This window comes from Sciurus vulgaris, assembly GCF_902686455.1.
Source record: "Sciurus vulgaris genome assembly, chromosome: 5".
In the NCBI taxonomy this organism is placed as follows: Eukaryota; Metazoa; Chordata; class Mammalia; order Rodentia; family Sciuridae; genus Sciurus; species Sciurus vulgaris.
In genome coordinates, this window is record NC_136465.1 from 39,232,941 (window position 1) to 39,521,298 (window position 288,358).

Consider the following 288,358-nt stretch of genomic DNA (forward strand, 5'->3'; position numbering starts at 1 on the left):
GTTTGGACCTACTTTTTCTTCTACAAGATGCAAGGTCTCTGGTCTGATTTCGAGGTCCTTGATCATTGTGAGTGGATCAAAAATATTATTTTCAACAAAAATATTATTTTCTATTGCCTATTTAATATATGACTTAATGTACAATTGTCCCTTCATATTTACAGGAGACTTGTTCCAGAACCCCACACAGATACCAAAATCATTCACATAAAATTGTGTAGTAGGGCTGGGGAGATAGCTCAGTTGGTAGAGTGCTTGCCTGGCAAGTACAAGGCCCTGGGTTCAATCCCCAGCACTGGATTGAAAAAAAAAAAAAAATTGTGTAGTATCTGCATATATTTGTATTTTAGTGAGTCATTCACATAAAATTGTGTAATATTTGCATATAATATATGCATATCCTCCCATATACACTCATTTAAATCATTTCTAAATTATTTATAATATCAAATCAATATAAAGAGTAACAATACTGTATTGTTTAGGGAATAAAGATAAGGGGAAAAATGTACATGTTAATATACAGAGGCAATTTTTCCTGAATATTTTAAATCCACTCTTGGTTGAATCTGTGGGTACAGAACCCACAGATATGCTAGAGAGGTCCAACTGTACCCATATTAACAATCGCTTAAAGAACTTTTACTTTAAAAATGTTTATAAGTACTTGTCAACCTAATATCTCAATATAAGCACTGATATTCCTTAAATAAATAAATGCTCTGGTATTAATACAGTGTAGTCATTCTAATTGGAACAAAGACATAGAGTAGGACCTAAAAAATTTTTTGGCCTAAAAAATCCAAAGATTTTTTAGGATTTCAATTGGGGGGAAATAAGTGAATACATGGTATGAAATTTTTAATCATTTCATCACTCATTAAAATACAAATATAAAGTGCCCTTGAAAGTGACATTAGAGTTTCCACCCACCCCCCAAGAGGCTATCTCAGATTATCATAAGTACAGACAAAGCAGAGATTCCAGCCATCGCCTTGCTCCTCCCCCTCACCTCCTTCAAGGTCACTACTAGCAGGTGAGCACTTCTGATGCACCAGGCTCTACTTAATTTCTTAACATATTTTACCTCATTTAATTGAGCTCAAAAGTCCATGGGGTAGATATCTTCATTATTAATTCCCATCTTATCAGTGCATAGACTGAGGCTAGACAAGATTATCAATTATTTCATGGTTGGTTAAGAAGCAGAAGCAGAAGCATTGCAAGTGAAAGGAAAGTGAGAAGCAGGCTAGCAACTCAGAAACCAGGCAAAGAGATCCACATGCAGAAAATATATTTGTCAGTTAGGATCTGACAAAGACCATCACGCAAAAAGGTGAGAGAGGACAGGGAAAATCTAACTGGGTTTATTTTATAGGACTATTTGCGTAGGCTTGCATGAGCTGTCCATGTGAAGCTTTGCTGTGGACTATTCTAGTAACTGCTTCGGTAAAGCCTTGCAGTGGGCACTTAGAAGAATAGAGATATTTTAATTAAGTTGGTTAACAAGTGGTGAGGGGGATGGGAAGCTAGCTGCTAACTTTTGTTTTTATTTTTATTTTTTGGTTAGCACTCTCCAGGACAGGAAAGTGAAACTTATTTTAAGCTTTGGACCTAATAGCAAGGTCAAGACCAGCCTGGGCAACTTAGTGAAACTATATCTTAAAATAAGTAAAAAGGGCTGGGGTGTGTAGCTCATTGTAGAGTTCTTGCCAAGCATGTGCAAAGTCTTGGGTTCAATTCCCAGTACAACAAAATCAGAGTTGGGGTTTTTAGTTTTACAGTTTCATATTGGAAATTATCCTTTTAAGTAATACATAACTCTGTGTTGTGACCAATATGGTAATGTGTTTCAAAATATAAATATCGTATACCAAATTCCAGGAGTCCATCCTGAGCCACAACAGTCTTAGGAGAGGGGCTCTGGTCAACAGCCAAGGCAACCAGAAGTTTTCAAACATAAAGATTCCCAGATAAGAAACATTCACCAACACCTAAGGCAGGTATGCCCACAAACAGGAGGCAGAAAACCTAACTAATGCCAGAGAAAAGATAGTAAAATAAATAAAAGTATGCTTTAGAATGAGTATATTACCACTATTGGTGAATATGAGGTAATAGTGCATAATTTTCTTTCTTGTGTTTTAAGCCAGGGTCTTCCTCTGTTTTCCAGGGTGGTCTTGAACTCCAGGATTCAAGGGATCCTCCTGTCTCAGCCTCCTAAGTGTTTGGAACTATAGGCACATGATACCCTGCCCAGTCAATGAGGGAAATTCTTAAAATTCTAATTAAAAGAAGATTTCCGGGGGGATAGAAACAAGAAAAGATCATAAGAAAAATCTTTGTGTACTCATGTTAAACCAAGTAAGATGTAAAATAGTATCATAATTATTTTTGGGGGGTGAGGATGAAACGGCAAGGAACAGGATAAATCACACTACAAAGCAGATTAGTGACAGTGAAATAAGACCTGAAATACCAACAAAAAAGAAAAAGACGAAGATTAAAGACATTGAAGGGAAAAGATACGGAGGGCAGACAAAACCCAGCTATACAAATAAAGCAAAACTTAATATCTTTTACAATTTTGGAACAAGTGACAGGAAAAATGTCAATTTAGAGAAGAACTAAGTATTCCCCCAGGTCAAAAGGAAGCAAAATTTAAAAGGCATAAAAATGGCTAATTAATATATGGAATGATTCTGTGCAAATTTAGGGAAATGAAAACCAAACAGCTGCAAGTGATAGCACACACCTGCAATCCCAGCTACTCAGGAGGCAAGGGGCTCACTCACAAGTCTAAGGTGAAGTTTGCCAATTTAGTGAGATCCTGTCTCAAAATAAAGAATGAAAAGGACTGGGATGTAGCTCAGTGTTACCATTTGCCTATTACATGTGAGACTCTGGGTTTACCAGCACCTTAAAAGAGGGAGGAGGAGAGGGAGGGGGGAGGGGGAGGAGGAGGAAGAGGAGGGAGAGGAAAAAGAGGAGAAGAGAAGAGGAGGAAAGGAAAGGGAAAAAAAGAAAAAGAAAACCAAAATAATGTGTAGTACTGTGTTATGGCTTAGCTATGAGGTGTCCCCCAGAAGTTCATGTATGAGACAAGGTAAGAGTTGTTTGGCGGTGGAATGGTACAGTGTTGCTAGAGAAGGTGCATCACTGGGGACATGCCTTTGGGGTTATTTCTGTTCCTGATGAGCTGCGCTCTCTCTGCTCCCTGTTGCCATATCCTGATCTGATTTACTTTGCCATGCCCTTCCACCGTGATGTTCTGCCTCACCTCAGGCCAATAGTTACGGAGTTGGCCAACCGTGGACTGAACGTCTAAAACTGTGATCCAAAATAAACTTTCCCTCCTCTACATTGTTTGTGTCAGGTCTTTTGGTCACGATGACAAAAAAAGTTGACTAAAACGCACTGCTTTTTACAGATAACAATGTAAAAAATTGAAAGTATTTATAAAACCTAGCATAGAAAAGAATATAGAAAGAGGAACTTGAATATAATGCTAGATAAAGCTATTACATAAAATTGCAAATACTTTCACTCCAGTACATTCACGTTTAGGCATTTACACTCACAACTAGGGAAGGAATAGGGAAGGTCACAGCAATAATTTTAGTCATTATAAAAATCAGAAATAAGTCTAAATTTTCATTTGTAGGGGATTGGTTAAGATTATGGAATATTCATATAAGGGAAAAGGTAGATAGAGACTGAAGAATACAGTAGCTGTCCATTTTTCATATAGAAAGACCCTCAAGATTCATTCCAGTGATACAAAACGTATTTAACACTATTACACTATTGATTCATGTATTTATCAAAGGGATATCATTTATATTCATGAAATGTATTGCAATCATAATAAGCTGTAGTGATTACATCTGAATTGTACTGAGCATTTGGGAATAAAAGAGATATTTTAGTTTACACCCCTCTTATTGCATTAGAAATGTTAATCACATGCCTAGATTTCCTTCATTTTTAGTGCTGTAAGAATTTAAAAGTTTCCAATTAAAAAAATCTTGGAATGTTTTTAAGGTTTAACTTTTTATGGAGAAGAATATTAATTAGAAAATTAGACTATTCAGAGAGACTTATTCCCTTGCATCTTAACATAGTTAAGATTTCATTTTCAAACGTGGCTAAGAACTTATGTAACACGGTGATGAATAATGTCTGTTCTCTCTCTCTCTCTCTCTCTCTCTCATTTCTCCATTACTAAGGATTGAACCCAGGAGCATTCTGCAAAGGAGCTACATCCTCAGCCCTTTTAAAATTTTTCTCCTGAGTTAAGTTTTCTCTAAATTGTCCAGACTGGCCTCAAACTTGCATTCCTTCTGCCCCAAACTCCCAAGTGTCTGGAATTATAGGCAAGTGCCACTGTGCCCAGCTGAATAATTTCATTTTTATAAATGAATTACTATTCATAAAGGAACATGAATAAATTATATATAGCTATAATTCAAACCTAAAACAAGTATTAGTTGTATTAGTTAAAATGACCTGCGTACCATTCATTTTTCTACATTGCTGCAAGAAAATATTTTCTTCTCATGACAATGTAATGCAAGCCTACAACGGAGTCTTAGAAAGATGTCGAAGAGTTTATCAATGGGATTTTAATACCATTGAGATAGAAATTTAGGGATATAGAGAGAAAACTGAGTCTCTAAAGGAAAAATATTTCTGTTCAAATATAGAACAAACAATCTGTAAGCAACTTGTGAGACAAATAAAGGGGCCTAAGGGACAGAAAAGGGCCAGAACATAAGGGTGCACTGAACAGCCCATAATTACTTTGTAACTTTCCAGTGCCCTATCAGTTTTCAGGAGTATAGCAAAATAGGAGGAAGACCTCAATAGAAAGAGATCACTACCCTCATGAGGCTAGGAGCTAACATCATGGGACAATGACCCTCTGACAGACTTACCCAATCTGACACCCAATAGAACTTCCCAACACAACCCCCTGGGCTGCTCCTTCCTGCCTTAGGCAAGTTCATTAACTGAAAAGAAAGAGAAGGTGGGGGATTCTGGGGAGTCTATAAAAAAGTAAGATGCTCCCCCTCCCAAAGGCATCCAGCTCGGGCCCCCGCACCCCCCCCCACACTTCTATCCAGAAAAGTCTGTTACCTCTGTTTTGTCTTTTTCTTAAATAAAACTTAATTTCTACCTTGCCTGGCCAACACCATGGGAACAAGTGCTTCTTTCCTCAGAAGGTCATCGGATCAAGACTTGCAGTCTTGGCTTAGACATTACTTCTGAAATCTTCCTTGATTTCCATGGTATCATCTATTCTTCATCTTGCTGACAAAATTGCAATTTCAGTGATAATAATTTCATCTTCTATTTCTGTCATCTCACTAAACCTTAAACTCCTAAAATAGTGAATGAATATATTATTTGCTTCTATGCCCCTAGTACCTGGCTCAGATAGGTTATAAATCATTTGTATTTCTTAAAATATTTATAAATCTTTAGTTTTAAACCATCATTCTTATGTATAGTTTTTAAAGTCAACTTAGAAACATTAAGTGATATAAAAGGTCCAATTATAGCTATCTCTGAAAAGATTAAAAAAAATACTCCATTAATCAGTAGCAAAAATGTAAATGCTTTCAAAGGATAAAATTTTCTTTTTCAAAATCAGATCACACATATTTGCATTTACTTCTCACACAGTAAGCATGCTTTTTAGACATTTATTACCAATAATTCTTAGAAAGGAAAAATTTTCTCGTCTTGCATTCTTATTAGCTTATTCATCTATTTTTATTCCACCAACATGATCACTCTTGGCTTTCAGATTACAACCTGAAAAGACGAGATTAAGATAATGAGTCTTGACAGAAAAGACTCTCAAAATACACAGCAGCTCATCAGGGGATCTCTGTAACTTAGCAACCACTGATAACATTCAACGTTCCTTAATAACCTTATAGTTTCAACAAGTAATTTTGCAGTACGGCAAATGCATGTGATGATGTGTGTTTCACATTTTCTCATGTTCGGAGGGCAGTTTCAACAGAAGACATTTCTTTCAAAAGTTGTTGAAGCACTCCTGCTTCTGTATGAGCCGCTATTGATCCTAGCGACATATTGACTTTTTAGAGTCTTACCTTTGAAGCGAGTGAAGCCTTAATGGAAATTACTTATTGTGTTCCATTTTCCCTCACACTTGCAGGGCTTCTTGGGGAAAGCAGTAGATCAGAAGCCAGAGAACCTAGGACATCATTCTATGAGAACTTAAACTTGAGCTGTCTGACCTACAAAATGTCAAGCATAATGGCTGCCGCATCTAAGGACCCTTCAGAGTGTTAATTGAGAGATGTATGAAAAGGTATCTAGAAAGCACAGCATTGAAATGTGAAGGATCATTACTATTATTTTCAAATTTTAAATCATGAGATTTTCTCTCTATTGGACTAGAAAGATTCAAGTAGTATATATTTTTTTTTCTGCTAGAGGATGCCGTATCAAGTTTTCAATTTAAATAAAACACCTATTATATTCCTATAATATTGTGTCCTCAAAAACTAGACTCCAATTTTAATTAGTTTTCTTTGCTTATCCCTTTCAAAATCCCAGACTTGGAAGTTCCATTTGATAATAAACATATTTTTAAAAGTGTCTAAAATACCCTACGACTCAGTCTAGTCCCAAGAATCATCAAACCTGGAGTAGGACCTTAAAGTGACATGTGGGTCATCCCTGGACAGAGAGGCAAGGCTGCCATGCTTTTGTCTGTGTCTCCCATCCCTCGTCTCTCTTCAAGCATCTTGGCAGGTTTCCTAGCCTTCATAAAAAGGTGACCAAGGGGATAAGAAGGAAAGCAGGCAGGACTGGAAACAAACATGGTGAATGACAAAATAAAAAGCTACAGATTTTTATGGCAGGTGTTTGACCTCATTTATGGTCTTCTAGGTTGATACTGGGTATAAAAAAAAAAATGGGCAGAGCTTCCCTTGGGCATGGTACAGGAAGCAAGAGAGGCCTGAAGCCTTAGGACTTTGGGATGCACATAGATTATCATTCAAAGTGAAAGGTTGTGACCAAATAGACAATCAATCAATTAAGATAACTAACTCTTAGTGGCAGGTACTTTAAGCAAGCAGCTTACAAATGAAGTGGTGACTCTCAACATTCGCTGTCATTTAATTCTCAAAACAATCAACCATATAAGGTAGGTGCTATTTTTTTTTTTTTTATAATTTTCCATATGAGGAAAGTGAGACCCAGAAATTTGAAGTAACTTCCCCAGTTCACACAACTAGTAAGTCAAGGAGCAGGGAATGAAATCAGGCTGTTGGATTGCTGAGTCCTGCCCATATTGTGCTAATCTGTAAAAAGAGCTGAGCCTCGAACTCTTCCTAAACTCCACCAGATACTCAGAAAGGCATTCTTCTATGCATCGAGGAAGAATGACCTCTCAGTGACAAAGTTGTTGATGAGGGCACTGAGGAGTTGGGGAACGACTGGTCAAATGTTCAGTGGCACAAATAGAAAATATAATATGAAGTCAGAAAAAGAATGCATCTTTGGCTGCATTGTCAACCTGAATAGGATTACTTTATACAGATGATGTCCAAGGGGCTAAAAGAATTTTAAATGCTTCCTGCGTGAAGTAACTCTGTTCCACAATGTGGGCCATAGCTAGTTCTATCAATTGTTTATCATTTTCCTGTCCATCGAGTCCTTTCAAGCTTCCATCATTCTATGATGTTCATCCAGCCAGGAATAAGGCTGCTCTTTCCCTCAGCATCTCATAATTGACTGGAAGCAGCAGGACTTTAAATTTTTTATTTTTAATTGACACATAATAATTATACATGTTTATGGAGGCATAGTTTGATATTTTAATACATGCATGCAATGTGTAATGATCAAATCAGGATAATTAGTAAATTCATCATCTCAACATTTGCCATTTCTTGATGTTAGAAGCACTCAAAATCCTTTCTTGCAGCTATTTTGAAACACAAAATAAATTATTGTTAATTATAGTCACCCTACTGTGCTATAGAATGCTGAACTTATTCTTCTATCTAACTGTGTTTTTGCACCAAATAACCAATTGTTTTAGTTAGGTTTTGCATCACTATAACCAAAATACAAGAACAACTTAGAGGGAGAAAAGTTAGGTTTTTTTTAATTTTTAATTTTTTAAATATATTTTAGCTAATGATGGACCTTTATTTATTCATTTATTTATATGTGATGCTGAGAATCAAACCCAGTGCTTCACACATGCTAGGCAAGTGCTCTACCACTGAATCACAACTCCAGTCCCAATGTGATTTTTTGGGGGGGTGCTGGGGATTAAACCCAGGGCCTTGTGCATGTGAGGCAAGCACTCTATCAACTGAGCTACATTCCAAGTCCTTTATTTTGAATCATGGTATCAGAGACCTCAGTCTGTGGTCACCATTTCCTCTACTCTGGTCCCAAGATGAGGCGGCACATCATGGGGGAAGGGCCTGGTGGACGGATGCTGATTCCCTCAAGGCAGCCAGGAAGCAGAGAGAGAAGGGGGAAAGGTCTGCAGGCCAGATGCTCCTTCCAGGGCACACCCCCAGTGACCCACCTCCTCTGGCCAATCATTCCCTACCTGCCTATGGTTACCACCTGGTCAGTCCACTCAAAGTCGAATGGACTAATAGGTTGCAGCCCTCATAAGTCAACCATTTTACCTCTGAGTATTCCTGCATTAATACAGAAACTTTTGGAGGACACTTCACACCCTAATAATAACACCAATCTGTCCCCATCCCTCCAATTTACCCAAACTGTGTTCATCCCTATTCACTGCCCAGTAAACTGTGTTCATCTCTATTCTACTGTCAGTAATATGAGACCAACTTGTTTGGCTCCTTCATGTGAGTAAGAACATACAGTATTTGTCTTTCTGTACCTCGCTTATTTCATGTGACATCATATTCTCCAAGTTCATTACTTAGTAGGCAAAAGGATTTTTTTTTTTTTTTTTCTTTTTGCAGTGCTGGGGATCGAACCCAGGGCCTTGTGCTTCCGAGGTGAGCACTCTACCAACTGAACTATCTCCCCAGCCTGGCAAAAGGATTTTTAAACCAACTACAGCTCACAGAGATCTGAACTAAAGGCTGTGGGTTATTAAAGAGCAAATAACAATGTCTTCGGTGGAAAATGGAGTAATGGTAAGAAGACCTACTATTAAAATTGCCGTAGCCCTGTCTGAATTCCACTTTTATTACCCAAACCCTACTACAGATAAATTTTAAAATAGTCAATTTTTAGCTTAAAGTCTCCTAACTTTAGTTTCCAAAATAAAAAAGCAATCCATAAGACAACAAGTACAAAAATTGGAAGTTTTTTTCTTTGAAAGAGAATTTCTCTAGATCTTGGGACCCCATTTTAAGAGAGAAATGTGGCTTTAAATTCTTTGGGGAACATGATAGAGTATAAAACAAATTGAGGAAGTAAATGCTGGGGAGCATTATTTCACTATCAAACAGTGCATTCTGTATGTGGTAGGAGTGTATCATCCACTTTAACCCCTGCTTTGTTTTATGAAGCTACAGCTACCACTCCCCTCACCGATTTCTGACTTCCAACCTGGAGACGATGCTGTTCTACTGGGGACAATGTTAATATTAAATAGAAGATGTCACCAAAGATAACAATGGTTTATAAGGAGACATTTGGAGCTAGCAGAAATTCCCATCACTTTTTCCCCAAATCTTGATTGTTCACTTAATACCTCCACTGCCAACTGCTGTGTGCTGCAAAAGATAAAAAGAAACACAATACCTGATGAAAATCTTTCAAAGTTTTCATCTTTTGCAGAATTATGAGATACTAAAGATTGAGAAATCCTGTAAATAGCAAGATGAAATGTCAAAGTGTCATGGTGTGAACAAGAGCTGTTATGATCTGGATGGTATCCCTTCCAAATTCATATGTTGAACTCTAACCCCCAAGAATACAACTGTTTTGGAAACAGGGCTTCTAAAGATGCAATTAAGCCAAAGTGGGGTGTTTAGGGTGTCCCCTACCCAATGTGGCTGGTGTCTTTATGAGGAGAAAGAATCAAGCCACACAACACAGAGAAAAGACAAGGACCACGTGAAGGCAGGGAGAAGGGGGTCATCTGCAAGTCAAGTTGGGAGGCTGCAGAGGACACAACCCACCCTGCTGACAGCTGGATCTTGGACTTCTGGCCTCCAAAACTTGAGGCAAGAAATTTCTCTTGTTTACGCCACCCAGTTTGTGGTAGCAACCCAAGAATAGCACCCAAATGGCAGCAAATCAAGACAAGCACCAAATGAGTGTTCTAGTCAAACTGTGTTCTTTCTGCTAAAAAAGAGATCATTATAAGCCTGAGTGGTCAGGTGGGAGGTGGATCCTGAACTCCTCCTTGAAGAATATACCAAACTCGCAGAGAGCAAGAGGGAACAGTCTAGCAAGCCCCAGCAGCACGGTGACAGATACGTGGATCAGCAAAACACTTGGAGTAGTTGACACAGAGAGTCAGGAAGAAAGATTGGGCAGAAGCTTAACAGAAGTCTGCACACATTTCTCAAAAGCATATCAACTCAACCAAATATGTATTTCTTTATATGGAAGTTAGCTTACATTGATCTCTAGAAGAATATAGTGCAGTCATGTCAGCTTGACCTTCTCAGAGACTTACATGAAGCACTTCATTTTTTCCTAATAATAACCATGATTTACTTCCAAGTTGCTTTTAAAGTAACCTCTTTATCATGAGATCCAGGTGCAATTATTCCTGTAGCTAGAAGTTCAAGAGATAGCCTTCTGAGATTTTTACACTAAAAAGTAAATTGATAAATAACCTAATTTTTTTAAAGAAGTTGAACAGCTGTTAAAAACTTAAGTATCACTTTTTCTTATTAAGATCTAAACATGAAGCACATGAAGTAAATGTTGAAGTCACTGGTACTTCAATAGCTGAGCTAGTTTTGTCAAACCTTGCTTCTTCCATGTCCTTTCTTCCCTACTGTGTATGCACTACTTTTTATGTTGTGCCTCCAAGCATAATATACTTCTCGTGTAAATTAGACTATTCCAAAAGAAAAACTTCTGTCATATAATTCAGAAATTATGGTAACTAAATAGTGTTAGTCAGCTTTATGTCACTGTGACCAAAATACCGGACAAGAACAATTTAGAGAAGGAACAATTCATTTGGGACTCACAATTTCAGAGATTCAGTCCATGGTCAGGTGACCCCATTGTTCTGGGTCCCAGTAAGACAGAACACCATGGAGGAAAGGTGTGGCAGAGGAAAGCTATTTAGCCCCTAGCAACCAGGAAATGCTGGGGAAGGGAAAGCCAGGTGGGGGAAAAATATAATCCTCAAGGGCACGTCCCCAGTGACCCACTTCCTTTAACCATGCCCCACCTGCCTACAGTTACCACCCAGTAGTCCATTGTAATTATTAATCTCTTGAATGGATTAATCCACTGATTCACTTACAGTTCTTATAATCCAATTTCACCTCTGAATATTCCCATACTATAAGCAGCAGCTTTTCAAGGGACACCTCATATCCAAATCATAATACTACACTTCTAACGATTTTCATTCCTAATATGTTCTAAGACCTTTAAATAGTATTCTGTTTAGTTCTCATAATAAGCTTTGGAGATTGGTAGTTTTTATTGTTCCTTTTTGTTTACTTGTTTCTTACATGTACCTGTTAAGGTATTTCTCCTTAAAATCTGAATAACAATAAAGAAAATGTCATTTTTATAGGCAACCAGTGAGTAATTTCATTTCCATGCGACTTTGAAGCCATAATTCCTAAGAATTTTGAGGACTTCATATATGGTATACAAATCCATCTCCTGATCACTGCTTACTCCTGTATTCTCTAGGTTTTCAAGACTTCTAATAATCTCTGCTGTTTCCTTCAGGATGTGATAGTGTTTTCACTTAAGATTTTGGCTGGATGAAGGACAGAGTCAGATGTTTCAGATCCTTCAATTTGTCTCTCCCCACTGTAATAGTTCTTACCACACAGGCCAAGGTACCAATGTTGGGTTCCATTCTATGTATACAAGCTGAGACAAGTGCAATGAACATCAGGTAGTTCTGTAAGTCCCAAAAGATTTATGGTAAAATAGTGTAAGGCCCCCAAAAAGGAAACCCCAACTCTGTCCCATGGATGGAGGGCAACCCCAATCAGCCGCAGGAGGCGTCACTTGATGCAAACCGCAAGAGGTGTTTATTCCAGCGCGCTGGGACCCAACTCGAGGAGTCGAGTCCCTAGCAGAAAATCTTGTAGGTTTATAAAGGCAGAAACCACACTTCGGGAGGGGTCACACATGAAAGGGAAAAGGGGGACAAAGCTGCCAGGAAATTTCAAAGGGGGTCTGGGTTTGCTGATAACATACAACATGTTTCACAATGTTTTACAATAGGGCGTAGATTCTGGTCAATAGTTTCTGGTAATCATTCTGTTTGATCACTATCTGGCTATCTGGCTCAATTTACCCTTTTATTCTCTGTTTGGGGCTGTTTCTTGGAACAGCTTTAAGGGCTTCGTTCCCATTCCTGGGAGGGTGACCTTAGGGAGTTGAGATGACTGGGAGGGTGACTTTAGGGAGTTAAGATAACTGGGAGGGTGACCTCAGACAGCTTAAAAAAATGTCCATTCTTTCAATAGAACTGAGGCCTATACCTCATTCACATACACCTACAATCTGAAAAAGAGACACCAATGGCACTTTGGAGCACCAGGTATAAATGTCAACCAGGACCTGTTTTCAGTTCACCAAATATTCGTATATTTTTCCTTTTCCCAGGGTACCACTGACTGAGGAATTAGTGGTAGGTCCTTCTGCAGAAGAACTGGCAGAATCATTACTAGTTCTGGCATTAACAGAACTGTATGTCACAACACGGAACATGATACACGAATGTGAATGGGTACACTGAGAATTCCAGTAATGCCCTTCTCACTGGTGAATTACTTAAGCCTTCAGTGCGTAAGATTTCCTTGCCTAGGCACCAATGGGCATGGTCACCTGGTTGCTCTCCTGCTGCCTTAGATATCTAAAACAAAATATCATAGGCCGAGTGGTCTTAACAACAGGTTTATTTCAAACAGTTCTGGAGGCTTGGAAATCCAGTATGAAGGTGACAGCCCATTTGGCTCCTGGTGAAGGTCCTCTCCTGGTTTCCAGACAGCCATCTGGCTGTGTCCTCATGGGGAAGAGAGAGAGATGGTCTCATTTTCATATAGGAGTGCTGATTCCATCACAGGAGCGCTACCCTGATGACCTCACCTAAACCACTTTCCAAAGACCCCACCTCCAGATACCATCACACTGAGGATTATAGTTTTAAATATGGTCTCTGACCACATTTCTCCTTTTTTTTTAAGATACCAGTCATATTGGATTACAGCCCACCTTCGTGAACTCGTCTTAACTACTTAAATCTGCAATGACCTTATTTCCAAATAAGGTAGCATTCTAAGATACTGGGGGTTAGAATTTGAACATATGAATTCTGGGGAAACAATTCAACCTATATCAGGGATATATAATGCAAAAAGTTCAAAACTTTAGTAACTGTACCATAAAATCAAATATAAATAAATATAAATATAATCAAATAAAAATCCTTCTATTCTCTTATGTATTTATATAAGTATATATATATGTGTGTATGATATATGTGTATATAAATGCATATATATGTCCTATTTTCTATGGAGATATCACTATTTTATATTGATATATTTTTTCCATATCTTAAAACAGATGTGATGATTATTACCATATCAATGTAGTCATATCATACCTTTCCAGATTTATGTCTTTAATCCATGTATATTTTCTATTGATATATATAATATATATTTATATATAATAAATATTTAAATCAATATAAGTATTTATTTTCTACTTGTGATGGGCTGACAGATCTGACTCCATGTGAATGTCATAGGCCAGACTCTAAGGGAAATGACTAAACAGACTCCATTTTGCTCTGAGACTACATGTTATGTAGGAAATAGGCTTCTCCCATGGGAACACCCGCCTCTGTGCCTATCATCAATTATTTGGTGTGACATGTTGAATAATATACAATGGCAACTCCTATGTAGTAAAGAATTGCTCTCTTTTGATTCCTCTTGCTCCTAAACAATGTACCATGTGAACAGTGATTGTGTGGATGTTAGCAACCGTTCTTTAGTTTGTACCTAGGTAAGGGTCATTTTGACCCACTTCCCCCTCTGTCAATGATCTCATGATGTTAATGTATAATTTCGAATCATAGCAACAGACACTTATGATTAGTGTGATTTTTGGTATGAGAACCCTACAACCCTGTGGTCAGGGCTGTTCTCCCAATAGCCATTTCTTGGGGCATTGTGTGAGACAGTCAGCTGGCCGGCTTAATAAAGACTCTTAAATTTGGACTTCTCAGTGGTGATCAGTCTGTTCTTAAGTTGTGCCCCATAACATTACTGAAATATATTTTGTCTACTGATACAGATCAGTAGCAAATAGGAATAGAACTGATGTCAATTCCTGCCAATTGTAACAATAGGAACAAGCACCAATTTTAAAAAACCTGATTAAGAAATACATGTCTGCTAAAATTTTTATTTAACAAATGTCAATATTTTATATTCAGTTTTGATTAATTACATACTATTCATAATTATAATCTGAATTTGTCAAAATGTTTTATACTTTATATCCATGTTCTTTTATAGACTATTTGATTTAAGAAAAAGATTTTCCAGCATTAGAAAATACAGTTATTAAAGAAAATTAGGGAAGAACACTAAAATATATTTGAAATTTTTTTCTAATGAGGTAAAATTGCCAATAAAGGGAAGTTTTTCCTTATTTTCTTTCAGATTTTCTATTTACTCATGATTAGTCTTGGGAGGTCGTGATTTTAGGAATTTGTTCATTTAATCTTGTATTCAATTTGTAGGCATGAAATTTTTCATAGTACTCTTATAATCTTTTGATTTCTATAAAATTTGTTGATACCTTTTCTTTCATTTCTGATTTTAGTTATTTAAATCTTTTTATATTCTTCACTCTAACTCAAGATTTTTCAGTTTTGTTGATATTTTCAAATACACAAGCATGTATTTTATCCTTATAAAAACAGACCAAGACTTTACTTCATTGATTTTCTCTATTGCTCTTCTTTTCTCTATTTAATCTTTCCTCTAATATTTATTGTTTATATTACCTGCTAGCCTTAGGTTTATACTGTTCTTTTAATTTCTTAAAATGTGAAGTTAGGTTGTTGATTTGAGATATTTTTTCTTTTTATTGTATGTACAACTATGAATTTCCCTCTCAGCCTTGCTTTTGCTGCATCTCATGAATTTTGGTGTGTGTTTCAATTTCCATTTGTCTTATATATTTTCTAATTTCCCTTGTGATTTCTTCTTTGACCTTTATTTGTTTGCTAACTTCCACACATCTGTGTGCTTTTCAGTTTTCCTTCTGCTATTGATGTCTAGTTCCATTCCATTGGGATTAGAAAGAATGACTTGAATCATTACAATATTTTTAAAGTTCTTAAGACTTTTTTATAGCCTAACATAAGGTCTGTCCTGGAGAATGATCCACGAGTACTTGAAAAACTATGTACTCTGCCATTTTGGGGTTCCATGCATTTTTACAATAGATGTGGTGATTATCATATCAACGTAGTCAGTATCATGCCTTTCCAGATTTATGTCTTAAAGCCATCTGTATTTTGTCTATGATGGGAAGAAGGAATACAAATTAATTTTTATAGTTAATTTCTCCCACATTATACACAAAAATAAAAAATGAATTAAAAACATTTATTTTTCATCACTGCAATAAAATAACACCCATAATGTACACCAAATGCCCCTTCAGACACTTTGCTGACCTATTTTCCTGTTCATGCCCTAGTATGGTTCTGCAGTATGCCTTCACATGTGCTAGAATACGTCCTCTTGAGACTTGGATCATTCCCTCTCTCATTCTCTTAAGTAAGTTATACTTTTCACGCAACTTTCAAAGTGCACTTTTTAAATTCTTCAAAAATATTTTCTGGAAATGTGATAAATATACACAAAGGAGTTCTTCTCAGCCATAAAGAATGAAATTATATTATTTGCTGGTAAATGAATGGAACTGTAGAACATCACACTAAGCAAAATAAGCCAGACTTGAAAGTCAAGGGTCAAATATTTTCTATGCAAAAGTTAGAGAAAGGGAAAAAAGGAATAAATAAAGGGACCTCCAAAAATAGAAAGGCGACCAATGGAGTAGAGGAAGGGGATCAAGAGGGAGGGAGGGAGGACATGGGGAAGTGCTGGGGAATGAAATCTACCAAATAACGCTATGTCCATGTACAAATACACCACACTGAATCCTGCTTGTATATATAATTACTATGCACTAATTAAAATAATTATAATAGAAGGGAGATCAATAGAATAGACCAAGTAGATTAGAGGTAGAAAGGAGGGGAGAGAAATGAAAGACCCTGGGGAATGAAATCGATCAAATTATATGCAAGTATGAATAGTGGGTTTATTAATCCCACTATTATTTATAATTATAATGCACCAATAACATTTTTTTAAAATCTCAACTAAACATAAAAATATTTTCTGGACTATAGAAAAGCAGATTTTAACAAAATTTTTAAAATTATACAAAGAGATTAGGGACCTTTGGTAACAATTATTTTGGGCTAGAAACTCCTTATAAAGGGTGCTGGGGAGATAGCTTACTCGGTAGAGTGCCTGCCTTGTAAGCACAAGGCCCTGGGTTCGATTTCCAGCACCCACAAAAAAAAATAAAAAATAAAAAATAAAAGTAACTCCTTATAAAGAGACAATGGAAATTTCCTACATATTTAAAAATTAATCAAAACATTCCTAAGTAATCTATAGGTTAAGAAAAATACTATATAAATATAAATATTTTTATTAATGTCTTATAAACATTCTGCATATCAAAACTTGTCAGTATAGCTAAAACTATGCTTAGAGGGAGATATGAATGAATTTAAAACTAATAAGATGCATTGGCAGGAAATAAAAGCTTAAAAATCAATAATTTAAGCATTCATTTCAAAAATTAAGAAATAAAGGCACAAACTAAACTCCTTTCTATCTAAAGTGCAAAGAAATAGCAAAACCAAGAGAAGAAATAAATGAAATAACAAACATATAACAAAGAAAAATAAACAAAATCAAAAGGTGTTTTATAAGGAAAAGAGAAACTACCAATTTGATAGACCCCTGCAAGAATGATCAAGAAACAAAAAGGCACAGATTAACAAAATCAGGAATCAAAAATGGATAGTATTATATATCCTATGGACATTAAAAAAATAATGCTAAGATGTAAGAATAGTACCTTACTAATTTCATAATTTAGATGAAATGGATACATTCTAATGAAAATATTAGTTTAAAAATTTCTGACATATGAACCTACAGAAACAACTGGATAATTCTATATCTTTTGAAAAATTTAAATCATATTGTTATCATCATTATTATTATCCTACAATGAAAAACAGGCCCAGATGCTTCATTGGTGAATTTTGCCACACATTTAAAGACAAATAACATCAACTTTCCACAACCTACTTGAGAGAATATATAAAGGGAACACTGCCAATTCAGTTTATGAGATCAGCATAAACTTGATACCAGACCTAAAGAGATCATTCCAGAAAAGAAAAATGATGAAACTACCTTTTGCAAGAGCATAATGCTAATATGCTAAAAATACATTAACTAAATTCTAGAATGTGAAAAAGACCAAGCTGGTTTTATTCTAGGAAAGTCAGCTCCATATTTGAAAATCCATCAGTACAATTCATCATATGAACAGAATAAAGGAGAAAATCTACATTGTCATTTTAAAGCCTGTGGTTAAGGAATAAACTTAGCAAACTTTGAAAGAGAGGGATCCCTCCTTTATCTCATGTGGAAAATATATAAAAATTTCTTTGAGAATACCCATAGCAAACTTTACATCTACTGGTGAAATGTCAACACTGGTTTAGTAATTGGAAATGAGACAAAGATGCCTCTGTGACCACTCTATTCCACGTTACAGTGGAAAAGTCTAGGTAAAGAAGCAAGAAAGAAAAAGCATAAATAAAAGTTTTCTGACAGGTTAAAAAGAAAAAAGAAAGAAAAGGCACAACAATTTAAAACATAAAACTATCATCCAAGAACACATAAATGCACCCATAATAAAAAAGAATCTAGCTATGTGAATTTTAAATTTACTTTCAAAATATAAAAATCTATTCTGTTCCTATACTCTAGAAACAAATAGTTAGAAGATGAAATTTTATAGTATCATAATATTATTTGAAACACCTACTATGAATAAATATATGAATAATTTTTTTAACTTTGTTTTGGAGACATGATCTTGCTATGTTGGCCAGGCTGGTCTCAAACATGTAGGCTCATGCTGTGCTTCAACCTCTCAGGTAGCTGAGATTACAGGACCACATCACCATTCTAACATGGATAATCTCTAATCTTATATTCAGGGGGAAAAAAGATATTAACAAATGGAAGGTCATATCATGATATGGATCATAAGACTTGGCATTAAGATGACAGTTTGCTTCAAATCAGTCTATTAGAAGAAATGGAATACATGTTGTCAGAAAAACTGTCCAAAACATGGAAATTGGAAAAAAAGATAACTGTGGAACTTTACATATCATGCTAGAATATTTTCAATAAGCTGAAGTCATCTGACTTGGAAGAAATTTTAACTTTTTTGAATTAAAATAGACATGTATTTAAACTGATGAGGTTTTGTTGTTGTTCTGTTCTAAATGACAATCTTAAAGTTTACCATTTTATTGCTCCGTGGGTCATTAATGTGATGTGTATTTAATGTACCAATCTTACTTCCATATTCCTTTCTCCAGTGACAATTTAAGTCTTAGTTCTTCATTTCAATCTTTGAATTATCTCTGTTACTCTTCAGGTTTCCTCATTAATGAATTAAATGAAGCTTAACTACAAGTTTCCTGTATATTTGTCTGAGAAGTAGGGACTAAACAATTGAAAATGATACTACTACTTTCGAGAGGGCCCACTGACATACGCTTATCTATTAGGACACTGAGCAAAGAGAGACCTCAGATCAAGATCCTTGACATATTGTCCTCTGGGATCCTTTGTTTCCCTGCCCTTCCCTTTCTGCTGAGTACAGCAAAAACGAGGTTCTATTTAGGGTTCTCATGTGTCAAAGTCAGGTGGTCATTTATGTCTGTGTTCTCAATAAGTTGTTATTGTCTTTAAATGTCAGAGAAAAGATATGTTTCTACAGTATATGACTTCATAGAGTCGGAAGCTGGTTATTCCTTCAGAAATGGTAGTTTATAAAAAATAAAGGTGTCCAATATTTCCTAAATTTTTAATGTACTCAGAAGCTCATGGTTCAGTCTCATCTCTTCTACTAACTCCAGTAGATCGTTAACAGGCCAGTCCATTTGTAATGAATCTCACCTTCGTGGTCTGTAAAATGAGGAAATTGGCTTGAACCTGACCTCTAAGTTCTCTTTAATGATCATGGTTATGCAAAGGTCAAGAAAATAGGCTGCCTTTTCCCTCCTAAGTTCTAAGGAAGAAAGAAGTTCATCCTGTGCATGTATACTTACCAAGAAATAGTGATGTCTGGGGGAAAAAAATGAAACACATTTGTTAAATAGTGCAACAAATCTGTATTTGGACTAGAACACAGCTTATTGGTCGCCTCTATCAAGGTGGAGCAAAGTTCAATTAAATTCAGCTCCATTCCATGATGAACATGAATATATGAATATGTATGATATAGATGCATGATATATGAACACATATGAATAACTGACTAGTTTAAACTCTGCTGAGAAAAATTCCCCAAACTGGAAAAATGAGTTTTTTGTCCATAAACAGGTACATATCTTCAGTAATTACCAAACCACCCTTCATTTCTTTGTTTGTTTTGGGTACTGGGGATTGAAGTCAGGGTCCCTCAACCACTAAGCCACATCCCCACCCCTATTTTGTATTTTACTTAGAGACAGGGTCTCACTGAGTTGCTCAGCACCTCACTTTTGTGGAGGCTGGCTTTGAACTCTCCATTTCCTTCCTCAGCCTCCCAAGCTGCTGGGATTACATGTATGTGCCACTGTGCCTGGCTCACCCTTTATTCTTAACCAAATTTAACTCCCCAAAATAACATAAAAACTAAACACCTTAAAAATAGTAAGAAATCATATTCATCTTCATATATATATGCATATATGCACATGTACACATATATAATTTATCAAAACAATATGTACAAGTAAAAACCTCACTCAAGTTCATCCTTGGCAGTGACAAAGCACATACATGGTAAAAAGAAGTAAAAGAATACAAAAGTATACTGTATCATGGCTTTATTTTCAAAAATATAAAATGAATCTGTCTTTTGGAAAAACAGACTTCCTGCAGTTTTATACACACACTCAGGCTGCAAGAAAATAATGACAAGCAGAAAATAATGTCAGAACTGAGGTTAGCAACTTATATTTAACTACCTTGAATTGTGTAAACACTGTCTAAGCAAACATTTATGCTGTAACTCAATGACCACAGAGTTAATGAAGATATTATAGCTCTCTAGGCAGAAATTCTATCAGCTCTTTTAATGGGCAAACCAAATAGCTGAACTGATTCTTCTTCCCACATCCCGAGCATGGAGGCTCATTCAATATTTATTAGGACAGTGCTCAGTAGATAATCACTTGCCCCTTTGTGCACCAACATTCAAAAGTTCTCAGAGGTGTTGAACATCATAGAAATTGAAGGTAACATTCATTTCACTTTATTCCAAACTGGATATATTCGCATCACACACATTACTGCAAAGTAACAGTTCTGCTAGAAAATAGAGAATCAGACTACCTCAAGAAAAGACAGGCCCTGTGTCTAATTTCTAGATGAAATAGTAATCAATTGGTTTTTCAATGGGCATGTGAATCATAGATCTGTAATCAGAACAAAGAAATGTATCCTCATAATAAAGGAACACAGCATAATCTTATTATTACTAAAATAACACACACCTAAGTCTTCTTTTGACTCTTCAAAGCCATAGAAGCTGTTCTTATTTCCTCAGATCAGCAACATTAAAAGTGAAATGAGAGCTAACCGGCTAATGCACACAGTATGCATGCAAACACGTGTGCACAACCATACACAGTCACTTTGTCCCATGGTAAACTCTGTGATGTAAGAACATTTCTAAGTGGTTGTTTCTATTAACTTAAAATGTCTGCTTCAGAGATAGAAAATAGAATAACATATGAGTAAGTCTTGTGCTTCTAAAATCATTCACTTTCTACATTCACTTATGATTGCTTTTCCGTAGTTAAATTCAATTTTTTCCTCAGCACTGTGAAGCAAGGTGATTGCACAATGACTCCATCATCTTTCTGGTGACAGACAAGTGTGAGTTGAATCCAATTAGGGCATGTCCCAACATTTCAGAAACTTGATGGCCACAGCATAGTCCTGGTACTAGTTTAGTTTGTTACTGAATTTTTATCTCACTTGTTATTATTACGTTATGTGTATACTAAAACTTTGGTTAAATATCTGCCCCTTTTGACCTTTTCCTATATTTTACAAACTTAGTTTACATTCAATCTTTGGCCTTCTAAAAGAGCTTTGGTAAAATAAGTACTTACTTACCATCAACATAAATATTGAACAGCACCAAAATAATTTCGTTATTGTCTAAATTTTTACTCACACGCAGTCATAGGAGATTTCTCAAAACCTATAATCAATATTGCAAAGCTGGTTTTACATTGACTTGTACATGATACTTTTTTTTTCCCCCAGGATAGAGGAGAGTAGCTGAGCCTGGTGGTGCGCGCCTGTAATCCCTGCTACTCGGAAGGCTGAGGCAGGAGGAATACAAGTTCAAGGTCAGCCTCAGCAACTTAGTCAGACCCTGTATTTCATTTTAAAATACAAAGGGCTTGGAGGTGGCTCAGTGTGATGGTGGCAGTGGTTGTTGCCCCTGTCACTGAGTGTTCAGCCTTTCACTCCATAATGAGTCACTCATCTCACTTGTCCTTTTTGTTCATTTACTCATTTATAAATAAAAGGGTCTAATCATTTTTCCTTTTAAAATATTTTAACAAGTAAGGGGGAAAGCAGTTATACTCATCCTCAAAATCCCTGGGAGACTTGTTCCAGGAGCGCCCAAGAATATAAAAATTTATGAATGCTCAAGACCCTTACATAAAATGATACAGTATTTGCATATGACCTATGCATATCTTCACATTTACAGTTTTAAATCTTCTCTAGATTATTTATAAAACCCATAGCAAGGGAAATGCTATATAAATAGCTGTTATACTATATTATTCAGGGAATAACAAGAATAAATATACATACATGTTCAGTACAGATGCAATGCTTTCCTAAATATCTTCAATTCATGGTTGCATGAATCCAAGGATGTGGAACCCACAGAAAGAGGGATGACTGTACTGTGTTTGTGAAACTCATTCACAGTAAAATAAAGATTTTCACACTATTCCCTTAAATTCATCCAGTATTTTACTTTAACCCCCTACCCCTGAAACATATTCTTCAATTAACATATGATTCTCTGTATGTTCTGGGTTTCTCTTGATAAGCACTTTTTCACAAAGCACACTAGCTCTTAAGGTAACCTCTTAAGAGCTTCCATTTCTCAACTACTGTTTCTAGACCTCTATCAAGAGCAAAGCAGACGTGAAAAGGAGTAAGATCCTGAGACACAGACATCGTACCAAAAATGCTTTGCTTTTCTAAACAGAGTCCACCTTGATTAAATTCTTGTTGGTTATCAATGGAGAGGGTTTACATTTTATCTTATCTGCTACATCATTCGAGCTATCTACAAAGAACATCTTGGCTGTACACAGTGAAACCATAATTCTTCTGTATTCCTTTCTGAAATTTTGGTTCAGTAGTCCATATATAATTGCATTGAGGCAGCTATTGAAATATGCCATGTAGTAACTAGTCACAAATAGCCACTCTGGTATCCTGGGCACCATGCTGGCAGGATCTGTGGCCACAATAAGACCAATAAAGTTTAGAGGAGCCCAGCAAATTGCAAAAAGTACAAAAACCACAAACATGGTGACAAAGTTCCGGAAGTCCTGTGGTTTCAGTTTGGGTTTGTTGTCAGACTTCACCCTCCGTCTAACCTGAAGAACCAGGATCCATATTCTTAGGTAGCAGAAGATGACTATGACCATAGGAAGTATGAAGTGGAAAACCACCACAGCTATAGTGTATGCTGAACTGACAGACTGTGCAAACGTACAGGAATAGATCCTTGGGTCATACTGGAGTGTTTCAGTTCTCAAGTTGGGCACAATTGCCACTAGTGTCAACATCCATATCAGGAACACGTAGCAAAGGGAATTCTTGTTACTGTACAACTTGTCGTACTTGAGACTGTGGCAGATATAGCAGTAGCGATTAATGGCGATCCCAGTGATATTGAATATGGAGCCAATGACGCTCAAACCCATCAGGAAGCCACTAATTTGACAGTGCAGAGATCCCAGGTTCCATCCATTGTTAAATATAGATGTCAGCACCAAGGGGTATGGATAAATGGCCACCACCAGATCTGCAATTGCTAGGCTCACCACAAATATATTTCCTAAAAGAGAAAGATTTACAAATATAAGTCAATACCAGTTTTGCAGGAGTTGTAATTTTTCTCTTCACAATTAAAGAGCTGCTTAGCTGTTTCCACAGCTTGGATGATCTGACATCATAGCTACTGTCCACACTATAAATGAAGGGGAGGAGGCCATTTTCACCAGGAAGTAAGCCAATTGTCACTCCTGTAAAATCAAGTCCCCTCTTCATAACATTGCACGTTACCACCACAAGGTATATTCTATATCCCAGACTGTTGTCTTTCAAATAGTCTTGAAAAAAAAAAGTCTCAAGTTTATTATATGTCTTGTATCTTTTGTTTCAGAACCTTCTATATTAACTGAGAAATCTCATATTTTGTTATTCTCAAGTCCGCCATGATTTCTTTAAATTCCTGGTCTTCTATCCTCTTTAGTTCTTCAACAGTTCTCAAATGAACCTCCAGCTTCTGTTGTTGAGATCAATGAATCTTTGTCCACAGCTCAACAGTTAATTAAGACAGGAAGGGCTCTGTCACCTGTCTGGAGTAGAACACTAGCCTCATGCCTACTAGCTGTGTAACGGAGACAAAATTACTTCACCTGGCAAAGCTTCAGATTCCTCTCTGAGAGGGGGATAATGATAGTAGTGACTTCTTAAATTTTATAAAGCACTTAAGGTACAAAAATTAAACTCTAAATATTCTGGATAAGTTTTAATTTTCTATATTAATTTAATAACAAAACACTTTTAATACATAGAAAAAAACTCAAATTTCATAAGATGTTCTATAAAGTATGTTCTTTTCTTTTGTGGCTCTTTTTCTTTTTCCTTTTGCAGTGCTAGTGATTGAACCCAGGGTCTTAACGTGTGCCAAGCAAATGCTCTACCACTAAGCTAACCCCCAGACCCGCTTTTGTAACTTTTTTTTTAACCTTTGTTTCTTACTATTCCTTCTGCCTCGAATGACTCTTCTCCATCTTTTAAAATGCTACCCATTTTTCCATGTCCATTCTAAATGGAAATGCCCAAAGTTTTTGCTGATATGCCCAATCAGAGGTAAGCATTTCCTTTTTGAAGGCTCCTAAGTCACTTTATACCACTTGTAATGTGGATTAAATTATAAAAAATTCCATTTAATAAAAAAATTATTAAATGTATACACTAGATGCTGGGGAGACAGGAAAGAGGAGACAGGAAACTCAGAAAAACAAAAGCACAATAATCAGAAGCACAAGAGTATGCAACTGAGTAAGAGGAAATGAGGAGGTTGTTAGACTGGGAAGAGAAGGGACATTCTAGGCCCACTGATAATATATTTTGTCTTCTACACATCTATTTTTAAACTTTGCTTTTCTACACTTCTAGACCGCAGTCCCTTAGGTTACATCTTTCCCATTCTTACATCTTAGAATCCAGTACAATGACTTTTGCTCATGTTTGATGATGTAATTTGTAACTTCCCAACATCTGAAATAAAATAAGCTCTATACTTGAAGTTCTTAATTCACTAACTTTATTCCCCCAATAAATTATTACCAAAAAATGAAGTAAAACAGCAGTCATGAAATGATACAAGAAAAGCAAAGCCTGCAACTATTTAAGAATCTCAGATAAATCGTCATAAAGCAAATGCCTTAAAGATTGGTTATATTGTTCAAGTTAAAGGAAATGGAAAATTAATTTTTCCCACAAATAAATTTCAACTACCAATGTAATATTTAAATTCCAAAGTCAGCATATGTTCATAAATTTTAACTGAAAATATTTAACACTTGAAAAATAAGAACAATATATGAAATTCAAGTACAAGTTAAAATGTCATTAAAATGGCACCTTTTTACCCAGAGTGTCACAATGACACACTGGCTTAACATAGATTTATTTCTACAGAACTTAAATTAAAATCATTTTTATGGCTTTCATTCTGTGCTCCATTTATTTTATTGCAATTATGCCTCATTATTATTCAAGTAATCATATTAATTAAATTGCTGGTTTAATTTTCTTTGAATTAATCTCATTTTACAAATGTTTGGAGAAAAATTTTAAGTCACAAACTGTATGAAGACGTGGGTATCAGGCAGCTTAGCTTGAAAATTTATCACATCTGCTCATTTTTGTAAGGTGTGTGTGTTGGATGGGGAGGACAGAAAAGGAACTTTTTTTCATTTAGTTCGTTCACTCAAGAACAATTAAATCAATCATAATTACTCACATCCCAAGGTCATATATTCCATTCTCAGCTCTCTGCTACTCCAGATTTTAGCGGTCTACCCATTTTTATAGATATCAAAGACTGTATACACCAGCATAGTAATGTATTCTGAAATTTAATGTCTGTCAGTAGTTAACAATTTCTTTTTTGTTGTATTTAGCTCCAGTCCTTACTGTGGAGGAATTTTGGAATCATCCAGGTAAGATGGAGAGATATACTATTAGTGACCATCTTGTCCAATTCCTACTTAGAGACAAGGGAAGCAGAAATACTGAGTTAAATTGGATGAAGTCATAAAACTAGTAAGAATTGAGTGTACGACATACTGCTTACTTGTTAGTTTTGCTGAGTGCATTTCCCTAAAGAAGTTCCTGTGCTCCTACAGAGAGCCTCGATAGGCATCATTCTTTAAAAGAACTAGCTTTAAAAGTTAGATCTAGAAAATTATAGAGATGAAGCAGGAGGAGAAACCACTTTGAGGTCACTTGACTAGGAACAGGAAAAAACAGTCTCGCAATGATTAAATGCACAAACTATAAAATGCAGAGTAGATATTTGTCCTAATATATTTTAAATTAGAAATTAAATACAGCACAGGAGGCATAAATTAAAAGACAATTACGGAGATGCCTTGTCTAACTGCCTCCCTGGGAACTAGTCCTGTGACTTCCCTCTTGTAATGGCCCAAGTAGAGTGACAGTGCTTTTCTATTTGTGACAATGACTTCTCCACCTTTTCCAGTCTCCTCAAGACCCACACTATCAAATCTATGAGGGCAGTGCCTGTCTCAGATGTCTCCCTGATGCTACCACCACCTTGAACAGTACCTGGCATTGAGTTAGACACAGCAAGACTAAAAAGACATTTCCTTTTATAGCTCCAGGCTGGTATTCCCCCACAAGAGACAATTTGCATGAGATTTTATTAAAATGTGAAAATGAAGCGGTAGCCATATTCTCTTGCTCAGAAATTCTTCATGAGGCGTGAGGTGCCACAGCAGCTCTGGCACTTGAGTCTCTTCTACTGCCCTCTGGTGGTGGTGGAGGAGCAGCAGCATGTCCACAGCTTCTCCAGCTCCTGCTGAACTACGCTTGGAGAAACCCGGAGACTGACCCATTGAAATGAGTTCAGTTCATCCTCTTGGGTTCCAGTCATTTCTCCAAGGTTCCAGTGTCCCTTGCAACTCCTCTTGACATTTATCTTGCCATATCAAATGCCTTTTCTGTGGACTTTAGTCTCCGATACCAGAATCAGAAACAATAGCCCTAATAAATTATCAGTTTCCACAAAACTGGACATTTTGCTTCTTGAATTGATGGGACTCTTATTGATGCAGAATTTGGTAGTGGAAGTGAACTAAAAGAACCTTAAGGATGATTTAACTGTATTGGTTCTGGGTTCTATGATAGGACTAGATTGAAAGTATTAAAAACCCTATTTCTAGTAGGAAAAGGGACATTGATAGTTCATGGCATGCAGTGGCAGTAGAGTTACTTAAGTTGTCACCTGTATCACCCTCTAAGGTAAAGAAAAAATTGCTGCATTGCCTCTCTTATCACTCAAGAAAAATTTTTAAAAACTGTACGTACCCCATTTTGATATACTACATAAATCCATTTACTGAGTAACACAAAACACTGTCCATTTTTAAGGGAGGAGAAAAAACCTATGAAAGGCTGCTCTGTGACTCAATCCATGTCACCCAATCGCTCTAGTCTAAAGTGCCCCCACAAATTCCTACGTTGAAACTTAATCACCAGTGTGACAGTTACTGAGGTGAGTTACTGAGGTGAGGCCTTTAGGAAGTGATTAAGTCATGAGGGTGGGCCTTATAAGACGGGTACAGGGGAGTGTTCATCCATTCTCCCCTTCCACCCCTTCCACCATAGAAAGATGCAGCGTTTGTCCCATCTGGTGGATGCATCAAGAAAGCACCATATTAGAAGCAGAGAACAGTCCTCACCAGACACCAAATCTGCCTGCCAGTGTTTTGATCTTGGACTTCTCCAGATCTATGAGAAATATGTCAATTATTTATAATTACTCAGTCTAAGGTATTTTGTTATAGCAGTATGAATAGACTAAGATACCAATAGTGCTTAATTAGACCATGAGGCTGTAGGGAAGTTTTAGCAGGTATGTAGAAGCAATTTATGACACAGTCTCAGGATTTTGCAGCAAATCTGTGCTATCCCCTGCAGGTAAGTATGCTCTATTGAGACAGAGTGGACTTGCTACTCAGTCTTAGTAGAGTCTGAACACTTGACCGAGTGACCATATGATTTGAAAGGTCCCTCATTGACTAGGTATTTTCTGACCCACCGCATCATAAGATTTTGCATGCACAGCATCAAATGGAAGTGGTGCGTGGGAAGAGGCTGCAGAGTTGTGGCGGTGGTTTCTGCGTTGGCAGTAAGTGTTTCTTGGCTGCCGGAGGGGTGAGATACACAGAAGCATCATGGGTGAGGAAGAACAGAAACATTCTGTACACACACTTGTGTTCAGGTCATTGAACAGAACCCATGACATGTTTGTAGCTGATAATGGAAAACCTGCGCCTTTAGCTGAAGAGAGTCACAAATGAAAAATGGCACTCAAGCTCCGTAATAAGTATGGTCCTGTGTTGCATATGCCCACTTCCAAAGAAAACCTGAAAGAGAAAGGCCCTCAGAATGCAATGGATTCATATGGTCATAAACAATATCCTGCCAATCAAGGACAAGAGGTTGAATACTTGGTTACAGGTACCCATCCATATCCACCAGGACCTGGAGTTGCTTTGACAGCAGATACTAAGGTCCAAAGAATGCCAAGTGAATCAGCTGCACAGTCCTTGGCAGTGGCATTACCTTCCTCTCAGGCTGGGGTTGAGGCAAATCATACTGTACCTGGTGGAAGCAAATATCAACATCCTGGGGCTTCTGACCATTCACAACCTACAGTGGTGAATTCAATGGTTGTGGAGACTGGCAATACTAAGAACTAAGCACTGATGGCCAAAAAAGCACCTACAATGCCAAAACCCCAGCGGCACCCACCATGGAAACTGTACAGGGGTATCAGTGGGCATCTTGGTTGGGTTCGACGCATTGCTGTGGAACCTGGAAATGAGTGGTTTGTTACTGGATCTGCTGATAGAACTATAAAGATCTGGGACTTGGCCAGTGGCAAATTAAAACTCTTGTTGACGGGGCATATTAGTACAGTATGGGGTGTGATAGTAAGCACAAGGAGCCCATACCTGCTTTCTTGTGGAGAAGACAAACAAGTAAAATGCTGGGATCTTGAATATAATAAGTTTATAAGGCATTATCATGGACATCTAAGTACAGTGTATGGTTTAGATTTGTACCCAACAATAGATGTGCTGGTAACCTGGAGTCGAGATTCAATTGCCTGGATTTGGGATGTGAGAACGAAAGCCAGTGTACACACATTATCTGGACAAACAAATGCAGTTTCTACAGTGAGGTGTCAAGCTGCAGAACCACAAATTATTACTACAATATGATTATGGGATCTGGTGGCAGGAAAGACAAGAGTGAGATTAACAAATCATAAAAAGTCAGTCAGGGCTGTGGCTTTACATCCTTGACGTTACACATTTGCAACTGGTTCTCCAGCTAACATAAAGCAGTGGAAATTCCCTGATGGAAGTTTCATTCAAAATCTTTCTGGTCATAATGCTTATTATTAACACATTGACAGTAAATTCTGATGGAGTACTTGTATTTGGAGCTGACAATGGCACTATGCATCTTTGAGATTGGAGAACTGGCTACAGTTTTCAGAGAGTTCATGCAGCTGTGCAAGCCTGGGTCTTTGGACAGTGAATCAGGAATATTTGCTTGTGCTTTTGATCAGTCTGAAAGTCGATTATTAATAGCTGAAGCTGATAAAACCATTAAAGTGTACAGAGAGGATGATATGGCAACAGAAGAAACTCATCCAGTCAGCTGGAAACCAGAAATTATTAAGCAAAAGAGTGTTTAATGTGGCATTGTCTTCATGGTGGTTTTTTTGTTGTTGTTGTTTTGTTTTTTGTTTTTTTGTTTTTGTTTTTTTTAGCTCAGCATTGGTAAGGATGTTGGTCATTTTGTGTTCTGGCTGGGAGTATAAAGTAGAAACTCACTTACTGAAATCATTGCTGCTTCATATTTTACAATAAACTGTCCCCTATGTGCCCTCAAAAAAGAAGAAGAAGGAGAAGAAGAAGAAGAAATGGTGTGTATGAAATATGGCTCAATTAGGTCCTGAAGGCACAAGTAGGTTACACAGATACTCATGTCCCACATTCCCGTCACAAAGTCCCCTTCTCTCAGTGTGTACCTATGGCTTCATAGGAATTTCCCTTTGACCAGTCAAATAAGAAATAAAGAAGTTCTGGCCTAGTTTACAGATGGTTCTTCATGATATACTGGTACTCTTAAAACTGGATCGTTGTAGCACTGCAGACCCAATCCAGAGTGACCCTGAAGGACAAGAGTGGAGGAAAACACTCCCAATAAACAGAACTTTGAACAGTGCTTCAAATTGAATTTCAAACTGGCTACTCATTTTTCCTGGAAGGAGATATGGCTACAGACACAGATCTACATTGATTCATGATGGCTAGTGGTACAGCCAGATGATCAAGGACTTCGAAGAAAGGGGATTAGAAAATTGGTGGCACAGAGGTTTTGAAAGCTTTCAGGATGGTCATTTAGTATGAAGATATTTGTATCCCATATGAATGTGCAACAGAAGAGAAGCTTGATGATGCAACTTGTGGACATCAGTTAATTCTCAGACATGACTGTCCTTGACCAATGGGCTCATAAAGGTATCACAGAAGCAAGGATGGAAGTTATTTGTGGGCTTAGCAACATAGTAAAGATCAATACATAAATATTGATCTGGCAACAGCCACTATTGTATTGATGAATGCTCAACCAACATTGGAGATCAACATCAATATGGCGCCATTCCGCAGAAAAATCAGTCACTGGTGGTAAGCTGACATCATCAAAAGGGAGAACACACTGTTCCGACTGGAACAGAAGCTCATTCTGGACAAGGAGTTGCTTTTCCTGCCCTTTAATACCTTTAATTCTTCTACCAAACTAACATCCATGGACTTAAAAGAATCCTTTGTTCACCATGACAGTACTGCTTCCAGCACTGCTTCTGACTAAGAAATTAACTTTAAAACAAATGGAGTATAACAATGGGGTATGCTTTTGGAATTCATAGGACTTTCCATGTTTCCCATCTTAGAATATCTGGCTGATAGATGAGTGGAGTGGTTTTAAAGATTCTGTTTTACCACCAGCTAGGTGAGTCTATGGTACTGTCCCCCAGGATGTAGTAATGTGCTTTTAAAAAAGTGATTAACATAAAGTGTTGTTTATCCCATAGTCATGATTCATGAATCAGAAAATCAAGACTAGAAATGTATTTTCCTTTTACAAGCACACTAGCAATACCCTAGCAAAATGCTTTCAATACCATGGCCCTAAAACTAGTTTTTTTGGTCTAAAGTCTTCACCAGGAGACATGCCAATGGTTTTATTAAGCTGGAAGTTGGAATTGCCACCTGGCTACTTTGGACTCCATACTGCAATTAATTAATTTAAAAATGAGGGAGTTACTATGCTGGCCAGGGTGATTACTATTGATTATCAGGAGTAAATCAGGTTGTTGTTACACAAAAAGAGCAGGGAATTATGTCTTAAATGCAAGAAATCTCTAGATTGTCTTATTATTCCCATGCCCTGTGATTAAAGCCAATGGAAAACTAAAGCAACCCAATACGGGCAGGTATATGAATATGCCAGAGCTTTAGGAATAAAGGTTTCAGCTACTTTAACCAGGCAAGAAACCACAGTGAGTGGAAGGCAGAGGGAATGGGGGATGGTAATTAAAGGTAATTATAAATTCCTATTATGACCATGTGACCAGTTGCAGAACTGAGCATTAAAATAACATTGACACTTCTTCTTTATCATGAATAAATGGTGAATCTCTCCCTCTGCTCTTCTCCTGCCATCTAACATGGTTAGAAGTGAACCTTATATCTCAGTAATTAAGTTAGCATGTCAAATGTGTAATGTGCCTCAGCTAGACAAATAATGAAAATCATGCAAAGATGGACAAAAAGACTATATTGTCTTTTGAAAAGAGGGTTAGTATGTTTTCATTTTTATGTTAATAAAATAATGTTGCATTATGTTACATGGAAACAATTCAATGTTTCCTTTATTTGGATAGACATCAAGATGTCAAGGGGTGGGCTGTATTAAATTTGTACAGTGTTAACTTGGTAAAATTGGTCCCCAGAATTCCCTTTCCTGCATAGCTATGGGTTAGCATCATCCACAAAATAATTTTGTACAAGATTCAGGAGGTGGAAATGCCCAGAAGTTTCAAGCTGGGAACTAGGTACTATAGCAGCTCTGTCATTAACTCGTGAAAGCCTTAGGCAAATGTTTTAAGAATGTCCTATTGTTGGCCAGATTCTTCTGTTTTATCAGTTTGCTGCTTTTTCAAAAATTCCATACTCTGCAAGCCACCAGCTGATTTGCATCTGAATGAATACTTCTGCATCACTTTGCTTTAAAGTGAACTACTGAGAAATCTGTCACCCTGACATAAGCAAAGTTTGGGCCTTGAATATGGCACTAGCAATCTTGTTCTAATTTGATGATAATTGAATATCTGCAATGATGAAACCTAAGGATGGTTCATTTCCTTCTGTGTGCTCTCTTCAAAATGGTGACTACAGTTACCCATTACTAAACATGCTTGGTCTTCAGCCTGCTTCAGCACATCCTCCTTGCTCCACAGGCCTGTAGTAGAAGGTGCTAGTGCCTGTCCCAGGTCCCCTTTGACAAGCCTATGCACTCATCCACAAGGTTTCCATTTAGCTTCTATTTGCATCCTTCTTCAGAGATTGCCCTCAGTGGCCAATCCAATGGCTAACCCTGGAATACAGAAGGCCAGTTACCTTACCTCAAATAACAGCAATTCTTTGGATGGATCTATGTCCAGAGACCCCAACTTTTGGATCAAGCCAAGTCTAGGTTTTACCAGAAGTCCCATTGTCTTCTTTTTCCCCCCACTCTGACTTACTTTGCTTTCCTCACTGCTGATAAGCTTCTGCTGAGAGTAACCTTCAACACAGCCTGAAAGCCAAATCTGTCTCAGGTTCTGTTTCTGGAAAATTTAATATAGATCATGTTGGGCTTGGTGGAGCATGCCTGTAATCTTTGGTCCTCAGGAGGCTGAGTGAGGAGGATCTTAAGTTTGAAGCCAGCCTGGGCAACTTAGCAAAATCCTGTGTCAAAATAAAGTGTTTTAAGGTGGTGGGAGGCAGGTGCTGGGGATGTAGCTCAGGTAGAGCACTTCCTAGCATGTGCAAGACTTCAGCTCTGTGACGAGATCAGGTGATTTTCTAAGGTGGTCACAGGCTTCCTGGTAGAAAAGGAGGAACTATTTACTGTGATACCTTACAGAAACAAAGCTTACTGGGAAGAAGGAACCCATTCTAAAGGTTTCCTGGTAATACTCTTCAATCTCTTCATCCTCACAGTGTGTGGATATGCTTCCAATCAAAGCAGCACAACACCACACACATTTGCATGTAAGTCTGCCTCCTTCCAAAGGGCTGACATCCTGGACTATGGGTATGAATCTTTGCATTCTCACTGTGAGCAGAGAACTTGGCAGATGGTAGGTGCTCAGCAACAGTCTGGCGGATAAATTAAACCCCCAAGTCTCAAAGAGTCACCCATACAGAGGCAGAAATTAGTTGCCTTTTTGAGGATTAAGCCCAGGGTCTCATGCATGATAGGTAAGAGTTCTGCAACAGAGCCCTACCCCCAGCCCTTCTTTAAGTTTATTTTGAGACAGGGTCTCACTAAGCTGCTCAGTATGACATTGAACTTGTGATCCTCCTGCCTCACCTTCCTGAGTAGCTGCTCTTTTGCTCTCATCTACCAGGATGCTGGTTTTCTCAATAGGCCCTACTCACTCCTTAATTCACTTAGACTGTACTTTAACTGTGTGGAAAGCAAAAGTAGAGTCCCACTGAAATACTGTTCATAAGAATTAAAAAAAAAAAAAAAAAAAAAAAAAAAATACCTGAACACATCAAAGTGATAAAGATCAGTTTCAGTCAGGGAAAAAAAAAAAAAAAAAAAAGTATCTCAAACACTCTTGGGACATGTTTCATTTGTTTTACATAGAAAATCCATAGATTCACAATGGTACAGAATAGAGGACACGGACACAAACCCAAATAAATACAATTTTCTCATACTAGACAAAGGGGCCAAAAATATGCAATGGAGAAAAGATAGCCTCTTCAACAAATGGTGCTGGGAGAATTGGAAATCCATATGCAACAGAATGAAACTAAACCCATATCTCTCACCATGCACGAAACTAAACTCAAAATGGATTAAGGACCTCGGAATCAGACCAGAGACCCTGCAGATTATAGAAGAAAAAGTAGGTCCAAATCTTTACCTTGTTGGTCTAGGACCAGACTTCCTTAACAGGACTCCCATAGCACAAGAAATAAAAGCTAGAATCAACCACTGGGATAGATTCAAACTAAAAAGCTTTCTCTCAGCAAAGGAAACTATCAGCAATGTGAAGAAAGAGCCTACAGAGTGGGAGAATATCTTTGCCAATCATACTTCAGATAGAGCACTAATCTCCAGAATCTATAAAGAACTCAAAAAACTCTACTCTAAGAATTCAAACAGTCCAGTCAACAAATGGGCTAAGGAAATGAATAGACACTTCACAGAAGAAGATCTACAAGCAATCAACAAACATATGGAAAAATGTTCAACATCTCTAGTAATAAGAGAAATGCAAATCAAAACCACCCTAAGATTCCATCTCACCCCAATTAGAATGGCGATTATCAAGAATACGAGCAACAACAGGTGTTGGCGAGGATGTGGGGAGAAAGGTACACTCATACACTGCTGGTGGGGCTGCAAATTAGTGCAGCCACTATGGAAAGCAGTGTGGAGATTCCTTAGAAAACTTGGAATGGAACCACCATTTGACCCAGCTATCCCACTCCTTGGCCTATACCCAAAGGACTTAAAATCTGCATACTACAGAAATACAGCCACATCAATGTTCATAGCTGCTCAATTCACAATAGCCAGACTGTGGAACCAACCTAGATGCCCTTCAATTGATGAGTGGATAAAGAAACTGTGGTATATATATACTATGGAATATTACTCAGCCATAAAGAATGATAAAATTATGACATTTGCAGGCAATGGATGAAATTGGAGAATATCATGCTAAGTGAGATAAGCCAATCTCAAAAAGCCAAAGGACGAATGATATCGCTAATAAGTGGAGGTTGACACATAATGGGGGGGAGGGAAGGGTTAGAGTTAGGGTTAGGGAGGGGGGCAAGTATGGAGGAAGGAACTACTGTATAGAGGGTAAAAAGGGGTGGGAGGGGTGGGGGGAAGGGAAAAAAATAACAGAATGAATCAAACAACATTGCTCTATGTAAATTTATGATTACACAAATGGTATGCCTTTACGCCATGTACAAACAGAGAAACAACATGTATCCCATTTGTTTACAATAAAAAAAAAAAAAAAAAAATCCATAGATTCAGAGATAAGAAGTCTGGTATAATTAAGAATCCATTTATAAACCTGGGTATAGAAAAAAAATCCAAGTGCATAAATGTTAATGGTTTGACAAGGGATAGGTGACAGGCTAAAGGTGACTGAGGCATATTTTCTGGTCTCGTAAAGGAACACGAAAGGCTGTGTTTGTGGACATCAAAGAACACATTCTTAAGCTTCAAAGGACTATGTTTTAGAAACTTGTCTATTTAGATTACTAGAGGCAGTACAGACCATAAGTTCAGAAACAAATCTGTACCTCTGGATTCAAATCCTGGCTAAGACACTTGCTAAAATGGCCCAAGTAATTCATAGCTTCCCAGTGCCTGTCTTTTACGTGTAATAAATTGAGATTACACAGGCCCTGGTGAGGAGCTGAGAGAAGCAAGGTACACGTTTGACTCTGGATGAATACTCACCTTCCTGCACTCTCCAGTACTGGGGGTTGAACCAGGGGTGCTCTACCACTGAGCTACATCCCCAGCCTTTTTATTTTGAGAGAGGGCCTAGCTAAATCACTGAGGCTGGTCCCATACTTGCAATCCTCCTGCCTCAGCCTCCTAAAGTGGCTGAGATTACAGGCGTGCGTGCCACACCCACTTCTTATTTCTGTTCCCCAATGATGGAAACCGGATGTTCTGCTTCACAGAAGGTTCTTCCCCTGGCCAGAAAGTCACAGATGAGGAGGCTCCACCCATCATCCCTGCAATAGCAGGGGTCTCTCCAGGGCAAAGAAGCCTCTCTTGCCCCCGTCCCCTTGGGTTATCAGCCTCTTCCTCTCTCAACGTTTCAAGCAAGGCTGCCCATTGCACAGCCTCTTTTTCCTTTCCACCCATTTTCCATCCACCTCCCTCTAATATCTGCATTTTGTCCATAACACATTATGTAAACGCCCCAGTCCTTTTTAAAGTCTCTGAAATAAAATAGCCTGCTCATATCACACACTGCCCATGTCCTTCTGTTTATATAACACTGTCCACACCACTCCGGTTCATGTAACACCATTCACATTAACCATGTCCAACAACACACTGCTCACATAACACATGCACATCACACCCTATTCATAAAGCACACCATTCACACACACTGCTCATGTCACACCTTGTCAACATGTTCTTCATATAATACACTACCTGCATCATTCTGCTTATATAACACAAGTCTGAATCACCATATCCTGATCATGAGACACTGCCCACATCACACTCGGTGCCTGTCACACTGTTCACATAACACACTGTCCCCATCATACCCCGTTAACATGATGTCATTCATATAACAAACTGCCCACATCACATTCTGTTTATGTAACATACTAGCCACATCATACCCCATTACACAACATACTGTCCCGTCTGAGAACATCTTGGCTCTCTTGCTTCCTTGATCCCACTTGTCTTCCTAGCTCCTCAGTCTCGTCCTCTATCTTGCAGCATCCCCAGTTCCTTGTCCTTCTCTTTAACTTGATTATTGGCTTTGTTGCTATAAAGAAAGTTGATGGATCGATTTCCTTACTGGCTGTATTAATATAGTACCTATACAACAAAAGACAATGGTGCAGTTCAAGTCATTTTAAGGAAGGAAGTACAAATAACCCTCTTGTTCTAGTCTGAATCGTAGTCAGTTGTTGTTGTTTGTTGTTTTGTTTTCTTTTTTTGTACTCGGGTGCTTTGCCATGAAACTACATCCCCGGTCCTTTTATCTTTATTTTGAGTCAAAGTCTCGCCATGATGCTAAGGCTAGTCCCATATTTTCAATACTTCTGCCTTAGCCTCTGGGGTCACTGGGATTACAGGCATGTACCACCATGGCTGGTTGTGGTTCATTTTCGAGGTGCAAAATCCTGCTAAGAATTCTGCTTATTTTCTAGATCTGGTTACTCTTTTCTCAGAAGGATGGTTTAGGAAGACAGAGTGTGTACAACACCCATGTTATAGCTAAATTAACTTCAGCTTTTCCTCCTTATGCTGAAGACAAATTACTGATGTCTGCACAATCACTCACCTTAGAAAATATAAGATAAAATGCTAATGACAAATTTGTAATATTTCAGCCACAAACACAGGCAATCAAAAAAAAAGCATGGGGCTGGGGAGATAGTTCAGCTGGAAGAGTGCTTGCCTCGCAAGCACAAGGCCCCGAGTTCGATCCCCGGTACCAAAAAAAAAAAAAAAAGAAAAAGCATGTTAACTCCTTTTAAGATACTTTATATCCTTAGACATTTTTCCCAACCTTGAAGGACTCCAGTCAAAAGAAAAAAAAAAAAAAATTAGTTGCACTTGATAGATCTAAATCGCTAAATTCCAAAAGAGAACTGTCATTATTAAAAGTAGTACAATCCTAGTGTTGCCTATTTATGTAATAAAATTAAATCAATAAGAGAAAAAAAAACCAGGAAAAAGTTAAGATTCTCATAAAAGTAGTTTTTAAAAATTCAAAATATGACTCTGTTTTTGAAGCTGTACAGAGGAGTTAAAGATCTGGAAGTGACAAATATTGCATTCTGCCTCAAAAATAATCATATATTCACCTGCCATACCTCTATGTTAAATAATTTATTCTGCTTGCTGCAATGTTACATTTAAGTCATAATGCACTTGAAGCATAGCAATCCACTTAACTCTTGCAACATCAGTACTGTCTCAAGTTAAAGAGTGGAGGAAACAAAGGTAAGTAACCTGCCCAGGATCACAGATAATGGATGGCAGAGCCAGGGTTTACTCCAGGCCATCTGGTTCCCAAGACCACATTCTTCAGAGGGTATAAATTTTTTTTTAAAAAATGAGTCTATAACAGGTCTGATTTTTCGTGCACAAGAAATGCTTTCCCTATAAAATTATATACATAAATATATATATATATAAAACAATCTTTTTTAAAAACTTATTTGATAAATTAATATGTACACACACACACACACACACACACACACAACAGCTGAACGTATTCCAAACTTAAGTAGAAAGGTAAAAAGAGAGAGGGAGAGAGAGAATGTTAAAAAAAGAACCCCCAACCACAAAATCCTCAAGTAGAGGGAATGATTAACAGTAAGCTAAAAGTAAAGCAAGAAACAAAAGGTATAAATGAAATTAAAACTAATTGGCAAACAGTCAAAAGTAAAAATTAAAATGTAAGCCAAGGGGCTGGGGAGATAGCTCAGTTGGTAGAGTGCTTGCTTTGCAAGCAGAAAGCCCTGGGTTCAATCCCCAGCACCCAAAAAAAAAAAATAAATAAAATAAAATGTAAGTCAAATCTTAAATAAAAGCAAATTAACAAGAGTTTGGGTTGCCCCAGAACTGTGTCCCAAGTCCCTTGTCCTCCACTGGCACACAGGAGACATCCAACGGGTATTTCAGTAGAGAAGAAGGAAGGGACACATGGGAGATGAAAGCACATATCCCAAGGTGACAAGAGAAGAGAGTTTTGTATTCTGAGACATAGAAAATCATAAAAAGGAAATCACTGATCATCTGCCATGAAATAGCTACATGAGAAATTAAATAGCACTATAAGTGAGCAGGCAGCTCTCAAGCCATCCTTTGCCAACAGGTGTCCTCCAGGCTGTTTAATTTCTTCAAAAGATACGGAGCCAATGTATTATTCTCATGTAGCTCTGTTTTGTCTCTATCACTGACTCTTTTTTCTGAAGTGCTTTCATTAATTCTGACTCCAGTAGATGTTATTTTATGTGTGGACTAGTTTTCACATTTCCCTAGTTAGCATCTATTGTCCTTTCATCCTCATGTAACAGCTTTTAAAAATTCTCATGCGTGCTTCAGGCTCCAATTACCATCTACCAACCAACTTTCAAATTTCTCTTGAAAAGCTCTTCTGCTGTATGTTTCTATTCTTCGACTTTTGTTTTCTCTCATTTTTATTTGAAATAAAAAGAACAAAAATTTTAAAGTACTTTGATGGAAATATCTTTGAACGTGGGAGCCATGTTTTATATAAATTTAGCACAATTTCATTTTGACAAATCATTAAGAATTTACTGATCAGTTATATTCTGTCTCATACTATAGGATGAAATGACTATTTATTCAAATGAATAATCAATTCAGTAAGCACCCAAACTGTTCAGTGTCAAAATAGGTAAGCGCCCTTTGAACCCCTTAAGCTCAACAACTCAATTACCCACAATAACCTGAACGGTATTCAGCACCAAGTAGATATATTTTATTTCTTATCCCATCTTCTGAGACTAACTCCTTCAATGTGATTGCCAAATTGTACAGCTCCATGGAGGATAAGACGTTAGCATCTCAACCAGAAAACCCAGAAGTTTACTTCTTATCTGCGGAATTATCAAATTTCACTGGAAGTTAGGGAAATATCATAAAGAAGCCTCAGGAGTCAGGTCAACTTGATTGGCCAACCTATTTGAACGGTGAGAAAACCAGGGAGATGATTAAGGGACTACCTTTATGAAGAGGAGATGATATCGATGAAACCACACAGAGTTATGCAAACACACAAATACATCTTTTAAAAAATATCCACTAATTTCCTCTTTGGTAACTTAGAAAACCCTAAGAGAGTATGTGATTTTTTTTTTTCTTTTAGAAGACAAAGTGTTTTTAGCGAGCTAATAACTTCAAAATAGTGAGGAGGGAGGGGAAAACTCCAGACACCAGGTAAAGATCTTACTATTCACCTCAGATACTCTAGTTATTATGTTTAAAAGGCGACAATAAAGAATGCAGAACAAACTCCAGAGAACATATGGAGATTTAAAATGGCTTTCAATGCAGACACTTTTCAAAGCAGGTATTTAAAAAGCAGAATCATCAAATGTTAGTAAAAACTAATAGCAGGAGGTTTAACCTAGGACTATTTTATCCTTGGTTTAACTTTCAAAATTGCCAAGAGAAAAATGATCCAGGAAGCTAAAAAAAAGTTCTCTCTTATCCACGATTAATTTAATTCTGAAAACTGCTACCAGGAATACTTTCTTATGAGAGAAGCAGCTAGTGGAACCTAAGATCAGACTCAAATTCAAGCATTTCCTAGGGAGTCTGAAACTATTGTTCTAAAGTTTCTAGGGGATTCTTGGAATTACTCTGGCAAATTCATAAAAACTTGAAAGAGTTCCATAACAATATACTACACAAACCAGGAAAAATTTTTTTAAAAATTTTAAAAAGTCCTAACACTTTAAGCAGTTGCTACACATGCAACTTAAAACAAAAAATCAATATAGTATCTTCAAAAGTAAAACTTGGCTTGAATCAGTAAGTTCAACTATCACAGAGAACTACTAAAAGAAAAGGACATTAGTTCTAACAAGAAATCTATCGGACGGGAGACTGTTTGAAGCATAGACTTTGTTGACTTGAAGTCTTCTGCAAGTCTGCACAATAGAGTGTAAGCCTTAACTTTGTGAATTGGTGGTGTACTTGTCCAAGAAAGTTACTGTAGTTTCTAGAGCTAATTCATTTAAAATTGGAAAAGTGTGGATAATAAAATCATTAGTCTGTGAATCTGAGACCTATTTGTTGTGGAGAGATAATGGGAAAATGATAAAAGGGAAAGAAAGCTGAGACATAGAGAATTTGTGTAGTATTTGTATAACATCATTAATGAGCATTAGCTCCTTACATTTCTGGCTGATTTCACTTTTTACCAGTTCATATTGTTTGTTTTTTTAAACACACTTATTAAGAATTGAACTTCTAAAAAATAAAAAAAACAGCTTAAAAAATGAATCATAGAATATATAATAGAAATAATACAATAATACTATAATTTGTACAGAACTTTATAACTTCAAAATAGTTAAATGGAGACTAGGTGGGTAGATGGATGGACAGATTGATTGACGAGCTGACTCTAGGTTTATCTTTTCAGTTTATCCCATGAGAATGGAAGTATGAACCCCACTGGATGGATGGAGAAACTAACTAGACCTCAAATATACTACAAATAAAAGTATGCAGATATAAGACTCAACTGGCCTGGATCTCCTGATTTTAATTCCTGTGCTCCTTTCACTTTACCACACTGGGTTGTGTTCTGGAATAAGAAATGCAGATCATTTAACTGAATTTGGGGTTCAGATCTCTTATCTGCCCAAGGATAATATGAGCAAATAAAACAAATTGTGGAAAGTGCTTTGAAAACTGAAAAGTGCTGAGTCCATAAATACAGAGCACTAGACATTCCTAAACAAGAAGTTATTTTTCTATCTTATAAAAGTCAGAAGTCAGACCAAACCAGCTATCTGTAAAAGCATGACAGGAAGTCCAATTCTACCAGTTTTATACTTTAATTTTCTCATGAGAAGCTATGTGGGTCCCAGAGCACCAATCCATGGTATCTCAAAAATGCTTCCAATGCTAATTCATGAATAAACTTTTAAAAATAAAATTGTAGAATTAAAAACCTAATCTATATAATCATTGGGATTGGTTTGATATGGGTAAACTATCTGGATTTTAAGTAGAAGTGTTCAACAAAAAGATGGCCAGCAGTTTTTGTAAAATCCATTACAAAACCAAGAAGGAGGATAAAGTTTTATAGAACTAAATCAGATTTTTCAGGCATACTGTGAATCTGCTCCAATTGCTCAGTCCCCAAAGCTAGACTTTTATCTATTCTATTTATCAGATGCTTAGATCTGATGTCTATTAATATGAGATGAGAGTATAAGACACAAAATGAGTCTTATGAGAAAAAAATATTCCTGATAGGATAAAATGATTTAGAAGGAGCATCCAAAACACATTTTTTTTTTTTTTTTTTCCTTTTGGGATTTGGGCAACTATCTCCTGTACAGATATTCTGTTTTCTGATTGTGCTTGTAAAAATCCCACAGAGCACAAGTCTTCCAATCAGCAAACCATGAGGCTAGTCACTTTGATAACCCCAGGAGAGCATCCTGAATTGACTGTGCAGGAGAGATGGTCTGATTCTTTCTTTTTGGAAATGCTCATAACATGGTGAAGTGCTTATCTTCCATTCTCCTTTGAACACCTGGTGAGAGCTACTTGCTCACCTGTGTGAAGCCGAGCCCTGTTCTCCACAGGTGTCTTGTTACAAACTGAATGATCCAGTTGGTAGCCCATTTAAGCCATTCCTCCCCAGTACGTACATCTTGATGGGGTCACTACGCTTCTAATCTTTCACTTTGGCTCAACTAAAGGCAAGAAAGTTAGTTTAGTAAGAAGAATTGCTCGCTGGCACACACCACAGCTCAGAGCTGATGGTGAGCATTCCCCGCTTACCCAGCCCAGATCATGAGTCCCTGCGGAGGTCCTGGACACCAATTCATGTGTCTCAATCAGAAATGGTCCCACCAAAGGAGGCTTGAATTATCCTGTGTGTTGGTTACTTCATTCTCTTTCCAGTGGGGAAAAAACGTAGGGAGTTTTTAAAACTTGTACACAGTCCTTAGGAAGTAAAGTGGGGGGAAAAAGATGTCATTAAGAGATCATTTTCTTGCTAGGTATGATGGTGACTGTAATCCCAGTGACTGAGGAGGCTGAGGTAGGAGGATTGCAAGCTCAAAGCCAGCCTCAGCAATTTAATGAGGCCCTAAGCAACTTAGATCCTGTCTCAAAATAAAAAATAGAAAGGGCTGGGATGTGGCTCAGTGTTTAAGTACCCCTGGATTAAATCCCCCAAAAAAAGAGAGAATGGGGAGGAGAGAAACAGGGAGAAAGTGTGAGAAATGAACCAGAGTTTAGGAAAAGGGAAGCATACTTTCCTAAAGCCACATGTTCCCAGATCTCTGATGCCTGTAGTCTATGTATACCTACATGTATGATACTGTATTCATGAGACTATGTATAACTAGTCAACTACATAGCATTATAATTTCCAACTATGTACTGAGCTTAATAATCATGAAAATCAAAGGACTTCTCCATATTATATAATATGATTGTCCCCAAAAAGAGGAACAATTTATGAGCATATACTTGTACAGTTATCCCTTAGTATCCACAGCAGATTGATCCCAGGACCCCTGTGGCTACCCAAACCCAAAGGTGCCTATATCATATGATGTGATTTTTGCATGAAAACTATGAACATTGGGCTGGGGTTGTGGCTCAGTGGTAGAGCGCTTGCCTAGCATGTGTGAGGCACTGGGTTCGGTTCTCAGCACCACATATAAATAAATGAACAAAATAAAGGTCCATCAACATCTAAAAAAAAAAATTAAAAAAAAAAGAAAACTATGAACATTCTCCTGTGCACTTTACACCATCTCCAGGTTACTCATAACACTTAAAACAAGGTGAGTGCTAAGCCAGACACAGTAGCATACTCCCAATGTCCCAGCTACTACAGAGTCTGGGACAGGAAAGTCATGTCAGCCTATAATCTGAGACCAGATGAACAACATAGCAGACCCTATCTCAGAAAAAAAACAAAACCAAAAACAAATGCAAATGTTATATAAAGGTTAGAAAATAGTGGCCAAAAATGTCTACACATGTTCAGTACAGATGCATTTTTTTTCTGAATGGTTTTGGTCCGCACCAAAATCATTGGTGGATCTGTGGATGCAGAACACACGGATGTGTAGAGCTGACTGTTCTTGTTTCTGCCCCATCTCTGACATAAAATCCATCCTCCATCGTCAGTCTTTCCGTGAGACCTCTCCTGACATTTCTGAGGCAGTAAATGAAGCATTCCTCTGATCCCTTAAACACCACTGTCCCACTCTCACAGAATCCCAAGAGGCCAGGAACTCAAAGCCAGGTAGGTTGCTTCCAGGGGTTCAGAAATCCCAGGTGACTTGACAACTCTGAATATTATTTCAGCCACATGGCTCTTCACATGATTTTGTGGACTAGTGTAAGAGCCAAAACATCATGTAAAATATTCCTTTAAGAAATTCATAAATGAATTTATAGAATACAATATGCATGTAAGTTTAGGGCTGCCATTTTTACTGGTACACACAGACACAATTAGGAACCAGAGATTCGAGCGTGGTTTCTACTAAGGTGGAATCCAATTATGGTGATGAAAGAAGAATGGAGGTCGAGGAGTCAGAAGCAAACAAAGGGAAAGAAGGAAGGGAAAACAAAGAGGAGAAAGGAACGGAAAGGGAAGGAGGGCAAAGAGAAGAGAAAGCCCAGGGTAGGGTGCACGATGGTCAAGAGCTCAATCCAAGTGTCTCCATGGGGAAGGCTACAGCACTGACCACATGGTGCTGAGGGTGGCAAAGGTGATGGAGAAGCCACAGGCTGCGGAGAAGCCTGGGTCGCCTGAGTAATGGACACTAGCAGAGTCAAGTCCCACATGGGCAATGCTTTGTTTCTAAATGGTGGAAGGTAAAAAAAAGCTGACTGGTGATTTTCAGAACTCAGGCTTAACCATGAATTCTTGTCGAGTTGTGCATATTTGTACTACCATCTGGCAATACCTTTTTTTTTTCAAGTCCTTTCTGAAAAGTATATGCATATATAGAAATGCATTAAGCTGTACACTTCAATTTTGTGCACTTTACTATGTGTAAGTCGTGCTTCAATTTTAAATAATTCTTTTAGTAAGCATGCCTAGGACCTATAAGCATCTTACAACAGCCCTGCTGCAGCCAGGGTTCACACCCTGGATCTCAGATCTCTGAGGCCACAATCCACATTTTCTCCATATTCTGCAGCCTCTCTGAAGTGCAATGCAGAAGGGACAGAGATCATATTCTGTATGAACCTGAACAGAACAAGTACCAGAATAGCAGAGCACAGTGTCAATCATCTAGTTGTAGTAACTCTAAGGAATTTTTATTTTTTATTTTTTTACAATTACTGACAGTTTATTCTGCTGTGCACCCAGATTTTTTTTCAAATAATCATGTATTGCTTTAGCTGAGCATTCTTCTAAAAAGTATTACGATCTTTTCTTCTAAAGCAGAACAAACTGGACATGCGTGGACCTTTCTTAGATGGGTCAGAGTCATAATTAATAAATAGATTATTGTACTGTAGGGTTTCAGGAGCAGTTAATAGTAAGCAAGGTTGTTTTTTTTCACAGAGCTTCTGCAAAAGGTTATGCTTGTTTAAATTGTCAGACCTACAGTGTGTGTGTGTGTGTGTGTGTGTGTGTGTGTGTGTGTGTGTGTGTATTAGGGATTGAACTCAGGCCTTCACCCACACTAAGCCCAGGCTCTACCAATGAGATCTCAGGCCCCCATACTTGTTTTTAATGAATCTGTTTCCACTGTGCTATTTGCCAGTATATGCCTATCTTTCTCTTAACTTACTGCTTACATCAATAGGGATCTAGACCTTAGCATCATAGTTTTATGGAACTCTGTTTTAGAACAAACTGGATGTGGTTAAGAGCCTGTTATTTTTGCTAATTTCCATTTTTTGGCTGTGTCCTACACAGGTTAGATCTCCAGATAGTCAAATTTTACATAGGCAAGATTTTTTAAATTCTCGCTTTATATTTTCTTTAATAAAAGTTGTATAATTAACATTGCACAAAAACATTGTATAAAAAGTATACAAGTCACAAGTCTGATTTTTAGCAAGCTAAAAAGTAAAAAATACTCAAAAACACAAAAGCATCACCAATTCTCTTCCTTTCAAAGTATTCTCATAGGCCTCATTTTACTAAGTAATTGCAAAAATCCTGTGAGGCTAAAAGGTCAAATTATTCTTTGTATTTGATAAATGTGGAAAATGAAATTTGGATGATAACTGATTTCTCAAATCAGGAGGTAGATAACAGCAATGATAAAATCTTCTTATTCTACCACAAGGATCTTCCCAGTATATTATGAAAGTTACTCAGAAAATATAAGGTGAGGATCAATTCTAGTTTTCAGATTTTGGACAGGACCAGAGCAAACATCCTGCCGGTACTTTAAACCTTAGTGGTTGTTTGCACAGTGTCTGACTTGACTAGCCAATGTCTTCCCAGTCAGACAGTTAAACATTCTGAATTTCTTCCTTGGGAAGTCAAACACACCAATATACTCCCTTAAGGGGAAGAAGGTGCATAAATAACTCTGTAAGTATACCAGGTTTACAAAAGAAAATATTCCTTCAAAGCTTAGATGCCTTAGTATGCCTATCTTGTTTTTCCATTCTCTCTCTTTTCATCTGGAGAGCCAACAAAAGAAATTTGGTGGCAATGGAGGTCCTGAGCCACCCTAAGAACTTTTAATAAGTGCCATTGTTTGGATCTGAATATTCCCCAAAGGCCCATAAGCTGAAGGCTTGGTTCCCCAATGCAGCAGTATTCAGAGGTGGGGTTTTTGGGAAATGATTGGATCAACAGGGCTCTGACCTCCTCACTGGATTAATCACTGATGGATTCACAATCTGGGGGCATTATTAGGAGGTAGTGGAAGCTGCAGGGGGTGAAAGCTACTTGGATAAAGTAAGTCAATGAGGTCATGCCCTGGTTCCCCCTCATGCCCCACCCCTCTGCCCCCTCTCTCCCAATCTCTCTCTCTCTGTCTCTCTCTCTGTCTCTCTCTCTCTCTCTCTCTTGCTGCTTCCATGACCATGAGCTAAGCAGCTCTGCTCCATCATGCCTTCTCCTCATGATGTTCTGCCTCACTACAGGCCCACAGCAAGGGAGCCCACTGGCCACGGAATGAAACTTCTGAAACCATGAGCCAAAGTAAATCTTTCCTCTTCTTAGTTTTTTTTTTTGGGGGGGTGGGGGTGCATTTTTGTCATAGCAATGAAAAGCTGACTAATACAATAAGCATCCCAAAACTCATATTTGAATCAAATACTTCTATCACTATTTCAAATTACCACCTATTCTTGAAAGCCTCAAATGGTTTGAACCATAATAGAATACCTTTAAACAAAAAGCTCCAGCTATAAAAATATGAAAGTTTAAAAGTATCACGGATTAAAGTTTTCCCAGTCAGATATGAGAATGCAATACTTTATAAATGGTCCTCTCAAAAAGTTGCTGAGGCAAATAAAATACAAAATAGTGTGGAAGGTGCATTTTTCATAAAAACACACAGGAATCAGAATTGTTTCAGGCATGTGAACATTTTTTGGACAAATGTTACAAAAGATTCAAATTTCCCAAGGGCTGTCGTTACTGGTGCCAACCAAGCAGGGCCTGCCCTAGACAATCCTTTTGTGAGTTAAACCCCACACAGTGCTTCCAGTCTATAAGACCAATGTGTGTCCTTAGGTCTCTGTAAAGTGGGTGACAGGGTTGACCTGAGGATTCACTCCATTAACACAAGCTCAGAACCATATCTGACCCCTGGAAAGTTGCTATTTTTCTCCAGTTCTAGTGATTGAACCTGTGGGTATTCTACCACTGAGCTACATCCGCAGTTCTTTATTTTTTAAGACAGGGTCTCTTAAAGTTGCCCAAGTTGGCCTTCAACTTGCAGTCCTCCTGCATCAGCCTCCAGAGTAGTTGGGACTTTCCAGCTAGAGCTCTGAGTGCTTCATTTTTTTGGAGGAAGGGTACCAGGGATTGAACTCAGGGACACTCAACCACTGAGCCACATCCCCAGTCCTATTTTGTATTTTATTTAGAGACAGGGTCTCACTGAGTTGCTTAGGGCCTTGCTTCTGCTGGCTTTGAACTCTCAATCCTCCTGCCTCAGCCATTCTTGAGGTTGTCCATGATGTGGACTGTTACACTGGTGGCATATTTATATATGAGCATAGGAAAGTTATGTCTGATTCATTCTACTGTCTTTCCTATTCCCGTCCCCTCTCCTTTCCCTTCACTCCCCTTTGCCTAATCCACTGAACTTCATCCGATCCCTTCTTGAAGATAGAATTCCTCTAAGTAAAGCTAAACATCTAAATTGAGGTTATTCAATTTACTAATTCAAATTCAATTCATGTTATTATGTCCCTATTAATCCTGTGCACTGCTCCAAGCATTACAGACAACAACAGGGGGGTGGTCTTCTCAAAAGGAAGGAAACAAAATTAGAGTTTTCATCAATATCTGATTTAGAACAAAAATACCACTTTGGGCAAACATTCAAGCACACCATTTTTCCCCATCCCTTCTCCCAAAAGTCCGCCTCCGAATAAGGGGCAGTAAACCAAGCATCTCAACAATATTTAGAGGTATGAACATTCAATGGCTTATTTACAAATTGTCCACCAGCTCCTACCCAGAATAAACCAATTTCAATTCATTGCCAGGAGGAAAAAGCAAGTTTAACTGAAGCACAAATTAGCTCTGGTTGTATATTATATGTAAATGTATTCTTTACAACAACTATTTTTAAAATGCAAACTTATTTACTTGCATGAGCAAAAGTGCTTTCCAAAGCAAATTTAGGAGCATATGGGTTTTTTATTCAATTATGTGCTAATAACAGAAAACCACTCCTGACAACAAAGCTAAAACAGTTGCTCTGTCATTTTGCCAGTTTATATATTTTCTCATATTTTAGCAAAGTTGGGAAAACTAATTTATATGTAAAACCAAGCAACTGATGAGTTCATCGATTTGATTTGAAAGGGCGTCTTGAGGAACTTTCTCAACCTGGACCCGATGCCTCTCCGACTAATAAACCCCAGAAATGGAAATCTAGAGAACCGGTTTTCCCCTTTAAAGAAAAGTGAGTTTGGCAAAGTTTTCTACTCCTGAAGGGCTGGAGACTTCTGATTGTTTTGTGAAAAGTCATTGTAGACGGGCAGGCTGAAGACAAAGTAAATCCACATCCTTCAACCTGCAGCAGGAAAAAATGATCCCAATTTTTAAAGAAAAATTTATTTTACCTTTTTAGCTGGGGTGGAAGGGCTGCCCTCTGACAAGGTGCCCGGCAAGGGGGCTGGCGCTGGGCGAGGCGGGGGCCACCTACCTGCGTTCCTGAGCTTCTTGTTCCGATACACCGACAGGATGACCAGGAGGTTGCCCAGGACGTCCACCACGATGGTGAAGATGAGGATGAAGGCCAGCGTGGAGGCCTGCCAGGAGGGTCGAGGCCGCGCGCCCTCCTCCCCGCCCGGCGCCTGCTGAGAGGCGTTGAGCAGCGCGCTGCCGTTGCCCTTCATGGTCCCCCTCGGGGCGCCTCAGGGCCGCGCGCGCATCGCCCCCGGCCGCCCGGCTCCCTCCAGTGCCCTAGCGGGGCGCAAGCCGCTGCCCCACTTTTTATGGCTGCACTGTCTACTCCTCATCCCAACTGCTCCTTCGCGACCGTCCTGCCCGCTCCACCCACCTCTGGACACCTACTCTGCACTTGGCGGCCACCGCCTGATGACACCTGCGGTCGCCGCCGGGGAACTTGGACTCGGAGGCCCCCGGGGCACGTGCCAACAGCGCCCCCGTGCGGGAAGCCGGGGCGGAGAGCAGCGAGAAGCGGTTCAACACAGCGGACCAGGCGCTGTCGCACTGCATGGTTGTTTCTCCTCTCTGGAACAGGACATTTCAGCCTGTAGGGCCGCACTCCATGGGCTTGAGCCCTAAATCGAATTGAAGCAGAATTTCTTAGCCACGATGTGCCCCAGTCAATAATCTGCAAAATGGAAATAAAATAGTACCTAATTCATCAACTTCACAGTTTGTAAGATATGAAAAGAGTCAAGGAATCTTTTCAGTCTGGTACTGCATCATTTAAGACTTGGGTTGGATGTTTCCGATAATGAAATGAGATTATAAAAGAAAAATGTAAGAATCGGTATTGGCAGATGATAAGAGTATTTCCTTAAACACCAGCAAAAATGAGACAGAACACATAATTAGACAGAATCCACACATAACAGAAATCAATGTAAGATTGCTAAGAAATGGCTTAACCAGCTGTGTGCAGAATGAGAAAAAAAAAAAAAAAAAACTCAAAACTTTCTAGGAATCATGAAAGGAAACTTACAGGGCAACTATACCATTGTTTTCACATTGAAAACTTGACATTTTCATGTTCTCCACAGATTTTATGCCACCCCAATAAAAATACCAACTGACCCTAAGATTCTTTTGAAAGAGTAAAGAGAAAGTGTAGGGAAAGGAATTTGCATGAGTAGGTGAGAAGTGTGATATATATTAAACTGTACATTTAAAATTATACTAGGTAAGCCAGGAGTGGTAGCACACTATAATCTCAGCTACTCAGGAGGCCGAGACAGGAGGATGGCAACTTCGACTGTATCCCAAAATAAAAACCGTAGCTCAGTAGTAGAGCATCCTTGGGTTCAATCCCCAGCACAAAAAAAAAAAAAAAAAAAAAAAAATGAATTTACAATAAGTAAAACTTTATCAAAATATAAAATGTACATTGAGAAAATTAACATTTTAAATCAGTGGAGAGGTAATTGACTATTAAAGCAAAGATGGATTTAAAGAAAATGTCAGCAAATAGTTCTACAACCTTGGGGTGGAAAGGAATTCTAAGCATGAAAACAAAAACAGGATGGAAAATAATCATAACCATAGGAAGAAGGGTAGAAGCAATCGTTGATTGAGCACTTGATTCCTAGCACTGGGATCATTATTTTCTATGCATTGCCTTGCACCATGTTAATCTTACAAGGTCTGGCTTTGCTAAGACCATGTTATGGATGAGAGTTTAGGTAATGTGCCAGAATTAAGCCACAAATAATGGGTGAGGGAGGGATTTGAACTTTGCTCTCTCTGCCTCCAAAGCTATGAATCTCATCACTAAGTGATAGTGCTTCTTAGCAGTGATAGATTTGACTAAAGAAAAGTTAAAGGTCTTGGCTTAGGCATGATGACACATGCCGACAGTCCCAACTGCTCTGGAGTCTGAGGCAGGAGGATCATGAGTTTGAAGCCAGCCTCAGCAACTTAGCAAGACCCTGTCTCTAAGTAAAATACAAAAAAGGGCTGAGGATGTGGCTCAGTGGTTACAGAATTAAAGCTGGATTCAATCCCCAAATACCAAAAAATAAATTAAAAAGTTAAAGGTCTTCTATTAAAAAAAATCATAAACTAGTAAAAGTCAGATAAACTGGGGAAAGATTTATGTCATTATGTCATATCTAAGAGACAAAAGCATGGATGACCTTATTTATATAAAGAACTTTTTCAAATTAACAAAAAATAGAAATATGTCTAAAGGTCATAATTAGACAATTAAAAACTAAAACTTTGGTGTTGGAGTATGTGGCTTAGTAGTATAATATAGTACATGCTTAACATGCATGAGGCCCTGTGTTCAATCCCAGCACCCAAAAGAGACTATAAAGTTTATATGTAACCCCTTTTTTAAGAAAAAACAAAGTGATAGTATGTTATCATTCCAGCTATCACTTTTAAAACAAAGTGTGATTTTTTAAAATGCAAGGGAAAAGCATTCCTACCCATTACCTGTAAAAATCTTAAAACAGCGTTTTAAGTTAAACACGTTTACTCAGTAATTCTAATAGAAAATAATTGAACAAGCATTCACATATATAAGGACACAAAGTTGTTCCTCATAGCATGGTGTGTAATACAGTCGTACGTCACTTAAAGATGGAGATGTGTTCTGAGAAGTGCGTCATTAGGCTGTTCCCTCATTGTGTGGACATCAGAGTGTACTTACACAAACTAAGGTGGCTACAAACTAAGGTGGCTACCAGGTCTCCAGAGCATACGACCATATGTGACCACTGCTGTGTATCTGTTCCAAGCTTGACCAAAACATTATGTGATATGTGTCTATGCTTACAACCTAAATCTCCTATAATTGGAGTTTTGAGGAAGAAATTAATATCAGTACAGGAAATGCAATGGTACAGGTGGCTAATTCTCTTCCAAAATGGGTGAACTAGCCAGTGGTGGGGTGTACATAGAATAGCTCAAAATCTCCATAGCCTGGAGAAAGAGAAATGTGAAGTTGGGAAAAGATGTCTGAAAAGAATGCAGACATCTCAGACTAGAAGGAGCCAGAGAGGGTAGCACCACCTCTCTGCCCACATCAAAATGTGAGGAACAGACTCCAAGCAGCCAACTGCTGGAGTCTAAACTGAGACTGGAGCTGCCACACAAGGAACAGAGCTGTGGTAGTCCGGGCCTACCCCGCACACTACGTACAGAAACCAAGAAGAAACGCTCAGCAGAAAACAATGGAATCTAGAATACCCCCAGTTAAACATCTGTGCTGTCCATGGTACAGCCCAAATTACTGAACACGTGAAGACTGTGTATCTATCAAACATATTCTTAAGATACAACAAAATCAATCAGATCCACCCCCCTAAATTAATCAGATGCGAACTAACAATCCCAGCACAGAAATGGGAAATCTCAGGAAACAATTACAAAGAACCAAATGGAAATTCTACCAAAAAAAAAAAAAAAAATTCCTGAAATTAAACTGGATGGACTTAATAGCCAAGTGGGCATAATAAGAGGAAGGAGTAAATATATGTTAAGATAAATCAATAGAAATTATTCAAGCTGGGTACAGTGTCACACTCCTGTAATCCCAGTAACTCAGGAGGCTGAGGCAAGAGGATCAGGTGTGTTCAAGGCCAGCCTCAGCAACTTAGCAAGGTCCTAAACAACTTAGTGAGACCCTGTCTCAAAGTAAAAAATAAAGAGATGAGGACATGGCTCAGTGGTAAAGTGCTCCTGGTTTTAATCCCCAGTACAAAAAAAAAAAAAAAAAAATTATTCACAGAGAAAAGTTATCTTTTAAAATGAATAATAACAATGAAAAACTCAATACCTAGCAAGTATATTAATTGGAAGACTATCTATAGGGATAAAATGGTATAGAAAAAACATATTTGAAGAAATCACGATCAAAAAAGTTTCCCAAACTGTAGGAAAGACATAAATCGACACCTACAAGATGCTAAGTGAATGTGAAGCAGAATAAGCAGAAATAACCACACTAAGGCACTTTGTAATCAAAATGCTAAAAGCCAAAGAGAAAAAGCTTTAAATGCAAAGCGACATATTCCATAGTGGTGAACAATTAACACCAATCAACAGCTGACTCATCAGAAACTATTAATCTTCTATTACTGTCATAACAAATTAGCTTAATTAAAGGTTTTAAATGACATCCCATTTATTATCTCACAGTAAAAGAAGTCCAGGTTCAGGGTGGCTTACCTGAGCTCTCTGCTAGGGGTCTTAGAAGGACAAAATTAAGTGGTCAGGGGCTGCCTTTCTTTCTGGAACCTTGAGGGATAAATCCACGTTTAAACTCCTCTGCTGTTGGCAGAGTGCACTCCCATGTGGCTATAGGACTGAGGTCATCCTCAGCTTCTGACGCTACTACATTCTGACTCATGGCTCCTTCTTCCTTCCTCACACCAGCGCTCTTACTTCATCTCCCTAACTTGACCTTCTGCCTCATCTCCTCCACCTTTAGCTGGAGAAAGTTCTCTAGCTTCAGGACTTGTGTGATTAGATTGGGCCCAACCTAATAATTCAGTTGAATTTCCCTATCTGAAAAGGCTCTTCCCCAACATAGTGAAAGATTTTCACTGGTTCCAGAATTTAGGGCATAGATGTATTTGGGGGACAGAGACCTTGAAGGACCAGAGAAAGTTGGAAGCACCTGTAAAGAACAAATTGTCAAACCAGAATTCTACATTCATGAAAATAGTACTCAAGAATGAAAATAAAATAAAGACATTTTTAGCTTTAAAAATCATTAAAATATGCAGGGCACAGTGGGGCACGCCTGTAATCCCAGCAGCTCAGGAGGCTGAGGCAGGAGGATCTCGAGTTCAAAACCAGCTTCAGCAACTTAGTGAGGCTCCAGCAACTCAGAGAGACCCTGTCTCTAAATAAAGTATTTTAAAAAGGGTTGAGCAATCAACAGATATATGAAAAAATGTTCAACATCTCTAGTAATAAGAGAAATGCAAATCAAAACTACCCTAAGATTTCATCTCACCCCAATTAGAATGGCAATTATCAAGAACATAAGCAACAACAGGTGTTGGCAAGGATGTGGGGAAAAAGGTACACTCATACATTGCTGGTGGGGTTGCAAATTAGTGCAGCCACTCTGGAAAGCAGTATGGAGATTCCTCAGAAAGCTTGGAATGGATCCACCATTTGACCCAGCCATCCCACTCCTTGGCCTATACCCAAAGGACTTAAAATCAGCATACTACAGAGATACAGCCACATCAATGTTCATAGCTGCTCAATTCACTATAGCCAGATTGTGGAACCAACCTAGATGCCCTTCAGTTGATGAATGGATAAAGAAACTGTGTCATATATATACAATGGAATATTACTCCACCATGAAGAATGACAAAATTATGGCATTTGCAGGCAAATGGATGAAATTGGAGGATATCATGCTAAGTGAGATAAGCCAATCTCAAAAAACTAAAGGACGAATGATGTCGCTGATAAGCGGATGAGGACATATAAGGGGGGGGGGTAGGAGGGGTTAGTGTTAGGGTTAGGTTTAGGTTTAGGGTTAGGATAAGGAGGGTGGTAAGAATGGAGGAAGAAAGGACTGTATAGAGGGAAAAGAGGGGTGGGAGGGGTGGGGGGAAGAGAAAAAATAACAATGAATCAAACAACATTGCCCTATGTAAATTTATGATTTTTAATTAAAATTTAAAAAAATTGAAAATGAAAAAAAAAAAGGGGGGGGTGGGGATGTGACACAGTGGTTAAGCACCCCTGGGTTCAATCCCTGGTATCAAACAAAAAAAGAAAAAGAAAAACGTTAAGATAAGTTGCTGCTGGCAGACATACAGTATAAAGAATGTTAAAGGGAAGTTCTTTGGGACTAAAAGAAAGTGCCAGTTGGAAACTCACACTTTCAGAAACTAAAGGAAAGCATCAGAAGTGATAAGTAGCTGGGTAAATACCAAGAATAGCTTTCTCCTTGCTCCTAAATTCTTTGTAAACAATATAATGTTTAAAGCCTAATTTATAACATAGGTTTGTGAAATTCATAAATATAATAACTATAAATCCTGAGGAAAAGGCATGTACATTTGCTAATTTCTATATTTTACATAAAGTAGCAAATTAATAACCAGAGTAGACTGAAAAAATATGGATTTTGTAATCCTTAGAGCAATCATTACAATATGTGTGGCCTGAGCCCTTAGTCCCAGCTCCTTGGTAGGTTGAGGCAGAAGCATGGCTTAAGCCTAGGAGTTTGAGTCTAACCTGAACAACACAGTGAGACCCAACTATAAAAGGTGGTGGTGGGGAGAATGTCCTTATCAGATGTTCAGGAAAAGGAATGAAGTCATCACAGTGGGACAGGGGATTTGTCTGTCAGCGTAGGTTAATAGAGATCTGCTTCTCAAGTGGAGTTAAGAAATTGCCTCATTGATTTCTCAATAAACATACTTGCTGCCCCTCCAAAAGCTTGCTGTACACAAGCACTAGATACATTAGGACACCTCTTTTTTTTTAATCCAGGGAGAAGATGCTGCAATTACATACATTGTAAATTTGAATATTGCTGCTGTGCTCAAATAAAGGACAATGATAAACACACACACAAGAAAAATTCCCAGAACCCAGCGGCCTCCAGAATTTGCCTGATGCTAAAGCAACAGGGACTTGTCCAAGATTTGATCAACTTAATTCTGCCTCAGTGTAACACTGAGCTGTGAGTTCATTTCTAGCAGGGCTCAGCCCTCATCTTAAACTGTTGTCCCTTTGATCTCCATAGGGATATTTGTCCAGAGCAGCTTCCACCAGGGCCTGCATTCCATAAGCCACATCATCCCAAGCATCTACTGAGCATTTCTGAGAAATTGCAGGAAATCAGAACGTCAGTAACCCAGGAAGTACAACCGTGCAAATAAGGGGTTTTTACCGCAGGAAAAGGGTGTGGAATGGCACGTGTGGATGTGTGCTGGAGAGGAGACATGTTCAATGGAGATCTCCAGGTGCAAATATTTCATTAGCAAGGGAAGACTGCACAGTGATACGACAGTTTCCACAGGGACATGATTCACCGTGATGATGCATGAACACACCAGACCCAAGGTCCATCAACCCTGCTTTTGCTGGATGTGTTGATGCAGGTTAAGAGCTCTCTCTCTGGGTTCCTGTTGCCTTTTGTTGAACACCATCAGCAATCCACCTGTGGCAAAGTTGTGCCTGTTATTGTCTTGAAACTGCAAATTACTCCCACTTGCCCCTGGTTGCCGTCATGACTGACAGGTCTCTGTTCTATAGGAGTGCAGGGCTGAATCAGAACCACGTGCTTTCGTTTTGAGGGAACATAGAGAAAACTCATAAGTGACTAGAAAGACCTTTTCATTTTTTGATCTCTGACTTCAAATGTATAACTGTTACTTCAGCAATTATATATACAAAGGCTTTTTAGGAATTTGGGAGAAAAAAAAAAAAAAAAACACACATAGTTCAGTTTTTAGTCAAAAGATTGCTGCATAGCACATAACTCCTGGACCACACTGAAAAACGGTTTCTCAGTCGACGTCCATGACCGCTAGTGGGCACGTTTTGTTCACTGTTATGTACATAGGGTGTAAGCGAGGCCAGAGGCTGTGTAGATATTTGTTAGTGCAATTCATACACTCAACAGAACACAGAGAATAAAAGAAGGAATTAATGAAGCAAGATGAAGAATGAGGAAGAGCCTCTGAGCTTCAGGAGCCCAGAGCTCTGAGTCAGGATAAAATGAAGAGTGTGGTTTTTATTTTGTTAAATGAAGCAGGGTGAGAGAATGAGAGCCCAGAAGCAGGGAGGCTGGGAATCTGACCACTTAGGACACACTTATCTTAGTCCTAAAGAGCAGGGTGACCTTGCTCATCCTTCATCTAAGGGCAAAAGTCATGCTTGTGGTATTGTTAACTCTCGTAGGATTTCAAATACAATTTTGAAAAAATGGACGGAAAATGGTGCACTCTGAGACTTCGCTGCACCCCATATCATAGATAATCTCCGGACCAAATGCACCAAATATGTGGAAAATAACAAGGATTCAAATGACCAAGGCTCTTCAGGACTGGAGTCAATCTTTGGCCAAATGATCTAAACTAATAGTTTAGGAAATTCTTTTGAGCTGAAGCATGCTCTGTAAGGATGTAAGGCCCCCAAAAAGGAAACCCCAACTCTGTCCCATGGATCCACGGCAACCCCAATCAACCGCAGGAGGCATCACTTGATGCAAACCGCAAGAGGCATTTATTCCAGTGCGCTGGGACCCAACTCGAGGAGTCGAGTCCCTAGCAGAAAATCTTGTAGGTTTATAAAGGCAGAGACCACACATCGGGAGGGGTCGCACATGAAAGGGAAAGGGGGGACAAAGCTGCCGGGAAATTTCAAAGGGGGTCTGGGTTTGCTGATAACATACAACATGTTTCACAATGTTTTACAACAGGGCGTAGATTCTGGTCAATAGTTTCTGGTAATCCTACTGTTTGAGCACTATCTGGCTATCTGGCTCAATTTACCCTTTTACTCCCTGTTTGGGGCTGATTCCTGGAACAGCTTTAAGGGCTTTGTTCCCATCACTGGGAGGGAGACCTTAGGGAGTTGAGATAAAACAGACAGCTTAAAAAAATGTCCATTCTTTCAAGGACACTTAGAAAACTACGCATTCTTAAAATGTATTTTTTAAGTGTTAAACTATTAAAATGCATATTGGAAGACTGGAATGGGGGCAAGGGAGAAAACATTAATTGAACATGGACTTTGTGTCCAAACCACTGCTGTGAGGGGCTTTTGCGATTTGGTTCACTTTACAGGAGATGTTTGGAAAGGAGGTCTGAGGGAAGGAGCTTGGAGCCCAGAGCGAGGGTTTTTAATTTGAGTCTCAACACTGACCTGCAGTGTGACCCCCCCAAAGATTCTTACTCTCTGTGCCTTGGTTTCTTGATATGGAAAAAGGGGATAATGAGGAGGGCTGCTGGTGGATTACAAGTTCATTGCAGCAGGGCTGTGTGTAGTGAGCACTTCAGAAGAATTGCTCTCCTCGGGTTGTTAGGGTTGATTCCTCACAGAACTCCCGTGAGCTATCAGTCATACCTCAATGAGAGACAGGGTGCCACTGTGAACTCAGGTGTGTGACTTGAAAGCCGGCAGTCTCCACCTGTCACTTTACCCGGGGGTTTGAGTGCTTTGGAAGTTGTCCTCCTGCTCACAGAGATAGAGTGGACTGAAATTGATCTAGGAAATAAACTGAACCCCGAGGCTGCAAAGTAACTAAACATGCTGTTGTAGCCAGTGATGGACACTCCATCAGAGTGAAGCAGGACTCCTGCCAGGTGCAGGGGGCTCTTGGTAGTGAAGCCAGAATTAAGGACAGGTAGTTAGTGTAGAAATAAGGGATCGGGTCAAATCGAGGAAATGAAGCCATGAAGCCTTCTGCCTCTGGAAGTTGGAGACTGCCCCTGGAAGAATGGAATGTCAAGGATCTCCGGAGGCCATTGATTACCAAATTTACCTGCCTTTATCAAGGACTGTTTATCAAGGACTGCAAACAAGGGGCTGCTAATTAATGCCCCCTGGGCCCTTACCTGCCTGAATCACCTTGGCCCTCCCCCTTCCCATGGCTTCTCACTTAATGCAAAACCAGGCCTAGTCACAGAGGCAGGAAGGAGAGATAAGGGGGGAGATAACTGGAGAACAAGAGAGACTTTAGCCTATAAAAGATGTAGGGTGCGCTCACTTCTTGGGACTCTAGAACATCAGCCATGGCCCCCTTCTTCCTGCCGGGAGAAGTCTGTATTATTACCTTTAAATAAAACCTGCTTAATACGCTTGCCTTGGCGTGCTTCTCTAGTGTTCAATCTTCAACATTAGAAGGAGCAGAACTTGTCACCGGTAAACGGCGGTATCAGTAGCATGGGCTGTGCCACCACATCACCAAGGTTAGACACCTGACTTGCTAGATTTGTCATTGAGGACAAATGACTCTGTTTTCCACATAGAATTTGGGGATGATGGTACCAAAAATACTACCCTATAGTTGTAAAGATCGGGTAGCCAAAGTTCATGGAATAAAGCATGGTACCTAGACTCAAGGAGGTTTGTTACTGTTGTTCTAGTGAAGATAAAACCTGGCCTGTTAAACAGTGTGTGTGATAACTGGAAGCACAGGGTGTGATTCACCGAAATTAGATGCAGGAAGTTCAGTGTTCAAGGACCTGTGTGTATTTGAATGCTTTGTGAAATTCCCCATTAGGAATTAAAACTCAGCATCTTTGAGAATCTATTATTTAAAAAAAAAAAAATTCTATCTAATAAGAGCTTTTAGTTGGAGAAGATATTTTGCATTTTGGTCACTTTAAGTAGAGGAATTTGGGTTTCAGTAAGGTTTGTGAGTAAAATTTTATACTGTCCATGTTAATTGAAAATATCTATTTTAAAGTCTACTTACTCTTAGGATACCAAGAAGACACAATGGGAAAAGGTTAGTCTCTTTAATAAATGGTGCTGGAAACAATAGGTGTTGGCGAGGATGTGGGGAAAAAGGTACATTCATACATTGCTGGTGGGATTGCAAATTGGTGCAGCCACTCTGGAAAGCAGTATGGAGATTCCTCCAAAAACTTGGAATGGACCCACCATTTGACCCAGCTATCCCACTCCCAAGGGACTTAAAATCAGCATAGTACAGTGATGCAGCCACATCAATGTTCATAGAAACTCAATTCACAATAGCCAGATTATGGAACCAACCTATATGCCCTTAAGTAGATGAATGGATAAAGAAACTGTGGTATATATACACAATGGAATATTACTCAGCCATAAAGAATAAAATTACGGCATTTGCAGGCAAATGGATGGAACTGGAGAATATCATGCTAAGTGAAATAAGCCAATCCCAAAAAACCAAAGGTCAAATGTTTTCTCTGATAAGTGGATGTTGATGCATAATTTGGGGGAGTGGTTCAGGGAAGAATGGAGGAACATTGGATTGTGTAGAGGGAAATGAGGGGAGGAGAGAAGGTCGAGGGAAGGAAAGGTGGTGGAAAGAGACAAACATCATTGCCCTATGTACATGCATGATTACACGAATGGTGTGACTCTACGTCATGTACAACCAGAGAAATGAAAAGTTGTATCTCATTTGTGTAAAAAGAATCGAAATGCATTCTGCTCTCATGTATAACTAAATTTAAAAAAAAATGGTGCTGGAAAACTGGATTTCTACATTCAAAAGAATAAAACTATATTTTGTCTTATGTCATATGCAAAAATCAACTCAAAATTGATAAAAGACCTCAAACCATAAAACTAGAAGAAAACCTAAGGGAGAAGCTCCTTGAAACTGGTTTTGGTAAGGGATTTTTGGATTTCTTACAAAAAGCACAGGCAACAAAAGAGAAACTGATGGGACAACATTGAACTGCAAAATTTCTGCAAAGCAAACAAACAACAAAATCAATCAACAAAATGTAAAGGCAACCAAAGGACTGGAAGAAAGTGTTTGTGAACCACCTATCAGATAGGAGTTATGGTCTAAAATACCTAAGGAATTCATTTCCACAATGCAACAGCAAAAAACAAATGATTCAGTCAAAAAATGGACAAAGGACCTCAATAGATATGTTTCCAAAGAGGAGAGAAAAATGGACAGAAGGTATATGACAAGGTCCTCAGTGTCACTAACCTTGGGGAAAGGCAAACTCAAACAAAGGAGATATCACCTCACATCTGCTAAAATGACTAGTATCAAAAAGCCAAGAGATATCAGGTGTTGGCAAAGGAGTGGAGACAGGAAACGCTGTTGATGGGAATGTAGACTGATACAGCCATCAGGGAAATAGAACTAGCAACCTTGGAGACTCGAGTAAAGAAAAAGGAAAAAGAAAAAAAATTTAAAAAGGGAAAAATTGAAAAGAAAAAAAGAACTACCATGTGTCCTAGCTATTCTTTTTCTGATACCCTAAGATAATGAAATCACCATGTAAAACTACCTGCACTTTCATGTCCATTGCCACAGTATTCATATAGCCAAGAATGGAAATAAACCTGTGCGTCCACTGATGGATGAATGGATTAAAAAATAATTGGTATACACACACACACACACACACACATTCACACATGGACACACAGAGAGATGAATATTATTCAGCCATTAAAAAGGGCAGTCTGTCATTTGTGACGTGGAAGACATCATGCTAAGTGAAATGAGCCAGCTGAGGAAAGAAAAATGCTACCTGATCTCACTTGTATGTAGAATCTAAACAAACAAACGATCAAATACACAGAAATTGAAAGTAAAAAAGTAGTTTCCAGAGTAGGGAATTTTGGAGAAAAAGGAGAGATGTAGGTTAAAAGGTACAAAGTTTCAGTGATGTAAGATGAAAAAGCCTAGCCACCTAAAGTACAACACAAAGATTCTGGTTAATGGTGTTGTATTGTATGCTGGACATTTACTCAGGGGCAAATTTTAGATACTTTCACCACATATAGATCTATGTGAGATGATACATATGTTAATTGGCTTGACTCTAGTAATTAATCACTTCAGTATGTGTGTATATGTATTTACATATATATACACATGTGAAAACATGTATACCTTAAATATACATTTTTTAAAAATTTTTTCTTAGTAGTCAATGGACCTTTTATTTTATTTATATGTGGTGCTGAGACTTGAACCCAGTGCCTCACACATGCTAGGCGAGTGCTCTTCCACTGAGCCACAATGCAGCCCCATAATATACATATTTTTTGAAAGTATACTTCTACTTGAAAGAAGAAGCAAATACCCATTTAAGGTAAAAAAAAAAAAAAAAAATTAAAACACTATTATGGTTTAGATATTAGGTATCCCCCAAAAGTTCGTGTGTGAGAGAATTCAAGAAATTTTAGAGGTGAAATGATTGGGTTACTATACTCTTAACCTAATCAGTAAATTAATCCCCTGATAGGGTTTAACTGGGTGATAATGAGGTGGTAGAGTGTGACTGGAGGAAGTGGGTCATTGGAGGAGTGTCTCTGGGGTTTATATTTTGTGAGTCGAGTTAGTCTCTCTCTCTGCTTCCTGGTACCGTGGCCACAGCTGCTTTCCTCTGCTACACACTTCCTCCATGATGTTCTGCCTCACCTTGGGTCCAGAGCAATGGAGCTGGCTGTCTATGGACTGAGACCTCTGAAACTGTGAGCTCCAAAATAAAACATCACTCCTCTAAATTGTTCTTGGTGCGTCTTTTGGTCACGACAGCAAAAAAAGCTGACTAAAACAAACACTGATCACAAAACAAGAGCATCATTTAAAAAATCTCTCTTTGTAATCCTCATTTGCCTGTGGGCTAACATTTCCAATTTGGCAAAAGAGTAAAACTGTGCTTCTTTGTCTAAGCCTAGGGGATTGACACACCTGGGTATATTGTTTATTTCTTTTCTTATATTCTCCCTTTACCCTGAAACTATTAGTGCTCATAAACACTAAAATGAATTGAAGTAATAGTCCGTACACTTTGAGAATTTCATTTTACTCCTTGACATAATTGGATAACGGCTGCAATTTGGAAAACTGAACTCGAATTTATCATCTCTTCTACACAGACCCTGTGCTGTTAGTTCTTTACAAGATATATTTGATCTGATGACATTTTCATTCAAATGTGTCATACATTTTCTTCTTCCTCTTGTCTAGCATCATCTGAAAATACAACCTCTTGGATGTCCATACTCTGTGATACCACAGTGACAAACGCATTAATTACCTAAGCGTTCACACGGGTCATGGTTTTCTTGAGAAAAAAAATACTTGCCATTCTTTTCAAGTGGCTCATTCTGTTTGCAGTAGAGGCAATAAACTGCTAGTGAGGAAATTAAATTCTGACAAACAACTCTCCTCTCTGCTGGTGCACTAATTGAAATTGAACCTCATGTCTTTGATGAAGAGCAATCAGAACGTACACAGAATGCCAGTCTGCAAAACAGAAAGAGCAGCCCACATTGACCTTCAAACAGTTACTGACCAGACTTCAGCAGACCCACGTCAGTCAAAGCACAGACTGCAGTTCAAGGGGAGACCATCAGCTAACAGACTGGAGGCAGCTGGGGAGAGAGGGGCTTGGATCACTTTCCATGGGATCTGAAGGACAACAAATATTAACCTTACATTTTAAAAAGTCACTGAAAATTGAATAAAATTAAAGCTAACTTCATAAAGATGACAGGTCTTGTCTAGACTGTTTTTCATAGAAATAAATTCACAGGAAGAGAAAGGAAAGCAGGATTGTCTTGAGTTCTCCATAGCAGAACGTCCTTGCACAGAGATGTTGACCTGGTCCTCTCTCTGGGCAGATGGGTGAAATCACAATGCCGAGACCTCTGATGGGAGCAGCCTAGCCCTTTTACACCACTGTGCAATAAAAATATTACCATTCTCTGCATGTAGCACCGCATGGGAAAAACATTGTCATAGCAATATCACAGCAGAGAACTGCAGTGTTAAAGAAATCTCTAAACAGTGTCCAACAAAGTGCTTTTAACCTTTTATGTTATTGGTAGTTCTAGAATTTTGTAATGTTATATGCAATACAATGAAAACAAACTACTTATCTTTAACATTGTAAAATTTGTAGATAACTAAGTTATGTCCATATTAAGAAAAACCATGCAACTCTTAAAAGGTTTTTGCTTGTTTGTTTGCAGTAAATGGGGATAGAACTCAGCCTCCTGCATGCCAAGCAAGTTCAAGGCCCCCTGGGGCAACTTAGTAAGAAGTTCTTTGGAAAAAATAAAAATAAATAAAAAGGACTGGGGATGGTGGCTCAGTAGCAGGTAGAGTACTTGCCCATCAGGAACAAGGCCCCGGGTTCTACTCCTGGCGCGCGCGCGCGCGCACACACACACACACACACACAAAATCACATACCTTAAAGTGAGAAAATCAGGGTGCAAAACTAGATACAATATGTCCATTTTGTAACCCATAATTAGGTAGTACATTCACCAGAAAATTTTAAAAATTTGATTATACACAGAAAATATGTGTTTCTGGATGACTGGATTATACATCTGTGCTTTTCAAATAGTTTTCTAAAATAAAAATAATATGCTATTTTATAGACTGGCACTTTCTAATGTTGGATTCACTGCATTCAAGAAAACTTAAGAAAATCTGTTTGAAGTAATCTTTTGGTTTGTGTCCTATAGACCTGTTAATTACAGATTTATAAATACAGTATGAAAACTTTCTATTAAAAAATTAAAATATATAAAACTTTGCAAAGGACTTTCTTCTTATGCAGGTGAATGACAAAAAGAAGAACTGTCAGTTCCAGTGCTGACTACTAATGATTTGAACAGAAATAACTGTGTATAACTAGAAACGTCATCCTGAAAGATAAAAAAGGGAACCACCTCAAGTCCATAGGCCTTTATGGATGGCCTAAGTTGAGCTAATTCTGCATCATCCCTGAATGTACAAATGCTAAAAGGCAATAGTGAAGGGAAGCTGGTATTATTCCCTTTCTGGAGTTTATTTTCACCAGTTTTATTAAAGTATGACTGACACATAAAATATAAGGATGATTTGGTTTGCATAAACATTGTACAATGATGATCACACCAACCTAATTAACATATCCATCCCTTCACAAAATTACTTTTTTGGTGTGTAGTGAGAACAGTTATGATACACTCTCTTAGCAGAATTTTAGGATACATTAAATACAGTCACTGTTGTCCATTAACAACATGAAATGTGTTCATTTTATAACTAAGTTTGTGACCTTTGACCGACATCTTTTCATTTTGCCTGAAGAGATTAAAGACATTTAAATCTCTTAGAATGTTTGTGTTTAGATGTTTTAAGACCCTAAAAATCTTCCACTATTCTTAGTAAGAGAATTATCCCTGGATTATTAGAAAACACCAAGAAGAAAGACTTCAGGGAAGAGAGTGCCTGCCAAGCCTGCTGGTGTCTGGCACACAGTAAAGGCTCAGAGAATATTTAGATAAACGCATGAATGAACACATCAATAGACCACCTCATGTAACACACACCAATAAATTATGCGAGAAGGCATCCTCTTTCGGCAATTATTCTTCATTTTCCACAAGCAGCCATGCATTACAATGATGAAGTTAATATGGTCTCCCAGTTGCTCACATCCAACTCTTCAAAGTACCCTTGAAACAGGAAGCTTGGTGGACTTCACTGGGCACCTACCTAGCTTGTCTGCTCCGGTTCTTCCCAGAGCCTTGCCACCCTATTCCTCCTACCCCCATCTATTCCCACAATATCTATCCTTCTCTTTCCAGTTGGAGACAGCAAGATTTATTTTTCCCCCACCCCATTTTCAGACTGAGGATTTCGACTGCCTTTTGGCTCCATACCTGGAGTGTCTTACAGCTAAGTAGTTACATGAGAGGAGGCTTTGACCCCATGGCTTATTTACTATGTTTCCCTATACTTTCAGATGTCATAAGAAAAAGAACAAATATTCAAGATTTCTGCTAATCACTGTTGATATCTTGGCCATCATTTGGAATTTAAGTTACCAATGAATACTAGTTTTAATGAAAGCAAAATTCTATCATAATACATTTTGGTAATTCCAAGTACCAATTTCATTATAAATTAATACAGAGTTTTCATTAAAACTAGTACAAACAAACTGTTGAGTTACCACTCATACTAACAATGAATATCCTAGGTGCCTCATTCAATCACCATTTTTTGGATATATTCCCATTTCTCAGGCTAATGGTTACTATATATGTTGTTGTTGTTTTCCAGAGCTGGGGATTGAACCCAGGGCCACTTGACCACTGAGCTACATCTCCACCTCTTTTTATTTTTTATTTTGAAACAGGGTTTCACTAAGTTGCCTGGGCTGACCTTGAACTTTCCATCCTCCTGCCTCAAACTCCGGAGTTGATAGAATTAAGTCGTGGGCCATGCACCTAAACAAGCTAATATTTAGTTTCTTTTGAAAGGTACATTAAAACAGGTGGTATTCAGTTTCCTGCTTCCACACATTAAAAGCAGCCCCCCAAAACTAATGCAACTTTTGAAAAGGCATTTGACGCTTCTGGGTGCTAGGAAAAAGCTCACTTTCCAGCAGGTCAGTATGATGGCTTCACATGCCATATGATACATATAAGTATGACAAGCACCGTCCTCTAAAGTGACTTTATTCTTACCGTCAGACAAATCCAAAAACGAAACACACCTCAAGTTTAAATTCTAGGAGGCAACATTTAAAAAAAAAATAATTTTTCACAGATAGAAATTCAGAATTCCAGATGTTTCCTAGCATTTTCCCCCAAGTGACTATTTAACTTGTGAATCTCTTTACTTTTAAACTGACCCATCATTTCCAAGGGTAGTAGATACAGTTTGTGACCAATAGCAAGTTGTCTTGAAAAATGACATTAGCAAATATCCTAAAACACTGACATAGCTCTGCAAGATTCTAAGGTACATGAGACTCTGAGGGACTCTTAAATGGGAATCTGGCAAACAGGTAAAAATGACATCTAGGGAGGGGAATACCTGCCAGACCCGACTTTGCCTTGCTTATCAAGGGATATGGAGATAGGGCTTTTAGGATCCACACTGGTAGCATGCACTAATTGTATGTGATAGGCTTTAACTCTTCCATTATGTCAAAGGAAAGTTTTGAAGAATGACTTTGAGACCTCAAATAGTTTAGTCACTTCCAATTAGCTCAAAAGATGCTATCTTGAAAAACTAAAATACAATGCAAATAGTCTTCAATTAAAAAAACAAAACAAAACAACAACAAAAAAAACCCAAACAAGAAATAGGAAGAAATAACTGTCAAATGGGATAGGAGAATTCTAAGATGACTCCTGGGGACACTGTATTTTTACCTTCATGAGTATGGATGCGACTAGTGAATGTGATGGGAAATTCCCAGGATTAGGACACTAATCAGCCGACTTTCAGTTGTTCTAAAGGAAGATTTCTAATCTCTTGGGTGGGTCAGGTGAAATCTTATAACAGGTAGAGCTCTTTCCGAAGCCAGAGATTGGCAAGCCTCCATGTTGTTAGAGGGCCAAACCCAAGCAAAGAAACTGTCAAGAAAGAGGGAACCTCAGGCCAGAGAACAGGAAAAGAGGACCTCAGTTCTAGAATTCCAAGGAACCAACTTGTCCCAACAACCATGAGAGCTTGGAGAGGACCTGAGATAGGGATTTAGGAGAGAGAAATACTGAATCTTAAAGGAAACACCCACAAGCCATCGAGATGTAAAAAGCATAGTTGTAAATCTTGAACAACACGCCCTTGTAAAATGAGGAGAATATACAAGCAAGAAATTGTGCAGCTCTACCCAGGATGATCCACGTCCAGTCCGGCCTGATACAGCCCTTCTATAAATGTTGGCTCCCCAGCCAACATTTAAGTCAGGGCTGCTTCTTACTTGAGACAGCCCGCATTCTCCCTTGTATGTTTATCTACCTTCCTAAATAAACCTCTGTCTGTGCCTTTGTCTGGCTTGTGCGGAAATTCTTTTCTGTCACTTATGCCAAAAACCCTGCTGGTCCCAAGTTGAATTCCCCCTCTGGGAACTCCCCGGACCCTTCTCTGGAGACATCTCTTCTCCCTGGGGACAGATGAGATCTCAGACAAAACCACAAACCAGCTGACAATTTGATTTCAGTCTAGAGAAACTGAGCAGAGAACCCATTCATGCCATGCCAGGGGCTTCTGATCTACAAAACTAGAGCTAATAAATTGGGGTTATTTTAAGTCACTAAATATACGCTAATTTGCCATGGTAAAATAGAAAATTCATATATTGATTCTTTCCAGAACTAGAAAACAATGGTTAAGAGCTTATTACAGACCTGCAGTTTAAGATGGTAGAGTATTAAAATCTCTGCCCTCTTTCTTTTCCTGAAAATCATCCAACAACAAAGTTTAAAATAAATACGATTAAAGAAAAAATTCAGAACAGAAAAAGGGGGACAAAAAAAGAAAAAGGGGGACAGAGTTAAAAGGGAACTCCACTTTTAATGCAACCAGAGGTATTGTCAATTTCAAATGGACAATGGGTAGAAGTGAGAAGTAATGTCTCAGCAGAGAAGGAAACTGCCTGCAAAGGACCTTGATAACAGGTCAATTTGTTATGCACAATAGGAAGGAGATAAACAAAGAGGGGAACAGCAGGGGAGCTGTAGGGCTGTGTACTCTCTCCAGGGTGGACTGGGAGACAAAGGACAGAGTGAAGGAAGCAGGAAGTCCCCATGACTAAGCGAATGATAAAACCCTCATTTCCCTTAGCTGACTTCAAAGAGCAACATTCCTCAGGCTGGAGAAAGATCCCTCCCCTCCTCTAGAGAAACCTGTCTCTTCAAGGAGAAGACCTGCAGCAAAGGGGCAAAGCAAACTGCTTGTCACCCCTTCTTGCAGGAAAGCCCAGGAGTCAGCAAGCTTCACCTGCAGCTTTCTTCAGCTCAGAGGAGAGCTTCCAATGGCAAAGGAAGAATAAAAAGCAGCTCGGGAGGAGCAGGTAACCAGGAAGAGTACTCTAAAAATATTACAGTTAGAAAAATGAGATACCAGGGATCCAAGTAATAGGGGAAAAAAATGCCTATAGGAATAATCAGAACAAACTCTTACAAATTAAAAATATGTGAGTTGAAACATTAGTTTTTAACAGAAGGAATGGAAGATGAAAGTGGAATGGATCTTTTTGGAAGTAGAGCAAAAAAACAATGAGGGACAAATGGAATTCGATTAAAACATGAGAGGATCTATTTAGCAAGTCAAATAGCCTATAGTTTCAAGTATTAGAGAACTGAGAAAACAGGTATAAAAAATTATCAAAGAAATAACACATTCCCCCAAATGTGGATTTCCACAATTAAATCTGAGTACCAATACAAATGAAGGGAAATGGCTCACACTACGACATATTTTCAGGAAATCTACACCATTGGAGAGGAAAAATGGATGTTCCCCAAAGAAAATCTCAAAAGATTTGTGAGAATAATATTGGGTCACAAATAATAAACAGGGAACGGTAACATGGGAAGCTGGAAGACAGTGATTCAATGATTTCAGAATTCTGAATGAGATTTACTGACAAACCAGAAATCTAGACCACATCTATTTATTAATCAACTGTTAGAGAGGGATAAGGGCATTTTCAGAAATAGAAAGTCACACACACACAAAAATGACCTCTCAGGCAGTCCTTGTCAGAAAAAAATCAGGATGTATTCCATCAAAACGAGAGTTAAGCCAAGACAAAGGCATGGAGTCCAGAGTGAGATACTACAGGTGACAACAAAGGGAAGTTCCACCACTGCAGACATTCCAGGTTGACTGGGTCCCCAGGGAGAAGGGCCGCATGAGGCCAATGGCCAACGAAAAAAAGGAACTGACAGATTTTCTAATAGTTTGGGTATGAAAGACATGACAAACTCGTCTCTTCTTTATCTTTGACTTTTCTATTGACATTCCAACTTCAGGCCTTGTATCCTAGCTGTTCTCTGCCTGGAGTGCTCATTCCTGAGAGAGCCATATACCTTCCCTCTTAATCAATTTTAGGACTTTATGCAAATGGAACCTGTCAATAGATGGTTTCTCAAACTGTTCACCTCTTTCCCATTATACACATTTGGTTCCCAAATCCAAATTTTTCTTAGTCCTTGTTACTCCATAGAATATTATATATTTTATTTATTGACCACCAAATGTCCCCACCAAATGTAAGGCCCACAAGGCAGAGAATTTTGACTGTTTCAACAGAATAGTACACAAATATTTTTGTATGAATGGTCACATCTTAAAAAAAAAATGAATAAAATAAAAAAATTAAGTCAACTGTTTAAGAATGAGAAATTTGCAAAGTCAATTGGAAGTAAGCATCACACATCACTTAGTTCAACAGTTAATACTAATGCAATTGACACAGTGAAAATACTATGTGGATTAATCCAAAAATTATGCTGGATTTGCAATTATGAATTTCTTTCTAATGGAAGGATAACAAGAGTAATGGAAGTTTGTTAGGTTAAACGGTCTTCCTCCAACATCATTTAGAGGCAACAGGCAATTTCTAAATTCAGTAATTCAAGAAATAAAATATACTTTGAAAATATGAAAGGGGGAAATAGCTTAGAGTTGTTAAGTGGTCACAGTAGAGTGCACAGGACTGCTATTTCATTACCAATGTCAGTTCTCGTAGAGGTTAGAAACTGCAAGTGTATCATTTGATAAAAATGAAGTAGGCCTATTTAAAGGAAAAATGATGGCTTTCCGAAGTTTTAGGAAAGTTTGATTCTTTGTTATTCATATCACAGTGACTGGCACATAGTATTCCATAAACACTTGTTGGATGGATGGATAAATTTTGACTGCATAAAACCACATGGAAAATAGTTTCTGGATTTCACATGAAATCTTTTTTTTTTTTTTTCCCTGGGGGGGTGGTGTACTGGGTATTGAACTCAGGGCACTCAACCACTGAACCACATCCCCAGCCCTAGTTTGTATTTTATTTAGAGACAGGGTCTCACTGAGTTGCTTAGTACCTTCCTTTTTGCTGAGGTTGGCTTTGAACTCGAGATCCTCCTGCCTCAGCCTCCCGAGCCACTGGGATTACAGGCATGCACCAACGTGCCTGGCTTTACATGAAATCTTAAGTATAAGTTTCTGACAACAGAATTTTTATATAAATCATTTAAAAAAAAGGTGCTTTAAAATTATTGTGAATAATTATTAATACATTGAAGACCAAATAAAAGAAAATATTCTTTAAAGTTTTAGTAAGAAAATAATTCATTATAGAAGTTATGCTTTAATAGCCACATACTGCCACCTAATGGCTACGTCTGTAAGTACTGCTGGGTTCTGGCGTCTTTCCCATTTAAGCCACAGGAGAGAATATCTCTATATCCATGCTTTCCTCAATACAGCAACTGAATCCTGAACAGAAATACAAGTACAGAGGAAAAACAGTCAATAAAGCTAAAGTATTTTATTAATAATTTATTGTCAGTAAGAAAGACTGGCTAATGGTAGTTTTCAGTAAAAACCTTTACAAGACCATTGCATCACAAATATACAGACACTATAAAAACTGTGTCATGGTGGTTTTGGTCCTAAACAGGTCTGCAGAAGGTCCCCATTACACTTTCCAATAATGAAAAATGTTTATAATTCTAAAATACAGCAACCCATTTAAGACATGTCCATGTATCAGATTTTCCCTCATCCTATATGTACAGCTAGAAATAAATGACTATATTGAAATGTGTTAATGAAATGTCATACTTCAGTGGAAAAGAACATATAGTGAAACCCTGGTTATAGTAAAGAATCAGGGTGCTAGGTAATGACACTTAATACCACCAAAATTCAGCTGAAAACAAATGCACAAAGTGTCTCCAAAGTCTAGTTAAAACTATGAAAAAATCAAATCTGTACATAAAATTTACAAAAAAAAGAGAAAGGAAAATTAAAATAATCAAATCTATATAAATACACGAACCATGCTAACAAGATGGTAGGACTTATTTTCGCTTCATTATTTTAACAGACAATGTAAATACAAAAAGATGTTCAGAAATGGCACAGCCAATGAAATCTCATCCAATTACAGTGGGTTAGGACACTGGAAATGGCTAACGTCAAGAAGCGCATGATTCAGTGCAGCCATGCCCATTTTAGCTCACCGAAAAAAAGCGCTTAAGCACTGCTGCAAAGAACAATGCAGATTATTGATATAATCTCTAGGTTCGATAAAGTCCAGGCACTTTGGGGGGGAGTTTGAGTGTCAGACTTCTGTATGTTGTTGAGAATCCAGTGGAGGAATTGTCACCTCTTCAAAGTGGCCGTCATCTCCACTCTCATAGTCACTCATCATGACCTCAGACTCTACTTCACAGCACGCCGACACATCGGAGCAGGAAGCTGTGGAAGTGTACACAGACATGGGCATGTTTTCTACAGTGGAGGAGTCAAAGTTTCTTTGATACCCTGGAGGGTAAGGGGCATAGGGTTCTCTACAAGTACTATTCTCACCAGTGCCTTTGTTTTGAGGTTCAGACATATCGACAGGATAGAAATTGGGCAGATACTGATTCAAGTTGAACCTCTGCCGATTTCTGGACGAAGACCCCAAGCTACCTGCAGCAGGCATGTCTCTAGGTGGGTGTATAGATTCAAACTGATCGCTGAATTCTGGAGGCAATGGTGGTAATTCATCAGGTGCAGGGAAGTCTTCTGGAGGTGGTGGAAAATCACTTTCAATGTCGTAACCTCCAGGATAATAGTCTGTATCGATGGCATTTGGATCTGCTGAGTACAGGGGTGTATGCTCATCAATAACCTCGTAATTGGGGAACTCTTGAATATCTGGCAGAGGAACACTTGGCATCCAATCTGATGTATCCCAGTGGTACCCTTGGTAGAAAAGAAAACAAGAGATTTCAATGTGTTTTCTCCTAGATTTTGTGCTTTGGAAAAAGAGCTCAATGTTTCAAAGACACAGAGAAGCAAAAGAATTTATGCATTCATTCAAAGCACATCACTTTGGAAACCCTTGTCTTTGCCCTGAATACAATGCCCCACCCTGACCCAGTTCTGAAGATCTTTATGAACCTGGTTCTGTTTCTAAAATATGAACTAGTAGTTTTAATACACACCTAATATTCAAAGAAACAGAGTTCTAAGAAAAGCAGTATGTAGCATCCAAATTACATGCACTTTTCTACAAACAACTCCATTACCCTTTCAAACTACTTTGTGTAATTTAGAAATCATTGTTCTATATGAACAAAATATTAGCTCTGTCTTAGGACATGAGTTAAGAAGTTTTTCCCTTCAGAAACAAGGAAGCTCCAGTCTATTAACTATCAAATGTCACTTGATCTGAACTACTTGTCACGAAAACATACTAGTTAAAATAATAAAAGTACTTGTCAAAATAGTAAAAGTACCCTTGAATGTGTTAAATTTAGAAAATAAGCTTCCTTTACAATAACTTAGTAAATGTAGTATTTAAAAGCAGTACTATTTTTCATTAGTCCTAAGGAAAACAATGAATTATAGTAGCACAGGTATGTTTCAAAGCATGCTTCCAAATCAAGCAAAAATACAAACAAGTCTTGAAAAACAGAACTGTTTTTGACAGACTACAACAATCGATCTTTGCTATTTTTGAAAGGGCTGAGGATTGTTTGACTATATAAAAGTATCTTTTTTTTTTTTTTTTTAAAGAAACACCTCTTCATTTTGGGTTACCCACCCCGCTCTTAGGATTTTAAAAATCCTTTAACAGCTAGGAAAAGGTTAGGCAATGCGTACTTAGAAAGCAGTGCACAACAACCACGGACTAGGTTGCTGCTGCAAACACTGAGCAACCAAGTGAAGCAAGTCAGCACTGGGATCAAATCGTTACCAGTTACTTTTAGTGATTATCAATGAACAACTGGCATGCATAAGTCACCTCTTGATTTGCTGAGGTCAGGAGCAGCCAAAGATTCTTTTGGTGGCAGAGTAGAAAGAAAAGAAAACATTGATAATTAAAACAGATAGCTGAAAAGGCAATAAAGTACACAGTACACTGTAAACTGGAAAGGCCCAGTCAGCCATATGCTATGTCTTTACACCATTATCTATAAAAATTCCAAGTGGCTGAAAAATTAATGTAGCACACATAAAATGGAAGCGGAAGAAGATGAATGATGATGGACCAGAGGCTTTGCCAGGAACTCAAACACATTTGACTTTACTTTCCTTGTTCCTGGCAATCTAAACCTGAAAACAGAATTTTCTTAGGAATAAATAAAATCTACAGGTTCTAAAAAACACAAACTGATCAGGTTACTTGGGTGATTATCTGAATACATGTAACACTACATAATGTGCAACTTGACAGCATGCTATAACCTTGAAATGTATAAAAGTCATAAACTTAGTTATACGTAACTAAAAGCTGAAATCTCTCCAAAGCTTATCCAACATTCAATGTGATTTTATATTTATGCTGTTAATCTTTCCCTAGGGAGATCGGTAGCTACACTTATTCCTCAACCTCCTCCCCCCAAAAGTATAATTATACCTGCTGTTTCAGGGATGGCATTTATATACAGGACTCTAGTGCTAGGTCAAAGGAAATAGATGTAAATCTCAGGGTCATGGGACATGGCTAAGCTTTGGGTTCTCTCTTTCAAAAGGGCTCGAAAAACCCCCTAGTTGTTATGAAGATTAAACAACTGTAGTCAAATGCTGTTAGGTACTACTGATAACTGTAGACGAAGTAATCATGGTAGAAACAGGGTCACTTTAGTGATTTTTCTAAGTAAGACCAATGCTTCCAATGCACTCTAAGAAGTACTTGAAAACCCATGTACATAATAAACTAATTTGGAACAAACAATATTTTATTGAGGCTTCTTTTCTAGGAATTCAAATAAAAAAATGAAGACTGATGGTTCTAAAAGTCCAATAAACCAGTATTTATGAAACATATCTGTACGATTTTGTTATTAAAAATGTAGCAATTCCTTCAAAAAATGAAGATTGGCAATTTTGTAACTAAATAAGTGCTTAATAATCTTTAGAATTTAAGCTAGCTTTCAATTTTAAATTCAATTTATACTTAGAAATTTTTCAGTGAAGGAGACTGCAGTGAAGGAACTGTTTAAATCAGTGTTTAAAATGTTGGAATGTCATTATGTTAAAACTAAAATTCCCTAAGACAAAATAAAGATAGCCTTCTGAGTCTCTAAATAAAAACATGGTACTTTTTATGGTAAGTAAATCTAAGCAGCATCAGTATCTTCAATGACACTGAAACCTCAAACCCTACCCCTTCCTCTCAAATCTGGCAAAGAAAATTATCCTAAATCTTGACGGCATCCATTTCTAGCAAAAAGAATTCCTTGAACTTTAGTGATGGTTGTTTGCATATATTTGGGGTGGGGTGGGCAGGGAATTGAACTCAGGAGCACTTTACCACTGACCTACATTTCCAGCACTTTAAAAAATTTTTAATATTAAGACAGGATTTCACTAAACTGCCAAGGTTGGCCTCAAATTTGCCATCCTACTGGCTCAGCCTCTTAAGTAGCCAGGATTCCAGGTGTGTATACCGCCTGGTTGGATGCTCTCGACGGCCTACGTTAAGTCAACTCTTAAGACTATAATTCCTAAATCAGGGACTTTAGAGTTAAATGGAAATTTGTTAAAAATGCAAATTCTCAAGGCCCAACCCAGACCTATTTGATCAGAAACTCTGGTGCTGGGAACCAGCAATCAGGCTTTGAGCAAGTCCTCCAGGTGATGTGATCTGCATTGCAGTTTTAAAACTACTAGTCTGTGCCTTTCAAGTGTTACTCTAACTTGCAGTAGCACCATGTATAAATAAGAAATCTAAAAAAAAAAAAAAAAAAAAAAAAAAAAAAAACTACACTAAGTTGCAAGGTGTGTTCTATGTCCTTTCTTATAATTCTAAACAGATATAGCTTCAAATTAAATGGTTTTCACTAAATCAGTTATGAAAATATGCCTCCTACTATGTTTGGCCATTTTCTTTGATCACACTCAGAGAAAAATCAAAAGTCAGGAGTCAGTTTTAGGTAATTAGAAAAGTCTTGTGGTTATCAGTTCTATTCCTGTTCACAGGAAGAGTTTTTTCTCTTAAAACTTTTAGATAAAATTACTTCTCAATTTCTTGGCATTGTACCACATAAAGATAAGTTCTCAGAATCCCATGGGTTACTTCTGATGTCAGGATGAATCACTATGAATGGTGAAAACTAACAAAAAGATGTAATGCCCAATGAAATGTTTCTGCGATACCCCTGTACTGTGAATACACACACCCTCGCAAATTAAAAATACTAAAACTGAACCTCCCAAAACCACAAACTGTTTTTCAAGACATTACAACAGGCAAAGCACAGGCTCCATTTTTACAGTCAGTGTACAACAGAAACACAAAGCACAAGCATTTATGACTATACCTTCTTTAGTCACCGTGTCAACTACAGCATTGACAAGGTGTATTACGGTCACTATGGAAGCTTGTGAAAAGGTACAAAAGGAGTCAATTAGGAAAATCTTCAGTTAATTAGAAAACAGAGTACGAACTATAATTTCTTAATATTATGCAATTTCTGCCTTTTAATTTAAAAATGTGGAAAACAGAAAGCTCTAGTACAACCATATAATTATGCATGACCCCTGCACTCTTGCTGTTTGCTATGTCTCAGAGTCTTTTCTAATCAAGATATATATATTCATTATTGTTAATGAAAGGAATAAAGCAACTGTTTTAGTGAAATTTAGGAAATCTTTTGAGCTATAAAATTTCTCATGATTGTAATTACAGGTCATGTTGGGCAAATTCTTATTTTAATATCTCGGACAAATAAATGATTTCATATTAAAGAGTAAAGAAATTTAAGAAAATGCATATGCAATAAAAAATACAAAATTGGTTATGTGCTTCTTTGTTCTCCCCCCACACCCCCATCATTTCTTATCTTACTGCAGATGGACTAACAGCTGGTGAGCAAACATACCAGCAGAGAAGTACAAAATATTTGGCTGTTTCCTGGGTAAATTCCCTTTTCATTTGTGTAACAGATTGTTTTAAAATCTCTGTGCCATGATAAATAAGTATGCACGTGATGGGCAGACGGATGGCCCCCCAAAATGTTCACATCGTGAAACTGGGAACCTGTGAAAATGTTAACATATATGGCAAAAGGAACTTTACCAACATGGTTAAGGACCTCATAACGGGGGGATGGAGAGACTCTCCTGAGTTATCTGGGTGAGCTGAATGAATTAATAAGGGTGTCTGCAAGGAAAAGGGAAGGACCTTTCCCAGCTGTGGCTGGAAGGAGCTATGACTATAGATGAACGGTCAGTGACAAGACATTCTGCCTTTGAAAGATGAAGAAGCCGTGAGTCAAAAGATGTGGGCCTCCTCAAGAAGCTAGAAAAGGAAGCACAGATTCTTCTCCTAGAGCTTTCAGAGGAATTCGGGAGCCCTACTGACACCATGATTTGAGCATAGGGCAATGCGTAGTGGATTTCTTTAAACCACAGAACTATTAGATAATTATTTTTGAGGTTTTGAGCCACTAGGTTTGTGATAAACTGTTTCAATAGGCTTGGAAAACTATTAATAAAATGTGTAAGTACAGACTCAGCACAGACTTAAACTTTCTGATTGAGAATGATTATATTAGGGTGATTATTAAAATATAACCACTCCTGTCTTTTCCTCATACTGTATTAACTGGTAATTAATTTTTATAACTAATCTGGTCATAATATGTTCAAAGAATTTATAAGTATTAGTAAGAAGAATGTGGTTCCAACAAAAACAATTAGAAAAAGAAAGAAAACTACTGACAACATTCTGAAATGTATTTATGAAGAACATTTAAGGATCAAAATGTGAATTACTGGCAATATAAACTTTTTAGAATTGAAACTAATGGGAGAAATAGTTCTGATTTGTTTTTATTGATTAACAAGTGAAGATATATCCATATACTCCATTACACACAACACAGGTACACGCTGATAGCACATAAAACATGCTTAAAATCAGAAATGACTGGTCATCTTTAGTTTGGAAAAGAGTTCTGCAATGTATTATGGACAATGTGGATTTATGAACTATAAAGATGCAATGTATTATGAACTATGTTACTCTAGATTATGGACTTTATTACTTAGGATCACATAATTATTTTATTGTTTCTTTCCACCAATAAAATATTTATAATATGTAATCTTTAGATTTTCATGCAAGAAAAAAAATTATGGTTAAACCCACAAATTTGAGATTCAAAAATTTGCACTAAAACTTCATTTTACTGTGTCACTGAATATTGACAATTTCTCTACTGGTATGTGTAAATAAGGCAAAGCTGGTTATCAAAGCAATTTACCCTAGGGAAATCAGATAAATATAACTGATGCCACGGATCCCACTGTCAAATTTTCTCCGTTAGAAATATAATCAAACTTACTAGCAATCTCTTAAACTGTGCTCTCAGTCAGTACGCTCTGATCCAAATGGGAGCTGGGGCCGCAGTGGAGTTGGGGGAAGAGACAAATAAAACCTTGTAATACCAAAGGTGAGACTGAAATTGAACACTTCACATCGCTTCTTTAAAGGATGCATGTGTATGTGGTGCATGTTGTGTAGTCAAAAAATCTAAAGGACTTTTTACAAAACCCATAAAACTTCCACAACATTTATTGTTATGCAAAAAAAAAAAAAAAGGAACACAAGATTAGTCAATAAGACAGAAATGATCTTTCAGTTAATTGTATTTTCTTCCCTATTACTGCTGACATGTTGCTACAGTCAAAACACCTATTCATTAGAAACTCTTTAGTATTTTCCCCAGCAGATGTTCATGCAAGTGTGTACAGGTATTGCTTAAAGGTGGTCCAAGAGAAATACGGCAATACTTTAAGACTTAACTGGGGGCCTGGTGCATCCACACTGTTATGTGACACAGCTCGAGCAGCACTGTGCACAACAGGCCAGGGACCACACTCACCATTGTCGTCACATGATTCAGACTGGAAGGAGCTAAGAGACTGCACTTCAGACAGGCTCTCCCGGGCACTGTAGGGCTGAGAAGGCTTTTCTTCTAGAGGCTTCTTGGAAAGACAGGGATCGAGATCCACCACTTTAGCTAAAGGAGATGAGAGACGGACAATAAGTTCTATGTGGGCCAGGACTCTTCAGTTCTTTGCTGTGCTTTACCAAGTGACTGCCTAAAATTTATTCAAATCAACAAACCACTGAAATAAAAAAAAGAGAAACAAAGAAACAACAAACCCCCCCCCCCCCCAAAAGTGTGTAAATATTCTGTGATATTCAAAGAACAGAATTTCTCCATAAACAGACTTATGGATATTGTTAGAAAGCAAAAAACAAAACTTGAATTTTATTTTATAATGGTACACAGAAGCTAGGTGTGGCAGTGAGGGCCTGTAATCCCAGCTATCTGGGAGGCTGGGGAGGATCACGAGTTCAAGACAGCCTAAGGCAACTTTAGCAAAACCCTATGGTAGAGTGCCCTGGCCTCCATCCCCAGTAGGAGGGGAGGAGGGGTAGAAAGCACGTAGAGCTTTTTTTGAAAGCATTAAAATAAACGTTAAGTTGGTCATTTAAATACTGCTATTTCTTCTGGTCATATTAAAAAATAACTCTAATGTGGAAATGCTCCCCTTCTATTACTTTTTATTATAATAAGCCCCCAAAGATCCAGTTGAGAGTTTTTATCAGTTACAAAAATGAAATGATTTTTTCAGAACATTAACTGGAACATGACACTGGAATAATAATTGGAACATTCATTAAAATAACACCACAGCCATGATGCTGAGTTAGAATTCAAGAATCCAAAAAAGTTTCTCAAATCATAAGGCTTTCAGATTTTAAGCATATATATTTCTAACAGAGTCTCCACGTTTTGACTTGAATCACCAGTGGCAGTGGCAGAACTTATAATTTCACTGTTTATCTCGGTAACATCTTAGTGAGATGAAAACGGTTTTTCTTACCGTCATAGTCGAAGTCCCAGTTAGGCTTCTGTATCGAGTCACTGTCAGAAGGAGAGTTTGAGGGAGGCGGGGGAGGCAAGTTTGGTGCTACGCTGCAGACAGCCACTGCTTTCCGGTGTCCGTGCATAGACTCAGGATTAAAAGTACTGAATTCGGGATGCTCTGGTATAGCAGATCCTTCAAAAGAATTTCTGTCCAGATTATTTCTAGAGTCACTTGGAATGCTTGGAGTGTAGGAGATAGGACGGACAGGCACCTGGGGTGGTATGTCTGAATAAATGTTCTTATTTAGCTTTGAATCAAAATATGGTCTTTGCAAGAAAGCTGTGGTTGGTCCCAGGTGTTTGTCTTCTGGTTCAGCCTGGTGTTTCTTCTTTCGACTAATCATTTTTCGGCAGAGGACAAACACCACCACAAGTAAAAATGTCCCTGCTAAGAAAACCACAATTCCTATGCCTTCGGCCAATCCGATGTTCCATGGAGTCGACACGTATTGATTGGGAGCCGCCTCCTCACAGTGTTTTCCTCTGTATTCCTGGCTGCAGTTGCAGTGATAGGAGCCGTGTGTGTTCTCACAGAGGGCCCCATTCCGACAGGGGTTTCCAGCACACTCATCAATGTCACTCTGACACCTGCCAAGAAAGTGGAGAGGTGTTTGTGATATGTCAGACCTATGACCCTTCAGAGACTAATGCTAAAATCCTTCCTTACTAAGACATGCCAGAATAAAATCAAGTATGGAACAACCAGAACACAAATATCAACAGTAACAACAACCATAGATCTTTAATCATTTGATTTTATGCTTTGAATGTATACGTATTTGGGAGATGAACTTATCAAGTCAATATTTAACTATTTTTTTAAGGATTCGACAAATTACTAAATCAACCCCATAAGTCAAACATCAGTTTGTGAGAACTAGTTCTCACAGATAAGCTATCATTCAGAAATTTAGAATGTGCATTTTGAAAAATTCCCAGTATGTTGCAAACTCTTATAATAGACTAGATTAAATTTCTAAGAAAATGTTTGTGTTTGGGAATATGAGAGTTCCATAAAACATTGTAAAACCATAGAAAGCTCTATGCTTCCATTTAAAAATGTTATCCCCTTTGAAAACCTTCCTAGGCTCCTCACCCCTCAGGATAAGTCACAAGCAAGTCCCCCCTGCCTTTCCAAACATGGCCATGTTGTATACCTATGCAGATCTGCCTGCCATTTGTGAAATCTTCCCTCCTCCTTCAATCAAGTTTATCTATTTATCATCCCTCATACTCTGATATAAAAATTCTGATTAATGATATATATTTTTTTCAAATATGCTAAGAGTATTCATTGACTAGAATTAGGAAAGTCACTTTATGAGTTAAGACCATGTGACTAGAGGCAAAACACAGGATTACCATACTACAAGAGCAAAACTATATGGGAACACCTGCAAGGTGTGGCCACCAACAGCCTAATAAGACTGATAGCAAAGACTTATTTAAATATGCTACGCGAGCTGGGCATGGTGGCGCATGCCTGTAATCCCAGCAGCTTGGGAGGCTTAGGCAGGAGGATTTCAAGGCCCTAAGCAACTCAATGAGATCCCGTCTCTAAATAAAACATAAAAACGGGCTGGGGATGTGACTAAGAGGTCAAGTGCCCCTGGGTTCAATTCCCAGTACCTAAACAAACAAATAAATAAATAAGCTACTCTAGGCACTTATAGACAACATGTGCTGAGGAATTTTGTTAAACTGAAAAGTCTAACATAAAATGGCATCTCGAGTTGTGTGTGGCTCAGTGGTAGAGAACTTGCCTGGCACGTGTGAGGCACTGGGTTCAATTCTCAGGATTGCATATGAATTAATAAAATAAAATAAAGGTCCACTGACAACTAAGATAGATACATAACTTTTAAAAAGTTGAAAAAAATGGCATCTGAACTAAAATCTCTCATCCACTCTTTTGAAGGGGTGTATAACATGCCTCATTTGTATCACTTAGAAAATAGTAATCACCTCTTAGAATTAGGGTAAGGATTACAAAATGAGAGTTGAAAAAAGTTTCTAAATCTCTATATATGTTAGTTATAACATATGATGATAAAACGTCATTATCACTGCTCTCGAAGATGAACAGTTCGGCTTCAGAGGTATCTGCTATAGAAAACAATAAACTCACTGCAAGCATTTGCTGCCTGCAAGAGTACATACATTCTTTGTTTATAAATAAAACCTCTGAAGTACAGAGGTAGGTTTTTTCAAGCATAATATGTATTAATCCGCTTGTATTTTCTCTTATCTCAAGAGTAAGAAGATAAATCATAAAATTGTCAATGAGGATTATCCATCTCTGAAGCAAAGAAGTCTAAATTAATGAAGGCTGGTTGTGTCTGCTAATGAATATAATACCACTAAAAGGTGGAAATACAAATCTTGAAAGAAACCATTTACCTTTCTCCCTTAAAACCTGAATCACACTGACAAACAGCACCATCCAAACTGTCAAAACATGTCCCACCATTTTTACAGGGTTCATCTTTGCAGTAAGGACTAAGCTGGCATCTGAAGAATAAAGGAAAAATATGCATAAACTACATGAGTCTATAACAAAACAAAATACAAATGCATGAAGAATGTTGAGATATTTTACATGCAGAATTACATATTTCAAAAGATTTAAAAATATAATTCATTCTGAAATTTAAGAAAAATACATACCTCTGACCAGTGTATAGTCCTCTGCACTGGCAAATGAAGTCTCCATTGTCTACGATGCATGTACCACCGTAGAGGCAGGGGTTGGAGGAACATGGGTTGACGCTCACCTCACAGTAAGTCCCTATGTATAAGGCACTGCATTTGCAGTAATAACCTATATTTGTAAAAAAGGAACAAGACAGTCCTATCATTCCATGATTCAAAAATAATTCTTGCTGTACTGGTTTTTACCTTTATATCTAAGTGAAGATTTAATCCTCCAAGATCCATAAAAGTTGGTAAAATTCCCATGCCTTCTGGGTAGAAGCCTTATGGACAGCCTTCCACTGCTGGTATAGGATAAGTATCCAAAATGCTGGGACCAAAAGTATTTCAGATTTTGGAGCATTTTAATTTTAGAAAATCTACATTAATACTAGTTGAATATCCCTAACCTGGAAATGCAAAATCCACAATGCTCCAAAATGTGAAATTTTTGAACGTCATGTTGGCACTGAAAAAGTTTGGGATTTTGAAGCATTTCAGATTTTAGATTTTCAGTCTCATCTGAAAGTGACACAGTGAGGCCAGCCTCCTTGCTGCCCTGATTTAGACAGGTAATTTATATAAACATAATACAAACTTATTGTGTACACAACTGGGATTTTCAGAGTGCTACTGGGAGGATAAGCTGGTCTACTCTATTAGCTTTAGTGCACATACCCTCTCTCCAAAGAAAATGGCAGATAATCAAATATCTTTGAAATCTCGCTTACAGTATAATTTTGAAAATTTTTGCTCTATCAGTTACACAAAGCTCTACTTATAAAGCATGATGGCTGTCATTTTTTCCTAACTATTTTCTATTATAAGTGGCCCAACAGAAACTCTGAGAACAGAAGCTCCAGAGTCCCCACTAAGCCAAGGCTTCAAGACAGATAATGCAGTACTTCAGGAGGGTTAGAGGCCTTCTGGAAAATCACACTCCCATCTTGAATAGATAGCAAGACTCTAGGAAACCTCTGTGTTGAGCCATTGGATAAAAGGCGGTTCAAAGAACCAAAAAGAACTAATTGATAACAGTTCTAAGTTTTCCACAGTCAATGTCTGTGGAGTTGGAAGAAGAGTTCAGAGGTGGCTGTGGTTACCAGGGCAGGATGAACCGTGTATAGACATGCGTTCAAATATCTCATATGTGCCTGTAGAACTTCAGCAGCCAGAGAAACACATCTCTTCAGCCTAGTTGTTGGGAAGAATTTTAAGACCTGCTCAGATCTCTGTCTTTTTTTGCGGGGGTGGGCTACTGGGGATTGAACCCAAGGGTGCTTAACCACTGAGCCACAACCCCAGCCATTTTTTGTATTTTATTTAGAGACAAGGTCTCACTGAGTTACTTAGGGCCTTGATAAGTTACTACAGCTGACTTTGAACTCGCGATCCCCCTGCCTCAGACTCCTGAGCCACAGGGATTACAAATGTGTGCCACCATGCCTGGCTCCTGCTCTGCCCTCATATAATGCAAACTACTCATTTCTTCTGCAGTATTTCACAATTTTATTTGAATGAAAGGAGGAAAAACAAAAGTATTTAGGGCTCTGCCCCTTAAATGTACACATATGCAACATTTTAAGGATTTTAATAATATGAACAAAGCCTACCTCCAGTAGGTGATGGATTGCAAATGCCTCCATTCTGACAAGGGTTACTTGAGCAGTCTTCTGTAGCTGTTAATAAGCACCCAGGAGATATATCCACTGACTCTTCGATGTGTGCATAGCTTCTTGGTTTGCTATTTAAAGGTAATTCCTGCCCATTCAAATAAATGGAGTCCATACAGCCCCTGAAACCATTACCAACTTGGGGGCTTCTTCCATTCCTTGTTCCTTGCTGCCGGATGTGGCCACCAAAAAACACATAGTTATCTAGATTCAGAGTTTTCAGAGTTCCTGGGGCTGTGCCCGATGCAGTATGAACTTGGTCTAGAACCAATCTAGCATAGTTTCCATTTACTTCAAGAGATACTGCATGCCACTGCCCATCATTGACTTGAATGCTTTGAACAGAGACAATTCCAGGGCCACTTCCACAGTCAAATTTATATTGCAGTCTTCCATTATGAATCTACGATAAAACAATTACTTTCCATATTACTTTCATAGAATTTTCAATTATAATCTCTGACCAAAAATTTATAGGAGAGGTATGTTTGGTAAATGAAGGTAGAAAGAGTAAGGCCTTGCATTTAAGTACTATAAAACACATACTCATTTGTCCAAGGGATCTTTTAGGGGTATCAAGTTCCAGTCCCAACTACATACCCAAAAAAACACTATGGAAGTGAATAATTTTTACTCCCTCTCCATACATACCACCTGTACACAAACAAAGCACCATATAGCATTAAATGTCAAAACCCAGTAAGTTAAAAAAAAGGAAATTATCACTTCAAATATATGTAGGCCCTCTCTACAAACTGGCTCTATAATTGATAACATACAGTATTCAGAGTTTGAATATTAACTCTCACATATGCCTAAAAAATTTTTGTAAACACGAAATAAATCTCCATATTACTGCAAAGTAAAAAAGAACTTTTTATCCCACAAAGTAAAAAACTTGGACAAATGTCAATGAAGTCATTAAATATGGAATTCACACATCTTGCTTAATTTTTTAAAAGTGAACAATCAGAACACAAAATAAATTTATATTTTTTAAAGGCTGCCATGGTTAAAGGTGTAAAACTAAAACTATATGATCACCTACCTCCAAGATACTGTAGTCAGTTCCTCGAGCATACATTACAACTGCATGAGTAGAGTAGGTCCTGAGCCTCATTGTCAATTTCATCTCTAATTTGTTTTCATTTTCCATTAGACGGTATTTCACAAAGCTGTTTCCAGTAAATGTTATAGATGAACTTCCTGTGAATCACAGAAGAAGCAAATTTAAGGATACTTTTTAAAGTATGAGTTCTCCTCCTAGATGATGATTTTTAAGTTTAAGGTTATAACATTACAAAATTAAATTCCTTGGCAAAACATCTAGTTACTTAATTAACAGTATAGCCTGGATTGGCTCCCCATCTGAAAGAATAAATTAGACCACTATATCAGAGAAATAAATTCTAAAATAACAAAAGATCTAAATGCAACAATATTCAGTAGAAAATATTAGAAGACAATTTCAGAAAATAGTTACATAGTCTCTGGGTAGTTTGGTAAACCTTCTCTGGCAAAACAGAAAACAATTTCCATTCTTCGGGGGAACTATAACACAGAGAATGTCACTACTCATAATGTACAAAGTGTTCTACAGGTTGGTAATAAACAAGTAGCCCAGATAATCAAACAGGTAAGGTAATGAAAAACAGGTAACCTAATGAAAAGGTAACTACTGAAAAGATACAAACAGCCAGAGAAGTGAAAATTAAATCGTGTCCATTAGATGGGAGGTTTTTTTAAATTGGACACCATCAATAATGACAAGAGGTTGGGCAATGAGATATCTGTACATGACAGGAAGCAACAGGAATTGGTTCAACTTTTTGGGAAATTAACATAATGGTATCTTTAAAATTTTAAAAGTACTTAAATCTTTGACACAGCAGTTCCTGGTTTTAGAAACTACTGTAGTAGAAAAGAAAATAATAAAACACAAGAATACATATGTAAGGAGTTTTTTTAAACAAAAAGAGCAATTGGAATCTCTCTACATAAGGAAAATGTTGATTAAATCACAGAAAAGTCATGCTAGAAAATATTTCACAGCTATTAAAGAGAATTAGGTTCACAGGTACTGGCTTGGAAACATGACCATAATAACATTAAGTGGAAAAAAAGGCAAGAAGTTAGAACTTGTAAGATATAATTTACTTTAGTTTTTTTTTTTTTTTTTAATTATTTTTAAAAAGAGAGGATGAGAGAAAAAGGAAAAATAAACCTCTAAAATTCACACAATCATTGATGATACAGAAGGGGGAACATCAAACTGAATTCCAGAACATGTTGTTATAAAAGAGGATGGAAAAGTCATTACCGTTTTTCTTTATTCATTTCTACATTTGACTTGTAATAAACATGCTTCGCATCATTAATTTTTCTCCAATAAAGAAAAAATTTCTAAGAAATATTAGAACTGATTTTTTGAAATAAAACTCAGTCACTGAACTCACCTGGGCACTGACCAAACCTGCCCCCAGGACAGACGCAGGTGTACTTCTCCTCTCTTGGGTCAGCAATACATTCAGATCCTGCAGGGCAGGGGTTGTCTTCACATCCATGGTGGATAGGTGGGCATTTTCCCTCTTTATTTAAATAAAAGAGAGGGGAGGAGAGAGAGAGAGAAAAAAAAAAGAGGAATTTCAAGAAGACGATCTGTATGCTGTAGTTATCAAAGGCTGTACATGAAACACCTGTTCTCATTTACTGACGTGCATTACCTTGGCAGAGACACACTGCTGTTCTATGGTGGCGAGGGGTCACAAAGCTCAGTCTGGCCGTGCTATGCGTTGACATAACATTTTCATCCATGGACACCTTTTCATCACAGAATTTCCAAGGGCAATCCAGTCCTGCACAGAGCTTCTGGAATACATCCAATATCCTAACACCAATGATTTCCTCAATATCAGTCACAGAAGAATTAATCTTATGCAGAAGTTGTTTCGTTGAAAGCTGGGCACTACCTGATTTCTCTACAAAAAGTAAGACGTCCAGATGTGGATGAGGTTCAGAGGGCTGCAAACTAACAATTTGTATGTCGTTCCTCTTTACACCCAGGATGTTTCGTAAAGCTCGCTGGAAGTTGCGCCAGTAGTCACCAACGAATTCTTCTGGAGTGAGATTGGCAAAGCGAATAGCAATGGTGTGGTTCAACATGTCTTGTGTTATTTGTCTGATGTATACTGTGATGTCAGCCACCGTGGTAAATTTTCCATCAGTTACGCTGACATTTAGAAGGTACTGCCCTATATCCAGCTTTTTGTGTGCGATCAGCTTACCCCCTGTGCTGGAAACAGAGAACAGGTTGTCCATTTGGGGGTCAAGACTGTAGGTTAAAGTGTCATACACATCTTGGTCTGTTGCGTGGATTTTTCCAATGACACCACCGGAGTATTCTTCTCCAAATGCAGTAATGAAAATCTCTAATGGCAGAATTGCAGGAGGATGGATGCTCTCCTCAATAACCCTAATGTCAATATATGTCAAAGATGACAACTGAGGTTTTCCATTATCTGCCACCTACAAGAAAAAAAAAAAAATCACTGTCTTTATCTTGTTTATAATAAAAATACATTTACATTGTTCAAATTAGAAAAAAAAAATCACCAACTGTTTTATACCTATTCCTCTGTATAAGAAAGAAGCCTGTTGAGGAAAAGGACAAATGGCCTTTCACTAATTCAGATTGAAACTCAGTTCCATCATTGTAGATGATCAAGTTACCAAGTGAATAAGGGAGTCCCCTCAAAGTGCAGTGAGACAAAAATGAAGGTGTTGAGGTGAAAAAAAAAAAACCACAATCATAGAAATTTTTGTTTTCTCATGAAATGTAAGCTATTTAATGTAGGAAGGTAACTGTCAAGCAGCTCTTCGCTAAGGTTCCCCCATTAAACCAGAAAGACTTCAATACCTTCACATGCAGGAAGTAATGGTCCCTCACTTTCCTCTTTATGGCAGTTGCAGTCAGGAGGATTCCTTGCTGGTTCACTTCAAATGCTTTGTCTTCATTTCCACTCACAATAGTAAAGTAGAAGGGCGGACCATTGTGAGAGGAATCCTTGTCTGTCACTACTAGCTGGAGGACACTGAAACCCACTGGCTTATTTTCCTGCACCAAATTAAAAACAGAACAACACAGAACAAAAATACTTCAGCATCACCGAATCTATTAGTTAAGGGATACTTGAGGTTTTTTATATAAAATATATATATAATATTATTGATGATCTACCTAAAGAAAGAGGGAAAACAGAGGTGAAGTGGAGAGGATTGCAGTGGGGGTGGAGGTGGGGAGACAGGGCTGGAAGGGGGAGGAACGTCTGTGAGAAAAAGGGTGTGTGGAGAGCAGGCGGAAGGTTAAGGAGGAGGGGTGGGGTGAGGAGGGTGCAGTGGAAAAACTGGAGGATGGAGAGGTGGGAGGGAAGACGAAGGCCAGGCCAAGACGGGGAGGAAGGGAGCAAGGAAAAGCAAGAGAAGAAGACACAACTAGCAAAGCTCTTAGTCCTAGGACAGTGAGAATACGTAAACATCAAAGCACAAAAAGAGGGGAGACAGACTTTGGAAAAGAAAGATATTTCAAATAAGCAACTGAACTCAATGAAAAAGCTCATTTCCAAAGGATTCCACGACTCCTTTGGCACTCCAAGCTTACCTGGATGATCACACTGTAGTTCCCCTTGGAGAAGACTGGAGCATTGTCATTGACATCAGACACATCAATGTTCACAGTCGTGGTGTTGACTCTGGGTGGACTGCCATTATCGGAAGCTTGAACTGTAAGCGTGTATCCTGAAATCTTTTGGGGAGGGGGGACAGAAAATGCACCTTCATTTTCATAAAGCCAATGAATCGGGATTAGCGGTCATCATTTGCTGTATCCTGTATCTGGGAATTCCCTAACCTACAAATGAGTGAACTAAAAATAATGTGTTTTTCTCAACAGAAAAAGATACCAATAATGATTAGACTCTCCAATGCTTCTCAAAACCACATTCACCTTGTTGAAATGTCTTCTCTTTAAAAATATGCAGTTCCATTTACAGAAATAAGACAGAAGAAATAAAATGATACAGGAAAAAATGTCACTATATCTCAAATGCTGTTGCTTCAGTAATAACATAGAGGGCAGTCTTTCTAGGGCCTAAATCGTGTGTGCATGCGTGTGTATGCACGTGCACAAATTACCGGGGATGAAACCTGAATATTCTACCCACAAGCCTCATCCCCAGTCCTTTTCTTAAATTTTGAGACAGGGTTTTACTAAGTTTCACAGGCTGGCGTTGAATTTGAGATCCTCCTGTTTAAGCCTCCTGTGTTGCTAGGACGAAGGTGTGTGGCACCATGGCCTCAGCTCCTAGGGCCCAAATCTTGCTCTTAGACAGAAGAGGACAGGCATGAGCTGCCTCTCAGCCTTGAATGCTGACTGCTCTGGACCAACCAGATCACCCTTCCCCTCCATATCATAGCTGTCTAAATTCCTCAAGATAATCTTTTTGATCTCCTACAAAAGAAATCAAGTCAAGTAAGAGAGCTTCCTTCTCAGGACAGATCCCTCTTAAGCTCTCCATTCTAGAATGAGTGGTGGAAGAAGTCAGGAAACTAGCTAAACCCCAGAGCAATGTTCTATAGCACATAAATCTTGCAAAACGCTCCAACAAAGAAGGGCTGAGAGGGCAAATCAGTTTGATAAACACTACAGTTCCTTCTCTGCTCACTCATACAAACACAAGAATATTGTTGGATAAGGGTTCTTTAGTTAGAAAACTAAATTTTACTCTGCCCAGCAGAATAACAACCCTAGTTATGTTTCCCAAACCCTTGGAAAGTCCCTACTCTGAAAAACAGCTTAAATTTTTTAAAAATGGAACTTTAATGAGGTTATCCTGTCATTATATCCTCAAATTCCTCTAATCTTAGATGGGCCCATGATTCTTTTGAAATTGCATTTTTTACTACCGCCTATGCCCCTCTAATTCCCAAAGCCAAGGCTTCCTTCATTTCTTCACATCACTACCTCTGTAATGCAGCTCTGCTCTCCATGCATCCCTGTCTATCAGTGAGTGGAAATAGGGGGTGGGGCTGGCTGGCTGGCTGATCATCCTGGCTTGCCTCTGTTCAGTTATTCACATCTGTCTCAGACCCTCGGATCATTTCTGTGCTCATCTGCAAGAGTATGTATCAGATTGCCAGCTTTTGACTCTAAGTTTGATTAAAATCACCAAACACTAGCTGAGTAATTCTACCTGAATATGTCATTTTCCTCTAAAAACCATCATATCAAAAACCATGTTCATAATGTTAGGGTTAGAGTTAGGGTTAGAGTTAGGGTTAGGGAGGGGGGCAAGTATGGAGGAAGGAACTACTGTACAGAGGGTAAAGAGGGGTGGGAGGGGTGGGGGGGAAGGGAAAAAATAACAGACTGCATCAAACAACATTACCCTATGTAAATTTATAATTACACAAATGGTATGCCTTTACTCCATGTACAAACAGAGAAACAACATGTATCCCATTTGTTTACAATAAAAAAAAAAAAAAAAAAAAAAAAACATGTTCAATAGTGCACCAATAGAGGTGCACTATTGAGGGGGGTTCATTCCAGGAATGCAAGGTTGGTTCAACATATGGAAATATGTTGAATAATAATATAATAATTATTATTATAAAATAATAATGTAATATATATAATATATAATAAATATATAATATATAAATATATAATATATAATATGTAATAATATAATAATAATAATTCATGACATCAATAGACTTAAAGCCAAGAATCATATGATCATCTCAATAGATGCAGAAAAAGCACTTGACAAAATACAGCACTCCTTCATGTTCAAAACACTAGAAAAACTAGGGACAGTAGAAACATACCTTAATATTGTAAAAGCTATCTGCTAAATCCAAGGCCAAGATCATTCTAAATGAAGAAAAATTGAAAGCATTCCCCCTAAAAACTGGAACAAGGCAGGGATGCCCTCTTTCACCACTTCTATTCAACATCATCTTTGAAACTCTAGCCAGAGCAATTAGGTGGGAGAAAGAAATTAAATGGATACAAATACGAAATGAAGAACTCAAAACTATTGCTATTTGCCAATAAGATGATTCTATATTTAGAAGATCCAAGAAGTTCTACCAGAATTCAGCAAAGAAGCAGGATATAAAATCAACACCCATAAATCAAATGCGTTTCTATACATCAGTGATGAATCCACTGAAAGAAATTAGGAAAACTACCCTATTCACAATAGCCTCAAAAAAAAAAAAAAAAAAAAATTGGGAGCCGATCTGAAAAAAAGAGGTGAAAACCTCTACAATGAAAACTACAGAAAACTAAAGAAAAACTGAAGAAGACGTCAGAAAATGGAAAGACCTTCCATGCTCCTGGATAGGCAGAATTAATACTGTCAAAATGGCCATACTACCAAAAGCGTTAATGCCATTTCTATTAAAACCCCAAAGACATTCTTCATAGAACTAGAAAAAGCAATCATAAACTATACTACAGAGCCATGGTAACAAAAACAGCATGGTATTGATGCCAAAACAGTCACGTAGACCAGGAGTACAGAATAGAAGACACAAAGACAAACCTACATAAATACTGTTATCTCATATTAAACAAAGGCACTAAAAACATTCACTGGAGAAAGACAGCCTATTCAACAAATGGTGCTGGGAAAACTGGAAATCCACATGTAACAAAATGAAATTAAAGCCCTATCACTCACTCTGCACAAAACTCAACTCAAAGTGGATCAAAGACTTAGGCACCAAAACAGAGACCCTGCGCCTAACAGAAGATAAAGTAGGCCCAAATTTCACCATATTAACAATACTTCTGAAGTATAAGAAGTAAAATCAAGAATAACAAATGGGATGGACTCTATCTTCTCAGCAAAGGAAATAATAAAGTGAAGAGAGAGTCTGCAAAATGGGAGAAAATCTTTACCACATGCACCTCAGATAGCGTACTAATCCCCAGGATATATAAAGAACTCAAAAAACTTAACACCAAAAGAACAAATAACCCAATCAATTAATGGGCTAAGGAACTGAAGGGGCACTTCATAGAAGAAGAAATATGACTGGTTAACAAATATATGAAAAAACATTCAACATCTCTAGCAATTAGAGAAATGAAAATCAAAACTATTCTAAGATTTCATCTCACTCCAGTCAGAATGGCAATTATTCAGAATACAAGCAACAATAAATATTCACAAGGATATGGGGGAAAAGGTACACTAATACATTGGGACTGCAAATTGGTGCAACCATTATGGAAAGTGGTATGGAGATTCCTCAGAAAACTTGAACAGAACCACCATTTGACCCAGCTATCCCACCCAAATGACTTAAAAATCAGCATACTACAGGGATATGATCACATCAATGTTTAGTAGTTCAACTCATAACAGCTAAACTCTAGGACCAACCTAGGTGTCCTTCAACAGAAGACTGGATAAAGAAAATGTTGTATATACACAATGGAATATTACTCAGCCTTAATGAATGAAATTATGGCATTTGCTGACAAATGGATGGAGCTGGAGAATATCACGCTAAAATAAGTCAATCCCAAAAAACAAAAGGTCAAATGCTTTTCTGATATGTGAATACTAATTCAAAATGGGGGGGGGGGGGGCAGGGCTAAGGAAGTACAGACTTACTTGGGATACGGTAGAGGGAGTACAGTGAAAGATGTAGGGACAGGAAAAAGAGTAGAACGAATTTGACATTATTACCCTATGTACATATATGACTACACAGCGGGGGTGATTCTACATCATGTAGAACCAGAAGAATGAGAAAGTATATTCCATTTAATTATGATGTGTTAAGATGCATTCTACTGTCATGTATAACTAATTAGAACAAATGAAAAAAAACCCACAAAGCCAATGTTATTTATGGATACACTTAAATAAAGTAAAATTTAAAAGTTTAGTAACTCCTTTCAGCCCCTATGAGTTCATACCTCATAACTTCTCAAGTTGATAATGTCCTCTCAGTATGACTGACACAAGTCAAGTCATTTCTGACATTGTTGCTTTCTATACAGGGCCATAACTAAGCTTTGTGAATTCTAGTTTTTCCTTTGTAAAGTTTCTTCCTTTGTCTTTTCATTCAATTCTTCCGGCTGCTTTACTAATTTGGCCTCTTACTGCCTCACAACTGATGAACGATCAGTAGCATTTCCTACCACCACCACCCCTCCACCCCTCCATCTCCCACCACTCTGAAGAATACTTGGAAGTACTAACCTTCCAAATGTCTTTTAATATATCTGAGATTGTAAATATTCAATAATTTCCTAATGCCTTCTGCATCAGGTCTGATCCTTATTATGTGGCTCATAATCTGTTCCTAAAAACACTTCTCATTGTGTTTCCCTCTACTTCTTGTATGATCCATTACACCAATAGAACTGGGTACAGACTCTTGACCATATTCCATGGTTTCAATCTCCATGCTTTTGTTCATGCAATTCCTTCTAGGGAATTGCCTTCTCCTGACCCCAGTGGTTTTCCAAATCTCTGCTCTTATTTAAAACCCAGCTTCTAGTTACATGAAATGTTCTGTTTGGGAATGAGGTGTCCCCCAGAAGCTCCCATGTTAATGCAGGACTCTTCAGAGGTGAAATGGTTAGATTATAACAGCTATAACTTAGTCCATCCTAGCTTGAATGGACTGTATTAGGTGGTGGCTGTGGTACTTGGGGCATGGCTGGAGGAGGCAGGTCACTGAAGACCTGCCTCTCCCTGCAAGGGTTCATCTTCTTGGGGCCCCTTCCCCTTCCTATTTCTGCTTCTTGGCCACCACAAATGGAGCAGCTTCCCTCCACCACACCCTTGCATCACAATGCTTTGCCTCACTTTGGGCCCAAAGCATGGACTAAACCTTTGAAACCATGAACCAAAATGAACTTTTCCTTCTCTGCTGGGCACAGTGACAAAAAACTGACTAACACATGAAGGATCTCAGGATGATGAAGCCATTAGTGATTTCTTCCTGAATAGAAACTTTCTCTTAGCAGGAAGAATATTTCTTATATTCTTGAGATTTTTGTATTGCAACTGCTTTTCAAGTATTTACATCCAGCTAGTCAGTTCCTGAGAGGAAGGCTGGTTCTACACTTCTGGTACTTCACATCTTCACATTTTGTCCAAGAGATATGAACACAAGGTGTGTCTTCCACCATGCCTGGCGGCATGTCTATTTTTTGATTTGGTAATTAATAGACAATTTCAATCCCACTTTTTCACTTACTGTTTCTCGGTCTAGAAGCTTAGTCACTTTTACTTCTCCCTTAACAGGGTCAATTGTAAATGGACTTCCTTGATTGCCTTCTATAATTGAGTAGTGGATGTGGCTGTTGGAAGGTCCATCAGCATCATCAGCCATAACCTAGAAAAGATCACACTCTCCCTTAAGAGACAGTTAAGGAAGGGACAGAGGTCTATGAAAACTAGACTCATTTAACTAAAAATTCTTGTAAAGACCTGGAAGAAGAAAACTGTAAGGGGAAAAAAGTACTCACGGTGATGACAGACTGCTCAAGAACAGCATCTTCACTGATGACTGTGGTATAGGTATCTTGGCTGAACATGGGTGTATTGTCATTGATATCTGTCACATTAATGTTTACAGTGGCCATGTCACTTAATGAAGGAGTGCCTCCATCAGTGGCTTCTACAGTCAGGTAATACTCGTGGGAACTTTCATAATCCAGATTCTCAATGATAAAAATGGCTCCTGCACCAAAAAAAAAAAAAAGAAAAAGAAAAAAATCAGAATGACTTGCAAATTCTTTATAATGCTACCACTTTACTGAGCTACTTCCCTAGCCCTTTTTAATTTTGAAATAGGGTCTGACGAAGTTACCCAGGCTGGTTTTGAATTTGCAATCCTTTTGACTCAGTCTCCTGAGCACCTGGGATTATAGGCATGTGCCATCATGCCTGGCTGTGTTTTCTAATTTCTTCATTCAAATATTTAAAATTCGAAATTTGTCCAACCCTGAAGTCTTACTTATTTCTTTTATTTTCCCTGCCATAAAAATATCCCTGCCATAAAAGTAGTTCTCAAAGCTCAAACCAGAGATCACAATACTTTAATAAACAAAACAAAATTCTAAAAATTTCCATGCTGTGCTTTTAGTTTCCTTTTCCTTCTCATTCTTTTAAAAAGACCTGTTCATCCTTTTCATTACAAAAGAACTTCCAAATAACCTGCTACTTACATGTTATCATTAAAAATCCATTTTTTGATATAACAATTCCTATGACATCTTTCACTGTCAGTTCATTATTATCTACTTAAACAGAGAAAGGACAAAAGAACCCTAAAACAACCATTTTATGATATATACAAAAATCTCTTTTTAAAAACATAATTACACACTTATTCTTTATCTAAAGTAGCCACATACAATTAAATATAGTCTGAAAGGAGCAACTTTTTATTTACTTATTTCATAACTGCATTGAGGTTTGTTTTTCTTTTTTTTCCACCTTTTTAAAAAATTGGTTTATGATAGGTGCATGTAATGGTGGGATTTGTTGTTACACATCTGTACATGCAAATGTAATTTGGCCAATATCATTTTCCAGTATTACCTCCCTCCTCCTGGTCTCTTTCTTCTACTGTACTGATCTCCCTTCAGTTTTCAAGGATACCACACCAGGAAGAGCAACTTCTTAAAGCATTCTAAGACTGACAGCAACTTCAGACAACAGGTTAACAAGATGACATCAGTGTTTATGCAGTAGGATTAAATAAACAGCACCTCTGACTTTTGACATGGTTGGCAGACTTTCAGTATGATCCAAAGTACATCCACTATTATATAACTAGAATAAAGATATCCACTTAATGGATTATCAGACATCTAACTACAGAAACCAAGATCTGAAAGGTCAAAGCTATGGTTTTACTTGGGAAGCTACTTCACCTGTGCTGGATACAGGGGATAAAAGGAGAAACGAACTACACAAGGTCCTCTACTATTATCCATTCTTATCTTTACTAAGTTGTGACACTGTACTTCATCACTAAGCTATTAGAATTTGTTTCCTCTTTTAAGTCGATCTGCTTGTAGTATAAAATGACATACCAGAAATATATCTTATTAAGTAGAGCTATAGTCTGAAGTCATCTAAACCACTTTCACTTACAGTTTTAAAAATAATAAAAAAGGAACTCTTGAACTCCATCTTTTTTGAACATCTACTGACAACAGGTGATCCACTCTACAAGATTTAGTGTCTGGCAAATCCAGCCTTTTTGGTGAAATAAAGGACTTCTTCACATTTACATGGTAAATTACCTGTTTTAGAATCTATGCTGAATTTTCCATGTTCATTTCCACTTATTATTGAGTAGGTGATTTCTGCATTTGCTTCAATATCCCGACTTGCTGCATAAACTTGAAGAACTTCTGTTCCAATTAGAATATCCTCAGACACTGTGGCACCATATTCACGATATTCAAACACAGGTGGGTTATCATTTATATCTAAAACTGATACAACAACAGTGCCAGTAGCTGTCAACCTCCTTGGCAAACCTTGGTCTACAGCTTTTAAAGTAAGGGTATATACTGCCTGTAGTTCTCTATCCAAAGGCTTTTCTAATTGAATAATTCCAGATAATTCATTAATGGAGAACTGCCCATCAGCAGAGTCGATTAGTGAGTAGGAAATCTTTCGATTCAATCCTGTGAAGATATGAAATTATGTCCACAGGTTTAATAAATATCAAGAAATTTAAACTTAAAATTTTAAATGCAGCATATTTAAAAAATGGTAAAAGGCTAATATACGTTACTTAAAAATTCTCATGAACATGAACTAGAAAAAGTAAACTTTGAATTAACAATTTACAATTAACAATTTACTGTTATCTATGAAATTTAATTTCAGATGAAATGCAATTACATGTTATAGAAATCTGATGTTTTAGGTTATTTTATATAAGAGCAGATACTATAGTTCCTGGAAGACCTTTTAAAAAAGAAATCTATTATTTAGCTTTAATAACAAAGAATTATTTGAAAAGCATTTTTTGTTTTCTTCTAATTCTTCTGTATTAGTATGACTAAAGAAGTTATTTTATTCTTTATTACCAAAGTGCTGTGAATATATATCCTATAGTCTTATTTTCTCCACCAAAAATTTTAAGATTTATAAACCATCATATAACTTTTGCTTGTTCTATCTTTATGACACCAACAATGTACTACAGTCACAAAATAATACTTTTCTGATTAATTCAATGAGATATGAAGATCAACTTTTGAAGTCACTAATAAGAATTTTAGTGACCTCACAGATACGCTTTATATCAGTAAGTTCACTGGTCATAATTTTGAGGCTTCAAGTATTCGCTAAAAATATATAAATTAGTTTGAAGATTTCATTTTGTGACAATGAGGAGCTACTCCATATGGATGAGGTAAAGTGAGTTCAACAGGCAGCATCTGGGCCATGTTTAAAACAGCAGCTCCTAAGACCTCAGTGTGGTTGGAAGGCAGAGCATCTTCCAGAGGATACCTGCGTCTGCATCTGTGGCCTGCACTCTGGTCAACAGCGTTCCAGGTTCTGTGTTTTCAAACACAGTGATGGTGTAAGGATCAGCAGTGAATTCAGGGGCGTTATCATTCACGTCTTCTAATGTGAGCACAACACTGGATTGGCAGAATCTTCCACCTCCATCTGTGGCCTTGACTAGAAGATTATAAACTGCTTGCTCCTCCCGATCAAGAGGGGCTAATGTTTTCAGTTCACCTACAAACAGAAATGAATGGATTATTTGAAATATAGTTGTGAACTGCAACTGTGCATCCTACTTCTCTTCTCCTACAATTACTAAATATGAGTAACAGTTTTTCCCTGGAGAACAATTTTATCAATGATGACTCAAAAGCTGGATGAGCAGAGCAAGATCCAGGGTATCAACCCTACCAGTCACACAGAATGTGAGGTCAAAGCCTCTTACATTACACACAATAACCCTAAAGTAAAAAAGCTACCTAATTTACCAAATTTGAACCTTTTAATTGACTAAAAAATTAGACTCATGTTTATAAGTGGTTCTTGAGAAAATAAAAAAAGCTTAAAAGAAAACTGTTACATTAACCCAATTCTAACAAAATACAGACTATAAAGATGAATAGAACAATGTGGATCATTTTAATTATGGAAAATGCTAAATTATAAATTCATGGTCATGAATTTAAAAAATACACTTTATAAATAAAACAAAAGCAGCAGAAAGTTTTATGCATGCTTGTTTTTTTTAAAATAAACTGTATGAACAATATTTAAATTTAAAATTGTTAAAGTTAAGTGATATTGCTGCTTCTTGTTTTTATCGCACCCCAAATGTGACATATTAAATTGTTTAGATTTCTAAAAGATGTCAATTCCATAGCAACAGGGTAAATTTGAAAAGGTCAAATTCTGTATGTGAACTAAATCACCCAACATACATGATTTTTTAAGAATGTACAATGACACTTGTCCCCAAACCCCATCATTACCTGTGTCTGGATTTAGTTTGAATTTTTCTGCCCCTGAACCAAACAATGTGTAAGTAATTTCAGCATTGGAACGGATATCTGCATCTGTAGCAGAGACCTGCATGATCAATTTCCCAGGAAGAGCATCCTCAGGAATGGTGTCTGAATAAAGAGTCTACAAAGATTTTAAACAATATTGTTAGAATGAAAAGTTGCATTGACTCTCAAGATAATAACGAAAAACAAATAATTTCATTTTGGCCATAGAAAACATGGGATATGACTGAAGCTCAGATTCAAAGAGTTTTTAAAACCATTTTTCTCAAAAGAAAAAAAAAAAAAAAAGTAAAATGAGGGGAAAAGTAAGAGTTACCAACATCATGACTCTGGAAAAGTCTCACCTGACATTTAACCAACAGAATAGCAAACAATATGTTGTTAAGGCAGTTTCACATTTAAATTCTTATAAGAAATGTAAGTATTATCTAAAAAAATCAGAAAGAATACTTGTTACATCATATCTACTTACTTCCAAGTACAGGAATTTATTGTGTGCAATTGTTCATTAACATAACCAAATGATTATATTTGGGAGAGAAGTGATCCTTGTGTTATGGGAAAAAAACAAAGATTTCCCCAAGGTCACAGAGGGGATACCTGCTCCTCTCTCTTCATATCCACTTAACCTTCAAACACAGTAAACTGCTGTTTCCAGTTCCAATTATTAAGGAATTCATGACATAAACAAAAAACAAAAACCTAAGAGGAATAGATTAAGATTTTGTTGAATGTACTTTCTGAATATGTTTATATAAAATATGTGTGTATGTATACATACACACACACACACACACACACACACATATATATATATATATATATATATTTTTTTTTTTTTTTTTAAGTGCTAGGAATCCAAACCAGGGTCTTGTACATGCTAGGCAAGGACTCTACCTCTAAGCTATACCCCTGAGGCCCTTAGTGAGTTGTATTTTATGACTCATGAAACAGGATATTTTGTAATACTGTTTAATTCAAATGGTTTAGTGTCATAAGTTTATTATTCCCCAAGAAGTTACAGTATTACATTCAAATAATGTGAAAGTGCTAGGAAACAAAATACATTTAGTTTCCGTAAGGGGAGGTATATACATAATCCCCACCCCATACTCTCACCCTAAAGTACAAAGACGGATAGGAATTAACTCCTGGTCCCTCAGGAGTCCCACTTCCTCAAGACTGAATTTCAAGTATCCCCTTCCCTGAGATCCGCTCTGGTGCTTTCCGCGGCGGTAACGCCTCCCATGCTTACCGAATCTGCAGCTTTCTCAAACTGCTCTGTCCCTCTTCACATTCACTTTCCCCTCCACCAGTCTTCTCTTATCCTGTCACACTCGTCTTCCTTCCTTTACTCTCAACCTTCTACACAGGTCAAACCTATTTCTTCATTAATGCCCACCACGTGATCTTTAGTCGAGTGTCACTTACATCATAATCCCAAGTCACTCGCAGAACTGAAATGGTCTGTCTCACGTTTTGGCCATCTTTCAAAGGACCACTGTTAACCACCGTCCTCTTAAAAATTCTCTCACCCCCTTGATAACACTGCATCGGTATCACTCTTCCTTCCATCTCTGCTTCCTTCTGCCTTTGGAAAGAACTCATCTCTTCTCCTCTACCACCTTTTTGTTGGTATCCTCCCAAATAAACTCAGCTTCCAAAAACAACTGCCAAGTTTACATTTCTTTCTCTAATACCCATCCTCAATCTCACCAACTCTAAAGGTCTAAAAACCACAACCAATTAAAAGTCCCACTACTTTAAATTAAACAAATCTGAAATGGAACTCAACATGCTTCCGCTAAGACAGCTTTCCACTTCAGGCTTACCTTGGTTACTGCCTTGTTCTCCAAACACCGCTGGCAGTAAATGTTCAACTTTTGACTCGACACCCTTGCCTTGCTCCCACATTCAGGCAGAGACCAAATACTACTACCACTTTCTTAATGTGGTGCCTTCAGCCCTTTCATTCTTCTGCCACCTCTGCCTGTTCTATGGGCTTTCATTCTTCCTTGTCCAAATAATAGACAGAACACTAACAAACTGAACTTTGTTAAGAAACTACGGGTTCATATCATCCCTACCTTAATCCTTCTTATCTTCTTAACCCAGTTTGACCTTCTACCCGCTTCCCAGGGACTTAACACAATTGGACACTTTATTGATCAGTACCAGGGATTTAGCCCAAAGGCACTTAACCACATCCCCAAACTTTATATATTTTTGTTTTTAGATAAGGTATCACCAAGTTGCTTAGGGCTTTGCTTGCTGAGGCTGCCTTTGAATTTGAGATCCTCCTGCCTCAGTCTATGGAGCAGCTGATATTACAGGCATGTGCCACCATGCCTGAGTCTGGTTATATTTTGTTCCCCCATTAAATGGTGAGCTCTGCAGCTACAGGAGCCATTTCCCTAACCTATTAGTTTTTCTACTATGTAGAGGAACAAGTGCCCCTAAACGATCTGGTAAAGCTAAACGGCTTTGTAGAAGAGCTGGTCAAAAGTTTTTGCCAAAACAAATTCCCAAATAAAATGATTCCCGAATTAAAGAATCCCTTCATGAACATTTTTTCATGAACGTTTACAAAGTGTTTTTGGAGTTAGACACAACTGTAATCCTGTCCATAATTTAAGAATGAAGTTTTTGAGCAACTTTCCACTCCACAAAATAGTTTCAGAAGCTTTTCCAAGTCTTGTGTCATTTGATGCCTCTGCTTTAACAGTGATTATAATATAAAACACATTTAAATGACAACAAAGAAGTGAATGGTTGTCCTACTGAAAAGATTAAGGAATTTTAATTCTAATATACAAACTTAAAGAGCAGCCTACCTTTTCACAAACTGGACTGTTGTCATTTGCATCAAGAACTTTCACTTCAACTATAGCTTTTGATGAGAAGGTCCCATCAGTTGCTGTGATAGTCAGAAGATAATTGTCCTTTTTTTCCCTATCTAGTGGTTTCTTCACATAGACCTTCCACTCATTCTGTATATTTTCAACAGCAAACTGTCCCAAAGCATCCCCTCCTATTAAATCAATGAAGGAAAATGACAGTCAAATTTGTTGAATTAAAGAGAGAAATAAGTAACAGGAAAAGTAAATTGTATGAAGGTGTATAGTTACAGTCCAAAAGGATTAAGAATTCTAAAAAATAATTTAAATTTGGCATACATCAACATTTTACAAAATAAGCAGCATTAACCTATGTAAACACAGCATTAAGCAGATACAATTTAAGCTCAACATAACAAGTCATGAAAATCAGTCAAATGAAACAGTTGCGCTTCAGGTAAAGAACCTGCAATGTAGCTTAAGAGATGTGACATCTACTTAATTTTAGATATTATTAACTAAAACTATCCCTGTAACTCCCAATTTCCATAAAATACATATCTAAAATACTTCAAATACACTTTGATTTTAAATCAAATCATTCGGTTTGAAATTTTTACCTGTTATGAAATATGTAACTTGTCTGTTAATCTCCTCAGAGTCAGCATCTGTGGTGCTTAAGATGGCAATTACGCCGCCTGGGGGATCGTCTTCACTCACAGTCCCCTTATAAATCTCTGCTGTGAAGCGGGGTGGACTATCATTGACGTCTGTGACAGTAACATCCACAATGGCTGTGGAGGACAGCTGAACCTTTTCACCATAATCGGATGCAACCACTTTAATCTGGTAATTGTCTCTCTGCTCATGGTCCAGTTCCTTCAGAGTCGTAATCCAGCCTGTTTCCATATTAATGGCAAAAGATTCGATGATGTCTACACTTTGTGACTGATCGAGACTGTACATAACTTGACCATTGGTTCCTGAATCTAGGTCAGATGCCCTAATCTGGATGACTCTACTTCCCCCTGGTAGGTTTTCAACAATAAATGCCTCATATGGATTGGACTCCAAGACTGGGCTGTTATCATTTGTATCTTTCACTTGAATACTAACATCCACTGAAGCCACCAGTTCATAGTTATCATGAGTGCACCTGGCAAGTATGGAAAACTGATACCACTTAGTTGTCTCATGATCAAGACTCTTCTCCAATTTTAGTCTCCCGCTTTGCCTGTCAATCACAAAGAACTCATCTCTATTACTTTCAGGAGTATTCCCTTTGATTAGGCTGTAAAGAACAGTGCCACTATGTTCTGCCTGGATGAGATCTATTTCTGTTCCAATAGGCATGTCTTCTGAAACTGTATAGGTATAAAATGGTTCTGAGAATTTTGGAAGCTGTGTTTCTGGTGGAAGTATTTTAACATAGACAGGAACAACAGAGTCTTTTGGTGGAGACCCGTTATCCACAGCTCTAACAAAGAAAGTGAAGAACTCATTTTCTAAGCCAATTAAGCTTTCCTTTGTGGTAATTATGCCGGACAGTTTGTTAATTTCCAAATTCTCCTGAACACTTTCAGAATCTGCTTCAATGGCATAGGTGACATCAGCATTGGATCCCTCATCAGCATCACTTGCAAAAACTTTAAGGACTGATGTTCCTTTGGCAGCATTGGATCCGATGTTCACTTCATACTTGGTTGCTCGGAATTGTGGTGCATTATCATTGTCATCTGTAAGGATAACATTAATTGTGCAGAAAGCAACTTTTCCTCCAGCATCCTTCGCCATTAAACGAACTGAGATTACTTTCTCTGCTGGGGTCTCTCTATCAAGTTTTTCCAAAGTGAATACCTGTCCTCTCTCATTTGTGTAAAATCTGTCTTTGGCAAAGTCATTTACAATGTGGTAAGTAATGAGACCATAAATACCAGAATCCCTATCAGTTGCCTTAACCTCAATCACCAGTGTATGTAAAGGAGCATTTTCAGCTAGTTCCACTTCATATTCATTCTGAAGAAAAACAGGACTGTGCAGATTGCCTCCAATTACAGTTATATGAACCTGAGCTGAACTTCTAAAAACACCATCAGAAACAGAAATGTTAAGACTGTAAAATGGCTTCAAGGTGTGCCGGCGCGGGTTTGAGAGTGTTATAATCCCCGTTTTACTGTCAATGACAAAATTTTTATGATCATTGCCAGACAGAATGGAATATTCTAGCTTGTCTATGTCAGAACTGTCTGCATCAAAGGCTTTCACACTCATCACAAAATGCCCATGAGTAGCATGCTCACTAATTTTGGTTTCATAAATTTGTTGGTCAAAGAGTGGAGGATTATCATTGAGGTCAGTGACATCCACTGTGACAATCACATCACTGCTCAGTTGGGGCATTCCACTGTCAACAGCCCTTACAAAAATCTTGTGCTGGTGGAACTGTTCATAATCTAAAGTTCTGATTAGTGAGATGAGACCAGTGCTGCTATCTATGTGAAAATGATCATGACTTTTGCTGTGATTTCCAAACATCTGGTATGAAATTCCTCTATTTGGTTCTGAGTCAGAATCTGTTGCTCTAACTTGAATGACAGATGTTCCAATTACAGATGCCTCAGAAAGAGTTGCAGCATAAGACTGCTGAACAAACACAGGAGAGTTATCATTGATGTCTTCTACTATTATGTCAACAAACACTTCAGCATGAGCACCAGTCAGAGAGTCAGTTGCTCGTATGCTCAATTTATATGCTGGGTGGGACTCAAAATCCAGAGGGGCTATGACATTTATAACTCCAGTATTGAAGTTAATAGTAAATTGGCTGAAAGGATCTCCATCTGTGATGCTATAGAACACTTTTAAGCCTTCTGGACTGTTGGCTTGTATGTGGACAACCGGGCTATGCATCTGGATATTTTCTGGAATCTCTGCACTGTAGAAAGGTTTTTCAAACACAGGCATGGCTTTATTCATAACAGTGATTGGGACTATAACTTCAGCTGAGAAAGCTGGGTTTCCTCCATCTTTTGCAACCACTGTGACAAGATATTCTTTATTTAAGGTATCAAGTTCAAATTGTTTCTTCAATGAAATTTCACCTGAGGGTCCAATTTGAAAGTGGTCATGATGTTCCTTAAGGTAGTAGTGTACTTCCCCATTTCTGCCACTATCTCTGTCTACAGCAGTAACATAGCGAATAACATGGCCCACCTCAGTGTCCACTTTAACTACAGCATAATAGGGAAGGTTGACAAACACTGGTGCATTGTCATTTTGGTCTTCTACGGTGACTTTCACGACAACATGGGCCACTGCTGAAGGCTTATGTTCTTCTGTCACTTCTACAACGACATCAAATGCCTCCTGCTGTTCACGATCAAAGGGTATGCCAGTGGTTGACAGCACTCCTGAAGTGCGGCTGATTTTAAATCTGCGGTCTGGGTTGAGGATGTGATAAAACAGAGGCTCATTGATTGGATTCCCAATAGCAGTAATGACAGCTAATGTCTTAGCTTCCGTGGAGTTCTCTTTCACTACTGCTGAGTAGAAGTCCTGGGTAAACTTTAGTTGGCTTTCTTTGCTTTCTTTCACGTTAATTTTCACAGAGGTAAAGCTGACAAACCTGCCATCAGAAGCTCGAATGGTTAACTCATAGCGGCTTCTTAACTGAGTTGTGTTTTGCACAGTTATGGTGCCAGTCTTGTAGTCCATCAGAAACTTCTCCCCAATGTTGCCTTCGGTGATGGAGTATATTAACTGTGAGAATGCACTGGAATCAGCATCTGTAGCATTTACTGTGGTGACTTTTACTCCTCTGTATGTTGGCAACAGAAGAGATGCTTCATACAATGATTTCGAGAACACGGGAGGGCAGTCATTAATGTCAATTACATGTATGGTGACATTAGCTGCATATTCAGCAAATAAACGTGGTGTCCCCATGTCGTGCACTTGTACAGTAAAGTGAAAAACACTTGTTTCTTCATAGTCCAGACTTTGTACTGTATGAATAGCCCCAGTGCTAGAATCGACAGCAAAATATTTGTGCACAGATGGTTCAACAATGTTATAAACAAGCAAAGCATTTGATTCTTTATCAGCATCAGTTGCCTGGATCACTAGTGGGATATTCCTGTCTGTGAGGACTACACTGTTGATTGAAGCTGATTCGCTGATGAGTCCTGAATATTCTGCCTGCATAAAAACTGGCGAGTTGTCATTCTCGTCCTGCAGATGCACTAAAACAGTTGTATTAGTGGACAAACCAGCCATGTTGGTTCCTTGGACTGTCAATGTATAAATGGGCAAAGTTTCAAAATCCAGGGATTTCTGAGTGATGATACTTCCAGAATGTGGATTAATATCAAAAGCGTCACCGATATTTCCATCTTTTATTTCATATATCACTGATGACTGACTATGGGCTGTAACCATTCCAACAAAACTCCCAATGCTGATAATTTCACTAATTTCAACAGAGTATTCTTTGGATGTAAACTTAGGGGCAGCATTGTCCGCAACTGTGACAAAGATATGCACAGAAGTCATTTCACTCATTGGTGGATTGCCTTTATCTGTAGCTTTCACCATTAAATCATATTCCACTTGGTTACTTCGATCTAATTCTTTGGCAGTTTTTATAGAGCCCAAGATGGGATCAATTGTAAAAGAATTTCCAATATTTCCTGAAAAGGGGGAAAATACGATGTTAGAGAAAAATATGAGACAAAATATTAGCAGTTGGACAAAGACAAACAAAAATAGCTTTAAAAAATGATATTCTGAAATTAAGCAATAACACAGAGGACACGAATATTTGAATGGAACCATCAATTGTTTCCTGTCTCATTTTAATTCACCTAAAATAAAGGATGTTTTCCAAAAATTTGACCATAAATTATGAAAGACAAGAAACAGAAGAAATATCATTTTGCACTTAAGGCCAAAATTCACTCTCTGTTGTCTGAACTGGAAATGTGTTGTGGAAAGACACGGTTATCTTTCCATAAAGTATTTGAGTTAATGATTTTCCAATAGTTGCTCAAAATCCTTCTGGAATATATTTGCATTTGCAAATTCATAGGTTCTTATTAATTATGAAAAGGAAGATTTCAATTCACTAAGAAAATTTACATCAAGATTCGAGAGGGTTGTCCTTTATTTTCAATATTTGGGGAACCGAGGGATATTTTGTGTAACCCACCCTACTTTACAGGTTTTAAAGATTCAATAGTTCCTTAACCCTTTTCAGGCCAATTTATCTTCTAGTCAGTGGTTCTCAACTATGGGCAATTTTGTTTCCAGGAAGACATCTGACAATGTCTGGAGACACTTTGGATTCTCCCAACTTGGAGGAAAAGAGTACTACCTGCATCTGGTGGTAGAGACCAGGCATGCTGCTAAACATCCTACCATGCACAGGACAGACCCCCAAGACAAGAATTTTCTGGTCCAAAATGTCAATAGTGCTACAGCTGAGAAACTAGTAGGGTAGATTGATTTGCTTGCTTTTCTTTGAACCTTTCCAGGCTATACTATATAGATAGATTTAGGTATCACCTCAACTTCACAAAATTCCATAGTTTTGTGTCTTTTCAAGAAACCAGCAGTTCTTTGTGGCCTTTCTGAATAGACAAAGGCAGTATGAAGGTATTTAGGATAGATCCTATTTGTGAGCCCTTTGTGTCTTTTCAGTTTCATAAACAAAGATGCAGAATTTAGAGTCCTAAATTTATTCTCCCCAAAAGAACTATTACATTTCCCCAAAACAAAGTTCGCTTGCCACTTAACTGCCCTCCTCAAATTCTTTTTCCTCTAGGTTTGCCATCAGTATGGTACTTCACAGACCAGAACCGCTTGGTGTGATGTGCAAACCAGGGAATTAGTCCAGCACTTCTTTCTCCACATCATTAACAATAAACACTTCCTCTACAGTCTTCATTTCCTTCCTTTAATATGTTTTCCAAAACTCCATGACAATTTTTTGAGGCCAGACTCAGCCTGGTTTTCATTAAGTCTGCCTGGCTCTGCGTCCAGGCCCCAAGGCAGTGCCTCAGTCTGCAACAGGAAGGAGGCCCAGGCTTCTCTAGGTCCTGGAGCTCTGGGCTGAACTCTGGCCCAAGGATGGGGTCCTGCAGCCTCTGCCAGGCTGCTCAGACACTAATATCCGGCCTGTCTCTATTTAAATGGGTCAATGATCCCAAGTTCTCTCTCAATGACTTTTAAGCAGTCATTAGAACTCAGGGATGCTTTTCTCATTCTACCCTGTACATCACCTTTATCTTCCAAAATTGTGACAGACTGCCTGCAGGGACCTGAGAGAACACGGTAACCTCTGGCAGCTGCCTGCTCCACCCCTCAGACTTCCCTGTCTGTACTTAGAAAGCACCTCACTTGCCAAAGTATATATTCACCCACAGAATGTCTTTCTCTTATTTTCTATAGTGAAATTTTATTATGCTAATAAAGCTTCAAATAGGCAAGCCTTCAAATGAAAGAATTAATTGACACTCTGGGTACTAAAGTGGCTAGGGGGGCCACAATGCACTACTTTCTGCACAGCTTGTTCCCAGTGTCCAGCAACACCAGTGCCTTCTTTGCTCTTCCATCAGGAAGGCACACTCTTATCTCATTTGCATTTGGTGCATCCTCTCCCAGAACAGCCTTCCCTAGCTGTTCTCAATCTTCTCCACTCATTTATTTACTCGTTCATTCAGGTTTTACCTGAATGGTCCTGCTTACAGAGTGTGACAGTGAGGCCTCCCTTGACCTCCCTATTTAGTACAGTGATTTCTGTTCTTTATCAGCTTTCTCTACCATATATATGACAACCTTGCTTTTTTCTGCCATGGGAAATTTAAAAAAATCCTTTATCATCTGGGGTAACTTGACTTTAAAAAAGATAGCTCTGTTTGTCACTGATATAAAGAAGGTTCAACAGGAACCTAGCCAGTGATTTAATGTATGGATCTCAGTCTCTCTCTCTCTCTCTCTCTCTCTCTCACACACACACACACACACACACACACACACACAGGCAGAAAGCATCAGATAGATATACAGAGGGAAAAGCAACATATTTTTGTGGTAAAACAGTAAGGGCTGCTGACTGGTGTATAACTAACAGTTACATTTGCCAGCACTGAAGATACATATGGTATTTATGAAACAACGAGTAAGGCAGCAAGTAGACAAAGTTCATACTCAGCTGAGGGCTTAGTAATTCACTTTAGTTGAAATATTTTAACTTTAAATTGTTCTCTGTCTTTAAACAGGGAAATTATCTGGACAAACATGCCCATTTGTGCTCTATAGCTACCACTATATTATGTATCTCCCCACAGAGCAAGTAACGGAGATGTGCAGGAGAATCTGTTTCTTCCCGTGATTGACATGCTGCAGATGTTCAGTGAGGGCCTGATCAAAGAAAGGCAATCTTTACCAAATTTCACTACAATTACATTTAACCTAATCTTGGAGAAGAGAGACAATTTGAATCAATAAATGTATTTACTAAGCATATTTCCAGGTGTCATAACAATAGTAGTATTGTGCTAATAATCTACTTTTCAAAATAACCTAAAGAGAAGAAAACACCACACAGCTCAGTATAGCACTGATGTGTTTCTAGTGCATAACCCAACCAATACTGAAAATATCTTTTAATTAAATTCCTTTTTCCCTAAAGACTCCTAATCAGACTAAACCTTTTACTCAATAAATTGCTGCTAATTAAACATACAGTGTTATAGATGGAATTTATAACTAGTTTTTTGAACTTTATTAAATGTAATCTGATACAAATTAGAAGCAGCTGATTATGAATAAACTGCTAAATAAAAGGCAGTAAGAACATTTTATAGTTCATACCATACCAACAGATGTACATATATACAATTCTACTGCATTTTCCTGGTAGTGGTTTCCTAAAAAGTAATTGTTTAGCAAGACTTTATTACCAAAAGTATAAAAACATATTAAAAGCTCTAATTCCACATTAGAATAGCCCATTGGTACTATCTATTCTTTGAGGGGAGATAAGAGTTCCATTCTTAGAATACCAAATTACTAATCCCATCAGTCATTACAAGCATTTGAAGAATGCACATGCCTTTACTCAGACACCAACAATCATATTTTAACCACCCAGTTGTTGAAAATTATGTGAAAGCTAAGGGAAAGTTTAACATTTTCTCCTACATGAACCCAGCCAGTTTGTCTATGACAAAATTACTTTATTGAAATGCTCAGGCATGCACAAATGGAATGTACTGTTTTTCTAACTACTAAATTTCTGAACCAGTGGAAAAATACTTTATTCAAGGCACTAACTATACTACAAAGTATTTCAACACTGAAATCACAGGCAGTATATAAAATCTTATTTGTGAATAATGAACTCAATTCAGTTATTTTAAGGGAAACAAATTTCAAATATGTAAAGAAATAAGAATAGTTTCAGCACATAAAGTAGATGAGTAAGTATTTTGTTAAAATTATTCTCCATTTACTCAGATTTTGATTTTATGATCTATAGATAATCTATGCACTATGGAATCTAATGCCTAGGAGAGACCACTTCTAAATAGGTAGAGCTCTGGACTTAACAACAGCAGAAATTAAAAAAAAAAAAAAAAAAAGTGCAAGATTTTAATTCTCTAAAACTATTACAAAGACAAGAATGAAAGAGACAGTATTTCTTGTACTAACAATGGCACTGAGGAAGGTGGAAAACCAAACCACCTTCTCAATATTCTGCCACTTAAGAGTATGTGGCTTGAGAAGGGAAGTCCCAAAGCAATGCCATTTCTAACTGTGCAATCACATGCTCTAGAGGAGAAATCTTCTGGGACTATGTGGACCAACGGTAACCTATTACCTATCAAGCACAAGCACAATGCTATGAATATGACATGTGGCACTTAAAATAAGCTCAATCAGTCCATGGAACAAATAAATGAGTGAGTGAACCGCAGCATAAAACAGAAGAGAGAACAAAAACATTTCACTCTTCCAAGACTACTACTTGATGATCCTCCTTGTTATCACCAGCAAGTCCCTAGATCTTTTGTCTGATTATACCCAGAATCATCCAGGTACACAGTTCCAGTTGGGCTTCCTGGCCCTGGAGCCCTCAGACCCATAACAGCAGGCATCTCAGCACTTTCAACATTTCTTCTAGTCTCAGATCCAACTCTGGCCTACTCTGCAACAACCCAATTCCACTCATGACACAATTTTTAAAGAAACATGGGGGTTTAAGATAATGGAGGGGAGCTAACCCCAGAAGGAAGATGATAGGTAGAAGACACTTAGAAGAGAACTAACCCCCAAAGAATGGGATGAATCAGCACTCTATCATGGAATTTCAGACTCTGTACAAGAGGAGACTCTCTAAAAAGTAAAATGTTAAATTATAAGGCCAACCTTTTCCTAAATGTTTTGTAGTTAACCAGTATTTTAGAGAAAATGATTGTGCAGTTAAAATAATCTCAGAAATACTGGATTGTCAAATAAAGTTTTCTTTCCTGCAGGACTTCTCAGTCTTGAATTATGCTAGTATTGTGACTCTCTAAGAATGCTGGGTCCCAAATTTATTACAACTCAATCTCTGCTTTCTGAACTGTTAAAATTTAAAAAAAAAAAAAGGAAAAGAAAAAAAAAAAATCCCCTTTTCCTAACATGTAAAATGGTAGCTGAAGATTCATTCAAGCAAATTTTAAAGATATGCACAGAAATGCTTCAATACCTAGAACTAATTTTATAAAAGAAATATGCTTTAACAGTTAAAATCGAATGCTCCAAAAATACCTGATTCAATTGAGTAGAGAACTTCGGCATTTTTCCCTTTGTCTTTGTCGAGAGCTGTAACCTGCAGAACGACTGATCCCACAGCTGCTGACTCATAAACCCGCCCTTCATAGGAAGAACTGGTGAACCACGGGGCATGGTCATTTGTGTCACTGACATTAATGACAATCCTTGCAAAGTTGCGTTTTACAGGGACATCTTGATCGCGTACCTAGAAGAACAACACATTATCGATCCTGTCGCAGTTTTCCTTTACATGGATTAAAAATCACTATCATTCTCAAACACAGGAAACCTTTAAGGAGCTATATGCAGGCAGAACAAGGAGATGCCTACCATGACTGTAAGAACGTGCTGGTGAACGGCTTCGTGATCCAGTTTTTCAGAAGTACAGAGAGAGCCAGTTGCAGGATCAAGACGAAATTTCTTGAGACTCAGTGGGTCTATACTACTCTGCAGAGTATAGATTAGTTTATTTTTCTCATCCTTATCCACAGCACTGATTTGCAAAATTTCTGTTTCTGGCACTGTATCTTCAGGAATAACAACTTCATATTTTGATGTAGAAAACTGGGGACGATGGTCATTTGTATCTATTACTTTGATGAAAACCTATAATGAATGACAAAAATGGCTCACATATTACTAATAATTAAGTTTTAATATTTAAAGAATCTAGACAAAAATACCACACATACATTGAAAAAATCTGTTATTTTAACAAAATGTAATATAAATAAGAGAAACAAAAGCAACAAAAATCTAGAATCAAAAATATCCTTAAATCTTCTCACTGATACATTACTCATTTAAAATATTGAATAAGAAAATAAAACCTTCCTAAATTCTTGAAACTGACTTTGGAGACACAATGATGTTCACATTTAACATTTCTTTATGAAATATAGACAATATAACTTAGATGTCCACACAGAAAACCTTTGTAATTACTCATGGAACAAGAGCAGACAATTTACTTTGTCAGGATTTACAGAAGACTCACTTTCTACACTAGATTTGAGTCTGTAACTACTAATTTACTGAGGGGAGTGACAGACAGTTTTGCTATATAAATTTCTCATTCTAATCTGAGACTCCAAATTCCTGTTAAGATTTTAAACATTAAAAAAAAAAAAAAAAATTGAAATGGTTTTAGGGCCGGGATGGGATTTAGTGATAGAAAATCTGCCTAGCAAGCATAAGGCTCTGAGTTTGATTCCTAGCACCACCAAAAAAAAAAAAAGTTTTAAGTCTTTCTATTTTTTAACTTGAAGACCTAGATATAATGAATATATATGTTTATTTCCTAAAATCAGTTTAAATAGATTGAAAGGAAAACTGTGTTAAGTATATCAATAAAAAACAAAAGTTTTGGAGAAAAAAGAGTCAATGTTAAAAAACTTAGCTCTAAGGTAAATTTAAAAATGACAACAAATTTTACTTTGACAGTAAAAGGATTAATTTTCAGAATGGAAAGACGTATATGGATAAGGCATAGAAATCAGCACCAATCACAAAAGACAGTTTATTAACAAGAAATCTAAATGACTCCTTCAGAACAAAAGGGTTTGCTAGTCCAAGTGGTCAGAAGGTCAAAGTCCTAGCACAGGTAAAACTGTTAACCGCACTGGTGGAGGCATGTGACTAGAGACCTTTCCATAAAACCACAGCAGTGTTTTAACAGAATGCTACAACATCAATGACAGGTTTTTAACACTAAATTTTACATAAATATTATTAAATACATTTATCAAACAACAGAAAGATTTTAAAAGGAAGTTATGCAAACATTTAAAACTATAAATACCTCACTTATAACTGTCAAAGATAAACCAAAGGCATGGCTAAAGGTAATTTTTTTTTTTTTTTTTTTTTTGGACCAGGGATTGAACTCAGGGGCACTTAACCACTGAGCCACATCCCAGTCTATTTTATTTATATTTTATTTAGAGACAGGGCCTCGCTGAGTTGCTTAGAGCCTCGCTGAGTTTTTAGGCTGGCTTTGAACTCATGATCCTCCTCCTTCAGCCTCCCGAGATGCTGGGATTACAGGCCTGTGCCACCATGCCCAGATATAAAGGTAATTTCTACAAATCAAATCATAACATATTCATTTCCAAGTGAACTTAATTTTTTTTTTTTTTTTTTACCATGGAGTAGGTATTGGGGAGAGATGTTTAATCCTGCTCCAAGATCAATTAATCACTATTAAACAGAAAGAGCTGGAAGTTAAAACTTAATAAGGTTGCTAAAACATATTCTTTAGACACTTCTGTGCTCAGCACTTGCTACACAGAACTGAGGGTGTAAAACAAGTGTGCAGTAGGTCATTCCCTCATGAAGTTTTCAAACTCACTGGGCAATGTCTTGCACTATGTTCCATACATTATCATGTAAGTTTTTAAGAGTCCTGAGAGTGGCTGAGATATTCAGAAAACTCTTAAGAATAAGGTAAAATTTTGCTTGAGTAGGTTTTAGGTTGGTAGGTAAATGTATACTGGGAAGAGTTTGGTCAAAGGCATGAAGGCAAGAGATGAGACTAGCACTGAACACACAGCACCTTGCTCCTGAGCTAAGGCTAGAGAACTATACATCCTGTATGCTCTGAATCTACTGATCAGAAGAAATCCACCTTTTCCTCCTCTGCTCAGTCAGGTATACCCTTCTAGTAGCAGGCAGCACAAGATGAATAGAAAGGAAAGAGAATGCAGGTAGGAAGGTAAATCAAGTTTGTGCATAGGGCAACTGACAAGAGCCTGCACCAGTTCTGATAGGCAGCAGCTACCCTAAGTACTTACTGGATGACAGGTTTTAAGAGCTTTAAGAGCAAGGACTCTTATGTGCCATTTCACTTAATCCTTACAAAAATGTTAAGGGTGATTAACCCTATGCCCATTTTCCAGATGAGAAAATGCAAGCAGAGAGGGTAAGAGCTTGCACATGGATAAGAGCAAGAGGCAGGGATGAGATTCAAACCAAGTTGCCTGCTCCAGAGTATGCAATGTTCATGATCAAGAGAAAGCGAAAGAAAGCATGAAAGCAAAGCTGTTTCAAGGAAAGAAAGAAATTTAAAAAGTTGGCTGAATTTGCTAAATTACCTTGAAAGACAAAAAAGATAAATTAAAGCAAAAGAGTCAAATTAATGCTGGTCAGTATCCTAAACAGAAAATGGCAGGACAGGAAAGCAAGGAGAGAAGGAGAGTTGTTTCAGCATAACACTGGCATGGACAGGGCCCATTTCCAGTGAGGATGAACCATGCATGAAAGACAATGCTTTCTAATGTTCTCCTAAACCTTCTAAAATCTGGCATTTGCAGCTACTGGCCTGGGTACAAAAAACCTGCTGTGTTGGTTCTTGAGTTTTACCAACAAATCCAAATCTATCTTGCTGAGTTGCAGTGGCTTATCAGAACTGTTCAAACTTCTGTGTTCCTGTAGTATCTGCTGCTCTGCTCTCTCCCAGATTTGTATCGCTCTGTTCTCAGTTCCAGACTAGAAATCTAAACCTAATTACTGATTGTTCCCTTTGTCCCACACCATGACGGGTCAACCTAGACTATGTAACTATTCTCTCCCATTCTATGTTTCCCTGCCAGCAATTCATTAGGTTATCATCAAGACCCTCTGAAAATGACTTTAAATAAGTTACAGAAGTATATATGAAGAATTGGAATATAAGAAGAAAAAAATTACAATATATTTCCTGAGTTTTATAGGAATTTTAGTCAATGAACATAATATTCCATTACTAAGCATTCAACTGTACTAACTAAAAATACAATTTGGGTGCAAGATGTAATTGGTAATTATTTGCATATATATTAAGTGACTTACTGTTTATTAAGTTTCTCTTAACAGATTTCCAGTTAATCATGTAAACTGGACCATACATAGTCAAATGTGTTAAACTTTTCTCTCTGAATTACCCTACTAGATTTATTACTATTTTTGATTCTCACTGTTAGGCTCTGAAGTTTAACATTAGGGGGTTATTTACAAAGAGAGGAAACTGATTCTTCTCGCCTCCAGAATAAGAGTCACTGAGAAAACTGTAACTTTAATACTACAATATAACTTTTAGCTGGAAGTCTCAAAATGACCCCCAAAGCTTAGAGTATAGCAAACAATATTAATTTTACATAAATTTAAAGGCACAAATATTTGGAGAAAGGAATAAAATAATTTTACAACTGACTTTAAATGATCTACCTACTTATTAATTGAAATACAACAGACCACGATTATTCTTTAGTGCAACAATGATGGGCAGATTATCTATCTCATTTAAGATGTAAAATAATATAATCTAAAGATAGAAAACTGGAATCCAGAAGCATTCTGTTCTCTAACTTTTAACTTCTGGTTTTTAAGGACATATCCATCATATAAAAGTCTTGTATATGATTTCTAACATCCTAATGTGAGCTCTAAGGCAGCAGGAGTTTTGCCTGTTGCTTCCCATTATTTAGCTTACACTACAGTACCTGGCACATAACAAATGTTCAACAAATATTAGTTAAATGAATAAATGAATGACTTGATGCCTCCTCCTGAGACCCCACAATGATTACTCATCCAGGAAGACTCCTTTTATACATCTCCCACAACTCTAATGAGAATCAAAGAAAATTAGTAAGAAAATTTAATTTATAAGCATTTAATGTTTAAGTTTGAAAGTCCAGCAATCTGGACATCTCTTAATCATCAGATAGGAGTGAACAATGCTGTTAAAGAGCTTAGAATTCTTAGAATAATTTAATCAGTAATTTTTACACAGCTCTAGTTGTTAGCCAAGGGGGACAAAAGTGATTTAAAAAGACAAATTAATCACTTTAATTGGCTTTCATGAAAATGACTTGTACACTTCATCCACTATAGTGACACACTTTATGTTAATATAGTTCAGACATGAATATAAAATTAAGGGGATTTTGATGCCATAACAGAGTGTGGTTCAGTTTTAAGTCTTCAGTACAATTTTCTGAACTGCTTAATCACATGCAAAACCCAAACTGGGATTGCAGTTAATTTTCCTTCTCTAAATTGAGATTCTTGTTGTGTATGTGTATAAACAGCAACGACATACTAACTTTTGACTTTGGAACCTCAAAAGGCAAAATCAGCTGCTCCTACTGTCTGTGGGCCCTGAAATTAGAACATTATCTCAGCCATCCTCTGATGAATACATCATTAGTAATTCACTTACCTGAGTATGGATGATGCTTGTTCCGTCCGTGGCCTCAACTGTCAGGTTATAGTTTGATTTTTGTTCTGCATCAAGAGGTTTGGCAACAATGATGGTTCCAGATCCCTTGTCAACATCAAAGTGACTATCATAGTTGCCACCTAATTTAAATTAGGACAAAAAGAAGAGTCAAAAACAAGTCACAGAATGAAAATCTGTCTTTTATATTGTGGCATCCTAATACTAAATATCAGTGAAAAAAGATTCCAAATCATCAAAGTGATTCCAAGGAGCAAGTATTTTGAAAGGCAACAAAAGATTGACCAATTAGAAAGATAATGCTCTTAAGGCAAAATTGAACCCTAATTGTCAAGGAAACCATTAATTGAGAGAAAATGAGAAACCAACTTTGTAAACAGAAAAACTGCTAATATTGCCAATAAACCAATTTCAATTTATTTTTCAGAGGTTTGAATATTAACTTATATCAGTGGCTATATGAACACATCACTATTCTTCTAAAAGCTTAATTATTAAAAAAAACCTTATATTTTCAACATATTGACTTAAAAAAAATTAAAAACAAGTGTTAACCCTGAAAAAATAGTGATAGTTAAATCTAATCAGACTTAGCTATTTGAAACAAAATTTTATGTCCTAATACTACCCAAATAAATCCCAATTATATTCTAAGTCAAACTCTCCTTAAATCCATTGCACTTGAGATTCATTTAAATTGATGAGATGAAAATAAAGGCAAATGGCCATGACGAGTTTCTGCTATTACATCTAACCAAAAACCAAAACAACATATACACACGTAAGGTCTTAAGTGAAACCTAAGGATCTAGGGATGACTGAAAGACGACATGTTTGCAATTGGAATGGGTGACCATGTGCACACTATGAAAAGAACAGTAATGAAAAATAATCACTGGAAATAAGAATGTTCTCAGAAAAATTAATGGTTTTATTTTAGATCTCATAATCTGAAGCAAATTATGTGATCTCAGCAGATACCTTCTGCTGTACAGTTCAGGTCACAAGTCATCTGAAAGATGTAAAAAACTTCTCTAGCAAGTGTATCTCCTGGCACAGCCAAAAGAAGCAAGCAAGCATGGAAAGCAAGCAAAGAACAAGAAGAACAATCATCAAACCAGTTCCATACACAGCACGCATTGAACAGTGAAGTCAGATACTGCACAACAGCATCCTGTTAATCTGAAAATGTGGCATAAATTCAGAGAAAGTAAACAAACTATTTTAATTATAGTTAACCATGAAAATAATTTTTTCTATTAATCTATAATGATTTCAGAGGTGTGGTTAATTAACCCTTTCACAGAATGCCCCAAATTGGGGAAAATAAACCAACTGTGTAGTGTGAATTTGAAGAGGAAAGCCTGTATCACATGTACCCTGTGATCCTTGTAGCTTATGCTCCACCCATTCCAACTTTCTAAAAGAGCATCTGGAGGTAATGTAGCTAAGGTGGGGAAGAGGGAAGAGGAATATGAAGAGCCAACTAGAGATGAATCAAATACTTTTGATTCATCAAATAAAATCACATACTTTTGATTTTAAATAGGCCTGTAATTAAAATAGTACGAAAAAACAGAATGAAAAGATCTAAGAGGTCAAAGTGTAATGTATACTTTAAAAAAGTATGTTGAATAAGATATTATATTCTACATGAGAACTAAATGAAATAACAAAAAAGAATTGGGTTTCGCATGTAAATTTTGTAAAAAGGCTACTTAATCTAATGGAACCTACCTCCTACTAAAAATAAGGTGGAAAAAACTAAAATGCCTAAAATAAAACTATAGCTGTCACTATAATTTTTAGTTATTCAAATCAAAATTTGTAAGCATACATATTCAACACTGACATGTGACAGTCACCTAAGCAGCGACTTTAAACATTCTAATCATATTTATTAAAAATAATGTGTTATATATGTGTATGCATAATTAAAACATTTAGTTTTCTCTGTAACTCCCTGATCAAGAGATTAGTTTAAAGCAAATTCTCTACCCATAGATCTTATTCTGATTTTAAATTGTGAGATACATGCAAAAATCAGAAAACTATATACAAGTTACCCCTCAGTGTAACCCATACAAGGACACTGAACATGATAAGCAATTCTTACCAATGATATCAAACCAAAGGGGAATGCCTGCAGGCTCAACAGATAGCATTCCAATCATATGAGCAACTGGATCACTTTCCATTACAGTGAAGGTAAAAAATGGTTCTTCAAATGAAATCGGCTCCAGGGATGGTTTGGGTTTGGAGATCCATTCAATATGAAGTCTAGTAGTTGATGACTTTTGAGGGCGACCATTATCGACTGCCTTAATCTATAAAATATAAACAGAGGACAAAAACACAAGATATATTCCATAACTGAAACAGACTGGTTGTCTTAAACTGAGCCATCAAACACTTAATATTTGTATCTGAATATGCCACATGTTTAATGCTTGAAGAAAAGAGTAACTACTTCTTGACCATACTCAACATTAATAGGCAACTGGAATGAAAGTTGAAAAGGCAAAGAAAAAATAATCCTGCACTTCCCAAATATTATAAAGCACTGCCTATTATTAGGTCACAAACACTGAAGTTATTTACCAAACACAGATGAAGTTATAAGAGACTAGATTCATAGCCAAAGAATTTAAAAAGTTCAGAGACTATGGTCTGAACTGAACTCACTGAAAGAATATCATATTCTCCAGCTGCAGAGAACTTTTTGGATGAAACCATTCCAGTTTTGGGTTCAATAAAAAATTTGCCAAGCTCATTTCCATCCTCGATGCTGTAGGAGATTTCTGCGTTGGGACCTTCATCTTTATCTGTAGCTACAACACGATACAGAGGCTCTCGTTTGGAGTTTCTTTCTGGTTTTTCCCGTTCTGGGAGTCTGATTTTGTAGAACTTCTGCAGGAACTGAGGCTTGTTGTCATTTTCATCAAGGATTTTCACAATTACTCTTGCAATGGTTGATCTAGGGGGAGTACCATTGTCGGTCACAGTAACCTGTTTTTTTAAAGGTAACAGATCGATAAATGTTTTTAAGATATATAAAAAGTAAATATCTTCTTCCTACTGAGAATCACCATTTATATAAACTTCTACAGGTCACATAGCAATATGGTCCATACCATCTTTTCTCGTTCTGACAACACTGTAAGGCATCAAGGGCAACTTTTCCCAACTTTAGACATAAGGGCAGGGGAGCCAGGTAATGAATAAGAAACATATGCTACCTCTCACTGTTTCCTTGCCCTACTATAGCTCTAAAGATTACTTTACCAAATGTTAAGAAAACCAGATACTTCATATTTTTAGGTCATGGAAGAGATACATAAAGATTCTGCTTTACATATTTAGAGTCCTCTTTAAAGACTGTACGCTTAAACATAAATTCTCCATAATACTACATTAAAATACTGTCATTTTTAAGCTTAATCAGTAAAATATGCTGAAGCATCATTTTAAAGTATATGCAAAGAATTACACATTTAAATACTGATAATCATTATTTTGTTCGGCTATTTTCTTATATAGAAGTCTTTAATGTTTAGGAAGGTGGATGTAAACATTTAAATGTAAGACCAATTTAATGTTTTCAGTAATAGCAATGTAAAGTAACTTCCACTTTATGTAAATTACCCATGTATTAAGTTTAAGGATAAAGATCAGAGATTCTTAAAGACTGCACACTGGTAACTGTTTCTACACGCATGAGTCAATTTCACCATTAAAAGTTCATGTTTATGGCAGTAAATGGCTTAAAAGTAATGACCTTGGTAATAATTATTCTCTCCTCACCTACACCAACATCTCCTTCCAAATTAATTACTAAAATATTAAAAATGCTAATGTAGATAAAGTTTTCCATGAAATTATTTCCTCTTTGAAATTTGGTAGTTTTAAATTGAATTTATAAGTGTGAATACATCCTGATGGTACTTGTCAAGAGTTTTTTTCTTTTTCTTTTTTTAAACTACTATGGCTTAAAGGGGTGCTTTACCATGGAGCTATATCCCCAGCCCTTTTTATTTTTTCTTTTGACACAGGGACTCAACTAAGTTGCCTAGGGCCTCGCTAAGATGGTGAGGCTATGAATACTGGTTACTGGAAGCAAGATCTTTTTTTTTTTTTCCTGAAGATATTTAGGGTTACAAATATTTTAAAAATTTAAAAAGTGCTTACTTCTAATATGTGTTCATCTTGCTGTTCTCGGTCTAGTTTTCTTGATGTTGTTGTAATAAGGCCTACAAAATGATAAGACTTTATTAATCCTCACAAATAATATCAATTACAAATTATAACTGAAACCATACTCTTATAAAAAATCTGAGCAAATTTTTAACATCTTCCTAAGGAAAAAAAAAAGAGACTGGTAAAGAAATTAAAGTTCCAGATATGACTGATTGTTTTATTTGTTAATAACAACATACTTTACACTTTATTACTTTAATGGTTTTGGGACACATTGGATAAATGACAGTAACATTAAGAAAAAAATAAAATAAACACTCAAATCAGTTATATGTTTTTATTTTTTGGTAATTGCAAGAGACATTTTACCACCAAAAAAAAAAAAAAATTTTAAAGTAAGATGAATTTGCCTAGGATTTCATCTTCACCCTCATCTCTAGCAGCTCCATCAATAACAGAATTGGTGAAAATAACTTCTATATTAAAAAGAACTATTAGGAAACAATGTTACTGTAACGTATTACCTTTGAGTCACTCTACCCTCAAAAATGAAAAATTATTATATAATGGAATTTTCCAGGTCACATGTTTCAAACAAGAGCCATTTAATTTCTAGTAAAAGCAGAGAAACAATTCTCAAAGAAATTCTACATACTATTTTATTTTTTTGATTATTCTACCAAACTAGAACATCTTTTAAGTTTCAACTTCTCTGCAGAAATTCAATTCCTGTTTGATAAGCTATCAAAATATATTGTAACCTAGAAGACCATTAAAATTGTATTGTATGCTTCACCAAAAATGCAAGTTGGATTCCCCTAGTGCCTAAACATTTGCTAGAAATGGTGTTAAGAGCCAGAAACATGTGGAGCAGATGTGCACATTAGAACTGAAGATCAGGTAAATCCTATGTGGCAAGACAGCTGCTAGAGCTAGAGGAACTCTCCTGCCAAGCATCCCACAAGGAAACATTTTGAATAATCCATATTTAAGACTTGACCTTATCTTTTTAATTCATTTTTTCTTATTAGCTAGTTGCACAGAACTGCCAATTAAAGGCTATTCAAAATGTTTCTCTAATTTGGAAATGAAAAGATTTGTTCTCTCATTCAATTTGGTGTTCTTTTCCCTTAAATAATTACTAAGGATTTCAATCAATATTATATTCCCCACAACTCAATGAAGTAGTATTCTCTTTTCAACAAAAACAACAAAATACTATACTGTAGCTAGACCCTGGAATTATTCCCTAAACCATACTTACAGATTAAAATGGACTCAAGGAATATATTTCACATTGCATAAGAGCACAACATTGTTGTTCGATGTAGCAAAAACTTTTGAGTTAATTTCTTTTTTTTCTCCTTCAAACGTCTACTCTCACATTTCCTCCCCCCCCCCCCCCCCCCACACACACACACACAAATTGGGGATAAAATCCTTCTGGTGCTTTTACCTACATTCCTAGTCTCCTCAGTTTTTTGTGTGTATATATATATATATATATATATTTTTTTTTTTTTTTTTTTTAATTTTAAGACAAAGGGTCTCACTAAATTATCAAGAATGGTCTCAAACTTGAAATCCTCCAGCCTCAGCCTCTCTAGTAGGACTACAGGCACGTGCTACCACATCCCATTTATTGTAGATTTAAGCAGTTGAGAAATGGCAAGAAATAAATCCAACCTAATTGTCCTAATGTGCCCATCAAAAATTTATTACCAATGATAATACCACATGGAGCAACAGCCTAGCATGTTGACAACAAAACAGTATTTCTTCTGACTAGAACTTCATTCACCAACAGCCCTGCACAATAGATCTGTGGGTGAATAATTTTTGCGTTTTACAATTTACTCATAACACATGAGACTTAAGATTTATGAATGTCCACATTACCAATTCAATATTAAACTATAAAGTTACCTGACCTCTTTTGTAGATTTGAAATTATTTACGTATCCTTTTTTAAATTTTTTTTTTTTTTTTTTTTTAACTTGTAGGTAGACACAATACCTTTATTTTTATGCAGTGCTGAGGATGTGTGCTAGTGAGTGCTCTACCACGAGCTACTACTCCAGTCCCACAAGTCCTTCATGTTTCACGTTAACTCCCTTCTGCACCCAGGAAGAACACTGAACTGATTCTATTCAAAGGCAAAGACTATAAAGTTCCTTTCTTATTCATTTTAGCCTGACTACCCCTATCCACTCCTTCCCCTTCTCCGCTTAAACTCCTACCCTATAATCCTACAACTGAGTTCTCCAAGCCTTTAAATTTCCTCTATCATCAACAGTATCAACCCATGGATTAGAGTAACTCATTTTAAACTTTTATTTTCTATACAACGAAGTCCATGAGGTCAGAAACTATCTTTCTTGGTTATTTTGCTCAAGTCACTAACTACATCTATTACCCTTGAAGGGGAGGGGGGGGGAGAAGCGTGAACATTTTTTTCTTAAAATGTCAAGAAACATAAATAGATGTAGAAAAAGCATTTGACAAAGTACAGCATCCATTCATATTTAAAACACTACAAAAACTAGGGATAGAAGGAATTTACCAACACTGTAAAGGCTTATATATGACCATAAGGCCAACAATATTCTGAATGGAGAAAAACAAAGTAATTCTTCTAAAAACAGGAACAAGATGAGGATGTCCACTTTTACCGCTCCTATTCAACATAGTCTTTGAAATTCTAGCCAGAGCAATCAGGCAAAAGAAAGAAATTAAAGAGACATGAATAGGCAAAGAAGAGCTCAAATGATCTGTCTGCTGACTACATGATCCTATATTTAGAAGACCCAAAAAACTCCACCAGAAGACTTCTAGAGCTCATAAAACAACAATTCAGCAAAGTAGCAGGATATAAGATCAACACTCATAAATCAAACACATTCCCATATTCCAATGATGAATCTGCTGAAAAAGGAATTAGGAAACTATCCCATTCACAACAGTTTCAAAAAAAGAAAAAAAAAAGAAAAAAAAAGAAACCTGGGAATTAATCTAACGAACAAGGCCAAGGACCTCTACAATAAAAACTGCAGAACAAACACAAAAGAAAGAAATTGAAGATGACCTTGGAAAATGGAAAGACCTCCCATGTTCTTGGATAAGGAGAATTAATTTTGTCAAATGGCTATACCCCAAAAGTACTATAGAGATTCATCACAATTCCCATCAAAATTCCAATGCCATTCTTCACAGAACCAGTAAAACCAGCTATGAAATTCATTTGGAAAAATAAGAGACCCACAGTAGCCATAACAATCCTTAGAGAGAAAAGCAAAGCAAGAGTTGTCATAATGTCATACCTCAAGTTATACTACAGAGCTATAATAACAAAAATGGCAAGGTACCTCCACCAAAATGGGCATGAAGACCAATGGAATAGAAGACACAGAGACAAACCTACATAAATCCCGTTATCTGATACTAGACAAAGGTGCCAAAAACATGTTGGAGAAAAGACAATCTTTTTAACAAATGGTGCTAGGAAAACTGGGAATCTAAATACAGAAGGAATGAAACTTGACCCATTTCTCATCCTGCACAAAATTCCACTCAAACTGGATCAAAGACCTGGAATTAGAAAAGAAACCCTGCAACTGCTAGAAGAAAATGTAGGTCCAACACCCCAGCATGTCAATTTACTTCAACAATACTCTTAAAGCCCAAGAAATAAAATTGAAAGTCAGTAAGTAGGATGACTCCAAACTAAAAAAAACTTCTTCACTACAAAGGAAACAATGAAGAATGTGAAGAGAGAACCTACAGAATGGGAGAAAATCTTTGCCACCTGCTCCTCAAATAGGGCATCCAGAATAAACGAAGAACACAAAAAACTTAATAACAAAAAAAAAAACAAATAAGCCAATCAATAAATGGGCAAAAGAACTAAGGGGATACGTCTCAAAAGAAGAAATACAAATATATTTAAAAAGTTCAATATCTCTAGTAAGCAGGAAAATGCAAATCAAAACTACACTAAGATTTCATCTCATTCTAGTCAGAATGGCAATTATAAAGAATACAAATAACGATAAATGTTGGGAGGATAGGGGAAAAAGGCAAACTTATACATTGTTTGTGGGACTGCAAATTAGTGCAACTATTCTGGAAAGCAGTATGGAGAGTCCTCAAAAACTGGGAATGGAAGCACTATTTGACCTAGCGATCCCATTCTTCAATAAGTATTCAAAAGAATTAAAATCAGCATACTCTAGTCATGCAGTCAAATCAATGTCTGTAGAAACACAAACCTATGGAACTACCCTAGATGTACTTCTACAGATGAATGTATAAAGAAAAAGTGGTAGACATAAATAGTGGAGTATTACTCAGCTATAAAGAATGACATTACGGCACTTGCTGGTAAATGGCTGGAACTGGAGTCTATTTGTGCTAAGTGAAATAAGCCATTCCCAAAAATCAAAGGTCAAATGTTTTCTCTGATATGTGAAAGCTAATCCAAAATTGGGGGGGGGGGGGTTTGTCAATAAAATAATAGAAGATCAGTGGAGTAGACAAAGGGGATTGAATGGGAAGGGGCAGGGAGGAGGAATGGGATAAGGAAAGAACAGTGGAATGAATTTGACCTAACTTTCCTATGTACATGTATGAATACACCATAGTGAATCTCACCATCATGACTATCCCACAGGACATAATTAAAAAAAAAAAACAAAAAACAGTGTAAGTACACAGCAGAAAAATCAGTGGAATAAGGGGAGGGGACCTGGAGGAAAGGGGAGGGAAGGTACTAGGGACTGAATTAGAACAAATTCTGTTCCATGCTTTTATAATTTGGTCAAAATAAATCCTCATGTTATACTATAACTAAAAAGAACCAACACAAAATGAAAAAAAAAAAAAAAAAGAAGAAGGTCACAAAACTAATAAAACTGTTATAAAAGGGCTAATGGAACCATTTATCTCACATTAACAGGCACTGCAACAGGTGATCTAGGTGCTGTGGCATCCCACTGACTTTGAGGCACAGATCTGAAATTCAGGGAAGCAGTCCCCATACAACCCAGATCTGGGTTATACTACAAGCAAAGGAGAGAGTATGAAAACCAAAGAGAACAATGGGTTAAAAAATAATAAACACGATGGGGATGGGCATAACCTAAAGCCTGAGAAGTAGTACCTGAAGAGAAACCCCAAGGTTCCAGAAGCCAAAGGCAGAGAAATGGAAGGAGGAAGTATCTCCTCCACATTATTTGAAAGAAGCTAGTAAGAAGAAAAAGCGAGACAGGAAGGCATTTTTGCTAACTGCGTTCTTTTACAAAGGAGAGATCATTCATCATGCTAAGAGACAGTTAAGCAGTAACTATAAACAAGAGAAAGTTCTAGACCTGTGCTAACCAATGCAGTAGCCACTAGTCCCATGTGGCTACTGAAATTCAAATTGATTAAGATTAAATTAAATTAAAAATTTGGATTCTTACTCATATTAGCTGCATTTCAAGTGTTCAACAGTCAGCTAGGGACCCCACGACGGAACAAGGCAGACACAGGATATTCCTACTACTGACTTAGACAGGAAATGCAATCTACAAATCAAGGTCCTGTAAGAAACCTACAAGTTTAGTTTTGCTTTTCAGTGGAAAACATACAAGACACTTGAGATGACAAGTCTCTTTCCAGATTCACAACACTTCTATCAAAAGGAATCTTTGTCCTGTGCTTTTTCCAGTGCCATCACCAGAGAGAGGCTGTGCATACACCTCTTTTGGGGACAACGAGAAGATTGGGTGTCCCCTGAGAGAGGAGTAAAATTGGAGCTTTTTCAGTATGGAGATTCCTCAGAAACTAGGAAAGGAAACACCATACAACCCAGCTGTCCCACTCCCTGGTATTTATCTAAAAAAAAAACCCTAAAATCAGCATACTATAATGATACAGCCACCTCAATGTTTATAGCAGCATAATTCACAATAACCAAGTTATGGAATCAACCCAGATACCTGTCAACAGAACATATGAAGAAACTGGTATATATACACAATGGAGTTTTATTTAGCCACAAAGAATGAAATAATGGCATTTGCTAGTAAATGGACAGAAGTGGAGAACATCATTTTATGTAAAATAAGCCAGTCTCAGAAAAATCAAGTGTCGAATGTTTTCTCATATGTGGAAGCCAAAGCAAACCAAAGGAAGGAAGGAATGATGGGCTATCATAAAGATATAGGTAAAATCAGTAGCGTAGAAGGAGGAAATTGAGAGGGAGAAGGGATGGGAAAGGAGAGAAAATACGACATATTTTAAAAAATCATACAACATGCATAAATAAATATGCTGCAGGAAATTTCCCTTTTATGTTAAGTAGAAAGAACCAATCAAAAATTAACAAATAGATGAGAAGATTATAGAGAGCTGAAATACCATAATGCGCTAAATTATGCAGTCTGGTGTGATGGACATGAACTGAATTCAAATTCCATGTGTGTACAAATCTGCTGAGGTAAACCCAACTACTCTGTGCAACTATAATGCTCTAATAAACAAAGTTTTAAAAAAAGGTGCTTCTCATGGAAACTCTGAAAATAAAAATTTCTTAATGATGCAGGAAACCACTAGGAAAATTGTGAGGTTTTTTTTGAGATAGGCTTTACCTTGTACCAATGAATCATACTGAAAGCTTAACACCCTGGAAAAGCTATCCAAAAATCCCCAAACATCCCCCAATCTGACTACCTATTTATTTCTGTATTTACACTCATTCCCATCTCTGTGCTTTTATGTACTTCATTCCTGCTAAACTTCTCACATTGTTTGCCCATTTGGCAAATATCTACTTCAAAAATGAATCCAAAATATATCTTCTATCATATGCCCATTCTTTGCTGTTAACCTTGCAAGTATTTAAAATCCTAATAATAGTATTATCATAATTATTTTCCTTTGAAGCATTTATGCTCATTTGCAATATTTTTTGCTTTAAATCCCTGAAAGATACATACTGAATAGAAATAATATAGAATTCCAGTGGTCAAGTTCCGGTTCCTGAGACAAAGTGAAGTTAAATTTTTCTAAGGTCACCAGTAAGTTATTAACAAAGCCAGGATTAGAATTTTGTTCTGAGGCACAGAGGAGCTTTCCCCAATGCCAATCACACCAAACTGCATAATTTAGTATGGCATTTCGACTCTCCATACACTCTTAACTGTGACTTCCATAGTTTAGGGGGAATAAGAACACAATATTAAGCAATGTCCATTTTTTTAAAAATTTCAAAAATAAAATGGGACCAACACAGAAAAATGCATGTGCAAGTGTTTCTTTTATAACTTTGTGTTTTATTTTCATTTTCTGCAAGCACCTTCAAATTAAAAATAGAAAGGACAAAAGCAAGAAAATATCTTCGTATAGTCCAGAATAACACCGAATTCTTTGTACCAAACCTACCACAAATGTGGGCAGGCTGAGATAGCAGGTACAGTATCTTCTCACCAGTTAGCAGTTAAAAATTTACCTCATAAATTATGCAAAACTGAAGAGTCAAACTTTGCTGTATCTGATGAATGTGCTTAAATATATTTGTAGCTTTTCAATGTAGCCACTAGACATTTAGAGAACTGTTTTAAGACAGAATGTTAGGTTAGCTGTAATGAATCAGTAAAAAATTTTGCTCTTTGGTATTTCTTACATCTCCAAATTTCTCCAAATTCACAAGATAACATGGACTTCACAAAGTACATCCAGATGAACACTAAAGGACTAGCAGATGAAGATAATGATATTGGATAGTACACACTGGTGGAGCCATATTTATGCATTTATTCAATCATTTTATGCTCTCCACTCAAAATATAAAGATGATTAAGATAGAGTCTTGTTTTCAAGAAGAAGGATTAAGGCCTAGAACTTGGCAAAGATCTGCATTTGAGAAACACTCAAATGTGTGGGGTACATATAGAAAATAGGAGTTCTTGTTCTGTATTTCAAGAAAGTAGGATGCTGAGACACATAATCTAATCTTCCCTGCTTCTCCAGCAAACAATCAAGCAGCCATCCAATGTCTGTGTGAGGCCATCCAGGATCAGTTACCCCAAAGCATCCAACCAACTGACCACAACTGTGTGAGAGATCAGCCAAGCCTGGATAAAGCCAGAACTGCCCAACAGAATCCTAAACCTAAACAATAATCGTTGTTTTAAGACACTAATGTTTTGGGATGTTGTGTTATAACGCGAGTTAAATAATACATCAAATGACCCCAGCTTTAACAGTTATTGGGCTTACTGAATACTCAAATACTGTGCATTGATCTTGAAATATATTATCTCATTTAATCTATCTATCTACTGGGTAGCATCTCCATTTTTATAGGCTCGGAGAGATTAAACTCCTTACTCAAGATCACTTAGCAAGTTGGGAGTTCAACAAATCCAGACCACCAGAGTCTAAAGTCCACAAGAAGTAAGAGAAACCAGGGAGGAAATGAGGAAATGAAGGACCTGATTCTATTTAAAAAAAAAAAAAAAAAGTTTTAAATAACAGGACTGCAGTCTCAAAATGGCAGCTAGAGAAGAAAAGGTCAGGATTTCTGAATAGGATTAAAGTCCAATGGCAATGAGAGAACAAGTGCTGTGATCTGGAGAAGGAGTAATCTGAGAAACAAAACTGTAAAGGGCAAGGCCCTGCCTTTTTCTGTGGTTAAAAAATCTGACAAAATAACTCAATAACAAATAAATTTCTATTGAAATTCAAATTCTGCAAACAACTGTCTTAAGCCCAACTGGTAAAAAATGCAACACTTTCAGGATCCTGCTGTGTTGATACTGCTCTGCTACCTCCGTTCCTCACATTCCCTTGTTAGTGGTCTCCATTTCACCTGAAGCTGAAGAAACATGGTTAGTTTACAACCATCTAATGTCTAAATATCAAGCAATTGTTCAACAATGACTTTTGAAAAAATCACTATTCTACCAGTTTACACACACACATACACACTGCTTCTGATGAGCCCTTGGTAAGGACTAAACAAACATTTTAATAAATTAAACGAATGCTCACAAATAATAATGATGCTTTCCTAATATTTACTAGCTCCAAGTAACCCACTTGTTTAGTCTGTACTATTATTCAACTTATTTTTCTGAATGTCTTCCTCAAAAATGTCACTCCTAGATATATGTAAAAGCCTAAGACAGAGCACATTATTTAAAAAAGTACCCTTGCACCTAAAAGGTGGAAAAGAATATTAAACTAATCTCTCATATTTCACTTTTTTAGCCAATTCCATTTGCATATTTCCCATGAACCAGCTATGGGCTAAGCATTTTAAGAATTAGTGACACTCACTATAAAATTTAAATTGTTTGAACAACTTTTGGACTAGAAATACTACAAAAACCAAAAGGGTGAGATGTTGACATAAAATGTGTATATGTATACATGTAATGTGTGTTTACAGAATGCGTATATAATTTTTACCAGTTAAACTACAAATTATTACCTCTGCTTATTTCTGAGACAGGAAAAATGTGGCCAAAGAAGAGATGGAAAAGAGGAAAATGGAAAGAATACTTCAACCTTTCCTTTAAAACACTTCTTTATTGTGGTAATCATTAATTTTTAATGAGGGCATTACTTAAGGAAATTTAACCATTAAAATATTTTAAAGCCGAGAACAGGGCATGGGGATGGAGCTCAGGGGTAGAATGCATGCCTAGCTTGTTCTACCCCCAGCACAGGGTAGGAAGAATAAAGAGCAAAAACATACAGAAATACCAATTTACTTGACTGAGAAGTCTCAAATAAGTGATTTTTAAAAGCGGAAAATATATGGCTATAGTTATAAAAAATTAAAAACTGAGACTCCAGTCATATATCTTTTACAGCTTTTCAGGTTGAAGTAAACTTTTAATGAAATGTATCATGCATTCTAAAACATCCTCTCACTATAAAAACAAAGTTTACTAGAGCCAGAGGGTCTTTTAAAATCCTGTAGCCCGAATCTTACATTTTAACATGAGGAAATGTGGTCCAGGAAAGTTAAATTCTGGAAGGACACAGTTAACAGTAGAGAAGGAACCAGAATTGAGTTCTTACCAAAAAAAAAAAAAAAGGCTCAGAAATCTCTTTAATGCTCTAGCTCTTTCCAACCAGAACTGAACATCAGAATTGTGAGGAATGAATGGTTGAACCAACTTCTTCCTTCCCATCTCTATGCCACAGCCTCCAAATCACAACCTGCATTCATGACTGTTTTCAGTCATCGTAATAATTACTATTGGCTGTATTTGGTAAAAAGTATATTATCTATCTCTTTAAAATACCACTTGAAATACAGAGAAATGTAACAAGACTACAGATGTATGAGAGATAAACAGTACTTAAGAACCATAATCAACATCGCAGAAAACACTTCAAAGAAGTGGCCGGAAAGGGCTACCTTACCATTCCATCTGCACTTACTTATTAAAGCCTAAAACATCTTCCAGAATCTTCTTGACAAAACTGCAACTGCAGTCCGAATCATTAAAACCTGTTAGAACATAAGTTAAATGAAACGTAGTCTCTCTGACATAAAAGGAAATCATCTAAACAGCTAGATTTCCATGTCTAGCGTATTTCCCAAATTTTGGAAATACCTTTTGTGATGAGTGGAATTGGTAGACAGACCCTTACCAAAAGATATGTCTGTCCTGGAACCTGTAAATGACCTCGTTTGGAACAAAGGTCTCTAAAGGTGTATCCACGTGAAGGACTTCAAATGAGATCACCCTGGATTTTCGGTAGGCTCTAAATTCAACAGCAAGTGTCCTTTGGGGAGAAAGGCGGAGGGGATTCGAGACAGAGACACACAGAAAAGACAGTCTTGTGAAGACAGAGCCACAGACCGGAGTGTTGCTGTCGTAAGTCAAGAAATGACTGAAGACTGACTTCAGAGGGAGAGAGGTCCTACGGACCTTAATGTCAGGCTTCAGGCGACCAGTGAAAGAATGGACATTTTTTTAAGCTGTCTGTTTTATCTCAACTCCCTAAGGTCTCCCTCCCAGTAATGGGAACAAAGCCCTTAAAGCTGTTCCAGGAATCAGCCCCAAACAGAGAGTAAAAGGGTAAATTGAGCCAGATAGCCAGATAGTGCTCAAACAGTAGGATTACCAGAAACTATTGACCAGAATCTACGCCCTGTTGTAAAACATTGTGAAACATGTTGTATGTTATCAGCAAACCCAGACCCCCTTTGAAATTTCCTGGCAGCTTTGTCCCCCTTTTCCCTTTCATGTGCGACCCCTACCGATGTGTGGTCTCTGCCTTTATAAACCTACAAGATTTTCTGCTAGGGACTCAACCCTTGGACTCCTGCGTGAGTCATGAGTTGGGTCCCAGCGCGCTGGAATAAACGCCTCTTGTGGTTTGCATCAAGTGACGCCTCCTGCGGTTGATTGGGGTTGCCGTCGATCCATGGGACAGAGTTGGGGTTTCCTTTTTGGGGGCCTTACACCAGAACCGTGAGTTAATAAACTTTTGTTGTTTCAAGGCATGCAGTCCGTGATGATTTGTTCATTTAGCCTTAGAAGACTGATACACTTTAAAAACGTTAACAGCTTTATTGGGGTATAACTAGTACATAAAAAAACTGTACATTTAATTTATATAATTTGATGAGTTTGGATTTGTTGAGTTTGATGACTTCTTAAAAAATTACTAAGATATAAAACATCCCACAAATTAATTATCAAGTCTCTAAATATATATTATTTCTCATATTCTTTCTTGCTCTATAATAGAAGGGCCTAAATATTTTTTAATAATTCTAATAAATGCAAGCTTAATGCCTATAAAATATAAAGTCTCAATTATAAAGCTGTTTCAATCAAAAATCAAAATAGGAAAGATCCTTTTATTTTGAATAAACCAAAACAATTTGTTTTCAAGAATTAGCTAAGCAACATAAAGGATACAACTATCTTTCCTATTTTAGCTGCATCTCTTGCTCCCTTTATACGGCGGTTACAGAATAAACTAAAATACCTACATAGGAAAAGCAAATAACAATTATTAAAATAAACAAAGGAGCTAAAATTTAAATTATTTAAGAACTTCGTGAGATGTGTATTTCAAACCTTGGCTCCTGAATAACTTTTTTTTTTTTTTTATTTCTGTGATGTACTACAAAAATAGAGCATGCTTTGAGTTAGTTAAGCTATCAAAACTACGGGGACTATCCAAATGTAAGAAAAATAGAGGGTAATAGAATTAGTAATGAATTTTTAAAATGAAGTACGAAAGTACAACAAGGTACTATGAAACACAGACACAAGAGATCTTTAGGATTCCATGTAGCCCATGACTATAAACACCTGTTCCAAGAACAGTCTAGTCTGCAGATCTGTACCAAATCAGCTTTAGTAAAATGAAAAAGGCCACAGAACAAGGCTGTTCTCCCGCACTTCACAGAGATCACAGCTGACATCCCGAGAACTGCACAGCGGGAAGACGGAGGCCATCACACAGGCACAGAGCAGAAAAACAAACCCTGAACCAAGCACAGTGTTTTATTTTTCCAAATTCAAGACTCAAGACAGGTGAAAGGGAAATCATTCAAATTTGCTAATTTTCAAATCTTTTATCAGTCAAGTGAAAAATAAGCATTAAGCAGCAACCACAAACAGCATTATGCTTAGTTCTACAGGGCAGTGGACACAAGAAATGTCTGGGGAAAGTTCCGGGCCCTTAAGGACTTGAGCCAAGACTGGAGCCTCACAAAATAAAGCCAAGACCCAAGCCAACGCTGAAGTCAGAGCTGACCCGTAAAGAGTGGCAAAGAGGCAGGGAGGGCACCCCTTCTAATACAGATGGCCATAAAGGCCAGGAGCGAATGTTCAACTTTACTCTTACAATTGTCACTCAGCATCCGAGTCCTCAGCTTTCTACCATGACCTCAGAGACAGTCCGCAGCACTGCACTGCCTTTATTTAGGTGTTGCTGTAAGACCGCATTTAACCACAGATTGTCAAGAGCTCTTTTGGCAGCTGCAGCCATCTGAGCAGCAATTGTTTGTCACTGCAGTACTGGTGCCGCAGGATTAGGCTTCCAGCCAAAAATGGAATTCTATTCATGGATTGTCAAGGCTGGAAAGCAGCTCAGAATTCATTTAGTTCAGACTTTTCGAGCTCCTCGGAAAACACTAATGAAACAAATCAAATGACCAGTCTAAAGTCACACAGGAAATGGCTGAGCAAGAAGCTGCCTCCAGTATCACTGACTTCTCTTCTGGTTTTAATTCTCTTCCTGGCTGTTTCTTATTGAAAATGGAGTATATTAAAATATAAGATAAAAAGTCAGACTCTGTTTATAGGGAATTGCCTTCAGCATTCCTATAAATATCAGTTATAGCAAAGAGGAAGAAGGTGCCCGACCCATTATAAGGTTAACATTATATGGACATAAAAGGCTAATTTCACTTAAGCACTTAAATGCTAAATCTTAAAATATAATTTTAGCAAGTGATACTCAGCAACATATTTAAAAACCTAGAATACCTGGATAACATTTATCCTAAGGACTCAATGGATTTTAAGAGGAGAAACATCACCGACGTGCATGAACAGAAAAGGCACTGACAAAAATATAATGATTTGTTTTAGACTTTAGGAATAACACACTTCACTATAAAATAAAAATTAAAATGAGGAACAGGTATGAAAACTCCCTTCTTAAAAAAAAAACGTACTTCTACTGGTAAAAACTACAAATAGGTAAACTTTATTACTTTTTCAAAATGAATTCCTGCTTGTAACATGACTGGCCCTTCACTTCCTTCCTTTGAGGCTATCAAATGTTACCGGAAACCCTTGGAAGTTGTTTGCAGCTGTAGTTATTTCCTATTGCACTTTGTTCAGTCTCCATTCCAGCCACAATAAAATGTCACTTACTTGGTTCAGAAAAAAATAGTTGTAAAGTGATACAGGACTAGAACATGGATGAGTACCCAATACTACTAGCTATTGTAACACTCTGTGATTTTATCATGCTTAGTTAAGGAATTACTATATATACACTACATATTTCTACCAAATCTCTCTGAAATCAAATCATATTTCTTATATTGAACAATCACATTTTTATATCTAATATAAAATTGTTCTATAGTAAATACACTGTCCTAGAGGTAAACAAACAAAAACCAGTCCACTGCATATTGTTGTCCTCATAGTAATATGAACATGAACATCTTATATTGAACAATCACATTTTTATATCTAATATAAAATTGTTCTATAGTAAATACACTGTCCTAGAGGTAAACAAACAAAAACCAGTCCACTGCATATTGTTGTCCTCATAGTAATATGAACATGAACAACAGCCCAGAATAAGGAATGGAAAACGATGAAAGAAATAGTAAAGAACTTTTAAGTGTAGAAAGCCAAATATGTAAACGGGTATTTGTTGCTCTGAATTACTTTGAACAGGAAATATCAGCACACACGCACACACACAAAGTATAAAAATCTCAGATTTAAGAATATTTTGACCTCTAATGAGAGAGAGTTATTTCTCAAAGTAGACTAGCAGTTTATCATCAACTTCCAATTCGATCAATGTGCTACATCTTGAGGTTTCAATCTTGGCAATGAATATTCAGGAAAGTGGCAGCAAATCACACATCATATTTTCTATGCATTATTACTTAGAGCAATGAAAAAAATTCAATTATTACTTCAGAAATATCAAATAGTTACCCCCTCATAAAGAAAAGTCAGTAATTTAACTAACTACTCTACTAAATACATCAACATCATCAGAGGCCAGGAAACTATTGCTGATCTTGTATGGACTGCAAGCTAAGAATGGCTTTTACATTTTCAAATGATTAAAAGAAGTCTTTTTTGATACCTGAAAAGTATACAAAATTCCAATTTTAATGTCTATGAATACAGTTTCATTGGAACACAGCCATGCCCATTCATTTCCACATCACCTATGGCAGCTTCCATGCTCAAATTACAAAGCTGATTAGCTGTGACAAACCTTACGGCCTGCAAAGCTGAAAATACTACTGGGCCCTTAATAGTAAAAACTGACTCCTGTAGTTCATGGTTAATGAAACGAAGTGTACTTGGAAGCATCACGGGTTAGTTAGAAGTATCACGTGTTTTGTGATACCTCAGAAATAACATTAGCTTAAAAAGCAATGAGTATATGAAAGTAAGGGGGCAAGAACTATTATTGTGTTTTCTATAGAAAAGGTAAGATAATATTATAAGGTGTAAGACTGGCTACCTGGAATAGTTTCAATAGTCCCGGGGCATAGAGGTTATTCCTCCTTGTGAGGAACCTGGCCCTGGAATGATCTGGGCAAAGCGATGGTAGCTCTGCACAATAAAGGAGGTGGTTGAGTTCGGGCTTAGGGTTGATGAGGTTATATATAAAAGTACACTTCTCAGCGACTCAGAAACTTGGAAAACTTGTAAAACGAGTGATGCATAGGTTCACTGCTTGATTATGGTGATGGTTTCCCATGTGCACAGATATGTCAAAACTTAATGAAATACAGATTTTAAATACATGTAAATGTACTGTCAATTATGCCTCAAATAATCCTTTTAAAAAATAAAGACCATTATTTGTTTTGTATCAAAAACTTGGAAAATACCAAACATCAAACATGAGAATAAGACTGTGATCTTTTCTAAAGAATGAAAGAGTCTTTAGAGTAACCTTCAAAATTATCTGCCAATTAGAAGTTGCATATCACCCCTCAAAGTTCAAATTGATAACTTTAACTAAAAGGGCACTTTGCAAGGTGGTGTCAGAGTCCTGCAGTTCTTTCACATAATGAAGCCTGTAAAGTTTACACTACTTCTTTTTATTCAGGGCTCCCTTTATTCTCTGTGTCCTTGACATACCACAAGGCTAAGAAGCTTTTGCTTGAAGGAGCTAGGGCTGTCAAGGCTCCAAACAATATAACATTCTATGCTCTTGTCTCTCTCTTCCCTTGAGCAAAAGCACAATTTACATTAAAAGAAGCAAATTTTCCCTAAACTGATACTGAGCATAACCAAACAAAAAAATTTATATTAGCAACAAAAGGGCATGCATCAGCAAAGGAAAATGGATCAAGTCTTTCCTGTACCCCCAGAAAAAGAAAACCATCACCACCCTACTTGTAAACAGTAGAAGTACATGAGATATAGAAAGACAGCTCCTGGAACCATAATTAAGCACAAAAACTATGACTATACAGATAAAAAAGCATAAAAAAAAAAATCTATTCAAACTTGTCACTTGAGGCCTAAAATTCAGAAAAATCACTGCAGCAAAATTTAAGAAGGCAAAATTTAAAAACATTTAGTCACATATAATGAAAGTAAAAAAGGTGTTGGGGAGATTTTCTCCTTTCCAAAACGGCTTTTACTGAGGTCATTTAAATTTACACAAAATGTTCTAAGGACTGAATGCAGACTCTCAAAAATAAGTCACTATAAAAGTAACATACAGCTGTGGCACCTTATTCCGGCATTCAAGTGTAGTCAGATCTCTTTGGTCTCCATCATCCTCCTTCACATTGTCCTCAACATGACAAAAAATCCTCTGCCTCATCTCCATCAATCTACTTTCACCATTTTTAAAATCAGCCCAAAAGCATTTCCAAAGGGCCTCATTTTCCTGGTGATTCTCACCACGTCAGTCGGTTTCCCCGTGCACACTACCTTGTACCCACGATCTCTTGTGCTACTTGACTTTGGTAGATTACATACTTCCAAAACACCTCTTAAGGTGCTGTGTTCAAAGGCAAAGCTCAGCAAACACCTGATGCACAAACACTTGATGATAATTTAGACTTTCTCTAGTCAGCTGGACATATGGTAATCACCAGGGTCCCAAATTCACCTTTAACACCAAGAAGCAAGTGTACCTATTCTATCAAGTTTGTTTATCTAAGGGAAATACACAAATCTATAAATCTAAGAAGATTTTGATAGAACGATTATAACAGAAAGAGGCTGGGGTACCTCTTCTTTTCTTTCTTTCTTCTTCTTCTTTTTTTTTTTTTTTCTTGGTACCAGGGATTGAACCCAGCGGTATCTCACCACTGAGCTACATCCCCAATCCCAGCCCTTTATTAATTTTGAGACAGGAACTTGTGATTGAACTTAAGAAGGAACTTGCAATTCTCCTGCCTCAGCCTCAAAAGTTGCTAGGATTACAGGCACGTGCCACCACAACCAGCTGCTATGGCAGTTCTTCTAAAAACGACTCTGTGTACTCTGCATACAAAGTCTTAACTGAAGTACAAAATGCTCATCATTAATCAAAATACCTAAGGACCCAAAGTCCGTTTTCCCCCCCAAGATACAAGAGGAAAAGTCTTACTATGGCCCAGATCTCTTAATTTCCAGCCCAGTGATTTTCTCACCCAGTCATTAAATATTAAGTAACATGACTGAAGGTCTCCAGGTGGGGTTTGGGGCCAGTAAATCACAAATCACTTCTACCAGTGTCTTTCCATCACTTTCCACAAACTAGCTCCCATTTCACTCCTCTATTAAAAGTAATCTATTAAAAACAAGTCAGCTTCAAAGGTTTTGAGGAAGATAAGGTATTGAGGCACTGGACTCTAAGAATCTGCTTAAATTTTCTGAGTTGGGGGAACAGAATCACTTAAAAGCATATCTCATGAAGCTGTATGTACTTGTATTTTTTAATAATGTCCATGCTACAATATGGGTATTTTTTTCTTTTTTATCTTTAGAGACGAGGTGATTTGTGAAATGATTAGACTTCTTTACTAACCACGTGGTTTATAATATACTTCATAATAAATATGTCCCATTAATATCTGCCCTCAAGTCATAAAACATAAAAATATAAAACCTCTCTGCAAATGCGGATGAATTTTCTTGTGCTATCCTGCCAGCAGGATCCGTGTGCTTCCCACCCAGTGGGTAAGAAGTGGTTTGAATTTTCAGAGGGGATTTATTCTTGCTAAAGATAAGGAAGAGCACAGAAGTCTCCACAGACATCTGAAGACCTGTCAGAGGAAAGACTTAAAAGGGAGTAGCAAGGTCATATCAATCAGGGTTCTACAAGACATAACACCACAGCAGTGATAGTATTTCAGAGGCCAGGCGGATAAATAACCCAAGTTTCAAGGCTCCCCACAATAACTCTAATCCATACAATTCTCATAAGTTTCTTTCTTCTCCTTCTCCTGATATAAATGATGTCCAGACCTATAGTATTTGCTTAAATAATCAAAAGGACATTTATTGCTTACTCGCTTGTCTCTTTGAAGGAGACAATCTAATCTAAAAGAGACAGAAGACATAAAAATTTGGAAACATTTTTGTAAGTGGAATTCATCAAATAATTTTAAAATCGGGACAGTTATACATTCCTGAATTACCACTTCAAGGCTTTTATTTCTAGATTCTGCATCTCAAGGTTGTAACTACCCCTTCCTGCCAGGCATACTTTCTGGACCCTGAATTCCTCCTCCAAAATTCTTCTAAACTTCTGACTTTCTTCTTTTTTCTTTACTTTTTTCTAACTTTTTTCTTCTGACAATGCCTTCTAAAATTTTAGCTTCTAGTTCTTAGATCTCCTTCACAAAGAAAGGAAGGTGAACTTAGTTACTGTTGTGCAGCAAAAACAATATACAACCACTCTGCTAAAACAAGCCTTATATTGTAATCATTTACAGGGGCTGTTCAGGCTTTGTAGGTTCTGGTCTTAATTCCAGCCCTTTTTCTTGGGCTCATGGTCCTGACTTGACCCCCAATGCTTCCTAATAGAAAAACTCTTCAGATCCTGAAAATTTCACTTTTATATAATTAAATTCTTATTAAGGTTCAATCGGACTTCATAATCAATTATCATTTTCTAAAAACCCAAACTATGTTAAAGGAACATACTAGAATCTGTCCAAGGGCTAGAGCATAATTACTCCAAAGCAAAAAGTATATTATACATTTAAAATAGATCTTAAATTTATATTTACTTTTAATAACTATAAAAAGACCAGTGTTTACAGCACTGGGTTTGATCCTCAGCACCACATATAAATAAATAAAGGTTCATCAACAATTAATAAAAATATCTAAAAAAAAAAAGAAATATGCTGACAAGAGGTTTATAAACTAACATTTTAACATACTTTCTCAAGAGAACATACTACATACACAGATGATCTCTACCAGGTATCTTTCAAATGACTTTTGCTACAGAGATCTTAAACTTGGCCTTCTTTCCACCTTAAGAATTGCTTCCTTTAAAGTTGAACAAAATAAAATAAGAAATAAGAATGACACCAAAAAAACCAAAAAAAAGTGGAGGGGTGGTTAATGAAGATTGGCAAGGAACCTGAGGATTCTTCTTCCTTAATTTTGATGATTGTGTGTTATTTCCCTGACATTTCAAATATACAATCCAGTAACTGGACAGGTCAATTACCCTAGAATAATGAAAGACAGGATAAGCACAGGCAAGATTAACAGTTTTTCTGTTAATTATATGTTACCAGCAAGTATTGACTAACTACACAACATCTCCATCAAGGCCAATAATCTGTTTTCCTCCAAATAAACTATCCTCTCAATATCACACAGTAGTTATTTTAAATGACCAGTAAATCAAAATGTCCTACTCTCCACGTATGAAGTTTTCATCCAAAACTGTAAGTTAAGTTTTTACTATCCAAGTAATAACCACCTTTAACATCTTGTGAAATAATATGAGACCTAAGAACTAGAAAAAAATAAAATACATTGTCGAATGTACGAGAGCAAAAATTATAAGTTTACAATGATTTGGGAAGAATACTTGGGGATCATGAAACTATCCTTTTGGAAGCAAGGATCACAGATATTGAAAAGAGAGTTAAAAGTTAAAGTCCTAAGGGACTGGTTCAACGAAGTAACCACTCCCAATCTGAAAGCTGGTTAATCCTGATCCCCTTTCTGCCTACAGAGTTATAGCACTGCTCCACAAAAAAAAAAAAAAAAAAAAAAAAAAAAAAAAAAAAAAAAAAAACATTTAAAAACTAGTGAATTTTGAAATAAATTCTTCTAATATTCTTTACAAAAAGGGGAATTATGAAAATTCAAACAATAACAGAATTTGCTGTAAAATTACATCATTCATTCACGAACTACTAATGAAATAATACTTTTTAGCCTAAAAGTGAAAGTTCATTAATTAGAAATACAAAAATAGCTCTATAAAACTCAAATGTTAAAAAAAAAAAAAAAAGACATCTGGACTGAATTTTAGCTGATTATAAATGTTTGTATTGAATAATTCAAAAGGAAATGATTTACCAAAACCAAAGAAAAGTATGCAACAGAAAAATGCTAATTCTTAATTTCCTCCACATCAAGAAAGAATACACATAAACATTTCATGTAACAGTATTAACACATACCTGTTTTAGGATGAATTGAAAAGAATCCTTGTGGATTTCCACTTGTAATTTTGTATATTAGCTTGTCATCAGAGCTAGAGTCTGGATCAAATGCCTCAATTTGGACCACAGGTATATCCTTGGGAGAATTTTCCATTATTTCTGGGTAATAGACAGGCTCTGATGTCTGTGGTGCATTGTCATTGACATCCTCAACCTCTATATAGATCTCTATGAATGATGAAAGAGGCACCACACCCTGATCAGTTGCATAGACCGTTAGCCAGTAATGGGAGGTTGATTCACGGTCCAATCGATCTGAAGTCTCTATGACACCTAGAGAAAAAGAAGAAAAACGGTGAGGTGTCATGCCAAAAACAACAAAAAATACCACTTTGGCAAAGTGTCAACCTATAAACAATTTATTGAGGGTTTAGGTGTCTTTCCTAGTTGCACGACCTTAAGCAAGGTATTTAATCTCTGTGCTTCAGTTTCCTTTTCTGTAGAACAGAGACAGAGGCACATTCCTTATGGGCTGATTAAGTGAACTATACATATGTAATGATTAAACATCATGTGGTACATACTGTGGAATATAAAAGCATTTGTTAAAATTAGAATCTGGTGTCACCACATGGGAGCACTTTAAAGTGTTAACCTAAGTCTCAGAACAACCCCATGAAATGAGCACTAAGAGATCATCTAAAGTCAATATTTTGTTTTTCCAAAGATGAAATGTATGATTGTTCGAGATGTATTAACTTTCCTAGAGGTTAATCAAGAAGCCAGGATAAAACCAGAGCTACGGCTCAGAACCAAGTCACACAGTCTAGCACACCCTGCTCCTCACTCTGCATTCATCCTATCACTGCCATTGTCTGTGGGAAAAGATTGGAAGCACACTCCTCTGGACATTTTAATCTGACATACACACCCCTTATAAGTGGCTAAGAAAAGAGAGTGAACCTTCTAAGGTCAGAATGAGGGACTGCTCAGATCTCTTGTGTGCTGAAGTTCTTCCGTTTCTTCAAATCACCTTAAGCAAAGGGCAATAACCAGTGTGATATAAAAATATACATTCGCCAGTTACGCTACAAATTGCAGAAGGGTACATCCTCCTCAAATACTAGTATTTCTAATACTTACACAAAGCATAACAACTTCTGGTTAGGTAAATAGACACAATGCATAACATATCTTATCCGGGGTTGATATAAAAATTCCTCAATTGGAGTCATGTGATTATTAATAAGATTATTAATAAGAGGGTTAGAGTGTCTGCATCATTTTGGCCCAGCCATTGAAACTCAGAAAAATCTTACTTAATCCCAGGATTGCCTCCTGACAAAATGGTCTAAAGTTGTTTAAAATTGATCTATTTTAGGCAAATTCTACCTTTTTATTCAACGGTGTGATCCTACCCTTTGGCTCCCAAAATACATCACCACATTTTTCTCTCAGACTGATCATTCTGAACCAAAGATTCTTTAAGAGTTCAATATCCCGGACCAAGTTGGACTTCAGAAATCCTCTTAACACTAACCTTTTCTTTTCAATGCAAAATAATAGTAGAAAAATAACAAGTATCAATTTTGACTATTTTCAGCAATGAAACAGTATTTACCTCAACCAAAAATATCTAAATTTTTATTTTTTAAATTGACAAAAATTACGTATAACTTATTGTGTACAACATGTTTTGAAATATGTATACATGGTGGAATGTCTCAATCAAGCACATGTATTACCCCAGTTATCATTTCTCATGGTGAGAACACCTACTCTTTTAACAATATTCAATATAATACATTGTTATTAACTATAGTCAACATGTTTTATGTGTGTTAACATTATTAAAATTTAAGCATTTGCTTATTAAGATTGTTAATATCAGAAAAATTCACTTATAATAAATGCTAGAAACTTAACTAAAAAACTAAATGTGAGATGAACTATCCCTAAGATGAGTGTTTATGGCTACTCCAAAGCCATAAACTTTATTATTTACTACTGTTTCAATGAATCCTTTAAAAGAATATAATACTTATAGAAATATGGAATGAAGCCTCAGAACTAAAAGAGAAAGAAGCTGATCTCTTTAGGTGACAAACAACGGAAAAGAAACTCAAATATGTTTGCCCTTGAACGCAACACCAAACATCATCTATGTACGCTCAAGTCATTCACTAAATTACTAAAATTATGTTTACAGTTTGAAATATATGCTAGCTTCTCTTATTCATCATGTTCATTACAAAGGAAGTCAGGGGCTCTGGGAAGCTTTCTCCAAGGATTACACTATCAATGTGCACACAGGCTCCTCTTGTTCTGCTACTTCTCTAAAAACTCTGTTAAATTCATTTGACTACTGATCATTAGCAAATGTCAAGCAGACAAATACATGATGATTGTCTTCACTTTTTAGTTATCATCCTCAAACACTTCATGCTGCTTTGGGTTTTTAAAAGGTGTGTCCCTCTAAGTGTCATTATGGACATTTAAAAATACAATAACCACAGACACAATTCATTCAATGTTTACTATATGCCAGGTACTCTTAAGTGTTTATATGCATTATCTTCTTTAATCTTTATTTCCAACCTGCCTACACTGTGGTGCTATTATTCCACTTATGAAAAACTCAGAGATGAGGAACCTCCTAGGGTCACAGTAAGTGGCAAAGTTGAAGTTTAGTTACCATAAATCTCTGACTTTGGTGCCAGCCAAATTCCCTGTCAATTCTATTCTTAATATGACAAAAGTGGAGTAGATAAAACTTAATGTGATAACTTGATCAGACAAGTCAAATTTCATATTTTATCATTAAGGTAAATGTGCTCATTCGTATAAAAGAGTTTACTCTCAGAGTGAAGGGAAGAACAAAATCTTAAATGCAAATATATTAGGGGTTCATAATTATACATAAAAACACTACTATTTCCCCTTACATTCTGTTTTTAGACAGGTGTTTAAGTGTCCAGATAATAGATGACAAGGAAACCGCTTCTCTCTTCCAATCAAATTGGGCAACAGGGGGAGCATCCATACTTTTTGTATAATAACCCCCAAGCCATGCGCAGGATGATTCTCAGAGTCCCAAATAATCTCTATTATTGAAGTTTAAAAAGAGAAAACAAAGTGATTCTATTCAAATATGGGAGAAAACTAAGATTGTATTAACTAGCAATTAAAACATAAATATTAATGAGTGAAAAGCCCAATGTTCCTATTTCATTAATTCACTGACTCTGCAGTGTTTAGAATCTAGATTGATGTACCTCTTTGGTCAGGGGTTCATCAGAATCTAAACCGTTCATTACAGGAGTCCTGAGGAGTCCCAATGGCTGGCATCTAGTAGTCTGAAGCAATGTTTATTCTTTAAGTCACTATAAGTTGCTATTCCTACATTTTACCTTTCTCCTTTTACCAGACCTTCCTAAAGATGCAACTAGCATTTGTAGATTAGAGATAGAGTTCTTCTAACTACAACAGCTACCTTAATTCAATAAGAGAAACAAAATTTTAAGTTTCTGTTTTGAAAAATTCTAATCAGTACCTTTAACAAAGAGAAAAACAAAAATAAAATTAAAGCCTCTTAATCATCACTGGATGTGAATCAAACTTTTGCCTTCGTTTTCGAAGTTCTCTCTCATCTCCTATTTCTCTTAATCCATAATTGCCAATCGACTTTCAATAATTATGTTTTTGTATACAAGGCTATAAATTCACTTTTCCCGGAAAAAAGGAATCAACAAAAAATGACAGCTTTTACAGATATCTCTCCTCAAAACAGTATTTCATCTTTGGGTACATATAAACATCCACCTACACACTCTTCTCCCTCCTTCCTTCAAATCTCTTTCCCTCTTTCAGCTCCCTTCCTTCCTGGCCACCTCTGCTTTTCTTCTCTAATTCCTTTCACTTTCTGAGATAGCAATACAGTATGCATCGGAAGGACAGGTAAGGCCCAGATGTGAGAAAGACAGAAGTGGCAAGCTGAGGCCTTTCACAGAAATCTTTCCAGCCAGATGCGAAGAGGACCAAGGCCACTGAGAAGGATACCAAACACCTTTCCTATTAGGAGATTATAGTGCAAAAGCAGGGGGATAAAGATAATAGAATGTATATTTTGAGCAAAGGAGACAAGTTTAGACATGCTTGCTGTGTGTACCACCTAGTAGTGTTACCCTTTACTTAAATAAAGCATTAGAGAGAAAATAAATGCCTGACTTTCTAACCTCAAGAACACAATGAAGGCATTTTTAAAAGTTGTTAAGTAGCTGAAAAATTTGAAAGAAGCCGGAAATTTGTAGCTATTAGCTAAAAATATTTATCATTCCAATCATACTCCCTAGGATTTCAAAACCACCACCAGATGTCACTATGGAAACTGATTTTAAACATGCACACAGTGAACAACTAGACGGAAGGGTGAGTAAAAATGAACAAAAAAAAGAAAAAGAAAATTCCTTGTAATTTCTAAAAGAATTTGACAAATACAGCTGAAAATGGAGTTCACATCAAAAATTCCTTCCTGAAGAGATTATGTCCATATAATAAATTAAGAAGGTACAGATGTTATCTTCCCATAGTCAAATTATTCAATATTTATAGGGTACAGTAGCAGAGGCTCAAGTTAATTTGTCAGAAAGTAAAGTTTTTCAAGAACTACTAATTTTTCCATTGATAGGTGTTGTCCCTGTTAACTCATTTACTGTCCTTGAATCAGAAAGGCAGAATTCCTACCAACTGACCCAGGTGGAGCAAGATGCTTTCAACACAGCAATTTTAAAACTAAAAACAAAAGTTCTGTTAGTTACTATATTTGCCAAAAGTAATTTAAGTGATTTCTTCCTGGAATTTTCTTACTTTCTTTACAGGCCTTATCCCCTGTCAAGGTCTAATGCCAAACTCTTGTTATTTCTGATTCCTCAGCTACTCCAACTCAAAATATTTGAAACCAGCAATGAGTTAGACACTTTAATTTGCAATTTCAGCCTTCCTTTCTGATATACCAAGTCACATACATTTCCTAAAAATATGTGTGTGTGTGAAAGAAAGAGAGAGAGAGAGAGAGAGAGAGAGTTAGTTTTATATTACTGCAACAAAATACCTGAAATAATCAACTGAAAAAGGGAAGGTTTATTTTGGCTCACAGTTTGGAGGTTTCAGTCTGTGGCTAACTAGCACCCTTGCTAGGGGCCTCTGGTAGCACACAATATCATAGTGGGAACGCATGGCAGAGAAAACTGCTTACCTCCTAGCAGCCAAGAGGAGAAAAAGAGGAAAGGGTAGGGTCCTCAACATGCCCTTCAAGGACACACCTTCAACGACATAACTTTCACTAGGCACTAAAGTTTTAACACCTTGAAATAACAAGTTGGGGACCAAGCCTTTAACCCATGGGCCTTTGGCAAATATTTATCCAAACCAAAGAAACTTAAGGCAGCAATTGTACGAAAAGCTGCTTCAGTCCATCATAAGAAAAAACTAAATGTAAAATATAATTTTTTATGATATCTTCCCTAAAGGCCAAAATGGACTGGTGACTACTGTTTTCTCTCCACATAACCAGAGTAACTGTTTTGGAAATAAATGACTTCTAAATATGCAAAGCACTGCACACTCAAAAAGAACAGAAATACTATCTATGCACTAGAGATACATTATATGTGCTCTGTAATTTGTCTACAAATGGTTCAATTATTTTCTGCTAATTATGGAAAAAATCAGAATTCCCAACACTGTCATATTTTATATCAGGCTGCTGAAAGACAATTCATTCTTCCTTAAAATTAAAATGTAAAAGGAGTCTATAGTTCTATTTGAATGCAAACTCTTTGAAGGTAGAGATGCTTTGTTCACGGTCTTGTAAATTATGTGTATTTAATAGGTATGTGTTGAAAAAATACGTTTATTAAATCAAGAAAAATATAACAAACAGCTGAGTGGAATCTAAGACATTACAATTAAATACAATGTAGGATCCTGGACCACAGAAAGTATATTAGGTAAAAAATAGGGAAACCTGGAAAAATTATGTTAATATTTATTCTTTAATTGTAACAAATGCTCCATACATGTAAGGTGTTAACAAAAGGAAAAATGTATATAGGGTAGGGGAAATCTATGGGAACTCCACTTTCTGCTCAAATTTTCTGTAAACTTAGTAAATATATTGTTTTTAAAGAATGCCTATCAGAGTTCATAATATATACATTAATTTTCTTAAGTGAAAAAAATTCTTTGAACTTAAATTTTTATCTTACTTTCATTTTAATAGTAGACATAGACAAGATAATGCTATTAATATTTCCACACCTTGATACATTGACAGTTCCTAAAGTGTAAATGAGAAATCTTATGTTAGAACTGAATATTTAAATAATGAGCTAGTTTTAAAAAAAGTGTGTTTGTGTATATCCGCATTTAACTTTGTAAGTTAACTGTAAAGAAAAAATGTATTATTTATTTGTCTTGATAAATATGATCGAGTTTGTAAAATGGGTTTCTTGATATTAAAAGCAGAACTTCTAAAATTTAACTCCTTTTTGAAATAACTATACCAATTACATAATCATTATTAACCAGTAAGTCAAAATTCTTGACTTCTCTTAGAAGTACCAGTACAGTGGATATGTTATGTGTGTATAATGTGTGCGCACACATAAATACAAAGTTCTTGTCTGAGTCTGCCATTAGTTGGCAAAGCTATATTGTTGTTAAGCAAGAGAAGGAAGAAAAGAAAGAGAATATGTCAGGTGGAAGGCATTTGTTATGGTTTAGATTTGTAATGTCTCTAAAATCTCACATGTTGAAAGCACAGTCCCCAATACAACAAAATTCAGAGGTTGTGCTTTTAGGCAATGATTAAGATTCTGCCCTCATCAGTGGATTAATTCAACAAATGGATTAATCCACTGATGGCTGAATGTACTAATGGGAAATGGAACCTAGTTGGAGGAAGTAGGTCACTGGGGCCACGGCCTTGGACTATATCTGTCCCTGACCCCTTGCTTTCTCTCTCTGCTTCCTGGCTGCCACATGCTGAGCAGCTTTCCTTCATCATGTCTTTTAACCGTGATGCTCTGCTTCGCCTTGGGCCCAGTGCAATGGACTTGGCTGATTACTAACTAAACCTCTGAAACTATGAGCCCCAAATAAACTTCTCTTCCTCTACATTGTCTTTGTCAGGTATTTGGTTCACAGTCATGAAGAGTTGACTAACACAATATTTAAGAGTCTAAACTGGTTATTCACTCCATTTTGTCAGGGAATGAGATAAAAATTTTATACTTTCCTTATTATATTTTTACTTCAGTAGTATTAGTCATAAAACAATGAGGAAAATGTAAGGCTGATTTTTAATGGTCTATTTTGCCAAGAGAATAAAAACAAATTTCAGTACTTTTAAGAACAGAATGACCTATTTATGTTATAATTTTTAACTTCTTGAGCTCACATGAATATGGTAAATATTTTGACAATTAAAAACCAAAGAAGTCAAAATAAGCAAAAGAAAGAACGTCAACAGAGCAGCATTTCTCATAGGCCAAGCAAACTGCTAGGCAATGTACTAGAATCCTGTAGAAATCTCCCTGTCCTGTTAGAGCTATGATCACAATCCTGGATCATTTCTACTTCTCCAGCCTAACTGAAGACATGTTACTGATTACCACAACCCAATCTTTAAAAACCAGTAACTTGTAATGAGTGTCACTTTTTAGAAGTCATCTGTGTCTGCAGACAGAGCGAACTCAGTGAAATGATAATGGAATAACAGCATATACGTATACAGCACTCAATGTCCTCACAGCATTTTAAGTTCTTCTTATACTGACTCATGCACTCCGATAGTAAGTAGATAAATGATCATCCCTGTTTCACAGAAGAGGAAATCGAGAGTGTAAATAACTTGTCCAAAGTCACAGAGTTTTTTAGTGGAGGAACTGGGATTCAGTCTCAAAAAGAATTAGATAATCATGCTAAGCATTTGCAAATCCCTAGCTATCCTTTAATTCAGGAAAGCTTAAGGGAAAACTGAACATAGCTTGCAAATTTCACCAGAAAAGTTCCAACATCAGTAGAATGCAAAAATATAGTGGCCAGATGGGTGTGGGGGGACTGGTTTTCCTATATTCCTAACACTTGGGACCCAAGGCAGGGCAGCACATTCTATAATGTCAGGTTTAATCAATTATGGCACATATATATAGCTTTTTAAAAAGGAAATATGTACAGTAACTACACAGAAAAATGTCAGTGATATCCAGTCCAAGTGAAAAACAAATCTGTAAAAGAATATTTCAGATTTGTTTAATTATATTTGGGGGCAAAATTTTAAATCATGCACAAACACATACAATGATGTGTGCAGAGAAATAGCTGTCTAGAATAAACAAGATGATTAGAGGACAATAAAGAAAAGCAGTCTAGTGAACTAAAATGTATTGTAGAATCTGTGAATTCTTTAACAATGGATTTAAAATCTACATTTAAAATACATGCACAAAACATTAAAACAGAAATAACCAGCAGTTCTTTAAAAGTTTTGTTAGAACCTTCTTGTCCTTTTCTCCTCTGTAGCTTAGTTATACATTCTTTTTGAAAAAGTAAATTTTACTGTTTATACTTAAGGTATATAAACAATGTTAGGGTAAACATAGAGAGTAAAAACATTATTATAGTGAAGTAAATCAACCTGTCATCTCACATAATCACTCATTTTTGGTTGGTTTTCATGGTAAGATCAATTAAGAGCTACTCAACATAAAACCTAAAAAATACGATTTTATTACCTAAATCTCATGCTGTTTATTAGATCTCTAGACTTATTCATCCTCCATATCTGCTACTTCAGGGGAAATGAGAACATGTACATTTGTTTCCAAGTATTTATCAGTTTCATTTAATCTGGGTACATGCTTAACAATGTATATTCCAACAGCTTCAGCTTCAACAATTAACATTTCAAAGTATTTATATATGAATTACTTACAAAGTTTTAGGTCTAGGAAATTCTATAATTATAGTGCCCAGAGTTAGGTCATAAGTTAATGACTAAAGGGAAAGTGTTTTATGTAGCTACTGTCAATCTGTTTTTTTCCCATTATTTAGACTGTCTTTTAAATCATTTTAATTAAGAAATACATATCTACCAACTCTTGCAATTAGAATTGTTGCAGTAACTTTAAAATTAGCTGAGAAAGCCTTTTGACTTGCAAACTTTCTAAAGCTTATATTAATTAAGTTCATAATCAGATTTTAAGCATCACGTTTCAAAGCCCAAGGATTTCTTTAGCTTTGCAAAGAGTCATTCCCAGGACAAGCTCTACTAAACTATGTTTTCATGCTTTGTTGAAAAATGATTCCAAGTTCTGATTTCCATGTCAGAATCATTAATATTGTTAATGAGGGCTTTCATGGATAAGCTCTCTTTTTAAAGAGGATCATCCTTGGGTATTAAAAGTTATCATTTGAATACCTATTAGTTGGGTAGAACTACATAAATATGACGAGCCTTTAGAACCATTAAAATACAAAGAAAATATTATACATACCAATGAATGTTTTTATAAGTTTATTTTAAAATTAGAGATCGAGAATTTCAATGTTGATTACTTTTCTTGCTTTATATTTACTGGGTGCATATTTAACAAATGCTTTATATATGCCATACTGTTTATTCACATTCCTTTGGTGAGCTCAATGATCTTTCCAAATATTTTCCACGTTTGGAAGTAAAGATTCAGGGCTAAAAAGTCACTAGTCTAAAGTAACTTACCCATCATTATAACAGCAATAAATAATCAATGAATTACCTTACCAGTTAGTCATGTAAGATCCTTTTATCTAAAAGTCCCTTAAGTCTCAAAAGTTGAAGTTAACGAGCAAAGAAGTCAGTACCAAAACCTGGTTAACTAGCTACAGACGCCACATGTGACAACCACAGTGCTGTTCCCAAACGGGTGTAGAGTTGTCTAACTCCAAAGTCTTGGCTCCTTCCCTGTAACCCTGGGTTTGTCATAAATGCATCACTATTAACAGGCAATAATCAACACCATCAACCAAAGTTTGCCAGTACTTGCCCATGGTGGGAAGAATGGCATAATTGAAATCATAAATCCAACTAAAGTTACGCCAAACAGATCAACAAAGTTATCTGTACAAAGTTCAAGAATTCCATGTGACTAAGTCTATTCAGGACTTTAAAAAAAAAAAAAAAGTGTAAAAAACGAATCCAATACTGTTCTAAATTTAGAAAGTTACTATTATATCATCTCTTTATGTAAAAAAGCACTGACTGTATACTAAGTGAAACATAAGGCACTATACTAATAACACTATATCATTGTGAGACTATCACAACTGAGTTATGAATAGTTATTGTTATTAACTTTAAAATACTGAATGGGAGGTGGTAAGATCTAGAGTTCTAAATCATAGGCCAGTTGTAAAATTTTGTGGCAGATCAAAATTGATGTTTTAAGGAATACTACTCTTTTTTTAAAATATTTTTTTAGGAGTTGATAGACCTTTACTTTCTTAATTTATTTCTATGTGGTGCTGAGAATCGAACCCAGTATCTCACACATGCTAGGCAAGCGCTCTACCACTGAGCCACAACCCCAACCCAGGAATACCACTCTTTGGGAAAGGAATTTAAGTGACTTTTTAAAAATCTGGTCCTCGACACTGACATACAGATTTTTTGAAACTGCCTCCTATAAAATCTTCACCAACAAGGATTTAAGGTTATTTATAGTGCCTTGGATTCTGCTAGAAATTAATCTGAAACCTGATATTACTGATTACATCTGCTGCTATTCACTGAACAAACACATGGTTCCTACCATGTGCCAGGTGTGATACAGGGTATGCAGGAAGTCGAGAAGAGAAAAGTGGGGTCTGTGGCAAGGACAGCTAAGTAAAAGAGTTAATTTATCCACCAGAAATGTTAGTGGATAAAAAACAAAGCAAAAAAACAAGGCATATATTTGAGAACAACAAAATGGTACTTCAACAATGAGTTACTTTAAATTATTTTTCATTTATTTATAAATATCTCAAAGTCCTTTCTGAGGTTGTCTAAATTTCATGACGCAACATGCAACAATATGATTAAAAAATAAATTACAACATAATTCTATCTGTGATAAAGAGAAAGGGAGAAGAGGGTACATGCTAAAAGGAATATAGGAATGAATACATTTTATTTTTTCTTAGTTAACATTTCCTCTAATTGTTCCAGAAGGAAAAGTCATCTTTCTGTCTGAACTGAATAAAAGTGTTTTTAAATACAACATATCTAAAAGGTTATCAATAGAGTTTAAGAAATTTTAGAAACATATATGCAATCTTTAAAAGTTAATGAATGTAAAGGTTTTCATAAGCTGAGGAACAACTGCTTAAAGTATCTGTATTGCAGAGTATGTCTAGCATGAAGACAAGGCACTATTCAGTGATTAAAATGTCAGTTGAAATGACTAAGTCTCATGCCAAGCTCCTAAAGCTCTCCCTTGCTAACTAAGGAATGGAATGAGCCTCCTTCTGCTACAGTGAAGTATTACCATGGGGTCACTGTACACACAGAGCTCTTTCCAAAAAAGACAGTTGTCTCCAGAGTCCTAGAATGCACAGGCTGGTAGAAGAGCTAAGGTTTGTTTAGGATCCTACAAAACAAAATTTAAATGCATAAAATGGCAACCACTTTTCTTAAAATAAAATTTAAGATTCATATGCAATTCAGTTATGCAAAAACGAAGGTGTGTTCTATATGAACTGAATACCAACTGAAGGAAAGAAAAATTCCATTTACTTTTTGGTAGATGTGGGAATGGACCCATATAACCACCATCACCCCTTCCTATCCACTCTTTCTTCAGATTTTTTTTTTAATTGTTTCTCTATTAAACTCTATTTTAACCATCAAGCAATTTTCAAATTTATAAAAAGGTATTTTACAAACGGAAGAAAAAACAATTTAGAGGCAATATTTTCCTACTTATAATATCTAATTTGCTACCAAACCCAAAATCTGTTAAGAACTCAGAAACTTAGCCAGGCGTGCTGGTGCAAGCTTGCAAGCCCAGTGGCTTAGGAGGCTGAGGCAGGAGGACCACAAGTTCCAAGCCAGCCTCAGCAAAAGCAAGGCACTAAGTAACTCAGCGAGACTACTCTCTTAATAAAATACAAAACAGGGCTGTGGATGTGGCTCAGTGGTTGAGTGCCCCTGAGTTCAATCTCTGGTACCCAACCCCTCAAAAAAAAAAAAAAAACACTAAGAAACTTAATTTAGGTCAAACTAAACTAGTCATAAATTGATTCCCTGACACTGATAACTTGGGAGAACCTTTAGATATAACACTTTATGCCAAGAAACAATTCAAATACCCCTAAATAATGATCCATGCATTGTCAAGACTTGATTATTTAAGTCATACTAAGGTAAAATACCAATTTGCAGTAATCTCCTAACTCATCTAACTTTAGATTTTCTTATGAAGTGATGTATTTATATAATTAAGGTTTCCTAGTATACGTTTTTGAAATTACAAAAGATAGGGCACACCTGTATCAGTGGATTCTGAAATTAAGAAATGAACATTCAAGAGTTAACAATCTCCTAGAACATACAGTATAAACTCACAAACTGTATAATCCCAATCAAGATTAATTATATTGGCATAGGCATAAAATACCTAATTTGCACTATATCAAGCAACAGAAAACAAATCTCACCAAGGACTCTGAAACACTCTGTTAAGTATGTAGAGAAAGACTGTTGTTAATTTTTCCTTAAGAAATGAAAAGATTATATAAGAAGAGATTTGGTGAGTCTCAAATAACTTATGCATCTACATTAAAAAAAATTAAAGGAACTGAAATTAGGAAAAACTAAAAATACAGAGTAACTGCATATATTATTCATGTTCTTAATTCTCTGCATTGAAGCAAATTTGTATTTTAATAAAGTTCATTAACAAATAAATATTTCATTGAGATGTGATATATTTTCACCTACAATGTTCCTAATCATTAAAGGAATAAAATACAGAATATGAAAACAAATACCCAGAGAGACATCATACATTTGGAAGTGTACAATCAAATTAATCACTAGAAGAAACATCTTCAAAAGTATACAATTAATTGTAACATGTTGTTTGTAATTGACTAGTAAAAGGGTTACTAAAAAGTATCAAAGAAGAAAAAGTTTCTTGATTAAAGTTGTTAGGGTTTGGGTATGAGGTGTCCCCAGGAATCTCCTGTGCTAATGCAGAAGGTAAAATGATGAGATCATGAAAGGCATAAGCTAATCAGTGGACTGATCTGTCTGGTGGACTAATAACTCATGTAGATTACTGGATGGTAACTATAGGCAGGTGGGGCATGGCTGGAGGAAGTGGGTCACCCAGGCATGCATTCAGGGACTGAATTTCCCTGGAGCCCCGTTCCCCTTGTGGCATCCTCTGCCATGATGTCTGCCTCATCTTGTGCCCAGAACGATACAGTCAGCTAACCATGTACTGAATACCTGGAACTGTGAGCCAACGTGAACCTCACCTCCTCTAAGGAGTTCTGGTGTGGTATTTTGATCACTGCAATGAAAAGTCACCTGACACAATGGTATAACTGGCTGTGTGTGCAAAACATTAAAACCACATCATATCTTCCTCAATAGTCAAGTAAATGGCAATAAAAAGGCATCAGTTCACACTGTTTTGAAAATTCTGGATGCTCTTCAAAATACTTTTTCTAAAAAGTAAGTTCAAAATAGGGGAGGAAGTTGAATGGTAGTTAAAATACTGCTGGCATTTCTAAATAAGCACAAATATTTCTAGCTCATTAAAAGACATCAGAGTTATAGAATCAAAAGAACATACATGATTTGTTATCAAGTCTATAGTTTTAAAAATGACTTTTAAAAAAGTGACTTAATTCTAAACTACTAAATGGACTTGCCTCTTTATTCACTTATTTATGAAAGAGGTAGGAAAAAAAAAAAAAAAGTCACTCCCCCCTCCCAATTTTAATACAATGAATGATGTGCTATAACAAATGATTTGTTAAAATCTGAAATTGAAAAAAAGGGCATCATTTAAACTATCATTTTAAACGATCATTTTACTTTGATAAATTCTCAATCAACCATAATTTGAAGATCCAGAAAACTATCCCACTCACTGTGAACTAACATAAACAATCTCACTATGTAATTAGAAAAGAAAAAGAAAATAGGTTTGTAAATTTGTAGCCTCAAAATAAATTTAACCAAACATTGACGGAATTTAAAAGATGTTCACTTTACTAATATATTTTGAAATAATGCTGGCACATTCATAGCTTTAATTATTTTCAAATTAATCTGTTCAAAAGAAGAAATAAGGTAAAGAGGTATATAATAGTAAGAGGGAAAGACTAGGACATCTCTAATAGGCTCAATGTGCCCTATGGTAAATATAACAAATTCAGAGATTAAGAATACAGTATACATAGTAACAGTCATGAACTATGAATGTGACTGAATTTACATTTATACTTGTTGAAATTAAAAAGCAGAAGGTACTTCCTTGTACACCATCACTTCCTCAACAGTTCTCTCCTCTTCCACCTCCCCTCTGGCAGAAAACAACTGACACACCCTCCCAAATACCTTTCCAAGGAACTTGCAGGTAGGTGACTTCCTACGTGAACCAACCCAAGATAACCTCTAAAGCGTGGCGTTCACTTAAATGACCAAACCAAAGGAGGAAAAAAAAAAAATAGGAATTAAAAGAGAGCAATAAAAATCATCTAGTCCAATTCTCTAATTTTATAGATAAGGAAGTCAAAGTCTAAGGGGTAAATGATTGGTTATTAGGTTGCAGAGCTTGAATGAAAGCCGTAACTGGAACCCAAGTACCTTGAAATCCTAACCTGCACTGTTCAAATGCAGCACCCAGTACAGGGCATGTGCTGCACTAACCCAACTTCCTTGGGGAGTGAAATATGGCATTTCTGATTTGTGACAGGGATGACTGATCTCGGGAAAAGCAAGGGTCAACAATATAATCTCAGAATTAATGATTTGCCAACAAAATTACAAGAAACCTTAAAAGTATTCCTGGCCCTACCTAACCATGCTATCAATGAGTCTGACTTAATCACACATCCCAATCACTACTCATGAGTATTATGTGATTATTTCAGAGCTAGAGAAGGCAATAAGGTTGAAAGAATGTAGGTTTTACTCTCTAAGTCAGCTACTTCAGAGGAAGTATTAGTCTCCAAGCAATGTAATCAATCATTCTTACAGCATGTCTGTTACCTGTCCCAACAGCATTCTAAGAAATGTGTAACTGGGAATTCATTACCTTTGCTGTGCCTCAGTTTCCTCACATATAAGTGGGAAATGCATATGGATTAAGTAAGTAGTTGATACTGCCTCTCATTTATAGCAAAGACAAGTGGCCAGCACTCTCAGTGCTCTGAACTGAAATAGGGAGATATATGCAAAACAAAAGAAAATTTCAATTAATATTAAAAAATGTTCAATGTGCATAACATCACTGCCACTCAAGTAGGAGTTGAGGTGTATTATGACCTCTCACCCCAGTGCCCAATGAAATACAGAGCTAGTTTTATTAGACTATAATGTCTAATTTCAAATATGAAATAATTAAAACTAGGAAAAGTAAAATTTAAAATTTGTAGGAAAAAGAAAGTACATTAGTCCGATTTTACTTCTGATACTCTCTTATTTTCAAATTTAATCACAAATGATTTTAAAACATTTATTTTCAAAAGCAGTACAGCTTTATAAGTCAAAACTAAGCAAGTTCAATAGAAGTCATTCCTAGAATATACCATGGTTACTTACAAATCTTAGAAGTTTGACATCTATACAACAGTTAATCCTTAATCACCAAATGTACAAAATTATTAATATCACTTGGAGGAGACAAAGGACATTTGAGGATTTCCTTATCTGAGAAAACCTAGGTTCCACCCAGGTGAGAGAATATGAAGCATACACCTTAAGAATTTATTCTGAATTACTAAAAACTTGAAATGTTTCTAACATGATTTATTTATGAACTACATGCACAAGGATAGAACTCTTAGAAATAGCATGCTTCGGAGAGAAAAGAACTTGCTTTTCATGATTTTCTTTAAGTAGTTAAAACAGCAAGCTCATCTGAAGGGTTTATATCCAAAGTCTATTGTCAAAGAGGAAAACTGGCTTGGCAAACCATCAAAACTGAAGGGAGGAATAAGAGAGGAGTATTTTCCTTCTTTACTTGTCATCGGTGATGACAGACACCACACAGGCCCCCGAGGAGCCAGGCATAAAGCTTGGACTAGAATACAGCTTAGCAGTGGACTTGTGGCACAGCAGGACAGTCAGTGGTAGGAGAAAGGAGAGGAGTCTGTCTCAGAGCAGGGAGTGTAGGCAGGGTGTTATGCTGGCCCTCTCTGTAAAGTCAGGGCTGCCCCCACGTAAAGGGTCTGGGTGACATGGCTCCCCAGCTGCAGCACAGTGCAGACCCAGGTGGACCCAGGCCATCACCAGCTGCCCTGAACCAACCATGGGGGCACTGATGCCAATGCAGATGCCCACTGCAAAAGCTTGCTTGACTGTAATCCCCAGCATTCGCAAGCCCATGACCTCAACCTTCCACTTCCTGACCAGGGGGAAGAAGATGGAAGTGGGGCAGACGTAAACAGAAGTTCCAGTTCAAAAGTTAACCAACAGGGTTCGTATTCTTCCAAAACCTAATCAGCATAAATTTTAACCAAGTACATGAATACTTTTCCAAATTCAGACTAGAATAAATCTGGACCGACAGCATTGACCCAACTGCTATACAACTGCCTAGACTCGCACCCTCAAGCAACAATCCTGACCAGGTCCCCTCTCCCTCTGTAGGAGTTCTGTTTCTATGCACAGTTGAATAAATTCGACTTTTACATTCATTCTTGTCTGTGGGTTTCATGCTTTGAGTTCAGGAGACAAGGACTCAGAAAGAAAAAATTGGCAGTGAGCTGCTGGGGTCTTCCACTAAGAGCTGCAACATGTTCTCAGCTGCAGAGGCATGCAGATTATGCAGACACCCCCCACCTGCCCCCAAGCACACACACACCAGAAGAAATGGAAAAATTCTGGTTTCAAAGGGATAGTTTCCCACCCTGGCACTGACTACAAGCATTTTTCTACCACTCACCTTCAGTCACAAACCACAGGCGTCACGATCTGGCCCCAGACCTACCTCACTTACCTCATGCCAGGCTTTCAGCCACACAAGTTTATTTGTATATTTGGGGCTGCTACTCCCTGTTGTGAAAAACTGTCCTCAAATGTAGCTTTGCCCTGAGTTCATTCAAGTCCTGGCTTATATTTCAAGACCTTCTCTGACCCTTCAATTTAAAGGCAATATACACACAAAAAAAGAAAAACCACTATCACATTGACCTCCAGTTTCTCCACAGAATTCATAAGTTGAAATTGTGTGTATGTGTAGTGTCTATCTTCTTATCTGTTTGATGACAGCTGACTCCTCTCTTCAGAAAGGAAGCTTCATGAAGACCACAGCCTTGTCTACCTTGTGCCCTGTGGAATCTGAAGCACCCAGAACAGGTTCTGGCATGGAGGAGGCAGTCAAATAAACATCCATTACCTAATGAGGAACACATGAATGAACTCTTCACACAAGACACCTTTCACCTTCTAAAATCTCACCTCTGAAATTCTCTCAACACTCCACTTTCAAAGACCCCTGATAATTTCCCAAAGTCCTCATCCCTCAGGGTCCCACATGGGGGCTTGAGACAGCTGAGGGCTCATTCCCTTCTCCCTTCCTGCAGTCTCATTTCCCCACAGCCTCCTCCCAGGATTCTAGGCCAATTCAGTCAACTGGTTCTTTGCCCTCAGGTCACAGATTCAACAAGGATCATCAGCTTTTATAGTTTGGTTCCTGTTTCTGCTTACTCTCTGTAGTTATTAATCCTTCAGGAGATCAGAAATCCCTACAAAAATGTGAAAATGGTTAAATGCCCTCAGTGACATTCAAAATATTTACAAAGAATTTTTTTTTAATCAGAACATTGCATGAAAACCTAAAAAGACTGAATTTTCCTGTTGTTTTCAATAGTTACCTTGCAATAAGATTGCTATTTCATTAAATTCAATGAGCCAATACATGCAGGCATACAATTCACTTAGCCAAATAACTGAAGAACAGATTGACAGCTTAGATAAAGTTATAATATATAATCATCTACTTTAAGAGAATAAGCCAAAATTTGCCATGTTAATTGTATAAAGAATGCATTAAATCCATGAAGATAACACAGAAGCCTTAGCTACCCACTCAATTAAATCATTATAAAATATATATATATTTAGTAATGATAAACTACTTTTTTTTTTTTAAACTGGTAATGTAGATTGAACCTCCTCTCCAAATATAGCTATATCCAATTCCAGATTGAGGTTCTACTGTAAGTACTTGCTAGTCCTTCCTACTCGACAGGTTAGAAGGGCCAGGGCAATAGCAATGAGATGGAGAAACTGCTTTTGTCAATTTCCTATTGGCTTCCCATACAAGACTCACTAGCTACTGTTAACTGGGCTTCCTCTCTAGAAAAATGTCCCTACCTTCCACACCTGAACATTCCGGGGAACAAAAGTGGAACTGATACTTGGCCCATGAAATAGCTACCAAACTTTTTTAGGAAACTTTAAATAATTACCATATATTTTCCAAAGCAATCAACATTCCCTCCACAAGTGAATGACCATATGTTAATCATTAAGTTTTAGGTAACAAGAGAGGGAAACCCCCTAGCACTAATGACAGCACTGTGAGACACTTTCAAGCAAATAATGGTGAATAAGGGAACAAAATCAAACAAAAATTTAGCAAGTTTAAACAAAAAAAGGTAAGCTCTGGAAAGGGTAACATATTAGACAAAGGAGGTGTGGTTTTCATTTAGTATTCTATGTTCAGTTTTGACTAACTGGAAATGTCAATCTCTTAACATTTTGGCAACTCCTTTTATGTTCAAAATCAAGTCATGAATTCAGGAATTAAGCAGGCAAGTCCCATTTGCGCATGAAACACTGTATCTAAAAGAAAGAGTCAACCAGTGCCCTCCATAATCCCTTGGGCAAAAAAGGTTAAGTTTATAGTCATAGACTCAAAGCCAAAATGATAGAGGTAACTAAGAAGCACATTCCTTTCTTATCTGGTATTATTTTGATTCACTTCACCTTTCTTTCATTACAGGAAGGGCACTCCAAGGGCATTATAACTATGATCAAACAAAACATTCCAAAGAGGCAGACATTCATATTAAGCTCTTCTCACAGGGAAGAGAGAACAAGCCTAAAGTTTCATGAATGAATAAGCTGTAATGAAGTTTTGTTTTTTTTTTTTTTCTGTATCCTTAAATAAAATTTCTACCAGCCTATGGTATATGGAATTGGAATCAAAGAACCTTAAATGACCATTAGAATAAGGGCAATTTAAGCCAAACTCACCCACCTTTGTTTAGCAAGCACATCAAATAAATAGAGGAAAAATATCCACTTCAAATGAAAATTTGTCATTAAGATTTTCTTAAAATCACAGCAAATTTTATAATCAGCAAATGCAGTGTGGGGTTTTTCTAATTGTCTCAAGTTAGGATTATGCAGTCAACATTTTCTTTTACTATAGTTAACTTTTCCTTTGAAAGCATCTCTGAGGTTCCTTTAACTTTTCAAAGGAGTTAACCAGTAAATCATTTTCCACCTCTGTGATGTTTTCTATACAGGGATTCTGTAATTAACATATAATTCTGCTTTCCATAAAGCCAACAAGGATTTGGTGACTCTAAGAACCCAGAAACCACTCCGGACACAGGAACTCACGTAAGAGAGTTTAAGCAAACAGGCAGAGTGTCTCCCTGCAGGGTAAGAGAGAAAATGAGAGGAAAAGAGAGAGCACCCGCAAGAGAGAGTGAAAAGCCAAGAGGAGAGAGCATGAAAGCAAGGAGAGACATTGGAAGGTGGGGAAATGGCTGCAGCAAAAGGGCAGCAGCTTTATATTATATTATAGTGACTATGAAGGATAGTAAGGACTTCTTGTTAACTTCCACAAGAGACTATTTTACTCCCTTCAACTGAGGTAAGAAATACTGTTCTCTCTTCTGAAAAAGAAAACATGGGTAGATCCTGAACTCTTGGTTCTATCTAGTAGAACCACAACATACTAAAGATCTGCCAATGCATTCACAGTCAATCGCTAAGCATAGGACAAACTCTAAGCACCCAGGTTGTGGAAATCTGTTAAAAGAAAATCCATTGCCTTATTTAAACCGACTGCACCATTACAAAAAGAGTACCAAAATAAATTCATCAACCTCAGATTCCTACTCTAAATCCTTTGACTCTTTGACTCATGGCAATCTCTAAAGCTAGACTCAAATATCTATGGGAAGTAAGCATTTGGAAATAAAGCCCTGAAGAGCTGTAATCAACCAACTGTTCCATTAAAACAGACAACTACTGTCTGGTTTAGAAAAATAATGGATTTCTTACTTCCAGATGATTAAAGATGCATCCATTCAGTGCTGTGGCCTTTAGAATGAGTCCCCATGGCGCAGGAAGGCAGAAAGTCTATGCACCACAATTATCTGTGAATTTCTTCTCCACCCAAATTCTGAAGAAAATACCATGTGTAGGGATTTATTTTTCCTACATACTTCCCTCCCACCTTTTATCACTTTATCGATAAATCAAGACTATAAAACGCAGTTTTCACAAGTTATTACAATTATATAAAAGTGCAACAATGAAAAGAATAAATATTCGTGAATTTGCACAAGTGTGTTCTTTTTTCCAAGAACTCAATGAAATCACCTCAGCTTATTTAACTCTGTATAGCAACCTCATAACATCTGGGCCTGATTTGCTCAAATACAGCACTGTGACTCAATTTCAAACTTCATTTTCATACTAATTCTTGAACCTACTGCTTAAACTACCAACTTATAACTTTATCGCTTTGTTCTTTGTTTGTTTTTTTTTAAGTTCTCTACACACCTACATTGTGAACAGAACCCTCTGTCTTTTATCTGTTTTGTAGTCTTTTCTAAATCCTTAACATGAGTTAGTAGCTACCAAAGAATTGCTTACTGCTTGAAAACAAATCTGATAATCTGTTCTGAAACAAGTCCATGAAGAAGGTAATTTATTTTGATTCAATCACTATACTGCTGAGTATAGTCACAACATACTGAATTAATTACAAAGGGAACTTTGAGGAGACCCTACATTCTTGGTTTCAAGTAACATTTTTTAAATTTGAAAAGCTTCACAGCAGCTAAAACTATAAATTCACTCAAACACACTATTTTATAGAATAAGCAGTATCTAAGCAAGAGAAATAAAAAGTAAACCCCATTTTACCCCAACCCCTACAAACTATCTGGCATGTGGGAGACAGTGACTTTAAAATATATCTATATTAATATAAAGAAATAACTTAAGATGCCACTGGGCACAAAAACATGAAAACAGGTAATCTAAATGAGACTACTATTCCAAAAGTGGGTTTATAAAAACCAAAATTTTCAAACACACAACCAGAGTTACAGCCACAAAATTAACAATCATCATTTCAATTATGATAGCTCCTTAATTAAAGCAACTCATTTCACTTACAAAATTCAAACTATTTTTGTTTTCATTTAAATCCAAATATTCGGTGGCAGCAAGAATGCAGAGAAATGAGCAAAGTGTTGACAGTACCTTTATTTCTAGTCAAAACTGTAGCCCTTTGTATTAAAAGCTTTCAAAATGTTTATACCCACTGATCCAGTAATTTTACTTCTCAAAGGTTATGCTAGGGCAACAGAGATACACATAAGGAAGGAAACTAAAACTTAAATGTACAAAACCATATGTTACTTATATTGCAGACTACCTCTGTGATGGCATGCCATATTACTCAAAATCACACTCTGAGAATGCTTACATATCAGAAAAGGCTATGATTAAAAGGCAGTTGGCAAAACAACATGTGTAGATTATGTTCACTCTTTTAAAACTGCAGCACACAGTGCTGAAGAGGTACTGCATGTGTGCCTATACACACAAGTTAAGAAAAAACAGTGCTCCAGTAGATTCTTTTTTCCTTTTTACAATAGTCTACATTTTCCCAGACTTCTATCATGACCACAATATAGCTTTAAAAAAAAAAAAAAAAAAGTCATTTTAAAAATAAGGGTAGTCCTTTGCTAATTTTGTGCCATTTCTATGAAAAACCAACATTATGTAATCATCTTCAACCTCCCCTTTCATGACCTTTAAAGGGGACTTCTAAAACTAGGCAGATGCCCCAGCAGGAAATAAATTTGCAATTCAACAGATGCACCCACAGAGATATGGCAAGATGCACCTTCAGTGGCTTTGGCAATAATTTCCTTTCATTATTCCTTTGCTTCCAAGTGCTTTTCAACTCAAAGAGAAGCCTGTAGAAGTTAATAGGTCCTTAATATGTACTCTGCTCCCTGAACTGATTTCTGTTCATAAGGTAATGGAGAGACCCCACGTGGCCCTTTCACACGGGCTTTAGCAAATCCCCTGCAGTGAGATGGCCCCTGGGCAGCTCCGTTTCCACTAGAGCAGGCAGTGACCTAATCAATAGGGTTCCAAGCAAGACAATCCCTACATTCACCAGCCCCAAGAAATGAAGTGGGAGGGAGTTCAAGCTTTATTGAGGAATGCTATTTACCTGTCACAGTGATGGTTCACCCAGCAGGAGTTTTTTTTTTGTTTTTTGTGTTGTTTTTTTTTTTTTAAATAACTTTCAGCTGCTACAGCACATTTCCTGACCAGCAGCCACCACACAATAAACATATTTATTTAAGCTTCATTCACAACTTTTGATGTGAAACTGCTGAAACCCAAATGGCAGAACTGTGAGATATGAAGTCAGTGGTGACAATATGGCATAGCAAGTTTTAATTCTCTGTGTTCACTTACACTCAATGACATGAAAAGTATCATGAGAAGAATAAGTATGACTAAAAGGTCATCCTAGCATGTACAGCCCCAAATTTACACTGAAAATTCTATATGCTGGAAAATGTGACCTTTTTAACTAAAAAGAATAAACAGGCCATTTTAAAAAAAGGATCAATTTACAGAATAGCAACTACTTTTCATTAATGTCTCTTAATTTCAAAGAGAAGTGTAAAAATACATACATGGGAGTTTTTAATTGATTATACAATTTAACAGTTTGGAAGCCCACAAGAGCTTGTTAGTAATTACTAAATGTTTTGCTTTCTTCAAAATGGTGAGCCTAGTCTAAATAAATCTTTTGGTACATTATAGTGTAAAATATTATTTCAATTCACCACATATTTATATCACCATAGATTTGTCAAATCTTTATGTGAAAGTATAGGTCAAATCACATTAGAATTATGCTATAAACCCAAAATATGCCCCAAAGAGCTATTTGAATGGAGCAACTTCAATAACAGATGTTTATCCTATAAAGACATTTAATTTACTCAGAATTTTACAAAAGTTATCACTAGACAAATTTTAATCGAAAACAGAGTTCTGATTTGAAATTAATTGCTGGGTTGTTTTCCCCATATCCATTAACACTAAGCAACAAAACCCCATGTCAAATAACTGCAAGATGAGTTTCCATCTAGCTTCTGACAGTAGTTTAACATCACAAGACTTGCTTCACTATAATATTTTAAAAGCCATGCCAGGATCTAGGCCATCAGCATCTTTAACAAAGAGATTTTCTGCAACACAAGCACAATAAGCTTTTTAATGTCCTCACTGAATGCCACTAGAACAGGGTATCTGGCGTCCACACAGCACCATACTAAACATGCAGGACTACTAAACTCTTTCTACCTTCTTCCTCCACCAGGTTGTGCCAACCCATCATGGAGGATTAGACCTTGGGATATTGCTTCAATTGAGTGACCAGGGCCTTGCTTTGTTGGTGGTCAACTCTTAATATCCAAGGAAGTACAGGGCAACTAAGACACAAAATAATTTGAGTACTGAAGTCACCACCCCATTAGAAGTTCTCAAATCTTCGTTTGCCCATCACCAAAAGGAAAGGAAAGAGTGGTTTTCCTCACCATTTTATATTTTCAAATAATGCAAGCTGTAAAAAACCAGTTTGCTTTTTTTCCTAAGGGTACTTCTAACTAAATAAAATGTTAAACAATGGAACTTTCTAATAAGTGGCTTCATGGTCTACTCTGAAACAGGAATTGTTAAGTTTTGTTTTAGTTTACTCGAATTGTACGAATCAGGTGCCTATATCTCTGCTAGATTATCTATAATTCTAAAGGAGAGAATTTTTTACTGCTCTTCTCTTAGATAAAATTATCTTTCTGTATACTACTTTATTTAAGATTCACTATATATGAAAACAAACTTTCAGGTCAGCACATCTAGACTAGATTTCTGCCTTTTACTAACTTATTTGTATTTATTTTTTGTGATGGGGTCCAGGTTAGCTAGTCTCAAACTTTTACACCTCACCCTCCTGAGTAGCTGGGTTACCAAACACCACTCTGCCCAGACTTCCTTAGAAGTCTCTCAACTAAGCTTTTGCTAGAGAATCTAAATTTCAGTCCATATATTCATTTTGATATTTAATGACCACTGAACTTTTCTCCAAGCAATAAATAATAAAGATATACTTTATTATAGCCACTTATTATTTATCTCTAATGAGAAATTGTTTTTTTACTTGATTGCTTTTTCTTATCTCTTTGAACAGAATACTAGCAACTGGAGTTCAACTACTTCACTAAAAATCTTTGTTAAAGTTGGTATCTAGTATGCTTTCCCATGTCAGTCTATTAAAAGACATTCACTTCAAGAATTTCCAGACAGAAATATTAGAATGCTTAGTGAATCAGCATTTATAAGTTTCTGTTTCAAATCCTGAGATTTGTTTCAAATCAATAGAGTACTTTCCTATTTATTCTGGTGCATATGGCCTAATAACAATTCTAACAAAAGCTAAATTTTACATGACACTAAAATACATCTTTAAATTATTTTTAGTACATTTCCATTTAAGTTAAAACTTAAGCAGAGATATCAGAAGTGTGCATCAAGTCTAAAATTCCAAAGAAATACTCCTTTATTCTCTCTGAATTTCAATTTCTATTTCCACATGCTCAATGTCTTCTGTACACTTCCAATTCCATTTTTCAAGTCTTCCAACCTCTAAGGGAGAGTAATAAGTGAATGAAATAATTTGTGACAAATTAATCAGTAAGAAGCAGCACTAACAGGCCAAAATAACATCTTCAGAACAAAGGCTACTCTGAAGAGCTCTGCTACCTCTTACCAGATATGGTATCTCTTCACTTAGCTTTAGAATTATGCACAATAGTCAGTATTCTTAAATTTCCTTGCAGGTAAGAAATTTCAGAAATCCTTGAGCTACAAACTGAAAAAAGGGAGAGAATATAGAAATACTGCTTTGGTATCTTTAGACTTCATGCATACCCTTGGTAACTGCTAAGTCTCTAACTTCAATAGAAATGAATTAAAAATAGCTTGAATATATACTTTAATGCCGTCTAATGTCTTATGGAATTAAAAACTTGAAGTAAGCTGACTATATAAGGTAGATGCTTTTAAAGACATCATAGTTATTTTCACAGAAAATTTTCAAAAAGCCTTTAACTTCTTAAGCCCATTTAACAACCAAAAAGAATTTCCTCAAAGGGGGGGGGGGAATCATATAAAAAATCATATAAAAGTACCTGTGACAGTAAAAAATGAATACAAAACTTGCAACAAACTCTTCCTTCCCAGCAAGAGGCAGTCTATTTTTTCCTACCTGCTTTTGAATCAACTTAGTAAGCCAACGGAATGGGGGAAACAGGAAAATGTGTGAATTCTGAGCTTAGCCCCAGGAGAACATGCTGCTGCTTTTCCTGGGCTCTGAGGGCCATCAGGTGAACAAATTCAGGGCAAGCTGCTGGATGATGACAGGTAGGGCTTAGTAACCCCTACCTGCGGCCAATATGCAGCCGACTGCACAGTCACTAAGCAGAGCCACCAAACTGCATAGCAACTGATCAAACATAAGGGAGTCCAGATGAAACTAGCAAAGGAAAGAGCAGAGCCCTGCCCAAACTGCCACCCACAGGACTGTGACCTATATAAATGGTGGCTTTTTTTCAGATGGTTTCTCAAGGAAAGGTTAAATGATATAGTTGTATGTGACAATAAACATCTCAATTCAGCTTTAGATTTCCCTATACTTATTCTACTTGAGTCCTCTTAGCTCTCTTCTAACTTAACCTAGACATCATCCCCACCCTTTCACAAACCCTAAATGTGTCTCTTCTAAAGTAATTTCTATACAAAGACACAGAAAATCCTCCATAAAGGTCTTCTGTTCTTTCTTTAATCATCCTAAGGAGTAACTAGCTGCTTCTAATTTTCTATTCGTATGGGTGAAAGAGGCTCTACTTAGCAGGAAAAGTAGCGAGAGAGCAAATGTAATTTAAAAAAAAATATTTATTTAAATGTAGTCACTAAAATAAGAAAATGTTTTTAGTTTTCATGCATATTATTCTCCTTAAAATAGTCTAGTCATTGAACACTCCCCCATTATGTAACCCGACTTTAAAAGAGGGGTTAACAGCAGTTATCAACAGAAATAACCAATATTTATACTACACAACAGATGGCCTTTTAAAAGGAAATATATGTATATGTACATGTCTACATATGTAGATATTCTATATATATAGAAATACACACATGCACACACACGTACACAAATATATCCAAATACATATATATATATATCTCCCTTCTACAGCCCAAGAAAACAATGTCTAAGCCAAGTATATTCGCCTGGAAAGTCTTACAATTTAGAATTCCTGATTCTAAGCTTTGATATTCAATCTTAAAAACCTAAAAAATGAAGCTGTTTCTAGAAAAGGTGAAATATGAACAAAAAGGAATCTGTATTGCTACTGAACTACTTTGTTGTTGTTCTGGCTCTTGTTATTTGGGAGTATCTGCCAAAGAAGGACTTTAGAGTGGAAGAGATGTTGTAAGGATATTGAAGAAAAGGCATACCTATAGAACAAACTTTAAAGATCTTTCCCAATAATAATTATTTAGACATTTCCCATTAATATTTTATAATAATCTATTTCAATTTCAAATTTTGTACAAATTGACAAGGGCTTGCTGGGTGCTAATGTGCCTGGCCCAGTTCCAAGCAACAGAGATACACAGAGCAGCAGCAGCCTTCTCTGCCTTCACATTCTGGAAGCAAAAGAACAAAAGCAGATTTTTAAAATGGGAAAATAATTCTTGATGTAGCCTATGCGCAGAACACATACTTTAAAAACCATTGGCTTTAAGTTACAATTCTTTATAGTCTGTAGATGTGATGCCTCGTTTGACTTATTTCTGACACCATCATCATTCATCTAATTAAACTCAAACATGGGTATTCTTCATGTTCATGATTTTCTAATTAGGTCTCTTCTTCTATGAGGCCATTGTACTATTAAACACACACACACTTCTTTTAAAATGTTTTTAATCTCCTTTTAAGATACCTGATTTCCATTCTGTTACCTAAACCAACAAACTCATCTTCTCTTTTTTTTTTTAAAAGGTGCAAACACCTTCAGCTGAGCAGGAAATCCAGAAAAGAAAAACATCATGTGATATTTTATTGGGTTTACCAAAAGATGAACATCACTGAGTATTCACTGATATGTACCAAGTATTTCTGAAAGAGAAATACAGGAGAAAAACATGTTTGAGACAGCCTAATGTCAAGCAACTTTAATACTAAAAAGGCAAACAAAAATATTAATAGCCAAAAGCAAACCTGCACTAATACATGGATTTTGGAAAATTTTCCAAGAATGTATTGGGAGTTGTTTTTTCACAGGTAAGAAACAATACCTGGAAGTGATGGGTATGAATGTCTAAAAATCACAATTGAGAACATTTCTACCACACATAGGTTGACTTAGCCTTTCTTTTAAGGTGGCTTAATGCTCCTGATAATGAACTAAACCTTTCAAAATAAGCATTACTTATTTAAATTTTTCTTTTGTAACAAATAAGGGGCTATTTAAAAACCTAACATGGTTTAAACACATTGATTTAAAGTTCACTTAACAAAAACTTTAATCTGTGGAGAACCTAACTATTAGAAGTTTTAGTTTTCTGACAGGTTATTTACCCTAACAAAGAAGGGAATTCTGGCATGGAGCAAGAATTTCCAAGGTAAGATGGCAAAACTAAAGATCAAATCCTGGCCCAGAGAGTTGCTCCACTTAAAGAACAAATATGACAAAAACATATTATTTGTCAAATTACTTAGTCATATCAATTGCATATCTTGTACAACTCAATGGGGAAAAAGAGCCCTCTGATAAAGCAGGTATATGAAAAACTGCAGATTATTTTGCCTAAAACTCTCCCAAGTGAATTTCTGTTCAATCATATACAAATACAAAGAAAAGTGATTTTTCCATTGTGAAGTTTTATCTACCTCATTTATAAAACAGCACTTAAAACTACTGTATTAAAAACATAATAATATTAGATTAAGTGCCATATAATGTATACAAAAATCTTCAGAATGTATAGAGCATTATACTGATACTTATCATTATCATTGCTGTCATTATTCTAACCATTACCCTTATCCTCTGGATCCTCTGTATGAGGGGGAGGCAACCCTGGAATCTCTAGAACAGAGGGACTTAAAACCAGGGTCCAAGGACACTAACAGAGTTCAACACTTTGTGAACGCCATGGTATTGTAACCAAATCGCTCGCTCTCTCTGAAGAAAGAACCTACAGCTTTCAACAAATTCGCTAAAGTTTCTTTGGTGCTAAAAACATTAAAAACTATTGTTTTATCCAAGCATGATGGCACACGCCTGTGTTCCCAGTGATTCAGAAGGCTGAGGCAAGAGGATCCCAAGTTCAAGGCCAGTCTCAGCAACTTAGACGATGTCGCAAAATAAAAAATAAAAGCAAAAAGAACTGGAAGGATTGGGGATGCACCTCAGAGGTAAAGCACCTCTTGATTTAATCCTCAGTACCAGGGGAAAATTTAAAAAAAGGAAGAACTACTGTGTTAGACATTTAGAAACAGGTATCAGGATGGCACTGGTAGAGAAATTTTGCTTGACCTTTACAACTACAATCATTATGTGTTACACTTGGTTTGCTTGTTCAACAAATGACTTTGTACTGCTATGTCAGCTACTCTGCTTAGAAAAGTGCAGGAAGATGATTAAGGCTAGACTCATCAAGATCAAGGAGACAGACATGAAAGAAACAGGTACCAGCAGTACTCTGAGCCACACACCATCTCCTGGAACGAAGTGAAGGAAAGGCTCCTTAGTTCCAAGAAGAGCCTTCTTGAGAAAGACAGCAATAGCTTAGTAGGCCAACCTATCACAGCATTTATTGAATGCCTATTATATGAAGTTTGTAGTAAAAGATTTAGCATCTAACCACAATGAGTTGACAAATCTACAGAAAAAAGACAAGTCAAAAAAAAAAAAAAGGTGCATAAAAAGACAGTGCAGTTAGCTCCATATAAAGAAAAACATTTGTCGAGAAAGCTTTATTTAAACAGTACAGTGGAGCAAACCTGTAAACCCACCTATTTTGGAGGCAAAGCTGAAGAATATGAAGTTCAAGGCTAGCCTCAGAAACTCAGTTGAGGCCCTAAGCAACTTAGTGAGACCCTGTCTGAAAATTTTTAAAAATAAAATAAAAAAGGTCTAGGGATGTAGCTCAGTGGTAAAATGCCCTGGGTTCAATCCCCAGGAATGTAAAAAAAAAAAAAAAAAAAAAAAAAAATATGGCTTTATTTAGCAGAATTAAGAGGGATAATAAGAGCCGATCTAGTAGTCAACTGCACTGAAAGGCAGGGAAATAGGAAAACAATGGGGCACACGGCAGGGGTCAAAGCAAAGAGGGAGAAAGGGAGCAGAACAGGGCAACACACATTCACTAAACTGGAAGACATAGGCAAGTTTATGGGGGCACTAGAGGCTCCACCACTGGATCTGAGATCATTCAGTGGGAAACTGAAAAGTCTGAAGGAGAAATCCACAAAAGATGGAACAGCTTCATTCAAGAATCATCTCTATGACAAGAACACTCTCAAATGCATTACACTTCAAACCACACTGATTTCTACTTTCACTACTTAATTTAAAAAAGAAAAACATTATTTCAGAATTCAATGGCACAAATCAGTGGGCTTCCAAATTCCCATTATTCGTCATATTTTTATAATAGGCCTGAACTATAAGGACAAAGAATAAGAACATCTAATTTTACTCATGAATTACCTTGATGATCCATGAAGTCAGTCTATGTGAAAGGCTTATCATAAGAGTGGTGCACAGTAAGTATTCAATAAACGTTCACTATAATTGCAAACCAATGACTATGGGGAAAAAAAAGGCTTACCAGTGGTAAGAAATGTGGATAAATTATCACAAATGAAAACAGAAGTCTGGGTAACTTGTTTTTTTAAAAAATCAATTAGCTAAAGATTATTCATAGTAGACTCCCTCCTAACCACAAAAAAAGACAATTCTAAGGAATCTCATTCAACAGGTTAGTTAGCTCAGTCACTCAGAGAAATAAAACAGGTTCAAAACAGTATCAGATAATCTGAGATAGGGTATAGTTTAACTGGCAAAGTAAGCTAATTGATAAGACCAGTCCTTCAAGTATACATGCAAACAGTTTCCTAGACTTTCTATCACTGCTGTTAAACTGAGTAACTGCCAATTCAACAAGTAGAGGCATGTGCCCCTGAATAAGCAATCTTTCCAAGACCATTTATTCCTACTAAAAAGAAATGAAAGATGCTTTGGGGTACTGTGTCTTATTTGGCGAGCATGCAATATTAAAAAAAAAAAAATGGTTTTTTTTTTAAAAAAATGCCATAAGATAACTGCAAAATAACATAATATACAAAATACAAAATACCAACTAATAAATAATATAAGCTTAATGATTCCAGCTTTATGAACTAAAATATTCCACAGTCAAAACAGTAGGAAAAATATATAACATGGACAAACACCTAAGTTTTAAATCCATTCAATTCTTATTGTTGTGTAAGGTAGGCAAATGAAAAAAAAAAAATCAGATATGACTTGAACGCTAAATCTCTATTTATACAGGCTACTCATCAAATTATGACATTTCGTTCTTAAACATTCTTAGAACATAAAAAGGTTTCCTACCAAGAGGGATGAGGAGAACTGACATTCACTCTGGCTTTCTTACCAGATGCCAGATGACTGGTGGGAACAGCTGCAGAAGTCAAGGCACCAGAAGGACAAAGCAAGAGAACAAAGACTGCAAGAAGTTTCAGCTTCCCTGGGGATTATTAACTGGTGTCAATATTAGCTGGGACCTCCACAACCACCTGAAACATCATTTCCCCAAGAAAAAACTTCAAACAATTAACATCCTATCCATCTGATAGGAACTCTTTTTATTGATGGAAAGGATAACTCTTGGCTGCAAACACAGGTAAGGCACTTGTTCATCTCTACACTGTCTAGACCAGGAAGTTCACTATTATTCATTGACTACTTATATTTCGATGGAATAATCTTGAATTGTTAAAGTCACCACTATGAGCTCTAAAATCCTATTCTTCTTAAATGAAATAAACAGCAATATGTTGTCTTGGGGAAAAAAAAAAAAAGTCAGAAGAAATTCTTAGATTCAAGATACCTTCAAGACCAAGTCTTAAATGTAGGATTCAAGTCTCCTACTCAACCTAATCCAGCTTAACCCAGAGTCCCACTCAACTAGAAGATTTCAAATGGGCTTCCTTAAAGCTCGCTAGATCATTCTTAAGAGTGAGAGGCAATAAAATGTAAGAAATGTAATTCTGCTGCTTAGTATCCAAGTGGTCATGGGCAAGTTATTTAACCTCTGGGCAAATGTTTCTTTTACTAAAACATAGAGATAGCAGTGTCAATCTCGTAGTTGTGAGAAATACATTAATGTATATAGAGTTCTTAGAACAGTACCTAGTTGTAATATTCAGTTAATGGACTGTAGTTTATCATTATGCTCAACATCATTATCAATACCACTAAAAGCACAGGTCAAAGACCATGTTTTAAGTGAGTTATTTCTACCCCATACCCTCTAGGTCCTGTTCCTACTACAGTCATTTAGATTTAGATGAAGATACTATAGGCATCATCATACCCTACTTCACAACATAATACAAACTTAAGTTCACAGTTCAGTTTATATCCCAACTCCCCTTCCAACTAGATGTATTCCCTCAGTACTCCAAGCAACAAACTTTTTAAATACCATACAAATAACGGAAGAAAAGTTGATCTTGTTTTCTTTCAAAACAAAATGAAGTTTCCTTAGGATTTCAAATTAGATCCTACTTTCACCTTAACAATCCTTTTGCTTCAGAAGAGGATTCTTTCCCCAGCAGAGATTATTATTCTGCTCTGCCTCAACTCAAAAGCACGCACACACAAAGGAGCACATTTTTACTCCTGAACAGGGCAAGAGTACACTATTATAACATAATTTTTACAGAGCCTGATTTTTCAATCTCACTGTGGCTGGGAAGTAAGTTTCTTTTCTCTTAAAACTTTCCTAGGAGAAGAACAAAAAGAGGACAGCAGCTGCTGCCACTTAAGGGAGGACACAGCAATACAAAAGCCCTTTCACCAGCAAATTTCTTAACTCCCTAACTGGGCCTCCCACCAGTATCTATTTAAGTTCATACTGCCAGGAATTCTAGACCCAGTGGAGAGAAATGCTCATACCACAACTGGCCACACTTTCAACGGCCACCCCGTTCTTGGCCATTCTCAGAGTTTTCGGTCATGATCCATGGCCCATTAGTACCTGCTATATTCCATTTCCTGTCATGAGAACAGGCTGCAGGGAAAACATACATCCTAGGATATATGCAGAATATCCTACTGTATTTTAGAAACCACATTTTTCAAAAGTGAGTAACAAAAAATATCAAAATATTCAGAGTTCTGCCAAATCAGACAGAGGCTCCAGGAACATTTTCCCTCTCGATGGCATCAGCCATCAGGTTAGCCTGGAATGGTATTCCCTTCTGTTTCCACTATACAATGTCCACTGTAAGAAAGGCAGAAGCCAGAGCTGGGGAGATAGCTCAGTCGGTAGAGTGCTTGCCTTGCAAACACAAGGCCCTGGGTTCGATCCCCAGCACTAAAAAAAAAAAAAAAAAAAAAAAAACAAAAAAGGTAGAAGCCAAGCTCTGGTGATATAGGAAAGGTGAACGAAAACTTCCCCGTAATGAGAACACGGCAAGTTTCTCATAAGGAAAAATGTAATCCTCATATTCCCTCCCATATTTCAGGAATGGTGATTTATCTTGTCACAACAGCTGTACTTTCATATTAATTCATTCCAAGTTTTTCCACAGAAACATATGTAAATTTCAATACTGAAACCATGATTGAAATTCTAAGATTAACCCTGCATTAATAAGTTTAAAAATCTGCTCTTATCTTAATGAAAAACATGGTCTCCCCAAATAAGTAGAGTCAAAGGGGAAAATACTGTTACTGCATTGCATTATACCATCATCTAAACATTGAACCGTACAAAAGGAAACACACCCCTGAGCATCCCATTATCATACACACATCAGGGGAAGAGACTTACCTAAACACTGTTTCAACATAAGTTTCCATTAACAATTTAAAAAGATTGTGGATGAGCATTTTTCTATATATTATCTTAGTTTTAAAAATTAACAAAAAGATGCAACTTCTTCTTGGTCCTCAAGTAATAATTAACTTGATGGATTCCCATCAGTTAAAAAGACTAAACAGGATTTATTTCACAAATCTATGAGGGATGCTCAAGATTCTATTCTGCTTAACTTTGAAATGTACAAAGACACCAAGAACATATCTGAAGCAAAAGTGAGGTGAAATAGTATCATTATACTGAGAACGAATAAGTTAGGCAAACCAAAACCTACATGTGAAATTACACATGCTCCAATTTATCTATTCCACTAAGTATTTTTGTCAAATCTACTTTAGAATTCTCACTGTAGATTTTAAGCAGAGGAATTTAAAGAATCTTAATTAGAGTTTGTGGAGACTGGCTCTCCAACAAAGACTGACTTTCCAAATAATTTTTCATGTAATGCTCTGCCTGTCCAAACCTCGTCAAATGGAAGGGCAATCACACGGGCACAGATTTGTCAGAACAGTTCACTAATAATCCCCAAAGGCCTCTCCAGAAAAGGCGTATGACACAGTGAAATTATCAAATGAGCAAGTGACTGTTAACCCACAATGCAATTCCATGTTACCTCCCTGTAAAGCCAATTAGCAAAATATGTAAAAAATCCAGAGTTAACCCATAGAATTTTCATTTTTTTTAAAAACTACTTTCAGGTGATGTTTCAAATTTAAGCAGATTTAAATTGAAGAAAGATCTTAAAAATAGTAAAAACTAAATTCAAGTTGTTGAATATGTTCTCTGATCCATAAAAGGGATATAAAAGATAGACACATTTGACAATGTTGAAATAGTTAAGCCACCACGAAAATCTGGTCATTACTATTCAACCAACACGAGGAGTTTAAAGCCAAAGGGAAGAGGCAAATAGGTAAGTGGACAGGTTTTTGGTCCCCAGAGTCAGAACAGTCTTGCAGAGGCTCGAATCAATCAGCCCAATAATGAATGCATCACTGTTGGACAAAGTAAGAGGACAATGGAAGTAAGCCATGAACAGAACAGAGTGAAGCTCGAGAAAAGCGCTAACCAGGCCTGAGCCAAGCCAACAAGAATCCACTCTGAGTTTGAGTGCCCCCTTCTGTGATGTTCCCACAGGTATTTCTAAACTGTCCCTTACTTTTCCTGGTTAGACAGACATTTCTACACAGTGCCACAATGCCCTAGAAATTAAACTACCCCCTCCCCCAAAAAAAGAGCTACCTAATTTCAGCATTAATTCCTGCTGCATGAAACTGGTTTCTCCTAGAGGAATTTTATGCTGTTACTAGTTGTCCTGGCCAACAATCTCTAAAATAGCTTGGGCTGATAATTCTACTGTCAAAAATACATCCTGAAATGCATACCAGCCCAATGTATAAATACCATTTTATCACTTATTCAATTTCAAAAGGCATATATATACATAAATCTACCATACACTTGAATATTTCCCTCTGTAAACCTAGGATCACAGAATGACCTAGAAATTTCCAGCTTCTCTCTCACCTTTAAATATTATTATTTATATAAACGCCCAACAGTCTTTCATTCCATTACCAACCACAGGGCCCATAATCCTCACACTCCTCCTCCCTCCCACTATATTACCGGTGGAAGAGCCTGGCACTGCTTTTCAGCTCTGAAAACTACCACAGACATATTTCAGGACACCACCTTGTCTGGTTAGCTTCTCCCCCTAACCCTTGTAGTAAGAATAACCCAGTTCCTTAAATTTATAGGTGAAAAATTCTAGTTTCTAAAGGATTCTTTTAAAAGTAGCAATAAAAATACACTTTTCATTTGAAAGAAAAACCCAAAAGGCAGCGATCATATAATTTAAGTCACGAAGGGAGTGTAAATTAAGATTCAGGTTCTATTTTCTGACTCAACTTTAATTTGTAACAGTTCTTTATAGGTTTTTTGAAATCTACTTTGAGGAAGAAAAAAAGTAGGAATAAGTTTTCTTAGAAAATTTAAAAGAACACATTAAAGTTTCAGCTTTAGTTTTTAACTTTGGATATTTCTGTGTTTACTTTGTACCTCAAAATTCTAATTTATATTGGACGGTAATAATAAAAGATCAAAACAACAACAAAAAAGAACAGGCATCTACATTTTTGAAAAAGGATTACCAAACACTACTGGTTATGCTGTTTTCTCTTGTATTAACTATGAAACTTTTAGATGAGGAACATATAATCTGTAGATTTAGTATATCCAACACATGCTAGTGGCACACAATCAATTAGCAAAAGAACACCTTGAATAAAAGCATAATAAAAAAAACTATGACCAAAATAACTATTTCTAAGAGAACTTATCATTTTCATGTGCTTTGTGCCTTTAGATGCTCATATGGACACCGGGGTGAGTGTTGACTGAATACTTTTGTTATTTTTTGATGGTATTACTGAATATGTTGAAGATTTAATGTAACCATTAAAGTCCCTTTTAAAATGAACAGATTTATAAAGGAAAGATGAAAGAGATTAGTAAAGAAACTGAAACCCATCTATCACTGTTCAGTGCTACAGTTACCAGATTCCTTCCATTTCTATGGCCATGCTCAGAGAGCAGGCCATTCAAAGCCAAAATATTAATTTATTTACTCATTTATTCTTTTAACATTTATTGAGCAGCGTCTATGTGCCAGGCACTTTTTGCTACGTGTTGAAGATAGAAATGCATGAACTTATGAAGGCTCACACCCTCATCAAGGAGATTGACTTGTAACTATACTATCTGTGCAGCTAGAGGAAAGTAACAGAAGTGCAAAACTGTACACACTCACATGAACTGACCATCTTGGAGGTCCTGGTTTTAGAACCCTCTTCTAGGTGAAAGAGTATCATCATAAAACATTGCTACCACTTGAAAAAAAATTAATAAATCTAACATGCAAAGAGCTTTCCCATGTTATTTTGCTGTTTTATCACGCAAATCTTGCAGTAGTTTTGAGTGTCTTCATCTTGCAGACAAAACGTTAGTTTTAAGCAGTATTTCTCTTGTTCAAGATCATACTTAATAATGAGCCAGGTTTACGAGACAGGTCTTTTCAGTTCAACATTCCATTACCCTACATCTCCTCTTAGACAAAACCTGGGTGAGGTACTAAGTAAAGCAGATCATATTATAGAAGTTTTAACCCATAATCTGTGTGCACCGCATAATGTTGGAGGTTGTGCAATAACCTCTGGAAGGCATGCCAGAAGGTGACAGTGGTTGCTGTAAGAGTCTACAAACACATGGGCATGAAAAACCTCAGAAGGGCTTCTCTAAGTTACAAAAAAACCAAAGTGATATTTTTAATAGCAGAGAGTACAAACTTAAGAGATGAGTAGCAGTAGTAACAATTTTAATTTTCTTTCACTCATTTAATGCCCACTTAATCACTTGGGCTCCTTTGGTTCCATCTTATGATTTACATGTCTACATACAGCAACAGATCAGCACCATACAGAAGAAGCACTTCTATACTGGGCCCTAAGAGAGATCAACTGCGAATTGTGAAGGAACTATCGAAAGGCATAAGTGAAAAAAAATAGGAGGGCTGAGAAACCAGAATTATAAAAACATATGTACCTGTTTCTTCATCTATCTTGAAAACACCAACACCAGAACCATCTCTAATGGAATATCGGATCTCCCCATCTCTTCCTGTGTCCTCATCATGAGCTGACACTGTCATTACTGATGAGCCAATAGGGACATCTTCTTTCACTACACCCTTTTCCACAAAACTGGAAAACACTGGAGGATGTAAGTTCTCATTCACATCAATTACCTCAATTTCCACATAGCAAGTAGAAGACAGAGAAACTGGCTTCCCTTTGTCTTTGGCCCTCACAGTGAGATTGTACACTTGCTTCTTCTCAAAGTCCAACTGTTGTACAATTCTAACTGCTCCACTGAGTTTATCCACATCAAAATTTCCTTCTCCATGGTCCATAAGACTGTATCTCACTTGACTAGACTGACCTAAATCAGGATCATAGGCTTCTAACCACATGATTATTGTTCCTTCTGGCAGATCCTCTCGAACTTTCACGCGGTAATTAGGTGGAATAAACTTAGGTGGGTTGTCATTAATATCTTCTAGTGAGACTTTCAAAAGCACAGTGGAAAACAACTGGGGCTCTTCTTTGGCTTGATCCCTGGCTTCAATCTTTAAGTAATGCACATGCTGTACTTCACGATCCAAAGGGTGCATAATTTTAACAACACCAGTTGTGCTGTCAATTGAAAACTTATCAGTATCTGTAAGAATAGAGTATGTCACATGTCCATTGAGGCCCAGATCTTTATCAGTGGCTTCAACCTGGATGATTTCACTATTTATTTCCTTTTCTTCACTCACTTCAACAAAATAGCTCTCCTGTAAAAATTCAGGTGGATTATCATTGGCATCCAGAACAGTGATATCTAAAAGATGCCAAGCTGCCTTCTGTGGTATACCAAGGTCATATACAGTAATGTTCAATGTGTATCTGTCTGTTGTTTCACGATCAAGGGGAGATAAAATTTTCAGCATTCCTGTTTCCATGTCAATAATAAAGCAACTATCCTCATTTCCTCCAGAAATAGCATATACCAGTTTTCCATTGAAGCCAGAGTCAAGGTCAGTAGCATTCATGAAAATTATACTGGAACCCACAGGATGATTCTCCTTTACCTCAATACCAGTTGGAAGAGTACTCCTAAACTGTGGGACATGAGCATTGACAGAGTGAGAATCAAAGAAAATATCCTCCACCTCCCCCTGATTGTGCAATTTATTTGCCTGCAGGAGTTTCTCTGCCAGCATTTTGGCAACACCAGTCTCTTCACACTGCAAGTTTACTGGCTTGCGACTGGCTGCCACAGTTATGTTGATATATAATGGGGTGGCAAAATTTTCTCCATCTGTAGCTGTAATTCTCAAACTGTGAAAAGACACCTTTGCACCTAAGCCATCCATTAGCGACTGCTTTAATGACAACACCCCAGAGTTGGGGTTTAAGTCAAACAAATCTAGTTCATTCCCAGCTTCAATCTGATACCGTACCAACTGAAGTTCATCAGCATCTATAGCAGACACAGTAGTTATTTGCTCCCCTACACCTAGATCTCTGGGAATTGTTCCTTCACAATTAATTTTCTCAAACAAAGGTGTGTTGTCATTCAAGTTATTGAGAGTAATTGTAGCAAGGACTTCAACTTCCCGGCGGTATGGCAAGCCCCAATCTGATGCTCGAATTCTTAAGGTGTAAACCCGAGGCATCAGTTCATAGTCCAGGTTTTCTGAAGTACTCACAGCACCAGTGAAATGATCAATCACGAAGGGCACATGATTTAAATTTGCAATGCTGTAAGTCACGTATCCATTCTCACCCTCATCAGGGTCTACAGCGCTCACACTCATGACAGTAGTACCAGTGGGTGCATTCTCATCAAAGGATGCTTTGTATGCTGTCTGGGTAAACTCGGGAGGATTGCTATTTGTACCTAAGACTTTAACCAAGACTTTAGTGGAGGCTTTTCTGTCACTTGTTGTTACTTCAAGTTCAAAATGGGATGTCTGCTGTTTCTTAATTGGTTCTAAAATGGAAATGAGACCAGTGTTATGATTTAAACTGAATTTAGCTTTTCCAGGTGTACTTTTAAAAACATACCTCAAATGGGGAGAACTAGGACTGGCTTTTACCATGACCACAGGTGTATTGGGAGGAGCAAATTCACTTATTTCTGCTCTGTAAATATCCTTTTCAAACCTGATCGGTCCAGCTTTGAACTGTGGAGAAGTCACATGAATTACTTTTACTGAAGAGAACTGGGGAGGAGTTCCTTTATCTTTAGCCTGTAGGGTCAGATTGTAGCCAGAAGGATGACTGTCCCAATCAATGCCATTAATAGCTTTGATTTTATACTCTTTACTTCCTGGAAAGGATCTCACTGTTCTAAACTGTTGAAGAAGGTCACCTGCCACAATGCTTAAAGAAGCGATTTCCCCATTGGCACCCTGATCACAGTCATCCACAGTTACAATTGCATATGTTGGGTCCCTGTCCAGTTCTGATGGTGACAACGTCACTGCTGTTATCACAGGAGCACATTCATTGGCCTGTTCCACATGAACTGTTAACTTGGCCATGCTGCTGATACCACTGCTACCATACAACTTCATTCCACGGTCCACAGCAAGGATTTCCAGCTCATAGAGCTGAGTCTCTATGTAATCAAGTCTACCAGTTAAAACTACTGTGCCACTGGTTGGGTGGATAGCAAACATGTCAGTTCGGTCTTTAAAACTGTAGTAAAATTCTCCATTGGTTCCTATGTCTGCATCTGTGGCACTGACTCGTGCAATACTGGTCCTGATAGCTGTATTTTCAGGTAGGGAAACACTGTATGAGGTGGGTGAGAATAATGGTCTCAAGTCATTTGTATCCAGAACTTGCACCCGGACCTTTGTCCGTGCTTCAGCATTCGTGTTTTTTTCAACTGCTTTGACTATCAATGTGTAATGGTCTTTTACTTCTCTATTAAGAATAGCTGTATTTCCTCCTTTGGTCCTTATTCTTAGAAAGCAAAAGTCTCCAAGAATGTACTCTTCAGCTTTGAACAGGTTTTCGTTGTCTCCTGAGACAATTTTGTACCTTAATTCCCACAGAGGATTTGTAATGTAAATACCCATCTTTACAGGATGTCCAACGTAGGTTTTAGCTGCAGAATTCTCGTGCACAGTGACATTGTACTGGAAATGTGTAAACTGTATAGGAGGAGGATGTTCAAGTCTTTGGCTTCCATCACTGTCTCCAAAATGCTGGAGAAGTAGAAGCAGAAGCAGAAGCAAAGTCAAATGTCTCCCCATTGTTTAACTCTCAGAAACCTAAAACAGAAGGAAAAAAAAAAAATAAGAATTATCACTTGGGGAAATTAAAAAGTGTAAATTGTTTTAAACTTTAAAGTAGTTTTCATCTATTTGGAATATGGATAAACACAATCAAATGGGATATTATTTTCTTGTTTTCATATAGGTATCAACATTCTTCAAATAAGTACAGAATGACTAAGTTTGAGAACAATCTTTTCATGACTCAAAATCCTATTTTTTCATATTTGATAACTCAATCATAATAAACATTAAAGTCTGACAACTGTAATAACTATATTTTACACTTAAGAGACAGGTAATAAATGTTTACATTTAGTTCATACAATTAATGCTAAAAATGCTTGTAAACTTAATGCTACTTCAGTATTACAAGCATGCAAAGCTTCTAATGATTTAGAAAAAAAAAAAAAAAAAAATTCAACAGTGGATTTCCATGACCTTACAGAATGACAGCCTGTAGTCTCATTTCAAAATTTATACTGAAATTATAAGTGATTTGGTTCACTCTCTACATAAAATGAGGTTTTATTATCTCACTTAATACTATTTAACTATTCATGTATTTCTAAAATCATATCATCAGGCTAATAATTTCTGAAACACCAACATGGTCACTCAAAAAAGGTCGTTTGTAATATGAAAATCAGAATTCAGTAGTTAGATATCAGTCTTTCCTAGATCAGCAAAGCAAATCTCACCAACAGCATGAATAGTTTATCACCACTGATGTTCATAATGTCTACAATCTTTAAGACACTGAGCTACCCATCACCCAGGGGACTCTCATTAGAAAAACAAGATATACACATACAAAAGCTAAATCAAAGCTAACACATCAATGTAGCAAGGTGGCAGGAACTGAAAGAGGGTCAGAAGGTGACTTAAGAAGGAAAGGGAAATTTAGGAAAAAGGTGCCTCTAACAAGTAGAAGGCAGGCTAACTTCACTGGGCTGAGATCTGGCCAGAGAAACAGGACAATATTTTCATATCAACCGTTTTATCACGCCAACAAATTCATCTTGCAAATCAATGCAGTTTCACAAAACCCCCCAGCACTGTCAACAGAGGACAGCACTGAATGCTTGCAAAGTTATTCCCAAATTAATATTCACAAAATGTCAGTGCCAACAAAAGTGAAAGAAATAGACTGGAGGGCTAGTTTACCAGCTAGATTGAAATTAGTATGGCAACATTAATTTATAGTATCTGAACTCAGCTACTGCCAACTTTGCCCTGTAAGTCATTTCATTAGGAGAAGGGAAAAAAAAAAAGACAAGACCTGATATACTTAAAGCAATTAGAAGCTTACTGGTACTGAATCACATTCAAGTTGGGCACCTTAACTTGTTCTTTAGCTATCATGCCTTACTCTTTTAGAGATATAATCAGGAAATTAGATCTTTGGACTCTAGAAGAACAACTGTCATTAAACAAGATAATATTTTCTTCCAAGATCATATATAAAACATCTCAATTTGGTCAATGATTCTAACACTCACAGAAATTTGAATAAACAAAATGATTCAGTAATTTTAACAAACAAGTAGAAAATTCAATTTAATTCAACCCACAGATTTTAAGGACCTGCTAGCAGTCAGACAGCACCAGGTTAGGTATGTGCAGTTAAAGATTAGAAAAGGCAAAGTTCTCAATCTCAAGACATTTACAAACTAGGAATAAAAATACATATGAAGTAAATGTTTTAAAGAACATTAACAAAGATGATGTTAAGCACTGACTTGGTTTAAGGAAATACATTATGTTTCAGGAGACATGATTATTATTAGCCACTTTATAACAAAGTATCACACCCAGATTCTATTGTAAACACTTAAAAACACTTTTGCTTAATTCTACATATAATATCATGCAGTCATCAAAAAGATGGCATTCCATATGTTGAAATGTAAATATGTCCAGATATATAAATAGAAATATTAAGCAGATCCCATTTGAAAAGGAGGAATGCTAATAAATTGGGTTCACATGCTCCTGGTATATGGATATGTTTAAACTGGAGAAAAAATTCTAGACAGATAAAAAAGAAACTCAGTGGGAATTTCTAGAGGACAGAGGGAATACACAGTTAGAGGAATGTATATATTTGCATTCTGTTACCTGAATTTTTAGTGTAAGTATATGTTATCTTTACCATCTACTCATTTCTATAATTATTTAACTCTTTCAACAAATATTGAATGAGCACCTACTCTGAGTCAGGTACAATTCCAAATGCTGGGGATTCAAAAGTCAGTCAAATTACCAAATCCTGATGGAAGACACACTTGCTGGTGAGAGAGCAGACAAGTAACTAAACCCAGAGTACATCAGATGCTGAGGAGAGAGGCTAAGGAGGAAAGCAAAGCAAGGCAGGAAACATGGGTCAGAAATCTGACAGAACACAGAGAATCGCAAATTCTAAAGGGCCAGAGATGCTCAACCTTAGCACTTCTGACATGACGGGCATATAATTCTTAGGTTCTCTGGGACACTATGGGATGTTTAGCATTATTTCTGGTCTCCACCCAATAAAACCCTGTACCATCTGTCTCCAGTTGTGACAACTAAAAGTATCTACATATTACCCAGATGTCCTCTAGGGTTCAAAAGCACCCCTGGTGGAGAAGTAGTTTAGATAAACAACCCAGAGATCATGAAGATAGGAGCACAACAGTGTGGGGGTGGGCGGGGGGGCACGACAGATCATGAAGGTAGGGGTATTTTTAAAATAAACTTTTTCATTTTAAAATTGCTCTAGATTTACAGAGAAGCTGCAAAAGATTCTTTCCCCTGTTAACACCTCACATTAGTATAATACATTTGTCACAACTAAAGAACAAATTTGATACAATATTTGTTCAGGTCCATACTTTACTCAGATTTTCTTAAATTTTACCTAATATCCTCTTATCCTCTTTCCACCCTAGGATCCATCCAAAAAAAAAAAAAAAAAAAAACACATTATGTTCAGCAGTTCTGTATCCTTAGACTCCTCTGAACTGTGGGTTCCTAAGATTTCTCCTTGTTTTTAACAATCTTGACAGTTTTGAGAAAAGTACTAATTAGGCATTTTGTAGAATATTCCTCAGGCAAGATGAACCTGGTACATCTGATAGTTTTCTTATGCTTATACTGGGGTTGTGTTTTGTAGAAGATCACAAAAGTAGTATCGTTTTCATCACATCAAAGGATGTATCAATTTGACTTATCATTATTGACACTGACCTAGTTCACTTGATTGAGGTGGTGTCTGTCAGGTTTCTCCAGGGTAATGTTTTTCCTTTTTCCCCTTTTCTGTACTGTACTCTTTGGAAGGAAATCCCTATGTGCATCCCACTCTTCATAGGTGGAAAGCTACGCTACCCAAATCACTTAGAATTTTTCCATAAGGTTAGTTTGTTTATTGTCCCCTAATTACATATGGGTGACCGGGGTATCTTGGCCCAAAAAAGTAATGGTGGAGATAGGGAGAAGCATCCAAAATTTGGAACCATTTCAGGATTTGCTGATGAACTGGAGGGTAGAAATAGAGAAGGTTGTATCAAAGAAGATTCCAGAAATTGTGTGATGAGCAGAGAGGTCAGAGCTGTCAAGTACCCAAAGGCCCATGTGTTAAAGACTTGGTGGCCAGTCTGTGATGCTACTGGGAGATGGCCCCTTCATGAGATGGGGCCTAGTGGCAGGGAGTTGGGTCACTGGTGGTATTCCCTGAGGGAATTTTGGGACCCCAACCACTTCCTTCCCCCACCTTCTTTGCTTCCCTGCTGCCATGAGGTAAACTAGGCCTCTGCTACCACAAGCTCCCACCATGATATATTGTGTTGCCATAGGCTCAAAGCAGCAGGGCCAAACAACCTCTGAATAAAGCCTCTTAAACCATAAGTCAAAATAAACCTTTTCTCCTTCTAAGCTGATTATCTCAGATACTTAGTTACAGCAACAGAAAGTTAACTAACACGGAACAGCCTGTAGGTTATCTAAATAAAAGTTTTCAGCAGGCAGATAGATATGCAGGGAAAGTCTAGCCTGGAGGATTTAAGAGTGTCAGGATATGAATGACAGTATTTAAAACAATGAATCAGAATGAGATGACAGACAAGGAGAACACAGAGAAAACAAAGGAAGAATGGAGCCTTACTGCTCTCCAAGATTTAAGCAGAAGAGGAGAAAGAACGAGCAGAGAGAGCAGAAGTAGGTAAGGGAACCAAGAAACAGTGATGTGATAAAAAACAATAAGTAAATAAATCTTTCTGAGCATCTGAATTTACTATGAGAACTTAGAAAGGACCCACAAATCCTGCAGGGGGGACCATGCTGCCCTCACCACTACTGCTGACCTGGGTCACCCCTCCCACATCACAAGGAAAAGGCCCAACATATAAGCCTGCTGCAGTTCTTCTCTCCCAAGTTACTCAGTTTTTTCACTGACCCTGCCAACACCCACTGGGACCCCTAAACACAAAAATCACCTTCCACAACCCACCCACCATAGTTCTTGTAAGACAAATCACAATTGGAATAAACTTCCTGAAGCAGATTCCTAACTGAGGCTTTTTTAAACCCTGCATTTATTCTGTAAACTTGGCTAACAGAAAATGCCACTATAATCAGAATGAATTGTTATATACAATCTTTGGATTAGGAAAAATATCTAATTTTTGGGAGATATTATTAACCCTACAGTAACAAAACCAAGAACTGTAAACTCGGGTTTCACTATAAAATCCCATGATCAAAATTATGGCTGTTACTCTATGCTAAACAAATAGTAAAGCTAGGTAAAGGGGTGGGGATACTAATACCATTTCATCTGAAAAGTATATTATTACCTAGAGTTCATGCTTATGAAAATTAAACTCTGAAAAACATTTTAGCCCAAGGCTACACTTTGTTATTTAGAAGGTGATCATTCCACTAGTAATTTAGGATTTCTAAAATACATTTTCCAAAGTGAAAACAAAGAATGTTTACTTAGTTCAGGCTTAAAGAGCCTCAGGTCCAATGCTTAAATATCTTTAGTATAGATTACTGAAAATCCATAAATACAGGAAAAAAGATAATTTTTCTGGTAAAAATAAGATTAATATCTTCATATTTCCTCATTAGGGAAATTTTCATGTTAAGTGCTCCAATCAATTACTGTGGATGCACATTCTTCATGAAACAACAGACTAGGTACTGAGATTCTAAATGCACCTATCCACATATTTAAATCTCAAGTTTAAGACTTAGACATGTTTCACACACTTCAAAAACAGGGCAGTAGGTAGAATACAGTACTACAAATACCTAAATTCTGTTAAAAATCAGGACATTTAATATTGAGAAGGTGCCACTCTCACATGCACAAGTAGTCATTTTAGTCCTCTACCCATTAGGGAAACATTATTAACCTTTTTATTCATATAAGATAAAAATATTCTCATTTTACATCAACATTAGTGAGAGATGACTAGAATTTAATGTGTTTTTGGAATTGAGAGCTTAATGTTCACTTTAGTGTCACTTTTTTCTTTTTTTTCTTTTTTCCTTTGGTGCTAGGCAATGAGCCTAAGGCCTCACAAATGCTAAGCATACACTCTACCACTGAGTTACACCCCCAGTCCTTAGTGCCATTTTAAAAGTACTTTTTAAAGATCTCTATACTGCAATGATAAACACATTTTCAAAGCAATGTCACAAAGTTTTCAAAAGAAAATAAAAAGTAAATGACTTGCTTAAAAAAATTTTTTATATTGAATAAATGTTCAATGATTTCTAAAATCCTTCAATAGAAGTAAAAAAATTACTTTATCTTACTAAAAAGTCTAGTTGTTACTCAGCTATTATCTATTTATGGCTTCCAGAAAATTTAGGGGGGGGGCAAAAGTCAAAATTAAACCTAATAAATTATAAATACAGACAGTACTTTTAAAGAGTTTTCTGAAAAACTAATGAGTAGACCCCATTTATTTTCTAGGTGCATACTAATTCATATTAATAGAATCAATACATATTGATAGAATTTTCAGTAAAAATGAGAGGAAGCTATGAATCTAAAAATTGGATAGAACTTTTAGGCTTGACATATATCACTTAATTACTTCTGGTAACTCCATTTATATGTTGTTTTGATTGGAGCTATAATAAGTTTGGTACTCTAGTAAAACTTCAGTATTTTCTTCAAATGATCACCTCTGAAACTGGTCTTCAAACTCCTGATACTGACAGTACAGAGCTGTAAACCTGACTTTCTCAGAACTTAAAACATCTGCATTTACATGATCTAATTAATCTCAAAGGTTTAAAAGTGTTTGCAGCTTTGCCAAAGTGAAACATTTTTCAATAAAAGTTAATTGACCTACTACTATACTATATGAACCTACAGAATATTTCCATTGGTATTTATAAAAATATATATTTTTAATTGCAGGTGGACATAATACCTTTATTTTTATGTGGTGCTGAGGATCAAACCAAGGGCCTTGTGTGCTAGGCTCCACCACTGAGCCACAACCCCTGCCCTCCACTGGCATTATGAAAACCACTGTTTCTAGTTGTTCTGTATTACTGTGACTTTAAAAAAAAATTTTTTTTAAGTCAAGATGAGGGTTGCATATATATTTTTGGCTTGGTGAGACATACCAGTGCTATAACTCTTGTTTCTTCCTCTCTTCAAACTGGAGATATGATCAGTGTATATTACCTACCTCCAATTACTGCATGCACATTCCAGGACACTTGGCCACTAAGAAGCTCCATGTTTCCCTTATTGTGATTTAAGATTATCTCATCTCATGTATTTTTCTCTGTAACGAGAAACAATTTAAATGTCGTTTTAAAAGGGTGGCCTATAATTAACACTGGCCACCACTTCTAGTCCCTAAATAGTAAGGTTTTATTTTAGGTCAAATTATGCTCTCTGTGTTCTCAGGAACACACACAAGAATTTCACTAAATAATGGAGCATGAATGTGAATGTTCCAAGTATAGAAAGAAAGTGCAAGTTCATCAGGCAGAAATTCCCTCATCTTCCTCTTTCTTAAAATGTTCTTGCTGCCTATTCTTTTCTCACATCTCAAGAGATTGGGTCCCACCCTACTACCTGTAAATAGATATTCTCACTGCCATAAAAATTCTGCCTCTTCTGCAGCTCTTCTCCCCTAAATCATCTCAGGAACTCAAACATGGTCAACAATTCCTTCACTACTGCTGTCACCTGCTGCTGAGTCTACAAACATAGATTCCTCCCTACTTCAAATATACAACTCTCAACCTGCATTTCCTTTAAACTATTTTTATCTTTCTTATAGTGGCAAATATTTAAGAAGCAAAAGCAAAACAAATATAGCGGTTTCTCTGCATCACCTTGACCTCCTGAAAACTCTTCTAAAAATGCTGCCACCCTCACCAGCTCCACACAAATCCTCCAGATCCTTCCTGGCAAATGAAGTAGCTTCTTCTGGCATCACAAGCTGATGTCCAATCCAACGATCATTTCTCAGTACTCATCTTCCCTGATTTAATGTCACGTTTGATGCTACTTACCCCTCTCCCCAGCACCCCTGTGTCTTTTCTATTGTCAAGCTGCCTAAAACAAAGAATTCATAACATGTAAAGAACAAATGATTCTACACTTTCCTGATTCTCTTTAGTACCCTTCTATTCACTATATACTGCCTCTTTCCCCTTAAAGTCTGGCATTACACACCTGTGACTTTCAACTCTTCCCATGTCTGCATAAAGAGCTCATCCACTCCACCTCAATCATGAAAGACCATGACTCAACCCACATACAAGCCCTAACCTCTCAGGTGCCTTAGACCACTTTTCCTGAAATACCATCAGACCTAAGCCTTTTTTCCATCCATTCTCCACAGCAAAATAATATCATTTTCACTGTATTTTCCTATTTCAGTGAGTTTAACAATTCCTCAACTCTTTCAACTTTGCAACCATTAAAAAAAAAAAATTGGAATAGAGAGAAAGGGGCTGGGAAACAATACCTGAAATCTAGCACCACTTTGTCTCTAATCAACCATCTGAATTCAAGGAATCACTTCTCTGGACTCCATTTCTTTGAGAAATTAGGGACTGGAATAAAATTTTTATAGCCTTCTACCCTCTCTACATATTCCCTCTTCCCCCACTCCCCCAAATTCAGGATTTCTATAATCTCTTTTTCCTGCCTGTCCAAATTCCATTTCTAAAGAGTTACCTAGACTTGATATTGTCTACTTCTTCAATATCTCAAAACTGTTCCCTTCAGCCAGGCACAGTGGGGCATGCCTACAATCCCAGGGATTCAGGAGATCAAGGCAAGAGGATCCTAAATTCAAGGCTAGCATCAGCAAATTGGCAAGACTCCCAGAAACTTATAGATTCCTTGCATCAGCGTAAAAAATTAGGACTGGGGATGTGGTTTGGTGGTAAAGCGCCCTGGGTTCAAACTCAAGTATCAAAAAACAAAACAAAAAACCTGTTCCTTTCCATTTCTGTTACTACTTCCTGGTTTCCACATGCACTTGTTTTCAGGCATACTGTTTTAACAGTTCTTTGGTATTCTGCCTATTCAAACTTCTTTGTGACATTATTCACTAGTTTGAAAACAGTATTTCCCATGGGCCTGCTGATTAAGTATATTCATCTTAATCTGTATTAAAGATTTTTGATAATCTGACCTCTACCTTTCCTAATCTGATTTCATTATTATTACTTCCTATTTCAAACCAAAATGGTGTACTTCCCATGAGGTTTGCAACAAACTGATCAACCAAGTTGTCTTTGAGATACTGGGTTTTTTTTTTTTGGTGGTGCTGGGATTGAACCCAGGGCCTTATGCATATGAAGCAGGCACTCTACCAACTGAGCTATATCCCCAGCTCAACCAAGCTGTCTTGAGCCAAGGACCGACAACACCCAGAGGTTGAGGCTCAATTAATCCAACATTTACAACTCTTCCCTTCTGAAAGATAATGCAAACAAACTTATTTTTCCTGCCCTAGGCACTTCAGATACAGCTTTCTTTTCACTTTTCAAGGTTTCCTTCTTTTCCTCTATCCTCAATCCCGATTATAAAAATAATCCTCCAGGTCTTCGTAATCAATGTAAGTCATTATCATAGGCTTTTCGAAGTTCTACCTAGGCAAAGAAAAAAGATAAATCATAAATCAAGAGAAAACAGAATTATAGTTGCCCTGAGGATAAAAAAAAAAACCAACCCTTTCCCGATAGACAGCACGATACTCCTAGTATCTCTGGTCTCTTTCCTCCATTCATCACACCATAGTCAAGCCACACCACCTTATCTACAACTTGCTTTGCACATGCCATTTGCTTTTCTTGACTTATTCCCTCCTAATCCACTCTTCTCTCATAACTCTTCCTATTTTACATCTACCTATCCCAGATCTCCAGCTTGCTGAGATATTATAATGGACCATCCTGACCCAAATGGCTCTCTTGTAACACTGGACTTTGACTCCCTCAATGGACTACAGTTTCCCTTAAGAGCAGGAAATCTGACTTGTTCACCACTGTATATTGCATTTAGCCCAAGGTTTGGCATAGTGGAGATCCATAGCTTGTAGGACTGGTGAATGGATAGATGGATGAAGGTTTAAGAATGGAGAATGAAAGGCAAGACTTAATAGGGAAGGGGAGACAAGGAGAGCCAATATAAAAAAAATAATAATACATCTACACTCCCAACAGGCAGAACCACCAAGCCAGTAACACACTGCAGATGGCCACACAGATGGCCCTGGATTCCAGCAGCCCCCAAAGAGGTCACCATTCACATCAACAGGCTTCAAAACTGGCAATAGGTGATGCCAGATGGGTGTCTGTACTGTAGACCTTATCATGAAGCTCTATGCTTTTAATAGTCTATGAAGGATAAACTTTCTTAGAGGCTTAAGAAGACATGTAATTACTTTATAGACATCTCCACATATACAATGAACCCTGGAATTAAGCAAGAATTTAGACAATATTTAAATCTGAGACTTTCAGAAAAGATTTTTTTAAAAACACAAAAATATGCAATATGCATATTTCTAATTTGATTGAATATATTTTCAAGTATAATGCTCCTCTCAGATGTGAAAGGAGAAAATAGCAATTTTCTAATGTCTACCACCCATTTTTAAAATCCCCTTCCAGAGTAAATGGATAAGCCAACACTTGCAAATTGAACAATTGATACCAAAAGACAAAACTTGGTTTCATCACTACATTATCTGCTCAAAAGAACTTTCCTACTGTAAATTCCCACTTATAAAGATTAAAATGCACAGTGAGCCTGTGGCTTCTTCTATTAAAGCAGGAGATCCTTTAGGCCACACATTAGGCCACTGAGATCTCATTTAATGTAATAATACTGTATTAATCTGATTTGGCTTATTGATTCTATGTAAAATCAGACAAATTTACATGGAAAACAGGTGTAGCAAGACTTTGAGAGTTAAAACAGTCTTTAAGATCTTTAAAATTTGAAGAAAATTACTACTTCAAAAGTGGCTCCAGAGAGAAGCCTAAATATATACCCTTGAATGGCAAGGACCCAGGGGAATAAAAAAGTCTCAATTTGCACCACAAGTTTAAATGTAGATCTAAATGATCTACTAAAATGATGAGAACCCAATAGATACTTTAAGTGACAAATTAAAAGATACAAATAAGGGGTTGGAGATGTGGGTCAGTGGTAAAGTGCCTGCCTTTTAAGTGGGAGGCTCTGAGTTTGATCCCCAGCATGGACCCCACCACCTCACCCCCCCAAAAAAAAACCATACAAATAAAAATACAGGAAGCCTAGCCAAAATGATTTTATTAAGTCCTGTAGCAGTCTTACTTCCTTCCACAGTGACAAAGAATTTGGCTCTTCTGAGATGTCACGTTTTCCAGAACTGGGTATACGAATGAGAGTTTTAATCAAAACTTACATTGAGCTTGTTAAAGGGCCCATTTGACATAACAATAAGCTGTTGTTTTTTAAAACTATATAATGTTTTAAGTATTTTTATATCATAAACCTTCTAATACATAACAAGGTAAAAGGGATAGTAATTCTAATTGTGGAATCAGAGCTGTCCTCTTAAGACACAAACACCAAAATTAACCTATATAACTGGGGTACCTGAGTACCTGTAAGAACTGAATGTGTTGGATAACATAACCTGAACACTTCCAGAGTGACATGGACGCCACCATTGCTTATTTCCAACACACACAATAAGAATTCTTAAGCTATTCAATACTGAATAGATGAAGCATTAGGAATCTGCTTTTGGAAAATGTAAGTAATTGAAGGTTGATACACCTCTTCAGATTTTTAAGTCACTGTAAGAAAATGGGAAAAAAAAAAAAAAACTCTTCTACCAGTCACCATGGAGTTAACGAAAGTCAATTAAATCACAGTCCAAACACATGCACACACATACAAAAATTAACTGCATAGAAAATATTTGAGTTTATTTTCCTATTACATACAATTGCATCCTTGTTTCCAAAGCTCTGCAATTCAGATTAGTGGGTTAAAAAAAAAAAAAATCTTAGAGACAAGAGAAAGTTAGCTTCCTAAAAGAAAGCCCTCTACTAAGAAGTCCTGTAGAACCAGAATCTCTTTAATGAAAATCTTACAAGTTTCTTCTCCAGAGAACATAGAAACAACTGACAAACCAAATATTTTACAAAGATTTAGTCCCGCAGCGCAGCAACCTTCAATCTGCATTCAACCAGTTGCACTTAAATCTCGGGGCAGCACTCCTACAGGGCACAAAACATCTAAGACAACTCTGCGACTCCATTTCAAAGATCCCATTCTCCGCGACGGGCCTTCCTTTTATCTCACCTACATAGTAAATGTTTCAGAATCTGAAAGAGATCAATTAAGCCAGGAGCAGGCAGGAGTGTTACCCGCAAGGAGAAGCGGAGCGGTGCGGGGTGTTCCGGGATGAGGTCACCAGCGCTCACCCTCGGCCACCGCGATGTCCAGCAATGGCTCCCGGGCCAGACCCCGCGCTCAGGGCCCGCTGCCGGCTCGCTGCAGCACTAGACCCGGTAATTACCATGCCGTTCACGTCGCCAATTACCCACCCCCCACCCCAGCCACTCCGCCTCCGCATCCTCCCAAGCCGCAACGAACCCGGCGCCAGGACTGAACTTGCCAAGGGAAAAAGATAGGACTCCAATCCATACCACCTTCCAGCCGGGCTCTTTCTTTCTACCGATTTTCTGGGACACCGGGAGGAGGAAACTCCTGAGCTGGACAGCCTTAAGGAGGCACCTACCTAACAGCCAGCCCCAGCGAGCAAGTTGCATGCCCGCCGGGCACAGACGGCTCCAGCCCGACACCCGCAGCCGCAGCGTGGCGCTGCACCCTCACACACTCTTCCCAAACTTCACTTCTTTCAAACTTACTGCAAAGTTGGCCCCAAGTGGCAACAGCGCTCTCGGGGCGCGTACCTCGTCGCCTCAGCGCGCCCCCGAGCGGGGAGCGGGTCTGCCGGGGACCTCACTGGGTCCGCACGTCCGCATGGTGCTGGGGGCCGGCCTCACAACTGGCCGCCTGCGCTCCCAGGTTCGAGGAGTCCAGCTCCGCCTGGTGCCTCACGCACTCCGCGTAGAGGATATCCCTCCGCCTGCGGCCACGCCTCCCTGCGCCGGCGCTCGTTTCTCCAGCGCTGAAACTCTAGCTGACTTTCTGCCGCGGCGGGACTAAGGGCCCTCGGATCCCGGGCAACAACAACCAGCCGGTGGTCAAAAGAGACCCTGCCCCTACAAAGGCCAGCTCCGTGCAGGGAGAAGAGCAAGCGCCCGTGCTGATATTTTGGTCACTCCGGGGAACACCTTTGGGCTTGCTCCATTGCCGAGGTTAGTTCTGGCCAGCACGCAGATGCTGGTGAAAAGAACTAATATGGAATGTTCCCTTCTAGGAAAGGGGAAACATTAGCTTGGCTTTAAAAAAATAAATAAACTCAGCTAAGGCATAAGGGCAGGGTCCCCCTCCGCATCCCTCTAGCTTTTTTAGAACCTTCAGGAAATTCCTGAATCTGCATTTGAATGCCTGGGTTCGGGGTCTGCATCTGTTTGGTAGAATGAACTACTACAGGTCTCAAAAGGAATGTAGTTAAGATAGGAATCTACTTCCTCCTGAAATCTAAGCTAAGTCCGAGGAAAAGGAAGTATTTCCTCTGCGACCTCTCGGTGCATAGACTAGTTAGACCCCAGAACCTTCCGGATCCGACAAGGAGCCCCAACTCCCCCCCCCCCCCCCCCCCAACTCCCGCGTCTGCGGGACAAAGGCAGCCAAGCCACCTCGTGCACCTTCCTAGACTTTAATTCCGCCCGACAGTTCCGCAAACTGCACCCAGTTAACAGCTGCAAGTTCCCCAGGGAGAAAAGGAATCCCCCAGCGCGGCTCCAAACGCCTCCACGCTGGTAACTCTCTTGGCTGGGAAGCGCCCAGTCTCCGCGTCCGGGGGCTGAAAGCCCATCCCCTGCACCCGCAGATCTCCAAACGTGGGCTTAGCGTAATTGCGACTCAGCTCAAATCGTGAGCTCGAGAGCGTTGAGAGCGTTAGCGAGCGCTGGGAAGCAGTCCAGGGGAGAGAGCGGACATGACCTCGGAAAGTTTCTGAGGCTTGAACATTTTCGCACTGAGGACCAAGAGATCTGATTTCCCCGAGACCGATGGAGACTGCAGGGGGAATGGTGAGGCAGATATGGTTGAGAGAATCTAGTGTTAGAAGAAGAGTATTTACTTGGTTCAAAGTTAATGTCACTTCATAAGCTATCTTAAGTGAGATGACTGAAAAAATAATGGTGTCTAGCATGTTATGACGGGCAAGAAAAAATAATGCCTACAGAATGGGTGTGCGATTCGTAGCACTATATTCCCTGATCACTATTTAGAATACACACAAATTCACACACTCAGTAAACACCACCATCCACAGACTTGTTTGGCCACCGCCACAATTGCGCAAAGTGCTACTGGAGTTACAGATCAATTTCATACATGGAACACCTCGAAAGTGGAAGACCTGAAATCCAAGCTCAACCGGTTTGCGCCCCTTGCTGAATTATCCGAAAAATACCACCACACAACAAGGTCAGGCGTTAGAGGGGGTAGGGGGACGGAGGACATGGGGTAGTACCAGGAGGGAAAAGGAAGAATAGTAAAAAGTACAAAAATACCATTCCATAACATAAAATCACAGAATTTTCTGAATGGCGCAAAAGAATTCCTGGAGAAAATGACTATTCATTAATAAATAATAGGATTACAAGAACTAAAACATCTGTTTGAGAATCCCTATTTGCCAGGCTCACAGTGAAACCTAATTGCCTGAAAGAAGTTGCACTTCGTAGCCACCGGATCCACAGACTCTGGTGCTGCCAGGGTTTTACTGATCCTTTAGTCCCAACATAACGAAATGGAGATGACTTTTCCGCCAACATCTAATTACTTTCACATACGAGAAAAATGTGGTTTAAGTTCCACATGTGTCCTTTATAAAGAGTCGACCCGATCCCCAGAGACTCATGGAAATTAAGGGGAAGGGGACAGTTCCCCAAACTAAAAACCTTTCCTCCAGCACTACCTTTGTATTTAGTTCGCCCCAGCTGATTTTTGGAAATTTACCGCCTGGGTGGGTGGCAAATGAAGGCAGAAGCTGTGGCGACCAAAATCGCGTCCAAGTCCCTAGAGTGCTCCGCAGTCGCAGATCCAAGTTCGCCTTCCGCGCGGAATCCGGTAAGGAGTGCGCTTTGCCGGGTGTCCGGACTAGAGGGCGCTGCGCCACTGCAGATCTTGCGGTCCCCGTTGCGCCCTCCCAGGGCACCATTTCTAGAATAAGTTACATTCGAAATAATGCACAAACGGCATTGCTTCTCAAGTTCTTTTGAACAGTGCTGTGTGTATTTTATGAGTTCCAAAAGCTATACACACAGATCTTTTATTCTCAATCCCTGCACAGCCAGAGATTTGTGCAGTTCCCTGAGCGGAAAGACTGCGAGATGCATACATATCCACTACTCGCTTACAGCCAAACACCCCACGTTATTTCATTTACCTTAAACTTAAAAAAGGCATGCATTAAACAAAGGACTCACCACTCTAGTCCAGTCCTCGACGCTCCGCTTTGCACTCCCTGGCAGTTGGGTAATTCGCACGCGGTGTGGATATTTGTTAAGGGCCGTGTTTGAAGTACCAACTTTGCCTCTCTTGGATCTTCAGCATATCCCCAACCAGAGTGCGATCCGCCCGCGCTGCTGGGACCCAGGTGGCCGCATCTCCAGAGGCTTCCGACCAGGGGAAAACTTGAGCACCAAAAGGAGGCGAAAAGAGAATGCGCGAGCGCTGGAGAGGGCCAGAGAGAAGCCAAGTTTGTCAGGACATGTCCAGGCAGCCAGCCGCCTAGTTGAGGAGTTGCGGCCGGGAGCTGCGGCGGATCGCAGCCTCTTTTCCCCACTCCCTCCCTCTTGGAGGAACTGGGGGAGGGGAGGTGACGTCAGCGCCCCGCCTAGCCCCCAGCTCTCCAGCCAGCGAGGGGTTCTCGGACTGGGTCTGCCTCCCCGGCAGTTGCGGCTGCCGGCGCCGAGGCTGCCGAGGCCCCCCCTGCTGCAGCCGTCTCTGTGGTCGCAGTCGTCCCCTCGGTGAAATGTCTGCACTTCTCCACCCTGCCGAGTCTCAGACTCCGCCGAGCGCTCGCGTTCCTCTCACTCAGCACCTGAGCGGCCCCCGGCCCTCTGCGCGCACCTCTGGGGCTGACAAACCGGCTCCGGCAGCGTTTCCCACGGCTCGGACTGCAGGTGATGCTCTTCCTCTTCTGCAGCTGAAATTCGTCGCGACCTGACGCTTGCCGGGTTTTTGCAGGGAGGAAGCCTGAACCGTCTCTGCAGACTGAACTGGACGACTTGTACTTTATACTCCTCCAACTTCTGGATGTGATATGTTTTAAATACTTCTTGTGCTCTAGCGCTGTTTGTGGTCTTTGTGTTGAAAATCACAGCGTCGTATTTTAATTCTTAAACCCTTGCCAAATGCTCCTACATCTTTAGACCATACTCTGAAGCATAGAAGGTTCTGAGGGGTGGGAGGACGAGATGGGGGAGGAGCCAATTTTTAATGCGTTTTACTAGTCATCCATAGCGATAGGGGCTAGTACACCAATCAGTCGTTTACTCCTCCTAACAATACAGATTTAGATAAACGCGAACCCTATTGAAGTTCAATTTATAAATTAATGCGTCGCTTTTATGGAAGCTGTGAAAAAATTTAATGCCATTGAAGTACCAAAATGCTTCTCTGAACAGCATATAATTCTGAGGGAGCCATTTCTGTAAATTGACACTACCCCTAAAAGATTGGCATTAAAATTTGAAGACCCCTGGAAAGGGGAGAGGAGCTGGAGGGGTGTTATATCAATTCATTTACATCCGTACGTGTAAATCTATTGGCCAGTTTTTCTAGTGAATCTCTGAAAGGTAAAGAGCAAAACCCTTAGGACACAGGCAACAAAGCAAGGGTTTGAAACAGTGAGGAGAGAAAAAGATTAAGTGGTAGGAGCATTTTGTGTGGTTAGTCTTGAGGAATTCATATAACTGCTCTGTTTCTGCACCCTCATCTGTGACATGGGAATATATATTTATCCATTTTTTAAAAACTTGTTGTATTCCATTTATTTGACAAGGAGATAGCATTCACTCATGACTGCAACACATTTTTTCTGAGCGTAGTATAAAGTGTCTAGGAAGCACACAGTAGGTACTTAATATTAGTTCTCAACTCCTCCCTTCCCCCTTACTTTGCGTGCCTACATTTTCTTGGAAGTGAGGCGAGGGCTTTCGGAAGCTAGGAGATTGAGGGCTATGGGAAAGGACTTTAGAGGCACCCTGCAGACCCAGGAGGCAGCCGGAAGGTGCCAGATTCCTGAGGAGGGAGGAGGTAATCAAAAGAAAGATTGGCTTAAAAGGCCAGCCTGTCAGTGCCCAAGTTAGTCCTGCTTCACCATTTCAGCTACACAGACTCACTGCATTTATGTCAATAGCTGAAACTGGAAATAGACCACATATTACAAGTCTTCAAAATAATGACACATAAATCCCCCCCATGCTGTTGTGCAAGCCAATTTAGTTTGCTGTGCTAGTCTTTACAGTTATCATAGATAAAACATGTTATTTCTATTTTTAAAAAGAAAAAACACAAACTGAAAGGAACTTATATATAATAATTGATGATATTAATAAAAAATAGAATTAAAAGTAAGAGGAACAGAATCCATTTAACAAAACCTTTAGACCTGCACTGTTCAATACAGTAGGTAGTGACTAGCTATATGTGTCTACTTTCATTTAAATGAAATGAATTTAAAATTCAGTTCCTTAGTCTGTCTAGTACCTTTTCAATATACATATGTGACTAGTGGTTGCTATTTTCATCATAACAGATTTAAAAACATTTTCATCAAGACAGAGTTTCTATCAGACAACACTAGAATCTTACAAAACCTGGCTATTGTTTTGTTGAAAGGCTACATCAAGCATTAACATTACCATGCCTCCAATACTGAATCACTTCTAAAGTATGGGGACTGGGGCAGAATCTTGTAAGGATTCATTCAGTAAATATTTATCAAGTGCCAACAATATATGCTGAGAAATTATGTAAGACTGAACATGCAACGAGTTAGGTGTGTTGGGTGATTTAGAAACGAACATGCCTTACCTTGGCCTTTTAGTTGTTTTACATCTTTGCTTATTTCAAAACTAGAGAAAGTCATAATTAAAAACAAAATAGAATTCTAAGTCATTTTTAGGAATAACTCTAGGACTAAATAGTTCAAAGTAGGTTCACTGACTTCTGGCATCCCACCCTCTCTGTTCCTTTTCCCTGCATTTGTGCTCATCTCTCTGCATGCTCCTGGCTGCCCACACTTCCTGGAGGTGGCAGGAAGTGCCAGCTCTCTCTCTCTGTGCTTCCCCATGCTTTGGAATTATTTTACACTTTGCATTCCAATTCAGCTCTCCTTTTGTATCTTTTTGCACTCTCCATGGGGTCCATTAGAACAGAAAACTGATGAGAACAACGGGTATTAAGTATGTTAAAATTCTTCTTCCCTTCCCAGCACAGTATAACAAGGAGTTTGTAATGATAACGTGTATTCCAATGGTGAAATTTCAGATGCCATAACCAGTGAGTTGGGAACATATTCAGAGACATTACAAATCATCTATTGATAGCTAACCTTTAGAAAACAAACAAAACACCAGTACAAAGTATAACTTCATTTTAGGGACAAATACATAATGGAATAGAGTGACTAAATACTCTCTGTTTCCACATATATGTAAGATTAATGTCCCAAAGTGTTTGGGAACAGATCTCCCAAAATAAACATATTTTTTGTGATGTCTTTCCAGATCGGTGATTGAACAATTCCAGGCCCACTTATTTTAAACAGTAAACAAGGAATCATTCAGAGATGACTAAAAATTCTTACTCTGTAGAATTAGTAGAGAGAACATCAGATTTAAAGTCAGAAGATCTGATTTTAATCTTCTCTTTGGCAGAAAAAAAATCTAAATTTGTATGATTTCATTGAATTTGGGGAGTCTCATTTTCCTCAATAAAAGTGGATCTCTAAGATGAACAACAATAAAAAAGTATATACACATGCAAGTACACACACACACACACACACACACACTCCATTGGTTATGAGAGATAACAGCAAAGAATGATGATTATTACTATAATTTTTCTCCTAAAATTAACCTACTTTGTCTCACCCTGCCACTTCCATCTCAATTATAGTTTTGTAGAATCAATAGTAATAAATAACATTTATTTGCTGTAGAACCAGTTATGCTCCAGACTCTATTCCCAGTTCTTTGTATGCATTCTCTCATTAATTCTTAGAAAAATCTTAGAAGGTATTAACAATTAATACCCTACTCCCATTTTACAGATGAGAAACTGAGGCTTAAGGAGATCTCAGGTTGGGTCACCCTTTGGCCTGAAACCTATGATTGACTAGCTGCAAATTCCACATTTTGTTTACTATAACATACTAGCTCTTCATAGCTTGCACTCATTTGCATCATGATTGTGTTTAGGAATATATATGGAATGTATCCATTATTTGTTTGAATTACTTGTTTTCCAAGTAGACATACATACTTTTAAATGCATTTCTTTTTAATTCAAAATCAGCATCTGGCTTTTAACTTGTTTTGGATGAACAGTGGAAAAACACACACCAATGATTCTCAATGAATACTGACAAGTACTATCTCATAGGATTTCATAATCAGCATTTCAATTTATACCTTGTTTTTCCCTTTCCTGATCTGGAGCCATTTATGTTTCTTTACCTCTTCAGTTCTACTCTCTTTCCTTCATTTATGCTTTTACATATGACAACAAGTAGGTCATATCTTTGGAATGTTCCTTCTGTCTATATTCTTTTGTTTTTAGATCCCTTCTCTTTTCCAGGTAGAATTTTTGGTCATGAAAACTAAACTTACATAGAAACTCAAAAGATCCCCTTTGGGAAATGAGGATACTCATATTCCTTTAGCATCTCATTGGCTACAATTGATCCACATGACAAGGAGCACAGAACTATTATGATGGGTTATGTATACCCCTTGTCAGGGGCTTATGGATCATTTGTAGACAATGAGATGCTAGAGGAAATGTGCTGGAGGTTTCTGGAAGAAAACACCAATTCTTCCCTCCCAATAAAGATGAACAAGAGGTATTATATGTCCCTAAGGACATTGTCAGGTCAGGATGTCACGTCAGATATTGTTACTGTGATCTTGCTTACTGAGGATGAAACCTAAACCAAGAAACCTAAACCAGTGAGAGCATAAGTTTCTGTATTGTTAGGCTGAATTTTGTCAGGATGTAGATTACTTGCAGCCAGGTACTAGGAATTACTTAAAATACAAAGATAAATTGATATATTTCTTTCACTCATTGCTCAATAGAAATTGGGACCAATTCTAATGATAAGATTGAAGGATGCTTTAAACTTTCCCTTATTCTGCTTGGATGCCATAATAAAATACCACAGACTGGATGGCTTTAACAACCAGAAATGTTTTTTTCTCATTCTTCTGATGACTAGAAGTCTAAGAGCAAGGTGCCACGTGCCACCTGTGTTATTTCTGGTGAGGCCTCTTCCTAGTTTGTAGATAGTACATCCTCTCTGGATCTTCATATGTCCTTTCCCTCTGCATTCAGAGAGAAAGAGAGCAAATTCTGTCATCTTTCCTCTTCTTATAAGGTACCAGTCCTATTGAATTAAGGCCTTGCCCTTATGACTTCACCTAATTTTAATTACCTTCTAAAGGCCCTATCTCCACAATTACATGACCATTAGTGCTTCAACTCATGATGGAGAGGGGAGAGGAGCACAGTTCACTCCCTAACCATGAGAAAGAAGTTTTTAGGTACAAAATGATTTAGCATTGTTGACTGCCTCTTTCTTCATAATGGCAAACAGAAAAAAGAACATGAAATTTTATTTATTCAACTTAGATTTTTTTCCACTCCTACTATTGCCTCTCAAGTATTCAGAAACTTCCTAGTATATTTTTCAATATTTGTAAAGAAACTCTCAGAAGTAATTTCTTGAACTCTACGGTGAATGTTAACCAAACCTGGATATCCAATAATTACCAGAGGATTAACTAATCAGATGACACCCACTGTCAGCAAATACATGATGACATTCAGAAATTGAATTTATTGGACCTTTAATTGCCAATACCAAATACCAAGTCAAAAAGTACAATCAGCTTATGTTAACTATGGCCCACTTTGTCCATTCTTTGCTCTTTATTTTATATAGAATCTTATAAACAAACAAAATAAGACTAGTGCTGTGTTTGAAGGTAAGATTCTTTTTAAGTAAGTTTTGTGATTTTGTACGTTTTGAAAGGAAACATGAGAAAGTTCTGCCTCACCGCCTTTCTGTGCAATAGTTTCTATGCAAAAAAGTTTCTATATGGGTGGGTATATGAAAGACAGTTGTCTTTCCCTACACTTGATGTTTGTTCCAAGATAGTGTTAAAGATAAAATTATTTGACACTTGTTAAAATGATATGGCAGACTTTATTCAGGTAGCTGAAGGGACAACTACAATGGTGTTTTGCAGTGGGAAAGAGAGATTGGGTCAACTGCAAACACAAGGACAACAGAACTTATAGCCAAGGAAGAGGGTGGGGTTCTTGGATCAAAAATTACTAAGAAGCCATCAGGGGTAAGGGGAGGTTCTGCCTAAACCCCTATAGGATCCTTGCTAAAGGCAGGCCAAGGCAATCAGATATTAACTAGAAGGTGGTAGGAGATAAGGAAATTTGGTCAGGTATCGAGGGTGGTGGATTCTAGCTAAATCAACTTGTCAGGTTTCTTACTACAACTGGGCAGTGCCGTTCTAACTTGGACAGACACTGAGTCCGAGACCTAGAAGAGGGTTTCGAGGAGGCTGACTGGAGTTTGATCAAAGAGGGAAACTTTGTCAGGAGCAAGTTCCTTCTATTCTTCCTACTGTCCTATAATTGTTTTGTTTGGTTCCTGAAAATTCAAAGGTTGTTATTAATCAAGCTTCCCAGACCTTTGAAGCTTAGTTGTAATATTTGCAGGTTAGCATTATTAACCTGTGTCACTGGTTTATAAGAAAACCAAATTGTTGAAGCACCTAGATAGGGGAAGGCCAAGTGCTAGGAGAGAGAAGAGTTAAATAAAGAACCAAAATTTTTTGCATGTGTCTAATAGCAAACATTTTGGACAGTGCAGATTTTAAAGACTTTCTGGATCAACAAATAAATGGCTGTTTCAAAGAGAACACAGTACATAAAAATCATGGGTATATTTCCTCCTCCAGTTGTGACTTTTCTAAAGAGAGACTTGTGTTATTTATGAGGCCCAGAAATGATGGATTGAGTTAAGTTAAGCAATTATTTCCTTTCTTGTGTAAAGAAGAACAATGCATTTTGCAAAACTGGGTTTTCTGAGACTTCTAATAGATTTCTTTTTGCGTGTACATGTGCAATTTATCAGATGTGAAAGTATGGATTCGATTGACTGTCTCACACAACTGGCTAATTTGCATGATTGATTGAAGAGGCATGCAACAAACCAACTGTGCCCACAGGTTCTTAATCACACAGGGCACATTCACCTGGCGGATTAAAGAGAGCTAAAACCTGAGTGTTTCTTGGGACCACTTCATTCAGTGATGTCAATTTAGTAAATATGCAACTCAAAATGTAAAACAATTGCACTAAGTTACTGATTATTATAGTCAAAAGTGCCTGCCTAGAATTCAACTTCAGTGTAGATAAAATTGTATGTTAGGGTTTGTAGAGTATTATGCATTTCATGCTGTTAGTAGAGTAGGTAATCTGGATTTTCTTTTTCTTTTTAGATGACATGTTGAATTGTTCTCTGTAATAAAGCTAATTGTCACTTAAATATTGTCTGTATCTCTAAGACCCTTTGTCATGTGAGATCATGCCCTTCTTCCTCAAGCGCACAGTCACATTATTGTAAGATAATTGCAGCTTCTCCAGAAATTGACTAAGACATGATGAAGGAAAATAAGTTATCCCTATCCATGGAAAAAAATAAAATTGCACCCTTACCCAAAACTATACACAATTATTTTTATGCATTAAAAGATAAAGCTGTAAGGCTGTTAAAAGATTTAGAAGAAAATCATTTTATTTTGGACTATAGATACATTTACTATGTAAGACACAATGTTCTAAATGTGAAATAAAAACCTGATGATTATAATTACATGAAAATTAAGAACATTTGTTTATGGAAAGAAATTAATAAAAAAGTGAAAATACAGGGAGAATACTCATTTAAAAATATAATTGATTTTCAAAATGATTATCTTTAATATAAAGAAGTTTTATAAGTCAATAAGAAAATAAGTAAATAGAATAACTGAATAGGCAAAAATGACAAAAATTATGAACCCATATTTCAGGAAGTGGAAATATGAATGGTGATTGTATATGTAATAGTTTGAATGGTGGTCTCCAACATTTGTGACCATGCCCTGATTCCCAGAACCTAGGAATATGATCTGTATGGAAAAGGATCTTTGCAGATGTAATTTAATTAAGAACTGTGCTTGATTATCTGGGTGGGTCCTAAATCCAATGACAAGTGTCCTTATTAGAGATGTTCTGGGCAGAGATACATGGAGAAGGAGGTCACATGAGGGCGGCAGCGAGATTACACAAAGCAACCACAAGCCACAGAGTCCCCTGCAGCCACCAGAATCTGGAAGATGCAAGGAAAGAGGCTTCCTCAGAACCATCACAGGGAGCACAGTCCTGCCAATACTCTGATTTTGAACTTCTGGCCTCTAGAGTTATGAAAGTATACATTTTCATTGTTTTTAAGGCACCCAGTTGAGGGAATTCATTATGACAGTCCTATGAAACCAACAGAATGTACTAGAAGATGATTTCATTAGTCATTAGAGAAATGAAAGTTAAAACGTGAACATAATGTCCTTTTACTGTAGCATTGCTGGCAAAAATCAGGATGTTGAGTCGTATGATGGGTAGTGAGAATATAGATCCACAGGAACCTTCTTTTTTTCTTTCCACTTTTTTATTGGTGCATTATAGTTGTACACAATGGTGGACTTTGTTGTTACGTATTTGTACATGCACATAATACAATATACTTTAGCCAATATCATTCTCCAGTATTTCCCCTTTCCCTCCTCTCCTCCCATCCCCTGGTCCCTTTCCTCTGCTGATCTCCCTTCAATTTTCATGAGATCTGCCCCCACCTTTTTTATCTTTTCTTTCTGTCTAGCGTCTACATATAAGAGAGAACATACAACCCTTGACTATCTGATTTTGGCTTATTTTGCTTAATATAATGTTTTCAAGTTCATCCATCTTTTATTCATCCATGGATGAATAAAACTCCATTGTGTATATATACCACCTTTTATTTAACCATTCATCTGTTGATGGATGCCTAGGCTAGTTCTATAGTTTGGCTACTGTGAATTGTGCTGCTATAAACATAGGTATGTTGTATTACGTAGTATGATAACTTTAATTTTTTAGAATAAATACCAACTAGTAGCATAACTGGTCATATGGTGGTTCTGTGCCTAGTTTTTTGAGTAACTTCCATACTGATTTCCATAGGGATTATACTAATTTACAATACCACCAAGAATGTAAAAGTTTTCCTTTTTCTCTGCATCCTCTCCAGCATTTATTATTGTTTATATTCTTGAAAACTGCCTATCTCAACAGGAACTCTTATGCAATAGCAATATTGTAAATTGGCACAACTACTTCAGAAAACAACTTGGCATTTCCGTGTAAAGTTGAATCTGCACATACCTTACAATCCAGCAATGCTGTTATTAGGTTTAGTACACCAAGGAAGAACTGTACAACATGTATACCAGGAAATATCTATAGGAAAATACATAGCAAAATTCACAATATTCAACAACAGGGAGAATGATTAGGTAAATTAGAGCATGTTCATACTATGAAATTTACACTATGAATGTACTATTGCTATTTATAATAATATGAGTATCTCTTAGAAATACAATATGGAGCTGGGCATAGTGACTCACACCTGTAATTCCAGTGGCTTGGAGGTTGAGGAAGGAGGATTGCAAGTTCAAAGTCAGCCTTGGCAACTTAGTAAGGCCCTGAGAAACCTAGAGAGACCCTGTCTCAAAAATAAAAAAATAAAATAAAATAAAACAGGCTGGGAATGTGGCTCAGTGGTTAAGTGCCCCTGGGTTCAAACACTAGTACAAAAAAAAAAAAAAAAAGGAAAGGAAGGAAGGAAGGAAGAAGGAAGGAAGGAAAGGAGGGAGCGAGGGAGGGAGGGAGGAAGGAAGAAAAGAAAGAAGAAGTAAATATAATATGGAAAAAAATATAAATTGCAGAAAAATTTCTCAACACCTGCAAAACTAAACACTATGTTGCTTTGGGAAATAATCATAAGATATAGAGCATCTGTTTTTAGAAAGGATAGTGATTACCTAAGAAGAGGGTAGTTCACAGAATGAGGACTCATTGAAAGCACCTAGAAATTACTCCGGATGTGGGAACTCATGCAAGTGGACAAGTAGAGTGTCTGCCCGCAGGGTGAGAGAGAGAAAAAGAAAATGAGAGAGAGAGAGTGAGGAGTGAGAATAAGTGGGAGAGAGAGAGTGAAAGCAGGAGAGAGAGAGGGAGGGAGAGAGAGCGTGTGCAAGAGAGTGCATGAAAGAGAGAGAGAGCCAGTGAGGGAGAGAGAGAGAGTGGCGGTGGAGCCATTAAGTAGTCAAATTTCACAAGCAAATAACAAGGGTCCAATGGCTGGCAAGCAAGCTTGAGGGCTAACAATCTTGGTTGTAAAGTGGTAAAGTGTAAAGTGGGGGGTGGGCAGAATAATGGTGGCAGCAAATAGCAGATCTGATGCCAATACTCATTACAGTCCCAAATTTCTCATCAATTGTATTCATTTTGTGCTTTTTAACTTAAAATATTTTATACAAACTCTTTTTCATAAATTACTATTTAATATCAAGACAACACAAACAGTAACAAAAAGAAGAATCCTGGACAATTAGACAAGGTCACATAGAGGCTTTTGCCGCCTGACAGTTATCAATGTGTCAGTTTAATACCTTTTTGACAAGAATTTGAAGAAGTGTGGGGCAGCAAGAATGAATATAACCTCAGGTATAGAAATGGGAAAGAAAACCACTCAGCACGTGTGTTGAAGTGAGAATAGCTATTATAGTAGGAGTAGCAAAAGGGACCATGGGTCAGAGGAAGGAAGTAGCCCTGCTTAGGTAAAAGTCTAATCCATCACAAAAAGCTTTCCTAAGTACCTAAACACATAAGAGTGGGACTTTGAGTAAAGATGAATTAGCACGATGAAGAAGGCGAGCCACCAAGTGCTCATGGTGAAAAACGCCACAAGTTGCAGTGCACACAGTTGGGATACTAACTTGGGCCTTTTAGCTAGAGTCCAAATGGATGTAACTTGAAATCCAAACGTGTGCCGGTCATCTTAAAGGACCATGTGTGGAAATGTGCAGAATTTGAGGTTTGCACAGTCACTGACTGGCTGTAGGGACCTATCCTGTTTGAAGTGTGTCATCTGTTTCCAGTTGGGACCCTAACTGATACAAGACCCTATTAATTATCTCTCTCAAACCAGTTGTTGGCATTTGTGGGAGTGGTTTCCTGGCGGCTATTGCCATCCACTGTTTGACTATACTCCTTGTAAACAAAGATCTCTCTATCAAGCAGCTATTCTCAAATGCACTCTCAGTACAGCATCATTAGCATTTCCTGAGAACTTGTTAGAAATTCAAACATCCAGGCCCCACCCAAGACCTACTGAATCTGAAACTTTGGGACTGGGCCCAGAAATCTGCTTTAATAAGACCTTCAGGTGATTCTGGTAAGTGTTGACACATGAGAACAATTAGCATAGGGGAGTCACAGGCAGAATCACAGGGGATTGTGAGTATCCTGATGCTTGTAGTAGCTAAACACAGACAGAAAGGAGGAGAGAAGGGAAGGATTCCTAGAAACAATGACAAAAGAGATTCAACCACCTTGAGACGGCAGTAACATGTCCAGTTCAGGGTAACTTCACAGGGAGCGAACCAGTAGCCTCCCTCCCTCAGCCTCCCATCTGGGTTTCCCACTGAAGTTAAAGAGTAAGGAAGCCCACTGATAATCCCTGCGGCTTAATCTCTGGAGAACCCAGCTGAGTGCAGAAAAGTAGAAGGTAAGAGTAAAACAAAAAGTATTAGGTACCTGCATTCCGTGTCTTTTATTTAGCAGTTCTTGTCCCATTTTCTGACATCATGCTAGGAAATAACATCATCATTGAGATTTATGAAAATCTCCAATATTGTAAAAGTGGAAGAAATGAGGAGGGAAGCTTAAAGACTAGGGGGAAAATATCATTACTCAAGATGATTTTAAAATGGGGCGAGTCTCAAGGGATCATTATACCATCATGTTAAGTGACTCAAAGGCTATTTCAACAACGTCCTAAATAGATTACTTTATTGGAGATTAATGAACTGAGGGATCCTATTGAAGAGAGTTGTTTAATGGAATCATCATCTCACTCTATAGCCCATGCCCTCCCCAAATGTGGGAATGAGTCTCTGTGTAGAGGGGCTAGAACCCAAAATGAATTCAGCATATGTGATGATTACTCAGGTTGAAGTAACAGAAAAAGTAGGCCAGTGCCTATAGCTCAAATTCAAGAAAGAATGTGATAGCTCATTGAGGAGATAAGAGTTCACAGTATTAATTTTGTGGATTAGTTATTACCTATTACTCAAAACTGTGACAAGGAGGAGAGTACTTTCTTCTGTCTTCCAATAGGATGTTTCATTTGAGGGGATGCTTCAGGGCATTTCAGCTACTGCTATAGCCTTTCAGTGCTTTGTAGGGAAGTGACAAGCCAACGGTGTCAGTAGGTGATATTATGGCATTCGGGAGATGTTCTAAGAACTCTAACCCAGTTCCCTGAAGTCCTGTATATCTCAGACAATGGCTAAAAATGATCCTATGAAAAAAATAGTTTTTTCGGTACCCCATAAATATTATAACATAATATTCCACGATTGCTGTCACCACCCCCTGTCAGTTCTTAGGAATGAAAGACTTCTTGAGGTTCACTTTTTAATGTCTACTGCATGGGCATTATGCCCAAGCAGAGAACTATCAAGACCTCATTGTTCCAGCTTTAGTTTAATGCAAGTTACTATTTCTTCACTTTTAACATGACCTGATTTTTTTTGAAAGCCTCTTTAATCATGTCTCTTAAAGACTCTGAGATAAAGCAAATTTTGATTAAATAGTCAGCCATAAAATACATTTACATGTGCTTCATTTGGCACTGACTCTCTATATCATATTGCTTGGATGTGAAATGAAAGTTCTGAAAATGAACTGAGTAATTTAACTACAAAAGCCTTAAATAACTAGTTTACCTTTGCTTATTTTTTGTTTTTTTCTTTTTCTTTTTTTGAACTTGTACATTTGTCATCTCTGGTTTATTTTTTTTCCCCCATTGTGAATAGGTAGTGATGAGGTAAAGCTCAAAGTTTAGACACTGAAATTATATATATATTTTACATACATATACATATATATATTTATACCTATATACATATATATGGTTATATAGATATTTATTTAAATATATAAAGATACCCATTTCCCCAGAAATGTCCTATTTAAGTAAAAATCTGTATAAGCTATCTTTAGACTGTGTATATGTATTTTGAATATGTTTAGTTGTGGGAACATTCTAGATCCCCTTTAGGTCCAGATATTTCCTGTTGAATAATATTCTTGAATAGTGAATTTATGTAAAAGTGTATTTTAAATATAGCAAGTGATTGTATTAAGAGTGTTAAATTTTTAGCAGACTCTAGTTTACCAATTCAAGTACAGTCATTTCTGAATGTCTTCAAAGTGCACTAGAGTCTTTGTGAAGTTAATGTTCTTCTGAAATGTTACATTCTGAGTTCCACTGTAGGAACTCCAGGGACAACCTTTTTTTGGTATTGCATTTTATTTTAAACCTTTGTTCTAGAAAACTTAATGCAACTAGGTACAGGAGCATTTCTAAAAGAAGCAGGAATTGAACTGGGTACAATGGCACACACCTGTAATCCCAGCAACTTAGGAGGCTGAGGCAGGAGGATTGCAAGTTCAAAGCCAGTCTTAGTAACCGTTAAGACCCTGTCTCAAAATAAAAAATAAAAGAGGTCTGGGGATGTGGCTCAGTGGCTCAGTGTTTAGGCCCCTGGGCCTAATCCCTAGTACTGGAAAAAAAAAAAAAAAAAAAAAAAAAAAAAAAAGGAGAAGGAGAAGAAGAAACAGAAATTGTAGTACAGCACCCTAGAACAGTCTGCTGAGTGTCTCCTTCTATGTGCTCTCTCTCCACAGTCTGTGTGTGTAGGACACGGTGACTCTGATCCTGATGCTTCTTGAGAAGGAACAAGGCAGACCTGGGATCCAGGAGAGTAGCCATGAACTTGCTATATTCATTAAGCAGCATTTTCATAACTAATTGTGCCACTGTGATCATCATCTTGGCATGCTACACCAGTTCATTTTTGGACAAGATTTCATAGCCAAATGCAGAGAGCTAATTTGAAATACAGACTTTAAGAATACCTGTAAGATCTATGGTGAATGTTTCTAGGCGTTTTATGGAATAGCCCACCCATAAATTCTATTTTAGGTTCAGAGTTGACCCTTGCTTGGGTATGTTTTTATTGCACTTCAATGTGCCAAGACTCCCTTTTCATTAGTAGAAATTTCATGGAAAGAAATGATAGTGGCAAGAACATGGGTTTTGCAGTTAGACAGACCTAGGTTGGGCTGATACTTGTGACTTGGGACAAGTTATTTAACAATTCTGAGCCTTGGTTTTCTTATCTAAGAATGTGCAGAATAACATTTACTTAATAGATTATTGAAATAATGTGTATGAGTACCTAGCAAAGTCTGAAATGTAGAAAGTATTCAAATTACGTGTTTCAACATTCTGTTCTTTATGTATTTGTTAACCATTAACTATTGTAAAATGCATTCAATTTTTATTTATTTGAGAAATAACCTAAAAGTCTGTTTTATGTCTTTAAAAGGCATAGATAAGAAAATTGTTATATAGGAAATTTGATCTTCTAGCATAATACAACTCCTCAAGCTGAACTCTAATAAGCTTTCTTCCATAGATGTGGGTCTTTAAAGTATCTTTAGTCCTGTTATCAGTGTTTCAGATAGAGCCATTTGGATGCAAATTAGCCAGAAAATGAACTCCAGTAGAAGTGTTCATTTAGAGACCAATATTGTAGTACTATGATCCAAGGAACTTCCTCAAAAAATAGGATCACTCAAAGGTCAGTAGTAATAAAATAAACATAAGTCAAAGTAGAATCTCCCTATAAATCAATAGCAATATACTCAGTTATCACAGTAATCAGAATTGTTTACCAATATGCCAATAAATAGCATCTGTTGATTTTTTTCATGTTTATACAATTTGCAGATATTTTGTAATGTAATTCTTTGTGATGTGGAAAGAATCCTACCATTTAAGATCTATCTATTTACCTATCTGACAGATACTAAAGAACACTTGTGTTCTCATTTTACTTATCTTAAGAAGTTAATTACTGTTAATCCTTTAACTTTTATTTTTTGTTGTTGTTGTTGTTGTTTTTTATGCTAATGGTTCTCAAAATTTATCAGGCATCAGAACCAGGCTTGTTGAAACAGAGATTGTCGGGCTACCCCCCACTCCCAATTCTGCCCCCCTCCATGAGTTTATGAATTATGGGGCCTGGGAATGGGACCTGAAACTCTGCATTCCTAACAAGTTCTCAGGTGACCCTGATGATGCTGGTTCAGAGATCAGTTTTTGAAAAACACTTTTCAAGTCCTACCTAGACTTACTGCCCTGAAATTCTAATTTTAAACATATAATTCAAGATAGTTAATTTTAGATGTCAACTTGAGTGGGTTGAGGGATCCTTAGATGACAGCTGAGGCCTTATTTCTGGGTATGTCTGCAAGTGTGTTTTCAGAGGAGGGTGGCATGTGAGGAGGGTGGCATGTGAGTGGTGGACTGAGTGGGGAAGGTCTGCCCTCAGTGTGAGCCAACATCATCTAATCATCTCAGGGCATGGGGGGAACAAACAGGCAGAGGAAAGGCAAACTCTACTGGAGCAGAACTCTCTTCTTCTGCCCTTGGACATCAGACCTCCCTCCAAGTTCTTTAGCCTTTGAACTCTGGGACTTGCACCAGAGGTCTCTGGGAACTCTCAGGCCTTCAGCCTTGAATTGAGTTACACTATGGCTTCCTTGGTTCTTGGGTCTTCCAACTTGAACTGAGTCACATTTCCATTTTCTCTGTCTCTCTTGGTTACAGAGAGCCTATCATGGGAGTTCTCAGCCTCCATAATTATTGAATATTAGGTGTCCCCCTTAAATCACCTGTGTTAATGCAGGAATGTTCAGAGGTAAGATTAGATTATGAGGACTGCAACCCAATCAGTCCATCCTGGTTTGAATGGACCGACTGGGTGGTAACTACAGGCAGGTGAGGTGCCTATAGGAGGTGGATCACTGGGGGTAGAAACTGAGAGGGCTCATATTCCCTGGGTCCCTTCCCTTTTTTAACTTTCTGCTTCCCAGTCACCTTGAACTGAATAGATTTCCTCTCCAGCACCCTTTGGACATGATGCACCACCTCATCTCAGGCACAGAGCAATGGGACAAACCAACCAAGGATAGAACCTCTGAAACTGTGAGCCCAAAATAAACTTTTCCTCCTCTAAATTGTTCTGGTTGGGCATTTTGACTATAGGAATGAAAAGATAACATAGATTGTGTGAACCAGTTTCCCTAGTGAGTCCCTTTGAAGTCAGAATTGGGGACAGGCAATTAGTGTAGAAATAGTTAGAAAGTTAACCTAGATTAACTTGTGATAATAAGCCATCACCTATAGGACAGATAATATAGAACCCAATTAACTAAAAGTGGATAAATGACTAAAGTCACAAACATTGAATTTAAAGCCCAGTACTCTTACTTTATGGCTGAGACTGGCTTGCTGGATGTTTAAGATCAAACTTAGAGATTGAGATTAAAATATAGGGGCCAAGAAAACCAGTATTTGGCTCTTGCCCTCAGAGTCAGCCTGAATCCAGGGAACAAGAGAACTTCTCTAAGGAGCTTTACAACTCTGGGCCATACTACCTCCCAATCAGGGAGATTTGATGAGACCACTGGAAAGTGAAAAGGCAATCAGTGTACCTGCTGCAGAGGAGGATCATTGAAAAATGGGAGACATCCCTGATGCTTCCAAGGGAAGCCACCTCATCAAGTAGACCCTACCTAGCAAATGGAACTAAAGGAGCTAAGAAGCTGCTCTCAAGTTGCCCATGAGTGACCCCTGTGGGAACTCAGCTGACTCTTTAACAAACAGAAACAGGTCAGTTTGACCAGTTTGATCTTAAACACCTAGCAAAAGAGTTAAAACCAAAATACCTATTCTTGGACATTTAAAAAAAACAATAGTTAAATGTAACTTAAGATATACACTTGAGTTAGCCCCCTAGAATAAGTAAAGATTAGAAGCTACAAAAGAGATATTCTTAGGCAGATGTGCTTGATAACTATCAAGAGAAACTGTCTGAGTCAAATTTTTAGTCAGTTTAAGGCCCACAGATCTTCCTAAGCTATACAGGTAGGCTTAATCTATGTTTGCTAGTATGATTATCTAGCCCTAAGTAACAGAAATATAGAGATCTCTACTAAACACAGGTTATGCTAATGAAAGGATATTTTACAAAAATCAGATGACATTAAATAGCTTAACTATATTCTCTAAAGACATCAATGACATTAGGAATTAAATGTTGTGTTTACATTCCTGATAACCCTGACAATGTTAATGTCCTCTCCAGTTTGTTAGACCTCATTATGGGAACAACTTCTCAGTTCTTCCACTTCCTGATGAGAGATTATTGACTTCTGTCATCTTCATGATATTGATTGACATGTTCCAGATGTTGGAACATTTATTTTGTACTAATCTCATTTCAGTATTCATGTCTTTTTGTTTCTCTCTCATGGAAGCACTCACTCCCAAATAACTGCACAACCTGTTCTTCCCCACCAGACTTCTACCATGGACCCCTTGATTGATCCAATTTCTAAAAGGGAACTCCAAACTGCTTACCCCACGCTGCCTGCTTCCAGCTTGAAGCAGCCAGAGTGGTTGTCCCCCCTTTCCTTACAGCAGTAAGGAGTTTCTAAACAAAATGGGGGAATGAAGCCAGAACTGGGGACAGGCAGCTAGTATAGAAAGAGGGGATTGGATCAAATTGAGGAAATAGAGGCCATGAAAGTCATCTGCATCTGGAAGTTGGAGACTGCCCCTGGGAGAATGGTATGTCAAAGATCTCCGGAACCCATTGATTACCAAATTTACCAGCCCTTGTCAAGAACTACAGGCAGGGAGTTACTAATTAATGCCCCCTGGGACCTTACCAGCCTGAATCACTTTGGCCCTCCCTCTGCCATCTGATGCTCACCTTTTCTGCTATGTCACAGGCAACCCTGGTCCTAGTCACATAGGCAGGAAGAAGAGATAAGGGGGGAGAGAACAGAACAAAAGAGATCCTAATCTATAAAAGATGTAGGGCATGCTCACTTCTTGGGATTCTAGAACATCAGCCATGGCCCCATTCTCCCTCTTGGGAGAAGTCTGTATTATTACCTTTAAATAAATCCTGCTTAATATGCTTGCCTTGGTGTGCTTCTCTGATGTTCCAACTTCAACATTTGAGGAAGCAGAACTCGTCACTGGTAAATGGTGGTATCACCTTCTCCTGTCTGTATCTATATATCCTATGGGTTCTTTTGGAAAAGATAGTACATAATTATGGGGGAAATTTCATGAGTTGGTTGAGGTAGGAGAAGAGAGATTTTGTGGAGGCAGGAGAGTGTGTTGAAAAATATTTTCAGAACCAACTCTCTGGAGTGGTAATGAGGGTCAGAGAGAGTTCTAACATCCTGGTGTAAATATTCTCACCATGGCTGAGTTCAGACTGTCCGTGTAACATCACAGTATGCAAAGTTAGGAAGAGTTGTGCAGTTATTTGTGAAAGCCTAGTAGTTTCTGGTTCTAGAATGCCACTGGAAAGAAGATACGGTGTTATAAATTCAGATGAAAGAAGAAAAGTAATAAGCATGTTTTTCTTTACACGAGCATGCATAATATTTGGTGTTGACTAGGCCACAAGGCAAACCTCAAAAAACGACCAAGGTATTAATAGATTATTGGTTACTTTTGTATACAATGCAACTAAAAAGATACATTTTTAAATTTTATAAAGGAGACCCTGATTTCAGGAAAGATGGAGCAGGTACACTCCATCCTATCTCTCCCACTGAACTGCAATGGAAAACAAAGACAGAGTGCATGGAGCAGCTGAAGACTCTGAAAAGCAAGCACTGTAGTGGCAGGTAGACCACAGAGGAAGACCAAAATCCAAGTAGCATCAGACTGGTAGTGACTTTATCTCTTGTCTTTTATTTTTATTATTTTTTTCTTCTTTCTATGATATCTCTGGCTAGCCCAGAAATAAGTGCACAGAGAAGTCCAAAACATTCTAGTTCCAGCTCAAAGAGCAGGAAAGGGAATATATAAAGCTCAGAGAATGTTTAGAAATCTGGTTTTTTTTTCTTCCTTTTCTCTGTTCCCTTATGCCCCAGATTTACAATAGAGCACCAAAGCTTGTCCCATTGAGAGAAAAATTAATGTTTTGTGTTGTAAGCCTCTGAAATGTAAGTTAATGCCTCTCAGTTGATTACAACATTACTTAAATCATGACATTTGGAAATGACCTAAATATCTATTAAAATGAATGAAAAAATACATTGTGGAATATTCAAACCATGAAATAAAATACAGTGCTTAAATTTAATGAACAAAGACCATATATATCAATACATAAATCCAAAAATAACATTGAGGAAAAAAGCTCACTACAGAAGGCTATGAAGCACACAATTTATATAAATTTTAGAAAGTGCCAAATAGCCTGTATTTCTTATGGATACATTCGTAGTGAAATTATTAAAAGGTGAGCTTAATAATAAATTCTAAATTCAGAAAAGTGATGACATTTCAGAGGGGAGTAAGAAGAATCAGATGGCCGTGGGGTGGGTGATAGAACTTCTGTATCAATAAAGTTTAGATTCTTAAAAAAATGAGAAACAAGTCAAGATTTGACAAAGTTGTTAGGTGGATGCATGGGTGTCTTAGTCTCATCTGTATACTTCTCTGTAGATTGCAGTCAATCATGGCACAGTAGTAAATCCTATCTTTTAAAAGGAAGAGCTTCCTGTAGTCATGTTGTACTGATAATTCTTTACATCAAGCAGTTTTTGGTGCGGACAGAGGAATAATGTCAGGATTTTGAGTTTCATAGATTAGGAAAAAAATAGGAATAGGAGGTGAGACATATTTGCAGATTGGCCTTATATGTGTGTCAAACATGCACACAGCTATCAAGTCCTGTGGTGACAGTCAGCATTCAGTACGGGTTACTTCCTTTTTCTTGAATGCTTGATTCACTTACTTGGATGGAAAATTTCATTTGATTTCAGTGAATATGCTTGGCTAGGCTTTGGAAGCTTCAACGTGAAGTTCAATTTCTCTTTGCTTTTCTTTCAAAGTGGATCCAAGAAAAGAGAGGAACTGGGATAGGTGTGTTATTTCAAAACTTCATCTGCTTCCCTCCCTTATTTCAGGGGGACGGCAAGGTTTCCAAGTGTTACTTCTGAAACCTGAGCGTCTATCAGAATAATCTAGAGAACTTTAGAAAAGTACAACTTTCCAGGATCCACATCAGATCCTACTAAATCTGAATTTCCCCAATACAAAGCAGGGAATACTTATTTTGTTTATTTTTATGTTTTAGAGACTGCATTTTGACTCATTGTACACAAATGGGGTACATCATTTCATTTCTATGGTTGTACATGATGTAGATTCATACCATTCATGTAATCATACATGTACGTAAGGTAATAATATCTGGAGAATATTTATTTTTAAAGACTCCTGACAGTTACTGTTAACTGCAAGGGGTCCCAATCCCCAAACCTCCAACAATCAATAATTCCTCTCTTCAATTGCCAATCACTGCTGACTCGTGTCTATTTTATCTGCTGTATAAAACTATAAGCAGATGCTAAACACAGGCAAACTAAGAAATATAAAAAGCAGTAACTTTATCTAGACAGTGACTTGTGCAAGTGTAGTAAACTTGTGTGACTCTGTTAAAGAACAATCGAAATATAGAGTTACCCTACTGAGCCTAGAATTTTAAGTTTCATTTACATTTTGCTATATGTAAAATATTCCCTTGTAGTAATACTAAGAGTGTTTGTGTTCTCTGAGTGTATAAGGTTTCTATCAAAAGTAGGCACATAACTCTTCTTTTCAAGGGATGGTAGCGTATGAAAATGCAAAACTTAGAAGAACATTTTTTTTGTCAGCATGTGTCCTTTAAATTGAAATCATCATTAAGAATAATGTTTTTACAGTTTTTCTTTAAAAGATATCTGTGAGGTCTCCCCCACTCCAACTAATGGGGATCAAACCCAGGGGCACTTTACCACTGAATTACATCCCCAACCCTTTTTATTTTTTATTTTAGGATAGGGTCTTGCTGCATTGTACAGGTTAGCCTTGAACTTGGGATGCTCCTGCCTCAGCCTCTTGCATAGCTGCCCCACCAAGCCTGGCTATCTATGTGCTCTTAATTGACAATTAATGTTTTGCTGCTAATTATTAAAATGTTAACATATCTTTCTCACTGACACCTATGTACTAACTTTTGATTGGTGTTTATTCATGTGTGGTAGAACCCCAGGGAAGCAAGAATGAGCATAAAAAAGAACCAAGGCAGAGAAGGAGATAAGGTAACTATCACCAACCAGCTCAGTTCTAGGAAACATAGCTGGCTTCCTGCTCAGTAGAGATATTGTCTGAGAAGTTGTATGGGACAACTTCAAGATGCATTGCCCTGCATCTTGGAACCACATTAACAAGAGGAAAGGGTAAAGAATCTTCTAACTCCTTCTCATCTCTCACTGGTCTAAATTTACCTTCCTGGTTCTCTTCCTGTGGCCCTTTAGGCAGCATGAGTAATAGAGCCAATGTATGCAGAGCCAACTGGAGAGCAGGTGCAAGTTATGGCACCGTTCCTTGCAACTTGCAGCCTGCTGCCTAGAGGCTAACTAGGTAAGCAGGTACAATTTAGAGATGACCTAAAAACTCCAAGTGGGAGGACTCTTTACTAAAGGATTCTTTACAGGCAGGCAGTCTTTAGTAGCAATCTGAGGGGTCATGCCATGAGTGACACAGAGGACTGGAGGCATCTGCTTCTGGGAGTCTGACTAGCCAAGTAGGAGTGAGCTACAACAAACAATTGGCTTCCCTCTCAAAGGTGGTGATGAAACTTAATGAACCTTTCTTAACAAAACCTTTCTGTAGCTGGGGTTGGTGCCAGTTGGACTTCTAGGTGGGTCGTCAATGGCACTGAGCAAAAAATTATAGCCAACCAGATCTAGGGAGGCATATAAATGTGGCCTGGTTCACCAAGTCTGCAGTGCACACTGCATGTGACATGATTATGGTTCATAAAATTGTTGGGCCCGAAAATAAGGAGGCTGTCAAACTTGGCCTTCTCAAAGGGAGACAAGCACCAATTTGAGAACTCTTATTGGCCAAAGATGGGATATTTTTAAAAAATAATAAAATGGAATGAGTAGAGTGGATGGCAATGTATTAAACATATAAAGTCATAATTCACGAGTTTATAGTGATAATGCCAAAAAACTAGTAGAAATAAAAATTTATAAAGGAGAAAAAGGCATCTGTCCTTCCCCATCCTGACTTTCACTATAGCCCAAGAGTTGGTGAGTAACATTCCTTCTTTCTAGTGGAATTCCTGCTTATAAGTGGAAAGGAGTGGATAGGATTGGAAGATGATCATTTTTGCAAGCTTTAATAAATTAATGGATTGATAATCAAAATTTCTGGAAAACTTTACATAAAAAGTTGAAAGGGAAATCTTTCTAAGGGATAGGGCAGTCTGATAACACTCGAACTCACTGATTATTTTCTTTTTGCCAGGGTGGGGTAGGGTGGGTGGGTGGTGTGCCAGGGATTAAATCCAGGGTTCATGCATGCTAGGCAAGTGCTACATTCCCAGTCTTTTAAAAATTTTTCTATTTTGAGACAGTACCTTACTAAGTTGCCCAGACTGGCCTTGAATTTGCTATCTTCTTGCTTCACACTCCCAAGTAGCTGGGATTACAGGTGTGTGCTGCCACACCCGGCTTCACTGATGACTCTTATCCTTAAAAGTGAGATAGACAGCCAGATATTAAGTATCTCCTATGAAATATCAGGGCCTAAAATGGAACCTGAATTCAATTAAGAATCTTGATTTACCCATTTATGGGAAATATGAGGGAATAAAGGAACTTATCAATTGATATCCTGAAGATACAATATGCCAAATAAGTAAAATCCTAAAAGACAAAATTTCTTATTTTTCAACAAGAAAACTACACAGGAAAAAAATGGGAGTGGGTGGAGGGAAGAAAACAAATATTTAGAGAGACTTAAAAAATGTCAACCAAATGCTGTTTTAGGAAATTGCTTGGATTTTGGTTTAAACAAACTGATTTTAAAACACACATTCAAGGATTAGTAGCATAGCTCAATGGGAGAATGCATGCTTAACATGCATAAGTCCTGCATTCAATCACTAGCACCTCAAAAAATGTTTATGAAAATTCAGGAAAACTGAACACAAATTGGGTGTTAGATGATATTAAGGATTTGTTATTAATTTTAAGTGTGATAGTGACATTCTGACTAAGTCCTTATTTGTTAGATATAAATACCAAGGAATTTATGAATGAAATGGTGTGATTTGGTTTTTCAAAATTCACATGCGGGCCAAAAAGTGTGGATGTATTGTAGATCAGAAAATATGAATGAAATGTTCCAAGTGTGTTGAAGCTGGGTGCGGAGACATGCCATTCATTATGCTGTAAACTCTATTTGTGATGTTTCAAAATGTCTGAAAGTGAAAGGTTGTGATGGTTTGAATGTTGAATGTCCCTCTAAGGTCTACCTTTTAAGCAAGTAGTCTCCAGGTGGCACTATCAGAAGGTTCTGTGGACCCTTAGGAGGTCCTTAGTTCATTCAAGGATGTGTCCCAGAAGGAAATATGGGGCCTCGGTCTCTTCCTGTTCTCTCTGTGTTTTCTGGTTCATGAGTTCAGTGGTTTACATGGCCACACACTCCCACCATGATGGGCTTTCCTTGTCAGAGACCCAAAGAATGGGGCCACTTATTCTTGAACTGGAACCTCCAGAACCATGAGCCAAAATAACCCTTTTCCTTTTATAAGGGTTATAGTGATAGAAAGCCAATACGAAGGTTAAAAAAGTTAGAATACAGGAACTGGGAGCAGGGTTGGATGTAATCCCAGCTCTCTGGGAGGCTGAGGTAGGAGAATTGCAAGCTTAAGGCTAGCTGCAGCAACTTAGCAAGGCCCAGGGCAATTTAGTGAGACCCTGTCCCAAATTGTTTTAAAAAATTAAAACAGGAATGGAGATGTAGCTCAGTGATAAAGGGTCCCTAGGTTCAATCCCAAGTACTCCCCCCAGAAAAAATTTAGAACACATGAACAAGTTCTTTTTAGGTCACAAAACACATTCCCCAGTGGAATCATGTAGGTAGAAAGGAACTTGGAATAAAGGAGAGGCAGGTATAGAGAAGCAGGTACCACCCTTACTCCCAGAATCTCAAGCCCCTCTGTTGCCAGTTGCTTTACCATCCCCAGATTATTCTCAAGGGCTCAAATCTCCAAATTGAGCAGATGGTACTGAAGAATTCAGGATACAGAACTAAATCAATGTTACAGCTCATAGTTCTATTAAAATTCCCTCTCAGTTATAAGAAAAGATGAATGAGTATTAATATTTAGTTTCTGTTTGCATGAGAAAGCCTGTGGAAAAATTTTAAAAACATCTATAGTAACTAATGCAGAAAATAAATCAAGTTAGTCAATGTTGAGGGCTTGCATTACAGGCCAAAATAAGATTTATTTATTTATTTATTTATTTTGGTGAGTGACTAGTTTGAGGATGGAAATTTATGGTATGTTTTATGACACAAAATTTACTACTAATTTTTTCAAAGTTAGTTTAATTTTCACCTTTGTATGATGCTATGGAAACAGCACTGAGCTAGATGTCCTGAATCGCAGGCTTTGATTTTCGATTTGTCACTGACAAACCATGCAACTTTCTTTAAGTTACCTTCTCTGGGTCTTCATTTTCTTACTCTAAACAGAAGAAGGAATAGATGTTTGAGATCCTTTCAACTTTAATATTCTCTTTTTCTATGAATAGACAAATGTCATTCCTTGGCATTCACTATTTACGTCTAGAAATGACCTTATAACATATGTAATTTCTTATTTATACTTGATAGCCACAGAAATTGAGAATTAGAGAAAATGAGTGATCTGATGAAGTAGATTCTCAATAAATATTGAAGAAGGAGTTTAGATAGGTGCCAGTTTTCATTTTCATAGAAATATCCAGCCATTAGCTTTTCAAAAAAAAAGCAGTGCTATAGTAGTTATTGTTAATAGTTGGGGCTCAAAGGATTTAGGCACTGGAAGTCTGTTGAAACTCTGAAACATTAGAAAAGTTTGGTTTTTCAAAACATTATGGACATTTGCATCTCAGTTCAAAGCATTATTTGTAAAATATAAGAGCATTTCTACAAATTGATTTCAACTGTGTATGTATGGGTGCATGTGTATATGCGCATATATATAAAAGTCACTCTTCTAAAATTTCAAGGGAATTAAAAGAATAAATATTAAGTTTTAAGTATAAGATATTGTAAAATAAATGGAAGATCTAGAACTTTTAAAAGATTGAGTATATTCATCTAACAAATATTTAGTCAGCATCCACTGTAGATCTTTTTGTTCCAAAGGAATTCTAATTTTTAGTGTGGCTCAAAATCTATATAGATGGGTTTAGAGTCAACTCTCAGACTCCAATAGAAAAGAAACAATTACCTCACTGATTTCCAAGACCAATGCCCTGTTAGACCCCACAGAATGCATTTTGATCCTATAATCAACATCTTGGCAGCCAGGAGAAAGTTCAAAATGCCAAACTATGTGTGGTGCATAACAATAAGTCTTACATATAACACACGTCCTTAATGAGTGAATACTGAATCAAAGCTAACATAAAAATATGCTCCTTTATAAAAAAAAAGTGTAGGGGCCAGGCACAGTGGCACACACCTATAATCCCAGCGGCTTGGGAGGCTGAGACAGGAGGATCATGAGTTCAAAGCTAGCCTCAGCAAGAGAGAGGTGATAAACAATTCACTGAGGTCCTGTCTCTAAATAAAATACAAAATAGGGCTGGGGATGTGGCTCAGTGGTCAAGTGACCCTAAGTTCACTTCCCAGTACTCCCCCAATAAGTGTTGGGGGCCACACATACCTGTAATTCTAGCTATTCAGAAGGTTGAGGAGGGAGGATTGCAAGTTGGAGGCCAGACTTGGCAATTTAGTAAGACCCTGCCTCAAAATTAAAATAAATAAATAAATAAATAAATAAATAAATAAATAAATAAATAAATAAATAAAGGGTTAGGGATTCAGTGTTAGAAAGTCCCTGGTTTCAGTCCCCAGTACTAGAAAAAGAAGAAAGAAAAGGGAAAAGTAGATAACTTTACTTAGGCCTTTCAAGCAGATGAGATATCAAGTGGCCATAAATCATGTTCATTTTATAAGGGCAATAAATGCACTGTTCTCTGTGGCTTTTGTACCACAACCAGATCACTGCTTTCTTAAGGTCCAATTTCCAATTTCCTTAATGACAAACAGAGTAATGGTGTTTGCTTTTTTACTTTATATATATAAAAGTATATATAAATATATTTATGTAAAGAAATATATGTATATATTTATGTATTTTTTTCTTTCTATTTTGCAGTGCTGGGGATTGAACTGAGGACTTCACACAGGCTAGGCAAGGGCTCTGCCACTCAATGATACCCCCAGTCCTCATTTTATAGTTTTTACAGCACTTTGATTATATTTTTCTTATCAGTTTGTTGTTTTTTTGGTTTTTGTTTTTTTGCAGTACTGGGGATTAGACACCCCCACTGGCCCCCTGCACCCCCAACCCTGGGGGAAGCTCTACCACTGAGCTACATCCTCAGTCCTTTTTATTTTTTATTTTGTTACAGGGTCTTGCTAAGTGGTCTAGGTGATCCTCTTGCCTCCGCCTCTCAAGCAGCTGGGATTATAGCTGTGTGTTACTGGGCTTGACCTTTGACTTAAATCTTTTTTTTTTTTTTTTCCTGTGGTACCGGGTATTGAACTCAGGGACAAATAACCACTGAACCACATCCTCCAGTCCCTTTTATTTATTTATTTATTTTTTTTGCATTTTATTTAGAGACAGGGTCTCCTTGAGTTGCTTAGTGCCTTGTTAAATTGCTGAGGCTGGCTTTGAACTCTCAATCTTCCTGCCTCAGCCTCCCAAGCCGCTGGGATTACAGGCATGCACCACAGCACCCAGTAGACCTTTGACTTAAATCTTAGTGGAAAATGAATGAATTTTCCATTTCTTGTGTGTATGTGATAGTGCTAAAAATAATGGTTGTTTTCATAAATAAGAAAAGAAATAAAAATAAACTCGAGGCAGAATTCGCATATACATTTTCCAGCCGTCTATGGGTATAATACCAACGTTGTTGACTAAAAAGATACCCTTTGGGGAAAACTTCTTTTACACTAATGCCGTTTATTAAGTCTGAATGTTCTGGTGAAATGGAAGGAAACTTTGAGGGCTGTTAAATCAAAAGGCATGTTACCCTGTTTTAAGTTGTATGACCATGAAAATTAGAAGCCTTTGCAAAACTGTTTTTCTAATTTACAGTGCATTTTAATAAGCATAATTCAGTTGTCTAATTCCCAGTTGCATCGAACAGAAAGCAACACTGTAGGTGGCTGATTAATATTTTATGTTTATCTTTAGTAATTCACCATGTCAATATGTGAAGATGTTCCAAAAGAATCAGCATGTTCAAAGCAGACTTCCTTTGCTATGTAATTTCCTTGGGATATTTTATTTTAAAAAGTGTTTATATTGAAGCTCTTAAATTGTTGTGCAACTTATTCAAATAGTATTAGTACCTTACATTTAATAAAATGTATATTAAAGTTTAAGGGTGGAAAATTACTGGCTCAGGGACTGTTTAAAGAACGTTATTTTCCTGTTGTCACCTGCTATATTAAAATCTCTGAGTACCATTTAACTTTCTAAACTTTAACGTACTTTTGAATAAACTAAGCCCAGATCATTTTATAAAGCTTCTTGGAGTTTTTCCCAATTTTTCCTTTATGTGCACAATAGTCACATCATTATTTCTGACTTGTGTAGTCATATACTACTGATTTTTTTTTTTTTTTATCTCTAACTCCTCTCAAAAATCTTCATTTTCCTGGTGCTTTATATTATCTAGTAGAAGCTTTTATCTTTCTTAAAGGAAGTAATTTTAGTCAAAGTCATCAGTGAGATGATAAGTTAAATGCATTAAAGAGAGAAAAAAACCATATTTTGTAAATATTTATAAAATATTTTATAAATGCTTATACAATATTTCAAATATTTAGCAACCGATAAGTCTGGGGCACCAATCAATCAGAACAGACATACTCATAAAGCTGAACAAAGCCCCACAGTTCCCTTTTGGGGCAGACTTTAACCCTTTGGTTGCTGGATGCTGAGGAGGTGGAAGGGGCTGGACCAGGAGAGGCTGAGGAAGGATGAGGAAACTTTCAGGGAGTTCATAATCTTGACTACATACCAGGGTATCTCCACGTTCACATGATTGACAATTCTTTTCCTGGTGGAGACTGTCCTTTTACTCATGTGCAGATAAATTCTATATTTGTCACTCTCTCCCTTAACCTTGGTGTGAACTTAGAGCTTTAATGGCCATGCATATTTAATTTAGATATGAAATGTGGAGAACTTCACTCAACTGTTGCCTCACCTCACTGCAACAGGACAAGCTGTTGAGACCATGACCATCCACTTCATGGTGCTGATCTAGAATTCTTGTTCTCCTGTAACTCCTACATGCAAGCAATAGTCACAAAGTCCAGTTAACTTACCATCAGATAGTTAGGATTTCATTCTCTCCTTCATATTATCTGCTGCACTGGACTAATTCTGGCCTCCTGACTGGTCTTCTAGACTGTGGCATCTCCTCTCTCAAATCCAAACTCTACACTGCCTTCTGCATCCTCTAAAAGGCAGCTTCATACCTGTTAAAGTGCTTCAGTTTTCTAAAGAATAAAATCTAAGAGGTGTAGCACAGTTTTCTAGACCTTTCCTAACTTGTTCTCTGCTCAGCCTTGAAGCCTCCAGATTGGAGCTGAAATTCCTACTAGAATGCTCTAGCAATTCTGAATAGCTTCTAATATACTGTCACCTTATGATCAACTTGTTCTTTCAACTAGAATTCCCTCTTCTCCTTTTGTTACCTAACCAACTCCTCATCTGTTGGTTCAGGTGACACCTCTTCCAAAATGCTTGGTCTGCCTCATTCTTTAGGACTCAGTAGCTCTTTCATCTGTAGTGCTCGGTGTCCTCCTTAATTGTAACATTCAATCCTGAATTGAAATGATCTGTTTAGTCATTATGTGGTTTGCTGGGAGGGCATAGACTATGTCCTACTCATTTTGAATCGTTAGTCCTTGGCACAGGTGCTAAGCAAATGTTTTTAGTGTGATCTCAGTTTCAGAAAAAAAATTAGATCTACAGATAAAAAAAGAGAGGAAAAAAGTAAAGACTGGAAGGATACCCATGTAACATGACTAGGTGTGGGTCTATGTTTTGACATTTTATTGGAACTTTCTCCCACCTTGGTCACAAGAAGTATCAGTAAGGGGCTTATAGTATATTACTATCTTATATAAGGAAACTAGAGTTGCTTTTCAATTTCTTGAGGATGTCTGTAAAGGAATGAGGTGAAGGGGGAGAAAAGGGAGAAGGAAACAACAAAGAGTATAAATTTTGTTCACTGTATAACTTTAAATCTCTCCAAACTTAGAACCACACTGTTACTGGAAAACATTTCAAAAGCATTCACAATAAGTGGGGAGGGGTGGTGGGTAGGGAAGCACAGAGTTACTTTATATGAGGTAGAGGGAAGTGAAGGGAGGGGAGGGGGCATGGGGGTAGGAATGATAGTAGAGTGAAACAGACATTATGACCTCATGTACATGTATGGCTGCATGACTGATGTGATCCTGCAATATGTATAATCAGAAAAATGAGAGATTATATTCTATTTATGTATGATCTATCAAAATGTATAAATGCATTCTACTGTCATGTACAACTAATTAGAACAAATAAAATAAAAACATTTAAAAAATTTTCTATGACAAATGCAAAAAAAAAAAAGGCATAAAGGAAGTTCAACTGGACCATTCCTTTTAATTCCCTTATACACCAGGAGACGTGCTCTCTCTTTCTTCCATACCGCGTTCTCCAAAATCCTCTCTTCTTCCCCAAAATGAATTGAAATAAAAAGTTTTGTGCAGAGTGGGGAAGTGCATGCCTTAATTCCAGCAGCTTGGGAGGCTGAGGCAGGAGGATTGCAAGTTCGAGGCCAGCAATAGCAATTTAGCAAGGTCCTAAGCAACTTAAGCAACAAGATCCTATCTCAAAGTAAAAATAAAAAGGGCTTGGGTTGTAGTTTAGTGGTAAAGTGCCCCTGGGTTCAATCCCCAGTAACAAAAAAAAAAAAAAAAAAAAAAAAAAAAAAAAAATTAAGCTTTGTAAATTTTTTCCTGCTGCTTTTGGGACTCAAGCTCAATTGAGGCCATAAGGCTAGCAGATGGGCACAGTTTTAAAGAAGTTATAATATTTGGGTTGAAATTCCCTACTCTGTTAATTATGGCCCCGAAGACTCCTTGTCACAAAAGCAAAATTTCACAACCCCCTGACATTAAGAATGTTGATATTCAGGCCCTAGTGCAGCTGCCTGCACATGAGGCAAACAGATGGGCATTTGGTTACAAAAAAGAAAAGGAAGGAATGAAAAAAGGCTGCATTATGGAGATTTAAACTCTCTAATCCAGTCACTGAGGCTCTGGACACTCACTGTGTGAAGAGGAGCCATGCTCCTTGCTCCTTCCGTTTCTGTCTTCGCCAGCTCTGCGCTCAGAGTCACTGGGAGAAGAGTGTTAAGATGTCACAGCCAACTTAGTGTGTCATGGAAGACCTTCCTGGGGCTGGCTTCTTATGATGATCCTACCGTACACCTGGTGTGCTGGAAGAACGGAGGAATTAGGAATAAAGAGAACAGTGTGGAAAAACAAGAATGGTCCTATGTTCATCTTATTTCTCAAGCAAGGGTGGCTTCAACTTGGCAAATCCACGAGGATGCATGTGATAGTCTGTCAACATGCAACCAGAGCTACATGCCCTCTTATTTACCACCTTCTGACAGAAATATTTCTTCTCAGTCCAGCTACAAATGTTACTAAGCTTGATGGATGTCATGAAATATGGGATGCCATCCCTGTGATCAAATATCGGTGACCCAAAGCAAGCTGAAACGAGAAGCCACAGGGGATCCTCAGCAGCATCATGTGGTGGAAGGCATGTGACTTTTCAGTCAATCAGGCCCAAGTTCAAATTTTTTTCTAGTACTTGCCAGCCATGTGACTTTAGGCAAATCATTCTTTTTTTTTTTTTTTTTTTTTTTTGGAGCCTCCATTTATTTACACATAAAACAAGAGAAATAATAACCACAGGATGGTTAGATCTTGTTGAACTTAGAGATTTGAGCTTAAGGTATTACTTCTTAGTAACTGGTACCTCTTCCTGAGGCCAATTCAGTTCGTTCCTCTAAGATGTTCTTCCTGTATTTCGTAGTCCCTCAGACCTGAACAGGCCACTTGCTTCACATCCTGTCTGGTGGGACTTCAAGAGAGGGACATTCATTTTCCAGCCCTACTTCATTTTAAGTTCTGTAGGTTGAAGCTGGGAGGGAGGGTGTTCATCCCCTTATGGGGTGTTTTAGATGTGTTTCATTTATTTTTGTTTTCCTTTTTGAAGGAAGTGAAATACAAATCACTAAGATTTAGATTTTTCTTTTTTTGTTATTTATGTCACTACTCTATTTCTTTTTTTTATACACATAACAATGTATTTTTTTTTAACTGTAAACAAATGGAATACATGTTGTTTCTCTGTACATGGACTCAAGGCATACCATTTGTGTAATCATAAATTTACATAGGGTAATGTTGTTTGATTCATTCTGTTAAAAATTTAGATTTCATTTACTTATTTTTAGATAAATTTCCTTGCTCAACACCCTAGTATCACATTTATTTTCATATGAGTTAAAAAAAAAAAAAAAAAACTAGCTATGAAGAAAATCCAAAGATATTAGAAACCAAAGATAGTCTTGGGACAAATACTGAAATATTAATCACACATTGGTTGTATTGATCTTTTTTGTCCATTTTAAAAATAAGTTGCAGAAGCAGAGTAGCAAGGGCTAAATTCTAAGTAAGGGCTATATGCAAAGTGGACCACTGTTACATTTCCCCACTGTCAATTTCTACATTCCATTTCTATGGGAAAATGGGCGATGACATCTCCAAACTGCTTCCTGCTGAAAGGGGGCAAAGTTGGGGGATGTCACCCAAAGTCCTTGTTCTCCATTGTATTGCTTTTAATTGGGAGTTAAAAACATGCTGATGGAAGAATCTCCATGTGTCATACTATACTAATCCTGGGCTCTCTGCTAAGTGAGTCCAAAATTTGTGGGCAGCTAGATGTTGTTTTCTTTAGTTAAAGAGGAATTTAGTGGAATGAAAGGGGAGAAAAAGGCATAAAGGCAAATCCTTTGTTCTTACTAACTGGTTATAGCAAAACAAGTAGCAGCAAGCCCTACCTGTCCTTTGCAAACCTGGTTTTATATTTGACTAGGACAGAGGGAGAATCACTTCCTCCCTTTTCATTCATCACCCACCCAGGGGAGTCTCTGGGATTATCTCAGAGCACCTAGTTTAAGGGAAGATGCTCCTAATCCTTCATTTCTGTTGACTCTGGTGAACTGATCTTACCAACAAGATCTGCTCTCTGGACACAATTACACTTTCTCCATGGAGAGTTAATAGAAGTGATGTCTCTTTTTTCCATTTTTGTCCCTAAGCAATAAACTACTCTAAACAAAACTTTTTCTTTAAAAAAAAAACAAGTCTTATAAAGAATAATGGTCACCTAGTTATATGCCTTAAGACTTCATTCCTATTCAACCAACATTTCTGTTCAGGTCTCATATTTGAAAAGTTTTGAAGATGCAAAGTTGTTTGGGGGTCTGTACCTCTACTATTTAAAACACTTTTTTTTTTTTTTTTTTTAGTTGTCAATGGACCTTTGTTTTATTTTTTATAAATGATGCTGAGAATCGAACGCAGGGCCTCACACATGCTAGGCAAGTGCTCTACCACTGAGCTACAACCCCAGCCCTACTATTTTTTAAAAATTTATCTGTTACCCGCTCTGTGACATCTTGCCCCACTCTGTCACCTTAGCCCCAGTGCATCAGTGCCCTCCAGTGCTACTACATGCTATTACCTAGAAATGCTCTGAATTCAGCAATGTCAAATTCTATTTGAATTTTAAAGTCACAGGAATCAGAGAGACTCAAATACTATGCACAAGGCCCTGTTGTGAAATAGAAGGTTCTCCCATCTGTTGATGGAACGTCAGACACTAGCAAATTGGTATGGAGAACTGTTTTTTATTGGACTGGGAAAATGGAATCACCTGATCCCATGAAATAAGTGAACACAGATTCAGTAAACATTAGAATACATGGTGTGATTAGTTGAATTCTTCATTGTGAGAGGACAGTGGAATCAAATTTAGAATTCAGGATTTTTTTTTAAATGAAAATGCAGAATGAATGTTGCTGAATAAGTTATGTCCATCTTTGGTTATACCACTGCAGATTTGGGGAGATTCTTCCCAAAATTTACATCTGTTTTCATTCTTCCCATTTTTCCTTCTGTATAACATCCTCTACCAACTTTGGCCACATACCCATTCAGAAATAAAATAATACCAGCACCAAAATGCTTTTTCTTCATTGTATTGAAAAAAGTTCATTTTGAACATGACATGGTGACCTGTATGTGTACAATATAAAATGTATATTGTATATATAGAATAGAATAGATTCATATATTCAATTTATAATATCCATTATATATTGTATTGTAAGAAAAGTCTTTCTTTGCGATGTCTACATGAACTAATGGTAAAATTATCAAGTATTATATTTTTGTGCATTTCTCTGGGGTGTACCAGTACCATATAAGGCCTTAGTTTCAGCAAGGGTCAATGATACACAGAAATTTGCTTCCCTACTTGTCCTTTCATTGATTGACAACGATAGTATTAACCAAATAATAGCTATCATTTGTTGAATGCTTACTGGGTACCAGGCACTGTTATAAGCATTTTGTTTGAAAAATTTTAAATGACATTTAAATAACATTGCAAGGGACAGAAAAGGCAAGATACCTTCCTTCATTCATCACAAGGTTCAGGGTTGATGTTCACAAGAGAATAGTAAAATAAATTTATTTAATTAAAGTTTTACTTTACACAGGAGTCTTCAGAAATGAAAACCCAAAGACCCAGGGAAAACTTTCTTGAGGGATGGAACAGCCAAAAGAACCTAAATATATCACAATCATTTCTTGTAATTTGATAATTTCTGCTTACCAACCTCTTGCAGTGGACTTAGTTGGCTAACAAGCATAGGCTCAGCAGGACTTTAAAAAGGAACCACTCTCACCTCTCAATGTAGCTGAAACTGGAATAGAAAGCATGTGCAGTACAGCAGGAAATAGCACCATCTCTGAACAATAACGACAATGTGTAGCCCACCCTGATTATAATGCTAACGTCTCTACTTTCAGCAGAACATGGGACACATACTTCAGGATACATGCTCCAGGACATATGTGCATGCATGGTAAGTTCCACCTGATGGCCTGTCCCTTTTTCCTCTCTTCAGGAGTCTCCCTCTCCTGGGTAGCTCATGACTTCAAAAAGTCAACAATCCTTTGTCTTTGAGAAATTTTGGGAACTTCTGGTCCCAGGAAAGCCCAGGATCCTGATTTGGACAACTCATAAAAGTTCTCTTCTGCTTTAATTGAACATCTGTCTCAGAATTTCTATTGGCATACATTCAAGACAAGGACCCAGGAGCCAATGGGCTCATGTGTCCGTTTTTATGCTTACATTAAAAAAAAAAAAAAAAAATGGGCAACTGTGTAGAAAAGTATGGGGTTATGGTGGTAATGGTGGTAATGGTGGTAATGGTGGTAATGGTGGCAGATTGAGAGAGAAAACCCAGCCAGGCCTATAGGTTCAGATTCTTCTTGGCCTCTCTGTGCAGCATTGCTTCCTCCAAGGTATGGGTAGGACTCCTCTGAAATAAGGGTTTTCTAGGAAGAAGGGAAAGTGAAATACAGTGACTTTTCTGGTTTTGATGGTTTGCTTTGGGGGAGAAGGGGTCCAGTGTCTTTAGATGTGTCTAGAGGGAAGAGGAATTTTGGTTTTCTACCACTTCAGGGGAAAAAGAGGGGTAAAGGGACAGGAAGACAGGGGAAGGTCAGAGAGAGGCTACTTTTGAGGATTCCCAATATCCTTTAGTTCAGCACATCAATGGGCCATACTTTAGGGTATTGCTTTCTGAGCCCTAGTAACATTGAACCTTTATGAGAGAGAAGTCACCGAAAAGGAATATGCAGTGAAGCCGATTCCAATCTTAAACTTGTCTGAGAAGATGCCAGATGTTGCCTAATCTTTGCCCTAGTCCAAGGTCAGTGTCGATGTTCTGCCAACCAAGTGCCAATATTAATCCTGAGCAAAGTGTGACCTGGGGGCCAGAAGCCAGCCTGGATTTACAGGAGAGTTAATTTAATCCTATTCGTGGGAACTAAACACATCTTTTCTTTTAGTAAGAACAATGGATTAAAGTAAGTAAACAAGAAAAGTTAAATCAGATCCCAAAGTTTCATAAAATAATTAAACACTGAGCATGACCTATTGAAGGCCAAATATGTTATAATTAATACTAAATGAGTATCCATAACATATTCTGAAGTATGCTTTGTTTTAATATCTACTATAATTGGATTAAATTCAGTACTTTGCTTAACATTATTTTTTTTAAATAAGAAGGGATGATGTGCCCAGAACTTGTTCTTTTTTGTGGGGAGAGGAGCAGGGTTGGGAGTCTCACTCAGTTGCCCAGCTGGCCTCCAACTCATGATCCTCATGCCTCAGCCTTCAGAGTAGCTATTATTACAGGCATATACTACCATACCCAGCTTCTAGACTTGTTCTAATGATTATTTTCATTTAATATTTTGTTATTATAAACCATGACATTCAGCAACATATTTAGTAAGGAGCATGAACTACAGATTTCATCATAAACCAAACTGATTCAATTTTGATATGTGCTTGTACACTGTATTGCTGCTATATAAACTTTGTCTCTTTTTTTTTTTTTTTTTATTGGTACTGGGGATTGAACTCAGGGGCATTTGACCACTGAGCCACATGTCCAGTCTTATTTTATATTTTATTTAGAGACAGGGTCTCACTGAGTTGCTTAGTGCCTTGCTTTTGCTGGGGCTGGCTTTGAACTCATGATCCTCCTGAGCTGCTGGGATTATAGGAGCCCTAACCTATGTCTTTTGACTTCGGGCAATCTGATCTCCAGTTGAACAACATTGCTCAGTAGGAAGATGCAGGCTCGGCTAGTGAGGGGTGTGAATTTAACTGCACACAGAGACTTTGACTCAGAGGAGTGAACAGTCACAGGTGGAATTTCAGAATTATGGAATAAATTGTGCAAGAATTTGTTGACGACTTTGAAGCTGAAGATTTTAGTTTTCCTACATCATGCCTAAAGAATGAATTTCTCCTCAGTAAAGCACATAGTGAGTGATAAGATAATTTTGATTGATCTTTACCACCAGCCTCACCTCCTACCTGTACAACGGTCCTTTGAAGTCTGCAAAGTTAAAAAAAAAAGTGAAGAAAACTCAGCCAATTGTGAATCATAACTTAATTATTCATGAGGTATATGGTGTATGCCAAAGAAAGGAATTACAAATGTTTGATGTATTCTGTCTGAAAGATGAATATTAGCCAGGCATGATATTTATCGTCATGTAGAGAATATAAAACACATAATAGTCATGTGTGCTTGGCCATGAAAGGCAAAGGAATTAAGTTTTATCTTACGGGCTGAGTAATGCTTTGAGATGGATATGTGCATGTCTCTGGCAAACATAGGGCTACCAAATGTGACCTGAAACCTAAAGATGAGTGGATTGCTGGTTTTTATTCTTTTTGATTATTCCCTGACACTTGGAATATTTGCCAAGGGACAATTTCTACTTGCAGGTGAACTTGAATTCCCACTGTTTTTAAGTTTAGGGTGTTATAGAGATAACAGAGTCAAACTTGAATAAGACAGGTATATAGCACAAAGTACTTAACCTGAATGTACCCATCCACATGTTAGCGTGGATTTTGACTATAATTAGTGAACTTCCTAGCTTTGAGCCTTGAAGAAATGAGATAGTGTTAGTATTTTAATCCTAATAGAAATGATTATAATATTAATGACCTGCATTAATTGAATGCTAACCTTGTTCCAAGTGGGAAAGTCTATGAATCTAGTTTAAGTGGGTGGAATCTTCCTCTTAAGAGCTCAGGGAGCCCAGTAAATACTATGGAGTCAGTTGACTCTGAGTTTGACTCCAGAAAACTGACTAATTTCAACTGCTTCACAAATTATCAAAGGGTAGGCACAGATTGTAAAGTATTTCCAAAGAAAATTTAAAATTTTTGAAATCAAAAATAGGCCGTGATCATGTAGTGGTTAGTACTCTGTGTTGTGAAATCAAAAATAATTACATGTTGACTTAATCACTAATCTTGATGAAAATTTTGTCTGAACTATGTGATTTCCATTTTAGGCATGGTAAAAATGAAGTACTTGCCCCTTTCTCTCTGCATGAGTTGCGAATTATAAGCTTCTAAGTACCAATAATTTGACAGGAATGAGCTGAACAAAATAAGCATTTTGATCTCTAATCAGAGAAATGAACACCTGTGAGCAGAAGAATGGAAGGAAATTGTAGGATTCATATTCCTAGAGAATTTAACTGTAGGGGTGAAAAAACCCAAAGATAATTGCTGCAAATCAATGTTCAATGTTCATCTGATAGGTTCAGAATTGTTTTTAATTTTGTTTTTAGCATGCAATTTAGACAAGTTTTCTTTTCAAAACAAATAATGGAAAAAAAGAGAAAAGTTTGAACATTTCAGCCCAGGTAGTGGGGAAAGGTCCTTTGTTTTGTTGAAATGATTAAAAAGAGCTTGCTTAGATGTATTCTCCCAATAAAATTGAAGGAGAAAGGGTGATATTAGAAAAAGAGAAATCAACTTTGAGGTCTGTAATTATTATGAAACATGACTCTCCCTTAAAACTTTGCAGAAAAATATAAGAAGTAGTAAACACTTCTAAATTATTTATGTTCTCTAATGTGCTCTGATTTTCATTTCTGCTTTCATAAACTTTGATTTTATACTCTGCTTATTTTTATTTACTGGATTATATTATGAATAAATATTATTGCACAAGTGACTTAGACTATAATAAGCTATCCTTTGCGTGTTGTTAGCATACTTGAACATTTTTAAGAAAGTGGGGGAAAGGCTCAACAGATAAAGTTGGGTTTAGTGTCCCATTGTTGCATAGTACCCTGACAATCCTGAATATGACAGCTGCCGACAAATGTGGATTCCTAAGGGGTTGTTTGCAGAGGGTGCTGGTGGGAGTCGTGTCTGCAAACTTACTGAATCTGTGTGCAGCAAGTCTGGCCACAAGTCTCCTTCAATCCTTTAATCAAGCAAAAAATTGCTGCCTGTGTTGGCATTTTTATGTTGCTTGTGTTCCATTCCAACTCATCTCGTTTAAGTCGGGAGAGACAACTATTACACTCTTCGCTTTTTTCCGTTTAGAAAGAGAAGATATTTTTGAGCTTTTATGTAGCCGGTACAGTTTTTATATATATATATATATATATATATATATATATATATATATATACACACACACACACACACATACATACATGCAGCACACCAGAAGCAGTAATTTTTCCCGTTTTTAATGATCCGTATGAGTCACTGCATGATTGACAGAACTGCATAGCCTATTCATTCATCCCGAAGACATCCAGGGCTGAACCTGACTAATCATTTGTTTTTTGCAGCATCACAGGAACCTGGTTAGCCCTTGGTCTCACTCAAGTCCCGTTTTCTTTTGATGTGCTAGGGTGCCCTGTGACAGGTTGTGAGGCTCCAGGATTCGCTGTGCCTTCCCTGCATTCTCTCTGCAACCAGCAGCATGACAGGCCTTCATTTGTGTCCTCTGCATATCCTTGCACTCTGTCCCTGCCAGAAATGTGCATGGGAAATGGCCCCAAATCCCTGCAACCAACTTCATTAAAAGTCTTTTTCCTCTTAACTAATCGACACATTCAGTGTCTCATTGATCAATTCCGAGACTAATCAAGCAATTGAAAAGGAAATCATCTTTGTCCCCAAGGTTTGCAGTGTTCAGCAATTATTGAACAGGTGGCAGATAACTTCCTCTGTTTACAATAACAAAAGAGCCTGCCTGGAGGGCTGATAAGGATCTGTTCAGAAAGGTTGCCCCAAGCCATCTCTCTAGCAGCAGAGAAACTGAAAAACTGAAAACCAGACACACCTCTGATAAGAAAATGGCTAGAGAACACTAGCGTTTACCTTCTCTGACTGAATCAAGTTAGGGAGCTGTGACTGGCAATGCCCCATCTCATCTCGTCCTTTCTCAGCTGGCCACTGTCTTGATTTACGACCTCTACCCCAACAGACAGAGATTGCTAGGTGAGTTCACTGATATGATCTAAAGGAGATCTAGGTGCCTAACAGGGGAGAAGCAGAGCTACGTGCCTCTATAAAGGCACTGAGTTTAGCCAAATGGGTTTTACTGTCTAGCCTGTGAAATAGAAAATTTTGACCCTGGCAAGTCTTTTGTTGTTCTCCTATTTATTTGCAGAATGTAAAACAATGTCACTCTGCACCAGACTTTAGATTATGTCTTGAAAATTGTTACTTTTTTCCATAAGCATCAATTTTATTGCTATTCGTCTCAATGGCACTTTACTAATAATGGTTGTGGTAGGCTGAGTAATGGCCCCTCAAAGATGTCCACATCCAAAAGCCTGGAACCTGTACATATGTTACTTTATATAACAAAAGAGACTTTGCAGATGTGATTGAGTTAAGGATCTTGGCTTGGGAAGATAGTCTGGATTATCTGAGAAGGTGCAGCGTGATTGTCAGTGTTCTTACAAGAGGGAGACAGGACTATGACAGGCAGAGAACGGGAAAGCAAGAAAGGAATGGGAGGTTGATTGATTTTGAAGACTGGGGAAGGGGTTATAATCCAAGTCACGCAGGCCACCTCTGGGAGCTGGGAAAGGCAGGGAAGAGATCTCCCACGGAGCCTCCAGAAGGTATGTAGCCCTGCCAATACCTTGACTTGAGACCTCTGATTTCCAGAGCTGCAAACAAATGGGGTTGTGCTATCTTGAGCCCTAAGGTTGTGTTAATTTGTTATAGTGGAAACAGGAAACTAATATAATGTTATTTTTAAAATAATTATGTACTTTCAACATTTTCATTTTGAATTATGATAAATACCTAGATATGCAATATATAAACAAAAAAGTGCTTAGGAGTCCTCTGTAATTTTTTAAAGTGCAAAGTAATTCTGTCACCAGAAAGTTTGAGGATTGGTACCCTAAGTGATGGAAGGCTTAGATATGATTTGTCACCCAAACTTATATGTTGGAAACCTGGTCCTCAGTGTGGCAGTTGAAAGTGGCAGAAACTTCAAAGTGGAGCTGAGGGGAAGGTAATAAGGTCATGGAAGCTCCACCCTTGTGAATGGATTCATGTCGTCTTTCAGGAGTGAATCAGGTCTTCTGGGACTGGATTTGTTCCCTTGAGAATAGTTTATTATCAAATGAGGTCAAAGTATATAATTATTCCCTTTGCATATGGCTAGGTCTCTTTCCGTTCTGCTTATTCGCCACGTCGTGACACAGCCAAGGTATACAAACAGTGTAAACTTCTATCCACCATCATAATGAGCCAAATAAACCTCTTTTCTTTATAAAGGATCCAACCTTAGGTTCTTTGTTACAGTAAATGAAAAGGAATAACACAGAAAATCAATAAGATGGAAGAAGTATGAGTCCCTGGATGAGTTCTTAAGCTCAGCTGTCTTGCCAGACTACTCTGCATATCTCTAAACTGCTGTGTAATTGAGAAATAAACACCTATCTCATTCAAATTACTGCATTTGGAGTTCCTTTGTTACAAAAATCCAGCCCAGTGACCAACTAACATATTAACTATTGCTATCCTTAGACTCTCTTTTAAGTGTAGAATCAATCACATTTTTTTATTGAGTTTTTTTAAATTAAAAATCATAAATTTACATAGGGCAATGTTGTTTGATTCATTCTGTTAATATTTTTCCCTTTCCCCCCCACCCCTCCCACCCCTCTTTTCCCTCTATACAGTCCTTCCTCCATTCTTACCACCCTCCTTATCCCTAACCCTAACCCTAACCCTAACCCTAACACTAACCCCTCCTACCCCCCATTATATGTCCTCATCCGCTTATCACGAGATCATTCGTCCTTTAGTTTTTTGAGATTGGCTTACCTCACATAGCATGATATCCTCCAATTTCATCCATTTGCCTGCAAACGCCAGAATTTTATAATTCTTCATGGCAGAGTAATATTCCATTTATATATATGCCACAGTTTCTTTATCCATTCATCAACTGAAGGGCATCTAGGTTGGTTCCACAATCTGGCTATGGTGAATTGAGCAGCTATTAACATTGATGTGGCTGTATCTCTGAAGTATGCTGATTTTAAGTCCTTTGGGCATAGGCCAAGGAGTGGGATAGCTGGGTCAAATGGTGGTTCCATTCCAAGCTTTCTGAGGAAACTCCATACTGCTTTCCAGAGTGGCTGCACTAATTTGCAACCCCACCAGCAATGTATGAATGTACCTTTATCCCCACATCCTCGCCAACACCTATTATTGCTTGTGTTCTTGATAATCGCCATTCTAATTGGGGTGAGATGGAATCTTAGGGTAGTTTTGATTTGCATTTCTCTTATTACTAGAGATGTTGAACATTTTTCACATATCTGTTGATTGCTTGTACATCTTCTTCTGTGAAGTGTCTGTTCATTTCCTTAGCCCATTTGTTGATTGGATTATTTGTATTCTTGGTGTAGAGTCTTTTGAGTTCTTTATAGATTCTGGAAATTAGTGCTATATCTGTAGTATGAGTGGCAAAGATTTTCTCCCACTCTGTAGGCTCTCTCTTCACATTACTGTTTCCTTTGCTGAGAGAAAGCTTTTTAGTTTGAATCTATCCCAGTTGTTAATTCTTGCTTTTATTTCTTGTGCTATGGGAGTCCTGTTAAGGAAGTCTGATCCTAAGCCAACAAGTTGAAGGTCTGGACCTACTTTTTCTTCTATAAGATGCAGGGTCTCTGGTCTGATTCTGAGGTCCTGGATCTATTTTGAGTTGAGTTTTGTGCAGGGTGAGAGATAGGGGTTTAATTTCATTCTGTTGCATATGGTTTTCCAGTTTTCCCAGCACCATTTGTGGAAGAGGCTATCTTTTCTCCATTGCATATTTTTGGCACCTTTGTCTAGTATGAGAAAAGTGTATTTATTTGGGTTTGTGTCTATGTCCTCTATTCTGTACCATTGATCTACCTGTGTATTTTGGTACCAATACCATGCCGTTTTTGTTACTATTGCTTTGTAATAGAGTTGAAGTTCTGGTATTGCGATACTCCCTGCTTCGCTCTTTCTACTGAGGATTGCTTTAGCTATTCTGGGTTTCTTATTCTTCCAGATGAATTTCATAATTGCTTGCTCTATTTCTGTAAGGTACGTCATTGGGATTTTAATTGGAATTGCATTGAATTTGTATAGCACTTTTGGTAGTATGGCCATTTTGACAATATTAATTCTGCCTATCCAAGAACATGGAAGATCTTTCCATCTTCTAAGGTTTTCTTTAATTTCTTTCTTTAGTGTTCTGTGGTTCTCATTGTAGAGGTCTTTCACCTCTTTTGTGAGATTGATTCCCAAGTATTTTATTTTTTTCGATGCTATTGTGAATGGGGTAGTTTTCCTAAATTCTCTTTCTGAAGATTCATCACTTATGTATAAAAATGTGTTGGATTTATGGGCATTGATCTTGTAACCTGCTACTTTACTGAATTCACTTATGAGTTCTAACAGTTTTCTGGTGGATTTTCCAGGTTCCTCTAAATATATAATCATGTCATCAGCGAACAGGGATAGTTTGAGTTCTTCTTTTCCAATTCATATCCCTTTAATTTCTTTGGTTTGTCTAATTGCTCTGGCCAGAGTCTCAAGAACGATGTTGAATAGAAGTGGTGAAAGCGGGTATCCCTGCCTTGTTCCAGTTTTTAGGGGGAATGCTTTCAGTTTTTCACCATTTAGAATGATATTAGCCATGGGCTTAGCATAAATGGCCTTTACAATGTTAAGGAATGTTCCCACTATCCCTATTTTTTCTAGTGTTTTGAGCCTGAAGGGGTGCTGTATTTTATCAAATGCTTTTTCTGCATCTATTGAAATAATCATGTGATTCTTGACTTTAAGTCTATTAATATGGTGAATTACGTTTATTGATTTCCTGATGTTGAACCAACCTTGCATCCCTGGGATGAAACCCACTTGATCATGGTGCACTATCTTTTTAATATGTTTTTGTATGAGATTTGCTGAAATTTTGTTGAGAATTTTTGCATCGATGTTCATTAAGGATATTGGTCTGAAATTTTCTTTCCTTGATGAGTCTCTGTCTGGTTTAGGTATCAGGGTGATATTGGCTTCATAGAATGAGTTTGGGAGGGTTCCCTCCTCTTCTATTTTATGGAATACTTTGAGAAGTATTGGAATGAGCTCTTCTTTAAAGGTTTTGTAGAACTCAGCTGAGAACCCATCTGGTCTCGGACCTTTCTTTGTTGGTAGGCTTTTGATGGCTTCTTGTATTTCAGTACTTGAAATTGGTCTATTTAAATTGTGTATGTCCTCCTCGTTCAGTTTAGGCAATTCATATGTCTCTAGAAACCTGTTGATGTCTTCGAAATTTTCTATTTTTTGGAGTATAGATTTTCAAAATAGCTTCTAATTATGTTTTGTATTTCACTTGTGTCTGTTGTGATATTTCCTTGTTCATTCCAAATTTTAGTGATTTGGGTTTTCTCTCGTCTTCTCTTTGTGTGGCTAAAGGTTTATCAATTTTGTTTATTTTTTCGAAGAACCAACTATTTATTTTGTCAATTTTTTGTATTATTTCTTTTTTTTCAATTTCATTGATTTCAGCTCTGAGTTTAACTATTTCCTGTCTTCGACTACTTTTGCTGCTGTTCTGTTCTTCTTTTTCTAGGGCTTTGAGCTGTAGTGTTAGGTCGTTTATTTGTTGAGTTTTACTTCTTTTATTAAATGCGCTCCATGAAATAAATTTCCCTGTAAGTACTGCTTTCATAGTGTCCCAGAGATTTTGATATGATGTTTCTTTGTTCTCATTTACCTCTAAGATTTTTTTAAATTCCTTCCTAATATCTTCTGTTATCCATTCATCATATAATAGCATATTGTTTAATCTCCAGATGTTGGAATAGTTTCTGTGTTTTACTCTTTCATTTATTTCTAACTTCAATCCATTATGGTCTGATAGAATACATGGTAGTGTCTCTATCTTCTTGTATTTGCTAACATTAGCTTTATGGCATAATATATGGTCTATTTTAGAGAAGGATCCATGTGCTGCTGAGAAGAAAGTGTATTCGCTCTTGGTTGGATGGTATATTCTATAAATGTCCGTTAAGTCTAAATTATTGATTGTGTTATTGAGATCTATGGTTTCTTTGTTCAATTTATGTCTGGAAGATCTGTCCAGTGGTGAGAGCGGCGTGTTAAAATCAACTAGTATTATTGTGTTATGGTCTATTTGGTTTCTGAAATTGAGAAGGATTTGTTTGACATACATGGATGAGCCACTGTTTGGGGCACAGATGTTTATGATTGTTATATCTTGCTGATTTATGCTTCCCTTAAGCAGTATGAAATGACCTTCTTTATTCCTTGTGACTAACTTTGGCTTGAAGTCCACATTATCGGAAATGAGGATGGATACCCCAGCTTTTTTGCTGAGTGCATGTGCATGGTATGTTTTTCCCCATCCTTTCACCTTTAGTCTATGGGTATCTTTTTCTATGAGGTGAATCTCTTGCAGGCAACATATTGTTGGATTTTTCTTTTTAATCCAATCTGCTAGTCTATGTCTTTTGATTGATGAATTCAGGCCATTAACATTCAGGGTTATTATAGAGATATGATTTGGTTTCCCGGTCATTTGGTTCATTTTTTAAATTTTATTTATTTATTTGTTTGACACAACTTGTTTCCTCCTTTATTTGACAATTCCTTTAGGATAATTCCTCCCTTTGCTGATTTGCTTCTTTGTTTTTCATCTCTTCCTCATGGAATATTTTGCTGAGAATGTCCTGTAATGCTGGCTTTCTTTTTGTAAATTCTTTTAGCTTTTGTTTATCATGGAAGGATTTTATTTCATCGTCAAATTTGAAGGTAAGTTTTGCTGGGTATAAGATTCTTGGTTGGCATCCATTTTCTTTCAGGGCTTGAAAAATGTTGTTCCAGGCCCTTCTAGCTTTTAGGGTCTGGATTGAAAAATCTGCTGATATCCGTATTGGTTTCCCCCTGAATGTAATTTGGTTCTTTTCTCTCACAGCCTTTAAAATTCTGTCTTTATTTTGTATGTTAGGTATTTTCATTATAATGTGCCTTGGTGTGGGTCTGTTGTAATTTTGTGTATTTGGAGTCCTATAAGCCTCTTGAACTTGATTTTCCATTTCATTCTTCAGATTTGGGAAATTTTCTGATATTATTTCATTGAATAAATTGTTCATTCTTTTGGCTTGTTTCTCTAGGCCTTCCTCAATCCCAATAATTCTTAAATTTGGCCTTTTCATGATATCCCATAGTTCTTGTAGATTCTGTTCATGATTTCTTACCATCTTCTCTGTTTGTTCAACTTTGTTTTTAAGGTTAAATATTTTGTCTTCAATGTCTGAGGTTCTGTCTTCCAGGTGTTCTATCCTACTGGATATGCTTTCTATGGAGTTCTTAATTTGGTTTATTGTTTCCTTCATGTCAAGGATTTCTGTTTGTTTTTTTTTCAATATCTCTAACTCTTTATTGAAATGATCTTTTGCTTCCTGTATTTGTTCTTTTAATTGTCAATTGGTGCGATCATTCAATGCCTGCATTTGCTCTTTCATCTCATCATTCAGTGCGTGCATTTGCTCTTTCATCTCATCGTTTGCTTCTCTGATCATTTTAATTATGTACATTCTGATCTCCTTTTCTGTCATTTCTTCTGCCATGCTGTCATTGGGTTTTATTGATGCAACATCTAGATTTGTTTGCAGCATTTTCTTTCCTTGTTTTCTCATATTGTTCAGGTATCAGTGGACCGCTGAGATATTGCAGATTTCCTCTATTGACTTACAATGTCCCTGAAGATTTGTATATATATCCCCCCTTAGTCTTCAGTAGGCTGAAGTCTTGGAGGAAGTTGATAATGCGGTGCTCCACAAGGAAGCTGCCTCTCTAGGAGTGGTGGCCTTCAGGTGGGGTATAATCCCTGCTAGTGGGCAGAGGTGCCTCCACTTGTTGACCAATGGTCTCCAAAGGGGACCTAGGCTGCAGGCTGAGGCAAGGCCTGTTTGGGCCTGAGTCTCTGGTTTTACCATCCTTGTGGGGAAACCTCACCCGCCAGGGAAGACTTACCCGGTGGGGAGGTCTTGCTGGTCAGTTCCCTCCTAGAGGTTCCCCTCAATTTACAGCTACTGCCTGGGCTGGGCTGCCTTCCTCTGCAAAGTTCTCAGGGGCCCGGCCCTCCCTCCTGGACCTGGGAGCCTCACCCTTCGCAGATGAATCTCCTTAGGCTGCCCCTCCTCAGAGAATCTGCCCGCAGGCCTGGAACCTTCGCTCCGCCCCTAAGCCTGTCTCTGTGCGGCTCTTCCACCCAGAAGCCTCCTAGATCCTGGGACCCTGCTCTGCACCTAATCACCTGGCTATGCAGCCCCTCCTCTGACCAGCCACCTGGGGCCCTGTACAATCGCTTTGAGTCCCAGAGACCCGCCACAGGCCTCTTCCTCCAGACAGCCGCCCAGTATTCCGGTGCGGTCACTAGGAGTCCAAGAAACTCACTGCATGCCTCCTCCTCCCACCAACCACCTGTAGCCCTGGGCAATCAATCACTCCGAGTCGAAGTGACCCTCCCCGTTCCTCCTCCAGATAACCCCCCCCGGGTGTTCAGGAGCGGTTGCTCTGAGTGGCTCTGAATCCACGTGACCCTCTGCACGCCTCCTCTGGGCGGCCGCCCGGAGCTCTGGTGCGGCCACTCGAGACCAAGCGACCCACCGCGCTTCTCCTCCAGACAGCCCCCCAGTGTTCAGGAGCGGCTGCTTTAAGTCCAAACAACTCACCACTCGCCTTCTCCTCTGAGCAGCCGCCTGGAGCGCTAATGCAGTCACTGCGAGTCCAAATGACCTGCCGCGCTCCCCCCCTCCTCCTCTTCCTCAGGGCAGGCCCCGGTGTTCAGAAGTGGTCTGAGTCCAAGCAGCTCGCCACACAGCCCCTCTTCTGGCAACCGCCTGTAGCTCTGGTGCAGTCATTCCGAATCCAAGCGGCCACGCTCCTCCTCCTCCTCCTCAGGGCAGGCCCCAGTGTTCTGAGTCCACACAGCTCTCCTCGCCACTCCTCCCCTGGGCAGCCGCCGGAGCCCCAGTGGTTGCTCCGAGTCCCAGCGCTGTGCTGAGCGGCCTCCTTTACGGCGCTCCCAGTTGTCCGAGTTCACTGCTCCAGTGGGGGGAGGGGCGTCTCGCCGGCACCTCTACTTCACAAAGTTCCCTGTGTTGCAGGACTACCGTCCCATCCGGGATGCCTCCCCAACGGGAGAGAGTCACTCGGCTGCTTTGAGTTGGTCCCAAGTGTCTCAATATCTCCTCTTTTGAGTCCTGAGTCCTGGAGCAACATGAAATGCAGCCGCCCTCTAGGCCGCCATCTTGAAACCTCCTCGGCCTTTACAATGTTAAGGAATGTTCCTATTACCCCGATTTTTTCTAGTGTTTTGAGCATGAAGGAATGCTGTATTTTATCAAATGCTTTTTCTGCATCTACTGAAATAATCATGTGATTCTTAACTTTTAGTCTGTTGATGTGGTGAATGACATTTATTGATTTCTGGATGTTGAACCAACCTTGCCTCCCTGGGATAAAACCCACTGGATCGTGGTGCACTATCTTTTTAATATATTTTTTTATGCGATTTGCTAAAATGTTGTTGAGAATTTTTGCATCCATGTTCATTAAGGATATTGGTCTGAAATTTTCTTTCCTCGATGTGTCTCTGTCTGGTTTAGGTATCAGGGTGATATTGGCTTCATAGAATGAGTTTGAGAGGGTTCCCTCCTCTTCTATTTTATGGAATACTTTGAGAAGTATTGGAATGAGCTCTTCTTTAAAGGTTTTGTAGAACTCAGCTGAGAACCCATCTGGTCTCGGACCTTTCTTTGTTGGTAGGCTTTTGATGGCTTCTTGTATTTCAGTACTTGAAATTGGTCTATTTAAATTGTGTATGTCCTCCTCGTTCAGTTTAGGTAATTCATATGTCTCTAGAAACCTGTTGATGTCTTCGAGGTTTTCTGTTTTGTTGGAGTATAGATTTTCAAAATAGCTTCTAATTATGTTTGTATTTCACTTGTGTCTGTTGTGATATTTCCTTGTTCGTTCCGAATTTTAGTAAATTGAGTTTTCTCCCTCTATCTGTTTGTTAGTGTGGCTAAGGGTTTATCAATTTTGTTTATTTTTTCAAAGAACCAACTATTTATTTTGTTAATTTTTCCGATTGTTTCTTTTGTTTCCATTGCATTGATTCTGCCTCTGATTTTAACTATTTCCTGTCTTCTACTACTTTTTGTGTTGGTCTGCTCTTTTTTTTCTAGGACTTTGAGCTGTAGTGTTAAGTTGTTTATTTGTTGATTTCTACTTCTTTTGTTGAATGCACCCCATGAAATAAATCTTCCTCTAAGTACTGCTTTCATAGTGTCCGAGTGGTGTTGATGTGATGTGTCTTTGTTCTCATTTACTTCTAAGAATTTTTTAATTTCCCTCCTGATGTCTTCTGTTATCCATTCATCGTATAATAGTGTATTATTTAATCTCCAAGTATTGGAGAAGTTTCTGTTTTTTATTCTGTCATTTATTTCTAATTTCAATCCATTATGATCTGATAGAGTACAAGGTAGTATCTCTATCTTCTTGTATTTGCTAACAGTAGCTTTGTGGAATAAAACATGATCTATTTTAGAGAAGGATCCATGTGCTGCTGAGAAGAATGTGTATTCGTTCTTTGTTGGATGGTATATTCTATATAAGTCGGTTAAGTCTAAATTGTTGATTGTGTTATTGAGATCTATGGTTTCTTTATTCAATTTTTGTTTGGACGATCTATCCAGCGGTGAGAGAGGTGTGTTAAAATCGCCCAGTATTATTGTGTTGTGGTCTATTTGATTTCTGGAATTGAGAAGGATTTGTTTGACATACATGGATGAGCCAATGTTCGGGGCATAGATATTTCTGATTGTTATGTCTTGCTGATTTATGCTTCCCTTAAGCAGTATGAAATGTCCTTCTTTATCCCTTCTGACTAGTTTTGGCTTAAAGTCCACATTATCTGAAATGAGGATGGATACCCCAGCTTTTTTGCTGTGTCCATGTACATGGTATGTTTTTTCCCATTCTTTCACCTTTAGTCTATGGGTATCTCTTTCTATGAGATGAGTCTCTTGCAGGCAGCATATTGTCGGATTTTTCTTTTTAATACAATCTGCCAGTCTATGTCTTTTGATTGATGAGTTCAGGCCATTAACATTCAGGGTTATTATTGTGATATGATTTGTATTCCCAGTCATTTGACTCATTTTTTGTTTTTTTGACATGATTTGGTTTCTCCTTTATTTGGCTATTCCTTTAGGCTAGTTCCTCCCGGTGCTGATTTGCATCGTTGTTTTTCGTCTCTTCCTCATGTAATATTTTGCTGAGAATGTTCTGTAATGCCGGCTTTCTTTTTGTAAATTCCTTTAGCTTTTGTTTATCATGGAAGGATCTTATTTCATCGTCAAATCTGAAAGTAAGTTTTTCTGAGTATAAGATTCTTGATTGGCATCCGTTTTCTTTCAGGGCTTGGTAAATATTGTTCCAGGCCCTTCTAGGTTTTAGGGTCTGGATTGAAAAATCTGCTGATATTCTTATTGGTTTCCCCCTGAATGTAATTTGATTCTTTTCTCTTGTGGCCTTTAAAATTCTGTCTTTATTTTGTATGTTAGGTATTTTCATAATAATGTGCCTTGGTGTGGGTCTGTTGTAATTTTGTATATTTGGAGTCCTATAAGCCTCTTGTACTTGGTTTTCCATTTCATTCTTCAGATTTGGGAAATTTTCTGATATTATTTCATTGAATAGATTGTTCATTCCTTTGGTTTGTTTCTCTAAGTCTTCCTCAATCCCAATAATTCTTAAATTTGGCCTTTTCATGATATCCCATAATTCTTGTAGATTCTGTTCATGATTTCTTACCATCTTTTCTGTTTGGTCAACTTTGTTTTCAATGTTAAATATTTTGTCTTCAATATCTGAGGTTCTGTCTTCCAGATGTTCCATCCTATTGGTTATGCTTTCTATGGAGTTTTTAACTTGGTTTATTGTTTCCTTCATGTCAATGATTTCTGTTTGGTTTTTTTTTCAGTATCTGTAACTCTTTATTGAAATGATCTCTTGCTTCCCATATTTGCTCTTTTAACTGTTCATTGGTGCAATCATTTAATGCCTGCATTTGCTCTTTCATATCCTCATTTGCTTCCCTTATTGCTTTAATTATGTACATTCTGAACTCCCTTTCTGACATATCTTCTGCTGTACTGTCATTGAGTTTTATTGATACAGTATCTAGATTTGTTTGGGACGTTTTCTTCCCTTGTTTTCTCATATTGGTCAGATGTCAGTGGGACTCTGTGATACTGCAGATTTCCTCTATTTGTTTATAGTGTCCCTGTTGATTTCCAGTGTATCACCTCCCAGTCTTCAGTAGCCTGAATTCTTGGAGTAACTTGATAATGCAGTACTTCCGAAGAAAACTGTCCCTAGCCCGCTACTTGTTCCAGGGCTTGGAGCTGGCTCTGTGTGGAATGGCTCTCACTGGGGGGCCTGCTCCATGAAGCTGGCCGTGTGGGAGGAGCCCACCCTGGAGTGCCCAGGGCTGCCTGGTGGAGACTCTAGCTGCCCTGCCCTACTCTAATAAGCCGCCCGAATCTGGGCCTGTGTCCCGGGCCGAGCTTCACCGGGTGGCGGAGACTCACCCCATGGTTCTATTTTAGTCCGAGTTTCTCAATACCTCCAGTTCTTGAATCCTGGGTTCTGGAGCTACTGGAGATGCAGTCACCCTCTAGTCCGCCATCTTGGATCACCTCAATCACATTTTAAAATCAACTCTTAGTTGATGTGATGAAGATCTCATCTGATTTTCAATGGAACATGGGCCAAAATCAAATGGGCCAAAATCAAATTAGTGATCGTTTCCCCATCAAATTCTATTTCTTACTAATATTGAGATAATGTTTTCTCTGCCTTAGAGGAACAAAAAGGCTTTAGTGTAATTTTCATAATAGAATGATATGAGAATTTTTTTCAGTGATTATTGGTGTGATCTTTTGATGTTAACTCTTCTGTTAATGCTTGCTAATCTTTGGATCTGTCAGTAAATTTAAATAATTTTAAGGAATTAAAATAATGATGTCTATTGTTTTGCCTTTTAATATACCTTGACAAGGCAGAATGAGAAGACAGTATTTCTTTCCATTTGACCAGTGAGGATGTACCAGAAATCTAGAAAGTGTAAGAGACTTGGCTGAAATGAAGTGACTATCTCCTGGCAGGGCCAGACCAAAACCAATTTTATGCAGACACACTAAAAGACCATCTTTTTTTGTTGACAACACATAACTGGCTGTTTTTAGAAGATTTCATAGGTTATTAACTGGTAACTGAATTAGAAATAAATGCCTTTCCAAGTCTCAAATAATATGTCTAAATAGCTTTTTAAATGTGTAGTTTCATTCTTATCAGAATTCCAGGACATGATCTAGGCTGCGACGATAAGTAATAATCATTGGAATGACAATTTAAGTGCATTAGCAAATAGTGCCACCATATCCTTAACTGTGCTATTTACCTAAGAAAAGACTCAAAGCCCAGGAGCAATAAGTGAACATTTTGAAGCCCAGAAAGTTACGTCAATAAAGTAAAAATAACTAGAAGACCTCCACACTTAGGGAGACCACCAAGTGTGTATATAGGAAAGGATGCAGTGAAACTAGACAAGATGTCACATCACAAGACATATCCTTTGTGAGAAAAAGCTAAGAAATTCAAAACAAAAATGTTTGAAAGAACTTGCTTGTATTCACATGGCACATGACATTATGATTATTTTCTTCTGACAGAAATAAGTCATATAAATAGGACATCAAAAGGAGAATGTAGCTTTGATCTCATTTCTAATTAATTGCACCCGGGGAAGATTCAGATCACATAAGCAAGGGATAGTAAGTGTTACTTATGTAAATAATTAATAAGCATCTATGATCTATTAGGCTTTTATCTGTCCTTCCAAAGTGGGGAAAGTTATCTACAGTTCAGCCAGCGAGAAGCAAACTTGTCATTTAAATCTCTTCCCTGAGCTTATTTCTTGGAGGGATTTCCTCAAGAGCAAAGCCATTTCTGTAATCTCATTTAAAAGAGCATGTTCTAGAGTATGAGCCACAATTAAGAGTTTCTTTTTAAAGATTCTTGTGGCAAAGATTTTTTTGTTTGCCACCAACATCTGTGCTCTTCTTCTTGTTCCTTAGAAACGGAGCTACGGTTTCCACTTTCCTAGCCAGGAAGGGCTTTTATAGGACATATCAAAGGAATATGAATGGAAAGGAGGTGTTCGTTTCCATCTGACTTCCTTTCAGAGGAAGGTTTTGTCCCTGGGCAACTAGTGATGCCCTGAACAGTCTTGTTAAAAGTAGAGGAGGTGGAGAAATTGTTGTCAGCCTGAGTCCCTGAAATACTATGTGTAGTCATGGTATGCTCACTTCAGACATTAACTTGGCAGGAAAAATAAACTTTTGTGTTCTGTAATATTTTGGGAATTTGCTGTAATAGCTTAGCTTGCTAATGCATGGGTGAAAAAATTAAATTGCATCGAATAGGGGTTTTGATTTTTTCCAATCCTTAGCTATACTTTATAACAATATAGTTCTGTTTATGTAAAATAAGTGAACTTTGACCATAAAAACGGATCATGGTGATGCACCACACTCTCTGTTCAGGGTAAGACTGTATTGCCGGGAATAATAAAAATTAGGGCCATTCTTTATAATCACCTTCAAATTCTATGCATCTGAAGTTTTTCTTTAAATAGTTCTCTTTCTATATTCTTCCCACCCAAGACCTTTCTATTACTTATGCACTTTGGTAATTGGCTAGATTGCTTTTTTGCCCCTCTTTTTTTTCTTGGGTGTTATATTCTCTACCTTGATCTTTTCCAATTTATCCTGGTATGTACTCACCTCTTCTGCATGCCATAAAGCATCTTCTTGTAGTTATACTTCCATGTTGAGTCTCCACCTTATCCTTTTTTCTCTTCTTTTATCCTACCTTAACTTCCTCAAAATTCTTGAAAGAGTATTCAATCTTTCCTGTTCCAGTTTCATAGAATTTGTTGACCAACTTCCTCCTTCTACAAAAAAAAAAAAAAAAAAAAAAAATTATTTCCTTACTAATCATGAATTCGATGATCTTTGTGAACGTTCTTTGAGAACTTGTACTGTACCACTTGCTGTTATCTTTTTGTTCCATCCATTCTTTTCACTCTGCTTCTCTGACCATTTTAGCCTTCTTTAGAACATTCATTTCTCAGTGCAATGACCTTTCTCTACTTTGTTTCTTTCTCTACCTGTCTCAACAAATTTATGTGATTCCTAAATTCTGGCCTTGAACTTTTTTGTTTTATTCCTGTCCATAGTTTCCTTTGATCTTTGTCTGCTACTGTGGATTCTCTTATGAGGGTAAATCTTGATCTGCTATATATTTACTTCATACGTTTACATAGATGCCTTATCAGCAACTCAAGTTCAACATTTCCAAACTGGAAATCATCTTTCCCTCACCCAAATGACCTCTTACTCCTAATTTCCATACATTTGATTATGGTAACATTGTTTTCCCTACCTTTGGGCTTGAAAGCTTGGAATAGACTTTTTAAAAGCTTCTCTTCTTTCCCAACATTTAACCATTTGCTATGTCTTTAAGGACTCTTTGTCCTTTTCCCCACTACTTTTGAAATAATAGTCTTAATCATTCTTGTGTTCATCCCACACCCTGACACTTTAATACAGGTTTGCAATCTTATTTTTCCTGAACTTCAGCAATATCTTCCTCATGTACAACATCATCCCTTCAATTCCTCTCATGTAGCATAAGTTTCCTGTTGTACAAATTGCAGCTTAGCATTTGCCCAATCAAAAGATTTCCAGTAACCCTCCCATTGCTTACTAAATAAAATGAAGACGACTTTGCCTGATTTCCAAGGCCCTTTGCATTTTGCTTTCTAACCCTGTATTGTGTAAGATGTAACTTGTTATCCAGTCTGATTTGAACCCCTGATCTTTCCCTGTGTGTCCTGTTCTTTCCCACCTCTGTGACTATCCTTTTGCATCTTTCTTCCTGGAATATTCACCCAATCTGCATGGATGAACTATTATTTCCTCTTCAGGCTTAGCTTTAATGACATCTCTTTTATCAGATGAAATCTTACCTCTGTCTAAGCACTAGAGCAAATTTGGTGACTCACTTGGGGCAATTGAAGCAGCACAGTATTTGACTGCTATGTTGACTCTACCACTAGATAAGTAGGCTATTTCAGCTGCTGGTGAAAATATATCCATGTAGAAAATGGAGATAATAATGTCTATTCTACCTCAGGGTTTCTCAAAAAATTGAATTAGATTAGGTATGTGAGGGAATTTGGTAAATTATTAAAGACTTTACAAGCATTTTGGATTCTTCTTTGTCATTATTAGTATCTTATTTTCTTAAATATATCTCAACTTCTTAAAGCAAGAATAATGTGTTCAACAACTTTTTGTTTGCTGTAATGATTAGCAGACAGAACTTGTCATAGAATTTGCTTAATTATTTGTTAACCATCAGCAACAAAAACAATTAGCATGATAACCGAAAACTAAAACATTCAATCTGTCAGCATAATATTAAACACCTGATCGTAACAAAATAGAGTTATATGAAACTTTATTTTGTATTTGATACTTCATGTCATTTCTTTTCCTTAATATTCAATGTGACTGCACGTTTGCCTACAAAATGAAGGCAAAGGAATAGAGGTAAGTGTGCTCTCCAATGTTGAAATACCTAAAATATTAGATACGTAGAGAGAAATAATTTTCCTCTTCTTTAAAAAGAACGAAGATGAAATGCAGGTGGAAATGCCACAACAGAACATGTCAGCTCCTTTGGAACATTAGGTAGATGATGCTCATTATTTCCAGGCAAATCTGAGCAAGTGAAATCATCAGACAAGCATTTGTTGATATCTCACAGTGATTTGTAGAAATCAAAACAAGAACACCTCTGTTCAGACAATAGATTCCTCTGGAGATTGATTAGAATAAGAGAAATTTTAAAGAGGATTAGAAGACAATCTTCAGCAGGAAGCAAATTGACATATAAAAATACAGTCATTAGCATTCTCTAGGGATGAATAAGAGACAAACTAGTAGAAACAAGGCATTCTGATCTCTGCTGAGGGACTTCAGAATTAAAAGCCAGAACCGTCTTGTCAAAGACCAAGTGCTTCATCTATAATTGTTTTACTAATAGATTTATTTCAAGCCGTTTCTAGATCTCTATCTCCCAAAATGAAAAATAATGTACTTTAATCCAAATGAGCATAAGTCATTCAAAGTAACTTAGAATCTTATTGGACTACTCTTTTTCTAACAAAAGTGAACTGTATTTCGCACTGGAAACCCAGGCTAGATGGATGACTTGATTTACAGGTAATCTCTCAAATGGCAATGGGAAAAGGGTTCTCCCACAATTCTTGCCCACCCCTACCCCAGTTTTTTCTTCTCTGATGGGCACAGATTCTGCTGAAGGGAACTTTCACACAGTCTCTTTCATGCATTTCATGCAGTTGTCAGGTGTGCTTTTTAAAAAATAAATCCCAAGTGTTCACTGGGCCTGGGTGATGTTGCTCCACACACAGGACCATGAGCTTTCCTATGGTTTTCTATACCAGACTTAGAATTTTCTGGAATCTGTTCTGTGAATTGCTGCTATCAGGAAGGTCCCTCCATTATGCTCTTCTCCTGTTCTCTGCTTTATCTTTCAGGTCAGGAGCACCAAAAGCACATCTCAGAAAGAGCAGGCAGATAGTTGCTTCTTTTCTCCAGGGGTTCCAAAAGAGGCACCATTGCTACAGGTTTTTAAGGGAACATGTTGACAAAACTGTTGTTAAAGCTAAAATGGAGAAGAGGTTGGAAAAAGTCACGAGAAACCAAGACCCTGAAATCCACACAGAAGGGAGTTCAGGCTGTTGCTTTCCAGCTGCTCATTTTCCCACATACTAGCGTAGGCACAATACCCGACCCTTCCCAGGGCACACCAAACCCAATCCTCTTCCAGTCCCACACCAGGCTTTCTCCTGAGCTCGGATTCTGCCTTCTCTGTGCAACATCATATTTCTATCATGTCTCTCTAGACTCTGAGTCCAAGCTGTGCAGTTCTACCTTATTTTGAGGAAGACTAGGGGAGGGTGTCATATATATATATATATATATATATATTTTTTTTTTTTTTTTTTTTTTTTTTTTTTTTTTTTAAGCAAAACTAATTCTGGAATGTTCCAAGTGAAGTGGTAGACCACAACACTCAGGCTCTCACTTCCCCAGAGGAGTATGATTCCTCCTTAAACCACTCCTGGGTCTCTCGTTTCCCTGGGCAGACTTGTTGGAGGCCCTTCCTTTCTTGTTGTTTTTGGTTTCTGTTTGTTGTTTGCTTGCTCCCTAGCTGTACTTAGTATCACCGGGACCTCACATTCAGTGTTTGCTTTTGGTTTGGGCCTCTCTTTACATACACATTTTACAGTGTTTTGATTTGGTCAAGCATTCAGTGGAAAATTATTTTGAAAGTAGAAATACACTGTTTCACTTTGTTCAGAGGCATATTTAGGCTCAAAACTATAGTATATTAGAAGGAAAATGGGTTTGGATATATACACACATGCTCTTTTCCATATATTTTTTAGTTTTTTTTTCTTTCAGGGCTAGAGATTGAATCCAGGGCCTCACTCATGCTAGACAAGTGCTCTACCACTGAGCTTCATTCCCAGCCCACCATATATTTTTAATATAAGTTATTTTATTTTTTAACATTGAGATTATTCTAATACTTAGGCACAAAGATGACATGGTCATTCTTTTTGTTGTTGTTGTTGTTTCTAGGTCTAGAACTCAGGGCACTCGACCACTGAGCCACATCCCTAACCCTATTTTGTATTTTATTGGACACAGGGTCTCACTGAGTTACTTAGCACCTTGCTTTTGCTGAGGCTGGCTTTGAACTTGCAATCCTCCTACCTCAGTCTCCTGAGCTGCTGGGATTACCAGCAAGCGCCACTGCACCTGGTGCACAGGATCATTCTTGATTTTCCATTTGGAAACCTTTCTCCATTAAATATATTGGTTCAGATTGCAAATCATTAAAAACAAACACATGCTTTTCTATAGCCTAGTGAGTAGTAGAAAAGTGTTTGGCATTTATAGGTTTGGGGACAGAGGGAATAGGTTGAGGGAGGAGAGATGATCTGAAAGACATTAGTCCTGCTGTGGAAGACTCCTAATTTAACATGGCATGAGACAGAAGAGACAGACATGTAAATAAATCATTTTACTTTAACTCATTAAGTGTTGCAATAAAAGTAGATATAAAATCCTGAGGTGGTAATTACCAGGGAATGACCAACTGTGGTTTAAGGAACCAGGAAATGCCTCATAGATGAGCCTAATAATTATGATGATTCTGCCATACTTTGCACCATTGTTTAAGATTCATGCCCAATCTAATACCATATGACCTAATCTTTTTATTGCTCCAGGCTGTCCTTGGGGAAGATGATGAAGGGAAGTGAAATGGAAACTGACTCAGCCACTCTTCTGCTCCAAGATTGATGCCCAGTCTTATTTTTGTTAAGTTTCTGTACCATGTTTACTGAAGGAGAGAAAGTTTATTCCTGGGGAGGTAACTGGAGATGGCGCCTGGGGTTCAATAGGGCGATCCTGGGAAGACTTGGGGAAGTTTGAGGACATGGAGTAAATAACACACTCCCTGACAGTGAGAACACTGCTACCTGGCAAATCCTTTTTACTCCCTTTGGTGCCTGGTTATGTGAACAATGCTTATCTGAGAAGACTGACTCGGTGAACACAGGTGGGCCAGTCCCCTTGTTAGAATTCAAAGCTTGCAATATATACATCATCAGTCTTTCCCTAGGTTTCTGCTGAAACGACCCCATACATTTCTTGTGATGTTTCATGAATTAGTGTTTTCAAAATATTGCACCCATCCAGACAACTCTTACACTGGACCTACATCCTACATCGTCATAGAACATATGCAGGCGATTTGTCATTGGCAGAAACAAAAATGACTCAATCAATAAGTATCATCTTTAGCTGTAGAAATCCCTCTTTGAAGTCAATATAAACTATGCATATTTAGGTAGGTTAGATAGAAATATTATTTTGCAAACAACCCTTGGAAAGGCTCTCTCCTCACTGCACTTCTGATGACCACACATGTGCGTGCCAGGCCCTGTCGCTTTTACTTGTTCTCTTCCAGCACATTCGGGGCAAAGCCCTGGAAAGAATTTTCCAAGAGTTTACTTCTCAGCAGTCTCCACATCTCCTAGTGGCTTACTGAGGCTGAATTTGGAGCTGCATTTTTTTCATCCTGGGAGATATAAAGATTGTCTTTCCATACAAAGTACAAGCATTTATCACATTTTTATTTGGCCCTCCATTTTTTTCCAATATATTTTCAATGTCTTTCCCTAACCTATCCAAACTGTTTTCCTCTAAAAAGTCAAGAAATGCCATTCCTAACTTGTCTTGTCTAAGCCTGTCCCTTCTCCTACTAACAGTGCTTCAATTGTTAGAGAGAGGTTTATGTTTCTACATGTCTTTTCTGAGCCATGGATCACAGTATTTAACATGGTAAGATAACTGCTGGAGTTATTCAGGAAATAAAGGACATTAGTGAAATTCTTTTCATTAAGAAGAGCAAATAAGAAGGAAACAGCTTATCTTTTAATTCAGTTATCTGATTACAGAGATTTTGTTTTCATTTATTAAAGCCAAGGAAAAAATACTTTCAAAAAATTACAATCCCACTTAATTTATATTTTATTAACTTTGGCTCATGCATGGCACCTAAAGCAACAGTATGTCAACCATCAACTCTCTGAGTTATTGTTCACTGTATTAGTACTGTTGAACCATTGGATTGATATATTCTTTACTTTTTATATATTTTAATTTTTTAAAATGTGGACTTACAAGATAAGAAAACTTGACACCTATTTCTTTTGTCTCTGAATTCTGTTTCATTTATCTTCCTTTTCAGTGGCACGTGTTTTAGAAGAAGTTCAATAAGCATCTAATTTCTCTTCATAAAAACTAAGGATTAACTATACGAGAATTAATTTTGGTCTTTTCTTCTCTTAATTAATATGACATATTAAGTAATATCCCTCAGAAGATAATGTTTTATTATTTTTACCTTTTTTCCGCTTAGATTTACTATTAGGGACTGCATCTTCAGGCTTCCTACCCGCTACTTCATATGCTCAAATCCTCCCAGCCAATGGGATGGCATTAGGAGGTGGGGCCTTTGCTAAGTGATTACGTCATGAGAGAGGAGCCCTCAGGAACGGGATTAGTGTCCTTATAAATGAGAACCTAGAGAGCTCTCTTGCCCTTTTTTCCACCATGTGAGGACAGCAAGATGACAGCTGTCCATGAACCAAGAAACTGGCCTTCATTAGAACCTGACCCCATGGGCAACCTGACCTTGGACTTCAAGTCTTCAGAAATTTAAGAAATAAAATTCTGTTGTTCATAAGCCACACAGTCTGTGAAACTTTGTTGTCACAGCCTAAGCAGACCAAGACACATCACACACATTAACTGTAGTCATATGTAGCAACAGCTGCATGGAGTCAGTCGTTGTTACTCCCATCATGGAAACCTAGGCTGACCATTCCAACAGAGTTGATATTACCATTTCCAACAACACTTCAGTCACAACCTGAATCACTGTTCCTTAGCAGTTCTTAATGGGGTCATAAAGCTGTATTTTGGTTAGTAAAAATAATATCACTTTCCTGATAGCTGTGTCAGTATTGCAAATATTTCAAATGTAAAGGAGATGCAAAATTATGCCCAGAAAGTCTTGGAGTGCTGTCCCAGGGGAACTAACGCTGTGTCGCTATTTATGACAAACAAGATATTGCCACAAGAGTACTTTGTAATATTCCAGACTATATTTTTACATCTCCTTCCTGTTCTCTTCAATTTGCTTCTTTTCCCCATGAACATTTGTCTGAGGTCATGGTCCTATTCTCCCAAGGTACTGGTAAGCAAATTATGTAAAGATTATCTGATAAACTAATCTGAGCATTAATACTAATGACCCAGCTTGTTTCCCTATCTATTTAATATCTATATTTTTAAGCAAAGTTTTAGGGTTTCATATCAGATGTGTGATCAGTGAGAGAGTATTAGATAGTCATATCCTGATATATCCTGATAAATAAATGTCTATTTGGGTTATGAAGTGATTCAATGAAACTGATTAATACATTTTTCACCTCACATACTTTCTTTTTCATTTTCCTTTTTTTTTTTTTTTTTTTGCAGTGAGAACATTTTAACTCTGTGCTCTGAGCCATTTTCAAGGTTACAATATATTGTTATTAAACATAGTCACTCTTGCACACTTTGTGCAATAGATCTCCAGAACTTATAATTACTGTCCAACAGAGACTCTTTGACCAGTATCTCCCCATTCCCTTTCCAATTCCACAGCACCCACCCTGCCCTCCGCCTCTGGCCACCACCATTCTGCTCTTTGTTTCTGTAAGTTTGATTTTTTTAGATGCCACAAACACAGGAGATCATGTAAGATTTGTCTTTCTGTGCCTGGCTTATTTCACTTAGCGTAATGTTGTTGCGAATGACAGGACTTACTTTAATTTTTAATACTAATAGTATTTCATTGTGTGTCTATAAGATTTTTTAATGCATATATTTAAGGTTTGCAACATGATATTTTAATATACAAATACACAGAAATGAAAAATTCTATGTATTTGAGTGGTTAAGAAATTAACATATCCATCATTTTATATAGTTCCTGTTTTTAGATAAGTGTGTCTAAAAATCTACACTTGCCAAATTTCCAGCATACAATGCAATATTATTAGCTATAGTCCTGGCAGTGTATATTTGATCTCTAGGCTTACTCATCCTATCTAAGAGCAGTTTTATACCCTTTGATCTATGTCTTGTTTCCCTTACTCTCCTGCCCCTGGTAACCTCTGATCTAGTCTGTTTCCTTATATTCAATTTTACCACATTCTCCTTTTCCATTCTCAGTTTGATCCCACGTCTTGGTTATTGTGAATAATGCTGCAATGAACACAGGAGTTCAGATATCTCTTTGACATTCTAATTTCATTTCCTTTGAATATATATCCAAAAGTGGTATTGCTGGATCATGCAGTAGTTCTATTTTTAACTTTTTGAGGAACTTCCATACTGTTTTTCATTACAGCTGTATGGATTTACATTCCTACCAACAGTATGCAAGGATTCCCTCTTCTGCACATCCTCACCAACACTTTTGATCAGAGGCCTCTAATGGATGTGAGGTGATATCTCACTGTGGTTTTGATTTGCATTTCCCTGATGATTAGTGATGAACATTTTTTTCAGATACCTGTTGGCCATTTGTATGCCTTCCTCTGAGAAATGTCTATTTGGGTCTTTTGATCACCTTAAATATAGTTATTTTTCTTGTTAACTTGTCTCAGTCCATTCATACCACTAAAACAAAACACCAAAACACCTGAGACTGGATCATACAGAATACAAATATGTTTTTTATATATAATAGAAATACATTTTTTTTTCACAGTTCTGGAGGCAGGGAATTACAAGATAAAGGCCCTAGCATTCAGTCCCTGGTGAAGGTTGCTCTCTGCTTTCAAGATAGCACCTCAATGCTATGTCCTTACATGGCAGAAAGCAGAAGGGCAAAAAGGGCCTAATTACCTCTTCAGCCATTTTATAGGGCATTAATCCCATCCATGAGGGTGAAGACCTTCATAAAGTGATCATGTCCTAAAGACCCCACTCCTTAATATTGCTGCTTCAGGTCTTAAGTTACAACTAATTAACGTGAATTTTGAGGGACATAAACATTACAATGATAGCAAATACAATGACATTTACTTCTTAAGAATTAATACAATTACTAATGCTAAGAAGGTGTCAGGTCGAAGCAAAAATTGGGGTGAAGTCAGGTTCATGTGGAAAGAACAACCTGGAATCAAGGTAAGCACTGAGATGAATTGGAGCTTGGTGCTTTGAAAAGTAAGAAGAAAAATGAGTTGGGAATAATGCTGGTGGGATGAGATATGAGAAAAGAGAAAGTTTGGCAGTCCTTTTTCAGGATAAAGTATTTAGCCTTAATGGGATCCAATTGTAGTCAATTTAATTACAGCCCTTCCCTTTGCCCACCCTGATTTTTTCTTTCTTTTTTTTAATTTTTAGTTTTACAGACTGCATTTTGATTCACTGTACACAAATAGGGTACAACTTTTCATTTCTATGGTTGTACACAATGTGGATTCACACCATTCATGTAATCATACATGTACATAGGGTAATGATGTCTGGCTCATTCCACTATCTTTCCTTCCCCCACTCTCTCTTGCCCCATTTTCCTCTACACCATACAAAGTTCCTCCATTCTTCTCTTGCCCCCCCACCCCTGCCACCTCCCTCCCCTGTTATGCATCATCATCCACTTAACAGAGATATCATTCAGCCTTTGGTTTTTTGGGCTTGGCTTATTTCACTTAGCATGATATTCTCCAATTTCATCCATTTACCAGCAAATGCCATAATTTTATTCTTCTCTATGGCTGAGTAATATTCCATTGTGTATATATACCACAGTTTCTTTATCCATTCATCAATTGAAGGGCGTCTAGGTTGGTTCCACAATCTACCTATTGTGAATTGAGCAGCTATGAACATTGATGTGGCTGCATCATTGTAGTATGCTAATTTTAAATCCTTTGGGTATAAACCAATGAGTGGGATAGCTGGGTCAAATGGTTGTTCCGTCTCCATACTGTTTTCCTCCAATCAGGGTGAAGAGAGGCACTGCATTAGGGATAAAAGCAGGCGGTCTGCCCACCCAAGTGTGCTTGCTAGCCAGTTCAGTAGCAGCCCTCTTGCATAAGTAAAGTTTGCCTTGGCTGCCTACTTCAGAGCCTGTATTTGATTTCTTGCAATGCCTTGGTATTTCTAACAGAGAAGAGTAACTTTCAATTAAGGGCAGACAAAATCTTCCTTTCATAAAATATTAGGACCTTTATATTTAAACCCTTGAGTAACTATAAAGTACCGACATACTAAGATGTGAAATTGGTTTGATGAGTTTGACATTTTTAGAAAGGACATTCTGGATCTTTCCAGTGGACACTCAAGAGGACAGAAGGGAATATACAAATACCACTTAGATGCTTCAAGAGAGGAAAGAAATCATTTTAGCCTGGTATAAAATAGAAGCAGTGGAATGGAGAGTTTCATAATTTTTTTTGGAATGACAGAACTAAGTGTTTTGTTGTGTGTGTGTGTGTGTGTGTGTGTGCGCGCGCGCGCGCGCGCGCGCGCGCATGCGCATGTGTAGGAGGGAGAAAAGGCATGTGGCTGAAGTTGAAAAGTCCACGGGGTCGCCAGGTCTCTGATCCAGGGTAATAGTGATGGCATTGTCTGGTACTGAGAAGGAGAACCCAGCCTTTGAGGGAGGGTGAGCAACAAGGAAATCCATCTCGGATAATGGTGTTTGAGGAAACCACTAGATATCCAAGAGGAGAAGGTTTTCCAGGGTGCAATTGGATATTTGGGTCTGGAAATTGAAAGAGCTCCCAAAGGAAGATTTAGGCGAGGGTGTTTTGGCTATAAAGGTCATAAATGAAGCTACGAGAATAAATGAGATTGTTCTTGGGATGCGGTTTCCTGGCTACCAAGCCTCGCAGCCAGCCTACTGGTCCCTGCCAAGAAGCGGCAGCAGAGCCATGGAGTGGTGGAGCAGCACAGGAACAGCCCAAGTGGGCTGGAGCATGTGGCCATGTGGAGCGGGCCAGATAGGCAGGGTGGGCCTGAGGTGCAGTGAGCCAAGGCTGAGGGGAGCCCAGGTGTGAGGACCTGTCACCAGAGGTGCACTCCATCAAGCCAAGCTGCAGCTCCAGAAAACCCATTGAGCATGCGCAATTCAATGACTTCACCCTCCCTCTTCCCCAAGTGGAGGGAAAATGGGAGTAGTGGAGAATGAAAGTTGAGACTCAAGCATTGACCAATAGCGCTAGTATGTTTCCAAACACTAATTAGCATAAGCTTGGACCAATCGCATTGGTACTTCTTCCAAAGCCTAATTAGCATAAATCCAACCAATTGCCTGACCCAAGTGCCATATAAATCCCAAGACTAGCACACTTCACTGCAGAAAGAGGGTTCCCTCTTCCCTCGTAATAGTTATGCTCCTGTTCTTCAATAGAGCCTGTCATTACACTCCCTCATCCTGATTTGTGGATTTCATTCTTTGGATTCAGGAGACAAGACCCCAAAAGGAAGAAGAAATTGATGGTGAGTTGCTGAGTTCTGCTGCAACACTGGAGAGCATGGCCCACCATTAAGAGCTGCACTACTTCTTGGCTGCAGAGCCCAGCAGCTTGTGCAGACCCCATCTGCAGCAGAAGCAGGGGATCAAAGCACTGCCTTACACTTGGAGTGGACAGAGTGACAAACTCATGCCAGAACTCCGGTTTTTGAACTGAGTAAATCTTATTTTATTTTATTTTTTCTTTTCATTGTAGACGGACACACTATCTTTATTTTATTTATTTAATTTTATATGGTGCTGAGGCTGGAACCTAGTGCCTCACACATGCTAGGCAAGTGCTCTATCACTGAGCCACAACTACAGCCCTCTGAGTAAATTTTAAAATGAATGGCTGGAGGAAAAGACAGTTCCAAAGGAAGGACAGAGAAGAGCTTCCAAATGAGTAAAGTGACAGTGTTTTGTGGTATGTGAGGAAATGTGGATGTCATGAATTAGCAGGCCGTACCAACCTGACAGGTTAGAAGTATCAGGCACACCTGGGCAATGCTGAGCAGAGATCAGGCTGAGACACTTCATTCCCAGCCATGCAGAATATCAAACACCGAAAGTTCATCTGCATATCTTCAATTCCATCGGTAAGGAGATAGGCAGGCCCTCGGCAAAACCCAACTAGTTGAGTGAAATTTGTGTCACACTCTTTGGACTTACCCTTTCTATTTCCGAACCGCCTCTCCTCCTTTTTCAGTTCCTATTTTATGTTTAGCTACAAAAATTCTTTTCAATTAAAAGGTGGCAGGCTCTAATTACAGTTATTTATTTTTTATGAGGAATGTGTTTATGCCAAACTGTTGTATTCTAGGTTTTTTAAAAAAAAACTTACATTCCTTATTGACCACTAAAATTCATTTTATTTTAAATTTATAAAAGAGCACTTATTATTATTGGATTATTGGATGGATGAAATTTTTGAAAACAATAAATCTTAGAAAGAATGCTGGGGTAAGAACATACCACGTGGTGTGCTCCTCCTCGCCTTCCTACCTGCCTAGAGAGAGATCTCTGGGTGCAGGTGCTGGGTTTCATGCTGAGGTCTTGGGACCATTTAGCCTGCTTTGGCTGTATTTTTAAAGCCCTGCTATAGAGTATCCTCTCCTTGCTTCTGTGCTCCAGGTGTTTCCCCTTCCTCTCTCCCAAATCATCTCTCTGCCTCAATATGCCCAGAGCGCCATTCAGAGAACATTGTCCTGGGGTTCTTCTCTATCTTCTTCCTTGATCCCTGGCCAAGATTTCTCACTCTTTCAGGCTAAGAGATGCCCCCACTGCCTCAGTTGTGGAAGAGAGGTAAATGATATAAACTTAATGTCATTTTTAAAGCACATGGAATCTCAGCCTTGGAACATCTGGATATCACAGTATACAACGGAGAAAGGAAATTCCAATTGCTGAAAAATTACATCAGGAAACTTTGCTTGTTTACACATGGGGAATTTGTGTGTGTGTGTGTGTGTGTGTTTGTGTGTGTATAGGAAAACAAGATAGAGTGGGATGGGTGGGACTAGTTTGTGCCAGGTTAACTAAGATTAATAAAACAATCCAAGGTTTCAGATTTTACATACTTACAGATTTTGATTATTAGACTGTAGAAGAAAAATAAATCTTTGATTAAAGTAAATTTTAATTTTTGTTATTAATAGCATTAATAACATTAGTGTTAGACATATGTACAGAATAATTATATATATGCACATTCTAGTAAATGGACAAAGACATACACGTGTATACACATACACATGTACACATGTGTATTTAACATGTGAATTACATAAACATACACATATAGATCTTTGATCAGATAAGAAATTTTGTATTAGCTGGGACTTCTACCTTGTTTTCCATCATCCACCAGAGATTCCCTTGAGCTTCCATTTTGGTCTTCTTTAAGACCAAATTTTCAGGGTATTACCTATGGAAGATGCCAAAGGGAAGGTCCACCTCTTATTAATAGGTTTATAAACACAGAGCCTGAGTTATTAAGATGTTGCTCTCTCCTTGTTTTTGAAATCTAATTACTCGAAAAATGGTAGAAAAGTTAAAAGTAAATTGTTGAATTCTTTATGGTCATCTCAAACCATTGAAGTGAGAAACTACTGACCACATATAAAGAATGCAGAAGGGATTCCTGGTTCTATAGAACGGTTGCCATAGAGTGGGTCATATTTGTCATTTGCAACCCTATCTTTCAACTGCATTCATCTGTGACAATAAATTTAAGACTTGCTCCAACAAAGAGAGTGGAGAGAGAAAAATGAGACCGTTCGCCAGAGCTAGGCTGGACAGCTGTTATATTTTTGTTAGGGATGTAAGAGTTTATAAGAAAGTACCCCTCAAAGAATGGAATGCTTACATGTACATTCTTTACAGATGAGACTCCTTAGGAAGAAAAAAAAAAACCACCACTGATAGAATCCTGTAAATATACATTTACAGAAACATATGCAGGCATAGATGGCACTATTTAAAATTTTCTAATATATACTTGCAGTACAGGAAAGCACAATTAAAAAAAATCTATTCTTTCATTTTCTTTAAAAAATCATTTATCTTTCTGCTTCTCTTCAAATAATGCCAGAATAGGACAGTACCCCAAACCTTTGAACCCCATTGGAAGACCCAGACTGCTCTCCTGGATGGGTTAGTGCTCCTCATCTCTGGACAGGTAGAAATTCCGGTCTGCCTAACCTCTGGGTGCTTTAAGAAAGTGCAGTTTTCTAAGTCCTTGTCCAGGATTCTGATTTAGCAGGCCTGGCATGGACACAGGAATCTGTGTGTTTATCAAACAAACCAGTGAATTTTAATACAGAGGGTTTAGGGAATGATACCAAGTAAACACCATCTTCAACTAATCTTGTTATTAATTTATTGTTGTCAACTAATGGCATTCCTTCACTGGAGATGAGAAAAATACCCTAAACTTAAAGCTTGCAGAAAACTTTCAAATCCAAGGTTATTTTCAAATTGATTTTGTTCGCTAAATTTTGAATAGTTCTGCTATCCCAAACAGTATCATTCCCAAAGTCAAAATTGTCACATCATCAAAATAGTCAAATTCTCATAATCAGAAATTTTTAGTCTTTCATTCTACGTAGAAAGAACCAGAGAAAGTCTCATGCACAGCAGCTTGATCTAGAGTCAATTTAAACCTTCTGGCTCTGATGCCAGGACTCAATGCACACAACTGATGTTCAGAATTACGACTGGAATTCTGTAGTGTTCTGGAAGTTAAATCATTGCAGGGGTTCTTAATTATTTCCTTAGGCTAAATTCCTTGAAGTGGAATTTCTGGGTCAGGAGCTAATGTTTAAACACTTTTGTTTGTGCCATAAGTCACAATATTAAAAATAATAATAGTAATAAAATTAAATATATAAGTGCTTACAGTGTGCTGGGCTCTGTATCTCAATCTGTATAACAACATTACAAATTTAGTCATCATTACACACATTTTAAAGATGATAAAAATGAGGTTTAAAGGACTTGATTTATTGGTCAAAGTCATACAACCAAGAAATAAGGAAACTGGAACTGGAACTCAGACTCTTGCTCCTTAACCACTGGAATATGCTGCTTTTTGAGAGATTATATTAATTGACAGTCTCACCAGAAGTACATGAGAATTTCTGTTTTCCCATACTTCAACCAACCCAGCATAGTAGTTTCCTTTTAAAATGACCAGTTCAGTGGGAACAACTATTTCTTTAAAGGATGAATTATTTGACAGCAGTTTGAGAACTCAATTTCAGCAACTCCCATTTACACCCATATACAGTATAGAGCTATTCACTCCTTCCTGAAAGGTTTTCCACCATTTGCAGTCTACATACTTGAGTGCTGCAGGTTCTCAGACTCCTCCCATGACCGTGTTCACTGGAACTAGATGCCAGGGTGAGATTGGCAGTGATGAACTTTGTATATCTAGGGCAAGAACTTTAATTGGCTGTAACATAATCTCTGTATGTGTAACTTCTGAGCTCAGTTTCTACCAAAAGAGACTTGATACAGTTTTGAATGTCCACAGTTTCTTCCAGGAGAGATTTGATACAGTTTTGAATGTCCAATACACAAGAAGCAGGACAAACAGAAGGAAAACAAGAGAAATAAATCTAGTTGAACAGAGAGGAGCAGATATGTCTGGTGTGTAGGGCTTGTTTACGATATCAGCTAACTACTAAATTTAGCTCTGTGTTCCAAACAAAGCAAATACAAAGAGTTCTATAGTTTCCATTGTTCTCCCCAAATGAAAGCATGTAAATTCTTTCAGAGAACAAACTCCTAATGATGAACTATGGGGCTTTAGGAGGGACACCGGGGAAATCATGAACAATGCCTTCATATCTCAGTGTTGCAAACAGAAACAATCTTTATATGGGTATTTTCATGTTTGATGCTAAATAGATATAATTTTAATATAACAATATTTGTTAAAGTTGTCTCATAAATTTTTAGAATATGAGGAAATATCTTTCTCCAAATGGGAAATAATTGCCTAAATGATTCAATTTCTATATGATTTAATCCTATCAGTTTTCTGACCCATAAATGTAAGTTGTCTGTCATTAAGGAAGACACTAAAAATTATCTTAATTTAGGTCATTCATGCTTTCAAACTTATTTTTTGGAAGCTTTATGTACACCTGAGTGGTAGATATTCACAGAATTTTCTCTAACCACAAGTTCATAACTTCTACATGAAGTCTACCTTCCTGAAAAGATTTTGGATACAACATAATGAAACTATATTATTATCTTGTCTTAGGTCTAAGGTTAATTATACTCTTTCGAAGACTATTATGGACATGGTTAAAATCAGAATGGTAGAAGTCATCACTTCATTTAATTTCCAAAGTGAATTAGCCATTAGACTTTATTTTCCTACATCTTGAAATATGTTTACATATGGTTACATTTCACAGGTGGGTGCTAACTAAATTACTTTGAAAAACCAGGCATACAGTCATTCTGTAAAATATAATGTTGGAAACTTTTGATTCAATACTTCAACTTCTCTATGTCCATCCTAAAAATATATTCAATAGTTGGGCAAAAGTTTTGATCCAAAGTAGTGCTATTTGTAACAAAACTGTGGACCCTGAATACTTGATAGTGTGGAAGTACTGAATTATGTACCCTGGAGTATTTAGCTATTGATTAGAATTTAAAGAACGTTTAGAGTCTAAGCTTCATGAGGAAGGTAATCTTGTGGGTTCTATTGGTTCCCATTTCCCTGGTATCAAAAAGTGCTGATTAAATAGGAACACTCTATAAATGCTTGCAGGAAAAATATAGAATCGGTCATTACTAGCTAACTTTTATACTGGGCTAGACTTCAGTGGGTGTCTGGGCATTGTTCTAAGAACTTTCAATGCAACAATCCTTTTCATCTGATCTCATCATCAGGAGATAAGGAGGCCAGTACACTTGCTGTCTTCATTTTACCAATAAGTATGGTGAGACACAGGAAGTTAAGGAATTTATTCACTGTCATACAGCTGAAAGAGTTTTAGCTGGCATTTGGGCCCATGAACCCACACACACATTTTATTTCCAGTGTCCACGTTCTTAACAACTTCTGTCTGGTTTAGTAATCCCTACAAAATTATAGTTTGAAAGAATGGAGATGTATTCTTATCATTTAACTTGTTTTATTTTGGTTAGACTGTAAAATATTTCTCCCTGGTATAAAGAAGAAGCTTCCTTTTCTATGTTCATGTTATGGTTTGGTTTGAAGGATAAGGAAATGGTTTTAAAAAAATTGAGCCTAGTGACTGGAATTGCCTGAAATAATATGCTAATTGACTCCACATTTACCTCTTTCATACCTGCCTGGAGGTAACAGTAAGATTACTATAGCAGAATCAAAAGTGTTTTACTGCCTCCCTACCAGGCTGTATGGAAATCCCAAACCTGCTCAAATCGTTTTAGAGTCTTCTAGATTCCCTTAGGGGATGCTCTGTGGGGAAACTCTAAGAGGTTGCTTCAATTTTTTTTTTTTCCCCCTTGGCTGGTTCTTTATCTTCATTGCAATTAATTCTGCCAGAGGGGCTTTGCTGAGTGGCACTACCTGGGGAGCCCTTCTTTCCTAAAGGTTGTCTCCTGGGCTCCCTGGCAGTTGTTGATCCTTTTCCCTCCCTCAGTCAGCTGCATTCATAATTGTGATACTTAACTTGAGCTACTTTCTTGCAGAAATGATAAAGCTGCACTGTCTAGTAGTGCTTTTGTTCTTAATGGGTTTGTAATAAATGACTCTTTTGGGTTTTACACACCGTTTTATTCACAGCTCCTTTCTCTAGGACTCAGGGCATGGATCCATGGACTTGTACTGAATAACATGGGAATGATGGAAATCACTGTGTACTCAGAATCACCTCCACAAATGACTCCCCCGTCTTTTCTCTAAACACTGTGTTCAGGTCCGTCTTTCCTTAAGATGGGCCTGTTTCAAGGAACCTTCTCACTTGTCATTAAAAGAATCCTTAAGACCAATTAGTCTTCCGAATATGCCCAGACATGTCAAATCCTAGGTTCAGCATAAATTAAGCCAAATCAAGGGATGATACTATGCTAATACCAATTATATGAAAAGTAAGAAGGATTGGATTTTGCATTTGATACTTTTTCATGGTTTTAGTGTGGTGTTCCCTTCAAAACTTCTATAGGGGAGAAAAAGTGTATTTTTTCTCACTCATTGCTAGTTTCACGGTTGAGGCCCTATAACAAAAGATGGATAAACAAGAGAAAACATACAGATTTATTTAATGTAAATTTTATGTGACATGAGAACCAGCACAGAAAGGAAAACCCAAAGAAACAGAGAAATTTGTGTATTTTGTTAAGTCTGATGAACAATGAACTTTGTACAGAACTGATTGGATAAAAGGGATATGATTGAGTGGTAATAAACTGGAGGGAATTTGGTGATTCCTGTTTGTTCAGATTCTTCTCTGTAAGTCCCTGTGTTGGCAAAGAAAGGGACATTCCTTTCTTTCAGGTATAGGGACAGAATCTCTCTCATGAAGTTCTTATGACCTATTTTAGAAGAAGATCAGAGAATTCTTTTATGGCCTGCTGGAGGGGAGAAGATCAGCAAGATCTTCCTGATTCTGCTGTTTTCTCTAATGCCAAGTTGCCATATTTTAGTGCAGTGTGTCCTGAACTCCATAACTCCACAATGGGGGGAAAAAGTTTGCACTTCAGAAAAGTAAACTAATAGGTCAATTCTTTCTTTTTTTTTTTTTTTAATTAAAAAAAATTTTTTTTGGTAGTAGGAATCCAACCCAGAGGATCTGAACCACTGAGCCAAATCCCTAGCCTTTTAAAAATAGTTTATTTATAGATAGGGCCTTGCTAAGTTGCTGAGGCTGGTTAAGTTACTCGAGATCTTCCTGCCTCAGTCTCCCCATCTGCTGGGATTACCAGCTGTACCACTGAGCCTGGGAAAGGTCAATTTTTTAATTAATTATTTCATATCACAGGAGAAAGGAAAATGACGTTTGATTTGTGAGACTGACGGCTTTGAGTTTGGTTTGTGTAAGGAAAGAGTAGCAAGCATAGCAATCAAAAAAGAGCTTGGGCAACAGATGGAGTCTAGGTAAATGAAAAACAAAGTAACCAAATACGGCAGAGTCAGCTAGTCATACTTGGAAAGACAAGAACTTTGGTCAAAAGACTTCAATTATTCCTGTGTCTTAGCAAGAACATCCCTGTTGAGGATAAGGTACATGATGTCTTTCTGCAAAGAATGTTTGATCCCACTGGTAACACCATACTGTTTGTAAGAATAATCAATGAGATTATCATGCCTAATGCCAGAAAATATTTAATTTAGCTCTTCCCCTTGTTCTGATCCATGTACTTTAACATTGCAACTCTTGTTATTGCAGCTACTTATTGATCCTTTAGAATGCTGAATCTGTAATAGGCATTTATGGACATTATTTCATTTAATCTTCAGATCAACCCTAAGAAGTGAGGATCATCATCCTGAGCATTTGGGTAAAGAAACTGAGGTTCAAAAACGTGAGTCCAGATTTGCCAGGTACATTCAACATTTTATTTAGGATTTGACTTCGATATGTATTTTTTGAAAAATAATGGAAAAGCAATTGGACATTAATTTGTAAAGCAATGAAATTCTCCTTTGAGGATTAAGGGAATTATTAGCATTACATGTCAAACACTACATGTTCATGTGAGACAAATAGTTGCCTGGATTTCCAAAATAATAAGATTTTATTTCTTTAAAATAAAACTGGACTTCTTTAAGTTACAAATTTTACCTTTTTGCTTGGGTGTTATTTATTGTTGTAATAATGGTAGAGAACTATATAGAGTATGAAAAAGTCAAAGCTGATTTATTATGGAAATTGGCTCACGATAGCCAGAATTGATTGTTTTTGCCCTGTGAAGTGTACATTTTTTCTCTTCTTTGGCTTATGATTCCTTTCTGTCTCCACACACTTCATGATTATTTTGCTTTGAGTTTCTGCACAAGGTTAAAATTGATTTTTCAGAACTTCCAATAGCAATTTACAAAGAATATAACTCCAAAGGTGGCATTTCTAACTGTAGTGCTTAGCTTATATCTGTTAATTTAATATCACAAACTCCTTTGGTTAGCACAATAATTTATTTCTTAACAGTGGATGTGTGAAGGACAAAAAGTGTGCTAAGTTAAATGGTACTATTTCTGCCAAAATGTTCTTCAGACATTCACATTTTATATGGAATGTAATAACCACTATCATTAACTTCCAAGTGCTTTGATGTGAAGGCAGATCTCTCACTAACACATACTTAACATTTATACTATGGTAGTTCTGTAAAATTCAAGAATTATCTTCTGAGTTATATAGCCTTAATTTAGTAACAGTAGTACATATAACTTGTGCACATGTACATCCATATAGGAGTAGCTATTTGTGACTTATAAATTTTTTAATGTTACTTTGGCTGTATTGTTCTCTGAAGTCATTCACGAGTGTTCTTTCTTTTCATTTTGATATCTTGAGAGGCTCTGCACAAATTACACTACATGCCAATTCTGGCCATTGCTAACACTAGTCTCATAAGTAAAAGAAGCTTTCAAAATTTAGAGCAATATAGTACAAGAGGAGTCTTATCTATATGTTCCAAATGTCTTTCCTTCCTTCCTTCCTTCCTTCCTTCCTTCCTTCCTTCCTTCCTTCCTTCCTTCCTTCCTTCCTTCCTTCCTTCCTTCCTTCCTTCCTTCCTTCCTTCCTTTTCTTTCTTCCTTCCTTTCTCTCTCTCTCTGTCTCCTCTTTCTTTCTTTCCCTTTTCTACAGATGTTTTTCAATCATGCTATGCCATCAACTTACTTCTTAATTTCCTTTTGGCTTATTGTTTTCTCTATATGGTAACATTTGCTGTTATTGTTATTATCTAATGTGGTTTAGGGTCACTGCCGTAATATCCAGCATTGAGGTAGCTTTGGGACTTCATTTCCAAGGATACTTCTCTAAACTGTTAAGCAACACTGTTAAGGAGTATTTGTAATCATGCTTTGAATAAATCCTCTGAGCCTCTATTACTTCAGTGTGCATATCTGGCTTCAAGCACTTGCCAGTCAGAACTCATCTTGGTTTTAATAGTGCCCAGGATCTAACGCAGCCTTTCATGTGCATCACAGATCCTGAAAGAATGTCAACGGAATAGATCTGGGTGCCCCTGTGAACAAGATCACTGATACTCTGCAATCAGGTTTTCTTCTCAGATACGGCTTAGAAAGCTGTTTAAAGTCTTTCTTGGGACCTTTTAAAGAAAACTACAACATTATTAAGCCCCACGTATCTTAGGTCTTGTTTTGTTATTTGCCAATAAAATAAACAACTTGTTAGATTAAATACTACAGTGTGCTAGGAAATTTCTGCAGTTTCTTTAAAATTTTAAGCCAAGTGTGATGGTCTCAGAGCCCAGGGAGTTGGTGGCTCTAGCTATCTGTATATCAATGAGAAGACGTGTAATTAGAAATGAACACTTTGAAAACAAACAAACAAAACCCAGTATCTCTATTTATTAAGCATCTACTATGTGCCAGCTGCTGTGCTGAGGACAGGAAGTCACAACCCCCACCCCCCCAGCTCAAAGCCATTGGCTGCAGGTCTTGTTGTCATTCCCTTTTGTTCCAGTGAAAATAAAACACCAAGAGGTTAAGAAAATTTTCCAGTGTGGCACAGCTGGGTAAGTGCTGGAGTTGTTTCAAACCCAAATTCAGTTGATTCTTGCTGTTTGAGGTAGTTAACGTTCTGTACGTTGTCTACACTGAATTAGAGAGTACTGCTCTGTCACTCCTATGGGACCTAGGCTTAGGTTTCTGCAAACTTCTGGTCACAATGTTAGAAATTCACTCAATTCCAGGGAATGAATTCTTCAAAATTAAGATGTTTTTTGTCCATTTTGTACTCTGCTGAAGTTTTCCTTGAAGCCTTTTGTACTTCCTTTCCTCCCTGCAGTTGTTCTTAATCACTTAATGAGTTGAATACTTCATCAATTTGTCATGAAGTGAGATTGTTCTTTATTCTGATATTGGTCTCTTGTCTGTTTTGCTGTGAGACCACACTTTCTTTCTTTTGTCTTTATTTTATTTTTTGGGGTGTACCAGGCATTGAACCCAGGGTGCTTAACGAATAAGCCACATTCCCGGTTCTTTTTATTTATTTAATTAATTAATTTATTTTGAGATAGGTTCTTGTCAAGTTGCTTAGAGCCTTGTTAAGTTGTTGAGGCTGGCTTTGAACTTGTAATCCTCCTGCCTCAGCCTTCTGCATACTTTCTTTTTTCCTTTTTTTTTTCTTTTTTTGAGATGATTGTTGCTAAGATGATTTTTTTCTTTTAATAAATGTACTTACCTGACAAAAGTGTTAAAGATCAATTGCTTGACTTTAATTCCCAGATTTGTATTTTAAATCTCATTGATCTATGTATTTCAAAGTCTGGCAACCACAACTCTAGACATAACCTACAAGTGAGTTGTAATATTTACTTCCAGATTTTCCTGAAAGAGAACATATTTGGCAACAGAGACTAGAAATGTTTTCAAGGATATGACAGACAATTTTCACATCAAATAAGTGATAAGTCACCACCTGTCAGGTTTCCTCTCAGCTGTTATCTTCCCTTTAGCATTTATCCTTGGTACCCTGGTAATACATCAGGTCTTGTATTTTTACCCTGAATAGCCACCAATTGGGTTAAACACCAAGGAAAGAAGGCTAGCAGATTTTTTTTATCGTTTAATTCTCATCTCATTTCAAGTTGTGATTTACAAATCATGTTGCTTAAACCTGGATGCGACTCAGTTGCAAGTATAAAAGAAGTTTTTAACACTTCTAATTTTTAAATAATTATCTGATCAGGAATAAAACAGAACTGGGGGGGTTACTTACATTGGAAAGTTTATTTTAGAGTCACGGTTTATGACGAGATGGGGAGACATTTTTCTCTCTAGTTTTCATCAGGAGAAGCGCACTTGGTAAATCTAACCATCTGCAGAAAGATAAATGGGGATTTTCAGTCCCAAATGTTCCATTATGGTGATGTTAGATCTTTTCTCCACCTAACCGTTTAGGGTGATGCACAAGGAAACAGATGAAATGCAGAGTTTCATAATGCTACTTATGGAACAGGACTCTGTCTGATATGAACAAAATAAAGTGAATTGATGGTCTGAGTAAAGAATGTTATTTGCTAATATAAAAACTGACTGTAACAGGCAGAAGGGGATTGTCTAATCTCAATTTTCACATAGGTATTAAAAGATTATTTTATTGATATGCCCCTGTGCCTTATACAGGGAGGACATTCAATAATTTTTTTGAATGATTGAATGATTCTGTTTATTACCAGTTTCATTTTATTGATGCAAACATTATACAAAGTTGTATTATATAAAATCACACCTTACTTTCTGTCAATATGAACCTATAATTTGCCAAATGCTTGAAAGTCTGTAGGGAAAAAAAATCATTATATATTATTCACACTTCCAATATTTCTGAAGTTATCTCATTTTCACTGTTAAGTAATACATAGTTCGATTTTCATCTTGATTTTTATCCATAAATAGCTTATAAAATAGCAAAACAGAATAGCAAATTTTAAAGTGAATTTACGATAATATTGTATCTTCCTAGATACAGGCAAGATTTTGTCTTTAAATCTTTTGTTTTTTAAATCCACATTTTAGGGTCCATGTCCAGAATTACCACCAATCAAATAGCAATATGCAGAATTAGTTTTTAAAATCTGAAATAGAATACCATTGTGGAAAGATTTATAGAATTGAAGAAAGAATACCTGAGCTCTAATTCTGTTTTTACTTTATAAAATAAGCAGTTGGTGGGCTGGGATGTAGCTCATTGGCAAAGTGCTTGCCTTGTATGCATGAATCCCTGGGTTTGGTTCTCAGTTCCAAGAAAGAAAAGACCAAAAATAAAATAAAATAAAAATAAAAAATAAGGCAGTTGGACTACAATATTTTTAGTATGTTTTCAATTTTATATTTCTAAGCTATAAGAAAAACATTTTTGAACATTAGCTCAAAGGGTAGTAAAACTAGTGGAATGGTTTGGATAACTGCCCCAAAGACTTAGTCCTCAGCTTATAGCACTATTGGCAGTGGTGGGATCTTTAGGAGGTAGGAACTAGTGAGAGGAAGTCCAGTTATTTGGGGTGTCCCTTGGGACCCTTACCCCTTCCTGTATCTCTCTTTGCTTCCAGGTTACCTTAGGTGACCATCTTTACTCTACCCTGAGCTCCTGCAATGATGTGCTGCCTTACTACAGGCTCAAAGCAACAGGGCCAATTTATCACAGACGGAAAGCTCTGAAACTATAAACCAAAATAAATCTTTCCTCTTTTGAAGTTGATTATCTCAGGTATTTTGTCACAATGACAGAAAGAAATCTAATACAAATAGTAACTTTCACTCAAAAACAGGAACTTCATTCAATAACTTTAATATAATTTGTTGGATTAAGTCCTTTCCATTTCACTAAAAAGTCTGACATTTCTTCCAGGAACTCTTCTCTATTCCTCCGCAATTATCAGAACCATTTTTCTTTTTCTTTTTCTGTTTTTTACATTTTATGTGACAAACAGAGTTTGTGCTTTGTGCTTTGAATACCATTACATGTATGTATGTACATTCTATCCCAAACAATGGGTACTTTATTTTACCTTTATTATACCTTATTCAGTTTTGTATCCTACTACAGTGCCTGACATAGTGTCTTACACAGAATGTTCAATAAACATTTATTGAGTAATTGAGCAAACCATTACAGAAGGTATTAGCTGGGGACTTACTAAACTACCATGTTCAATTATTCATATATTCAGTCAACAAACACTTGCTGAAGGTTTACTGTGTACCCACATGCTGAACTGGGGGCTGGAGACATAAAGGTAAATATAGCTGCTGGAATTAAGGAACTCATAAAATAGCAGACTGGCATTTAACTAACAAATTACCATATACTGATATAGCAACAGTGTAGGGCAAGATGATATGTATTTGATGGTTAAAGATTTCCTAGACAAAGGATGTTATTTTTTAGCTAGGTATTAAAAGGTTTCCATGTGTTTGTGAAGTAGACCCTGTGTGCTTGCAGATGAACGTGTGTGTGTGTGTGTGTGTGTGTGTGTGTGTGTGTAGCGTTCTAGGAAGAGTATGATCTTGGCCTTCAGAGAGGTGAGGAACAGCATTGCATCCTGGGGCAGGTTTGGGAGAGGAGAGGACGTAAGCACCCAGGACAGTCAGAGGGGCAGGTGGTGGGAGAGAAAGAGCAGAAACTGTTAGCCCAGTTTCAACTGTAATTGATGGGAAATAGTGACAAGGTTCAACAGGAAAAGTACCAATCCCTGTAGTAGTACCATGGAAAACAATTTAGGGGTGAGAGCTTCCAGAGGTTGGAATGCAGACTTCTGATGCCTTTGCAAAAGTCCAGGTGAGACATAATGAGGCCTGGGACTCTGCTGGTATCAGAGGTGATGGAGAGGAGCAGATGGCCATCCAGCTGCTTATTGCTCCAGTTGGCACTTGTATTAACTTGTATGGATTCTTTATAGAAAAACCTCTAAAACTTAATAAAAGTTATGGACAAGACAATTAATAAAGAAGTTCAAAAATTGTGCTCACAAGAGGGAAAAATAATTAGAAAAAGAAAGGCATGATAAAACCATATTCTTGTTCACGTGGTTTTGGAGCATGGTGGAAAGGCTTCCTTGCCCTGTCTTTCATGTGTCCAATCTGTCTCAGTACAATTTTTCTGAAAGAATTAAAAAACCTTTCTCTTCAGTCAGTTGAACTGATTGAATGTGAACTGAATTATCAACATCAACGTTTTTTGTGTTGTCTTTTATGTGCAGTTTGTTATCAATTTTTGATTTCCTGCAAAAACATAGGAAGAGACGTTCACAAAAACTTTTTATTAGAGGAGGTGAGGTGAGCTTACCTAGTAGGTAAGTTTTAATGAGAAGCCTGAAAGAGGAGCAGGGGCAAAAGTTTTGGAGACTTGAATGGGAAGGAAAGCATGGAGCTATGGAAGTGTACCGTGTGGGTGACTTTGCCATAAATCTTTTGGCACAGACATTGAGGAAAAAGCAGAGGAAGGAAGACAAGGAGCTGAGTCCATCAGTACTCAAACTAACCTGCCTTTAACATCACAAACTCAGGGTAAGTGTTATTCGGATAAAATTTATGTGGGATTAAGTGAAGGATTTTGAGTTGTAAGGATAAAATAATACACAGTCATACCGAAAATGAACAAGTAAATAAGCGTAACTCTTATACTTCTTGAGTTTTAAATAAAATTACTTAAATTTAAAAACAAAATCCCTGTTTATTACTGCCAACCAGGCCCTGAATGTTTTTTTTTCGTTAAGCTGGGACTGGAAAAATTACTTATAGCTGTAACTTTTACTTATTATCAATAATTAGTAAATTGGCAATAAAGAAGCATCTTGTTTTATATTGCATCCTGCACTTATTTTTTAACTATAAATTGTGGAAATTTTTAATAGATACAAAAGTAGACAAATCCTAATGTACCTATCATCCAGCAACAGTATTTATTATCTCATCACCATCTTGTTTCAAATTATCTTCCCTCCCCCTTCCATTATTATTTTTTATTTTATTTTTATAAATTTGTAAATTTATTGTTTTTATTTTATTTTTATTTATTATTATTATTATTGATGGTAGTGGTTCTGGGAATTGAACCCAGGACATTGTGCATGTTAGGCAAGCATTCTATCGCTAAGCTACATTCACAGTACCGTTTTTAAATTTTAATTTTTAAATTATTTTTCTCCCTGTTTTATTTTGAAGCAAGTCTTAAACATCTTATCATTTCATCCTCAAAATTTCAGCAAGTGCCTCTAATGATGTAGTCTTTAAAAAAAAAAACACATAACCACAACAATATCTTTATATTAACAATATCTTTAAAGCACTTAAAAATTAACAATAATTCTTTCATTATATATGCAGGCAAGCCTCAAATTTCTAGTTATCTTTTACGTGCCATGAATTTATTTTTCATAGTCTGAGCCTGGACCCAAATAAGTTACACACATTGTAATTGCCTAACATGTTAGTCTATTAATATGTAGGTTCCATTTCACTTTTACTTGGTTAGAAAACTGGGTCATTATCCTATGAAGTTTCCACCAGTCTGGATTTTGGGAGTTGCAGCCCCACTATGTAACTTACTCTCGGTATTTCCTATAAATTGGTAGTTAGATCTAAGAATCAAATTAGATCAGATCCAGGTGTAAAAACATTTTTTTTTCCTTTTTAGCAAGACTTTTGATAGGTGAAGTTGTGTTCTTTAACTAGAAAACTTGTACCCTCTAGTGTGTTGTTTTGTTATCAAATTAACAGATGTTGCTGTACAATACCTAGATCTTCATACACATAATTTTTTAAAGTTTTGATGTGAAAACTATTTGAATAGATACTCTGAACAACCAAAATTTTTTGAGAAAGAATAGGTGAGTGTCACCTGAGATTAACAACAACAACGGCAACAAACCACTTTTTAAAATAAAGAATGCAAATAATTCCTAATGACCCCATCAAAGGCTCATTTCATTTATCCAAATTATATGCCATGGATCAGCAAGCACCATGACAAGGAAACTTCTTTATGTGTGATATAAATCACCAATTGCTACCTTATTTAAAAACTGGATGATGATAACAGCTCTGTGACTCCATAAATTTGAGTTTCTAATATTATGCAGAAGAACATAAAACCTGTTTATGCATTATAATGCAGCAATAATGTATCTTTTCGCAATCATTGGCATAACTAAATCTACTAACTTGCCTACAGCATGCATAATGACAAGTTTGCAAAATGCTTAGAATTTTAAATTTTGATTCACCTGCAATTCAAATCCCTGCAGCAATTAAAGAGAAAACCACACATATCAAACCAACAAATCCCTTCAACTGAGTAAGATGCAATTTTCAGGGAGAGTATTTTCATATGCCCTTTGAGGATAGAGCAAATCTGGAGTCCAATAGATTTATATACCTGCATATTAAAATGACTCACAATTGAAATGAGTTACTTCTGCTTCTTTTTAAAAATAAAGACTGATAGAAATTTAACAAAATACATGTTAGTTTGAGCTACCCAAGGATTGGTTGGTTGGTTGGTTGTTTTTTTTTCATGTTGTTGGCTACTTCTATGGAGGCAAAAGTGAAGAGTTTTGAGATCTGTATCTGTCGATGAACTTTCTGTAAAAGTCTATATAGTAAATATTTTAAGCTGTGTAGGTCATTTGGTGTCTGTTAGAGCTACTCAACTGTTACTGGACTAGGAAGGCAGCCTTAGAAAATATGCAAATGAAGAAGCATGACTGTGTGCCAATAAAACTTTATCTCTAGATACATATAGTAGACTGGACTTGGCCTGTGGGTCATGGGTTGCTGACCTGTATAATTCAAGTCAAATCTTATTATCTGTCAAAGAAAATCTTTTTTTTTTTTCCTTTTTCTTTAAATAATTGAGGTTGGCAGGCCATACTAATTGGGTTCAACAGAAGGTAGTTTAATTCTTTACTTCATTTGGTATTTGTAGACACAGGTTTTGTTATATTTTTAAAACTAGTCCTTTGAGAAGGCCAACCACCTGTCTGAGTTTATTAGAATTAATGAGGGATAAGAATGGATTGTCCTATGTAGAGCAAAAGAAATCTTCCAGAAGGAAATTTAGTACTTGAAGGAAGCTTTATACATTTTTGTCTGATTTTATCAACAACCACTTCAAAATTAGAAATATTGGGGCGGGGGAGAAGAAATGAAGAAGGAGAAAATTTTTGGCAGGTTAGAAATTCATCATTAATTCTCGCAATAATCATAAATGTTGTATTACTATTGCTTCAAACAACAATAACAACAAAAAATTCAAAAATTTATTTAAAGTGGCAACCATTTTAATGAAGTTGTATAAATTATTCCATTGTCTGAAATTAAAGATAATTATGTTCGATCTATCTTACATTACTTTACAATTAATTTTTGTTATAACAGATTATTCAATTGCATAAAACAATTATTCCTTTCAAAGATGACCCCACAATCTTAAAAACTTTGAAGTACCATTTCTAATATAAATTATTAACCTAAATGGCTGTGTTCAGAAGAGAAAATAATGTTTATTTCAGCATCATATTTCAAAAACTGTGTATCTAGAATTTGTCCTCAATTTCTAAGGTTAATTTTTGTCATCAGATGAATCAGGTAGGACCTAAATCAAGGCGATTTTTATTGTCTTTTAAAAGTTATAGAGCATCATCCAACTCTGATGGTGGACATACAGAGAAAGTGTATTTTAAGTCCTGATCAGGTGTGACTAGTTCAGATTTATGTGGAACTCTATTAGGGTAAAGCTGTTGTTTCTTTGGGGCATCAAAAATATTTCTTTTAAGCTTAGGCTTGTTTCCAAAGGACATTTTTCAGAAGGTTGTCCAAGTTGTTTTTCTAATGTCTCGAAGATAACTTGCAAACATTCAACAAAGTATCTAGCAGCTTGCATTTTCCTCATTTCTATGAAGTGTCAAGTGTTGAAGATTGCTCTGCAGTCCATAGTCATTTTGTTCTGGCTCAAGGGAAAATTAAACTTTTGAAACAGAAGGCAAGATTTTACAATGTGTGCCTTTTCTTTCAAATGAGGCTTGACTTTTAAGCTTGACATTTGAAAACTTTAAGATTGATGACACAGATAAGTGATCCTTTTACATACAGAAGGAAGAGAATGAATTGGTAAACAAGTTTATGACTGCTGTTTATAAAATCTGCTAATGATCCTGCTAATGGAAGACAGATTAAGGGATATTTTTGCTACAGACTTATCCTCACAGCAGTTCAATGAAAACTATGATCTTGCCACTTGGTTCCTAAACAACAGTTTTTGTAACAGAAAAATAAAAACAACACAGATTACGTAGTGAGGACAACTTTGTGTTTGCTAATTGTATCTACATATTCACAAAGACAGTCTTTAAACCACTTCAACAGAAAGTTGAATTTGGATGAAAAAAAGTATTTTATTCAGTGATGAAACTATAAATATGTAACATATTCCCAGTGCTTTTTTCTTTTCTGATCTCTTTGTAGCAATCCTTGTTTTGAGGAAATTACTGGCAGCCCTCTGCTCATTTGTACAGAGAGCTGCCAGGATCTGATGACCTATAAGTTTAAGTTTATGATCTTGTTAAATTATCCTCCTCAACTTTGGAACAAAAAGAGATGAGTTAATAGAGCAATGGAAGTTTTTTTGTTATTGTTGCCGGGTACTGGGGATTGAACTCAGGGGCACTTGACCCCTGACCCACATCCCCAGCCCTATTTTGTATTTTATTGAGATACAGGATCTCACTGAGTTGCTTAGTGCCTCGCTTTTGCCGAGGCTGGTTTTGAACTTGAGATTCTCCTTTCTCAGTCTCCCGAGCTGCTGGGATTGGGTCAAAAGAGTTTTAATTACAAAAAATTCCTGGGAATAACCCTGCTCATTGAATGCAGATTTTACAATGCATATGGCACTGTAGTCACCTTGACATTGGTTTGTATTTTATTTTACCCCAAAATTGCTTCAACTTAAGAAATATGGCTTTAAGAGCACATAATGAAAAATAGTCCTGTGCTGATTTTGTAGAAGCATGTTTGTTAATATTTTAAATTAAAGATCTAGTGTGGCTTATGTTTTTTTTAAAAAAAAAATTTAACAGTAATATCTACAAGACAGATATCACTCTCATTTATTTATTGAAGTGAATATCGTGATGTGTGTGTGTGTGCGTGTGTGAAATCTTTTAACATTGTTGAAGTGTGCAAGCATTTTGGATTTAACTATTTTGTCATACAAAAGTGAACAAGTGAAGTTTTGACCTGGAAAAGGTTATACATCTTCACTGAAGGAATGTCTGACAGTATCAACAAGTTCTTGCATATCAGAGCAAGCCAGCTACAATTGGGGTAACAAGCCTTTCATGGACGTTATGAATGAATGATTTCTCAATTAGAGGATATTGAGGATTATGGTTGAGCGTACGCCATGCAAAATGATGTAGGTAAGATACTTTGGAGAAAATTCGCCTTGTGCTGTCATTTACCTTCTAGATATCCTGTCACAGATTTGGTCATGGTCTGGGATTCATTTAAAATTTTAAGTGTTTTAGTGGAGTAATCTGCACAAAAAGGAATGCTCTGGCATAAAAAAAAAAAAAAAAAAAATTTTTGAGTTAGTAGGAGATTTTAACCAAACAATAAAGAACTAAGAGGGAGCAGGACATTGTGGTTTGGAGGAATGACTGGTTTTGATAGAGTAAAATCTCTGATGTTGCTATTATAAAGTTACTCCTGATGAACTATTTCCAGAGAATACTGAAGCTGTAAGTATATTCTCTAATTAGGCTGGGTCTCCATAATCATATAGAGTTAGTTTGGGGGTTTTCATAGAGTTTAACAGGTAAATTTATTTATTTATTTATTGAATTATACAGAAAAAGGACACATTCTAAATGCCTGAAACTTGATGAATTTTCACAAATTTTACTGCAGTGTCTAGACTTCATGTCAAGAACCATGGCATAGCCAGCATTTGAGAAGCTCAGCTTGTGTTTCTCTCTCTCTCTCTTTCTCTCTCTCTCTGTTATTGAGGATTGAGCACAATGGCTGCTTTATCACTGAGCTACATCTCCAGCTTCTTTTTTACTTATTTATTTATTTATTATTTTGAGACAGGGTCTTGCTAAGTTGCCCAGGTTGGCCTTGAACTTGTGATCTTCCTGTCTCAGTCTTCTGAGTCACTGTGATTACAGATGTGTTCCACCACTGACTTCTGCTAATTTTTTTTTCCAGACATTTTTTCTACCCCTGTGCTCACCACTATCCTTATTTCTGAATTTTTTTCTTTGTAGTGCTGGGGATTGAACCTAGGACTTGTGCATGCTAGGCAAGTGCTCTACATTTCCAACTCAAATTACAGATTATTCTGGATTATTTTTTAAATCTTACATAGATTGATTCATAGTAAATGGATTTTTTTGGATCTGGTTTCCTTACTATACATTGGGCTTATTAGTCATCTATATTATGAGCAACTTTAGATTGCTCATTTTCATAGCTGTGAGCTGTTTATTGTCTGAATATGTCATGATTTATTTATTTAGTCTACTACTTCTTGGGAAGTGTCCAGTTTTAATGATTATGAATAGTGCTGCAATGGACAGTAGTTGTATGTGTTTTTAGTGTATCTATGCATTTCTATTGTGTACATTTCTGTCTTTTAAAAAACTATTTGTTGTGGTTCTTATAATAGTATTTGCCTATTTGTATACTGAAATTACCTGCAGGGCTCTATCCATTGTTTTCTTTTTTCCTCTGAATTATTGGTCATATTTTCTTGACTCTTATATACCTAGTAAGTTTTGATTTTATACCATGTTTTGTGGTTAAAAGAGTCACAATAGTTTCAGAGTCACAATAGTTTCAGATGACTATATTCTACCCAAGTGCTGGCAAATAGAGATAGAATAAGGTGATCATTCATTCAGAGATTAAACGAGGTTGCAGAGTTAATAAAATTCAGTCTACATCATACTTGTTCCTGTTCTTTGAATGTGTACCTCTTAGGGTATTTTTGTTGTTTTTGTTTTTGAGTTAGTGTCTCACTATGTTCCCAGACTTGGTTTGAATTCAGATTCTCTTGCCTAAGCCTCCCCAAGTCACCGGGATTACAGGCATGCACCACCATGCCTGATGGGACCCCTTGGTATTATGGCTGAAAGTTTGTCAGTTATTCTTTTCAGTATGAAAAATCAGTAAGAGATCTAGATCCATGCTTTGTAAGTTTCCATCCCAGCTCTCAAACCACCTTCCAATAAACTTCAAAAAATAGCAAGTCTTAGTGAAGTGCTCCAGGCAGGTCTCTCCCCTGCCTCTGATGTTTCCTAAACACTGGGAAGCTGCAGTGGATCTCCTCCTGCCTTTTGGAACTTTGGGCTTAGCTGGACAGCTTCCTGCATAACCTCCAAACTCAAAACATGTTCTAGGAGAGAAAACAGCAGCATATTTTGGGTCCTCAAGCTTGCAATTTGTTCTCTAGCTCTATGCAACTACTAAAATGCTATTCTGGTTTCTCTTTTCCATGACAATGATCCTTGGCTGATGGGGCTATACTCTATATTCAGTCTGAGCCTAGAATTAGCAACTGCTCTTAGGAACAAAAATGGCTGACTATGGCCAGCTAAGCACATACTTTGCCTACCTGGAGTTTCGTTTGGTGTTCTTTGTTGTTTATACAGCTCTGATATCCTTTAAGGACATATTATTTTGAAATTTATCTCTCTTCTTCTACTTTTGTAGTGGAAGACTTGGCCTCTCACATCCTACAATATCCTCTCAGAAGTAGAGGTCAAATAAATAAAATTTTAATTGTATATTGTATTGTATAATTCTTTATATTTTAGAAAATAAATGCAATATCTCAATTTGTATTCTCACAGTGATTCTAGGAATGAAGCACAATGTTCATCAGTCTTTTTAGATTAGAAATCTAGGGTTCAATAAATTGTCTCTTACAAAAGATCAATCTGCTGAGGAGCAGAGAAGGACCTGTGTCATTTAATTTCCTAAAGCCATTGTTACTTGCGGCACATCACACTACCTTTTTTAAAAATTATTTTTTAATTGACAAAATAAAAATTGTCAACATTTATCACTTACCACAACTACTTTTTTTTTATTATTTTATCTTATTTATTTTTATGTGGTGTTGAGGATGGAACCTAGTGCCTCAGACATGCTAGGCAAGCGCTCTACCACTGAGCCACAACCCCAGCCCCATGACTGCTTTAACAAATAAATACACACACATACACAAATGCATAAGCAGGTATGATATAAATCACAGTTTTGAAATCAACGGAATGATTTTATGTTGTTTTTGATTGTGATATGAGTTAACAAAAAAACCTGGAAAGCTACATATATAACGGAGCTCACAGGACACTACAACCCTTCATCCTGCCACCAAATACTCATTCTTCTCTACTGTCAGGGTGTACTTAGAATATTGTCTTTTGGTGTTATACCTGTGAATTCAGTGGAGTCTTTTTGATATTCCTTGTCAGAACCATATATTCCCAGGAAAACAGATTCAGATTTTTATTATAATGAGAATGAAATTTCTATAGAATGGAAACCTGCTGTAAGAAGTGAGTCAGAATGGTGAAGTGGACAGAGGCAGAAATGATACAAATGTCAGCCTGTTTCAGGATATGAAGAGAAGTGCAGGTGACTTTCCAATAGAGGGTGGCTCAGGGAAGAGCAATACAGTGTGAGGTCAGTTAATCCTCAATGTGGAAGAGAACTGATAGTGTGAGAAGTTGTCCAGCCCACGGGAGGAAACTAGCACCCTGAGGTCCCTGATCCTGTGGATGTGTCTGTTTAGGCTCTCACTAGGATGAGTTTTGAGTTGAATGTGAATGTCTTTAGAGGGGCGTGGCTCTTCAGTTTGACAGGGTCTCCAAAACTTTCTCTTACCATTTGCTCATTGATGTTCCTCTCTGCCTCTTGAAGGTATTTGAGCCTATAACCCTTGACTCGTTAAATTATTTTATTTTATAGATGAGCTCCTGTGCCCAGTAAGTGATATATCCAGCTTAATGAAACATATCTTTCTTGTTATTATTCTCTGAAAGCAACAGTTCAAATTAGTTCACAACCTATTAATAATTAGTTTACCCACTGGTTATTTTACTGCATGACATGCTCTTTTTTATAGACTTTTCTTTCCACTAGACTGATTCTTCCTTCCTCCACCCATAAAAGAACAGACATTTTAGCTTCAGATGATTGATCTAAGGGCAATGGGTAGAAAACATGTAGCAGGTTTCATCTAACTATAATGATTAACTCTACAAATTTTAGATGTTGCAAAAAGGAGCAGGTAGTTTTGAAATAATATATACTCTGATAGTAAAAGTGTTCAAGTCAAATTGATGAAGGGTTGACTTTGAGATCTCTACCTCTCTTTCCAATTTATAATAACACTTAGAAGTCCTGATCTGTAGCTGTAGAGTTTTATTGCTATTATTGTCTGTATTCAAATCTACATCTGAATCCATATGCCTTTCCAGAACCGTACGTGTACAACTCTAGCTCTGTGTCTGTCTGTGTCACAACATATGCAAACTTGTTTAGCACTCACGTGTTTATTTAATGTGACTGAGTCGAGTATTTATTATGAGTAACTGGATATTTTAGGTGATGTTAAGGTTAGAGTGGTAGATCAGAACATGATTACTGCCACAAACGGCCATAACCAGTGAGACTGTCAAAATTAAAAGACAAAGTTTTACAATAAACTGAAGTGAAAGAAATGGAGGTTCCTGTTAGACATCTTTGATTTAATCTGTGAGTGATAGGACATCCCTAAGGAATTTTTTTTTTTTTTTTTTTTTAGAGTTTAGATATTTGACCAGAGTGTTCAGAAACTTTGCATTTCTTGGAAGTTGTGATAATATAAGTAAAATATTACTGGGATCTGGAAAGATTGTAATTATAAAAGCTTTCTTTTGAGGGAATTTTTTGGATATACTTAAGTAAAAAACTGCAAAGATTTGAAATTAAAGATTTTGTTTTCCTTCTTTCTCTTTTTCTCCCTTGTGAAATAGAGAAACAGAACACTTTTTTTTACTTTTGTCAAATTTTCAGCTAATGAAATGTTTGGAGATTCATAAAGCTAGGCAATATGGTGAGGCTAATTAAGGTTTTAGAAAATATGATTTCTTTAAATGAAATAATGTGACAACACATGGGGGTGGTTTGCAAACTTCCTATAATTTGGAAGTAACTACTCACTTGATTCAAAATTTGAATAGTTTGTTTTTCTAGGACTTATGTGGCATTTTGGAATGGAGAAAGGATAAGTAGATGGAAATGGTGCTAATCCTTTAGTTTGAAGTCTCCAGCAAATCAATGGTTATAGAATATAGTATAAAATTCTTAGTCATTTACCAATTTTTTTATAGGGAAAATATAAAGGAAAATACCAACTTATTACCTCATGAGATAGCAATTATTTTTCTAAATAACTGTAAACATTAATAGATTCAATTCTAATACATTGCTACATTTAGAAACTTTAAGTTGTGATAAATATTTTCATAAAGTAGGCTTAAGCTGGTGTCTTATTTAAGGATTTTTGCTAAATTTAAGGTCATAAAGATTTACCCCTACATTCTCTTCTAAGAGTTTTGTAGTTTTAGCTTTTACATTTAGGTTTGACCTATTTTAGATTAATTAATTTGTATATACTGTGTGCGACAGGGGCCCAATTTCTTTTGCACATAGATATTTAGTTGTGTTTTACCCCTTAAAATCTTATGGGAAAAGAAAATGATCTCACTGCCTAATAAGAAAGTGATTTCTTTCCTAAGTTGCAATAATTATTAGCAAATTTCTTTCTAGCATTTTGCTTCATGTTTGACTATTATATCATAATAAATACTTTTCATAAGTATGTTTGATACATGTTGGGACTTAAACTTGCATTTATTTATTTATTTATCTTTATTTTTTGCAGTGTTGGAGATCAAACCCAAGGTTTGTGCATGCTAGGCAAGCACTGTACCACTGAACACTTCCAGCTCCAAACTTGTCTTATATTAGTAGAGAAATATTCATCCTACAACATAACTTGTGGTGAGTTAATATGCTATTGTTTAAAAAATATTTTTGTAGTTGTTAATGGATCTTTTATTTTATTTATTTACATGTGGTGCTGAGGAGCTAATCCAGGGTTTCATACATGCCAGGCAAGCAAGCACTCTACCACTGAGTGACAACTCCAGTTCCATATGTTATTTAGTAATTGTTTCTCAAAGGGAGACTGTTGGTGGGGCAAAATGTGTTGAGCATGTACTTGGACTTTTGAGTTCAAAAGCAAGTTCATACCATACAACTCCATGACACTGAGGAAGTTGCTGAACAATCTAAACCTTGTTTTCCTATGTATCAGATGAGGCCCATAGTATCTATTTCATATGACATGCTATGGTGGTTAGATATTCCCTGGGGGAAAAAAAGAGCTCAATAAATATTAATTTATATCACAGTTGACCTCGTTTCAAATAAAATTCATTTTTGTGATGTGGATTTTCATAGATTCTTTTTTTACAGCAGCCTTATTGAGGTGTAATTTCTATTTTAAGTACATGTGCTGAAATTAACTTGCACATATTTAAAGTCTACAATTTGATACATTATGACATACATATAGATTCATGAAATTACCACCTTGATAATGGTGAACGTGTTCATTACCCACAAAGGTAGTGAGCGTATCCATTAATCACAGAAAAATGCCTTCCTGTTCCTCTAAGTCACTCCTCTGTCTGTGATTCTTCCTTCTTCAGGCAACCAGTGATTTGTAATGTGTCCCAATATCTTAGTTTGCATTTTCTAGAGTTTTATGTAAATGTGATTATGCAGAATGTTTCTTTTTTTAAACTCTTTTCACTTAGTACAATGATGTTGAGATTCATACCTGAGTGTGTCAGTACTTCG

At 37.3% G+C, this 288,358-nt stretch overlaps 3 protein-coding genes and 1 pseudogene across 14 annotated transcripts; 2 read left to right on the forward strand and 2 right to left on the reverse strand.

The window, feature by feature from the left end:
- Positions 1-20,871: 20,871 nt before the first annotated feature.
- Positions 20,872-49,684, reverse strand: MTNR1A (melatonin receptor 1A). Its single transcript, XM_079139062.1, has 2 exons — positions 49,352-49,684; positions 20,872-23,721 (listed from the first exon to the last, which is right to left on the reverse strand). The coding sequence occupies exons 1-2, from the start codon at positions 49,542-49,544 to the stop codon at positions 22,853-22,855; spliced, it is 1,062 nt and encodes a 353-aa protein (XP_078995188.1). The 5' UTR covers positions 49,545-49,684; the 3' UTR covers positions 20,872-22,852.
- LOC306660688 (pleiotropic regulator 1-like) lies at positions 28,294-30,102 on the forward strand (annotated as a pseudogene). The gene has a single exon. The product of its transcript is annotated as a pleiotropic regulator 1-like (transcript).
- Positions 49,685-71,327: 21,643 nt separating the features above from the next.
- FAT1 (FAT atypical cadherin 1) lies at positions 71,328-197,300 on the reverse strand. 7 transcript variants are annotated; one of them, XM_079142335.1, is made up of 30 exons: positions 197,164-197,300; positions 188,757-188,855; positions 178,776-182,061; positions 141,392-141,706; positions 120,985-121,046; positions 119,482-119,805; positions 118,913-119,123; positions 116,779-116,918; positions 111,909-112,184; positions 111,573-111,783; positions 102,380-106,447; positions 101,757-101,953; positions 98,887-99,040; positions 97,898-98,131; positions 96,673-97,062; positions 94,885-95,099; positions 94,614-94,751; positions 88,981-89,124; positions 88,240-88,437; positions 87,047-87,848; positions 86,780-86,911; positions 85,372-85,529; positions 84,264-84,726; positions 82,627-82,780; positions 82,360-82,470; positions 79,916-80,547; positions 78,904-79,041; positions 76,336-76,395; positions 73,815-73,850; positions 71,328-72,769 (listed from the first exon to the last, which is right to left on the reverse strand). In XM_079142335.1, the coding sequence occupies exons 3-30, from the start codon at positions 182,041-182,043 to the stop codon at positions 72,141-72,143; spliced, it is 13,860 nt and encodes a 4,619-aa protein (XP_078998461.1). In that variant the 5' UTR covers positions 182,044-182,061; positions 188,757-188,855; positions 197,164-197,300; the 3' UTR covers positions 71,328-72,140. The 7 variants fall into 7 exon arrangements, 6 of the variants coding, with proteins under 6 accessions (XP_078998461.1, XP_078998459.1, XP_078998460.1 ...); XM_079142333.1 differs by lacking the exon at positions 188,757-188,855 and having other exon boundaries at positions 197,164-197,299; XM_079142334.1 differs by lacking the exons at positions 188,757-188,855; positions 197,164-197,300 and adding an exon at positions 194,467-194,599.
- On the forward strand, positions 194,743-198,028 carry LOC306662539 (uncharacterized protein). 5 transcript variants are annotated; one of them, XM_079142344.1, is made up of 3 exons: positions 194,743-194,919; positions 196,005-196,804; positions 197,288-198,028. In XM_079142344.1, exons 2-3 carry the CDS (start codon positions 196,712-196,714, stop codon positions 197,708-197,710), a joined length of 516 nt encoding a protein of 171 aa, XP_078998470.1. In that variant the 5' UTR covers positions 194,743-194,919; positions 196,005-196,711; the 3' UTR covers positions 197,711-198,028. The 5 variants fall into 5 exon arrangements, with proteins under 5 accessions (XP_078998470.1, XP_078998471.1, XP_078998473.1 ...); XM_079142345.1 differs by having other exon boundaries at positions 194,744-194,919; positions 196,665-196,804; XM_079142347.1 differs by lacking the exon at positions 194,743-194,919 and having other exon boundaries at positions 194,940-196,159; positions 196,647-196,804.
- Positions 198,029-288,358: the final 90,330 nt, after the last annotated feature.

Bases quoted from the DNA above. Each gene is read 5' to 3' on its own strand.
- MTNR1A (XM_079139062.1), bottom strand. From the start codon at position 49,544: ATGAAGGGCAACGGCAGCGCGCTGCTCAACGCCTCTCAGCAGGCGCCG. The intron at 23,722-49,351 runs GTAGGTGGCCCC...TTTCTCTTTTAG, and splicing joins CAAGAAGCTCAGGAACGCAG to GAAATATATTTGTGGTGAGC.
- LOC306662539 (XM_079142344.1), top strand. From the start codon at position 196,712: ATGAAGGCAGAAGCTGTGGCGACCAAAATCGCGTCCAAGTCCCTAGAG. The intron at 196,805-197,287 runs GTAAGGAGTGCG...TTGGATCTTCAG, and splicing joins CGCCTTCCGCGCGGAATCCG to CATATCCCCAACCAGAGTGC.
- FAT1 (XM_079142335.1), bottom strand. From the start codon at position 182,043: ATGGGGAGACATTTGACTTTGCTTCTGCTTCTGCTTCTACTTCTCCAG. The intron at 94,752-94,884 runs GTGAGTACTTTT...GATCTTTTCTAG, and splicing joins TTGAGCAGTCTGTCATCACC to GTTATGGCTGATGATGCTGA. The intron at 84,727-85,371 runs GTAGGTGATCAT...GTTTTATCGTAG, and splicing joins CTGACTACAGTATCTTGGAG to ATTCATAATGGAAGACTGCA.